Raw genomic sequence first — 258,076 nt, forward strand, 5'->3', positions numbered from 1 at the left:
AGTGATCATTACAATTATGATTATTATTATTATCCATACACACACACACAATAGCAGCCCCTCTCGCTCAGTTTTTGCACTTGTGCTTGCAATGTGTTGCTCGCGCTCTCAACATTTCTGTACACCTGTATATTTGTGCCACAAAACCAGCCAATCACAGACTTGGATGCAAAAAAAAATCTGATTGGCTGTTTTGGTCTCCAATCTGCTCGAAATGACGAAATGCAATATCCCAGAATCCATTTCGTCCAAAACTCAAACGAGGCAGTGGCGGAGGAACACAGAGTGGCGGAGTTTGAAATATTACTCTTTCTGGGTCACAAAATAAACTTTTAAGATATTTTCATGCGAGAATGTGTAAACTTCAAATATTTGCTCGATTTATCAAGACCTCACACACGTGCGCACAGGCACGGGCAGAAATGTGGAGAGCGCAACACAGCAAGCAAGCGCAAGCGCAAAAACTGAGCGACAGGGGGTGCTATTGTGTGTGTGTGTGTGTGTATGGATAATAGCAAACACTGAAATACATTTTTTGCACGCAGCAATTAATTTTGTTGACTCAAATATAGCTTTTCTTCGCTCAAAATAAATTTCTCCTCAAATTGCAACACTTGCACCTGCAATATTTTTTTACGTGCGCTCAGAATAGTGGCACAAAAATAGCCATAGAATTCAGCCTGATTTGTTTTTCATGTCTTCTCCTCCATCATCAGTTATCAGGAGAGCAGACAGTCAAAGTACAAGAATTCAAACAAACACAGAGATTCTACTTACAGAGCAGACACAGCACAGATGTTTCCTTCATCGTCCTTCTCACTCATTTGAGCTTTTTTTCATTTCTGTCACTGACACCAACTAAAGCCCGCCCTCTTCCTCTGAGCACCAGCTTTCTATTGGTTTAAAGAGAGGGGGCTGTTTTTTCTCTTTCTTTAAAGATATGAATGATATAATAATAAGTCCCTTTTTGAAACACTTTGATGTTACGCAAAACTGCCACAAAAATAAAATGACTATAACATGAGTGCATCTATTGTGTTTGTGTATTGTGAATAATAAGCAAAATAAAAGTAACCACTATTTGAATACAGTCTACTACACACTTCTCCATTCAAAAAGATGATAAGAAAGTTCAAATGTCCTCTGCTCTCAGTGATCTGTAGTTTGGTTGATGAACTAATCCATGTCCATGTAGTTACGTCCCCCTCAGTGAGAGAGGCAGATATGAGCTGAAACACAGGAATCAAACCAGGGACGCTGCTGTTATGGAGCTGAACTGGAACCATTCAGACACTGAGGCCCTCTGAACACATTTTAATTACAGCTGTGCAGAGACACACTGATGACTGACTGGAACACTATGATTCACATTTTACATTAACACCATCCTCACACATGGTTTATATATGGTTCATATATGGCCACTAGAGGGAGATGTTGGACTTTAAACACCAACATGGATACAAGAAGATCATCAGTGATGCTTAAATGACACATTCGATATAAAATAAAAAATAATGTTGAACACTAGTATGTTTTTTGAACTGTCAGTATATATTGGCTTCATTTATATAAGAGTAAAATAAGAAAGGTCATGAAACAGACTGTTTAGGGTTTCCTGATGATGTTGAAACACTTCTGAAACAAACTGAAAAATATAACATTTACAGAAAAAAAAAAAAAAAAAAAAAAAAAAAAAATATATATATATATATATATAATATTTAATAAACATAATCAGCATTAAAATACTAACATAAAATATACTAATCTTTTTCCATATTTCATCTTGACAGGTGCTAGTACTGGCTGCAGTCAGATTTTTTGTTTAATCCTGGTTTCTTCCTGATGATCTTACTAGATTTCATCTGAAAAAGTCCTCAATTTTGTTTTAGAACAGTGCAGAAGAACTAATTAGTGTGAATACTTGAAAAGCATTCACAGTATTGTTCTTCTAATCTTTATTCTATTTTATTCCGTACGTTTTTTGTACTCTTTGTATTCTATCTCCTTCAAAACCGTTCAACTTAGAAAAACCATTCAAACACTGTTAGATTCCTCTTCTTTTGGACATGACTGCTTCTATTTTTTTCATTTTTACCATTTATATTTTTAAAATTATTCAACTTTATTCAACAAAAATTTCCCATGTATTTAAATGGAGAGACCCTTAAAATTCTCCTTCAACTTACTCCTCTTTAAACTGTATCTACTTCCACATACATTGACGTAGAGCCTCCATTCAAACTTTAAAACGAATCCAAGACATTCAACTATTCAACTTGTATTTATCTTTTCAATATCTATTATACTTTTTCTTCAGTTCCAGTTTAAGTTTCATCCTCTTTTTTTTCAGCCGTTTCAGAGTTTATAATGGGTGTGTATGGGACGGAATGTTGCCGCTAGAGTGAGACAGCTCAACTGTGTGAGAGGAGGGGGGAATTAATTTTAAAGTCTTTTCTTAAAACTGCTGTTGTGTCCACAATGTTTGCTCTACAGCCACTATTTTACCCTCAAAACGTCGCCATCGTTGTTCTCTTTTCAACACCGTGTCTTTGAAAGCTCAGAGATGTAAACTTTTTAAACGGTGTGGATCCAAGTGGAGGGATCACATTTTAGTCATTCAGTGATTCAAAGAATATGAACTTTTAATATTCATACAGATGTTTTCTGACCCTAATTTTTTTCTCATTTCTTAGGTTTTTCTAATTTACATTTAAAACATTTTCAGCTATTTTCCAACTTTCTGTTTTTTTTTTATCTCATTCAAAATTTTTAACTCAAAATTCAGCAATTAATTCATTTCAGTGCATACATTCAGATTTAAGCATTCACACTGCAGTTTCTTCAGAAAATGCACTTTCTAGCTATAAATGTACTCATTTTTTTTTTTATCCATGTTTCATCTATGTGTGCATGAGTTCTTTAAGATGATCAAATTTTCTGTTCAGTTTGAGTCTAAGTTTATTCCTGGTTCCATCTGTTTCATCACTGGAAGTTTGTTCAGTTTACAGATCTGCTCAGTTGTTGATATTCAATTCAATTTTATTTATATAGCGCCAAATCACAACAACAGTCGCCTCAAGGTGCTCATATTGTACCCATGCTCAGTCTGTGAAGGTTCTCAGTCATCCAGCTCATCGTAGTGTAAGGAGCTCGGAAAGAAAAGTGTCTGGACTAAGTTGCTTGAAGACGTCCAAAGAAGTCCAGACGCTTTTCTTTCCAAGCTCCTTAGACTACCCATGCTCAGATAATGGCTGAAATCTGTGGTGTGTAGAAAACAACAGACAAAGTTTGTTTATCTTTTAGAGTTTGTTTATTATATGGATATGAACAGAATATGTTCTGGTCAGGCAGACACATTACAGAAGAAAGCATGCTTTTTTTTAGCACAGAAGCTAGCTCGCCTAGAAAGTGTATTGTAAAATATGAATGTTTAATCACTACAAAGGACAAATCAACTTGTAGCTCTCCTCATTAACATGGCAGAAATTTAACACGATTGTTCCATATTGTGGGCACAAAGATGTTAATGCACAAAACTGTGTACAGTGTTGTGCTCGATAACACACCTCTTACTCATATCTCATGAAGAGCCAGGGTTTCAGCTCCGTCATTTACCTCCTAACATTGAGAGGGGGCGCTACTGAGCTTACATAGAGCTTAGGTTTTAATAATGTCAGGCTAAATGTATAAATGTTCACGCCGTTACATTCAAGGTGAGATCTGCGCAGACTCAAACAGCAGGTCAGAAAATGTTTACAGCCACAGGAAGCAAAGAAAAACCTTGTAGAGTAACACATGTAAAACTTTATCGATAAACAAATGTGTATACAAAAATAATTAATAAATAATCTTGATGTGTTTAAACTGAAGTAACAGGCTGAAGAGTCTCCTTCATGGAGGAACAAGTTAAGGCTTCATAGATCAGAGGAAACATGTGACTCTGCAGCTCCATGTAACACATTTCTCTTTGGTTTCATAATAATATCAGATTATTCAGTCGTTCAGTTCTAGCTGATAAATGGACCCTGAGCACTTTGTGTTGTGTTTTTTGTTGTCAGTCAGTGTCTGTAATTATTGTGTAACATCTAAACATGAGGATCAGTCTGAGTCTGACCTCACAAACAGCTGAACCTGATGATGAGACAAACTCACTGATTCTGATATTGTGACAGAGACGACGCTGAATTCATCACTGTGAACAAACTTATTTCTGTTGAAACTGAATGTTTTCTGTTGAATATCACTGATCAGACTTCCTGAATGTTAAGGTTAACTCTAACCCTTCCACATATAAAAAAGGCAAAAGTGTAAATAATACTGTTTAAGAATCAAACCTAACCTGAAAGATAAAACAACCTAATAGCTAATACTGTTGCAAACAAAGCAAACAAAAAACAAACAAACAAGTATAATAACTTAACTACACTGATAGCTGACTGATGTCTGTCCTCTGGATGTTCAATAACACTACCGAAAGTCAGGATAAGCAGGAGACTCCGATTTCAGCTGCTAAAAAAAAAACTGAGACGTTTCAAACAGGCTGCAGTTCAGCAGGTTGATGGTACGGATCCTGAGTCTTTGTTTTTTCATGTTTTCTGTATATCAAAAATCCAGCAGCAGCAACAAGAACAACAAGCAGAGCAAAAACTATCAGACCAACGATCAGTCTAACAGGTCCACCCTGTTTGTCTCCTCTTGTGTGACCTGTAGGTGAGAAACAGGTGTGAGGTGTCAGCTGTCAGGTAGGTGATGAGTGAAGAACAGAACAGAATCCATTTCCTCTTCAAACTGCTGTCAGACATTATCTACTGCACTCTGATCACATCACTCAGACCAGCTGCTTTCTACAAAGTCTCATCAACAACATCTTTAGAAACAAACATCAACAACCAGGAAGCAGCTTCACCTCTGATCACACACACACTCAACTCTACTCACTCACCTGGAGGAACAACATGAACATAGGTGGTGTTGATGAGCTCCAAATCAAGTGATCCTGTCTGGAGAACACGACACTCGTATGTTCCAGTGTCATTAATCGTCACATTGTTCAGAATCAAAGACACGTCTCCATCCTTCATCTGTCTGTCCTGCAAATTCACCCGGTTCTTAAAATATGGATGCTGGTTTTCTGGATCCAACTGCTCATTTCGGTACAAAAGGACATATTCCTCCTCCGCCAGGTCAGCTCTGCTCCACTCTACAGCTCTGATGGTTTTGTTGTTTGGAGCTCGACATGGCAGAGTGAAGTTCTCCTGTCCAACCTCAGCTGTGATGATTTTCTGGTCTGAAAGAGGAAACAACACAGAGCAGAGAGGTTAAAGGTCAAAGTATAACTTTTAACTTCTACAGCAGCCAATCCCAGAGAGGGGGGGGCGCATGCACACACACACTGATAATAAGTGAACATAATGTGTGAGAGAAAGCAGCCTCTCATTATAAAACACTGTGAGTCTCTGCTGCCTTTTTGGAGCTACAGCTGTTTGTATACACTGAACTAAAAGCTTTGTAGCTGAATACTGACTCCTGAAACTACAACACATCACACTGACACACACATTACACTTCTTTGTGTCTGTGCTGCAGTTCATTTAAACCCTCCCAGGCCCATGCTGCCATCACACAAGTATTGGAGTCATTATTATAAGTTACATTACTTCTGTTACTCTATTACATGGCATGAGTTACATCACCACATAATTACCAGTCAGCAAACTTCAGATTATCCAAAACTTTATAGTTATTCTTTATCTGATATCCAGATGTGTATCTGATACATACACAGTACATTTCTTTCAGTGTTTAATGCTGCTGCATATTTGAACTGAGACGCTGGAACTGACTGCAGGTCAGATTCCAATTGATAAATGATCCTCTCTATCTCCTGAGCTACGAATTAGGAATGACCATGCACCACCCACAGAAAAGAGAAAGAGCTCTCAGATGGTAGCAGTGAATGTCAACAGTAATAAAAATGTAATAAAAATGTAATACTTGTAATGTGTTGGTCAAGTCCACCATCACAGGATTAAATGACTACAGGCCTGTCTCCCTGACATCTGTGGTCATGACGTCCTTTGAGAGACTCATGTTGAGACACCTGAAGGACATCAAAGCCTCTGCTGGACATCCTGCAGTTTCCCTACTGGGCAAACAGATCAGCTGAGGATGCATCAGTATGGGACTGCAGCAAATCATGCATCACCTCAACCAACCTAGGACATACACCAGTATCCTGTATCCAACAAAGTCATCCCAGACATCCTGCAGCAGAAGCTCACCCAACTTACTGTGCCCACCTCCACCTGTCACAGGACTACCAGCTTCCTCAAGATTCAAGATTCACATCATGCACACAGACCATCAACAGTGGGCTTCACCAGAGGTGTGTTCTCTTGCCACTGGTCTTCTCTCTCTACACTAATGACTCCACTTGAGGAGAACCATCTGTGAAACTCATGAAGTTTGCAGATGACACCACCATCACTGGTCTGACTGAGAACAATCGAGTTATCCTAAAGACAGTAGGTGGACCAGTTGCTTCCAATGGTGCAGTCAAAGACTGTCAACACTCCACCTTCCAGCCTTTCAACAACTGTGAATCACTTCAGATTATTAGGATCAACCTTTTCAGAGGAACTAGTCCTTACACATACAAACCATTTTTCATTAGTACCTAGTTGGATCAGCTCAACACTGTACAACTCAGCTCGACTCTTTTTCCATTACAATTGAGAACAGCTTAATAAACAATCATATGATCCCCAATGAGCAAGCACTGTGGTGACAGTGAGAAGGAAAAACTCCATTTTAACACGAAGAAACATCCAGCAGAACCAGGCTTAGGAATATTTGAGATATATGGAAGGTTGGCAACTGGCCTATAATGAGCCAAGACAGCTGGGTCAAGAAGTTGCGTTTTTGAAGTAAAAGTTTACCTACTGCTAGCTTGAAGGCCTGTGGCACATAGCTGATTATTACAGACAGGTTGATCATATTTAAGACTGAAACATTAATTCATGGTAAAAGTCATTAACCAGGTACTAAAAAGTGCCCGTTATCAGGTACTACCACCCAATGGAAAACTAAAAACCACGCTGAGCCGACTACAGTAGGTAGAAATGGAAAAAAAGGCTAATAGGCTATAAAAGAGAAGGTCCAGCAGAGGTTGTTTTCCTGTGGTAACTCAGGAATTGTAACGTCTCACAGTAAAATGCAAAAGCGTTTCAAAAAGAAGAGATTAATGCGGCAGGAAATCATTCGCACACTTCCTGTATCGCTAAATTAGTTCACGGACATTCCCGTCAGAATGCGACATAGAGCAATTTTAGTGGCTACAACTTAACACGCTGCACATATAAGATGGTTTCTCCCAGCAGATAATTCATATCTCACTTTAATGTGCTGCGTGTAAAAGAATCAGTAAACACCAGCACTTCCCGCTGTTTTTAAACCAAAACTCTGAACCAGGAAATGTGTCCAGCATCTGTTAACGAGCTGATCTAGAGACAGACACCTTCATGAAAACACTGGAGTTAAATTCAACATAACTCGTTAAACCATTATTGAAAAAGATGCTCTAAGTTGTGGCATCTGAAGGTGCCACCGGGGATGCCAGTAACCGAGTCTTTCATCATATTTATCTCAGAATAAAGTAACGGCCAGTTTAAACAGCAGCTTTACAACATGTTTGACTTTATAATAACTACATTTAACCTGCACAGACGAAGGCAACCAGACAAGTCCACCAAAACGCAATATATATTTTGTCAGGCATCGCAGTTGGGGTAACGGGAAACAAGGTTTGATCAAACGCTTCCGCTTTATGTGTTATGATGCATTTCATTTGACTCGGAAGGCTGAGAAAGACCCTTGCCACTCGCTCGCAGCCTCGCACTGTCAATGGGTTTTCATTTACTACTTTGCAAGCTAGAGCCATTCATTGATGAGTAGCAGAGCGGTGCAATGCTAGCCTTGTTGCAGGTAAAATCATGACTGCAGGTTGTTTATATTAGAGTTTGGTCCGTGCTCTGTGCACCGATTATTTAGCAAGTCTAAAATACACCACAGTGAGAAACAGATTTAAAAGATTTACAGTTTTATTACAGGTACATTCCCCGCCTCCATCTCGGATTGTTAACTTGAGATTCATGAAGCTGTCCTGACTTTCCCAGTTTGAAATACAGACTGAGGACGTGATCAAATTGAAAATTCCGACTGAGATCTGCTACTCCAGCTACTCCATTTCTTCTTCGTCTAATTTGTCTTCTTCTTCTTCATGTGAATGGTTTTTGGCCAATCAGCTTACAGTTTCAATGTTACTTTAGCGTTACCTACTGGAGTGACTGGAGAATAGCAGGCGGAAAATTGTACGGTAAAGAAAAACAAAACAAAATTATATAAAAACAACTGGTAAACTAGAATAAGAGAGAATAAGAACTCTAAATATGTTTTATATTTTATATTACACAGAGTAGCCACCTTTTGCTTTGTTGACAGCAACATAAACCATTGGCCTTCTCTCAGTCAGCGAGCTTCATGATGAAGTCACCTGTAGTCACCTCCATCATTACTTTAAGAACTGAAGGTCAGTCAGTCTGGAAAACTGCTAAAAGTTTGAATGTTTCAAGTGCAGTTACAAAAAACATCAAGTGCTACGATGAAACTGGCTCACACGAGGACCGCTCCAGGAAAGGAAGACCAAGAGTCACCTCTGCTGCTGAGGATAAATTCATCTGAGCCACCAGCCTCAAAAATCACAAGTTAACAGCACCTCAGATCAGAGCCCAGATAAATGTCACATAGAGCTCCAGTAGCAGACACATTTCTACAGAAGCTGTTCAAAGGAGACTGTTGAATCAGAGCTTTATGTTCAAATAGCTGCTAAGAAACCACGACTAAGGAAAAGCAACAAGCAGAAGAGATTTGTTTGGGCCAAGAAACTCAAGGAATGGACGTTAGACGAGTGAAAAGCTGTACTTGGGTCTGATGTCCAATCAAGATGGTTTGGGATGAGATGGACTCCAGAGTGGAGGCAAAAGGGCGAAGAAGTACTCAGCATCTCTCAGCATGCTCGTCATTGGAGGGCGCAATATCACTGCCCCCATAAAAATATTGAGAGGATATAAATGGATGACAAAAAATTACAAAAATAAACACATATCACAAATAACTACTACTACTCTATCCGGTCTTTAAGTCTGATGTCATTAGTCATGTCTGGGCCCAAACTCTGCTGCAGGTGCCAAAGTCAAACTACTGCAGCATCACTGAGAGTTGAAAAACTGTCCAAATTCTTTCATCTTTAACCCTTTAAGACCTACCATAGAACCAAGTCCGCCAGAGCTTATATTATATTTTTACATGCTGTAGTGCCATTTCTGGGAGCATTTCAAGTTGCTATACACCAATACAACCATTATAGCCCAAACTTTAACAATATATATGCATTTAGTGCCTAATAACTACACAAATTGCAAAAAAGTGAAAATCTTTTTGTTTTTTTAACATATATTTCTAGTTAGAGAAATTTAAGAGGTTTATCCCTCAAAACTGTAAATACAAAAAAGTTGCACAAAATAGTTTCCCACCACAGGAAATTTATTCTGAGTGTCGTCATGGTTTTATTTTTGAGATACACCTTTTTTTTTTTTTTTACACCACGGAAACTGTGACCTAGGACAAGCTGATGGCATAAGATGTAAGTACAACTCCTCCGGTTTCATATGGGCTTTGAAGTTGACGTCACGCCGCAGTGCACTGTGGGATCGCGGCACCATGTTTGAGGCCTGTCACTACCCGATCCATACCGGAAACCTGATCCTCAACTTTTTTCTTTATTACAGTGTGGTAATTTGGCAACCCTTTATAGATTACTTTAACAGGTAAACTGAAAGATATGGCCTCCTCCCATATCTCCCATATCTGCTCTAAGTTTGTATATATATTGAGCTGTGCAGGTGTATTGTTTTTTTTTTTTCTGTGATTGTTTATATAATGATAATTATTTTTTATGTGTGTTTGACATTATTAAGAAAACTAATAACAAGAAAAAAAGCAATAAATATATAAATAAAATTAAGAATTACATGAAAAAAAATGTATATTGTACTATGGAGGCTGCAGCATTTAGCCGTAGCCTCCATAAAACCACAGCTGTTGTGGAGAACTTTGCCAACCTTTGATTATTATAGACCCAGTGAAGCTGTTTGGAGTTTCCTATGAAACATCAGTGCAGGAGTCTCTCAGTACATCTGTTTACAGTGAGGGAAAAAGAAGCAGCAGAAACACCCACATAGTAAACATGTAGAGACAGGCAGCAGCAAATAATCTGCAGGGAGCTCGTCTGTCTGCTGCAGACTTGTTGTAAGTCACAGATCAGATTACTTTTAAAAAAAGTTTATTTAAGACTTACTGTTTTGAAGGGATCACTTAAAGACTCCTCTGATCATCGGGCTTGAAAAATTATCCAATGAAAGATTTAAAAAAAATGTGTTGGGTCTGGTTTTATCTTCCAGTGGTTAAAAAAACCCAACAGTTTAATTGCACGTAAAAAGTTTTACAAAAGTAAGTTGTTCAAAAATCAGAAAATTAAGTATAAAAGTTAAATCTCTGTGGGTAAAGCGACCTCTGTACCAAGCAGCCACAGACCTGTATTACTGTGTATCAGCCTGTTTTACACAACACACCCTGCACCTGTGTGACTTCAGTGCCATCACCTTAGCAACCACATTCCTATCTCCACTGTTTGTTCCATATATGGAACTAATGCACAACTGCAGGGGCAAAGTAACAAAGTAACAGCCTATTGCTCCAGATAAACTTGGTCTTATGAGTGAAACTGCAATTTAATTCAACTTCCTGTACAACAGGCTGAGAGCAGAGATTCAAAATATATGTTACATTCAAGAAGTAAAAAAACAGATGTCATGAATCAAAGCAGTTATGAACAAAAACTCAAACAACAAAAATAAAAAACAGTAGCACTTTCTATTACAGCTCTGTAATAAAGTGGCAATAGTAACAAGGTCAAAATAGAACGTAATGATGCTAATAATAGGTTATTACTAGTCAATTACCAAAGTAATAACCAGTTAGTATTCATGTAATATCATTGTAGCAACAGTGGTTACAGTTGAGTAATAGTGCACTGAAATTTATGTAACTGCATAATAATGTTTATATATGGCCACTAGAGGGAGCTGTTGGACTTTAAATGCCTCACAATGATATTTCAATTCAATTCAATTTTATTTATATAGCGCCAAATCACAACAAAAGTCGCCTCAAGGCGCTTCATAGATACAGAGAAAAACCCAACAATCATATGACCCCCTATGAGCAAGCACTTTGGCGACAGTGGGAAGGAAAAACTCCCTTTTAACAGGAAGAAACCTCCGGCAGAACCAGGCTCAGGGAGGGGCGGGGCCATCTGCTGCGACCGGTTGGGGTGAGAGAAGGAAGACAGGATAAAAGACATGCTGTGGAAGAGAGACAGAGATTAATAACAGATATGATTCAATACAGAGAGGTCTGTTAACACATAGTAAGTGAGAAAGGTATCTGGAAAGGAAAAACACAATGCATCATGGGAATCCCCCGGCAGCCTACGTCTATTGCAGCATAACTAAGGGAGGATTCAGGGTCACCTGGTCCAGCCCTAACTATATGCTTTAGCAAAAAGGAAAGTTTTAAGCCTAATCTTAAAAGTAGAGATAGTGTCTGTCTCCCGAATCCAAACTGGAAGCTGGTTCCACAGAAGAGGGGCCTGAAAACTGAAGGCTCTGCCTCCCATTCTACTTTTAAATACTCTATGTAACTACAGGGGTCCAACAAAGAATGGCCACGCATCATACTGATGTCTTCGGAAATTTATTTCTCTCTCTCTCTCACTCTTATTGTCTTCAGACACCGTGAAAACTGAAGAAACACAAAGTTTACAACATAAATGTTTTGAGCTTATCAGTCTCTCATATCAGTGTCCATAAACAGTCTTGTGCAAGTAGAACAGAAAAAGTGCACAATAATGGATATAACAAAAATGTCCTCTCATTACCAGTGTAGAACACGTATGCAACATTATACAAACATTATACATGAAACCATACCGTGTGCGCCTCTTGGACCACATGCAGATAAACATTAACGTTGAGGCTGTAGATGCATCTGTAGCCATGTATCCATGTTAGCTCCACAATGCCATGGTTGTGCTCTCAACCAAACTCTGGTCATGTGACAATTGCAAACTTTACCTCATACAAACTTTACAGCACTTTACATATTTAACAAACCCATATTTTATAATCACATATTTTAGACATGTTTTTAATGAATGTTAAACTTTTATCATCTTATCTTATAAATAAATGAACTAAATTAAGCATGAATCTATCACAGAAACATGAAATAACCAAGTTTATTTTAACTGTCTCAGGGACAGTTACACTCCCACCAAATTACTATGATTTATGAAATCTGTAAATAATTTGAATAAATCTAGGAATTTACAGAACCAAACAGTACTTAATTGTGACAAACTTGCAAGTCAATCCTAATACGTTAACAATCCCATACACATTTACAGAACTTCCACTGGAACATTCTAGTTACTTTCTATTAGGACCACTAATTTATGTATAGGGCGTTCAAGAGTGGATGGTTTATTGAGCCTTTCACCCTCTTTTGATAGTTTTCTATTTCCTAGTTGTATTCTGGCTTTCCGAACCAGACCATCTTCATCTTTGCAAACATCCAGTACTCTCTGTCTTCTGGACATTCAGCACCAGGTTGTTGTGGCTGCACCAGGACACCAGACGTTCAACCTCCATCCTGTGGGCAGACACATCCCCGTCCGAGATGAGTCCAATAACGGTGGTGTCATCTGCAAACTTGATTAGCTTGACAGACTCGTGGGTGGAGGTGCAGCAGTTGGTGTACAGGGAGAAGAGCAGAGGAGAAAGAACACAGCCCTGAGGGGAGCCGGTGCTGATGGTCCGGGAGTCCAAGACATTCTTTCCCAGCCTCACATGCTGCTTCCTGTCCGTCAGGAAGTCAGTGATCCACCGGCAGATGGGATCAGGCACATTAATCTGGGAAAGCTTGCCTTGGAGATGGTCTGGAAGGATGGTGTTGAAGGCAGAGCTGAAGTCCACAAACAGGATCCTGGCGTCGGTTCCTGGGGAGTCCAGATGCTGCAGGATGAAGTGTAGAGTTGACGTGACTTTTAAAAAATAACTGGAAAAAAGCTCTATGCTGCTAAAAGATGAAAAATAGATATTTGCAAAATTCTGCCTAAATATGTATTTTACCTGGTTAATGTGTGGCGGGGCGTGGTCTGCAACGCTGCTGCAGGGGAGGAGGATGCATGGAAAAAATAATAGAATATAATTTAATTTTTATATTTCCATATCACAATAATCTTCCAATTTAGAACTACAAGTTAAAAAGAACTAACATAAATAAAATACACTTCAGTTAAATACTTCTAATTTATTTTCCCAAACCACGTGGAGCCGCACTATAAGGACTAAAGAGTTGCATGAGGCTCCGGAGCCGCAGGTTGCTGACCCCTGCCCTAACCCAATGATGCAATCATTGACCTCATGACCCTACATAAACAGGAAGTACTGGGGCGGCCCTTCCCATATACCTGTCTTAAATATAGGACCTGAAAAAAAAAACATGGACAAACATGGTAAGTATAACCAAAACAAAATAAAGAAACATAATTTAACCGGACATTTGCCTGTGAACAGAAGAAAATTCAAATGACCTGATGGTTAGTAGTGTTTGCTTTAAAAAACATACGCATGGATGTAATGGATGTAACTACTGCTACCACAAACAAACCCGGGATAGTGTGTGTTAAGCAAAGTTACACCAGCAATGTCTAAATTAAAGCATTATGGGTGACTGTAAAATAACAAGAAAATAAATTATCAATATGGTTAAGTTGAGTTAAGTAAATGACTTCATGCCTAATCACTCTGTCACACAGATTTCCATCAAATGTTTTAAGTCTGTTTCTGTCCTGCTCAGCTCTGTGCAGCTTGAAGTGGTTTATCCTTCATATACCTGAGTTGTGAGTTTGAATCATGGTGTGGTTTGGTTAGCTTAGTTTAGCATGATGGCTGTAAACAGGGTGAGCAGCTAGCTTGTCTCTGTCCACAGTCAAAGATAAAGAGCAGCTGTACCTGGGCCTCTTTGTTTGTCCATAATTGACATCTTCAGCTGGTTCACGCTCTGCAGAATAAAACATTTAAATTACTGCAGCTTCATGAAGAGATTATTTTAATAAACCACATCAGCTTTTTAGTTTTCTCATTTTCAAACTTCTGCTGTGAAACACAGAGTGACCACAGATATTCATCTTCTTCTAAACTGACACACTTAACCACAGAGCAGAAAGCAAACATGTTCTCACAGCACTATTATTAGACAAACCAGAACACCCTGCAGTCTCATCAGCTTCAGACTGCAGTTAAACTACAATCTAATTTTTCAACATGTCAAGTCTCAGAAAATAACAGATTATTTCAGATTTAGAATGAGGCCTGAAAAAAAAATTAAATGTTGGAGTCACATGAAAATGAAAACCCAAAGGGTAATTTTTAAATAAAAGCAGTGAACAACATTGGAATAAGTTCTTCGTGTAATTAACATTCACTTTGAATGAACTGATGGTCTGAGTTTAGAGTTTATTGAACTGCTTTTCCAGATGATGTCTCCACGTTCCTTCCTATTTCAAATTGAACAGCTCTGTGTTGAAACACCTGCAGCTGAAGTGTTTTCTTTCTATCAGAAACAGGATGCTGGACGACTGCAGAGCTGTTAGCTTCAGTTAACCACAGACCACAAACACACAGTCCAGCTCACAGAGAACAACAATCAGTGAGTACAGAGGGAAACACATATGTGACCACACTTATTTAAATGTAATGTTTTACTATTACAATCCACGTTTATACATTGCTGATCAATTCAATTCAGTTTTATTTATAAAATGCCAAATGCCAAACCAACAGTTGCCTCAAGCACTCATGCCCTCCCTCACATGCTCAGTAATGCCCTGATAATCCATCTTATCAGAGACAGAACGATCTTCATGAAGATCAATCAGATTGTGCCTTCATACTAAACTCAGTCTGAGATGTTTGAAGAGGAAAAGATCAGAGAAAATGTGTTCATCATTATTCTGATGATGCACGTTTTCATGTTTCTTGTTTCTACAATATTTTCATCCCAAGTTTCCACAAATGTTTCCACACTGTAAAGGTTCACAAAAATTCAACGAAAAGCAAATCTAACCACTCAGCAGACATGTTGAGTGTCAGAGTCTGCTTGGTCTGATTGGCTGTGGATGATGTGATAGCTTGATAATGTTGTACACGACATGAGTGATGATGTCATCTTTTCCAGTTTCTTCTTGATCTGCTGAAATTTTCCAAAATGAATAATAACATAAATTAAAACAGAGATTACATTTAACAAAGTTGTTACTGTGATTTTAATGAATGTGAACTTTATTCTACTAAACAAACTCAAACATGAAAGATCAGGAAGTCTGAGTCTCACCTTCAGGTTTCCTGTGAACACATTGTCTCACCAGCAGAACCAGTAACACCAGTAGAACCACAACACAGACTGATCCAACACATGACAATGCAGGAAGAAGATAGGAGGGACCAGGAGGAGATCCGCTCCTGGTGGATGTAGGTGGAGGTGTGGTGGTGTGTTTCCCTAAAATAAAGCAAACACAGTCATTAAGTTGTCGTCACATTGTGAATGTTGAAAGCTGCAGAAACACAGACAGGTGAGTGTGTCACCTGTGACAGTGATCCAGCTGGATGGAGACTCTCCATGACCGCTGATGTCACACTTGTAGAGGCCTTCATCAGACCTGGAAACATGCTGGATGGTCATGTGACCTGTAGGCTGCTTCCTGATGAGGGAGCCATCTTTATAGAAAGCAGCTGGGAGGTTGGAGGGAGTGGTCTTTGTTTTACAGAGCAGAGTGACGTCATCTCCCTCCATCACAGGGAGGACAGGACTCTGCAGGATCACTGATCCACCTCAACACAGAGACAAACTACAGCATTTCATCCATTTACACACAGCTTCATCAACACTAACTCCACACACTCAGCTTACCAGTGACTGTCAGGTTAACCATGTTACTGATGGGACCCTCTCTGGACTCACACCAGTAAACTCCACTTTCATGAGGGAAAACAGTGATGTTACAGGAAGAACCAGCTGGTTTTCCCCACCCATCTCCACACTGAGTTCTCTGTTGTTTGCTGTCTTTTCTCCTCAGAGTCCATCCAGCAGAGCTGTCGTCCTCCTCACAGCTCAGAGACACAAAGTCATATTCAAAGAACTGAGAGCTGCTGGGACTCACAGTCAGACGAGCTGTGAGGGTTAAAAGGAAAAACTGATGATCACGTCTTTGATCTTTACTGAAAGTTTTAATCCAAATGTGTAAAACCTGTCGGAGTTTATCAGGTTTAAACTGTGACAGAAGAAGGTTACTGACCTTGGTTTGTTGTGCAGCTCAGCAGTGAGATCAGAACTAAAGAGAAATGACACTCAGGTTGATTTGAGGTGAACATAAAGAACAACTCCACACAAACAGCTGACAAACACACAAACTAGTCTCTCTCTGATATATCTGCTCATTTTCTATTAGATGCCAGCAAGCAGTTTGGACAACAAAAGACTAACATTGACACCTACAGTCAGTTTACAATCACCAGTTAACCAAACATGTCTTTGAACTGTGAGAGGAAACCTACATGGATGCTAACCACTACATCTCTGTGACACCTGTACTGTTAGATACGATTTAGTAACCTTTTCTTTTTATTATGATTTAATAGCGTTCAAGCTTTTATTTTATATTTGTTAGTGACATAAATGTATCCATACAGTTTGAACTCATCATGCTTTTTATATAAAAAAACAGCTATTAAAGTTATAATTATGAGCAAAAATTACAGTGTGATTATATACAAACTCTCCTCTACATTTAAATAACCCAGTAAACTCATGTGTCCACTGTGCAGCTGTGTTGATATAATGAGTGAATGATTTGATCTGTTCACTGCCTGCTGTGTTTCCTCGACTCCTGAGCAAAGATAAAGAGTCAGTTCAGACCTGCAGTTGGTCCTCGTGGTGTTTTGAACTTGAATTCAGCCTGATTTGTTTTTCATGTCTTCTCCTCCATCATCAGTTATCAGGAGAGCAGACAGTCAAAGTACAAGAATTCAAACAAACACAGAGATTCTACTTACAGAGCAGACACAGCACAGATGTTTCCTTCATCGTCCTTCTCACTCATTTGAGCTTTTTTTCATTTCTCTCACTGACACCAAGTAAAGCCCGCCCTCTTCCTCTGAGCACCAGCTTTCTATTGGTTCAAACACAGTGAGGTGTCAGTGTGTCTGTGTGTGTGTGTGTGACGCTGCTGTTATGGAGCTGAACTGGAACCATTCAGACACTGAGGCCCTCTGAACACATTTTAATTACAGCTGTGCAGAGACACACTGATGACTGACTGGAACACTATGATTCACATTTTACATTAACACCATCCTCACACATGTTTATATATGGCCACTAGAGGGAGATGTTGGACTTTAAACAGTAACATGGATACAAGGAGATCAGTGATGATGATGCTTCAAGGGTTAATATCAATATTGAACATGTGTAATTGCTGATAAAGTTCTTATATTTTATTTGATTGTGATTTTCAATTTTTCTCCCTTTAAATATGTTCATATTATTCGTGAAACCTTCCTTGAAGACTTAATCTGAGTCAAAGCCCACAGAATGCTGGAGGTCATCACTTCATAAATCCACCAGTTTAACATCAGGATCTGAGTCTGATTCCATCGTACATCTAGACGCTCCGGTTAAGCCTAAACCATTGAAGTCCCATCAGTAGTGAGTTTTTCATTGATCACACCTCAGCATGAACACATTCACTGGTTCAACATGTCAGAAAACATCTCCTTATTTTCCCCTTTTTTCTTCAAAAGGTGAGAATCAAGAATAAATACTGAAACAAGAAAATATTCAATATTAATTCATGTACGTTTACTAATGACACAAAAACATTAAAACAGCAAAACCGAACACTGACAGACTTCCTAACATGCCAGGATTTCCTATCTTTAATTGACTCCATCCTCTGTGTGTCCTCCTGTCTGAAATAATTCTAATTATGGGATCCTGAACAGCTCTGTTTGTCTGTCTGTATGCAGGTGAAACTGCTTCAACGGTGAGTATTTGTCACTGGTACCGACTCTGTGTGTTATGTGTCATATTGTGACAAGAGACAACAGCAAAACAATAGGTGTGGTGGCAGAGAACCTTAATGTTAAAAAGGGAAAATCCAACAATTCTACCGGTGGAATTTTGTCCAGGTCATATTTACCAACCACATTCAGGCAGCAGAGTGAGAGAAAAGCTGAGAGAAGCTTTTTTGGTCTGTGTGTTTGTTTTTGTAAACGCTTAACTTATCTTGTCTTCTGTTGAGCTTCATCACGTTTATCCTGCTCGATTTGATAAAGTCTTGCTGGCAGCCAGCTGTGACATCTGTTTTGTCTGCACACTCTTCCTGAGCAATCATGAGTGGATCAACTAAAACTAAACATCAGGTAAATCTCAGCCTCCTGAAAATTCTCTTCTTTATCAAAGGCTATGATGTCCTCATGTAGCCAATGTTAGCCAATATTATATATATATATATATATATATATATATATATATATATATATATATATATATTTTGTCATATATATCATGTTATATATATGAGATATCACAATCTATCAATGGACCAAAATTATCCATGTTTTTGCTTCATGACCTACGACAGGAACAGGCCAAACCTTGCTGCAGCATGGTCATGTATGAAGTAAAAATAAATACATGAATATATAAATGCCTCAAAACTTTCTCTGCCATTTTTCACAAATTAAATAGTTTTTTCTTGGTTGTAGTGAGGTTGCAAACAGAAACAGAAAAAAAAAGTGACTTTTGATTTTTCTTGTTTGAGAATTTTATATTTTCCCTACTTGATTCTTTTTAGTTTCATGTCCCTCCTTTTGATTTAAGTCTGTTTCCTTTTGGTTTAAGATTTAAACTTTTTTTCTTTATTTTTGTATATTACCAAAGTGAAGCCGAGCTTATTTATTCCAGATACAGTGAACATATTTAATAAACACAGTCAGGAATAAAAAGCACTTTCTGATTACAGTCTGTAACTGTGCACATTTGACAACACTGTAAAGTTCATTCAGTCATTTAATTTAGAAAAGCAGGAAAGTATCATTATTTTATGTTTTTTAGACAGCATTATCTTAAATGAATGTAAAAGTTAATTTAAGAGTCAATTTAAATTTCCTATTATGTTTCAACATCTCTGAACACCTCATTAGACTGATGTGCTGATTAGAGCAACACAGTAAAGTTCATTCTGTGTACAGTCGTGGCCAAAGGTTTTGAGAATGACACAAATATTAGTTTTCCTCTAAACTGGTTTTAGATCGTTGTTTCAGTTGTTTCTGTGATGTACTGAAATATAATGACAAGCACAATTACATGACATTTATGCAAAGAGTCAGTATTTGCAGTGTTGGCCCTTCTTTTTCAGGACCTCTGCAATTCAACTGGGCCTGCTCTTAATCAACTTCTGGGCCAAATCCTGACTGATAGCAACCCATTCTGTCATAATCACTTCTTGGAGTTTGTCAGAATTAGTGGGTTTTTGTTTGTCCACCTGCCTCTTGAGGATTGACCACAAGTTCTCAACAGGATTAAGATCTGGGGAGTTTCCAGGCCATGGACCCAAAATTTCATTGTTTTGTTCCGTGAGCCACTTGCTCGTGCTGCAAAATGCATTGTTCTTCACCCAACTGTTGTTGGATTGTTGGAAGAAGTTGCTTTTGGAGGCTGTTTTGGTACCATTCTTTATTCAAGGCTGTGGTTTTGGGCAAAATTGTGAGTGAACCCAACGTAACAAACGGTTACGTTTGTGGATGGGATTTCCCAGCCCCCCTGAATACACCATAGCTGTGCATGTCCGCAGCTGCAGTTCACAGCTAATTAACAATGCACTCAATAACCTAAGAATTATTATGGTAGTTAAACACAGTGTTAGTTGTATATCATATCATTTCAAACAGAAGTCATCCAGTAATACTTTAGCTTTACTTATGTCTTTTACATTCATTTTACTTTTATTTGCATTTCCTAGGCTACTAAAGGCCGTGGAACCCTCAGCAGCTGGATTACAAAGAGCACAGGTAACATTAACACATGTACCAGTTGTTGGAGAGGTATTCCAGGAATATTTTGCTTCTATAACATTTTTCTGTCACAATTTTATTATAGATTAAGTGCTAGAGTTGTTAGGTGTGGATAATTAGATTCTAGTTTATTGCAATAGCAGTTTGTGCCTTGTTCTCAGATGGACAGCAAGTGGAGAGTGATAGATGAAGTGAGGAAATAGAAGGAGGAAGAGAAGCAAAGAGTGATTCACAGGCAGAGCCTAGTTTATTTCTCACAGTTTTTTGTTGCTTTATGGTTCCAAGTGCTGTCACCTATCTTTGCATTTTGTTATTATCTCATAAAACTTGTTTAATCAGTTGTTTAAAGTTGTTAAAGTTGTTTCATGGACTTTTACAGTCTACAGTCTCAGATCAACACAGCCCTGCCCTCCAGCACTATCAGCAGCAGGAGCAGAAACCCCTCAACAGCAACATTGTACCCATCAGGTAAAACATAGGCTACATTTGCTTTGCCTTATCACCACCTGACAACAGTGATATAGCAACACATTCTCACTCCCAAAGCCTAACATTTTCTGCTGGGTGACAAATCGTCAACATATTACGACGCCGCGGGACGTGACAAAACATTGGGATGTTACGGTTTGGGAGTGAGAACGTCTCAATATAGTATGATGTGATGCCATATTAGATTCTTGATCAATGTGGGTTGTTGTTATTCAGCCTTTCAATGTGCTCCTTTTTAACTTTGAGCACTTGTTGCAGGCTGCTGAGTTTGCATCTTTTGCTGTGACTTTGAAGCTTGTTTTCGCTGTGTGTGTTCGAAGAAACCGTAAGTTTGCTTTGTCTTTAGGAACTTTTGTTTGTTCAGCTCATGTTTGATTTCTTCACAAAACAAACTGTGTGTGTTTTTATTTCTGGTCCGGTCTGTTAAAGTCAGTGTGTAATGTTTTCTCGAGGAATAATTTTATCGATGTGCGTGATCGGACTCTGGGAATCAGACTAAACACACTGAATGTCTCCACAGAGCTGCTGGAGAAACTCTGAGCTTTGTGTTTAATATTTACAGCAACAGCACGAGATGGAGAGCAGATTTTGTAAATAAATATTTTGTATAGATGTGTCCTAGAGATTGGCTTAACATGTCGGTCTTAAAAATAATGCACCACTAACTGTTGGCTCCGCTCCCAACAGGAAGAAGAAGTTTTTTAGAGTTGACTGAAACTAGATCTAAACTAGATCTCAAAATACAGAAAAACTAAATTATTAATAAGGATCAATGAAAAACATTAACAACAAATTTCTTGTTAATGGTTTTTAGCTTGATTAGGGAAAAAAAGGATAAAAATTAAAAAAACTTGCCTTATCATTCTTTTACAGACACATTTATTAAGGTGTTGGATTTCTCCAAGACTGTGAGTCACTGCTTTCAAAGAGGCCTGTATTTATTATAAAAATCTGCATTAATCTAAATCAGTCCAGCCTCTGAAATATACCCTAATTACATAATAAATGAAAAATAAAATCTAAACTGAAAGAAGCAATCTCACTCTGGAAACTAACTGAATTAAAAAACAAAAAATGAAACAAATAAAGGCTAATTAGAAATGACAAATGTATAACACTCTGCTGTCTGTGATTTCAGCAAACGCAGACGTCTACCTTCCTTTAGTATGCATATCTACTTTCAATATGTTAATTTAAAGTCCTCATCCTCGAGGAGAGGATGAGGACTTTTTAAAGCGTTGTTTAAAACAGACAGCTTCGATTTAGGATATCAGCAAAGCAGCTTTCATATCAGTCTCATTTTTGTATTAATAGTAGACGTCAGACATTGATCTGTGACATTAAAAAACGTTTAGCTTTTTCTTGTTGCAAAAAAAGAAAAAGAAAAGTCTTATATGTATTTTATTAAATATTAATATTGAATTAAAACTTTACTCTTATATCTGTACAAAATAGAAATAGTTTTGGTTAAAGTGCAGATGTTAAAGATGTTTTAATTATGTCTACATTCTGCTGTGAGACAGAAAAATGAACAAAACTGTTATATATTTATCTGTGGGTTTATTTTTGGGCGGTATCACTGTATATACAGTACTGTTATAGTTTAATATTATTTATGTACAACAGCTTGAGCAAAAAGCTTAAAAGGTTAAAACCAGGACTTTAACTTTAAACAGAGTTTCCACAGTGAGTTAAAATATTTCTACAGCAGCTCAGAGAACATTTACCAACAGTTTTCTGAATCCTTTAAATTCCTGATCTTTATTCGTGGGTGTTGCACTGTTCATGGGTCTCAAAGTTTATTTCAAAAGTAAAAGATTAACACAGACACATCATCATTCTGTGTTCATGTCATATAAAACTTGGAGTGGAAAGTTCCTTCTTGTTCTGCATTCAGGAACAACAGCGACATGTCTCAACAGGCAGACAACTGCTCCTCAGAGTTTAGAAACAGTCACTTTGAATGAGGGCCATGAAAACAAGCTTTTTGTATCAGTCCCAAGTTATGTTTATTTTAACAGTGAGGTATTGTTCAGGGAATATTAGTGATAATAATTAATTTGGAGAAAGATACAAATTCATTTTATTATTTAAGTAAAAGCTGAATCTCCTCAGTGAAAAATTGAAATGAGTCAAGATTAAAGACTCAAAGTTAAACAGAAAATTATCTGAAAATCTGCCTCTTCTTACCTGTCCTCCTTCAGGTGGAGTCCTGCCTCCTTCCAGACAATGCTGTAAGTGGGTGCCTCACCTCATAAAGACATAAACGTAAAACTGAGGATTTTATACTGATATCTGTAACCAACCAGTAGCCAGTGCAAGGACTTATGAGTGAATTTATGGCATTTTGGACAGCTTGAAGGTGATGTAAGGAAGCCTTTGACATATAAGAAAAGAGTACTTTACAGTAATCTAACCAGAAGGAGATGGAGGCATGAACAAGCATCTCCAGTTCACCTTTGGAGACGATAGTTCTAAGTTTGGCAATATTTCTTAAATAAAAAAAGTAGGAGTGGGTCATAGGCTTTATATGAGGCTCAAAAGACAGATTGGTCAAACATTTACCTAAGATTCTGAGAAGTGGCTTTTATTGAGGATGTAAAAGGACCCAGGTGTTGACTAAATTGGGTCTTGATACGATCTCGAGCAATAATTAGACACTGAAATGAAAATCTTAGCATCTTTAACTCTGCTATTTCCTGATATTTGGACAGCACATATGATGGAAAGTATGATTTCAGGTGATGTGCACATGAATGATTTGTTTCCTCTGCAGGTGAAGGTAGAAAGTGTGTGTGATGTGGATGTGAATTCAGAAGCATGGATCAGTGTGAGGACAGAAAGGAGGGAGTCACTCCCTCTAAAACCACTCTGTGTGGGGAACACGACAGCCAGACCAAAGCTCAGAGGTGAGATGACCATCTCTAACTGCCCATGACTCTTCTCCATGTCACAGCTCAGCACTCACATCGCTGCTCCATCATTATTCACAGGAACCAACCTGGACCTCCACCCAGCTGTGTGTCCTTAAAGAGTGACCGGTCTAAAGTAGAACCCATTAATTTTAAAGTCCATCTTCCATCTGCTGCAGAGAGGTGAGCTGTTAGTAACATGAACTCTTCGAGAGCTGATGTCACTGCCTGATGTTGTTGGATATAAAGTGCAGTCATTCCCTCAATCACATTTACACTTTCTTTTTAAGTGGACATGAAACACTGCATGCATAAAGGCTAATATACATCATGGAGCTCTGCTCTAAAACACAGTGGTAGATTTAACTCTTTAGCTTTAGAGCATGTTTAGTGCCATCTTGTCCCAAATGTGACATCCCAAAGTTGGATGGTTGGCTGCTGCTAATGAACATGCTTTACTTTAGTTTTGCTAAATAGTGACAGAGTTAATAACTCAGAAGAATATACACCAAAACTACAAACCAGTCTAAGGGGATCACTGTTTTACTGGCCCTGGCTGCAACAATAACTTTATGTTAAAAACAACGATATATTTGTCCACTTTCATTTGTTTTTCACTTAGTTATTGGTTCTGTTAGTACTTAGCTAACATACATTTATGTAAATCTGTTGGCAGCAACAAACCTAGTGACATGTTCTGTTACAATATGACGCTTAACTAAACTAATTTTCCTAAATCCAGATTCTTAGATGGTGATAAATCTCTAAGAGTATTTATAGTTTCTGTACTGTTATCACTACGTGTTGGATACATTGTGTATGTTAACGCAGGTCGACAGCAAGACAAACTCAATTTTTATGAGCCAGGAAACTACAATTCTTTACAGTTGTGGCTTGAATAGCTCAATGAAACAGTAGAGTGAAAATAAAAATACACACAAGAAAATAAAATATGCTTTAGCTCTTTGAAATAAATACACCAAAAGAAATGGCGTGTGTGATAGAAAACATGCATGAAAGCTAGTCTTAGCTGATACTAATGACAATGTTAATAAACCGCGCTTCAAGCAAAGCCGGCTAATTCCAATTACATTTACAAAACAATCTCAAAATCTGCTCTTAAAAAAACATATAAAGCAAACAAGAAGATTCAATAAACTTACAGCCATTGCTTTTGAAGGTGTAAGTAAAGATTCAGAACACAGGAGGTGAAGTTTAAACATGGATAGTCAGGTTTTATGTACAATGATTTTTTCCAACTGACTGCGCCTTCTGCTTCCCAGGCTGCATTGCAACCACAGATTCCAAAATAAGATACAGATGCTGACTGTATAGAAAATATTTTTTCAACTAAATCACTCTCTTTTTTAACATAAATAATTGCAGATGAAATATGACATTTTTATCACTAAATTATTATGAGCCATTTTTAACCTTTTACTTGGGACAGAACACGCCCTGTCTGGCATCACTGATGCCATTACTACTTTTTATCAGTCACTTCAGTTTCTAAGTGCATAACAACATCTGAAATGGAAGGGAAGTAAGTCTTTGAGACTCCCTAGGATGATGTCCGCAATTCGACCTTTCTGACTTTCCCGTTGCTGCTTGGAAAGGTGGCTGTCATGATGCCCATTGTCCATTCATTTCTGGGTTCTTGATTTTGTTCCAACAACACAATGTCTCCTGGCTGAAGATTGCTTGTTTCATGCCACTTGCCCCTTGAGTGGAGGGTGCTGAGATATTTTTTTTCTCCAGCGACTCCAGAATCCATTGGCAAGTGCCTGCACTTGTTTACCATTGGTTATTAAGCAAGTCTTTTCCACAAGAGAAGGAACGTGCTGATTTTGGGTCAATATCAAACAGCAGGAATGGTGAGGAAGGGTCTGTTAGGCCATTAGGGTACAAAGCACCTCATGTGTCAGATGGGTGTGTTTGTTTTACAAGAACGTAGAATCCAATATTCGCTGAGTTAACCCAATCATCCTTTCCCAGACACCCCCCATGTGGGAGGCATGTGGGTAGTTGAACTCCCATCTGCAACCGCTGGCGTGGAGACAATTGACATCCCAAGCTCCACACTTGCTGCGATGAAGTTTGTGCCCCTGTCTGATCACATTTGTTTTGCTGGGCCTCTTATTGCGAACAATCTGCCCATTGCATTTATGCAGTTGCAAGTGTCCATAGATTAAATGACATCTATGTGTACACCTCTTGTAGTCATACATATAAAGTATCACCTACATCTCACTTTGTGCTGTACCACCTCATATGCATCGAGTGACCTCTGACTATGGGTCGAACATACAAAAATGGAGGGCATGTTTCGAGTCTTTCAAGCGGGAGATCTGCCATTTTTTGAGTCTCTAGTTTTCCTCTGAGTTTCTTGCATGTTACACAGCGGTGGATAATGGATTGGACCAGTCTTTTGCAGCCTACAATCCACAGTCGAGCTTGCGTAACCACACTTTTTGTGAGCTGCCTTTCTTGATGCACTCCTTAGCATGATAGTGCAGGACAAGCAACTTCGACACGTGATGCTTGGAAGAATTTTGGATTCTTTAATGTTGTCTCCAATGAAGCATGCTGTAGGTGACCTCTAACTTTGATGAGGCCTTTAACCATATAGGGGTCAAGGGCTATAATGGGGCTAGAGCTGTAGATGGTTTAATTAGCTTGGAGAGAGGCATATTCGTCAGGAAAAGCGTCCTTTTGAATAGACTGGAAAACGAGGTTACTGGCAGCATCCATCTCCTCTGGAGTGCATGGTTTTCTGCATTTATGCCACCTCCTACATGCATAATTTGGCGAGTTGCTTGATAAGTGAGAATGAATGTGGTGAATTAAGAAGGCAATGGCATGTACCAGTGAAGTTCAGTTTGAGAACCACTGGAAGCAGTTTGGTGTGAGTTCAACTTTTTGGTTTGACATAGTCACTTGGTGGCTCGACAGTTTTCTCCTCTACGTAGATTTTTGTGAGTACAGGTGGGGAGAAAGTTAGTCCAGATTTCCTTGGAGTAAATAAAGTCGTCTTTGTTGTCAGTTTGACTTGAGGTGTTCCAACTTCAGCCAGATGTGACCGTAGCTGGGTTTGATGTTGTACATACTTTATAGTTCTCTTTCTGACAACTTGTGATGGGACTGAGGTTTTTACGTTTTCTCCCTTTTGTTGCTCAACATCTGCAGCAGCTTCTAGAACCTCTGCTCTTGCCTTAGTGGCTGCAGCTTTTTTTTTTCTCCAACATCTGTAACTACCGTTCCAGATTTGCTTATTGCTTTTTAATTTCCAATTGTCTCTTACTATATTGCATAAAATCTTATATTATTAAACAAATTTTTGTTTACTATGGAAATCAGGCCTCTCTCCTCCTGCAGAGAGGTAATGTGTGTGTGAATGTTGTTATGACTCAGGGTTTGTGAATAAATTGTCCATCATGTTTAATGTCAGCTCAGCTTTTTTTCACACTCATTTCTGTGTTCATATGTGAAGCGGTGTGTGTGTGTGTTGGAGTGTTTCCACAATCACATCAGTCAGAGTGTAAAGAATGGATGTTGTAGGACGTGTTTCTGTATTGAAGAGGCGGAGTGTCTGTAGGACTCCAGCTGCTCCAGCAGGTGCCTCCTTTGTGGTTTGCTTCAAACACAGCGTAGAGAGGAACTTACACTCAGGTGTTTCTTCAGGTGTTGCTGGATGGGGGAGGACAAATACTTTTGTGAGCGTGACTCCACGTGAGCGCTGCTTTGATGTCTGGCTGGAATTTTATGTTTTTTTCCAGACAGAGAACTAGTTTTCATAACAGGTGATATGTGTTTTTAATTCAATTCAGTTTTATTTATATAGTGGCAAATCACAACAACAGTCACCTCAATGCACTTTATACTGTAGGGTAGATCCTACAATAATTCATTTTTGTCTGTTGTTCTTTTTAAGTGAAGATTTATCCATAAATTGAGAAGTATGATGAACAGTACAAGATTGAACTGTAGTTTAAGTAAACTGTGTACTAACAGGGAACAGGAACAACCAGTGAGTGGCAGACAGCTGATGACAGGAGGAAGTAAAAGCAAGACATGAAAGAAAACCAGCCTTCAAGCAGGAAATAAATAACAGAGCCTATAGAGGCTAAGCCTACGCTTGAAGCCACTGAGGTGGTCGTTAATGGGGGTGATGCGATGTCACTGGTATGTATGAATTAATTAATCAGTCCAATAACTCCAGCAGTACTTATCTTGTCCTTTTTGGTCTTTATTCCAATATCATCTTAACATAACAGCGCAGCGGTCACAAACTGTTTGCCTTCTTACAATTAATGACACACCTGACGCCGATTACGTGCATCTATCTTAAATACCTTTACATGGACAAAACAGAAAAAGGTGACCTCTAGCGGCCACATAAGGTATTAACCCAAAAATGGCTCCTATAGAACCTTTCACTGACCCAGGAAGAAAAACAACTGAGTTCCACATAAAAGCAGAGCACAGCAAATACACTAACACAAAAATTTGAGACTGGGAGCACTGATGGATTAAACATGAAAGAAATTACCTCAAAATAGGAAGTTAAGTTTAATGAAAACCATCACCAACAAAGCAACCTCATCACACACGAAAAACTACACAGAAATTGGAGAGAAAAAAGAACAAGACATTTAAAAAACACAACAAACCTAAAGTTAAAATACTTGAATCATGATAAAATGGGAAAAAAAAATCTAAATCAATATGCACAGAAATCTTAATGAAAATGAAAAATTATGACTTATTTTATGTGTACTGATGGGATACACTGCACACCAACTGCACAAAGCATCTATGTGTACTTTAATTTCTGTGTGTCTTTCTGTGAACAGAATCAATGTGATCTAACTCTTCATGATTTCTCCACAGAGTGGACCAGGAGAGCTCAGAGGTTCCCAGTGGTCAGTCTGCCCAGCAGCAGCAAACACACCTGGACTCCATATTTATGGTCTGTACATGTTCAACAACTACTTGTACATGTATTCTGTTCACAGTCATCTCCGTGCTGCTCTTTATAGACCAGTGGATTGTCAGTATGTCCAACATGGATCTGATGTTTGGGTCATTCATAAAGTATTCTGTTCCAGGTGCTGGAGAATGAAATCATCACTTTTGTGAAGAACGAGCTGAAAAAGATGCAAAAGGTTCTGAGTCCAGATTACCCAGAATGTTTAGAGAGTCAGAGGAAAGATGATGAACAGAGGAGCAGCAGAGAGGCATTTGTGAAGATCACTCTGGACTTTATGAGGAGAATGAAGCAGGAGGAACTGGCTGACCGTCTGCAGAGCAGTAAGAGGATTTCTAAAGGATTTTAACTGCTGAATAAATGGGAAATTGAGTAATGTCATAACGGAAGGACTGATACATGTGTTCAATGACTCACTTTTAAGTGAATTAAGATTGAATTGGCATTTGATAAAACATGAATTTATATTATACATTTTGTTCTTTTTTTTTCTTCCCATTCAGAACAGTTTTCTGGTATTGGTCAACAGAAACTTAAATCTACTCTGAAGAAGAAGTTCCAGTGTGTGTTTGAGGGGATTGCTAAAGCAGGAAACCCAACCCTTCTGAATCAGATCTACACAGAGCTCTACATCACAGAGGGAGCGACTGCAGAGGTCAATGATGAACATGAGATCAGACAGATTGAAGCAGCATCCAGGAAACCAGACAGACCAGAAATGATAATCAAACAAGAAGGCATCTTTAAAGCCTCACCTGGAAGAGATGAACCAATCAGAACAGTGCTGACAAAGGGAGTTGCTGGCATTGGGAAAACAGTCTTAACACAGAAATACAGCCTGGACTGGGCTGAAGACAAAGCCAATCAGGACATCCAGTTCATATTTCCATTTACTTTCAGAGAGCTGAATGTGCTGAAAGAGGTAAAGTTCAGCTTGGTGGAACTTGTTCATCACTTCTTTACTGAAACCAAAGAAGCAGGAATCTGCAGCTTTGAAGACTTCCAGGTTGTGTTCATCTTTGATGGTCTGGATGAGTGTCGACTTCCTCTGGACTTCACCAACACAACAATCCTAACTGACCCTACAACGTCCACCTCAGTGGATGTGCTGCTGATAAACCTCATCAGGGGGAAACTGCTTCCCTCTGCTTGCCTCTGGATAACCACACGACCTGCAGCAGCCAATCAGATCCCTGCTGACTGTGTTGATATGGTGACAGAGATCAGAGGGTTCACTGACCCACAGAAGGAGGAGTACTTCAGGAAGAGATTCAGAGATGAGGAGCAGGCGAGCAAGATCATCTCCCACATCAAGACATCACGAAGCCTCCATATCATGTGCCACATCCCAGTCTTCTGCTGGATCACTGCTACAGTTCTGGAGGATGTGCTGAAAACCAGAGAGGGAGGACAGCTGCCCAAGACCCTGACTGTGATGTATATCCACTTCCTGGTGGTTCAGGCCAAAGTGAAGAAGGTCAAGTATGATGAAGGAGCTGAGACAGATCCACACTGGAGTCCAGAGAGCAGGAAGATGATTGAGTCTCTGGGAAAACTGGCTTTTGAGCAGCTGCAGAAAGGAAACCTGATCTTCTATGAATCAGACCTGACAGAGTGTGGCATCGATATCAGTGCAGCCTCAGTGTACTCAGGAGTGTTCACACAGATCTTTAAAGAGGAGAGAGGACTGTACCGGGACAAGGTGTTCTGCTTCATCCATCTGAGTGTTCAGGAGTTTCTGGCAGCTCTTCATGTCCATCTGGCCTTCATCAACACTGGACTCGATCCACTGGAAGCGCAACAAACAACCTCCTGGTGGCCAACTTTAAGTAAACCAGGCCTACCATCTCTCCACCAGAGTGCTGTGAACAAGGCCTTACAGAGTCCAAATGGACACCTGGACTTGTTCCTCCGCTTCCTCCTGGGTCTTTCACTGCAGACCAATCAGACTCTCGTACAAGGTCTGGTGACACAGACAGGAAGTAGTTCACAGACCAATGTAACAGTCCAGTTCATCAAGAAGAAGATCAGTGAGAATCTATCTGCAGAGAAAAGCATCAATCTCTTCCACTGTCTGAATGAACTGAATGATTGTTCTCTAGTGGAGGAGATCCAGCAGTCCGTGAAATCGGGAAGTCTCTCCACAGATAAACTGTCTTCTGCTCAGTGGTCAGCTCTGGCCTTCATCTTGCTGTCATCAGAAAAAGATCTGGATGTGTTTGACCTGAAGAAATACTCTGCTTCAGAGGAGGCTCTTCTGCGGCTGCTGCCAGTGGTCAAAGCCTCCAACAAAGCTCTGTAAGCTATATGTCACTGTAGTGAAAGCTTGTTACCTGTGGGTTGAGAAGTGACACTAAAGTAATTTTCTCTTCTTTGCTGTCATTGTGTTTTCAGACTGCGTGATTGTAACCTCTCAGAGAGAAGCTGTGAAGCACTGTCCTCAACTCTCAGCTCCCCATCCTGTAACCTGAGAGAGCTGGACCTGAGTAACAACAACTTGAATGATACAGGACTAAATATGCTGAAGAGTTCAAACTCTACAATTATCAGGTCAGATCAAGTGATGCTTTTATTCTTTTAGAAAATGAGCAATAAGATAATTTCTTGCAGTCACACAAAGTTTTTCAATTATTGTCATTAATTTTTTTAGGCACATCATGGAATTATAAAATTATCAAAACATGTCAGATGGTTTGGAAACAAATGTTTTTTGGTGACTGTTGTTGTGACACTATATCAAAAATATATTAGATTGAATTTAATGATGAGAAACTCATCTTAAATAACCTCAACCTTAAAAACTTTAATAAGACAGACTAATTGGCGCTCTGGCTGCAGTGGTGTGAATGTTTCACCCTCCACCATGGTCAAGAGAAAGCAGAACATATGTCTTTACTGATAGATCTGTCTTCAATCTCACTGGTCTTTAAAAAAAAAAAAAAAAAAAAAAAAAGATAATGGATACAATGAGCAGAAATGTGCTAGCCTCTAGCCTCTGCTTTAGACATTTATTACATGATTTTTTTGTAGTCCTTTGCGTTTTGTGGGTTAAGGTGTTTTGTAAAACTGCAAATAACAGCTAAAAGGTAAATCTATTAATATTAATTAAAATTATTATAGTAGAAGTAGTAAATGATGTCCATTGAGTGTAGGGTTTCTTGTATTCAGTTCAGGCAGTAAGGCCAGGTCTGGCCTTACTGCTCTATGAGGCACAATCTGATACTATGACTTTCTGGTCTTATTGTGTGTGTGTGTGTGTTGACTCAAGTGCCTACTCAGCTTAGTGGTAATGATACCTGAAAGGGGCTTTTATGCCATGGACAGGTAGTTGATTGGCATTTGTTTAATGGTGGTTTGCCCTTTGGGATCCTTCATGATCAGGCTTCTTCTGGTCTGTGTTAGCTATTCTGGATGGTAAATGGTAAATGGCCTGTATTTGTATAGCGCTTTACTAGTCCCTAAGGACCCCTAAGCGCTTTACACATCCAGTCATCCACCCATTCACACACACATTCACACACACTGGTGATGGCAAGCTACATAGTAACAGCTTCTGGATAAAACAAACACATGTTAGTAATATTTAATGTGTAACATAAAAACATTGAAAAAGACTTGCTGTACTTGACCCTACCGCAGACATACACTGGTGATCTACAGCTATATAAATGGTCTCCTTCCTGTCATGTACCACAATAACAAACTAAATTAATCACTCAGAAATAATGTTTTTTTGTCTTGTTTTTTGCTTTTTATTTTGTTCATCAAAGTCCAAATTATGCATACCGGGTCTTTATCATTGCATGGACTTAGAGCTCCTGTTTAATCCTAATGTCTCCTGTACATTACAGTCTGAAACGTCTTTATTAACTGAACTTTGTTGTTGGTGTGTTTTCCTGTTCTGATAGTCATAATTCCAGCTGCTAGGGTGTAGTGTGCAAAAGACTTTTATGTGGATTAGAGGAAGAGTACAGAGGACAAAGGTGGGATCAAGAATGCAACACAGCAGTAAAGGAGAGAAACAGCATTCGGGCAGCTTAAAAGAAGACACAATATAAAAAAGCTTAGCAGTGGTGAGAAAATTAAAGGGACATACTAGCAGGAATACTGCAGCACTTTAGGAAGAGCTACAAATTGTGTGGAGTACAGATAAGAACATGAATGGAGTCAGGAAACAGCAGCAGGATCATGTATCGGGTAAAGGAGCTACTGTAAGTGCAGAGGAGTGCCTGCCATTCACAGGAGTTACTATAGCAACAAGCCCTCACAGCTGTGTACTGATGACTCTGTTTAAAACTCTGCAGTTCATGCTACAACCACATCCTGATGTCTTAGCATAGGCACACTTAAAATTTCTTCAGAAAGTTTCGCTGTCTAGTTATTTTTGAACATTGTATGAAAGTCAACAGCACTCACAGTTTAATATTTATTGTCCTCTTTTGATGGAATAGAATAAATATTGTAAAATGAATGATTTTCTGTTTCTCTTTGAGTTGTCAGTAATGTGACAGTAACTCAGAATGGAAGTAATCTTAATGACAAATACATTTTCAGACTTTCAGAGGACAGAACAAGACTGAAAGGTGACTCGTAGTGAAGTCAGCTGACAGCAGAACGATTCATTGCACTAACATGATGATCAGAGTGTTTGCTGAGGAAATACACTGATCCCTTAATAGTTTCTGCATGAAATATATTCAAAAACAAACATATGGTCCACTCTATATGTGACAGAGGCAGAAATTTCTCTGTGCGCATGTGGAGAAATCTGCTGTTAAATCACAATATGAGCAGGTTTCAGGCGGCATTAAAACATGAAAACAACACTGCACTCACTTAAAGGTCAGAGGTCATGCGCAGTAACCAAACTGACACCAATTGGAGAAAAACAGCTGGCAGCAAAGGCAGGGAGGTGTCTTTTCCAGCTAAACAGAAGAGGAATAAAAAGATAATGAAGGTCAGTTTGAATTAGTCATAATTCATTCAATACAGCGGTGTACTGACAGATCCTGGATCAGTCTAAATCATCAGCAATTTGATCCACGTATGGATTGAAGTGTATTTGTGAAAATGTTGGACTGTTTCGTCATCAGTGTCTAACAGTATGTGTATGAGAGTGATGTAATGTCCATGTGTGCATGCTGACTGTGCTGGTCTGACCCCTCTCCTCCTTTCAGGGAGGGGCCTGCTGGAGTCCGATGGTTGAGACCAGGTCTGAGGAAGTGTAAGTGTGTTTTTAATGTAATTTATGAAAACAAAGCAGCACACATTCAGCCATCTTCAAACTGTCACATCACTCATTCACATCTCTGGTGTCAAGAGTCATCATCAAAGTGTCAATCAATGAACAGACGATGGATCAATAACTGCAGCTGGATTGTGTTTGTTCTCTCCATCAGATTCCTGTCAACTCACAATCGACACAAACACAGTACACACAAACCTCAAACTGTCTGACAGCAACAGGAAGGTGACACGTGTGGAGGAGGTTCAGTCATATCCTGATCATCCAGACAGATTTGATGTTCATCCTCAGCTGCTGTGTACAAATGGTCTGACTGGTCGCTGTTACTGGGAGGTCGAGTGGAGAGGAAGGGTTGATATTTCAGTGAGTTACAGAGGAATCAGAAGGAAAGGAAACAGTACTGACTGTATGTTTGGATTTAATGATCAGTCCTGGAGTCTCTGCTGCTCTGATGATGGTCCTCAAATTGCCAAACACAATCATATGGAAACATCCATCATCTCCTCCTCCTCCTCAGTCTCTAACAGAGTAGCAGTGTATGTGGACTGTCCTGCTGGCACTCTGTCTTTCTACAGAGTCTCCTCTGACATTCTGATTGAGCTCCACACCTTCAAAACCACATTCACTGAACCTCTTTATCCTGGATTTACACTCCAGGCTTCTTTAAAGGGATCAGAAGTTCAATATGGTTCAGTGTGTCTGTGATGAGTTGAGTGTAAAGAGTGTCCTCTAGTTTGAGAAACGCTCTGACTGTTGAACAGATAGTTGAGTGTGTACGTCTCTTTCACCCAGAAACATGTTTTCAGATTCATGGATTCAGTCAGTTGATGTTTTAAACTGTTCTAAATGATTCCTTGTAAACGTCTTCCTCTTCAGTCCTTTAAAGATGGAAGCTACGATCATTCCAGGATCCACATGTTTTTTTTTCTATTTTTGCCATTTAAAGCTTCACAGTGAATATCAATATTGTTATATATAATAGTGAATGATAGCGATTTTAGATGTGTAGACAGTGTAGAAGCTTCAAGGTGAAGAAACACTAAGTCCGATGATAAAATGGGCACTTAGGACCACTTGAGACAAAACAATATCTGGCATCTTAATCAGGGTTTCATTTAACAGTCACTAAGACAACAGGCTATTAGGTGAGAGGTAAGGGAATAGCAAAAATCATTTAGTACATGTGTAGTAGGAGACTTTGTAGTAGGAGACTGTTGGTGCTTCAGGCTGGGACCAGCCTGAAGCACCAACAAAGGGAGAATTAAGTTAAAACAATGATTCTCATCAGTTTTCACCAGTCAGATAGATGTGTTTCTCTGTTTCTCTGAAGCTCTGTTCACAACCAGCCCCTCTGCATTTTCAACAAGTCTAAGCTCTTTAAAATGAATCCAAATGTTTGATTTCTCTTTCTTAATGTGATTTTTCCAAACTCTCCACGCGCTCTTACTGTTTCACTCATTTGAAAATGTTTCAGCCAAAGAAGCTGAAAATAGTGGCTCAATTGTTTTTTTTAATGCAGTTATAACCAGAATATGATTGTATTCAGGGGTCACAGTGCTTGTGTCTTATCTAATAAGCAGCAAATGCTTCAATCCAATTCAATCAATCAAAAAAAAAAAAAAAAAAAAGTCTTATGTTTTTCCCATGTTGAACAACATGGTGCAGGCTGTTGGTAACAGCTTGGTTATAAAACTCGTAGAAACATGTAAATATGTGTGTAGCACAGAGCACTGCATATGTTGTCTATCACTGTTGTCAATCTAGTTGGCATGAAATAAAAATAATAAAAATCATCATAAGCTGAACTTTAAACATCGTGGGTGTTTATTTTGTTTAGCACTTACAGCCGATCTCGGGTCACTTTTTTCAAACATCCCTGCTGTTCTCCATATGTCCTGTAGGTGGCCTCAGTGTGTTTCTCATTGCTCCCAGTCAGCTGATGTCCTCCAGCAGAGCAGCAGTTCCCTGATCTTTCATGGCTTCCTGTGATGTTAGTAAAATGTCCACAAAAAGCAGTCATTTGCAGTCACTTGCGTTCACATCCTACAGAGAAGACAGATCAAACTCTGAAACTGGAAACTTTCCTGTTTTTAAACACGCATTTAAAATTTGATGGCAGTGAGACATTTGAAACGAGCAGGGAAACTGGAAAAGTTGCTGAGGTGTGTGAAATCAGTATTTTAATTAGGTTATCTTATACCCATAGTCAAGGTAGATGAATTATGTTAAACAGCTGTAGAACATAATTATATTCCTTAGTCTAGGATGTGTGCAAAATATGTAACTTAGTTTTCCTTACATCTTTAGGTTAAAGAACATGACCCTTTTGCAGTATATTCTGATAGTATGTTAGACCAAATGTCTCAGTATATTTTGTTAAGAAGGATAGACAAAAGTTCAAGTATATCTCTGGGGATTAAAAGAATGTGACCATCCTTTGGGTTCTGTTAGACAAGTGGGCGCCACCATTTATCTGCTGTGAATGTTTTACGCTGTTTTCTTGTCATGTCAGACTGCTTAAATCATTCTCTGAGAAGGTTGCGTGCGAAGGACCTTGGTGATGGCAAAAACAGACAACATTCTGTGCCCCCACCTTTGTAGGGGGTAGAAAGACAGGGAGCCCGAGGTCATAACTTAGGCTCCACAACAGATAAGAGAGTGTGAATGTTTAGGTTTACGACCAGGTGGGGGCTAGTAGAAAACTATAAAAAGCTGTGTAATACATCGCCATTTTGAGACTTGCTGTGACCCTCTCTGCATCTCTCCCCATCATGATGGTTTTTATGCTCAGTGTGAAAATTGTATGGAAATAAAGGATTGTTGATTGAGCATTTATACACCGAGTAAGTGTCCTTCCTTCAGCCCAAAGATTCAAAGAACTGGGTGAATTCAACAGGTGTCACAAACAGCTCACAGCCAGTGAGCTCTGCTCTCTGTAGCCTCCAGGCTGTTTCACCTTTCATCTCATCTGTCAAATCAAAATGTTAACAGAGTCAAATTTAGTTTGAAAGTCAAAACAAAGAATTACCAAATTTACATTTTAATGAATGAAATGACTTTAATAAAGTCTTTCAACTGTTTTCTTCTTTATACTTGTAGTAGGAATTCCTTTTTTTTTTTTTTTTTTGACAAACAAAACATCCAACAAGTTCAGCCACTGCTGATGGTTGGTTGTCAAGCTGCACACAGTAGAAGACAAACGAAGAGAAAACTGTAGCATGAGCCAATGCATATTCAACTGGTGTGGAGTGTGGACTGAAATGGCAAAAAGTAAAAAAAATAAAAATAAAAATCCTCTCAAACAAATGAGTCTACCTTAAAAACCAAAATATGGCCTGATAACTTTCACATCCAGTTTTACTTCCATATCGCCAAGCTTTTTGATCAATTGACTTCTTTCAGCATCATATTTTTGACAATGCAATAAAACATGTTCTGTTGTTTCCTGTCCTCTACTGCATGTGTATGTGAGATGAAACCCATATCCTTGTTTGTTTGTTCAATAGTGTGAAATCTTTTCTCTTTTTCCCAGCAGGGTTAGAAAATAGTTCTTGTTGGATGATCTTGACCATGTCCTTATAGACTTGCCCAGTAATGCACAGAGATACACAGTTGCAGTTTCTAGAGTGGACTTATGTATCTTTTAAAAAATAAATCTTTATTTTAAAAAATTACAAAACACAAATGCTGTATGCAACTATCATAGCTTAAGGATTACACTACAATAAATACTGTAGAAAAAATTAAATACTGAACCCTAACCTGTGAACAAAGCAAAAGTAATCTAAATGTAATCAATCTACAAAAAACGAGGACGTTCTCTTGTGTGAAGAATCTTTTAGAATTATTTGTTAAGAATATAAGAGTGCTAAAAGTTCCAAAAGAATCATTTATTTCTAAAATTATTTGTGCCGGTGTAAAAAACAGTTTTTCCACAAGACAGAGGACCACAGGTGTAAAACTCCCCCCCACCCCCCAATCAAACAAACTGATGTAAAACAGTTATCACTAACACTAATGGTTGACCTTTAAACTTTTATTAATATCTTTAAAACAAAATCAGCACAAACACTTTTACCAGCATAAATGTTCGACATGTTTGTACTTGATCTGACGTTTTAGTTTTATTTTATATTTATTATTTATTTATATTTTTCTTTTAATTTAATTAGTTTTATAATTTTATTTTCTTTATAATTTATATTCAATGTTAACTGTAGCTAAGCTCAAAGTATTAATGCTTTCTTATTTTAATAAATAACTTTGTCATATGCAAAACAGGGTGACAAGATATTATTTTAGGGTGGCTCCACTCCACCCCTGTAGAACCGCCCCTGCTCAGTTACTATTATATTCTGAAAGAATGATGACATTGTGGCGGACCACCAGGTGGCTCCACTCACACCCAAATTGAAGGGAAGTGCTGGGGTGGAGATTTTGGCGCTTACTGTATGTGAAGTTCTGAGAGTCAGTTAATAAAGTTGCAGTGAGACACTGAGACCTCTCCTGTCCTTATTACATACCTCCACAACATGACTAATTCTGTTAGTGACGGTGACGCCTCACACTGCCCAGACTTCTATGGCGAAGTCATTTCATTTACAGAAAATGCTGCAGCACACCTGTTTGGATGTGCACGTTCAAAATCAAGTGTGGAGTCAGAGGCAGCTGCTGAAATACAGATTTCAGGAACTTATTTTAAATACTTTTTCAGTTTGTGTTGTGCAGAAATTGCGGCAAAAGGCCGTGTCGGGAATTGTTGCAAATTGTGAAGTCAATTGGGGGTTTAATTTGGTTTTATTTTTATGGGGAAGAGAAACTGCGGTATCCAGTCCGTGGCGCAGTTTGAATAAATCGTGAGGCAAATGTGGCGCGATCTGAAGATCGTGAGCCTAATTGTCCTAGTTAGGTTGAGGTGTATAAGAGCGGACGGCACCCGCTCTTTGTTTTGATTAGGGCGTTGTCCTGAATCAGAAGAAGTGTCTCGCAGAAAGTTTGTATGGGACTGCGAGAAGTATGAAGTGTGTGTGAGCCAGCCTCGAGGGGCGTGTTCACAGGTGGAACGAACGAGGAGTAAAATGTGCGTGTGTGTGAGAGAGAAAGAAAAGGTGGGGGCGAGTGACCAGCCTGTGAGTGTGTGTGAATTCCTTGATGACAAATAGGGAGACAAAGTAGATTAGTTGATTTTCTGTGAAATAATAATAGTCAAGAAATCAAAGTGATCAAATAGGAGAAAATGAACTAAAGTAAATAAAGCGAATTAAAAGTGGATTAGCGTCAAAGTAATGATAAATAAATTGATCAAACTAATAGTGACATTTAAAGGTGTGTAGTGGGGTAAAAATGTTGGGTTCTAAGTCTAACATAGAAAAAGGGGGTGTGCAGGGTGAGTGGAAAACTTTTGAGAAGCAGAGAGAGGAGTTGCTGAGGGCGTTGCAGGTCATGCGACCTGGGAGTGCGCCAGAGAAAAATTAGAGGTTGCAGCTGTGGCAAAGGAGAGTAAGGAGTTGTGTGATAAAGAAGGAGTGATTGTAAATATAAGATGTCTTTGTAATATAATAGAGAGTTGAGTGTGAAACGAGGCTGTGTGTGACGACAGCGCGCTGCGAGCTAGTTTAGACGGTGTGTGAACATGCAAATGAGGTGGCTACTGTGAAGCCCACAGAGGACTTCCTGTTTAGCGTGTTATTGAGTTTTATAAGTATGATTTGCAAACAATGATAAATGCCTGATTTTGTTGAGTATAATATTATAAATACAGTTTTTGAATGACTACGGTGAATGTTTGATGTTTGGCTGGGTTTTGATATAGGAGAGACGGCGTTGCAGCTGCTGGGGGTGAGTGTCGGTGACCGGAAATCTGCATGCCCATAAAAGGCAACTGCCTGACTGTGTGAACGATGCACCAAGAGAGAGAGAGAGTAAAATCTAGGCAGATGAACCAAATGGATGTTTTAAGAAAAATAGTAAATGAATGTTTTAGTCTCTTAATACAGGTGGATTTCTCTCAACCAGGAGACCTGAGTACAGCAGCAAAAGGATAGACTAACAAAATTGGGACGACAGACAGGCCAAGCTCTGGCTCAAAATTTTACAGTTTGACCTCTCACTTTGTCCCCACCCGAAAAAGAAGCTTAAAGGACATATTCTCCTCCAGTTATCGGTTACCATCACTGGAAATGTTCAGGCAAGTTTTTCACTGAATTGTTTTTGGCACCATGTGTCCCTGAATCTCACAAGCAAGCTCTAATTCCTGGCTGAAGACATGGAATGCTGTTATTTAAGGTGGGAAATCAAAATTTGGGAAACAAAATTAAAAACACACACAATTAGAGAAATGCCTTGTTGGAGAAAAAGTTAAAATAACCCACCTACAAACACACACACACGCAATGAAAAAACAGCTTACATTCATGAACACGTGAAGATTTTCCAGCAAGGTTAAAGCAGCGAAACTTAACATACACCTGATGTTAAATGATAAAGTTTATCCACTACTAACAAATAAACTCTCTGGGTTGCAGGACAATAACTTAACTTCAAAAAGACAGACACTGGTATGACAAACCAGTGATGAAATAATAAATTTAGTGGTTAAAAGAGTCAAATTGTGACATGTTTTCTTAATATAAGTGATTACTGAATGAAATAAAATTCCTTTTTTGAATTATTAAACATGATCTTAAGAATTTTAACGTGTACCTGTGTTGTCCTGTCAACTTGGTGGGTTAGGAGTTGATTATATAGTGAGAAAAAACAAAAAAAGGGGGGGAGAAGGCTGACACAGGGCCTGGCCCCTCTCTGAATAACATAGCCAAAACAACATCATTTTCAAACAACATCATTTTCCTGTTCGTCTGTTTTTGTTTTGTTTTTGTTTTTTCTCTTTATGCTTGATTACAGGCTGCTTTGTCGGCCCTGAAAGCCGAGGCTGACCTGGACTCCTGCTCTCCCCTCTACCATCTTTGATGTGACCCTGACCAAATGCTAGAGCAGCTGGACCCACAACAACAACCTGAAAATGTCAACAGTGCTGCAGGAAAAAGATCTCATGCAGCGGAGACGGAGAACGTTAAATCCAAGGCCCGTTTCACTACACGGGGAGATTTCCAGACGGCTTCAGCTGACAGAGCTGTGACGAGACGCCTATTAAGCCCGGATGAAAAGTGAGGCCGAGCAAAAGAATGCTGACCTTAACAACTCTGCATTAAAACTGTGCAGGACAGTGACGGACCAACACGGATGATCGGGCAGCAAAAAGGGCGTGCCAGAGACAGGAGGAGTAAATGAGGTCAGGAGGCACCTCAGATTGGATAAAAGCAGCAGAAGAACATAAGCTGAAGGCACAGGTGTCGGGGCTCGGTCAGGAGCTGACCTCTGAGAAGAGCCGAACAGCAGAGCTGCAGAAGGCCGTGGAGCAAAGCAAGGAAAACATCAATAAACTTCAATCTGACGTGTACGGAAAAGACTCTGAGGTTTCTGTCCTCAGTGAGAACTCGAGACATCAGAGCAGAAACTGAGCATGGCTCAGGAGGAGCTGGACAAGGAGAAGATGCAGGACACTGGAGAAAAGGACTGCCTCAATTGGGGCCAGAACCAGTATGGACAGAACTTTGGGCAGCAGCACCAAGGGATGCAAACGGACTGGAAAGGGGGAGGGCAGGACCCCAGAGCGCGCTTCAGGCCCTGGTTTACCCAGAACACCAGAACAGGAAAGTGATGAACACAAACACACGCACAAACACACACATCTACATACACTGACTCAGAATTAAGAGAAACACACACATTAACACATATGCACTCGTTGATTGAGTGAGAAATGACACACACACACGCACACAAATCGAAATGCTGATTCAATACACTGAGAAGTGATCCACACACACACACACACACATACACATGTTTGTGCAGTGAAGAGTGATACACATACGCTGATGCAATGAAGAATGCTTTACTAACAAATTCTATGCTGATACGCAAAATGCTGCACACAAACGTCCAAATACAGAATTTGTTACAACAACAAGAAGCCATTGATTGTTTATTGGTTAAATGCATTTCATGTCACCCAGAGGGCATTTGTGTAGATTTAGAGGACAGGGTCTAAAGCAGTTTGGTTATGAAAACAATGTCTGTGAGTGATGTCTGTTTATGGCTCAAGGCCTCGACTGAATTGTTTACTGTGCTTCACACAGCCTGATAAGGAGCAGTGGTACAGAGTGAAAATGATGAATTAACGGTGTGAGCCTTATTTCGGAGCGCCACATTTTTGTGATTGAGATTTAATTGAAGAAGGAACACACTGAAAAAAAAAAAATTAAAAAAAGAGAAAAGGGGGCCAGCCCTTGGATTTACGCAAGTATCCCACGTGTATTTAACATAATTGTCTCAGGATTTAAAGATCTGTACAAAATTCAACAGGAAATTATAGCTTCCCTGTATTTCCTACATTGTTGGCATGGTGGTGAGTGCTGTTGCTCCACAGTAAGAAGGTCCTGGGTGCAAGTCCACAGTCTGGCTAGTTTGCAGTGGTTTCTCTCTGGGTATTCTGGTTTCCTGCCACAGTGAAAAGTCATGCAGCTGTTAGAGCTAGGTTAATTGATGATTCTAAATTATCCGTGAATGTAAGTGTAAATGATTGTTTGTTTCTAGGTGATAGACTGGTGACCTGTTCGGGGTGCACCCTGCCTCGTAACATATCACTTTCTGGTGAAGTTTTGGTTGATTTTGGGTTTTGCTTAACACTAGGTTGATTTTATCAGTGAGGTTTGGATTGTTTTCTTTCTCTAAAAGAGAGAAAGGTGGTTTTATGCTTGGACAGGTTTCTAATGGGCCCCAGTATTTGTTATTATATGAGTATTTTATTGGTTACGTTTGTTTTTGCTTTTGTTACAGTGCACTGAAATAAGAACATCTGAGAGGAGTGATCCACCGGTGGTGATATTTTGGTATTTTGTGAGTTCCTGATTTAACAAATCAGCTCTTTAATCCAGGCCTGAGAGATTGAACTTTAAAGCGCTATAAAACATTCTTACTGAAAACAGTCGCAAAGTATTTTTCTCCACATTAAGTTGGGCTCAGGAGAAAGCCACTTATTGGGGACAATTAGAAAATGAGAGTCCCTGCCTAAAAGGATTCAGCGAGGTAATCCGACCTAAAGTTCTTGTTTTTCTTTTTGAAATGACGTCATTTTTGCTGAGGGTAGAAATCAAATGCGGCGATGGTTTCCACTATCAGCCAAGAAAGAAAGAATGGATGAATGAATGAATGAATGGAAATAAAAACAAACTGCCTGACTGATAAATGCTGACAAGACTTGACCACGACTTAAAGTTAACCTCCACCTAGACAGGAAAAAAGGGTGGATGAATTTATCTGTGCACAGACAAACATGAATTGGGTTGATGCTCTCCCTATAGCACTCATGAGTGTGAGGTGCTCAGTTAATCAGAGCACCGGGGTTTACCCCATATGAACTACTGACAGGGAGACAATTTCCAGGCCCTGCAGCGGGTGTAAGAGAGTTAAGAGAGGAAACAAATATATCTGAACATGTGAAACAGTTTAAGGTACTAAAGGCTCTTGTCTCTAGTTTCACTACGCAGGTGGGAGATCCGACCGGAAAGGAGGTGACCACGCCGGAGGCGAAGTGGGTGTGGCTGAAGGTGCATGAGCGGAAGTGGGACGAACCGAGGTGGACGGGACCATTCGAGGTGACCCAACTTAAACCTGTCACCCCCAACAAGAATGTCAATAGAATTAATTATGTGCATTATCACGTTCTCCGGCTGGCCAATTTGACGCGTGATGCAGTTGAAGGGTTAGCAGAGCAATTAGGTCCAACCTCTCTGATGGCAGTACAAAACAGGATGGCGCTTGACATGGTCCTGGCGGGAAAGGGGGACGTGTGTGCTATGTTCAGACAAATGTGTTGCACCTTCATTCCTAATAATACTGTTCCAGACGGCTCGATAACCAACTCTGGAGGGGCTGCGAACTCTGGCCCATAATATGCATGAACACTAAGGTATTGAAAACCGGTTGGAGGAGTGGATGACTTCTGTTTTTGGGCAATGGAAAGGTTTTGTCATGTCAATTATGGTTTCACTGTCTGTTTTTACTGCAGTTCTTACAACATGTGGATGCTGTTTCATACCTTGTCTCAGGGCGCTGGTAGTTCGTCTTATTGACAAGGCCATAGCCTCGGGACCGGAGGGCCCCGGGGTCATGATGCCTCTGTTGAAGGAGGACCATAAGAACCAGGTCGATGTGGATATTGCAACCTTAGAATGCTTGTTGTAAGTGATCTCTCCAAAAAAGGAGAGATCAAAGGGGGATTGTGAAATTAGTATTTTAATTTGGTTATCTTATACCCATAGTCAAGGTAGATGAATTATGTTAAACAGCTGTAGAACATAAATGTATTCCTTAGTCTAGGATGTGTGCAAAATATGTAACTTAGTTTCCTTATATTTTTAGGTTGAAGAATATGACCCCCTATGCAGTATATTCTCATAGTATGATTAGACCAAATGTCTCAGTATATTTTGTTAAGAAGGATAGACAAAAGTTCAAGTATATCTCTGGGGATTAAAAGAATGTGACCATCCTTTGGGTTCTGTTAGACAAGTGGGCGCCACCATTTATCTGCTGTGAATGTTTTACACGGTTTTCTTGTCATGTCAGACTGCTTAAATCATTCTCTGAGAATGTTGTGTGCAAAAGACCTTGTGCCGATAATAGCAGAAACAGACCACATTCTGTGCCCCCACCCTTGTAGGGGGTAGAAAGACAGGGAGCCCGAGGTCATAACTTAGGCTCCTCAACAGATAAGAGAGTGTGAATGTTTAGGTTTACGACCAGGTGGGGGCTAGTAGAAAACTATAAAAAGCTGTGTAATACATCGCCATTTTGAGACTTGCTGTGACCCTCTCTGCATCTCTCCCCATCATGATGGTTGTTATGCTCAGTGTGTGAAAATTGTATGGAAATAAAGGATTGTTGATTGAGCATTTATACACCGAGTAAGTGTCCTTCCTTCAGCCCAAAGATTCAAAGAACTGGGAGAATTCAACAGTTTAAATTTGTTTAGTAGCCTATTGAACGGCAGAAATTAGGTTTTCTTTTCGGAAGTAAGTAAAGGGGAAAAAACAGCGACCGACATTGCTGTAAACAACGGTAGACTTATGCGTAACAAGCAAGCGAATAATGCAGAAAACAGATTTTTAGTCGGGAAACTGTTCTTGAAGTACACATAGACTCTCTCTGTGTGTGTGTGTGTGTGTGTTGTAATGTGCAGTGGAGATGAAGCCAGCCGCGGAGGTGTGCAGGTGGATAGCGAATGAGCAACAGCTTCTGACTTTCCAAAATAACTCATTTATTTAGAATATCAAAAATAAAAGTGCTACCTCTACCACACATTACTCGAGAGCACACTAGTCTGCGTACACACGGGAGCATCCATTACAGGTAGAGCGCGAAGAAGAACAAAAAAAGGGGTGACACACCAGTCATGAGACAGGAGGCGCCGCCATGTGGTGATACAGTGCATTACAACAGCAACTGTTACAGTGTGTGTGTGTGAGAGAGAGAGAGAGAGAGAGAGAAAGCTGTGCATGAAGTGTGATTTTATCGTGGTGGAAGCAAAACAGCAAAAGTCAGAGTGAATTCATGACGATGTTTATGTGAAGCGAGAGTAAAGCACGGGGGAGGGGCTAATAATCGGCTCAGTCATTTTTAATGATCGTTGAAAGCCCAGATCGTAATCGTGATTAAAATTCGATTAATTGAGCTGCCCTACCTGCTCTCATTTACAGTTTTAGCTGTTTGGTGGTTGTTGAAATTTAGTGAGGTTTAACCTGAGATTCTGGTGTTTCGGGCAAAATAAATTTATATAAAAAAAAATCGATTCAGGATTTTAATTAATCAATATCACGTTATCCAAGTTAGAATCAATTTTAATCAATAATCAAACTGTGTGGTGCTTCACTTTTTAATGAACTAAAAGACATGAATCAGGTTATATGATCTGTAGTGTTGTTTATTTATATTATGGTGTTTATCATTTGTGATATTTATTACTGTGTGCATACTTTATTAGATGAGAAAATAAATCTCTTCCTTGCTGGTTCCATCGAAGAAGAAATGCTCAATTAACTATGGCTGTGTCCCAAGTCAGGGTCTGCACGCTTGAAGTACGCATTTCAAGTGCGATTACGTCACCGCCACGCGACAACGGCTGTCCCAATTCGAAGTGTACTTCAAATGCATACTCCAAATGCGCCGTCGATTTCCCCAATTATCAAGCGTTGTCCGGTGCACGCTTCGTGGTCCCATATATCCCACAATTCATAGCGCGGCGGTGGGTGTGGATAATTTTGCGCAAAATACGGTAAAAGGGAGCGGCCAAGAGTGAACTGTCAAAAGTAAGTACTGAATATGACGTCACTTATTTATGTACTATAAGTACCAGAAGTGCGGAAGTGAGAGGCGTGTGAAATGGGACGGTATATGCTTCGTCGCGCTGTTCAGGTTGCCTAGCAACCATGATACTAACCGCGAGACAAGTTACATACAGCTTTGTTTGACAGAAATGAAGGAGAAAAATGTTTTGTTGGTCATTCGTTTTTGTCATGACATCACTTTGATTAGTTGAGTATCTGAGGCTGAGACCACAGGACTGTAAAACATGATTCAAGGGCTTCATTTCTGTACTGAACAGTCATTTACGATTAGCTAGTAAATAATAATTAGTTAATGTTGTTCATGAGACTAAAGTCATCTCACTATGGTAATGTAAATATAATATGGCCAATATTATAGTATTGTCAGATTATTATGATATATATATATATATATATATATATATCACTGACTGTCAGCTTGTTGTGTTTGTGGATATATGACTGACTTTAATTATCCATAAAATCATCAGATTCTCTGTAAGATTAAGGTCGACTATATGTATATTTAGAAGTAGAGGCTTTAAAACCAAGTTAATGCTGAAAGTACAAACATCACTAATGTCACATAACTTTGCCGACATGTGGCCAACAGCAATGTTTTAATGTTCTTCATTATTAAACATTCGCACATGAATAAGTGACGTCATATTCAGTACTTACTTTTGACAGTTCACTCTTCAGCTGCTCCCTTCTGCCGTATCTTGCAGCAAAATTATCCACACCCACCGCCGCGCTATGAATTGTGGGATATATAGGACCACGAAGCGTGCACTGGACCACGCTTGATATTTGGGGAAATCGACGGCGCATTTGGAGTATGCATTTGAAGTACACTTCGAATTGGGACAGCCGTCGTCGCGTGGCGGTGACGTAACCGCACTTAAAATGCGTACTTCAAGCGTGCAGACCCTGAAATGGGACACAGCGTGGGAGGGAATTGAACTTGTGTTTTCCGCTTCAAAGGTGTGTGGTCTTCTCACTACACTATCCAGCTGCTGCGTAGTATAGGTCACTGAATTTACGAGGTTCACTTAAAGGCATGATGAATCTCAACCGCATATTGAACCATAGCCTACATAACCATACAGGTACAAAAAGGAAGAGAAGTGAGATGCACCAAAATAAAAGCAGGATATTTTGGGTGTGGCGCTTCATTTACTTCCTGTTTGTTTGACTTAACAGACGTGCTTGTACTGGCGCTTTGTGCTGAGTTCACGTCAGTCTTTGTGGTTTGCTTCTCAGATTCATGATGAGTGTTCCTGTAGAGAAAGACAAAGCAGAGTCTGCAGGGTCTAAAATTCTGCCCATAAAGAGTGAACAGTCCAAAGGAAATTTACTGACCTTCAGTATTGAACCTGGATCCGGAGAGAAAAGGTAAGAGAACTACTGCTAACTCCTTTACGATTTATGTTCATTATTTCTATTCGTTTTTTTGTTCTTAATGGTTAACTTTATGTTAAAATATTTCCTACAAATATTTTTATTGTTGTATGTAATTTGAATTAACTTAGCATTTAAGCAATAATTTGACTGCACAAGACAGGTGAATGATGGAAATGATGGAAAGACAAGAACACAGCTTTACTGTTTCTACCAGCATGAAATACATTCCTCTTTCATTTTAGCTGTATTGTAACAAGTGAGCACAACTTTCCAGTGTTACGAAAAAACCCAAGATCTTCAATTTCAAAGCTTTTTTTTTTTTTTAAATCAAGCTAGATTTTTTCCCCCCAGATTTTTCATATCCAAATAAACGCATATGACCAATCAGATCACTGCATTTAGCAACACGTACGCTCATAGCTCAAATCACGCACTGGAATATGTAGTGATATACAATGATATGGAAATAGTAAGACTATTTTACCTGTTCTCTGAAATTATTTCTATGAAATTATTTCTTACTGTCCTCGGATGTCGTCCAATTTCCAATTCAACATTAATGAATCAATGGTACGGAAGTGGAGGAAGCGCAGTTTTTGGCTTTCCTCATATTTCGCAAATTCATATTGTTTCTACCGTATACCGTTTATACCGCCCACCGTTACTTACTTTATTACAAGAGTTTCTAATGATCTTGATTAATCTCATTTATTGTCCTTATGTTGCTGTGAAGCATAGTAAACTATAAAATCTCATGGAGTTTTCCACCATCATTACCTTTGTTACACTTTCTTCTTTGTCTTAATGAAAAGGACATACCTTTTGGGACAATTGATTGTTTGTAATGACAGAAAAACTGTTGCCTTTGGGTTTTTTTGGGTTTTTTTTGGTAATAAATCCATTTACTAGAGAGTGACCCTAAGTCACTTTTGGTGTACCATCTTTTCCTGAGTAACAATCAGATATTCACTCACAGAAAGATCTTTCAATGGTAATTGATGAGTTTTTGGCATGAAATGAATGAAAACATGGTTGTGTTTGCAGAAATCAAAAAATAGCGCCTCAAGTATCCAGCTCTGTGTCTATCAACAGTGACAAGTCTAAAGAAGAATCTCCATACTTCAGTAATGAACTTGGACCCTCAGACACAGGGTAAGAACTAATTTCAGAACTGAGTAATAATCTTCTGCAGAGCCAAGCCAAGATTATTTTAAAGCACTTTAAAAGCAATAACCACTGAACAAAGTGGTGAAGGAAGAAAAAAGAATAGAAATCAAAATATATTTTTAATAAATAAATAAAACAAATGTAAAATAAACTATACAATCAATAAAATAAAAATGCAAAATGCAGTAATACAATACAAGATACAGTTAAACATGAGTAAAACAAAAGTACAAAAAGGTAAAATAAATGAACAACATTAGCTTGTCAAACTGGGTCAAATACCAAGCCGAAGAGGTAGGTTTTGAGAAGGGATTTAAAAATTGGCAGTGAAGAGGCAATCTGAAATGGCAATGAATTCCACAATCCTGAACCCAGTATGGCAATGCCATGACGCATCCAAGATCAGTTAGTCAGCTGATCTGAGTGACTGGGAAGTAGAGCAGGGCGATATGACCAAAGAGTGCCCACTCCGGGTCGGGGATGAGTTCCTGCCCCAAGTGGGGTGGCTGGTCTCTCCCTTAGAGATAGGGTGAGAAGTTCAGCCATCTGGGAGGGGCTCAGAGTAGAGCTGCTCCACATCGAAAGGAGCCAGCTGAGGTGGTTCGGGCATCTGACAAGGATGCCTCCTGGGCGCCTCCTGGGTGAGGTGTGCCGGGCATGTCCCACCGGGAGGAGGTCCCGGGGCAGACCCAGGACATGCTGGAGAGATTATATCTCTCAGGTGGCCTGGGAACGCCTTGGTGTTCCCCCGGATAAGCTGGAGGAGGTGGCTGGGGAGAGGGAGGTCTGGGCCTCTCTGCTTAGGCTGCTGCCCCCGCGACCAGGCACACGGGATTATAAGGGGCACTGTCGATTTTCAGAAAAATCAAAGGATTGATTTTAAGTGTGCCGTATTTTCCAAACAACACGGTAATAACGACGGCCCGCTAGCATGCTCTACCAAAAATAGTGCTTTGTTGTGTATCTGACAGACGAAAGCTAAACCAGTTCCACACTGAAGTTGCAGCATTTTTACAAACCAATTCTGGTTCATCTGTTTCATTTAACAATCCACTTTCGCTCTTCTCATTCTGCGTCGCCGCCATGTGCGTATGTAAACATAGGCACTGCGCATGAGCGTTTTACCCATATTCTATCGCGATATTTCATTTTCCTATCGTTGCCCAAAATTACACCGGTACTATCGTGAACGGTATGATATAGCCCATCCCTACTGGGAAGGACAGTGCAAGTGCAGCAGCTCAAAGAGATAAGTTGTGGTAAACCAAGTTGTGATAAAGACTTGAATTACTGTTTTAAAGTGATTCTTTTGTTGGAATGGAATTTATTTTAGCTGATTATCTTAGCTGAAAGAAGTTGGATTTCACCACGACATGAATCTGAATGTCCAATTTATTTATTTATTATTTTTTAAGTTTTCTCGAGGTACTCAGCTTAAGTCTGTAGTAGGCAACCATCCGATTTAGGGGTGCATAAATCTTAGTATCATCTGTATAACAATAGAAAGCCATTTTGTGCTTTCTAAGAATGGAACCAAGTAGCAACAGGTACAGAGAAAACAGAGGCCCAAGTATTGAGCCCTGTGGAACCCCACAAGATAATGCAGCAGAAGATCTGAAATCTTAAAGATGAACTCAAAAAATTTCTCAGAGACAGGTATGATCTGAACCCCTCCAAAGTAGTGGCATGAATCCCGACATAGTGATATTAGAATATTATGATTCACTGATTGTGAAACAGCTGATTCAAAAGTAGCTGTTTAGTCTAAGAGAACTAAGATCCCACCCCTGAATCTGTAGCCAGGAGGTTGTCATAAGAACTGTCAGTGGGGCAGATTCTGTTCTACGAAGAGACTTAAAGCCAGACTTAAACCTCAAGGACATCATTTGACTTTAAACAAATTTCTCCAGGAGAAAGAAAAGCAAGCATGGAAATAGGCCTAATTTGAATAACTCAAGATTCAAACTGGTCAAAAGCAACAGAGACAGAGAGAGAATATAGATATGATTGGATTTAACGAAAAGATTGCATGAAAATATGAGAAACAAAGGAATTTTTCTAACATAATCCCTTCATTTCAGGGGCTCTAAAGTAATTGGACAAATTAAATAACTGAAAATAAAATGTTGATTTCTAATACTTTGTTGAAAACTCTTTGCTGGTAATGACAGCCTGAAGTCTTGAACTCATGGACATCACCAGATGCTGGGGTTTCCCCTTTTTTAATGCTCTGCCCCCCAGTCAGTTTGACTGCATTTAGCTGGATTTGAGCAGATAGTACTTTATTATTATTATTATTATTATTATTATTATTATTATTATTATTGATCACTGTATAAAATTGGGGCAAAGGCTTCAATGCACTTCACTCTGGTGGGAAGATGAAGCTACAGGAGAGTTTAACAATTGTAAACCAGAAGTTTGACATTTTGAGTGACAGGTTTGAGAAACGGCAAACAAACAGTGACTTATGGCAAGCCATACACACCGGCACTATCCCACACACTGGCACCACATTCCACCTCACAGAAACCTGGTTATAGCAGGATATAACCAAGCCCAGACTTCCCTCTTCGTTTCATGAGTTTGTCTCTCAGCTTGCTTCGAATTATCTCTGGATGCCGTCTCTCCTAACAAGACGAGGCTTTCCCTAGAAAGTTTCCCAAATATCTACAAAGCCCACATTGTTTTTTTGGACACCACTTAGACCACCAGCAATTTAAGGAGAACATGCGACTAAACGTGTCACTCCTGATCCAACTGGGAAGGGGACCAGAAAAAACTAGTCTGGCATTGTTTTGGCAAAGTTAAACACCCATTCAATATTGATTTTAGTGACCTTCAATTGAAGTAACAGGATGTCATTACTCCTGATGTGATAATTTTACCTGATCTACAATTTACTCTTAACTAGCACTTTGAGGGTTTCTTAGTGTCTCCTACTCTGGCCCTTATGTTCCCTTCTCACCTTTACCCAGGGGCCTGGCTGGTGTTTTTCAAAGGTTTGGAGCTGGGTCTCCAAGTCATTGGTCCTGGCCTCAGGAGCTGGAAAAAAGGCTACATTTATTAGAACTACCAGTATTAACTAAAAGAAGCCGAGGAGTAACCAAGCATTTTACACACAGAGCAGGAATGTGAAGAGGCCATGCTGCTAGTGAGTTGACTATGAGCTAAGCTAAGACTAAGATATCATTACAAGGTGATTCAATTGAGTTTGGTCTTTGGATAAAGCACAAGATTACGTTATGGAATAAGATGTCTTCCAAGAGTTTTTAATTAAATGAAACATACAGATAAGCTACTCACATCTCTGCTGTGTACTGGATCAGGAAGAGACAGAGGCAACACCAAGTCAGAGCACCACCACCAGGAAATATGCAGTCTATACTGCTTAGATTGCTTAACATCTATGATGTGTTCCACTGATGTCTGACTGCATTGTGATTCACAGTTTTATTAAGTAGATGAAATTTGCAAAGATAATTCTGTTTTATTCACCAGAGAAAGAGTTAAGAGGAAAAGAAACAACTTGACTGCAGTACCAGCACTACCTGCTGCTCTTCTGTTCCATGAACTCTAGCCTGTCCATCTAACTTTGAGGAAAAATCTTATGTTTTTCACCTTGTGAAACATCCAGCCATCCCTTCATAGTCATTGATATTTACTCATAGAAACATCTTCCATAATAGGTAATGAATTGGTTTTCGAAGTGAAATGAATAAAAATATCTCATTTGCAGAGGTCAGAGAAAAGCATATCAGGTATCCAGCTGTTTGTCTATGAAGAGTGACTGGTCCAAAGAAGAAGCTCCATACTTCAGTAATGAACTTGGATCTTCAGACACAAAGAAAGAACCTGATGTCATGTGAGTGATTCTTTTACAACAAGCAAACCTACAATTTTTTTTTGTTTGTTTTGAGTTTTTTTTAAAACCCAGCAACAAGGAAAATGGTTACAAACAAACCAACACTATAGTGCAATGACATGGTGCAGACATTTACCATCAGTTAACACCAGGTGTACCATCACCTCGATGTCCTCCATTGTTGTCTTAGGTTTGTGTCACATACAAAGAACATCATGGGACTTTTGGGCTGCATTGCTATAATAAGCCCACCCACATTGATGTTTTACTCAGTTGTTCACAGTGGAGTAGAGTTGAGAAGTTGGGCCAAGTAGGTGATAGTGGAAAGGGGGCATAAGGCTAGACTGTGAAACACCATACGGCGTTCATCTTTTTTGGGCGATGCTTCTGCAAGCTTGTTCTTTCTGTCCCTACCTTCAGCTTTGTGGCCACAGGTTGGAGTTGGAAATTGATCAGTAGATTGACCAGTGTTGACAGCTTTGCCTCTTTCTCTTTTCTCTTTCCCACAAGAAACCTCAGTGAAAGAGTGTTAGAATGAGTCATCTTTTTCGGGGAATGTGCCTCATTAATGTTAAGTTCCCGTCCTAGGGGTGACCTGGACATAACATGATGCACAACTCCCAACTCCAACCACACCCAAGAAAAGGGCAGCAACACAGCAAATCAAAAGGCCATTCAGCAGTTTATCAGGGTCAATAGTGAGAAAAATGCCAAAACAAGAAACAAAAGTCTCTAATATTGCCTAGTGTTACCTAACCAAACATAAAAACAAACAGGAGACAAATCTCTAAACAAAGCCATTAACCAATAAGGAGAAAAAAGTTCAACAAAAAAAAGCTTTTCACTGTTGTGGTGCTCAATTATATACAATGTAATATTCACAATTAGCTATTTGCAAAAAAATTGGTGGCTTGCAATACAAACCACACAACTTGGTCTACTCCTCTGATGGGAGGAGACAAAAAAACAGCAGACATGATTCTGGATCATAACGATGTTCTTATCCTGCACAAGAATTTGATTTGTAATTTGTTCATGCCAGACATACAATTTTATTGTCTTCCCACTGTGTTTGTGTTTGTGTGTGAAAATTGTGTCAGAGGGAGAAGCCAGGATAGTGTTATGTTTTATTAAATAAATTCAGGCTGAATATCTGAAGTTTTGAATATTGTTTTCATGAGAAATTTCTTTAATTTTATTTACATCTAAAGCTCACCATGCTGTGAGAATAAAGGCAAGTGTTAGTTAAAGTAAAAGTAAAAGTTAAAGACTGTTAGAATGCATTATAATGTCAAATCTGGATGGTTTGTTTTTTCAAAAACAGTGAGCAAATAGTTTTACTAATAAAGAAATGTGTTCACAGAAAGCGTAAAAGGAGTGGTGTATGTGAGGAGGAGCAGCTGTCCTGCTGTGCTGTGTGTCAGGACGTCCTGAAGGATGCAGTCTCTACCAGTTGTGGACACTGGTTCTGCAGACAGTGCATCTCCGCATACTGGGACCAGTTGGCTTCATCAGAAGACTCCTCTTGTCCCCAGTGTGGAAAAAGATCCAGAACCAGAGCTGGACTACAGACAGCTAATCAGAGCAGCTGTGTACAAAGTAAGACTGAACATTTGTCTGCTGATGGACTCATTTCTGAAAACCTGATGGAAATAATAACATTTCTCCACAGCAGCACAGTGGTACAGTGGTTAGCAATTTGCTAACACAGGAAGTTATTGGGATGATGATTAAAATATCTCGAATTGTGTATATAAACAAAGTGGTTCCATGAAACAAGCACAGCAAGGAGGTCCTGAGTTCAATTCCACCATCAGGCCAGGGTCTTTCTGTGTGGAGTTTGCATGTTCTCCCCATGTTTGCGTGGGTTCTCTTGCTGCTTAATTAAAAAAAATAGTTTTTTAATTAAGCAGCAAGGCAGAACAAAATCAGGGCTGTATCAAGACATGAGGACTAAACCCTAATTCAACCAGATCCAGAACTGATCCGGAATTAAAACAGGACTACAACAGTTCAAATCAAGACTACTTAGGATTTAACCAAAACAGAACCAGAATCAGAACTAGATGATAGTAGCACTAAAAATCATCATAGACCTGCACTACACTTATTTTTTAATTCTACCAAAAGTACAATATTTAGATTGAGAAAAGTTTATATAATTATTTAGCCTTGTTGTGCAAACAAGCCTGCATAACTTAATAAATATAGAATTTGAAAAATAACAAACCTAAAAAGAAACACTAGGTACGAGATACATGAGGACCTATGATACGGTGATACTTTTGGTAAACAACCATTTGACTAACATGTGTGTCTCACCTGCTCTTGTTCCTCTCTCTCCCTCTTTGTGTTGACAATCATCAAATATACAGTTGAAACCAGATATTTACAAACTCTTCAGATAAAAACACTTTTTTAATTGTAACATCAAATCAGACTAAATGTTTATTTTTTTAGATTGATAAATATAAAAAACATATTTGTTAACTTTAAGAGTAAAGAGAGAAACTATCTGTATTTCTTAATTGTAAATGGCACCAAATTGTATTCAAACTTGAGCCACACTTATGGAGCTCCACAATTCTTTTCCTGGTGTTTTGGTTGACATCTCTTGATTTTCCCATTTCAAAGAAACAGACTCTGTGTTTTGCCTTATATGCATCCACAGGTGTGCCACCAATTTACTCACATGGACTCTACTAACCTATCAGAAGCTTCTTAAGCTCAGAATGGAAACGTCTGCAGTTTTCTTATTAATTAACAATAAACTTATATGTACTCCTAAATTTGATGAAAGTGATAAAAATAGAAGCTCTGTCTCTCTTTATTCTGACATTTAACTAATTCAAAAGATATTTCAATATTTATTTATCCAAAACAAAACAAGTTTACTCTAAATTTATGTTGTACAGTAAAAAATGTTCTTGTATTTTCCATAAAGTGTATGTAAATATCTGGTTTAAACTGTGAATATACTGCTGTGTATTGAAAGTCCTCTTGTTTTGCATAGAAATATACTCAACAACATACAAAACACAATATATAAAATACTACCAGAGTTTTTTCTTTGAAAGAAGCCCCTTATGTCCATTCTTGTATATCAGCACATTATTAAAACTGATTTATTTAGCCGTGGAGGGAAACAACTGAAAATATGAAATAAACATACATGTAAGCTAAGACTCTCTAAAGAAACAGCGTTGTTGTTGTTCGGCTTTTCATTTCACCATTTGTTGATTCACTTGAAGAGCAAGTAACGTAATATGGGTCAAGTGATCAGTTTGATATTGTTGTGGAAGTTTTCCACTTAAATAAAGCCTGCAGACGAGCGGTGAGCGGTAGCTAACATTCTTTAATCCAAGCACACAAAGACAACATACAACCAAGCTTGATGAAGTCCCCCATGACCGCGGGACAGACGGTCAGCAGAGTTCTTCCTGAGCCTAGCATGGCTCTCAGTTAAATACCTTCTCCAGGAACAAAAGGCAGTACACAGCTGTTTCACACCTTAAGGTTCACACTCCCTTGCTACTTCCCAGAGTCACGAAGAGACAAAAGACTCCTGTTTCCCCCAACATCCTTACTACACCCCCTACCATTTGTCTTACAGTATGAGTGTCAGACATGTTAATACAATAAAATAATGTCATTAATATTTAGGTGAAAGAAATTCCTATACAGTATCAATCTTTCGTGATACACCGTCATATTTACATTATTTGTACAGTACAAATGATTTGCTTTGGTACCTGGTCGAACTTCATATTTATTACACTGTTTAACTCCAAGATTCTGAATATTTTCCTGAAGGATTTTGGTCGTTTTTAAAAGCAGAAATCCACGACAACATATGGCTGTTTTCTGCTTCTTAAACAATGCAGTCTTCAAAAATGTAGTGATGAAGGAACTGAGGCAGTGATTGGTTTGGACATGCAGCTACAGCTTATCTGCTGAGGCTCAGTCTGCTGTTTCTGCGTTTTCATGTAACACAAACACTGGCAGACCCCCTGGAGACTGATAGGAAAATTGTATTTATTTTATGTCTTCTAACAAAATTGTTTAATTATGGAAAGAAAAAATAAGTCATTTTAGAGGAGTTATGGCTCCAGAAAAGGATGACGGTATCACATTTCTATCTTTCAGCAAATGTTGGTTTACAGGAGGTTTCAGATGAACATAAAATCAGTCTGAAGAGACGGTGTCAACATGTGATTGAAGGAACTGATGAAACGGGAACTAAAACTCTCCTCAACAAGATCTACACTGACCTCTACATCACAGAGGGACAGAGTGAAGAGGTTCATATCCAACATGAGGTGAGGCAGCTGGAGACAGCTTCCAAGATGGATGCTCTCCATGACACTCCAATCAGGTGCCAGGACATCTTTAAAGCCTTGCCTGATAAACAGAGACCCATCAGAGTGGTTCTGACCAACGGCTTTGCTGGTGTTGGAAAAACCTTCTCAGTGCAGAAGTTCACTCTGGACTGGGCAGAGGGCTTGGAGAACCAACATGTCAGTGCGGTTGTTCTGCTTTCATTCAGGGAGCTGAACTTGGTCAGAGATGAGCAGTACAGTCTCCTGGAGCTGCTCCATGTTTTCTATCCAACATTACAGAGCGTCACAGCAGAGAAGCTCACTGCGTGTAATCTTTTGTTCATTTTTGATGGCCTAGATGAAAGCAGATTTTTGTTGGATTTCGCCAACACGAAGCTTGTGTCTGATGTCACACAGAAGACAACAGTCAGTGAGCTGCTGACAAATCTCATCGAGGGGAATCTGCTTCCCTCTGCTCTCATCTGGATAACGTCCCGACCTGCAGCAGCCAATCAGATCCCTCCTACATGTGTTGACAGGGTGACAGAAGTACGAGGCTTCACTGATGCCCAGAAGGAGGAGTACTTCAGGAGGAGATTCAGTGATGAAGATCTGTCCAGCAGAATCATCTCCCACATGAAGACATCCAGGAGCCTCCACATCATGTGTAGAATCCCAGTGTTCTGCTGGATCACTGCTACAGTTCTGGAGCACATGTTGACTACAGAGGAGAAAGCAGAGCTGCCCAAGACCCTGACTGACATGTATTCACACTTCCTGCTGGTTCAGACAAAGAGGAAGAAAAACAAATACCATGAGGGACATGAGAAGTTGTTTGTTGAGACAAGTCCACAGGTGCTGATGGAGGCTGACAGGGAAGTTCTTCTGAAGCTGGGGAGGCTGGCATTTGAACATCTGGAGAAAGGAAACATCATGTTCTACCAAGAAGACCTGGAGCAGTGTGGTCTGGATGTCTCAGAGGCCTCAGTGTACTCAGGAGTTTGTACAGAGATCTTCAAAAAGGAGTTTGGAATCTTCCAGAAACCAGTTTACTGCTTTGTTCATCTGAGCATCCAGGAGTTTCTGGCTGCTGTCTACATGTTCCACTGTTACACCAATAAGAAGGCAGAGGTGCTGCAGGACTTCCTAGGAAAAGAAAACAGTGAGAATTTGCAGAAAAATACTAATAAACGTGATAACATTTATGATAGTGATGAAGATGAAAATCACAAAGAATCAGATTATGATGATGATGATCGAAATCGTCATGATGATTATAATACAGATGATGATGATGACGATAATAGAGATGATGATGATGATGACGATGATAGAGATGATGATGATGATGATGACGATGATAGAGATGATGATGATGATGACGATGATAGAGATGATGATGATGACGATGATAGAGATGATGATGATGATGATGATCGTCATGATGATTATAGTATAGATGATTATGATGATGATGATCGAGATCGTCATGATGATTATAATACAGATGATGATGATGACGATGATAGAGATGATGATGATGATCGTCATGATGATTATAGTATAGATGATTATGATGATGATGATGATGACGATCGTCATGATGATTATAATACAGATGATGATGATGACGATGATAGAGATGATGATGATGACGATCGTCATGATGGTTATAGTATAGATGATTATGATGACGATGATAGAGATGATGATTATAATATAGATGATTATGGAGATGTTTATGATGATAGGGATGATGAAGATAAATTAACAAATGATGATTACTTCAAAAAACAAAGGGACGATGACAGCAGTGAAGATAAGAGTTCACTGAAAGTTTTCCTAGGCAGAGTTATGGAGAAATCGCTCCAAAGTAAAAATGGCCACCTGGACCTGTTTGTTCGCTTCCTTCATGGCCTCTGTCTGGACTCCAATCACAGACTCTTAGGAGGCCTGCTGGGTCAGACAGACAACAGTTCAAAATCCATCCAGAGTGTCATCGACAACCTGAAGAAAATGAGTAGTGAGGAAATCTCTCCTGACAGAAGCATCAACATTTTCCACTGTCTGATGGAAATGAATGACCTCTCAGTCCATCAGGACATTCAAATGTTCCTCAAGTCAGATAACAGATCAGAGAAGGAGCTCTCTGAGATCCACTGCTCCGCACTGGCCTACATGCTGCAGATGTCAGAGCAGGTTCTGGATGAATTAGACTTGAGGAAGTATAACACATCAGAGGAGGGAAGACGGAGGCTGTTCCCAGCAGTGAGGAACTGCAGAAAGGCTATGTAAGTTAGATCACCATCTTTGTCAAAAGAAGTGATTGTGCAGTTATTATACATATTGATTACATATGCTCCAGTTACTGAAAGTGGATGGTTATGCACGTATCTATGTTTCTATAAATGAAGGCCATCATATAAGTTTCTTGTTTCTCCAAGAGTGAACTGTTTAGATAACAGTGTAGCAGATTACCACCCCCTGTATAAATACAGCTCTGCGCCTCTTGTTTTTCTATCTGGGCCACACTAATCCGTTGAATAACCCCAGTGAATCGTCTCAAAAAGTTGATTTCATTCTTTTGGATGTAACATTGTCAGTGGGAGAAATGTCTGAAGAAGTCCCTTGGCTGAGGGATGAAATGGTTCTTCTGATTTTGTTCATTCGGATGATTAAGCATGCGTCAAGACACACTAATTGGTGTTCTCCCTTTCATTCACTGCATCAGTTAGCCAAGTAGCCATTCTATTTGCAATTTTAATCCCACCATATTGATCAGCACTATAGCAAATTAAGTCATGGTTCACTACTCAGAGTGTATGTTCACCAGTAAATTGACAGTGTGTTTCTTGTACTCTTTACTTTAAACGACTAGTGTAGCATCCATATCACTGCTAATCCACCAAGACATCTATCATTCTGCCACGTAAGCATTGAAATCAACTGAGTGGCAAAATGGTAGTTCATAGCTGGGGTATTTTCAACCAATCCTACTCAAGGATTTAAAGAAGGCAAGGTTGATGTTTGCTTTCCATTAGCGACACAAAGGCACTGGGAAATAAACCTGTCATCCACTGCAGTGAATAGGTATGCCCACACTCTGAAGTTGCCCTGATTATAAGCCAGTCGTTTTATAATCAGGGCAACTTCAGAGTGGAACAGAGTCCAGCCCTTCTCCGGTAGACTGGTTCCAGAATCTAAGTTGGTCATTAAGCCCAACTTTATCTAGCTGGTATCATACCCTTTTCTATACTAGCACCCAATTCCCTTCAGGTCATCTTCTAAGCATCAACCATGTGAGATAATTCAATAAAAAAATAAAGATTCATAATTAATTACTTTTTTCATTACCTTTTTTTTCATAAATGGCAGCAGATAACAGTTAATCTGTGCATTCAAGACCTATATCGTTGCATTTTTACATTTGTTGTATTAAGATATTAGCCCAACATCTCAATTCAGGTATTAGAAAGCCCACTGTAATAAATTTAATATTAAACTACATTAATATGTATTCACAGACTTCATAACTGTGGACTCTTAGACCCTCATTTAGAAGTTGTGGCCTCAGCTCTCAAGTCCGAACCCTCACATTTGACAGTACTGGACCTGAGCAACAACCATCTGCATGATTCAGGAGTGACGTTACTATCAACTGGTCTGGACAGTTCAAACTGTAGACTGAAGACTCTGAGGTGAGGTCATTGACTCATAGAACTTGCTCTTATAAGTTACATTTGCCCATTGAAATGTATTTTGAGACTGGATTTTAATCTGAACTGTGATTATCAGTTACCATTTTACGTTTTAAAATATAAATATGCAAGCTTGTAGCTTTGTTATTAATTAACTATTCCTTACTGATCATGCTATAATGTTGGGGAAATAATTTTTTCTCTTTTAAAATAGAGTAGATGAAACATACCCACATTCATGCTTATGAATAATGACACCACATACAGTTGTTGTCGAAAGTGTGCATAAACTAAAAAAAGACAAAGTCATAGTTATTTTGGGCTTTTAATTATTTATTTGAACTGTTATTTTACTTGGGTGGAATGATACAGCGTACATCTTTAATGGCTTGAGTACTCAGTGTAGCAGTTTGAGATCTGGATTTTCTCAAATCCACACAGGTTCAAGAGTGTATCTACTTTATAGTCTTAAATACGTACACACCCCACTAATATTTGGTTAAATGTCCATTAGCAAGGTACATCTTGACTTGCTTTGGTAGCTGAAAACACATTTATGGTATAATTCTGAATGGATATTTGACCACTCTGCATGGCAGAAATATTACAGTGCATCTGCTGGCATGGACCTGGTTTTAAAGCCTAGTGCAAAAGTCTTCAATAGGGTTGAGGCTGGAGCTTTAGGAAGGCCATTCCAGAAGCGTAATGTTAGCCCGCTTCTGGAATGGCCTTTCCAACAAAAGTCTAGTTGAATGTGTTAGGATCATCTTCACTCCTTAGCTCTATAGTTCAGTCTTTGTCTTGTCTGACCATTTGGTTTTCCATGTAGTCCTATGCAAATTTCAGTCAATGTTGAAACTGTCGATTTTGGACCAGGGGCTTCATCCTTTTTCAGTACCCTCTCAGTCCATACCAAAATAAAATTGGCTTAATTGTGGACATTGACATGGGTGTTCCAGTTGTTTCCAGTTAATGGAAAGGCTTGAGCCTTGGTGGTTCCTGGATTATTATTTCTGAATATTCTAACCAATTTCCTACCCTTGTCTGAGGGTAACAGTTTGGGCCTTCTTCCATACCTTTGCAAAGTAGTGAGACATCCAAATAACTTGCATACTATTGTTTGAACCGATGATCTTGGAATGGGCTGTTGTTTAAAAATGTCTCCAAAAGATCTTCCCAACTTGTGTAAATCTACAGTTCCAAGTTTCTTGGACTTTTCCATTGTTCAGAATATTGGTCAGTGGTGCAACGGATCACGGTTGATCCGTAATCTGAACCGATCCCACTCCACGGTCCGGCACGCACGTGATCCGAAGTTTCGAAAAAGAAGGGGGAAAAATGTATGTGTATGGTGCGCGTGGTCAGTCTGTCAAGCGATAGTTATGGCGAGCGCTAGCGATCCAAGTAGAGGAGCAGAGGAGTTTGCGGCATTTAAGCAGCCCTTTGCTCCCCAATCCGACCGGGCTAAAGCTATTACAAAAGCTATTGGGGTGTGTAGCTGCAGACCGGAGGCTGTATTCCCTTGTGCAAAACAAGGGGTTTAAACTGTGATGAACGTGCTTGAGCCACGCTATGATATCCCGTTACACGTCCACTTCAGTGACAAGATCGTACCCAGGCATGTATGAGCAGGAAAAGTTTAAAGTTATGGCTGAGCTGTCCCAGGCATCTTCTGTTGCCCAACTACAAATGAGTGGACCTCCAGGTCAATGGAAAGCAACGTGACCGTGAAATCGAATTGAATTGTTTATATACCTCTCTGCATTTAATCATTAGTTATTATTAATCTCTGGCTCTCTACCACAGCATGTCTTTTGTCCGGTCTTCCTCCCCTCACCCCAAACCGATCATTGCAGATGGCTGCCACTCTGAGCCTGTTTCTGCTAGAGGCTGCTTCCTGTTAAAAGGGAATTTTTACTTCCGATTGTAGTTAAACTGCTTGCTCATAGCGGCCATCTGATTTTTGTAGTTTGTGAGGTCTTTACCATATATTATTAAGCATCTTGAAGCAGCTTTTGTGATTTGACGATATACAAGGTGGGCCATTTATATGGATACACTGTAATAACATGGGAATGGTTGGTGATATTAAAGTCCTGTTTGTGGCACATTAGTATATGTGAGCGGGCAAACTTCTCAAGATGGGTGGTGACCATGGTGGCCATTTAGAAGTCGGCCATCTTGTATACAACTTTTGTTTTTTTCAATAGGAAGAGGGCCATGTGACACATCAAACTTATTGGTAATGTTAATAACTTATTTGCCCCCTCACATATACTAATGTGCCACAAACAGGACTTTAATATCACCAACCATTCCCATGTTATTATGGTATATCCATATAAATGGCCCACCCTGTATAAATAAAACTGAATAGAACTGACCTGAGGTATAACAGGGTACGCACACAGATGAGTCATCTCTTATTGTAACCCTTAAATTACTTATTGCTGCCTTAAAGGCTGTGGTACACAGCACATTATTAGAGAGAGGTCATATTTAAAATTATATCAGAAATCACTAGATGTAGTGTAGGATAAAGTGCATGTAAACTTTTGACCACAGTGTACAATTAACAAAGGTGACTGCTATGCTTTACAAACACTTTTAAATTGTTCGTTTTCTACAGTGATTTAATCATCAAAGGACAAGATTGTAAACACTATTACACTGGACAATGTTTCTAGTGTAATACACATTTCCTTTAAGTGAAGACTGAATTTCTTTCTTTCTTTTTTTTTTTAAGGTTAGTTTTCTGTAGGTTATCAGAAATCAGCTGTGCTTCCCTGATTTCTACTCTGAAGTCCCATCCATCACATCTGATAGAGCTGGACCTTAGTTACAATCACAAGCTACAGGATTCAGGAGTGATGCAGCTGTGTGGTTTCCTGGAGAACCCAGACTGTAGACTGAAGACTCTGAGGTTAATGCAGTATATTATTCAACTTTTCTATATATTGCAAATAGCTGTGTTTGAGGTTAACTTTAGTTTCAACCTGATCAGTGCATCTAGATACAGCACGTTCTGTTTACTGTGAATGCTCAAATTAATTTGTATGAAATAATGTGCTTTTGAAAGTATGTTTGGGAGGTTTAGCTTTAACACCTGAACTTTGTGCACAAAGACCCACATAAGAACTAAAAACTATTTTTATCAAGCAAAATTCATTCTCCTTTTCAGGCTGAGTTGGTGCAGCTTGTCCAAGATCAACTGTGTGTCTTTGGGCTTGGCACTGAAGTCCAATCCCTCTCATCTGAAGCATCTAGACCTAAGTGGGAACAACCTGCAGGATTCAGGAGTGACGGAGTTGTGTGGTTTTCTGGAGAGCTCACGCTGTAAACTGGAGAGTCTGAGGTCAGTCACCATATATTAGTTGTGCTCGGATGAATGTAACATACTGATGCTAATTTGCAGACATAAGGCTGATATTAAAATGAGCCAAATTGAGGATCTACATGGTAAATGCAGTTTTCTTCTTCAATGAATTAGTCTATTCGCTGAACCAACAGAACAATTTTCATAATTGAAACCTTTTGACTAACTTTAACATTATCTAGTAATTTACTCTTAAATATCTATATAAGCAGATGATTGTTGTGTTTAGATCATGTTTACCTTTTATCTTTAGCCATTTGGTGCTTCACTCTTTCTAAAGTCTACATTCTGAACCTTCTTCATATGTTAACATATTGTGAAGTGCTGAATGATTTCAGGTGGTGACATTTAATTTGAAAGTTTTATTTGTTTTTCAGATTGAGGGAGTGCAGGTTGTCAGCTGTGAGTTGTGCTTCTCTCGACTCTGCTTTGAGGTCCAGCCCCTCTCATTTGAGGATACTGGATCTCTGTGACAACAGCCTGATGGATTCAGGAATGAAGCAGCTGTGTGATCTTGTGAACAGCCCAGATTTTAGACTGGAGACTCTGAGGTCAGCAGAGGGTTGGAATCGCTCCATTCTGCTTTCAGCAGTACTGTAATTGTTACAGTTAATATGCAGACTAACTACTCTAAACAAATAAAAATATCGCAGGTCTAATGATCTCATTACTACTGTACCTTGAGTGAAATCTATAGAGCAAATGGGGCTGATGCTAACTGTCTAGGAATGTGCAAAATGTAAGCTCAGTGTGTCAATCCCACCGAGACTGGTTGGACTCAAACACAGGACAGTGTATCCACTTCAAAACATTAATACTAGAGCTGAAAAGGACTAGAACTAAGAGGAGCAGTGCTACACACCTGCTCTGCTGTTTTTCTGAATGGGATTGAAATCCCCACTGTTATACTAGATATGCTGAATCTGACTAACAACTAATGAGAAAACACATTTATCTCCCCTCTGTCTTTTCCTCTCTGCAGGTGGAAACTAAGTGATTAAACAGAGCAGTCTGTGACTGGGGCATGCTACTGAAACGTTGAGTGGAGAAGTGACTGACATAGAAATGAGAAGAAGTGCAGATCACTGTCATTGCTCCCGATTGAACTGCTCTAACAGCACCACTGTTATACACAATGATCATTCTTGATTATCCCTGATCTTTGTGTCTGTTTTTAAATGACTGTAAACTGTCATTGTTGGATTGCACTCAGATTTTGACTGTAGCGGCAGGGAGTACACCAAAGGCACCCTGCAGTGTAACACCGTCTCCAGGTGGAAAACGGGAGGAGTGATACACCTCCTGCTGTCAGGCCTGCAGGGTCTGTCACTGTGGTGTTCTCCTCTGTCTTGTTGCGGACACGCTAATTTTTGCACTGGCACAAACAATTTGTGTGCCTTCTTATTGTGACACGTGATTGTTCTTTCATTTTAGTTTTTGTATTTTTAACAAAATACAAAAAACCCAGATGCAGTGGCTGCAGTTTTAGGATCATAGTTGTATATAACTTTATTGTTTACAAAATTTGTGCATAGTTTTTTTTAAATATAAAATTTATATTTGCATTTCACATTATGGAAATCATTCACTAAGCATTACTGTGGTTTTTACAGTAAAAATGTTTGTTTTTTTCCCCACTTGGTTTTAACGTTATGTGATTTTTAGATCAGTTATGTTACTACAAAAAATAACTGTAAATTCAGACATGTGAGGTTGAGCTGAAAAGAATGATACCAAACAAGGCAAAAAAAATGTGAAGGTGAAATACAAAGGTAAAATGAAAAGTAGGCAAAAAAACATGTTTGTATATGAACCACTTCATGTTGTGTATCATTCCTGATTTTGTACTCAAGCTACATACTTATTTTTTTTATATAGACTATACAGTACATAAGATCAAAATAGACGTGTTTTATGTAACTGAAATGTTGAAATTATGTGGGCTAAAGAAAATAAAGTTATATACTACATTTATATGCAACATGTATACTTACCACATTTTATTTATTCATTTTGTAATATGCTTTATATAAAACCTGTGTAAAGAAATTGCTTCCATACCCCACTAAGAGAATTTCTCTAGATTTGCCACTGATCACTGATCCACCTCAACACAGAGACAAACTACAGCATTTCATCCATTTACACACAGCTTCATCAACACTAACTCCACACACTCAGCTTACCAGTGACTGTCAGGTTAACCATGTTACTGATGGGACCCTCTCTGGACTCACACCAGTAAACTCCACTGTCATGAGGCACCATCAAAGTCATGTTACAGGAAGAATTAGTCGAACCAGCTGGTTTTCCCCACGTGTTCACCATGTGTTCCATCTGTTCCACACTGAGTCCTCTGTCCTTTCCTTGTGTTTCTCCTCAGAGTCCATCCAGCAGAGCTGTCGTCTTCCTCACAGCTCAGAGACACAGAGTCATCTTTAAAGAACTGAGAGCTGCTGGGACTCACAGTCAGACGAGCTGTGAGGGTTAAAATGAAAAACTGATGATCTGTTAGACTTTACATTGTGAAACATGAACCCCATCAGGTCATATCAGTGAGCATTTCTCAGGTTTAAACTGTGACAGAAGAAGGTTACTGACCTTGGTTTGTTGTGCAGCTCAGCAGTGAGATCAGAACTAAAGAGAAATGACACTCAGGTTGATTTGAGGTGAACATAAAGAACAACTCCACATAAACAGCTGACAAACACACAAACACATCTCTCTCTGATATATCTGCTCACTTTCTATTAGATGCAACATCTTTCAAGTCTTCAAGACTAACATTCAAACCTACAGTCGGTTTACAATCACCAGTTAACCAAACATGTCTTTGAACTGTGAGAGAAAACCTACACAGATGCTAACCACTACATCTCTGTGACACCTGTACTGTTAGATATGATTTAGTAACCTTTCCTTTTTATTATTATTTAATAGCATTCAAGCTTTTATTTTATATTTGTTAGTGACATAAATGTATCCATACAGTTTGAACTCATCATGCTTTTTATATAAAAAACAGCTATTAAAGTGACCATTATAATTATGAGCAAAAATTACAGTGTGATTATATACAAACTCTTCACTACATTTAAATAACCCAGTAAAGTCATGTGTTCACTGTGCAGCTGTGTTGATATAATGAGTGAATAATTTGATCGTTTCACTGCCTGCTGTGTTTCCTCGACTCCTGAGCAAAGATAAAGAGTCAGTTCAGACCTGCAGTTGGTCTTCATGGTGTTTTGAACTTGAATTCAGCCTGATTTGTTTTTCATGTCTTCTCCTCCATCATCAGTTATCAGGAGAGCAGACAGTCAAAGTACAAGAATTCAAACAAACACAGAGATTCTACTTACAGAGCAGACACAGCACAGATGTTTCCTTCATCGTCCTTCTCACTCATTTGAGCTTTTGTTCATTTCTGTCACTGACACCAAGTAAAGCCCGCCCTCTTCCTCTGAGCACCAGCTTTCTATTGGTTTATACTCAGAGGTGAGAACTATTTCCTTTCCATGTAGTGGACGTCCCCCTCAGTGAGAGAGGCAGATATGAGCTGAAACACAGGAATCAAACCAGGGACGCTGCTGTTATGGAGCTGAACTGGAACCATTCAGACACTGAGGCCCTCTGAACACATTTTAATTACAGCTGTGCAGAGACACACTGATGACTGACTGGAACACTATGATTGACATTTTACATTAACACCATCCTCACACATGGTTTATATATGGCCACTAGAGGAAGATGTTGGACTTTAAATGCCTCGCAATGATATTTCTTCAATTTTGTTTTTTCTGAGAAACAAAAAAGCAGGTGTTTTTGTTTTTTAATTCACTATACATAAAGGTAGTCTCCATAGAGGCATCATTGAGGAGTGTAGCAGTTAACCACAATCAGACAGGAACAACTTAAATGTTCCATCTCACACTTTGGTGAAACCCACAGAACCACATAAGGAAAACAATCGAGAACTTTGTTTATACAAAAAGACATAAAGATAAAATAAATATAAGTGAAAATGTTGATGACCGCAAATATATTAACATACTTATTTTCCTATTGTTGATTTTACAGTAACATACATATTTAAATAGAGACAAAAGACATAAAACATGTAAAAATCTGTGGATGTCCTCTGGTCTGAGGTGCTGGGGGGACCAGTTGGAGACCAGCAGCTGGACTTCAGTGGTTGGACTGGTGGACTACTTCAGTGAAGAGTAGATGACGTCTGGCTCTGGTTTAAACTCTGAACACAAACAAACACAGTTCAAACAACAGGAAACATGATTACAAGCTTTGTAGTTCAATCAAGACCTCCAATCTCCACCTCTCTGCATCACACACAGTCCCAGTTCAGACTTTACTGGGAACCAGCTGAGATGCAAATCACAGACCTTTTTCAAGGTAAAGCTAAGGCTGAATGACACAGAAATTTTTGTCTCAGACTAGAACCCAACTCTGCAGTCTTTGAGCATGCCCAAAACTTAACCACATTTCACACCTTGCAAAATGAACACAAAAACCTAAAGTTAAACTGTTACATCACAGTTACTGTAAGCTGTAGTTGATGAAATGATACAAAGGAAACAGTGTTTTCCATTTCCCATCCATTTTTAAGATAATCAATGAAAATGTTGTGATATGCTGAGTGAAACGCTACAGTTTTGTGTAAAAGAAAGCACCCATGCCCCAATAAAGCAGCAACAGGAGCGGATTTATTTAAGTTAAGTTAATGTTTGTTAAACTGCCATAATACAAACTGCAGTTGAGGGTTGGTGGCAGGATGTTTAGCACTGTTGCCTCACTGCAAGAAGGTTCTAGGTTCAATTCTACCGTCAGACTGTGGTCTTCCTGTGTGGAAGTTGCATGTTCTCCCCAATTTTGTGTGTTGTTTCCAGGTACTCTGGCTTCCTCTACAGTCTAAAAACATGCACTTGTTGGGGATAGGTTAATTGAAAGCTCTACATCAGACTAAATCAGACAGACTGGCGACCTGTCCAGGGTGTACCCTGCCTCTAGCCCAAAAGGATAGAAGGATTGATAGCTAGTGGCTGGTTTTATTATCTTTTTATTTAGTTTAAAATTAATTTTAGTCTGAGATAAACTGGTTGCTGGCTGACAGTGCAGTAACATAAAATATTCCAATGACAATGACCCTAAGTACACTGCAAAGACAACACCAGGGTGGCTAAAGGTCAGCTCTATGTTATAGGGCATTCTAGCCATAGCCCAGACTTGGAACAATTTAAACATGGTTTTCCCCAGATAATCACCATCCAACCTGAGTCACCTTGAAAGGATTTACAAAAACAATGGCATAAAACCCACAAATGCAACCAAATACCAATACATAATGTCAATGCTGTTGCCTAGCCTGTAAACATCTGTGTGTTCCCATGGATATGCCTTCCCAGACCATCACTGACACACCTCCAAACCAGTGTTGCAAAATAATGTTAAAGAGAGCATTCCAGTCTCCACAGCTTCTCCAGACCCTGTCATGCCAGTGAAAGGTGTTCAGGGTAAATCTGCTCTAATCTGTGAAAAGCACCAGGCACCAGTGATTGACCTGCCAATTTTGCACTTTATGGCAAATTCCAGTTGGACTCGGTGTGTTGAGCAGTGAGTATAAGGCCCACTGGAGGAGGTCAGGCCCTAGGCTCACCCTTATAAAGTCTGTTTCTGATTGTTTGGTCAGAGATATTCAAACCAGTTGCCTGCTGGAGGTCTGTTTGTAGCTCTGACAGTGCTCGTCCTGTTCTTTCTCACACAAAGGAGATGATTTTTTCAAACTTTAAAACTATGCTAGGCCTTGGAGAACATGAGGATGTGAGTTGGCTAAGTATTTGACCTTAACCTTCATTATTAGTGCCTTGACCATATTAAATAATAAATCATATGAAAGGGCCTTAATAGAGCTGCACAACACATTGTTTATTCTTTAAATACAACAACTGCAAGTTCTTGAAGTTTTTATAGATAATAGAAACCAAAGGTTTCAGCCAATTCCAATTATATGGGTAAAGAAAAAAAAACTATACAATTCTAGTATGCAAAGGTCAAAAATCAATGTGTTGTTACAAAAACAGGCTGATGTTAGCATATTGTTATAAAAAAAATCAGAAAACATTAAAGTGTTAGTATACCCTTTGCCCATCAGAGGGTTTTGTTAATGCGGAAGTCATAACATTTAGAATTAGCGGCAGGTTCTCACTGTTTTCTATTTTCACTTCTTAAAGCCTCTGATGAAAAATATGTGAGTACAGAGACCTCATGTGTTTGTGTGAAAAGCAGTGACCACAGAGCAGCCAGTTTCTGTCAGTGTCATCTGACACTTCACATCAGTGCACAACTCATTTTCACAACACGAACACTGTCAACGGCCAAACCAGGACTCTCTGTGGTGAAGGGTTTCATCAGCGTACAGACTAGAACTAAACAGGAACGGGAAGTAGCAGCTGTGGTTTTACATGAACAACTTGAAGCCAGATTAATGCATTGTATAAAAGAGTGCTTGGTGTCTTTAGTCTGTCTCTTTATACACATATACATATCATATTTATTCAAGTTGTTTGTGTGTCAACTCCAGACAGAACACCCATCTGAGCCTTATCTGGGCTACTTCTAGATTTGTAGCTCAGTTATCACACTGCCAAAAGTCACAACACACCAGGAGACTGACCCATTTAAGGTGTACGTGTGGCCCTAAAGATGACTGCTAATGTGTCACATTTGAGCCAAACAAAACAGAAATATATTTACATTTTTATAATTTTTTCACCAGAGTAAGAAAAACATAAAGAATTGACTGATAAATGTATGCACAAGGCAAAATAGACACAACTACTAAATGAGCTGTTTACAAGTAGAAACTCCTCACTGACATCTGGCAATGGAAAATCAAAAGTATCCATTCAAATGAAGTGTGCGTTGTAGGTCACGGATATATCAATATTCCTCATATTTCAGGCTGTGAGAGAGGTCTTAGCTAAATTATAGAGTTTACCTGAGAGTTTGCTAACACAGAATTGCCGTATGTTGATTGGATAATGCTGTTTTATTGTGTTTAAATCTATAAACTTCCTGACTCAACAGGATTGTTTTTAACTGAGGTTTAAAATATTTGACCTCCATTATTAAAGTGGACAAATTGATAGATTATAACTTGAGATTTTAAATTGCAAAGTTATGAATCACACTAAACATGTGCTTTCTCAATATCACTGTGTCCTTTAATTTCAAGTAATACACTTCTGCTGCCTCTGATAGAAACGATCAAACACTCAGCCATGTTTTTCTTTAAAAGATTATTTTTGAGCCTATCACAGTGTGTTAGCGTTCTAATGTTAGCGTGTAGCCTGAACTAAACCCTGTGTTAAAGCTGTGAAGAACCGTGATGGCGAGAAAGAGCAGCTGTACCTCTCATCTTTGACTTTTTTTCAGTTTCTTTGATGATGATGATTTCTTCATAACTGACATCTGTTCTCACCGTTGAACCCACTGCAATTGAAACCCTCCCTGTACACAAACCACACACAGAAGTCGTAATTGCAACTGGTCGTACACTTCTGCTACTGCAGAACTCTTCAAACAAAAAGCATGTGGATCATTGATTTTAATTTTAATTTATATTGTAGCCACAGCTGCCCTGGGGCAGACTGACAGAAGCGAGGCTGCTATATTGTGCCATCAGCCCCTCTGGCCAACACCAGTAGGCGGTAGGTGAAGTGTCTTGCCCCCTGAGCCACGGTCACCCCGACTAATGGAATACAATAAGTAATAAGTAATTATAAATGTTTCTAAAGGAGCCATATAATGCATTCAATGCAAAGTTAAAAGACAAACTTTAATAGTTTAGTTCAGTGATTGAATTTCAGTTAGAAAAATTATTAGTAATTACAGTTTCTCTTATATTGTTTTAATACTAAGAGCTCTGTGAAGCAACACCTACAGGTGACTTTTTAAAAAGACAAACAGGAAACTATACGACTGCAGAGCTGTAAAATTAACCACAGACCACAAACACACACTCGAGCATAGTGTAGACTCAGTAAGCACAGAGTTAAACTTTAAAGACAGACTCCTGATTCAGATGTCTACATGCTTATTGTTTTCTAGTTTTTCCCACGCCACTGTACGTGTGTACTAGCCAATGCAAACATGATGAACTATTATATAAGAAACTATTACCTAAGAAACATGAAAAAGGAACACAAAGACACCGTAACCATGGGACAGAGAGGAATGACTCGATCTACAGTAAATATTCCACCACCTTAAATTGTATTAGCACTGATGGTGACACAGGCAGCTGTAGCTGAACTGGACCTCTAGACAGACTCTGTGCTGTGGAGATTTAAATTTAAATTTTATTATCTCACAATAACTTTGGATTTCTATTTAGTTAATTGTGCTATCACGCTGTCCAAGAAGTCTCCTCTAGATTTGGTGACTGAAATTCTAGGATTTTGTTTGGATGTTACCAGGTACCTGTGATTCACCCACAGAAAATCTCTTTCTCACACACACACATCATGTGTGTGTGTAGATTATTCTGACAGGTCTGAGTCTCACCTTCAGGTTTCCTGTGAACATATCTTCTCAGCAGCAAAACCAATAACACCAGTAGAAACACAACACAGGCTGATCCAACAGATGACAACACAGAGAGAACAGGAGGAGAAGGCGATGGAGGAAGAGTGATGGAGGTGAAACCAGGAGGAGAGTTGGATCCAGGTGGAGGTGTGGTGGTGTGTTTGTCTAAAATAAAGCAAACACAGTCATTAAGTTGTCGTCACATTATGAATGTTGAAAGCTGCAGAAACACAGACAGGTGAGTGTGTCACCTGTGACAGTGATCCAGCTGGATGGAGACTCTCCATGACCGCTGATGTCACACTTGTAGAGGCCTTCATCAGACCTGGAAACATGCTGGATGGTCATGTGACCTGTAGGCTGCTTCCTGATGAGGGAGCCATCTTTATAGAAAGCAGCTGGGAGGTTGGAGGGAGTGGTCTTTGTTTTACAGAGCAGAGTGACGTCATCTCCCTCCATCACAGGGAGGACAGGACTCTGCAGGATCACTGATCCACCTCAACACAGAGACAAACTACAGCATTTCATCCATTTACACACAGCTTCATCAACACTAACTCCACACACTCAGCTTACCAGTGACTGTCAGGTTAACCATGTTACTGATGGGAGCCTCTCTGGACTCACACCAGTAAACTCCACTGTCTGATTTGTAGGTATTGGTGATGTTACAAGAACAATTGGCTGAAGCAACTGTTGTTCCCCACTCAACTCCACACTGAGTCCTCTGCCGTGTGCTTGTGTTTCTCCTCAGAGTCCATCCAGCAGAGCTGTCGTCCTCCTCACAGCTCAGAGACACAAAGTCTCTTTCAAAGAACTGAGAGCTGCTGGGACTCACAGTCAGACGAGCTGTGAGGGTTAAAATGGAAAACCGTTTAATGTGATACCGGGATGACCAGGAAGTAGTTTCATATTTGAGATCCATTGTGAAACATGAACCCAATCAGGTCATATCAGTGAGCATTTCTCAGTTTAAACTGTGACAGAAGAAGGTTACTGACCTTGGTTTGTTGTGCAGCTCAGCAGTGAGATCAGAACTAAAGAGAAATGACACTCAGGTTGATTTGAGGTGAACATAAAGAACAACTCCACACAAACAGCTGACAAACACACAAACACGTCTCTCTCTGATATATCTGCTCGCTTTCTATTAGATGTCAGCAACATCTTTCAAGTACAGTTTGGACAACAAAAGACTAACATTCACACCTACAGTCAGTTTACAATCACCAGTTAACCAAACATGTCTTTGAACTGTGAGAGAAAACCTACACAGATGCTAACCACTACATCTCTGTGACACCTGTACTGTTAGATATGATTTAGTAACCTTTCCTTTTTATTATTATTTAATAGCATTCAAGCTTTTATTTTATATTTGTTAGTGACATAAATGTATCCATACAGTTTGAACTCATCATGCTTTTTATATAAAAAACAGCTATTAAAGTTATAATTATGAGCAAAAATTACAGTGTGATTATATACAAACTCTCCACTACATTTAAATAACCCAGTAAAGTCATGTGTCCACTGTGCAGCTGTGTTGATATAATGAGTGAATGATTTGATCTGTTCACTGCCTGCTGTGTTTCCTCGACTCCTGAGCAAAGATAAAGAGTCAGTTCAGACCTGCAGTTGGTCCTCGTGGTGTTTTGAACTTGAATTCAGCCTGATTTGTTTTTCATGTCTTCTCCTCCATCATCAGTTATCAGGAGAGCAGACAGTCAAAGTACAAGAATTCAAACAAACACAGAGATTCTACTTACAGAGCAGACACAGCACAGATGTTTCCTTCATCGTCCTTCTCACTCATTTGAGCTTTTTTTCATTTCTCTCACTGACACCAAGTAAAGGCCGCCCTCTTCCTCTGAGCACCAGCTTTCTATTGGTTCAAACACAGAGGTGAGAACTATTTCCTTTCCATGTAGTGGACCTTCCTCTATTGGTTCATTTGTGGGGCACTGGTGTGGGACTGACTTCTTTTCTTTGTGGAAAGTTATAAAGAATACAATTAAGAGAAAATATAAATATAATTCAGTACTTCTTTATTCATAAATTCATGTACATTCATGCACAGGTCCCAGTTTAGATCTGGGAGGTGTACTCACCCTTTTGATAAAACCCACGATTAGGGTTGGTTCAGGTGACTCTGAATTCTTCCTTAGTTACTGCAACAGACTTAGGCTGTGTTTCTCCTTCTGTCATGTTTATTCACCTCTTTATTTAATCATCATTTACTATTTATCTCTTACTCTCTTCCACACCATGTTTTCTTTAATCTCACCCCAACCAATCAGGCTGCCCCTCCCTGAACCTGATTCTGCTGAAGGTTTCTTCTTGTCAAAAGGGAGTTTTTCTTTTCCACTGTTACCAAACTGCTTGCTCATAAGGGGTCATAAGGCTGTTGGGATAGTCTCTTTTTTCTTTGTACTGTTGTACTTGAGGCAACTAGCAACACACTATATATATTGTGTATATAAATAAAAATGAATTGAATTATGCATATCTCTAAAACCAGTGCCACTAGACAGCTCAGTGGTCTCTTGTCTTGAAAAGAAAGTGCATGCATAAGGTGGTGCATGATGTGGTGCATGAGGTGGTGCATGAGGTGGCAACAATAATTTCGCTCAAGTGAAGGAGTTTGGTCTGTGGTAGGGGAGGTTTCTTGTTTGCTGCTGCCTTTCACAGTCGCCTCGGGGTTTTGTGAATGTCAGGGGGCTGGGTCTGCATTTTGAGTGTATTTTGTATTTTTTGATTCCTCGTAATGTTAAGTTCAAGTGTATTATTAGTATGTCTTAGTTAGGTTTTGTTTAAAGTTTCGTCCAAGCTCCCTTCTTTATGTGTCGTATTCTGTTCTATCTGTATGATTTTTTGTTATGTCTGTGTCTCGTTCCCCTTAGCTGTGTTGATGTTCCTCTTGTTGTGTATCTTTTGGTCTCCCCAGGCTGACTAGCCAAACTAGCCAAACAGCAACTTGCCAGGGGGCTAGCCCAAAGCGCTTTACACATCCTTTGGGGTCCTTAGGGACTAGTAAAGCGCTATATAAATACAGACCATTTACATCCAGTCATCCACCCATTCACACACCTTTTCACACACTTGTGATGGCAAGCTACATTGTAGCCACAGCTGCCCTGGGGCGCATTGACAGAGGCAAGGCTGCCAGACACGGGCGCCACCGGGCCCTCTGACCACCACCAGTAGGACACGGGTGAAGTGTCTTGCCCAAGGACACAACGACCGAGACTGTCCAAGCTGGGGCTAAGCCGGCAACCTTCTGATTACAAGGCGAACTCCCAACTCTTGAGCCACGATCGCCCCCAAGCTGTTGCAGCTCCTTCTTAAATCCATCACTTTAGGGTACAGGCAGGAAAAGGCCCACCTGGTGCTGGAACTGAAGAATTCAGGTGACCCGCTCATCGGGAGTGCCAAAGTTCCCATTTGTACAGGTCATAAATGGAAGCCACAGGAAGAGTTAGGTCATGCCATTTCCGATCTACGGCATGAAGACTTGTTAGGGCCATTTAAACCAGTCACAACCACTGCCCTGGGCTTAGGACCAACGTTCTGGTCTAAAACCACCACAAGAAAGCAGTAGGCTATGGTGGTGGATGGGATAACCAGACGGGACCTGGACTGCTTCCATGTTAAGGTTATATCTCAGGGCAACCAAGGAGCCTGGACAAGATGGGATGATACTATTAACAGGTACATCACCTAGGCAGACATCTGGAGGACACCACAATCCAGGCCTGTTTCAGGTGGTGCCATGATCAAATGCTGAGAAATCTGGCTGAGATCCTGGAGAGCTGTAAGGTAATACCAAACTGCATGCCAGAAGCAGCCAATCATACGCAAGCAGGATTTTTGAAGCCTTGCAGCACGAGTCAACCTCCTCTGAAACGGATGAGTATTTTCACACCATTCAAAGAGTGGCAGATGTTGGTAGACCTCAGGAAACAACAGGCCTTCCAGAGAGAGGTCTTGATAATTACTCTCAAGCCAAACATTGTCATGTGGTCCAAGGCAGAGAATAAGGTCCTGTTTTTCGAGCTGACCATGAAACTGTAATGATCTGAGTGAGTGTCTGGTGTTTCTCCACTGGCTTTCTATGTTCAACTTTGTCCGCCTTCTGGACAGAACCCTGCTTCCTCACCTTGCCCTACTAACCTAATATCCATCAACAACAGTCAGCAAGGCTGTATTTAAGACCAGTTCGTCAGCTACCTCATGGTGGTAACCAGGCCTCATTGCTTCATGTATTCTTGTTTATGCGTTCTACTTACCAATGCTAATTTCCTCTATAGTTTCTGTCATCAAGCCACCACTTTGCTCACCTGCAATTCATTTCCCCAGACGCTGGTAATCTTTGCACAACTCTCTGCAATCTAATCTTTGGAATCAAAACAGCTCACAATTTTTACCTGCCTGTCGTTTCCTCTTGAAAGTCAGGAAAATAAAGTTGGAACCACCTTTCACACTCGGTTACTCTCCCCAGAGTACACCCCCACAACCTTACAAGCTGTACATTTATATGATGACTGTAACTGGCACTGACTAATAATTGGCCAGGAGGTCCATTTCATGATCATTAACATGCAGATTTTAATGACTGATCTGAGAATAAACAAGTCACTTCGATGAGTAATGAAACATTCTTCCCACTGGAAAAAAAAAGCATCTGGAGGAAGAAAAAAAATCTACTTTCTGGTACAAAAAGAAATAATTTCTTTCAGAGTCCAGCGTGCTGATTAACACAACACCATGAAATTCAATGAGCAGCAACTGAGATTTAAGGTGTCTTTATCAATGCATGATGTCTCTTAAACATCCCATCTTAAAGGTCACTGGTGCAGGTAGCTTTTCAGCATCACTGTATATTCAGTCACTTTATAAATGAAGACTAGTTTTATTCTTTAATAAGCAGAAAATTACAAATTATGTAAACTGTTTCAGGAGTAGTGTCTACACTAAAATCGATTTTTTTTCCTGTGTTGATTTGAAATTAAAAGTCATCTGACACTGAAACGTTTAGAAGAACGTGTTGGTGAAAACTATGAATGATTTCTATTTAAAATAAATATGATATCCAAATTTTGTATTTCTAGTAGCGACTGGATTCAAGGAGAAGCCTTGAGGCAGAAGTGAGGTGGCTCTGTACAAGCAGAGACTCACTCCATTATTTGGCTCCTCCTACTGGTCATCCTAAACCTTTTAGTGAGGCACAAGCTTCTAAACACTACTTGTTAGCATGGACAGTAATGCGTGAATTCAAGTAAGAGACTTGAGGCAGAGATTAGTCAAGAGATTGAGATGTTTATTCACCAACAAGTCAAGTTTACATAACATAAAAAATCCCCACATAATACATGATGCTTTATATTATCTCTGGCTCTCTTCTAGTGTCCTTTGTCCTGTCACCCCGGACCGGTTGATGCAGATAACCACCACTCTAAACCTGGATCTGAACGAGGTTTCTTCCTGTTAAAAGGGAGGTTTTGCTTTCCACTGTCACTATCGTAGAGTCTAAGGCTGACAATATTAAGCGCCTTAAGGCACCTGCTGTTGTAATTTAGCATGGCACAAGTAAAATTTAATTTGATCGAGTTGGCAATAACTATTAAATAAATGTTTCATCATCTGGCCAGCAGTCTCTAATCTAAAATGGACATTGTATGCCCATTACAGCCCCTTCTCAAATGCACTTGGTGTGTACCTGGCACACTTAAAGGTGCTCAGAATGGCTAGGGCTTTTTATTTGTTGGAAAGATCTTTGGGTATGAAACACAAATGCAATAAAATGCTATATTTATCAAGATACAAATTAGTTTTCTGGACATTACCTCAGAGGTACATTAAAAAGTATAATTTCCTGTTGGTTTAACCAAACTTCTAATATTCACAGGGACAAACCTTCACAAAGTTCAAAAACATACATTTAATCCAGTTTTGTCAAGTTTATAGATAATGCTCATGGTCCCCATTACCTTTACTGACAATTCATCCATCACTAAAAATACGGCACAATATGTGTTAAAAACCATCCAGCATAATCACAGTGAGCTACAAATGCATTCAGTCACAATACAGCACACAGGTTTTAGTATTACAGAAGTTTAAATATCAACTAGAAGATTTGCATTTGCTGCGAAAATGCTGTGTGAATGCCTTGTAGTAGAATCTGAAAACAGCAGAAGAAGGAGAACAACCTGCTGAAAAGAGCTGAAGAAGCTGAAGTTTGTGCCGAAAACAGTGAAAGAATCTGGAATCTTTGCTGAAAAGAGGTAAAAGACAAAAATTCTGCTAAAAAGTGGTAAAGAAGCCTAAATTTGCACTGAAAAGATGTGAAAAAGTTAAACTATCTCCTGAAAGGGGATATATATATATATATATATAACTTTTACATTTGCATAATGACTGAAACTATAGTGGTGCTAGTTTCAGTCATTATGCAAATGTACTATTTATAAGATTGGATGACCAAACGTTTGTCCCACTGAAAACGCTACGTCCAGATGAACAGAATCAACTTTTGGGATTATTAATTTGTTGATTCTCAGATTATGTTTTCTTTCCACATTTCAATGACAACACTGAGAACAAAAACGTGAGACTCTGAGACATTTCAAACATGCTGCAGTTCACTGAGAAGCTGAATCCTGACGCTGTGATCACTTCATGTTCTCTGTGGATCAAAAAACAACTGCAGCAGCAACAAGAAGCATAGCAGGAACTGATAGACCAGCTTCCAGTCCACCACATCCATCTTTCCTAAATCCTCTTGGCTGACCTGAAGGTGAGAAACAGGTGTGAGGTGTCAGCTGTCAGGTGCACAAAACAAAGCTCTGCACAGACTCTGCATTAGTTTAAAAACAAAAAATGTTTTGAATTAGAATAAAAAATTAATTTCAGACACCAGTTGGAGAAAAAAGGTATGATGATGATGGTTAAATGTCTCTGATAAGGACTTTCTGCTTCAGGCTCTGAGCATGCCCACATTAAAACAAAAAAAAGGGGGCGGGGGCATTTTATGGATCACATGACTCTTCAAACTTTAAGAAGGTTGTCATACAGTAAAATTATCAATCAGTTATCAGATAGGGGTGCTTTGATGATAAACTTTAAGTAAGAGCAGGTCATGAATATTAGGTACTGAATAAATAAATGGACATGAATAAGCGTATTATTATTCTACAATGTATACATTACACACACTAGAAATTATTAACCTGACCAGTGGTGGGCAGATTGATCCAAATGTTGATTGTGTTGAGACAGCATTGGTTATTGGTATTGAATCGATTGGATCAATACTTTAGCTTGTTTCTCTCCAAGTTCAGGACGTTGCTCCTGTTAATCCTGTTAATTAGGTGTTGATTACCACATGAATGTGTCCTGATGTTTTATAAGCAACAGAAAACAATAGAATTCTGGGACTTTTTGGGAGTTGCATACCAGGTTACAATACAGATTTCGCGGTAAAGCATAATTCAAACGTCATGCGAACTCTGCAAATACAATCGGTGTGTTTAGCTGTCCTGTGGTCATGTGAGTTAGTATAACTGAGCAGAGCCATGCAGGCTGCCAGGTATTGAACTGTACTCACTCACCTGGAGGATCAACACTCAGTGTGACTATGCAGACTGGATCACTGTTCTTGTTGCGTGTCCCTTTCTGGACGACACGACACTCGTATGTTCCAGTGTCATTAATCGTCACATGCTTCAGAGTCAAAGACACGTCTCCTTCCTTCATCTGTCTGTCCTGCAGATCCACCCGGTTGTTAAAAAATGGATGCTGGTTTTCTGGATCAAAACGCCCATCCCGGTGCACATAAACATATTTTGGCTCCAGGTTAGCTCTGCTCCACTCTACCGTTAAGATGTTGTTGTTTGGAACTCGACATGTCAGAATGATGGCCTGTCCAGAGTCAGCTGTGATTTTCTGCCCTGAAGGAGGAAACAACACAGAGCAGAGAGGTTAAAGGTCAAAGTGTAACTGTTTAACTCTACAGCACACAGTAAATCTGTCTATATCATAAACATAACTCAAACACACATTTATATTAATGTACAAACCTTTGATCAAATAGCAGAAACCCTGTGCAGATCTTATCAGAAGATAACTATCAGCTCTGATCAGGTGATACATTGTATTATATGTAGTATTTTCTAATGTAGTTTAACTCATAAAATAACGATTTACATGAAGTTTAATACAATCTTTAAAACCTCACTAAAGATGATTATTTCATCATTTATAAAACAGTAAAATAACTGTTTGCTAAACTTTAATTCAAAACTCAATGAGCCTTTATTAACAATGTTATAGTTGGGTAACACCGACTCCTATCTTAGTGTGCTTCCTCTTCACTCAGTATAGACCTCTCTGCATTTAATTATTCCTTATTATTAATTATTAATCTCTGGCTCTCTTCCAGCGTGCCTTGGTCCTATATCTTCCTCTTCTCAGCCCCAACGTGTCACGATAGATGGCCGCCTCCCTGACCCTGGTTCAGCTGGAGGTTAGTTCCTACTAAAAGGGAGTTTTTCCTTCCTACTGTTGCCATAGTGCTTGCTCATAGGGGGTTATATAATTGTTGAGGTTTCGCTGTATTAGTGTGTGGTCTTGAGCTTACAATATAAAGCAATTTGAGTTGACTATTGTTGTGATTTTGCACTATATACATAAAATTGAATTGGATTAAATTTGTATGTTCTAAAGATTTTTTTTATTTGAAGAAAATCTTAAACTTCAGAAATGGAAGCAGTAGGTTATTTTTATTAATTTAATTAAAAAATAAAAAAAGAACAATCACCCACACTGTGCGCTACACGGCATTAAATGTGTTTACTTTACTTTCCAAACGATACAACTGTTTTTTCCTCTTTATTCTCAGAACGTGTTCATACCGAATCAATGAAAATGAATATATGGATAATATTACTAATGTAAATTGCTGCGATTCTTGTCTTCTTCAGGTGCGTTCACACCTGCAGTTCATTTACTCTGGTTATGCGTTTTAATAACCCCTCAAACCTGTTAATGTTCTCGTGTAACAGTGTCGTAACTGTGGTAATACCACCTTAAATATGTCAGGAAGGGAGACAAAGCTAACGTTTAAAGACAAATTTAAAATCTGACGTCTGACAGCGTTTGGTCAGTAGAGGAACTTGATGAGTGTCGTACAGGAAAATCGAAACCGCAATTTTGGAACCCGCCAAGGAGTAAATGGCTACAAAAAACAACACCGTGATAGTGGAGTGGAGTCTGAGGGCCACAGACCAAGCAGCAGGTCTATTCCTATTCCTGCCTCCACCTCCACATTTAGTGTCTTATGCCGGGCTCACACTGTGCGATTTTTGGCCCATTTTGAGCCGATTTTTGAGTCGTGCGACCGTTTTGGCCTTCATCGTGCGTCGTGCATCGTGTAGTATACGTGGGGTAACGAGAAGCCAAATTACCACCAAATTATCACGATCACAACAACCGTGAAAATAGTTGGATAGACATTGCTGCTCAATCACAGCTGCCTGATCATGTTTTTCATTAGCAATTTAGCAAAGTTGATGGTGGTGTGTGTCTGTGTGAGTGAAAGACAGAGTTAGAGCGAGCGACAGATTTTCTGTTATAACCTTCATGTTATGGACGCACAGTGTGAGCACTCAGGTCGTATAGTGTGAGACCTGCATCGTGACCTATGAACTTCTAACCCCTGCGAGTCAATCGTACAGTTTGAGCAGGAGCTGAATCGCGCGACTGAAAAAAATCGCACAGTGTGAGCCCGGCATTAAACCTGCACCTGAGTGATCTGCACAAGCGACCCAATCGTGGAGGTAAGCGAAGCGAAGTTCAATTTAAACGGAGTAAACGCCGCTAGTGTGAAAACACTCTGTGATAGCTGAAGCTCACCTGAAGCTGCAGACAGCAGAAGACAAACGCAGACGTAAACCGCATGAGCCATATTCAAAAATGCCCGCTCTCTGACATGCTCCCGCTTATTGGCGGTTGACAGTGTTGCCAACGCCTCAGTAAGAAGAATCGCTATTGGCTGTCCTAAAAGTCGCTAAATGACGACGTCATCACTTAATTTGCATAATTGGTCATGCTAATGTAATTGTAACCTATGTTGTTGTTGGAGAGAGAAATAACGTTGTGGAAGAGACATAAACTGAGTAAAAAACGTCCTAAATGCCTTTAGAGTTTATTTAGAACTACAAATTAAATTTCTTTTAGCAATTATTGTTTTTTAATGTCACAATTCCAACCCTGCTCCTTTATCCGGGCTTGGACCGGCAAAAGTGACCCGAAATAGGCACTCTGGTGGAGTTACTTTGTGTGTGTGTGTTTATAAATAGTTTTAAACCTTGTGGTCCACAAAACAGCATAAGAGTAAAAGAAGAACTGACTGCGTTACAGTCAGTGCAGAGCAGAGCAGCGGCTTCATTTGCCGTTTGAACGCATACGTGTGCACGTCTCCTGCCCTGATAGCAGCAGGGGGAGGACTATCCTCAGCCTGTGAGCGCATAATTGGCACGGGCGAGGTGCCCACGGCAGCACCCCTGCTTGTTGAGAGTAAGAGCGATACGCGTTTTCACGTCAAAAAGTCATATATAAGTCTCCAATAATACCAGAAAAAGTCACCAGATTTGTCGCTAGTCGCTTTTTAGAAAAAACAGTCGCTAAGGGGGTCTGAAAACTCGCTAAATATAGCGACAAAGTCCCTAAGTTGACAACACTGGCGGTTGACAAACAGCAAAATTAAAATAAAAGCATTACCGCCACCAACTGGTGTGGAACGAAATGGCAAAAAAAAAAAAAAATTCCTCCCAAACAAATGAGTCTACATTAAAAACCAAAATATGGCCTGATAACTTTCACGTCCAGTTTCACTTCCATATCGCTTTTTGATCAACTGACTTCTTTCAATATCATATTTTTGACAATGCAATAAAACATGTTCTATTGTTTCCTGTCCTCTGCTGCACGTGTACGTGAGATAAAACCCATATCCTTGTTTGTTCAATAGTGTGAAATCCACGACTGCATCAGGAAGTATCCATGGTGGTATTGTAGGTAATGCTACTGTTTGACTCATGTTGATCTTGTCCAGATTAAGTTCAGTTCCTTTGTGTCCCACTGTCCACCTAAAGCTCAAATTCTCTTTTTCCCAGCAGGATTAGAAAGTAATTCTTGTTGGATGATCTTGACCATGTCCTTGTAGACTTGCCCAGTGCGCGGAGATGGGCGGTTGCAGTTTCTAGAGTGGACTTATGTATCTTTTAAAAAAATAAATAAATCTTTATTAAAAAATTACAAAAACACAAACGCTGTATGCAACTCTCGTAGTTTAAGGATTGCATTACAATAAATAAATAAAGTAGAAAAAATTAAATAAATACTGAACCCTAACCTACAAAAAACGAGGACGTTCTCTTGTGTGAAGAATCTTTTAGAATTATTTGTTAAGAATATAAGAGTTCTAAAAGTTCCAAAAGAATCATTTATTTCTAAGATGCCACACAAATTATTTGTGCAGGTGTAAAAAACAGTTTTTCCACCACAAGACAGAGGACCACAGGTGTAAAACTCCCCCCCACCCCCCAATCAAACAAACTGATGTAAAACAGTTATCACTAACACTAATGGTTGACCTTTAAACTTTTATTAATATCTTTAAAACAAAATCAGCACAAACACTTTTACCAGCATAAGTGTTCGACATGTTTTGTACTTGATCTGACGTTTTAGTTTTATTTTATACTTATTATTTATTTATATTTTGCTCTTAATTTAATTAGTTTTATAATTTATTTTTTTTATAATTTATAATCAATGTTAACTGTAGCTAGGTTCAAAGTATTAATGCTATCTTATTTTAATAAATAACTCTGTCATATGCAAAATGAGAGTGACAATATATTATTTTAGGGTGGCACACACCACCCCTGTAGAACCGCCCCTGCTCAGTTACTATTATATTGTGAAAGAATGATGACATGAGTAATTCTGTTAGTGACGGTGACGCCTCACACTGCCCAGAGTTCGAAGTCATTTCATTTACAGAAAATACTGCAGCACACCTGTGTGGATGTGCGTGTTCAAAATCAAGTGTGGAGTCAGAGGGAGCTGCTGAAATACAGATTTCAGGAACTTATTTTAAATACTTTTTCAGGTTTAAATGTGAGATCAGTTATTCCCACAAAATACCAAATCTTTAATGTGTAACCATTTAAGCGCGGATCAGCTGAACTCCACATGGTGGAAATGTCTGGTGAAGCGTGGGTGTCACTCTGTCACAGTCAAGAATACTGGACTTAAAGGTGCTGAGCGTCACGCCAAACTACAAACTTCTACGTCATCGAGTGTTGAAGGTCATCGATTAATGAAGCCACAACATAAGGATCTGAGCCTGAGGTCATCATGTCAGACATCTTTATTCTTCACCTGAGCCTAAACTCACTGGGAATGAGCCTGAAAATGCTCACATACTGAATGGGTTCAACATGTCAGAAAACATCAGATTAAAAAAAAGACAGAATTAGTAAACATTAGATATTAATACAAGTTTAACTTTATTAACAGTTAGAAAATGAAGTTCATTGAAAAGCTAAAGATAATAAATGAACAGTATCTGAGCAGCTTTATAAATGTTTAAAGCAACAAAACTTACATAGAGGAAACATTTAATACTGATGTAATAATAACACTGTAGTAACTATTGTTATTCAGGACTTAACTCTCTGCCTTATTTGTACTTGACTTACAGATGAATCACAAGAGGCTGGTTTGAATTCTGATCTGATTGTTCTTTATGTTTCCTGCAGGTCACCAAAACAACAAACAGACAGACTTGCAAACAGTCCATTATGTCCTCTATTTCCCTCCATCCTCTGTGTGTCCTCCTGTCTGACCTGCAGGTGAGAAACAGGTGTGAGGTGTCAGCTGTCAGGTAGGTGATGAGTGAAGAACAGAACAGAATCCATTTCCTCTTCAAACTGCTGTCAGACATTATCTACTGCACTCTGATCACATCACTCAGACCAGCTGCTTTCTACAAAGTCTCATCAACAACATCTTTACAAACAAACATCAACAACCAGGAAGCAGCTTCACCTCTGATCACACACACACTCAACTCTACTCACTCACCTGGAGGATCAACACTCAGGTTTATGGTGCAGATGAGCTTCAACCAGGCCTCTTGGTTTGGTTCTCCCCATGCAACATAACATCTGTATGTTCCAGTATCATTAATGGTCACATTCTTCAGAATCAAAGACACGTCTCCATCCTTCATCTGTCTGTCCTTCAGATCCACCCGGTTCTTATAAGCTGGATTCTGGTTGTCTGGATCAAACTGACCAATTTGGTGATAAAGGAGGTTCCAAAGGTCTTTGCTCCACTCTATGGCTACGATCTTGTTGTTTGCAGCTCGACATGTCAGAGTGACGTCCTGTCCAGACTCAGCTGTGATGTTTTTCTGGTCTGAACGAGGAAACAACACAGAGCAGAGAGGTTAAGGGTCAAAGTACAACTGTTCACTTCTACCGGAGTCGATTAGATTGAGAAGCCACACACACACACACACAAAAACACTGCTTTTGTGTTCATCACAGAACATTAGACAACATAGAAACATAATACTTACTGGATAATATAAAAAAAACATATTCCTCATGCTGATGATGAGGGTCTGTTGAAGAAAAGATTGGCTTCAGAAAGCTTCTGTTAAGCAAAAACAAAAATACGAGATGTGCTGAGTGGACTGTACTGAATGTGCCACAAAATGTGGAGATTATTTCTTTTCATATGTAATTTCCTCTCACATTTGATTTCTGGTAAATATGATGTTGACTGTGTCAGTTTTTACATGATTAAAAAGGGGGTTATACTACGTCTGTAGTGGTACAAGGCAAGTACACAGAGAGCCGGGGTACCGGTATAGATGTGTTCGGAAAACCAACCAAAAAAAAAAAACAGGGCGATACTTTTTAATCCTCTTCATCGCAGAGGAAATAACAGTTTGGTTTCTAATAGTGATGGGTCCTGCAACACTGACGCACTGACGCATGTATCATGTGTTTAAAAGGTACCACATCCGCATCAAACAACAGAATGAGTCGCCACCAAAAACCCCACAAAATTACTCTCGCAAAGATAAAAACAAAATAAAAAATACACATCCCTCCATAACAAAATGAAGCTCGAAAGAAAAATAAATGTTTCTGTTGTGTGGGATCATTTTGATCGTTTAACTGCAAATAATATAATATAATAGTTTGTCTTTGTTTCAGTGTAATCTATCAGAACAGGAAAAACAGCAATGTGACCTGCAGTGTAAATTATTTATTTCATTTTATGCAGGTTAAATGTTGCATCTGTTCTGCGGAGCTTTCTTACACAAACAAAAGGACCTCCCCAGCGTTTAGACATTACAGAGCCAAACATGAAAATAAGACAAACACACCGAGAATGAACACAGATTGGCCTATATAGACACTGAACAGCTTTATCGTGGTTTTTTATTATTAATATGTGTTTTATTATTTTGAAATAAAGCATCTAGGAATATTGTTCTGGATCAGGCAGTCCTGAATTTTATTATAAAGGACTGCCAACCCCTTAGTATTGTGGAGAGTGTCGGAGAGAAACATTCCAAGATCAGAGGATCCTTTAACGTACTGGGGGAATAGGAAGACATCTTATCTGAACCTTTTCCACCTGGCTCTACAGTTTTTGTGTTCCTCAGCTTCATCTGTGCCTGTGAGTTTTCCAAAGCCGGGGAAATGGTGTCAAACCCCCCCCCCCCCCCCCCCCCCCCCAAAAAAAAAAAAAAAAACAAAACAAAAACAAACAAACCCCGCAATAGACTGAATGCTAAAACATTGGATAAACCTATTTTTCTGATTATAAATTTATAATAAACTCTGAGTCAAACGGGTAATATTACATTCACAATACTTTCATTTTAATTTTCACTTAATGTCATTCACAATATTTGCAATGTAAAATATATAAAATGATTCCATGGACAGTACAATACCTTACAGTGTACAAGTATGACTTGGTCATTGAATCAGTGTCTGTTGTGAGTCTCAAGTAAGTTGCCTGCAATGATATTTAAGGTCCAGCAGGTGTCAGTATGGAGCAAAACAGCAACACTGTGTCGACACAGTGTCGATACAGTTTGGGGAATGTGCTGAAACGCTTCACTAGGCCTCATCTACACATCACTAGTTTCTAAAAGTTAAATCTCACCTGCAGAGACAAACGTGAAGACACCGACAAACATTAAACAGTAGAGTGACGCAGCTGTTCCAGCAGCCATTTCTTCTTCTTCCTCTTCTTCTTCTTTCAAGTTTAACGGTAGCTTGCATCCAAAATTGTTGCATTACTGCCATCTCCTGGCTTTTAATCTTCCGTCACTCCTGAGTCCTCAGATCCTCTTGATGAGACCAGTATCTCTCAAAAAACAAAAAACCACCCCTTTCCCTTCACCATGACTTAACTTACCAACCACTTGTTCAAACGTAAGTTCCCTTCCACCACTCATTTCACCCCCATCACCCTCCTGTGACTTGCATACTTACTACAACTAAGGAGTACATGCTCAACCATCTCCATAGCATTGCACCCATCACACAACCCAGTCAGATGTTTCCCTATCTTAAAAAGAGTGCCATTTAAAAAGCAGTGGACTGTTCGTATTCGACTGATAATGACCTCCCCCTGACTCTTTAATCCGCTACTCCTCTTAGCTTCTATTGTGTTTTGCACCCTATATAAATGTATCCCTTTTGTTTCATTATCCCATGCTATTTGCCAGAAGTTCTTACTTTCTGTCCAAACTACACGTCTCCCTTCAGATTTTGACAGTGATATCTGTACATCTATATCGACTTTTTTAACAGCTGCTTTGGCCAACCTTTCTGCTTTCATTACCCACAATACCCACATGAGCCGGAGTCCACATTATTACTACATGTTTATTTTGGACAGACAGTCTATGATGAGCAAAAAGAACGTCATACAGAATCTGCTGATGGGTATTTGTGTTTCCTTGTTCAATACTTAATAACGCCGACAATGAATCACTGCATATCAGTACTTTTGAGATGCTGCTTTCTTCCACCCATTCTAGAGCCAGCAGTATGGCATATAACTCAACTGCATATATACCCAAATGATTTGACGTTCTTTTTGCAATCTTGATACTTAACTCCGGAATGACCACTGCTACACTAGTTGCTTCAGTCTTAGGATCTTTTGACCCATCTGTATACACCTTTTAAAAAGTTACTGTATTTGCTCTCCAATCTGTTATAAAATCTTTGACAAATATCTGTGGTCAATTTCCTCTTCTTAGTATCTGTTAATGATCTATCTACTTTAATGTATTTCAATGTCCATATGGCTCGTAAAGGCCACAACACTGGCTCTATCATCCCCAACCCACCCAAAACTATTTTAAAAACCTTTTCCCTTTCCCAACAACAACACTTTCTTAACAGGATGGTTTTCGTCATGACCTTTTAAATTTATCCAATAATTAACCATCAGCTGTCGCCTTCTAATATACAGTGGCATTTCTCCTGATTCCACTTGTAGAGCACATAGTGGTTGTGTTAACTGCCCCTAAGCAAAGTCTCAGTGCTCGAGCTTGGACTACATCCAGCTTCTTTAAAGAAGATTTAGCCGCTGATCCATACACCACACACCCATAATCTAATCGTGATTAAATTAACGTGATATAAATACTTTTAAGTGCATCAAATTAGCACCCCATGTCAGTCCTGCTAAACACCTCAACACATTAAGAACCTTTTTACTTTCCCCACAACGTGCTCTATGTGATTTTTCCAAGTAATCTCTTATCAAAAACCACACCCAAAAACCAAAACAATCCACCCTGTCTAACGCTTTCCCATACAAGGATAACAGTTTATTCCCCCCTATTTTCTTATTTGTGAAAAGCATTACTTTAGTTTTCTCAACAGAAAATTTAAAACCCCATTCTACTTCTTCATTCTACTTCATTCACTTTTCTACTTTACCTATCCCCTCACGAAGTTTCTTGACGAGATGGTCAACATTCTTCCCCCTCACCCATAACACTCCATCGTCAGCTAAAAGTGATTTACCACAACTATCAGACACATCTTTAAAAATATCATTGATCATAAGTGAGCAAACCGTTGGGCTAACTACACCTCCCTGAGGAGTTCCATTTTCTGTTTTACACGGCTCAGAAACATGCGACCCTATTTTAACTTGAATTGTTCTGTCACATAAAAAATCCAATACCCAATTAAACATACTTCCTCCTACCCCTGCTTCATGTAACTTAATCAGTAGACCGTCTCTCCAAAGCATATCATATGCCTTTTCTACATCAAAGAAGACAGCAACTACCACCTCTTTGATGCATTCTCAATCATCCAGGAAAATAAATCTCCAAAAGTGGATTCTGTTCATCTGGACGTAGCATTTTCTGGGACAAACGTTTCATCACTCATCCAAGTGACTTCTTCAGTCTCATGACTGCAGGTTTCCCCAAATCTTATAAACAGGACATTTGCATAATGACTGAAACCTGACTGGGTGTGTGGTATATGGATCAGCGACTAAAACTTCCTTAAAGAAGCTGGATGCACTGAGACTTTGCTTAGGGGCAGTTAAGACAACCACTATGTGCTCTACAAGTGGAATCAGTCCTTCAGTGGGCTGGCTAACAGTGTTTCAGTACAAAAACAAAAACTATTTACATGTCAAGCTTCATCTCCATTCCTTCTTTATTCTCTTCAGCATCGTTTGTTACAGTAGTTTTATGTCACTACAGTTTAGACTCTGTGAAATTCAGTTTCCAGTAGCAAAACACAGACAGACATTTGCATAGTAAAGAAGTAAGAATACAAATCAAGACAATATGAATATAAACATAAATATATAGACTTCAGTCTCCTGAGGAAATACAGTCTGCTTTGGCCTTTTTTATTCAGGTGCTACATGTTGTATGTCCAGTTTGTTGTCACCCACAGCCTGAGGTACTTGTACGTGTTGACCACCGCCACCTCCTCTCCCTCTGTTTGAATTGGCAGTGGACCTGGTTTAGACCTCCTAAAGTCCACAACCAGTTTCTTGGTCTTTGAGGTGTTGAGTTGTAGGTGGTTTGTGTGACTCCATGTAACCAAGTTCCTTACAAGACTCCTGTAGTCCTCTTCCGGATTATCCCAGATACACCCCATGATGGCTATGTCACCCGCAAACTTCTGAATATGACACGATTCAGAGTTACAGCAGAAGTCAGAGGTGTACAGGGTGAAGAGAAGAGGGGACAACACAGTTCCCTGTGGTGCTGCTGACCACGGTCAGCCTGACGTACTGTGGTCGTTCAGTGAGGTAGTTGGAGATCAGAACCATGGACAGCAACCGCAGTGAGAGTTCAGGGGACAAGACACATTTATCAAACCCTACTTTGGGTAAGCTCCATATTTATATTCTTGAACCCAGTGGAGGATATTATATACACTGCATATTGGCAGTGCCATAACTTATATGTTATATTACTAATATGAACAAATTTACATTATATACGCATGTAAATATGTCTTCTATAAACTAATTAAAAATATGACAAAAGTAACTTGTTTGACTGAAACTGGTGGCAGCAGTATTCTGATTAGGCCAAGATAAGTGCTCCACCTGGATGGAGTAGACAAGCACATCTGGATTCACTAATGATGCAGAATCAGGAAAAGAAAATCATACATTTTAATGTTTTTTACTTTGCATGGGCTCAAGGACCCGTGTGATTCTTGAGTTTGAGTCTATTTCAGTGAAAAGAAAAACTCCATAAATATATCTTCAGCAGCTGTACCTGGGCCTCCTCGTTTGTTCATAACTGACGTCTTCAGCTGTATTTTTAATGCAGCTTCATGAAGAGATTATTTTAATAAAGCAGCAGCTTCTCACAGTTTTCTTACCTTCACATCTCTGTTGTGAAACACAAAGAGACCACAAAGAACTTGTGAGTGTTTCTGTGAAAAACAAGGTGGACGACCACAAAGTTGCCATCATCTGTTCGACACTTCACCACAGACCAGAAGTCAACCATGTTCTCACTGCATGAACACTATTATTAGACAAACCACCTTCCAGCAGATTCAGAATATGGTTTGAGAAAAAAATGTAAATGTTGGTGCGAAATGAATATGCAGAGTCTAAAGGGTGAATTTATAAAATAAAATAGTGAAAAATATAAGTTCTTGATGTAATTCATCATTAACTTTGAATGAACTGATAGTTTGTGTGCAGTTTCCAGATGATGTCTCCGTGTTGCTTCCTGTGTTTAAACTGAACAGCTCTGTGTTGAAACAGCTGCAGCTGAAGTGTTTTCTTTCTTTTAGAAACAGGATGCTGGACGACTGCAGAGCTGTTAGCTTCAGTTAACCACAGACCACAAACACACAGTCCAGCTCACAGGGAACAACAATCAGTGAGTACAGAGTTAAACACACATGTTTATGGTAAACACATGTGACTGTGATAATTAAACTATAATGTTTTAATGTTGCAGCAATCCACATTTATACACTGCTGATCATCCCCCACATGCTCCGTAATCATAATCCATCTTATTGAAGTCAGCAATAATCTTCATGAAGCTAAATATGAATCTACTTCCATATCAATCTCAGTTTGAGACATTACAAGAGAAAAAGGTGAGAAAAATGTGCTTATAAAGGTTCACAATATAAAGATCACCAAAGTTCAGCTAAGAGCAAATCTAACCACTCGGCAGCCATGTTGAGAAAGAGAATATTAGTTCTCCTTTGTTTGATTGGCTGTGTACAACCTGGGTTGGTTTTTAATGATCAGGGCGATCGTGGCTCAAGAGTTGGGAGTTCGCCTTGTAATCGGAAGGTTGCTGGTTCGAGTCCCGGCTTGGCTTGGACAGTCTCGGTCGTTGTGTCCTTGGGCAAGAAGCTTCACCCGTTGCCTACTGGTGGTGGTCAGAGGGCCCGGTGGTGCCAGTGTTCGGCAGCCTCGCCTCTGTCAGGGTGGCTGTGGCTACAATGTAGCTTGAACAATCAACAGTGTGTGAATGGGTGGATGTGTAAAGTGCTTTGGAGTCCTTAGGGACTAGTAAAGCGCTATACAAATACAGGCCATTTAATGTGCTTATAAATAAATTTGTTCATTGATGATGTGTCCACTGTGCAGCTGTGTTGATATAATGAATGATTTGATCTTTTCACTGCCTGCTGTGTTTCCTCGACTCCTGAGCAAAGATAAAGAGTCAGTTCAGACCTGCAGTTGGTCCTCGTGGTGTTTTGAACTTGAATTCAGCCTGATTTGTTTTTCATGTCTTCATGTTTTCTCCTCCATCATCAGTTATCAGGAGAGCAGACAGTCAAGAATTCAAACAGCATCAGGATTCGTTGCGTGTTGGGCAAAAGGTGAACCCAAACCCAGCACTGCAGCGAAAAGAAGTTAACTTAAACAAACTTAAACTTTATTCCTTTAATCCACAACAATACTGAAAGTCAGGTGTAAATAGCTTAAATAATAAATACTCAGTTTGGAAACAGTTTGGAACAAATCAAGAAACAACAAGATCGAGGAACACAAAGTGCACAAGACTATCACAATAAAACAGGAAATATAAATCACTTCATAAACCCAACGACCCAGGACCATGACACACTGCTCTCACTGACATAATCTGCCTTCATAAAATTAACATATCAGTATCTGTACTTTTATTGGTCATACTTGTCCTGTATTTACTTGGTATCGGGGTAGTTTCAAGTTTTCTAGTATTGCACAATACTACTAAAGATATACTCGATTATGAAATATCATAGCCGAAAGCAGAACTTCTATGAGGAAGCTGCGGCAGAAAGGAGAAGTTAGAAGCAGCCTGGCTTAAAGCTCAGTGGCTTATAAGAGCTCCGTCATGAGTTTAACTTGTAAACCAAAAGCCTACATTTAGTTATGCACCATACATTTTGCTTATAAATTAAATTAAAGCTGCAAATATTTTCTCCAGAGTAAATTATTGCTGCTGATTATAAAGGGCTTATTAAAAAAAACACTTGTACTTCCTGACCTTGCTTCCTGTCATTTGTGCAAAATGTATGGGAACCTGTCGACATTAACGGGACAACAGTTTGTTTTTCAGACAGTTTATTATCAAGTAGTTTGTCATGGCAGCAACATTTTAAATGTTTAGTGAGCTAAAGGAAAAAAGGGGCGTTCACCACCGGGACTTTGGATCTGAGCAATGCTGCCAAAGACTCTACAGAGAGCAAGGCTAGAGAGATGAAGTTTTGATGGGTGAGCAGTTTGTCTGTGGCATCCAAGTTTTTGTTTTTATCTTTATTGGCTAGGACAGTAAAGTAGAGGGAACAATCTGCAGGAAAGAGCCCAGGCAGGATTCAAAACCAGGCTGCTGCAGCAGGGACTCCGGCTCTTGGTGCATGGGTCACATCCTCAGTCAGGTGATCTACAACCAATCCAAACTTCCAATTCAAGCAAGGGAGCTGCTCACTCATCACTTCTATGTTTAATAGTTATAACTTATTAGCTCAACCCACAAAGATTCATTAGAATGTGAAAAACAGAGCATCTGATACTCAAAATGTTTTCAACCCCCCCACTAAATGTGTCCCTCAGTGCCTACAGCTTCATAGAAAATAACTGAATGCAAATCTGTAGATAAACCAAAGGAAAACCACAACCATCAGACAATCCCCTGTGAGCAGCAGTTAGTGCCAGTGGGAAGAAAGAAGTCCTTTTCTACAGGAAGAAAACAGCAGCAGCTTTATAAATCATATAAAATGTGATTGTTAATTTTTTTGGGATGACCCACGTCTGTTTCAGCCTCACATTCAAGTCCTGAGTTGTGTGGTGGCTGTTTGTGAAGGTAAGTGTTTCCAGAGGCCCCAGTTTAATGTTACCAGCAGTGAACTCATGTGACAGGAGCCCCATCTTAAAGACCTAGATGGCTTTTGTAGTGTCCTGTCATACTAAACATCTGTGGTGACAAGTTTAGTTCAGGTCTACTTCTCATGTGTTTGCAGAGCTCATCTCTTTTATTTCCTGCTGTTAAATTTAGGACAGCGTGCTGCCTCAACGTGAGACAAAGCTAATCAAACCCACTCAGCACTTGTTCTGTTACTCTGCAGTCTGAAGACAAACTGTTTTTGAATATTGTTTAAACATTAGCTCAGACCCATTTGTGGCTTCACATCCTGTTTACAGCTGCGCAGGCTAACGATGGATGGAAGCAGACTTTAAAATGGTTTCAAATCACATTTAAAGTGCACTGAGAGATTTAACAGGAGGAGCTCTGAGCTGGATCAGGAAACATGACCAGTGTGAGTCACAGGTTCATGAGGTTTAGTGAATTGGACGCTTCATGTCTGTGCTGAGAAGCTGCCATGAGAGACTTTTTCAGTGTTTTTGTTTAGAAAGAATAACAAACATGAACATCTTTTTTGCTTTTTAACACGTGAGCTGGTGCTGTCTGATTTCTGGGTGATATCAAAATAAATATGTAAATTAAACAGCCGTAACAATATGCTTTAGCAAAAAGGAACGTTTTAAGCGAAATTTTAAAAGCAGGGCTGCTTTGGTCTCAAACGTGCACATCCTGTACTGAAGGGTTTTTTCTGTGCAGTTTTCAGCCACTCATCACTATTTTGAGTCTGCGGTTATTCAGTTTTTTCTGTACTGAAGAGAGATGTGTATCAGTTAGCCACAACCAACAAGTCAAGTTTTCCATTTAATGTCTTTTTGAACCCTTGAGAGAAAAACACAGTGATACAAACATTTATTAGTCCTTCAGAGAAATTACATCGCTGCTACAGGAGACGACAAACATGAATACAATATAAATAACAGTAAAGTCATCAAAGATATCACATGAACATATTTATATTATTTATCATTGCTGATTTTGTAACAAACACAGTTAAAGCACCAGTTATAAATAGGATGTGATATTTAAGCCACATTATTTTGCCAAAAACGATGAAACATGATTCCTTATAGTCATTCGTTATGAGAAAACAAAAGTATGACATGTAGTTACTCAGAGAAGCTACTGCACTGCTGCTCCATATGTCCTCTGGTCTGAGGTGCTGGGGGGACCAGTTAGAGACCAGAAGGTTGACATGAGTGGTTGGACTGGTGGACTACTTCAGTAAAGAGTAGATGGCGTCTGTCTCTGGTTTAAACTCTGAACACAAACACAGTTCAAACAACATTACAGTATTGTTTTTGACAGAGATTAGACTTACTGAGCCTCAGTGAAGATGTGGTTTGCTCAGCTCTGTACAAAGTTAAAGAGCAGCTGTACCTTTGGGACTCCTTGATCTGGTGGTTTTTGGTCCATAGCAGAAGTCGCCTGTTCTCACTTCTGAGTAGATTGTAGTTGAATCGCTCTCTGCAGAGTAAAATGCAGAAATTAAGAATTTACACACATAACATTACTGTTATTTTCTATACTGCAGCTATGGCAAAATATTTGTGCTGTTCTTCATGAAGAGATTAAGTAAAAATCTTTTTATAGCTGCATAGTTTCTTCCCCCCTTCTTAGCAGCTCTTCTGTGAAACACAGTAACCACACAGAACCTTGGGGGGATGTTTGCATAAAAAGGAGGGCAGACGACCACAAAGCTGCTGTCTTCTTTCAGGCTGACATATTTCACCACAGAGCAAAAAGCAAACTTGTTCTGACAAGATGAACGCTGTTACTGCCTGATCTGGAATCAGCAAGAGGAAGCAGCTTGTGTGGTTTTTAAACAGAATTTTAAAAAAGTCAGTAGTGACTCATCGGTGTGTTCAGTCTCTTTATGCCCTCCTGAAACACACGAGTCCCACTGTTGATCTGTCAAATTCATTATGAATATGTACCATGATTTACACTCCATCTTGCTTCCACAAACACTCAGAACAAAATAAAAAATAATAATAAATAATTAAAAGACCTTTAAAATCCATTTAAAAATGCCTCTTAATTGAAAGTACAAGTGCTTGAATAGGATACAGAATTTATTCACTGTTTGGCAATCAAAAACACATTGTTCCTCTGGAATTCCAAGTTCAACAAACAGATAGACTCTGTTCTCCAGTGCCCTGGAGTTGGAGGAGGTGAGAAGCGTGATCTTTTTGTTAAAAAGGGAAAGTCACCACCCAGACAATCAACAGGGGTAGATGACAAGTGCTTGAAATCAAGTTGTTGTCAATCACTAATTAACTCAAGTTATTTAAATCAAATTACTTAAAAACTAAAAAAAAAAAAATATGCTGGACCTCTATACTGAAACTCAGTTTGTATGGCCCTCATGTGCTTGAATGCATTCATAACAATGTCAGGGCATGCCCCTAATGAGACTGCAGATTCTGTCCTGGGAGATCTGGTTCAGGACACCACTTACCACCTAGACCAGCGGTCCCCAACCCCTGGGTCTCGGACCGGTACTGGTCCGTGAGTCGTTTGGTACCGGGCCGTGAGAGTTGAGGCTCAGGTGTGAAATGTATAGTTTTCAGGGTTTTTATCGGTTTTCAGCGTTATTTTGTTATCGTTTTTATCGTTAACTCGGTTTTCCTGGGTCTTTTCACGTGTGTTATGAATAAATCTTCTTTTTTTCGGTACCGGTACTAGTTTTATTTTGTTGTATTTATCCGCGACACCTTAAAGGCCGGTCCGTGAAAATATTGTCGGGCATAAACCGGTCCGTGGCGCAAAAAAGGTTGGAGACCGCTGACTTAGACAATCTGAGATGCAACCATGAAGCATCAGATGGACTGAAACATAACATCCCAGAGATGTTCTGTTAGATTTAGGTCAGGTGAGCGTCAGTCAATGGTATAAGTCCCTTAATTCTTCAAGGAATGCCCTGCATACTCTCACCACATGAGGCAGGGCATTGTTGTACACCAGGAGGAAACCAAGACCCACTGCACTAACGTAAAATCTGACAATAGACATTCACACCAGTGGCCTGCTGGATGACAACTTTTTATAGCAGATTGTTCTTAATGACAGCAGATAACAATGAGCTTTTCTACACACTGTGCCTTATTTACAGTATTTAAAACTCAACACAGTTCCAAGAATTTGTCTGGATGGAGCTTTGTCTTTGCAGACAGTGGAGCTTGTTCCACTTGTATCATCTCTCCCTGTGAAATCCAATTACTCCTCCAGTCCTGCTGCAAATCTAAGGAAGAGAACATAATCAGCACGCAAGGTGTGCTGCTGTACCTGCTGGCACTGAGCCCTCAGCCATCCAACCCAAATCCTCACTACACCAGATCCACAAACCATACTACATAACCTATGTGAGGCTGCATCTGTCCAAGTGTTACCCTGAACCCTGAACTTCGAGTTGGTGGAAGAAGTGTGACTCAAAGACTCCAGCACTGTGGTCATGATCACATGAGACTGTACCCTCAGCCATCTTGCCCCACCTCTATCTCTTACAGCTGAGTCACAAACCACAGCCCATGGCCACAGGATTATTTTGGATGTTATTTACCTGCCACTTTATTAGCACTAACATTATTTACCACTGATTTGCTGAAATAAGATTTTATGTATCAAATCATATGAGGTTTATAAGATATCTAGGCCAATACAGAGCATTCTCAGGTAGTGGACACTGAAAGAGTTTTACAGGCAGAGGTTAATTAATTACCCTTTTCCTCTCCCTTTCATATCACTGTATGTAATTTGGGCATCAGAAGGCACCAACAACATTGTGACGACAGCTCCTGCTAGCTGTGACCACCATGTCATCCATTTAGACCAAATGTTCTCAACCTCCACCAGGATGAGAGGAAAAGCATTCCTTACATGGAATGTGAGGAATGCTTAAAAACCCCATGAACAGCAGCCTCTGCCTGATATTCCTTCTCATTAATCTTTAGGTTTTCCAGGTCTGCCTGACAGTCTTTCTCACCATCTTAATCAATTCATCACTCGGTGGTGATCACTTGACAGCACTGATACAACAACAAATTGGTGAAACTCATAATATTCCCATCAGCCTCATGATTATTAGGAAATGACAGCACGCTACTCACATGGTGAACAATGTTTTTTTTTAAAGCTACTAAACCAAATCCTTAATGTTTGGCTATAAAATTAAACAATTATGGAGATAGAGAAATGCAGCAGTACCTCTCATCTTTAATTCACTGTGTTTCTCTTTGACCATGATTTGTCCATAACTGACATCTTCTGCAGCTGGATCATTCTCTGAAAAATACAACATGCATAGAGGATGAGATGGAATTATAAATACTGATATCCCATAAATGTAAAGCTGTACAGTTAAGTAAATCCCAAAAATTTAATTCTGTTCATCTGGATGTAGCGTTTTCAGTGGGAGAAACGTCTGTCACTCATCCACGTGACTTCTTTAGTCTCAGCTGACTGCAGGTTTCCTTACAAACATACATTTGCATAATGACTGAAACTAGCACCAGTGAAGGAACAATGGGCTGGGTGGTCAGTTATTTTCTGTGCAGTTTTATATACTGCATATATATATATATATATATATATATATACACACATATATATATCCCAGAGGCCTGGGAGCTGTGCAGTATCTTAGCTGTTCCTAGGACTGCACTCTTCTGGACAGAGATGTCTGATGTTGTTCCCGGGATCTGCTGGAGTCACTCGCTCCAGCAGCTTGGGAGTCACTGCACCTAGTGCTCCAATTACCACTGTTACCTTCACCCTTCGCATCTTCTTGAGCTTTTCTCTGAGCCCTTGGTATATCTCATGTTTCTCGTGTTCCTTCTTCCTGATGTTGTTGTCAAACGGTATTACTTCGTCTATCACTGCAGCTGTCTTTAAACATTCAGTCCAGCTTTGTCCAGCTTTGTCCAGCCAATTGGAAGTTGGATTTCTGGATGTCAGTTACCTCCTCTATCTGCCGGTGGTACATACCATGCAGGGGCCTGCCGTTTCATGATGGTTCCTCCATTTGTTCCTATTTCTTGGGTTTCTGCTGCCTGAGGATTGCTCTATTCCATAATCGTTATCCATAACACATAAGAAGTCTATCAACCAAGAAGTGATATATGCTACATAATTTGGCAGTTATTATAAAGCTACTGTATAAATTGATGGAGAGAGACATATCTCTAAGTTATGTGTCCCATACACATAAATTGCATGTATAATAATAAAATAAAAATAACATTTTTGAAAGATGTATTGCTACTTCTACAACTGTGCCAAATTACATTAATTAATTAATTAATTAAATTTGGTACTGTCTGCTCAGCTTCAACTCTGAACCTCTGGACTCTGTATGCGGTTTTGGTCCATTTTTAATGCAAGTGTCTTACAGATAATGCAACTCCTGTGTAGATAAAAGTACTAAGAGAACACAAAGAAAGTCTGTGCTCAAGCTTTGGTGAATGACAATACAACATTGTGTTTGGATGCTGCTTAACACTAACTAGTATGCTTCTGTGATTGTGTTATGTTCCCATAAAGTCTGAGGTTACAAAAAGCTATCTAGCAGATTGATTTTAATCTCAACAAAAAAAAATTACACATGTAAAATCTGTAACATCTAGAACTCACCTTTAGGTTTCCTTTGGGCATGTCGTCTCACCAGCAGAACCAGTAACACCAGTAGAACCACAACAGAGACTGATCCAACACATGTCAACGCAGAGAGAACAGGAGGAGAGAGTGATGTAGATGGAGGTGTGTATGTAGGTGGAGGTGTGGTGGTGAGTTTGTCTAAAATAAAGCAAACACAGTCATGAAGTTGTCGTCACATTGTGAATGTTGAAAGCTGCAGAAACACAGACAGGTGAGTGTGTCACCTGTGACAGTGATCCAGCTGGATGGAGACTCTCCATGACCGCTGATGTCACACTTGTAGAGGCCTTCATCAGACCTGGAAACATGCTGGATGGTCATGTGACCTGTAGGCTGCTTCCTGATGAGGGAGCCATCTTTATAGAAAGCAGCTGGGAGGTTGGAGGGAGTGGTCTTTGTTTTACAGAGCAGAGTGACGTCATCTCCCTCCATCACAGGGAGGACAGGACTCTGCAGGATCACTGATCCACCTCAACACAGAGACAAACTACAGCATTTCATCCATTTACACACAGCTTCATCAACACTAACTCCACACACTCAGCTTACCAGTGACTGTCAGGTTAACCATGTTACTGATGGGACCCTCTCTGGACTCACACCAGTAAACTCCACTGTCAGATGGGTAAACAGTGATGTTACAGGAAGAATTTGTCAAACCAGTTGGTTTTCCCCACCCATCTCCACACTGAGTCCTCTGTCGTTTGCTTGTGTTTCTCCTCAGAGTCCATCCAGCAGAGCTGTCGTCCTCCTCACAGCTCAGAGACACAAAGTCTTCTTTAAAGAACTGAGAGCTGCTGGGACTCACAGTCAGACGAGCTGTGAGGGTTACAATGAATTGATGATCTGTTTTTATCAAATCATGCTGATAATTATTCATTCATTTCATCAGTTTTATATGAGAGCTCCATTGTGAAACATGAACCCCATCAGGTCATATCAGTGAGCATTAATCATTTAAACTGTGACAGAAGAAGGTTACTGACCTTGGTTTGTTGTGCAGCTCAGCAGTGAGATCAGAACTAAAGAGAAATGACACTCAGGTTGATTTGAGGTGAAGATGAAGAACAACTCCACACAAACAGCATTAACCACTGTGCCTCTATGAGGCCTCTGTATTAGGGGTGGGCGATAGAAACAATATAAATTTGGCCAATGATAGAGATTTTGACTATGGTCGTGTCCAAATTCATGGACTGCTTCCTCCTGAGGCCGCATTTGTAGACCGATTACGTCACAGCGACATAACGCGGCCCAGCCAAACTCCAGTTTCCAACAATGGCGGCCGCTACTAAGTTTTAAAATTACTCATACTAATCTTTCTGGGTCACAAAATAAAGTTTTAACATATTTTCAGGCGAGAAAGTAGCTGTGTAAACATCAAATATCTGCTCGGTTTATCAAGATATCGCATATTTGCAAAAGTGCTTCGACGTTTTCGGAGACGTCTGCTACCCACCAGCTCGATAGCAAGCCAAGAGCTCGAGGGTCACTGGAGCCACCGAGAATGGCACAACTCCCGGCACATCACTTTCATATCGCCGCAGTCTTTCGCTACTCAGGTTAAACGTAATATATAAGTCACTTAGATAACCTAAAAATGTTATTGTTGGGCTTTTTTCACCGTTTGATTTGTTCCTGAGTAAATTGGTTTGGCTGAGATTAAAGTCCTAGTTTTCACACAGCTGAATAAACGTCAAACAGAAAACTGATTAAACAGAAGTGTGAGACGGTCGAGAGTTTACGCCAGTGTCCTGTTATATTTTAGATAGCAAGGAGCAGACGGCCGAGTTTATTAAACTCCACCGAGACAGCGGTGACACTAATCAGAAGGCTAGACCGTCCAATTTCCCCAGCCGTTTACTTCCGGCCTACCCGACCTTCTGAGGACCCGGCCCACGTAGACCGCGAAGGCCGGGTCCTCAGGAGGATGCAGCCCATGAATTTGGACACGACCCATATCGCTCTATCTCGATAGCGCATGTTGATGATGTCATCAAGCTCCGCCTGTTTTGGTCGAAAGCATCGCAGCGGCTAAAACCATTATCATCTGCAAATTATGGCGGGCGACAGTCATAGCAAAGAGATGAAGCGCTTTTGAAATATGGGGAAAGCCAAAAACTGCGCTTCCTCCACTTCCGTAACATTGATTCATTAATGTTGAATTCTCTCGCAGCTGCTCTATTCCCATGTTGTTGCAGTATATTAATGACTAACCTCGTATTGTGGATGAATAATCTCAGTTGTTCTCCTGACTGAAGTTTGGCCCGTGTATAGCATCCTGCTATGCGATTGCATTTGTCCCTGACCACCAGAATCCGTCACGTTAACTTTTATCGAGTGGAAAAAAAGTTGGCGTTCATCCTCCAGCTTCACTGTACTAACATAGCTGTGTCGCTAGCAATCACGTAGCACAACATTATATACCAGGTAGTCCAGCTTTAGTAACCCTGCAAACGCCACTGCTGTTTAGTTTTCTGTCTTCATTTATGTTGGAAGTCGTAGCAGAGCTGTACGTTTTAATTAGTTTTAAAAATCTCTCAGTCAGAACATGGTATGAAATGTTTAGGTGCAAACTAGCGAGCTAACTTCCTGTTAACTTCTAACTCCGTTAAATTTAATATATTCTGTTTTCATGGATGCTTGGATGTAAAACTTAATTGTTACACCCAATAAAGCAGCAACGCTGATGATTTAATTAAAGATGAAAGAATTTAGACCATTTTTAACTCTTAGTGTTCGTTTGACTTTGGGACCTGAAGAAGACGGAGTTTTGGACCCAGATTACTCCGTGAAGTTCCTCACTACGGCAGCCGTAATGCTCTGACAATCCATCAAAACATTTTTTAACAGATTTCTGCATGCTAAAATCGGTTCGAGGTCAGTAAGCACAACCAGAATTCATACATAAGGCACACTCTCGATTTTTGAGAAAATTAAAGGATTTTAAGTGTGCCTTATAGTGTGGAAAATACCTTATACAGAAGAAAAGAATATATCGTGATATATATCGTTGCCGCACATGCTTCAAATTATATCGCGATATGAATTTTAGGCCATATCGCCCAGCCCTACTCTGTATTATCATTTTTTATTGCTAATGCTATAAAAAGCTAATTGCTTTCATTCTTTCTTAGCAACATTTCACACCACACCCCAAAATTTCTGGAGTAATTATTTTACTGTTAGAACAGTCTGCACACACATTTTGCTCCTAGGGTATGGATACAGAAGACTACATTTTAATTAAAACATAACACAATCCACACACCAACTGTGGCCATCAGTGTCAGATAACAGAACTTGATGTCAGACGATAGTGCCGCCCTAACAGTTTATCCACTACTCTTAAATAACACAGTAAAGTTATGTGGCACTGTAGTCTTGAGCAGTCTTGTAGGAAGGGGGTCTAAAAGAGACATTGATGGTTTGGAGGATGTAGTTACTGAAATTACTGAACTCAGAAATATTACTTGGAGAAAAATAGTCTAAATAAATATCAATGGTGTTGAAAGTAGCTGTAGTACTATTTCTAAAAAAAAAAAAAAAATCCATGAAGTCATTACTAGTTAACATTAAAGAAATGGTTGGTTCAAGAGACTTTAGACTTTTGTCAGCCTGACTACAGAAATAAAACTTTGGGTTGTTCTTATTTTCTCCAACGTTTTATATAACTAAGATAAACAGTAAGATGTTTTAACTTTACAGAGGGCTTTTTTTGTTTTTTGATAAAGCAGCAAACTACTTTTGCAGGCTAAATGATGATCTTCCAAATTAGTGAGACATTACTTCCTCTCCAGTGTACACATTATCTGTTTTAAGTTGCACATTTGAGATTTATACCAGGGAGTCAAGTACTTCTAAATTTGAGGCTTTCTTTTTCACATGGGTTACAGTATCCAGAACGACTTTTGCTGCAGCAGCCTTCAGGTAGCTGCTCTTCTCTGTGTGGCTACAAAGCATTGAATATAATAACATAATTGTATGAAAACTCTCACAAAGACATCTACTGTGATGAAATCTGATCAGCTTTTCACTGCCTGCTGTGTTTCCTCGACTCCTGAGCAAAGATAAAGAGTCAGTTCAGACCTGCAGTTGGTCCTCGTGGTGTTTTGAACTTGAATTCAGCCTGATTTGTTTTTCATGTCTTCTCCTCCATCATCAGTTATCAGGAGAGCAGACAGTCAAAGTACAAGAATTCAAACAAACACAGAGATTCTACTTACAGAGCAGACACAGCACAGATGTTTCCTTCATCGTCCTTCTCACTCATTTGAGCTTTTTTTCATTTCTCTCACTGACACCAAGTAAAGCCCGCCCTCTTCCTCTGAGCACCAGCTTTCTATTGGTTCAAACACAGAGGTGAGAACTATTTCCTTTCCATGTAGTGGACCTTATTGGTTCATTTGTGGGGCACTGGTGTGGGACTGACTTCTTTTCTTTGTGGAAAGTTATAAAGAATACAATTAAGAGAAAATATAAATATAATCCAGTACTTCTTTATTCATAAATTCATGTACATTCATGCAGTTTAGATCTGGGAGACAAACACCCTAGCTACTTTTAAGAATACGCTTAAAACTTCCCCTTTTGATAAAACCCACGATTAGGGTTGGTTCAGTTGACTCTGAATTCTTCCTTAGTTACTGCAACAGACTTAGGCTGTGTTTCTCCTTCTGTCATGTTTATTCACCTCTTTATTTAATCATCATTTACTATTTATCTCTTACTCTCTTCCACACCATGTTTTTTTTAATCTTCCCCTATATTGTGTATATAAATAAAAATGAATTGAATTATGCATATCTCTAAAACCAGTGCCACTAGACAGCTTAGTGGTCTCTTGTCTTGAAAAGAAAGTGCATGCATGAGGTGGTGCATAAGGTGGTGCATGAGGTGGCAACAATAATTTCGCTCAAGTGAAGGAGTTTGGTCTGTGGTAGGGGAGGTTTCTTGTTTGTTGCTGCCTTTCACAGTCGCCTCAGGTTTTTGTGAATGTCAGGGGGCTGGGTCTGCATTTTGAGTGTATTTTGTATTTTTTGATTCCTCGTAATGTTAAGTTCAAGTGTATTATTAGTATGTCTTAGTTAGGTTTTGTTTAAAGTTTCATCCAAGCTCCCTTGTTTATGTGTCGTATTCTGTTCTATCTGTATGATTTTTTGTTATGTCTGTGTCTCGTTCCCCTTAGCTGTGTTGATGTTCCTCTTGTTGTGTATCTTTTGGTCTCCCCAGGCTGACTAGCCAAACTAGCCAAACAGCAACTTGCCAGGGGGCTAGCCCAAAGCGCTTTACACATCCTTTGGGGTCCTTAGGGACTAGTAAAGCGCTATATAAATACAGACCATTTACATCCAGTCATCCACCCATTCACACACCTTTTCACACACTTGTGATGGCAAGCTACATTGTAGCCACAGCTGCCCTGGGGCGCATTGACAGAGGCGAGGCTGCCAGACACTGGCACCACCGGGCCCTCTGACCACCACCAGTAGGAGACGGGTGAAGTGTCTTGCCCAAGGACACAACGACCGAGACTGTCCAAGCTGGGGCTAAGCCGGCAACCTTCTGATTACAAGGCGTGTGGCGGGTGTGTCCCAATTCAGAGACCGCATGCTTGAAGTACGCATTTTGAGTGTGATTACGTCACCGCCACGTGACAACGGCTGTCCCAATTCGAAGTGTACTTTAAATGCATACTCCAAATGCGCCGTCAATTTCCCCAAATATCAAGCGTGGTCCGGTACACGCTTTGTGGTCCCATATATCCCACAATCCATAGCGCGGCGGTGGGTGTGGATAATTTTACTGCAAAATACGGCAGAAGGGAGTGGCCGAAAAGTGAACTGTCAAAAGTAGTGATGGGCAGATGAAGCTTCATGAAGCACTGAAGCTTTTCATCCAATTGGTTCACCCCAGCGCAAAGCTTCTTGAAGCTTCATTTGCTCTAGTAGGACACCTACTGGACGTAAAAATATTAGTTGGCATGAATTTGAAGAGTGTGGCCTTTTGCACACAGCCTGTAAATGTCAACAACAAAAGAAGTGTGTAAAACATGTATATTGTAGTGATGGCAGTATACTGTGTATATTTATACTGGCAGTATGGAAAATGATCATTTGGAAATGCTTAAAATGGAAATGATCATTTACTGTGAGGTGAGGTGTGGTTGGGGTGTGGACAGTGGTTGTGCTTTTGTAACGTTGAGGTATGGACAGCTACACACTGAGGCCTCAGTCCTGCCTGTTCACATTTTATTCTGTAAAAACTAAATTTTCACTGCTTTTATGACCTTTTTAGTGGGGAGAACATAGCTAGGATTTAATGATTTAACAAATCTTTTAAATAAAAAAAAAAAAAATTTAAAAAGGGTCTGCAACACGGTCAGCTGTGGTCAAGCTATTTTATTACTGCATGCAAGCAGAAGAGCAAACACACATCAAAACATCACAGGTCTAAATCATGAACGCTCAGAAACAGAAGAACTTTTATACATTCCAAGGGAGGGAATTACAAACTGATCATATGTTAGCAAAAGGAAATATGGTATCTAAAGGGCAGAATTTAATTTCTAACGACTAGTTAGTAATTTAAACATTATTTCACCAAAGGAGGTTGGTTCACTTTTTTTATGGCCCACAGTTTGTGTACGCTCCAACTCCATTCATATGAGATAATTGCATTTGTGGTGCTCCAACCATGTTGCCAACATGGATGCAGGGTACTCACTCACTCAGGGTACTCCCTGGTGGACAAACATCTCATACAAATCACATACAAATTTAAAATCAAATCAAAATCTACAAATTTGGCATCTACCTGCTGAATCTTCAGCATTGCTCATTTCTGTGTATCGTGAGATTATATTCACTTTCAAATTTTCAATGACAACACCAAAGTTGGAACCTAAACAGGAGACTCGGAGTCAATCCTTTAAAATCTTTGGGACATTTCAAACAAGCTGCTGTTCAGCAGGAAGTGTCTGTTGTTCTCTAGACTGCAAAACCAACAGCAACAAGAAGAAGCATACTAAAAACTGTCAGACAAACTTTCAGCCCAACAGATCCATTTTTCCTCTGTGTAGCCTTCTTCCCTCCATCCTCCTTCCCTCCATCCTCCGTGTCTCCTCCTGTCTGACCTGCAGGTGAGAAACAGGTGTGAGGTGTCAGCTGTCAGGTAGGTGATGAGTGAAGAACAGAACAGAATCCATTTCCTCTTCAAACTGCTGTCAGACATTATCTACTGCACTCTGATCACATCACTCAGACCAGCTGCTTTCTACAAATCAAGCAGCTTCACCTCTGGGTTCTGTACTATGAAGTGAGTTCAACATACCCCTGTCATATTCCAGTTATCTGGATTCACATATCCTAACATTATTCACATCAAGCTGGTTATCAGCACACTCAGTTAACCCGGGCTTCCTCTGCATGTTTGCACAATAGGGGTAGCAATGGCAGCTGACTAATTGGAAACACGGATCGGTGTACTGGCAACAAGACAGCTGATTTTATAAAGGAAGATAAGAGTAGATTAGAAAAATATGAGGACGTTAACAATGTAATGCAGACAAAGCAATACAGCTACTGTCTGTGAAGGTTCTCAGTCATCCAGGTCGTCGTAGTCTAAGGAGCTTAGAAAGAAAAGCATCTGGACTTTTTTAAATTAATACAGCTTCTACAGAAAAAGCAGCCGTGTTAAAAGTGCTGTATGAATGCATGTGCACTTTTAATGTTTTGGTTAGTAAGCCTGGACATATTAATCAAGTTGAAGGTAATAAAGTTCAATTAATGTCAATTTTCTTTGTATAGCACCAAATCACAACAACAGTTGCCTCAATGCCAAATGTGTGATATCACAACTCTGTTATTAGGACATGGAGGAGTCTGATGGATTAAAATATTTCAATAAACGGAGTGTTCATTAGTCTGAGAGCAAGCAAAGAACAAATATAAAACAAAATTCAAATGTAGGACTTAGTTGATGTGCAAATTTGATATTAAGTCAGTAAATACAAATACATGTACTGTTTGAGGATCATATGTTAATGTTTATAGAAAACCGGTTGCAGTCACCAGAGAGAAGTCAAGGGATAGAGTTCACAATGCTTAATGACATTCAACAGCACTTCAGATCTACGTCTCTGGATAGTTCTAAATGAACCAAAGAACCTTCCAGTAATGCTGATGGTATTTTCCAGAGAACTGATTGGTCAGTAAGCAGCAATTTTATAGCTGTCAATCTATAATCTGGAACGCAAGTTACCCTGGTAAGAACGACCTTCATATTACAGAAAACCCAGGGTTAAGAATGAAGCTACCTGGAAGAAGTCTCTTTATAGTATAGACCTGTGATTATAGACACACTGAACTCTGCCAACTCACCTGGAGGAGCAACACTCAGGAAGATGATACTACTGTGCCTCACGTTGTCATTCTCTTTCCAGACAACATAACATTTATAGCTTCCATTATCAGCAGTCGTCACATTCTTCAGAATCAAACCCACGTCTCCATCCTTCATCTGTCTGTCCTGCAGATCCACTCGGTTCTTAAAAGACTCATGCTGGTCTTCTGGAATAAAATTCTCATCCCGGTACACAAGGACATAATCTGTCTCAAGGTCAGCTCTGCTCCACTCTACAATGATGATGGAGTGGTGGTTGTTTGGAACCTGACATGGCAGAATGACGTCCTGTCCAGACACAGCTGTGACACTTTTCTGATCTGAAAGAGGAAACAACACAGAGCAGAGAGCAGGGTTCATACACCTTTTTCAGGTCAAATTCAAGCACTTTCAAGGTCCCTTTTCAAACTTTGCTAGACCCGCCCCTGCACAGTTACCAGCTGTCAGCTACATAAAAAAAGGATCCTGGTGTTATCTGTCTCTCAGAAACAGTTCATAACTTCCCTTCAACTCATTCATGTCACCTAAAAGGTAAACCTGTTTCTCCATCACCTGTTCAGCTCTGATGATTCAGTAAGGACGTCTCCTGGTTTCATCTTCATGTTTCCCTCTCACCACATATCCAAACTGATATCATGACCAGCAGCTTAACAGCTGTGGCTCTAGCAAACATCAGCTGATACTAGAAATTAATTGATCAGTTTCGTAGCATAGCGTAAAGACACAGAATAACTCCAGCTTTGTGTCTTTTTTTCATTCTAGCTTTAATGCGATACAAATCGCGTTCCTTTTTCCCTCAATACCATTTTCTTCTGTTTGTCTGTGATAAGAGCCGTCAGAGCCGTTGGCGAAGCAATGAGGAGGACCTCCTCTAATTGGTCCAGCCCAGAGTCGATCATGACCAATCCACCACCTTTCTTTGTTTATACGGTTACAAAAAACAAAACAAAACAAAAAACAAAACAAAACAAAACAAGAAAAGGCCAGTCAAACTGCGGTTAAACCATAAGTTACCCAAATAAGCCTAAAGCGTGGTTTGTAGTACAGGCCACCCAAATTAAACATACGGATACAAGCGTTAACATTTTTTTTGTCTCTGTGAAAATTTGCAGTCAAGGAGGAACTATTTAGCTCGTTAATGCACGCGGTCATCGAGATGGAAATGATTCTTACGAAATTATTTTTTTCCTTTCGTAAAACTGCAGACTGCCGATTTTTTAACCACATAACTCATACTTTTTTTGCGTTTTAACTCAGAGGGAAACACAGTTTAGTTTCTAACGGTTAAATCTTACCTCCAGAAACAAGCGGGAAGATGCCGATCAGCAGCAAAGTCGAGCAGAGTGACGAGGACATTCTCATTTTTCTGACAACGCTTAAAGCTCGACTCTGGCGAGGAAGTCGAGGTAGAGTGACGTATGGTATATATGCGGAACTGGGGTGTGTACCATCTTCTACAGTCATTGGGCTGTAGCCTTTCTGTAGGTCGGTGTCGTGCCAGTTAGGTACCGAATTTGTTTCCCATGCGAACAGTGTAGACAGAGCAGATACAGTTGACTGCGCATCGATTCCAACAACTAGACGCGGAAGTACTGGTGTTTTAGGTTACTGGAAAAGTGAAAGATGAGTGTCTTTACATTACAGTTCAGTTTGTGGGTTACAACAGAAAATAGTTTTTCCGGGATTTGAACAGGCAGAACAAATTGTGGCAGGATCATCCTGTTATTATCTCCCTTTAACTTTACTGTATAAAGAGCTAAGATCTCCAACATTTCAGGAGTAGTTAGTCATTGTAAGAAGTATTTGTAAACTAAATATCAAGGATGTGGGATACTGTTTGTTCGTGATTTTGGAAGCCCAGTGCGTGCTCGTGACAAGGGGAAACAAATTCTCTTGACATAACCCCATTGCACTAAAATCAGAAACAACGTAATTTGTTTTGGTTCTTATCACTAGCAAAAATTGTTATTGATCCCTTTACCCCTAGTCCTAACGTGTATATTTATTTTCTTACTCTTTTTATTATCTATCTATTTATTGTTTGTTTACATGCACTGCTGTAACTGGAGCCTCGTCGTCTCGTCTCTCTATATACTGGACTGTATGTAGCGGAGATGACAATAAACTTTTACTTTGACTTCAGCAGCGAGCAGGCGCACCAAGAGCTCTCGCGCTCACTTTTCACGTTTCGAAAAAACATCGGTGCAAATTATAAGTCTGTATCATGATGTCTGGTGTTTTCGTGTTTGTTGTTTTGCTTTTATTTTGTTTTATTTTGCGAGTTGGTTATTAGATGCTGCTCCAGCCAGTCAGAGAATCCCCCGCCGCCCCGCCCTCTCCTCTCTGCGCCGCAGGCAGCAGGCGCACCTCGCAAACGGAGGGCGCCCTTACTCCCAGCACATCGGCGATAGAAAACTGATCGGTGCCTATGCCATTCCCAGTGCGCGCTGGCTGAGGTCGGGGCAGCATGAGTACGAGCAATTTTATTTATCCGCCCCCCACCACGATGCCGCCCCGGGCAACCGCCCGTGTCGCCCGTATCAAAAACCGCTACTGGATATGATACACTAGCATAAATTAAGGTTTACAAATGTGTCCAATGATTTGCGTGTAACCTCCGAGGACCACGTTTACAACCCCTTTGAGACAAAGTTCTCTTCATAATATTTTCAGAATCAGAATGCAGTACTTTAATAATCCCTAAGGACATTATGGAAATGTTTACTAGTGATGTGACGTTCTCTATCGAGGCTTCAAAGCTTGTGTCGAGTAATGGAGGGGGCGTTTCCGCGATGCGCGTAACGAGGGAGGAGCTTTTATGGGAGGAGCTGAAAATGATGACGTCCGAAGCCTCGCTGCCTGGCTGTACCACGTGACTGGTTCAGGAAGTGGTTCGAACTTTGCCGCGAGCTATGACAGCGATATAAACCCCTCAGACTTCATTCAAAATGTGGGTGTTTGATGGAGAGTTGCAGTTAGTGAGAATTTGGAGACAGTTTGGAGGTTTAGGAGAGTGAGGAGAGAAAGTCAGGAGAGAATGGAGCCAGCTAAGAAGAGGAGGATGTCCTCCCCTGTGTGGGATCTCATTCCTCCCAACAAGGTATGTAAATTTCTACAGAAGATGTCTTTTCATAATACTGATGGTGCAATACAATTTATGTTAAGCTGTCTTTACTTTTGTACAAGGTGAAGTGTTTGCTATGTGCCAGGGAGCTGGGATATAACAACAACACCTCATCCATGCTTAGGCACTACAGAGCTTTGCATGAGAATAAGGGGAACACCGATTGTGGAGCAAGACCAGGTGAACCATCAAATGCCATGATTGTATAAAAGGCCCCAAAGTTCATATAATAGTTTATTGGTGTTTATAAGTTTATATAAGTTCATTTGATATTCAGTCTTCTGTCAGTTTGGGCCAGCCCGCCTTCTAGTGACATCATCCGGTTAGTAAGGTGGGCAGTTTAATGTCAGATGAGCAGTGTTGGTCCGGAGAGGGTGCACTGATTCCTGAGGAATGTATGTGTGCGTAAATGACAAGTAAGTAGTGACCTGTGTTGTATTTTGCCTTTGTTTGTGTCAGTACTGTAGTATGTTACCATCAGTGTTGGGAAGGTTACTTTTAAAATGTATTCCATTACAGAATACAGAATACATGTCTCAAAATGTATTCTGTAACGTATTCCGTTACGTTACTCAATGAGAGTAACGTATTCTGAATACTTTGGATTACTTAATATATTATCATGCTGTTTACAACTACATGAATGTACTATTGCTGTGATTTATCACTGTTACTGAAGGTCCGTGGCTCCGAACCGTAGTAAAGGGACCTCTGGCTAATACGGCAGGTTCCTGTCGGGCTCGTAGCCGAAAACTAGCTTTACTTTGTTGTCTGGGTCAACTTTGCTAGCGAGGGACAGTGAGGCGTTGAAAGGCTGCTCCAACGGAACTTATTGTTTTTGGAGGAAAACACGAACACGGTGTACAGTCGAGTCTTAATAGCTTACTTACAACTGGGCTCGTCAGGCACTCTTCTTGGCTGCACTGGTTATTATTATATTTACATGCTTCCAGCTTGCTCGATGACAGCTCGTACTTTTCCTTTTTCTCCCTCCCTCGCTCACAGACACATAAGTGTATGGCAGTCCATTCTCCCTGCAGCACGGATTACACTGCCTATGATGCTACATTCTTTAGAGCTATACCGGTAGCATTCTGCCTATTAGCTTAGCACAACAACAACAAAAAGGCCTCTCTTACCCAGGAAACACGCAGAGAGAGAGCGTCACCCTGTAACCATGGCAACCGTAACGCTGCCGCCTGGAACAACAGAACGTAGCTGTCAAACAAAACCCAAACAGTCCTGACCCGCCACAATATGAAACAGGGAAGTACCGCCGTGTAATCCATTTATTTCAACAAAGTAACTGTATTCTAAATACCACCTTTTTAAACGGTAACTGTAACGAAATACAGTTACTCATATTTTGTATTTTAAATACGTAACGGCGGTACATGTATTCCGTTACTCCCCAACACTGGTTACCATTTAGGAACTAATGTAGTCCATAGTTGGAGCGGTAGGCCACGCATGCAACGCGTGAGTTCACCCTCATTTCATATGTTAATTTATGTTGTTAGCTTACCCCGGTTTAGCTTTGTTGACGCATGTACGGTCGCTCGCCTATAACGTCATTCCTGTTATCAGACCTTCTCTGTATGTTGTATGTGATGCTTGTGATTGTTTACTTTGAAGTAGCGGAGTTTGTAGCGAACAATTAGGTACGAGGATTAATAAAATAGCGAACGTAGTTCGACCGGAAGTATGGCGTCCCGCTTGCCCTTCACAATAAGAGCATAACAGCAGATTATAATGGGGAAGCTTATTTTGTATAACTACCGGAAGTAGTTCCTGTGTACTGACGGTTGCTTAACCTCGCACTAATGCTGTTTAGTTGCATAGTGTGAGCAGTTTGAAGTGTATTATATTTTTCTGATCTTTATAGTTGAGTATGTTAACTATATTGTATTATGTCTGTATTTGAGTGTTTTACTTGTCTATTCTCTTTATTTATTGTTATTTCCATTGTTTATTTCCTCTGTAGGAAACCACACACACACACATTATTACATCATTAAATCCTAGCTATGGTCTCCCCACTAAAAAGGTCATAAAATCAGTGAAAATGTAGTTTTTACAGAATAAAATGTGAACAGGCAGGACTGAGGCCTCAGTGTGTAGCTGTCCATACCTCAACGTTACAAAAGCACAACCACTGTCCACACCCCAACCACACCTCACCTCACAGTAAATGATCATTTCCATTTTAAGCATTTCCAAATGATCATTTTCCATACTGCCAGTATAAATATACACAGTATACTGCCATCACTACAATATACATGTTTTACACACTCCTTTTGTTGTTGATGTTTACAGGCTGTGTGCAAAAGGCCACACTCTTCAAATTCATGCCAACTAATATTTTTACGTCCAGTAGGTGTCCTACTAGAGCAAATGAAGCTTCAAGAAGCTTTGTGCTGGAGTGAACCAATTGGATGAAAAGCTTCAGTGCTTCATGAAGCTTCATCTGCCCATCAATAACGTTTACTATTGTTTGCATTCAGTACCACCATCTTGGATTGCTTACTCAGGTTGTGTTGGGAAACTGGAGTTGAGGGAGCATTTCACAAAATATTTCTGACTGGAAACTTCCAACCTAATCAGGAAGGCTCCTTGAGATTGCTGTAGGTGGCTTAAAATTAGATCGCATGTCCCAAGAGGCATTAGGTTGTAATGTTCAGCAATTTTGAATGCATCTCTTTGAAATGTGTTTCAGGATTTTCTTTTGTTTTTAAGCTGCTCTTGTTCATTATATTATGATATTTGTACTTTTTGATAACTGCACAAATATTGATACGGCACATCTAAAAAAACCTTTGGCCTAAATTCACCAGTGTTTTTGGGACTCAAAGCTAAGACATTTCACTTGAATTTGTTTTACTTCGTCTGTTCTCGTTCTTACACGTTCAATCCATATAAAATTTCATCATGACCAGGATTTTGGGGACTTGTGATCCATATTCTGTTCACCAGCTTTATTTAACCTTCTGGGTTTGTTCAACATCACTATCCTCTCAGCTTGTTCTTGGCCAAGAGTGTCCACCAACAGATTAGGTCTAATTTCTTTTATTGTTATGGGTTTTTTTTATTGTTGCAATTTTGTCTGCGTAAAGTTTTTAACTAACTTCAGCTCTTTTCATAAATATAAAATAGTTATTACTTTTTACATTTTAACCCTTTAAACACCAGTTTGTTTGTACACTTCACTTGTTCTAAGACAACCTTAAAACTCCCAATTTCATATATTCACAGTGCTACTGACATTTCTTGTGTTATTAATGGTGGCGTCTGGGACATGTAATTGATTCACATCAACATTGATTATTATTCATCGTGATTTTTGTGCAGGGAGATCAAACAAAATGCTATAAAATTAATATATATTAAAAAAATCATTGAATAATGGAGATTTGCCGCGTTAGTGCGGTTATGGAATTAACGTCATTTTAATTAGATTAACGCTGACAGCACTAATAAAAACATAAAATCCCTATTTTTTTCTAAATAATACATCTAATCTGATTTATTTTCTAACTATCATTGCTGTTAAATGTATAGCAATAATTAACAGTATCAATTATTTTAATGCATTTTTTTTTCTGCAGTCACATAAAAAAAGGAAAAACTCCCTCTCAGCTTGTTCATCGCCAAAAAATCAGCCGACATCCAAAGAAAATCTTTGAAAAATGTTGGGACAGCCTGGGAATCTACCACTCAAGACCACTTAAATAATTAAAACCAAATCTGGCATCCGGGCCCGGTATGCCTGATGTTTTATTTTGGTTTTGGTTTTTGTAACGGTATAAACAATGAAAGGTGGTGGATTGGCCAGATGCTGGCAAATGTCGGGGGGCGGGTTCATTCCACTGCAGGGCAACCTACCACTGCATGTGGCGAATAAAATTTGAACTTGAACTTGAAATGTGTAAAAATAACTCAATTGTTTGGTGGTGGCTATGGCGGAGCTTCCACAGATGCAGTAACATTAGTAAGTGGTGGAGGCCAGCGGGTGGATGAGGGAAAGGGGAGGCAGGAGGAGGAGAGACCCGAGGCGGCCGCCAGTTCGAGTGTCAGGTGAACTGAACTCCAGGTAAGAAGTTATGACCTGCAGTCTATCAGGGTCAGATATAAACCAAGTTTAGGTGGAGTTTATTTTCATTATGCTGACTTTTTACAGTCAGTTACAATAACTCGTACTGCGTGAGTTAGCATGACGGAGTTTCTATACAGCTGGACGAGTACTATGATGTTACTGATAGTGAACTTTATTTTATTCACAAGGTTAGTTATTCCGTAAAAAACGAAATTGTCATGTATTCAGAGAAAATATTAATATCACTTCTCTTATTCTCTCCCCTCCCTCTCTTTTTCCTACTTCAATCATGGTTAAGGCATACATGGAACGCCATAACAAAGTGGCCGGCATAATATACAGAAACATCTGTGCCGAGTATGGCCTGGAAGTCCCGAGGTGGTGGAGAATCATTAACATTATCATTTATTTGTTTTTGTTTTTTTATGTTTCTGTTGTGTTTTGTGTGGTTTTTCAGCATCTCTTATATTTATTGTTTTTTTTTCTTTAGTTGCAGTGGCTGCTCAGGGCCACAGTACAAATACTCTGGTGCAGTGTAATTTTTCAAATGTTATTAGATTTTTATAATGTATATGTCAGTCATATTACATGATTTTAAATTAAATGTTGGCATATGTTTTTTTCCTTCAATGTGTGCTCAAAATGTCCTCTCTTTGCTTTTGCAGCTGTCCGTTTGCATCTTTAATGGAAAGAGGGAGACTATTACTCTGCCAGCCCATCATCTCCCTCACCATGGTCATAATAGTGGAGCTTTGACCCAGTGTTTTTGAGTTTATTGGAGTTAGAATTGTACTTTATTTAAACATTTTCTTTTTCATTCCTAACTTGCTTAGTGTTTATATTTGCTGTTCCATGTATTTCCTTATTGATTTATTCCCAAAGTGTGGGCCAACGACCCCTGGTGGACTGTGAAGCTACTGCAGGTGGGCCACAGTAGTCACGGAAATTCAGTTTGAAATTACACACCTGTATAAATGGAGTTAGTATAATAAAATTGGTAATAGGAGGTGGTTAGTGTGTAATATTACTCATTACCCTGGACCAAATTTACTGCCCTTATATTGAAATTTGTGTCCCAGCAGCAGGTTGGTCACACATTGGCATTAACACTTTGCATATGACTGAGCAGCATTTTAGAGCCAGCAGCCTGTGTTGTTGATGTTTTTTTAAAATACAGTTTTAATTTCAATGTCACTTTCTTTTGTTTTTGATTCAAGTGAAGAATTAAGTCATTTTCTGGTTTTTATGTGGGCCGCAGCACTCTTAATGGCTGCCTTACTGTATTTAGCCTCGAGTTGTTAGTTCCTGGTTGCATTAGTTGTTCCCTGTGTTTGTTTCTCTTGTTATTTGTTGATATTTAAGTTAATTCCTGTTTCTATGTTTCCCCATTAAATATTGTTTCTCACTTTCTGTATATTTATTTTGATGCCTTCTTATCTCCTTTGCATTGATTTTATCTGGTTTGTGTTTAGTCTCACATTCCCTTTAAGTTGTGTTGGAGCCACAGAGAGCAAATCTTTGTTCTTTATGGAGAACCAGTGAGACTGTTTAGACTTTCCTATGAAACATCAGTGCTGGAGTCTCTCAGTACATCTGTTTACAGTAAGGACAAGGAAGCAGCAGAAACACACACAGAGAAAACATGGAAAAGACGAACAGCAGCAAATAGTCTTCAGGAAGTTTGTGTGTGTGTGTGCCGTAACACTTCCTGTACAGTGTCAGTTTGTTGAGCTAAAAAACTGAAAGGTGTCAACACTTACTGTTACTGTTGTTCTGAAGAGATCTCCAAAATCCTCAAAGAGTCGTCTGACCATCATGATAAAAAATCAAAAACAAAAACATAAAATCCACTAAAATATAGACAGTGTAGCTTTGCTATACCCGATTGCTTTCCTGTAAATCAAAGGGCACCAGGATAAGTTTGATGAAAAACAAGTAAAAAGCTACAAAAATAAGGAGAAAAATAAAAAGTAAAATCTGTGTGTAAAGTGCGTCTGTACCGCACAGCCACAAAACCAAACTAACCTGTATTTCCTTGTCATCCTGTTTTCTACAGGCCCACACCCTGCACCTGTGTGACAGCAGTGTCCATAGCAACATCTCCTTAGCAACCACATTCCTTTCTTATCTGCTCATTCCGTAGGTGGGAGACATAAAACAAAGTGACAAAAGTGTGACAGTTTCTGTATGTATGTGTGTCTATAAATGAAGATAAAGTCTGTGAAATAAATAAATGTACAAGCTCACAGTTCCAGTGAACACATTTAATAAACACAGTCAGCAGTTAAAAGTACTTTCTGTTTCAGTCTTGACTCTGATCAACACGACACCTACAAAGTTCAAGTTTCAGGTTCATCTAATCATTCACAATGTCAACTCATGCACTGAACAACATGCCAGAACATCTTAACATCTACTGATTCCTTCCTTGTTACTTAACAAGAGAATAGAATTGTATTTATTCACTTTGAAGAGATTAAAATATCAAAGTCAACAATAAAACGCTGACACACACAAACACTTGAATAGTGACGTGGCGTTCCTTACAGCTGGGTGTGTATTAGATTAAACATTGATAAATCATCTTATCATGACCTGGTTGTTTTTAGTCCAAGCAGTGCTGGATTACAGCAGCTTCTTAATATCTGTACTGAATATGGTGTGTTATATGATATAAAGTAAAAGGCTGTTGAAAGTTCAGTCTTGATATGTAGAACCAAACAGGATGAACAGGTAAATTTCTCTGTTTAAACTGTCGCAAAAAACTCTTGAGGTTCATAAAAAGGTGAAATATTTATTATTGATCAAACTAATGATGATGATGACATATACAGACAACGATGTAAGCTCTCTGTGCAGGCAAATACTATTGCAAATCAGCTTTTGTTCACTTCCAGTTAAACTGGCTTTGTTTGAAGGGTATTGCACCCCGTTATATACTGCCCCCTTGTGGTCATCTTAAAAACATTGTAGAAGCTGCATGTTGCATGTAATGATGCAATGAGAGTCCTTCGTAGAAAACTTAGAGGAGGTAGTGTTTGTGTATTTATTGTTTTCTTTTAAGTAATTGTGTATTTTATGTATATAATGGTTTTATATCATTACAAATATTTTATGTTTTCTTGTGTTGTTTTTAGACTGTGGACATAAAGTCTGCTAATAAAGATTGATTGATTCATTGATTGAATGACTGAGTAATGTAGGCTAAAACATAAATGCAGGTCACTGTGTTCATTCTGTTCATATGAACAAGATAATTCACTGCATCTACAGGTTTTTCAGCATCTCTTATATTTATTGTTTTTTTTTCTTTAGTTGCAGTGGCTGCTCAGGGCCACAGTACAAATACTCTGGTGCAGTGTAATTTTTCAAATGTTATTAGATTTTTATAATGTATATGTCAGTCATATTACATGATTTTAAATTAAATGTTGGCATATGTTTTTTTCCTTCAATGTGTGCTCAAAATGTCCTCTCTTTGCTTTTGCAGCTGTCCGTTTGCATCTTTAATGGAAAGAGGGAGACTATTACTCTGCCAGCCCATCATCTCCCTCACCATGGTCATAATAGTGGAGCTTTGACCCAGTGTTTTTGAGTTTATTGGAGTTAGAATTGTACTTTATTTAAACATTTTCTTTTTCATTCCTAACTTGCTTAGTGTTTATATTTGCTGTTCCATGTATTTCCTTATTGATTTATTCCCAAAGTGTGGGCCAACGACCCCTGGTGGACTGTGAAGCTACTGCAGGTGGGCCACAGTAGTCACGGAAATTCAGTTTGAAATTACACACCTGTATAAATGGAGTTAGTATAATAAAATTGGTAATAGGAGGTGGTTAGTGTGTAATATTACTCATTACCCTGGACCAAATTTACTGCCCTTATATTGAAATTTGTGTCCCAGCAGCAGGTTGGTCACACATTGGCATTAACACTTTGCATATGACTGAGCAGCATTTTAGAGCCAGCAGCCTGTGTTGTTGATGTTTTTTTAAAATACAGTTTTAATTTCAATGTCACTTTCTTTTGTTTTTGATTCAAGTGAAGAATTAAGTCATTTTCTGGTTTTTATGTGGGCCGCAGCACTCTTAATGGCTGCCTTACTGTATTTAGCCTCGAGTTGTTAGTTCCTGGTTGCATTAGTTGTTCCCTGTGTTTGTTTCTCTTGTTATTTGTTGATATTTAAGTTAATTCCTGTTTCTATGTTTCCCCATTAAATATTGTTTCTCACTTTCTGTATATTTATTTTGATGCCTTCTTATCTCCTTTGCATTGATTTTATCTGGTTTGTGTTTAGTCTCACATTCCCTTTAAGTTGTGTTGGAGCCACAGAGAGCAAATCTTTGTTCTTTATGGAGAACCAGTGAGACTGTTTAGACTTTCCTATGAAACATCAGTGCTGGAGTCTCTCAGTACATCTGTTTACAGTAAGGACAAGGAAGCAGCAGAAACACACACAGAGAAAACATGGAAAAGACGAACAGCAGCAAATAGTCTTCAGGAAGTTTGTGTGTGTGTGTGCCGTAACACTTCCTGTACAGTGTCAGTTTGTTGAGCTAAAAAACTGAAAGGTGTCAACACTTACTGTTACTGTTGTTCTGAAGAGATCTCCAAAATCCTCAAAGAGTCGTCTGACCATCATGATAAAAAATCAAAAACAAAAACATAAAATCCACTAAAATATAGACAGTGTAGCTTTGCTATACCCGATTGCTTTCCTGTAAATCAAAGGGCACCAGGATAAGTTTGATGAAAAACAAGTAAAAAGCTACAAAAATAAGGAGAAAAATAAAAAGTAAAATCTGTGTGTAAAGTGCGTCTGTACCGCACAGCCACAAAACCAAACTAACCTGTATTTCCTTGTCATCCTGTTTTCTACAGGCCCACACCCTGCACCTGTGTGACAGCAGTGTCCATAGCAACATCTCCTTAGCAACCACATTCCTTTCTTATCTGCTCATTCCGTAGGTGGGAGACATAAAACAAAGTGACAAAAGTGTGACAGTTTCTGTATGTATGTGTGTCTATAAATGAAGATAAAGTCTGTGAAATAAATAAATGTACAAGCTCACAGTTCCAGTGAACACATTTAATAAACACAGTCAGCAGTTAAAAGTACTTTCTGTTTCAGTCTTGACTCTGATCAACACGACACCTACAAAGTTCAAGTTTCAGGTTCATCTAATCATTCACAATGTCAACTCATGCACTGAACAACATGCCAGAACATCTTAACATCTACTGATTCCTTCCTTGTTACTTAACAAGAGAATAGAATTGTATTTATTCACTTTGAAGAGATTAAAATATCAAAGTCAACAATAAAACGCTGACACACACAAACACTTGAATAGTGACGTGGCGTTCCTTACAGCTGGGTGTGTATTAGATTAAACATTGATAAATCATCTTATCATGACCTGGTTGTTTTTAGTCCAAGCAGTGCTGGATTACAGCAGCTTCTTAATATCTGTACTGAATATGGTGTGTTATATGATATAAAGTAAAAGGCTGTTGAAAGTTCAGTCTTGATATGTAGAACCAAACAGGATGAACAGGTAAATTTCTCTGTTTAAACTGTCGCAAAAAACTCTTGAGGTTCATAAAAAGGTGAAATATTTATTATTGATCAAACTAATGATGATGATGACATATACAGACAACGATGTAAGCTCTCTGTGCAGGCAAATACTATTGCAAATCAGCTTTTGTTCACTTCCAGTTAAACTGGCTTTGTTTGAAGGGTATTGCACCCCGTTATATACTGCCCCCTTGTGGTCATCTTAAAAACATTGTAGAAGCTGCATGTTGCATGTAATGATGCAATGAGAGTCCTTCGTAGAAAACTTAGAGGAGGTAGTGTTTGTGTATTTATTGTTTTCTTTTAAGTAATTGTGTATTTTATGTATATAATGGTTTTATATCATTACAAATATTTTATGTTTTCTTGTGTTGTTTTTAGACTGTGGACATAAAGTCTGCTAATAAAGATTGATTGATTCATTGATTGAATGACTGAGTAATGTAGGCTAAAACATAAATGCAGGTCACTGTGTTCATTCTGTTCATATGAACAAGATAATTCACTGCATCTACATCGTAATCTGCAGATAATTGGAAAAAAATACATTTCTTTCAAATCGACTGTTTACTGTAAGCAGATTTCAGTCCTGTAAACATAACTATACAAAAGCTAAGAAAAAAAGTGACATCAAATTATTATTTTTCATCTGTTATGAATTCTGAGTTTTCGTGTCTCCTGGATTTGGGTGCAGAAGTAAAAAATCTCCATGAATGAGCACAGACTCAGCTCAGACACTTCAGCAATAAGTGGCCAATACAGTTTTATACCACAGCAAAAACAAGTGTTATTATGAATATCTTCCGCTGGGAAACAACGTGGCCAGTCCTGCCGTCCCTGACTGGATCTTCTCCAGCACTTCATCCACGTCTGACCTCGTCTCACATCTCCTCCTTTTCAAAACAGAGAAAGAAAAAATACCTCGCTCCCTAACCTATTAATATTAGCTGCCAATTCTCAGTCTTTTGTTTTCTACTTGGTATCTAAGTCTGGCACACTCTGTTCACACTCCACTGGCCTGACAGAAAATATCTGAGGAAGTTATACATATTACCAATATGCTAAAATATTTTTTCCTTAATTTTTACTGGTCTTAACTTGTACTTTAGGCCATGGCCAAAATATTTCCAAGATAAGAGACTAATAAAGGTTTATCTTATCTCATATATCATTGGTTTTGGATCGACGGAACTCCTTTCAGATTTACATACTTTGTGGAGACCCTAACAACTATAGGCACAGAGAGCACTGCCTACAGTACCTAGAGAAGTATGATGTTGATGTTGGGGGCTTGTTTGGTGTGCCAAATACTTGCTATTATTTTGAACTTTAACAACCAGTGTATTTAATGTATCTTTCTTACCATATTACATAAGAAATTGTGGTATTTCATTCATTTAGAATATATATGTCAATGTAAATATCAAATACTATTTATATATTTAGGTATTTATATATGTTGTGAAAGTATAGTCTACAGTCACTGTGGTTTTGGTATCATACAAATAAATGTGTCCCTCAGTACAAATAAGTATGTGGTGCAGTGCAGTGGCTCTGTGTGGTGGCACTGTTGCCTCACAGAAAGAAGACCCTGAGTAAATCTTTATTTTCCAAAATGAACTTTTTTTTTTCACCTACACCATTAAAATCTCAAGCATTGAATCCAACTGGTCTATGAGTCTGTTCCACATCTCACATATTCATGGGCCTAATAACAAAAATCCAAGACATCCACTGGCATCATTCCATTTCAGATCAATCAAGCCTTTTGCTCAACTCTCTCTCATGTGTATGAACGTTTTATGGTAGAAAATGTAATCATCTATAATGATTGAAAATGAGTGAAATTTAAGCTTCAAATAAAGGAAGTTAGCTACTGTTAGTTTTCTCTAGTAACACTTCAAGGAATCTCTGAAGCATTTTTGACATTCAGTGTTTATATTGAAACACACAGGTCTGCTTTCTCACATTTGTGCAGTATCTCTAAAATGAAAAACACCAACACGTTCTCACTCCCAACTCGTCAAATGTGTGACGCATGGTCAGGCTCCCTCTGCTTCACCTATCGACACGCCGGGTACCCCCCTCGCATCGAGAATTGACGTGGTGGGTCCTCCTATTGAATCCTGTTGTCCGTATATTTATATATTTTCCCTGAGCTTCCTTAAAGAAAATTGTCTCACACAAACACACGTCACACCCTTTTCTCTCACAGTTTCAAAACAATGTGCACATTTGATCATCCAAATAACAATTTTACACTTCATTTATACATTCACACATTTGTAAAGACACCAAATACCAAGATACATTATTTCCATTTCCATATCACAACTTCGCATCATCTTCCTCTAGTACTAGTCATCCTACCGTTTCGACTAATTTAAAAGCCTCCAACCTTGCTGGTCAATCAACCCGCTTCGGGAATCCCTCACCGATTGCGGTCAAATTTCTAGGGCCTATATTAATTTATAAGCACTTCCTGCAGCTCGACAGGAAGCTCCACCTCATCAGCGCCCAGTGTCCTGCTGGCGCCTGAAGCTTTACGTAAAGCTTACCTGTCAGATATGAGAGCATGAGGGTGGGAATGGATGTTTGTATCTGTGTGTACCTGTATGTCTGTGTCTAGTGTTGGATTATAATATTATTTTATGCCATGTTAGACCCCTAATTAAAGATTGTGAATTATTATGTAGTTTTAGTTTGCATTATTCTCCTGAATTAGAAGAAGGTGATAACTATTACATTTGTTAAACTGATTTGCATTACATTAGACTGCTGATTTATTGTGAATGAATGATATTGTTTTATGATGCATTATACTGCTGAGTTATAAGAAATACTGTTCACAGAAAGTCATCGTCTCATTTGTCTGATTAGAAGAGAACAGAGCATACTGCCCCATTTCATCAGGAGCAGATAAACAGGGAGCCAAGGTCGTAGCTTAGGCGCTGTGTGAGAGAAAGAATGTGAATGTTTAGGCTTTTATGATTAGGTGGGGGCCACTAGAGGCTATAAGAGTTTGATCAAGGCTCCACCATTTTGAGATCTGATGCTGTCTGCTGTATGGTGTCCATCTCCCACGCGTGTGTTCATTAAATCACCGTTTGACTCAACCCGGCCAGACCAGTGTTGTTATTTTGGTTTTCCTCTTGTATCCATCCCCAATATTTGAATCCGTGACAGTTTTGGGGGCTCGTCCGGGATGCACCCTGCCTTGTAACCTATCACTCCAGGGTTATTTCCCAGCCCTCCTGCAATCAGGATAAAGATAGGAGGATGGTAGTTGTTGTAGACCCATTCAATTTTTATGGTATACATATGTGAGTGGAACTATATAGATTCTGTATCTGTAGGAAACATTGAAACAGACCAAAATAATTGCACATGAGCCAAAAATATTGCACAGAACATGGAAAGACTGAGATATTGCACATAGATGATCAACAGCAGTGTCAGTCTTTACACACTCTTAGTTTGCATTAAGAGTTCTGACAGCCCACGGGAAGAAGCTGTTCTTTAGTCTGTTGGTTTTAGATTCGAGAGTGCCTGAGAGTTTGCCAGACCACTTTACATGTGTTTTGTTAATCTGCAGAAGAAGAATCTTTTGACTAGGCCACTTTGGGTGTCTCAGGGGAATATCAGACTTGTGGCCATGGACTGTACAATTCCAGCAATAGTTTGGTCTACATTGCAACCAGCAACAAATCAGAAGAATTTCCGGTAAGTGTTAGTAAAGTGTGGCCAAAGGATGGAAGCAGGACTGGTGTTTGCAGCATGTCCTTAACAACCACATTCCTGTCCTCTCCACCAATCAGCTGTGAGTACAGACCTGATAAACAAATGCCACATATTCAAAGTAACATAGATGTGACAATAACAGGAAGAAAACTTGTTTCAGTAAAAGAAGTAGCTGTACACAGACAACTTCTCACTCAGCTCAGTCTGTGCATTTTAAAAGATTTTGCTGAAAAAATATAGTAAATAGTAATAAATTAAAAAAATAAGAAATTATTGAAAAATCATACGCTGAAAAAAAGCAAGCAACATGAATAAAGCAGGTAACAATAACTAACCCATATTTAGACAACAAAAAAAAGATGATTAAAAGTATGTCATCAATTAATATCCACTCCAGCTGTCACAATCGAAAGTCAAAACCTGATTTATGCTCAATTAAATCTCTTCTGTGACTAACTCTGAAGTGTGTGCTCTGTGTCTGATCATACTGTGACAGGAGACAACAGCAATACACAAAGTGGTGTGAAAATGCAGCAACACCACCCTGGGAATTTTGCCCAGGGAATATTTACCAACCAGCTAAGAGTCCTTCAGGCAGCAGAATGAGAGAGAAGCTCAGACAGCAGCTTCTGTTTATCACATGACGACATGGACACACACACACACACACACACATAGAGTACGGCAACAATAACATCACACAGGAATGATCAGTAGCACCATTCCTGCTGTTGATCAGCACCAAGGACAGCAGCCACAGTCAGAGTTGAGGGGAGCAGACACATCGATTTAAATTGAACTTTGAACTCACACCATCTTCTTCAACCAGGCTAATACAAACCCAACACAGATGTAACCTCAGTGAAGTAACATGAAGACAGCTGTAATGTCTGTGAACATGGAACAAAAGAAAGGAGTCCATTATCCTCAGGTCCTCACAGACTGGACGGGTCACCGGATGAAGCTCACTCATTCACAGAAATCTCTCCCGGTGGAAAATATTCACTGCATGAATAAATAAAGTTAGACTATGATTAAACAGACCAAACCATGACTTAGAAAATGTAATGGAAACCTGTCCAGCTCTGGCTGAATTAGTCGTGTATGTGTGGAAATGTCTTGTGCGTTATTCATGTGTTCACTCTCTGCTAGTGCTGCAACATTTGGCATCAGTCAGACATATAAAAAAGTATTTACAGCATCAGTATTACAGATACAGAGCATCCATATCTTATATCAACTTATAAAGGCAGCTCGTGTAGGGGAGAGCAGTGTCCCATGATGTATGAGGTCAGTGTGCTAAATATGAAAATGTTACACTGGGAATTACTAAACTCACAGTTTTTCACTTGAAATTTTATAAATTATATTTCAGAGAGCTCAAACGTAAATGAAAAGCACTTTCGTTCACTTACATGTTGCACTTTCTTACTGGCTGTAGCCTCCATGTACTGAGTCACATGATGAGGGGAGGAGCAGAAGGACCAAAGAGTGCATGTCTGACATTTATCATAATTTATCATAATTACTTGTCATTTTCCATTGTCAACACATTAATATAAAAAAATCATATTACACACTCTATTTGTTATTGTTGAGCGGTCATGTACAGTGTTAATGTATGTGTGTAAATTAAACAAGCTTGTCTGGATTGTTATTTGAAAAATTTATTTGCTAGAAGATGATATTCAGTTTACTCAGTTGTCAGCCGGCTGACATAATCCAATATATGAATTAAATTACAGGCAGGTCTTAAAACTTTTGTCTAAATTCAGACAAAGCTGAAGTTATTTTATTAAACTCTCAGAAACATGGTGTTTAATGAGATATTTACTCTGCATGACCTCCAGCACTACAGTGAGGATCAATGTATTGACTCTGTTTATCCATAGTCAGGTCACAGTGGCAGAGTTTTCCTCATGATCTTTACCACAGTGATGTTTTCCATCCTCCAGAGAGATCCTGGGACCAGATGAGGTATAAAGTGACTTCAGTTCATGGCTGTAAACCTCTGAACATCACCAGCAGACTGTTGTGGGTGTAGTTAGGCTCATGTTTAATCATCTATGTGGAATTTTGTATATTTAGCACACAGCAGTGGAAATTTGAAATAGGACATCTTCCAGTTTGTCAAACTATCAGCCTGATATTAAACCCTAACCCGCCTTTAAGTCGTGACCTGCTGGATGTTAAAGACGTTATCAGCTGTGATGTAATACCCAGTTTCACCAGTAGATGGGAGCATACATTAAATGTGATTTAAGTGCATTTTAACTTCACTGAGAAGTTTAGCAGGATGAGCTCTGAGTTCAAGATCCTGAAGGAAGTCCAGTTTATTGATTTGCAGTTTCAGACACTAAATCACTTCAGCTCTGTTTCATCTGAACCATCGAGTGTGACACTATGAATGTTTCACAGAGGAAGAAGAAAGAAAAGTAAAAAAAAAAAAAACGTAAATTAAATAAATTAAAAAACAACAACAACTGCTGTTTCTAGTCTGTGGTTGTAGTTTAATGTTTATTATATTGTGCACTCAAGAGTCTGTCAGTTAGCATTAACCAAGCAGGAACAGTCAAGCTTTCCATCTGACACCTTGGTGAAACCCAAATAACCACACGAGGAAAAACAAGTGAGAACAAATAGAACAACATATAAATAACACTGAAATTATCGACGACATAAAACAGACTAATATGTTTATTACTGATATAGAAAATGACACATTCAAATACTGAATGTAATTCAATCAATCAATAAATATAAAAATCTTTAAACATGTGGATGTCCTCTGCTCTGAGGTGCTGGGGCGACCAGCTAGAGACCAGCAGTTGGACGTCAGTGGTTGGACTGGTGGACTACTTCAGTGAAGAGTCGACGACGTCTGGCTCTGGTTTAAAGTCTGAACACAAACACACACAGTTCAAACAACAGGAAACATGATTACAAGATTTGTAGTTCAATCAAGACCTCCAATCTCCACCTCTCTGCATCACACACAGTCCCAGTTCAGAGCTCTGATCTGGAGTCTTGATGTTGTGTGGTTAGCTTAGCTCAGAGTCAAAGATGAAGTCAAAGATAAAGAGCAGCTGTACCTGGGATACCTTGTTGGTTCATAACTGACGTCTTCAGCTGGTTCACTCTCTGCAGAATAAAATACCTTTACTGCAGGTGATTTTTTTTTTAAATTCTTCTTCATGAAGAGATCGTTTTAATAAACCACAGCAGCTTTTCAAAATTTTCTCATCTTCACATCTCTGCTGTGAAACTCAGAGTGACCACAAAGAACTTGGGGGTGTTTCTGTGATAAATAAGTCAGACGACCACAAAGCTGCCTTCTGCTTTTTGACACTTCACCACAGAGCAGAAAGCAAACATGTTCTCACAGCATGAACACTATTATTAGACCAACCAGAGCACACTGCAGCGAGACATCTCACCAGCTTCAGACTGCAGTTACAGTAGATTCATCAACATCAATGTACATGTTCAACATGTTAGGAAGGCACAGAAACTATAAACTGTTACTGAGAATGTCAAATGTTGGAGACACAAATGTTAAAAACAAAAACAGGATGCTGGACGACTGCAGAGCTGTTAGCTTCAGTTAACCACAGACCACAAACACACAGTCCAGCTCACAGTGAACAACACTCAGTGAGTACAGAGGAAACACATGATTACATCTGACTTGTCAAATTATACTCAAAGGAAACAAACGTATAATTAAACTTTGTATTTAAATGTCCCCTCAGTGCTGCATAAATGTCCATTGAAAAATAAATAAAACATGTTAGCAGCCATCATGTTGTACCTTTTTACATAGTAACAAATGAGCTAAACCTGAACATGAGTCAAAGTCACATGTTTCATCTTTCAGCTGTTGATTGGCTGTTTGAGAGCATGGGTGTGGACACTTTATATTCAGAATTCATTTCTTTGATTTCATCTCCTTTTTAAAATGTTTTCATACTTCATCTCTTTACATCGCGTCAGTTTAGATGGTTTTGAATTCAGGTTCAAACAAAAAACCCTGAAAATAAAATATAATTAATCCACCAACTGGATGTTTTTACTGTTATGGCAGTCATTTATGAACAGCCTCTGCAAAAGTAGACAATTTTGCTTCTGGAATGACCAGACACCAGTGCTACCAAAACTAAGCGAAAAATTACATATCCAGATAAATCCACACCAAACCAAGATTTGACGTAACCTGAAACTTTGGTTTACCTAGAGCAGGTTTCTCTGATTCCACCCCTCAAGAAATACTGCCCTGTAGCTTTTAGAGGCTACAAGGCTCCAAAAGTCCAAAGGCGATATAAGGGTGGCGGCTCACAACAGTTTTTGTTTGCTACATGGATCATTTTGGTTCAGCTGGGTGTCTTTCTTTTTGTTATATTTCTTTAAGAGTTCAAAATGTGTTAATTACATAAATAAAATGTAATTTTCTCTGTAGCACTTCATGGATTTCATAAGCAACACGCCTTAGTTGTTCACACAAAGCATAAAAGTAAAAAACAATATATATATAGTCTTATCTTCATTTTAGATGTCAAAAAGTATTTGCGGCTCCCAGTGTTTTCTTTTGCGTGGAAAGCGGGTCCAAAGGGCTCTTTGGGTGTTAAAGGTTGCAGACCCCTGCTCTAGGGGATCTTAAGCAGGGGATTGAGATCCTCTTGCTGTTTGGCTTCACTTCCTGCTGAGGAGACATAAAGGGGAAGGTGCTGCTAACATGATCCCAGAAAATCTGTTGAACTCAAAACATCCCCAAATGATGAATGTGTTCTTGTTTCTTTAACTTTCAGTATCAATCAATAATGAACAAATATATATAAACATAATGGAACCCCTGATCTCCACAAATGTCCTCACAGTATAACAACATGACAAAAACACAACATCACCTCTGCTTCGTCTGACTGGCTGTTGTTGATGATCTGATGAAACTGTACATGACATGAGTGATGATGTCCTCTTCTCCAGTTTCTTCTTGATCTGCTGAAATTATCCAACATGAACAATGATATAAATTAAATATCTAAACAGAGATTACATTTAAGAAAGTTGTTACTGTGATCATAATGAATGTGAACTTTATTCTACTAAACAAACTCAGACATGAAAGATCAGGAAGTCTGAGTCTCACCTTCAGGTTTCCTGTGAACACATCGTCTCACCAGCAGAACCAGTAACACCAGTAGAACCACAACACAGACTGATCCAACACATGACAACACAGAGAGAAGAGGAGGAGAGAGTGATGGAGGAAGAGTGATGGAGGTGGAACCAGGAGGAGAGGTGGATGTAGGTGGAGGTGTGGTGGTGTGTTTGTCTAAAATAAAGCAAACACAGTCATTAAGTTGTCGTCACATTGTGAATGTTGAAAGCTGCAGAAACACAGACAGGTGAGTGTGTCACCTGTGACAGTGATCCAGCTGGATGGAGACTCTCCATGACCGCTGATGTCACACTTGTAGAGGCCTTCATCAGACCTGGAAACATGCTGGATGGTCATGTGACCTGTAGTCTCATTCCCAATGAGGGAGCCGTCTTTATAGAAAGCAGCTGGGAGGTTGGAGGGAGTGGTCTTTGTTTTACAGAGCAGAGTGACGTCATCTCCCTCCATCACAGGGAGGACAGGACTCTGCAGGATCACTGATCCACCTCAACACAGAGACAAACTACAGCATTTCATCCATTTACACACAGCTTCATCAACACTAACTCCACACACTCAGCTTACCAGTGACTGTCAGGTTAACCATGTTACTGATGGGACCCTCTCTGGACTCACACCAGTAAACTCCACTGTCAGATGGGTAAACAGTGATGTTACAGGAAGAATTTGTCAAACCAGCTGGTTTCCCCCACCCATCTCCACACTGAGTCCTCTGTCGTTTGCTTGTGTTTCTCCTCAGAGTCCATCCAGCACAGCTGTCGTTCTCCTCACAGCTCAGAGACACAAAGTCTCCTTTAAAGAACTGAGAGCTGCTGGGACTCACAGTCAGACGAGCTGTGAGGGTTAAAATGAACTGATGATCTGTTTTTATCAAATCATGCTGATAATTATTCATTCATTTCATCAGTTTTATATGAGAGCTCCATTGTGAAACATGAACCCAATCAGGTCATATCAGTGAGCATTTCTCAGTTTAAACTGTGACAGAAGAAGGTTACTGACCTTGGTTTGTTGTGCAGCTCAGCAGTGAGATCAGAACTAAAGAGAAATGACACTCAGGTTGATTTGAGGTGAACATAAAGAACAACTCCACACAAACAGCTGACAAACACACAAACTCGTCTCTCTGATATATCTGCTCATTTTCTCTTTGATGCCAGCAACATGTTTACAAGTCGAAAAAAAAGTGTTTAAGATTGAAAAACAAGAAAGAACATCATCCGTCTTTTTAACTCATTTTCCATTTTGTTTGAGGAAACTTTCGAGCCCAGCTTTCACTGTTTGAGCAGCATAAATGTGACAGGCCACCAGTCCAATCCAGGGTTAACACAGAAAATGAAATAGTAATAATAATTTCAGATTGATCTCAAACAATAAGTCAACATGTTTTAACATTTTACACCAAGTTTTCCGTTTGAGGAAACAGATTTTAAACAGTCTCTGCTCCTTTTTATTTACAGAGCTCTTTAAACCATCATTGTTACTGTAGGTGCACTGATTGCACTGTTGAGATATATAGAAGAATATGCACTAAATATAAATATTACTGTTGCACAGCTGTGTTGATATAATGCGTGAGTGATTTGATCTTTTCACCGCCTGCTGTGTTTCCTCGACTCCTGAGCAAAGATAAAGAGTCAGTTCAGACCTGCAGTTGGTCCTCGTGGTGTTTTGAACTTGAATTCAGCCTGATTTGTTTTTCATGTCTTCTCCTCCATCATCAGTTATCAGGAGAGCAGACAGTCAAAGTACAAGAATTCAAACAAACACAGAGATTCTACTTACAGAGCAGACACAGCACAGATGTTTCCTTCATCGTCCTTCTCACTCATTTGAGCTTTTTTTCATTTCTGTCACAGACACCAAGTAAAGCCCGCCCTCTTCCTCTGAGCACCAGCTTTTCTATTGGTTCAAACACAGAGGTGGGGAGTTTACTTGGTATAAAGAAAAAAAAAAGCACTCTGTAATATCTTGTTTTTTCAGTTGTCAAGTACTCAGTCTGTTCTCAGTGATCTGTAGTTTGGTTAATGAACAAATCCATGTCCATGTAGTTACGTCCCCCTCAGTGAGAGAGGCAGATATGAGCTGAAACACAGGAATCAAACCAGGGACGCTGCTGTTATGGAGCTGAACTGGAACCATTCAGACACTGAGGCCCTCTGAACACATTTTAATTACAGCTGTGCAGAGACACACTGATGACTGACTGGAACACTATGATTCACATTTTACATTAACACCATCCTCACACATGGTTCATATATGGCCACTAGAGGGAGATGTTGGACTTTAAATGCAAACTAACCAGTAATGTCAGATGGTCACCACTGCCTTAACCTATTTCTGCTGGAGGTTACTTCCTTTTAAAAGAAATGTTCTCCTTCTCACTTTTGCCAATGTCCTTGCTCATAGGAGCTCATATGAATATTGGTGTTTTCTAATTTTTCTTGTATTATTGTTGAGTTTTTACTTTACAGTATTAAGTCACACATGGTTTATATGTGGCTACTAGAGGGAGCTGTTTCACCTTACAGAAGTTGTTAATTTAAAAAAATAAAAATAAAAACACATGCTCTGGGTACATTCTATTTTTTCACTGATTGAGCCGTTTATCTGTCTAGATGCTCGTCTGAAGTTGGGGGTGGAGTGAGAGGCGTCTTGTAAAATACAGACTCTGAAAGTCAGTTACTTTCACCTTCATTTAAACATCATTCAGATGTGTTTTTTAAGTTGAAAGGTGAAATTTGGCCTTTCAGCTATTCACACAAAATGCCTAAATCTTTAATGTATAACCATGTAGGTGGGAATAACCTGAACTCTACATCATGGGCATATCTGCCGAAGTTTCTCTGACACTCATTCATTCGGCTATGTCTAGTTTGGGAAAAAACAAACAAACAAACAAACAAAAAGAACATGGCCTCAGACCTGAAGGTGCTGATTCTAAGGCCAGACTGCAAGCTGCTCCATCACCGAGTGCTGGAGGTCATCACTCAGGTTGTTAATTAACTCAGTAATCAAGTCAAAGGAGCTTGCAAAGAAAAGCGTCTGGACTTCTTTAAGTTGCTTGAAAACGTTTCATCTCTCTTCCGAGAAGCTTCTTCAGTTCTAAGGTCAAATAGGGGAGAGTCCCAGATTTAAACCCAGTGGGAGTATCCCCCCCCCCCCCCCCCCCCCCCCCCAAAGAGGGACAAAAGGACCCCCTGATGATCCTCTAATCACATGAGCCAAGGTGTGAAAATGGGTGTGGGTCCCAATCAGCCCGGGTTTCGGGTGAGCTCATTGTGAAACCTGGCCCCACCTTATCATGTGATTTCCTGAGGTCAGATGGCCCAGGATGTGAGTGGGCATTAAGGCATCTGGGGAGGGAACTTAAAAGTGGATTATAGGGCTTTGGAGCGTGATGTCACGGGAGGGGGGCCACGCACCCTCCCGCCATGACAGTAGGCCAAACAAAGCACACGGAAGCGTCAGCTATGGTTCATAGGTACTGTGTTGTCGGTTGCAATGGTAGATCACACGATAGGGAAGGCAAGAAGCTGGAAAATGGGCTCTCTTTTCATCGATTCCCCTCCTGGAGGCAACGGGAGGGATCTCATGTATCCGATAATACTAAACGAAGACGTCAGGCTTGGATTGCAGCGGTCAGACGAGCGTAACAAGTTCAAAATGCTACACACTACAATGCCAATCCGATTACTCATATCATATGAGGGTGAATATGTGTCCCAGTGTGGTTGTCAAACCAGGGCCAAATGAAACTTGCTCTTGTTGAATATTCATAAAACCGCTGTGTTGCATGTACAGTTCATTGTAAATAATTGTACTTTCTGTAAAGTGGTTTCAATAAAACAGAAAAAAGTATGTTTATTTTTTTTAATTCAAGATCTGTTCACATGTACTTAGCAAGTACATACACATGAAATGCAAACTATTTACATGGCAATGCACAGCTGGCATCAATCGTGAATCGTTCATCTAGAGCAAATTTTGGGGCAGGTGCTGAGGAGAAGTCAATGTTATGTGTAACCTTTGGCTGTATCTTGGTTATATGGTCAATGTACTCACAACGTGGAGGCTTAAAAACGGCCAAATCTTGTACCCAACTGTTTGTGAATCAGATGTGCGCCTCCAGGGATTTATAATTACGAAAATTATTTCCCCTATGCGCTGACTCCACAGACAAGGTACGTGAAGATATCGGGATAGGACAACGGTGGTAGGCTGTCTGGGTTTCCATTCCACGGCCTTATTTCATACGGGTCCACATTACCAATGCATTTTTTCCAAGTACCGTCTCTTGGCTTCTGGGCGCAATCGGTCGCGATACAGCCCTTTTGCGCTGATTTTAAGCATGGTTCTGGCAGTCCCGCTTCCAACACAGTGTGTTTGTTTTGATTAGTTGCCTTCTGACATGGCGCCGCGATCCCAGAATGCACTGCGGCGTGACGTCAACTCCAAAGCCCTATAGATGGCAGACAGTTGGTGTCGTAAACCACCGCCTCTGTTCAAAGATGGTCGCTCACAGTGGACATAGATGCTTATTTCACTCCTCTTTCAAACCATCTGTCCTCTCTGTCCAAAATGTGAAGATTGGCATCCTCGAAATCCTTTATCCTTAAGATGCAGATGGACGGCTGAGTCTTGTCCTGTGGAGGTGGCTCTTCTACGTTGTGCCATGCGCTTGTGAAGTGGCTGTTTGGTCTCTCCAATGTAGAGATCTGGGCATTCCTCGCTGCTCTGTACGGCATACACCACATTGTTAAGTCTGTGTTTTGGAGTTTTGTCTTTCGGGTGAACCAGTTTCTGTCTGAGTGTGTTGCTGGGTCTGAAGTACACCGGGATGTCATGCTTGGAGAAAACTCTCCTGAGTTTCTCTGATACACCGGCTACATAGGGGATGACAATGTTGTTGCGTCTGTCCTTCTTATCCTCCCTCGCTGGTGTCTGATCTTCTTTTCTGTGCCTCTTTGCTGACTTTATAAATGCCCAAGTAGGATAACTGCATGTTTTGAGTGCTTCCTTTACATGTGTGTTCCTTCATTTTTGCTTCAGGCTTAGAGGGAACATGTTCTGCCCGGTGGTGTAGGGTCCTGATTACCCCAAGTTTGTGTTCCAGAGGGTGATGGGAGTCAAAGAGGAGGTACTGGTCCATGTGTGTGGGCTTCTGGTAAACTTCGATGTTGAGGTTGCCATTCTCTTCAATGTGCACGGCGCTTTTCTTTGCAAGCGCCTTTGACTGCGATGACCTGGATGACTGAGAATCTTCACAGTCAGTAATCAAGTCCTAGAAGAATTTAATGTGGAACGTTTCTGGGGTGCAGATTCAACCCAAGTTTCAATAACATTTATTTCAACAAAGTAAGTCTGAATACCACCTTTTTACAGTAACTGTAACAGAATACAGTTACTCATATTTTGTATTTTAAATACGTAACGCCGGTAAATGTATTCCATTACTCCCCAACACTGACCTTTATAGAGGCCAAACACTATTGTTGGACTGTATTAGTTAACAAGAAAGAACAAATGGCGGACGTTGGTTACTGGCCTGGTAGCCTGGCTGCCCCTGGGTGGGTCTGGGACGGGCGTGGAGGCTTGGGGGTCTGGGGGTGCTCCGCCCCCCGGTCTGGGGTGCTGGCTGGGCCTTGGGGGCATGGGTCCTGGCTGTTGTGTCGCCGGAGCTGTGGGCGGGTGGGTGCAGGGGGGCTCAGCCCCAGTGCAGAGGACCTCTGGTGCATCGACCCAACTAGGGGGCTCTCTAACTGGTGGGGAGGTTGTTATATCTTTGCAGGTGGTCTCCTCTCTACAGGAGCTCACTCTGCAGGTGGGGTGAGAGATATAGGAGAGGTAGAGAATGAACTCAACCTGGGTGTCTATTGTCTTGTGTAGTTTGGGAGATGATTGGATGATGGGGTGGGTGCAGTTTTCTCTGGGGTTGAGTCGGGTGGGCTGCCCCGGACTCTGTGGGGCTGGGCGGTGCTGCTGCTGCGGGCCCCGGTCCGGATGGGCCTGGGCCCCCTTGCCCTGGTGGGTTCCAGAGTGTGGGGGTGCCTACTGGGGTCAGCGGGGGAGCTGGCCCCAGTGAGGGGCCTTTAGGTGCGGCTTGCACCTCTGGGGGCGGGGGTACCTGGACCTGGGATATAGAGTATGTTTGGGGAGTGCGACTGTCTGTGCAGTGTCTATTTGTGTCTGTCTACACGTTGGGTGAGTGCCGAGTATTTGGTTGTGTATATGGGGTGGGAATGCACGTTTGTGTCCGCGTGCGCCTGTTCGTCTGTGTCTATATGTCAGGTTGGGTCTTGGACTCAACCTCTCTGGGTACATCTCAGGCCCTTCAAAGTACGGAGGCCTATCTCCCCTCACCACACTCCCTGCCGGTGGCTGATGCCCTCAGACGTTGGTGTGTTGGCGGTCCTTGGTGTCTGGGGCTGGGCGCTCATGTATGTACCGGCTCACTCCTGGTGGCCGATTGGCGGGGCCTGGCGCCTGTGGCCCGGCTGGCCCCTTTCCGGGGGATGGGATGCCCTCAGGCCTCTGGCCTCTGGGCCTGAAGCTCGGTCCTCTCTGGCACAGCTGGCTGCCGGTAGAGCCCGCGGGCACGCCACTGCAACCCCCTCTGACCTCTCGTTTGGGGCTCTACTCAGCTCTTCCCAGGAGGGTGGCACGGTTCCCCCCCTTTTTGGTGGTCCTCCTCGGGTCCTCGTACTCTGGGGCCTCTGGATATCTGGGGCCTGGATCTCCTCCATACCTGCTTCATACCCTGGGGGACGGGGCTATGGCTCCCTACACTCCCTAGCAGATCGTTACATGGAGAAACCTTTGGAATACAAGCATGCTGATCCACACAGGTGTGCACACAGGTGTTCACAGACACGGACTACACCTTTCTTGGTTGCTGCCTCAAAGCACATTGTGCGCCGTCTATCTTGCGTGCTGCACAATAGCGTTTAATATTTAGTATCTACTGTTATCTACTGCTAGCTAGTTTATTGTGATGGTGCTGTTTTTATTATGTTGCTCTTTTTTTGTTTGTTTTCTCTTCTGTTTTTTTTCTCTATACAGGTGTCCAGGTGTTTTGTTTGTTTTTCTTTCTTTCTTCCCCCCTTTCTCACCGTCTCTTGTCCCCTCTGTTTTTCTTTCTCTCCTTCTCTTTCTTTCATTCTTTCTCCCTGTCCTGTCCCCCAGTCATGTCTGTCCCGTTTGTAGCAACCGAAAATAAAATAAATTCATAATTATAATAAAGGTCAATCAAATGGACCAATATGGCAAGGCCATGATGATCCACTTGGTAAAATAAATCTGCTTGGCATCTTTCTTGGCCTTAAGACAACAATTCTGATGGCTAAAGATCCAAATGGGACACACAAAAAACAACAACAACAAAAAAACAAAACAAAACAAGAAAGAACAAATAAATGAATGAATTTATGCATTTAGCAAAACTTTAATAATATTTTAATCTTTAATGATTTTTTTTTTATTTCAGTGAGTGTTTAAGACAAAATCATTGTGGTCACTCAACTTGTTGCAAGCAGAAACAGAAAAAAAAACAAGTGCTGCAGGATATTTCTACATAATTCTCTAATTTTAGAGATATTGCTCAAATTGAAGAAAGCAGCCCTGCATATTTTCATTTTTCCTTACAGTGTTACTGGAGGCCAAGGTAATGCTATGGAGAGTAAGAATCTCATTAGATACCATATTTCTAGGAATTTTAGGGGCTGTGTACTATAACCTCAGTTTCATCTGAATTTAGAAGAATAAAATTAGAGGTCATCCAGGTCTTTGTCTCCAAGACATTCCTGCAGTTTAATTAATTGGTGTGTGTTATCTGGCTTCATGGACAGATACAGTTGCATGTCATCTGCATAGCAATAAAAATGTACGCTATGCCTTCTGATGATACTGTCTAAGGGAAGCATGTATAATGAACAGTACAAAATAAAAGGGCAAAGACAAAACTAAACAATAACCTAGACTGGGTGAACTAAGATTAAAACATGAAAAAACCCTGAAGATGAACATAAACATGAAGACCTGGAAACACGACATGAACATAACAGACAAAGCAGGACGATCGGACAAAGAATGAATGAAAACTCAGACTAAACACACACATGAGGTGATCAGGGGACACATGGGGAAACAGCTGATATTAATGAACATAATGACACTACAGGGGAAGTGAAACTAAACACAGTGGACATGGACACGCCAGACTTCACAATAAAACAGAAAACATAATGAGATGCAGACATGACAACACAAGCTTGACAACATAGGACACACATACATGAAACATAACAGACTAAGACATGGAGACTCAATATGACAAACTGATGAGGAAAATAGACATTATAAATAAACAAATACATATATTTATAGTGTGTATGCATACAGAGGGAAAATGGGACTGGAGATGAGACATGGACATAACTACATACAAACAGAGCATGATGGCTGGGGAAAACACACGTGACAGAAGGAATGGGTCACAAGGGGAAAACATGTAAACAAGAGGAGGAGACGGGAGACAAAAACATTACTGAAACGCATGAAGCACGAGGGGGGCGTAAACATCGGGGCACAAGGGGAATTTAAAAAACAATGAACTATAACAGCAACCTAGGCAAAATGAGCTTAAGATAACCAAATGAGACTTAAACACAAACAATAAACATCAAAATATAAGAAAACTCAAAACACTTGGTCAAATGACCTGTGACTGTGACAGTATTATCAAAAGACCAAACTGTGAAACACAAGAATCTCACTTCAAAAACACGAGAATAACAATAAAACCCAAAAATACAAGAGGAAAACGGAGTACAAGCATCACTGATGAATATATGTCTTCATTGTTTTGGACAAGATGAAGATGTTTCAGTTATAAACCATCGTCAATGGAATAAAAAAAAAAGAAACCATAAAAACAGTATATGTATAGTATGTAAATATCGGATGGCTGTAACTACAAAACAAGTTGAACATATCCATGCTTCATTAGCTAGCTCAGAAATAACATAAAATGTTAGTCAGAGGTAAGGGCATCAAAGCAGTGGGTATCATTGAACTGCTGTAACATCACAGTTGTTATTCATTTATGATATCAGTAAGATTCATATCTAACTTAAACAAGACCAAAAGTTTAAAAAAAATCAGTGAAACCATATCCAGATTGATTTAAAATGAAACTCTGAACAGAACCTGCTGACCAGCATTAACATGTTGATCTGACTGGTAAAAAGAGAGACAGAAAACTGTCACTTGAGGCTCTGTGTAGTTTAATAACCCATTAATTTGCTTCATAGTTACAAGCCTTACATGAGTTCAAACATCAGCAAACAACACGCTTAATGGCGTTTTAGGAAGTATATGCAGGTAACACCCCACTTTTTCTTTATGAGAAGTAGTTTATCAAGCCTGGACACCCTGCAAATGTTCAGGATTCAGTTTTCTGCTTCACTGATTATCACATTCTCATCAAGGGGCTGCCAAAATCTGATGTCAGGCAGGAGGCGTTTATACTGTTTCTTGGATGGACCTCTGTTCCACAATCGACGAAAGCAGTTTAAAACACCACAGTCTATCAGTATCTGGGGAAAAATAACAATAGTCTGATAAAACAGGGCTTCTAGGAATACACCACACATGCAAGTGAAAACGGACACTGATAACATGGGCTTTTTAGAGCAGAAGTTTTGCCTGGACAATAGCTCTGTAAAGTAACCACTGTAGTAAAGTTGTGGTCAGAGATTCCTATTCACGCATCATGGGCAAGACAGTCAAGGGAATTTGGGGCTTATAATTATTTCCTTGAACTGTTCTCCAGGGTGGAATTAGTGTACACTATACATCTTGAATAACTTTTAAAAAAACAGGTTTAATTTTATTTTGAATTTTCTCTCCGATCCACACAAGGTCAAAAGTACACATACATTCCCATTAATATATCTGAACCATTAATGTATCTGAACCATTAATGTATCTGATGCGCAGTTCACTAAGACATCTAAGTCTTAGTGAACTGCGCATCAGATACATTAAGTCAGTGGTTCCCAAACTTTGTTTGTTGAGCCCTCCTTTGTATTACAAGAAAAATGTTCGCACCCCCCCGCAGCACAAACACACCCTCCAACCACAGACACCCATGGTTTGTTTTCAAACTCCATTGCGGTTTGCACACATTTAGTAAACAATTAAACAACTAAAAGTAAACTGCAATAAATTACAGGTAGCAATGAAATAAACTATTAACTCTTTTACACTACGCTGGGGCGATCGGAAGGTTGCCGGTTCGAGCCCCTTGCTTGGACAGTCTCGGTCGTTGTGTCCTTGGGCAAGACACTTCACCCGTTGCCTACTGGTGTTGTTCAGAGGGCCGAGTAGCACCAGTGTCCGGCAGCCTTGCCTCTGTCAGTGCACCCCAGGCTACATTGCGGCTACAATGTAGCTTGCCATCACCAGTGTGTGAATGGGTGGATGACTGAATGTGTAAAGCGCTTTGGGGTCCTTAGGGACTAGTAAAAGTGCTATACAAATACAGGCCATTTACATCCACACCTTCATGGGTATTTTTGAAAATGCAGCCGTTTCTATGCGTTTGGGCCTTTCATCCACACATAAACGGTGTTTCAAATCACTGAAAACTGAGATTTTTTTAAAACTCAGTTCTTGCGTTTATGTGTGGACGAGGAATACAAAGTTCATCACGCAACGTCAAAGGTATGTGCCTTTTTTCATGTTGGGTGTGTGCCACGTTATTGTTTATACGAGATGAATTTCTACAATGGCAAATAGAGACAAAATACTGTTAATCTTACCATCTTCAGTTTTTACACGCTTACATACACACAGTTACTGTCCCTCCATATAGAAAGGTAGAGGCATCATAGTGTAATTATTTTACGTGTAGTTGTTCTTTTCCTGTGTAATAATATTCAACATAGCTATTAATACATTTTTCAAAAAATGCCTCTCTGTGCAAAATGGGTTCAAAAACATAAACAACTGTGGGAAAGTATTTGTCTGTGATTTGGACAGCCCAGCGCGTGCTCCAGACTCAGGGAAAACCAATTCTGCAGGGAGACCTACCTTGGCACTTGTGCAGGTGAAACCAAAGGAAAGATATGCTTCACCATATTTTCTAGTCTTTGTCTTGGAAGGAAGTTGGTTTGGAAACATATTTGGCGATGCTTCATCTCCTGCTTTGCGTTTGTGTGAGAGCCCCATCAAAAACCTGTACATTATGCTAGCAGTGTCTAAACACTCTTTTTTTTCAATTCTTTTCATATGTGAAGTTGAACAATTTAGAGATAGTCCTCTTTCTTCACTGTTCCAACCATTTTGTACAGTGTACCAGTATCACTGCCAGCAAAAGAGCCAAGAACATGATGCTAACAGGACCATGCTTGACAGCTGGTAGTGTTCACAGGTTTGAAAGCCTAAACTTTACTCCACCAAACATGCCTCTTGTCATTGTCACCAGACAGTTCAATATTTGTCTCATCTGACCATCAAACTTTTCTCCAGAAGACATGTGGCTCGTCTATGTGGGCAGCTGCTTTTATTTCAGATCAGAGGCTTCTTTTTTAGTTGTACACTCAAATTCCAAGGTGATTTAAAACTGGCTTCACTTTAGACCATGACACAGGTATTCCAGCAGTTTCCAGTTGAGGGCAGATTTGAGCCATGGTGGTTCCTTGGTTCTTCCTAAACATCCTAATTCATTTCCTCTGATCTGAGGCTGATAGTTTGGGTCTTCTTCGGGGTGGCTGTAGCTCAGGAGGTAGAGCAGGTCACCTACTGATCGGAAGGTTGGTGGTTCGATCCTTGGCTCCTCCAGTCTGCATGTCAAGTATCCTTGGGCAAGATACTAACCCCAGGTTGCTCTCCGATGCATCCATCGGAGTATGAATGTGTGTGAATGTAGTTAGATAGCACTAAGTACAGATAAAGTGCTTGTGAGAATGGGTGTGATTGGGTGAATGTGGCATGTTGTATAGAGCGCTTTGAGTACTCCGAGAGAGAGTAGAAAAGCGCTATATAAGAATCAGTCCATTCTTCCAGACCTCAGTGAAGTGGTGACAAATCTGAATAACATTTTATTACATACAGTTGTTTGAACTGATTATCTTGTAATCTGCAGCTGTTTGGAAATATTAATCTTCTAGAATGGACTTCTCAAACCTCCAAACTCAATGCTCTTGAAAATTTTGCTGACTATGCTTAATAGTTAGGTCTGTGCGAGAAAACCAACCAATTTAAATGAAGTCTACCAATTATGCCAAGAAAAGTGGTCAAAAGCGCTTCTTCAAATTAAATCCAAACTTGTTTTTTAAAGTCATTAAACATGTATGCTGTACAATCATTCCACAATGGAACAAGAACAATTCAATCATTACAAACCCCAAATTACAATAACATTCATCCAAATGTTGAGAGGATGGAAACTTCTGACCAGAACTGTAAGTCACATTTAGCTGAAGACTGTGGTTGAACTTTTTTTTGTCCATGCTGATGTAAACCAACAATGTCACGAAGAGGGAAGTTGATGGTTTATGTCACTCACCTCCACAAGAAAACAAATTAAAAAGTTGATCGCAGCTACACCAACTAGCACCACTTTAAAGACCATATCGGAAATGTCGTACAGCTGAAGGAAAAATGCAGGCAGCGGATGCAAAACCAGCCAAAGCATCAGGCAGAGCTGGATGAACAGCACAAGAAGGAACAACCCTGAAAACCAGAGAGAAAATTCACTGACTTCACTGTGATGACACATCCTTCATCATGTGACTGATGTACAGCCTTTTACCAAACCAACCCTAGATATTTCTGACTCACAGTTTTGGCAGATTGGCTTTTTGTGAGGGTAGCCCTTCGTCACCACCACTGCCATGATGATGTACTGGAAACCTGACAGGTCAAACACACTGGTGTCCTCCATGTTTGGCAGATTGTCTGTCTCAAAAACAGTTGAATTGAGTGGAATATACCTAAAAACAAAAGGGGTGAGTTATTTTTATTCATAGTTTGGTGAACAGAGAAGGAAATATGAAAATATTTCTTAACAACAATATGAACAAAAATCTGACTTTTTCTGTTTACAGACCAGTTCTGTGAAGTGGTGATGAGGAGAGCAGCCACCTGTCCAAGGATGATCATGCATGTGTGAATGAACAGGCTGACTAGGATCGGTAAATTTAGCAGATTAGCTGGGGGTCTGAAGGTGTGCAGTTCCTCACTTGGACCTCCTATCCCCATTACAATGGCCAGCAGAGTCACGAGAATGAAGTCAAAATACAGGAACTGGAAGTCACCTAAAGTCGTCTTAACCTAATGAACACATTAACAGCATTTGTTGAGAAACTGATTTGTCGAAGTTGGAAGATTGTACTGAGTGCAATCAGTATGGACCTGAATAGAGCACCATTACTGGATAAACAAAATGAACACCATACAGGTGTTCAGAAAGAAACAGCTTAAGACAACCAGTGTCTGCCAAGCCTTATCTGCACTTCTTTGAGTCAGCACTTTTTTTGACTTCTTAGACACTTACAGAGTATCTAAGAAGTCAAAGCTCCACTTTTGGTAAGTTAAATTCTAGGTGAGAGGCAGCAGGCAGGAATGGGTACACCTGTATCCTCCTCGGCTTGCTGGTTGTACTCTGGGGTTTTCCCCAGTGGATGGAAAAGTTTCCCTGTGCCTTTGGGTCAGGGAACAGGTCCTGACTGTTATTTCACCTATGCAACAAACACTTCAGAGTACCCAGCCTTCATCACTGAGTGAGTTGCTTAATCATGCTCCATCTGATGACTCCGTGAGCTGGAGGGGTGTGATTGGAACAGCCTGCCTGATCTAAACTTGAGTGGTGTTCTGTTTTGGACTTCTGTGTAAATCCCAGTTTGCCACAAAGAGCTGCAGCTGCAAATTTGTTGGTGCCTGCAGTGGCGGTAATCCCCAAACCAAATGGTAGACACCAAAAATGAAGGGAGCAGTTAAGCATGTCTTTGTCCTGAATTTCTACCTTCCACTTGCAGCAGATGGCCACCCCTCCCTGAGCTTGATTCTACCAAAGGTCTCTTCCTGTAAAAAGGGAGTTTTTCATTCCCACTCTCACCAAGTGCTTGCTTAACCCTTTAAGACCTACCATAGAACCAAGTCCGCCAGAGCTTATCTTTATATTTTTACATGCTGTAGTGGCATTTTTGGGAGCATTTCAAGTTGCTATAAATCAATACAACCATTATAGCCCAAAGTTTAATAATATGTATGCATTAAGTGCATAATAACTACACAAATTGCAAAAAAGTGCAATAAACTACAAAAAAATTGAAAATCGTTTTTGTTTTTTGTTTTTTACATATATTTCTACTTAGAGAAATTTAAGAGGTTTATCCCTCAAAACTGTAAATACAAAAAAGTTGTACAAAATGGTTTACAACAACAGGAAATTTATTTTGAGTTTCTTCATAGTTTTACTTTTGAGATACACCAATTTTTATATACTGCAGGAAAAACGAAAATAAATATTATAATGCGAATTTGCAAAAAAACCCAGCATGTGCATCAAACTAAACTATTTCCAGCAGTGCAATTTGAGTTCTAAGTATCCCAGAAACTATACAGAAAAGCATAAAGTCAAACATGACTGTAAAAAACACCAGTGTAGGCTTTTAAAACCCTGAAGGTAAAAAACTACATTTTCCGCGAAAATGCCGTCACTTCCGGTTTCGGACAGGTAATGCCGGACATGCGATAGTTCACGATGACATTTATTCCAACATAGGAAGTGTTACGAACAGCTGATTGGATCAGCAAAAATATAATGTTTTTGCTGCTGCAAGTGCTCTTTATACAATTTTTGCAAAGCTACATGTGGAAGGAGACCGTGACCTGGGACAAGCTAACATGTAAGTACAACTCCTCCAGTTTCATATGCAAAAAAATGATTGCGCTAGCTTACGTGGTTCCGGTTCTACAGGGATTTAAAAATAGTTACGCAAAACGCAAAAGGAGCGTGCCCGCTCTGACCGGTTATAAAGGGTTAAAGGGGGTCATCTGATTGTTTGGGTTTTCTCTCTATTATTTAGGGTCTTAAACTTAAAATATAAAGTACCTTGAGGTGACTGCTGTTGCGAGTTAAATAAAGTTGAATAAAATGTATTTAAATCAAGCTGAAAAAGGACTCTTATTGGGCTTGGTTAAACTCTAGAGGCAGCTGATGGGTACTGGCATGTTGGACTGCAACTCTGACAGTGGCTGAAGTAAAAATTCAGGTATATGAGTTCAGTGAGGATGTGAAACAAGACTTTTGTTTGGGCTCAAATTGAGGATCTCGTAACTCACGCATTAAACCTTCTGTAATGCAAATAGAATCTGGCAATTTGTCTATCACTGGGGATGAGGTCGCGGAGGTAAATGAACAACTGCTCTGTTGAAGAGCTTGAGAGATTATAGCTCTCAGAAAGCTGGGAAATGACTCAACATCCCCCTGGAAAAACTGAAAGAGGAACATGGGAGGCTGACAGTGGCTGCTCTACTTAGGCTGCTACCCCTGCGACCTAAATGTGTACAAGCAGCAGAAAATAGACAAACAAATGTTGCTTATTCTAGAATATTTTGGTTTATTTTGCATTAAACACTCTGAAGATAGGGGGCACATCTGGATTAAAAAATGAATCAAAGTAACAACATGTTAGTGCAACTTTACACTAAAGCATTTCAGATGCAAAAATCAAAGATGAATGCTGAAAAAGTTAAATGTGAAGGAATGATGTTCTTCTTTCCTGCTACTCACCGTGCAGAGGATGATGACAGAGCAGAACTGAACCAGGCTGTATAGAGACATGTATCTGAAAAGACTGAAGGAGGTGACCAGAGAACATCGGCCCTCTCTGAATGGATAAGCAGGAAAAATTATTGATTATTTTTTGTTTGCTAAGGAATGTTTGTTTGTTAATTGTTTTGTTAATGTGCATGATGGATGCACTATTAGTCATTCAACTTTATATTTGACATACTGTATAGTAGGGACTTAATACAGTTTATTCTGTTCTGATAAACTTTGTTTTTCACTGTTGTTGGAAATTTATTTCAATTATAAGTAGATAACATATAAGCATATTGGAGAAGGAGGTAACCCATAACAACGATGCTCAGTGGCTAGCGGATCTAAGCTGAGTGAAAGCAACATCAGCAAAAAGGAACATGCGAAGCTGGAGAAGTACCAAGAGCTGAGAAGAGAACTTGAGAATATGTGGAGGGTGAAGGTAACATCAGAGCACTCAGTGCAGTGAGCTCCATGCTAGGTGAATGGGTCCAGCAGATCCCAGGAACAGCATTGGAGATCTTCTTCCAGAAGAGCTTAGTTAGGAACAGCTAAGATACTGCGCAGGACTGTCAAGCTCTCAGGTCTTGGGTAGAGAACCTGAGCTTGAATGACAAAGACCGTCCCTCAGAGTAAGAGGGAATTTTTTTTATTTTTATATATATGTCTAGAATCCAAAGTGTATGACATCTCAGGAAAAAAAAGTACCGAAATGTGTGCTGCTTTTCGGTCTGGTTACTACCGTTTATGTCAGAACCGTGCCATTATGGCACCGGATACCGGTACCCATCCCTACTCATGGATAGGACTTCTCAGTCATTCACACCAATACCTTAAAGGTGTTTCCACACCTGTCTGGATGCTAGTGTACATACCTTTAAGTATTTCTTGGTAAATATTACATGTGATTTAAAATGTTTAAATTACATTTATTAATAAGTATGCCCTTAGTAGTGGGCTATATGATAAAGTGTTACCTTATTTGCTAGGTTGTTTATTTTATTGTTGTTTGGGCTTTTAAATCATTCTGGTTTCTAACCTGATAAGCTGAGGCACACAAGTGATGTTTTCAGTTTTGGAAGTAAAAGGTGAAGCAACTGAGGCTTCCGCTTCAGACAGAGAAATCCCGACATCAGCAGCTCTCAGTGCCCCGCAGTCATTGGCCCCGTCCCCACACATGCCTACACGGTATCTGCAGAAGTAAAAACAATTGGTGGCCTTTATTATTATTACCATATCACCCAACTGTTTTATCACACCTGACATGGCAGAGTTCATCCCCCTCTCTTCAAGATGTGAATCTGATGTCGGTCGCGAACGAAATGGCTCTTAGAGCCGGATCTTTGAAGTGAACGATGCGAGCCGGCTCCTTATTGGGAGTCGTGGTTTTTTTTTTTTTTTTCTTTCTCCTGCCCTCTCTTTCACTTTTTTTCACTGCACGCTGCAAGTCACCCTTGTGTTTGCGCTGAGCAGAGACGGCAAACAGAGCCTTGCGTTTGCTCCAGGATGCTAGGGGCCGTGTTGAGCTTTAGTTACCTAGTGGCTACACAAGCCAGGAAGTACCAACAATTGGATTGGGTGTGTGGTAGTAATAGGTAAATGAAGTTGTTTTTTTTTTAAAAGTATTTGAATATATATATATATATGAGTGTTTATGTATTAATACAAAAACAATAGACATATGAATTTGATTGTGTAATCTAAGTGATCTAGGTAGCTCTGTTTTGGAAGTTCAGTTAACGCTAGAAATGTGTTTTGGAGTTTGTACGTGTTTTGAAATTTCTAAGTGCTTTGGAGTGTTTCGTCTCTAGGGGCCCCTATAAATATTTATATATAAACATACATAAAGAAAACCACGTTATTTTTACATTACTTATTCCTTTTGTGCATAATTTTATATTGTTGTTGATAATTAATTAAAGCAACAAAACAACCTGAAAAGCCGGTTGGGAGCCGAAAGAGCCGTCTCTTTTTAGTGAGTCAAGCCGAAAGAGCCGGTTCTCTATAAAGAGCCGGAAATCCCATCACTAGTGTGTATGTTAGTGATGGGATTTCCGGCTCTTTTTAGAGAATCGGCTCTTTCGGCTTGACTCACTAAAAAGAGACGGCTCTTTTGGCTCTTCAGGTTGTTTTGTTGCTTTAATTAATTTATAATTAACAATAATATATTATATGCGGTGGCCCCTAGAGACAGAACACGTACAAACTCCAAAAGCATGTACAAATTCCAAAGCACGTACAAACTCCAAAACACATTTCTAGCATAAACTGAACTTCCAAAACAGAGCTACCTAGATCAGCGGTCCCCAACCCCCGGGCCGGTACCGGTCCGTGAGTCATTTGGTACCGGGCCGCGAGAGTGAGACTCGGGTGTGAAATGTATGGTTTTCAGGGTTTTTATCGGTTTTTAGCATTATTTTGTTATCATTTTTTTTCTTTAACTCGGTTTTCCTTGGTCTTCTCACATGTGTTATGAATAAATCTTCTTTTTTTTGGTACCAGTACTAGTTTTATTTTGTTGTATTTATCCGCGACACCTTAAAGGCCGGTCCGTGAAAATATTGTCGGGCACAAACCGGTCCGTGGCGCAAAAAAGGTTGGGGACCGCTGACCTAGATCACCTAGATCACTTACATTACACAATTGACAGCATATGTGTATTGTTTGTGTATTTATACACAAACACTCATGTATATTCAAATGATTTAAAAAACTGTTCATTTACCTGTTACTACCTCACACCAAATCGGGTTGTTGGTACTTGCTGGCTTGTGTAGCCACTAGGTAACAAAAGCTCAACACTGTACCTAGCATCCTGGAGCACTTCTGTTGTCTTTTGTACGTGTTTTGAGTTTTTATGTGCTTCTGAGTTTTTACGTGTTTTGGAGTTTTTACGTGTTTTGGAGTTTTTACGTGTTTTGGAGTTTTTACGTGCTTTGTCTCTAGGGGCCACCGTAAATAGACATTTATTTATTCACTCCACATAAAATGTAATAAATAAGTCATATAATACAAAACCCAATTATTCACATTTCAACTTTTAACTATTTAAATTTTCAGCTTTTTCCTTTTAAACAAATTTAAAGTGAAACAACACAAAACACTGCAAACCAAAACACAATTAAATATAAATTAAAATATGAAAACAAAAAGAAGATGCATATTCTCTGTCATATGGGCCTGCATGAATAAACTTTCTGAATCCTTTATCATCCGCAACTGAAAATAGTTGTGGATGATTACTATACCTTTCTAATGTGACGTTGTTGTCCCTGTGCTACTGCAAGTGTAACTACTGCCCCTCCCCCCTCTTCCCAGCGCAAAGTACAAGGCTCGTATGCTGAGTGAAGCGGAAAAAAAGTTCGAGAGAGAGGGTGAGAGAAAGTAAAAAAAAACAACGGCTCGCGATAAGGAGCCGGCTTGCGTCGTTCATGTCAAAGATCCGGCTCTAAGAGCCATCTCGTTCGTGACTGACACATCACTAATACAGACACACACACACACACACAAACAAACACAAACACATAACCTCACAGTAATTAGGACCTGATTGTGGATACTCCTGGTGTTTTATTTCTTACTCCTTTCTTCATCATCTTTCATGTTTAGTGTCTGAAATTTAAAAAAAAAAAAAAAAAAACTCACCCCAGGTTCTGTAGCTCCTTTACTAGCTGGGTTTTCTGCTCAGGGACCATTTGTGCAAATATTGTGGCACGCATCAAAACCTGTAGTGACAGCAGGTAAGTCGTAAGCTCATTGGTAAGGTTCACTGTCAGATTATTGTAAAAAATAATCAACAGCTTGTGCACAGCAGGGATCCAGTTTTGTATTTTTACAAATACAAAAAAAAAAATTACAAATTTACGTGAAAAGGGAAGGACCCTCTATGAATCGAGAATGGGGCCTAAGGGTACATCTGCCATCATCTTAGCCATTCCCCAACTCTCTGTAAATGATACTCATGGCCAGTGGCGGTCCTAGCCTGTTTGGCGCCCCGGGCGAACACTCGCTCTGCCCCCCCCCATGATCTAACACACCGACACCTTAGTTCACAGATTCACTTTGTCTAGGGTGTATTTCTGGGATTTCACACAACCCAGGATTCAGATCATGAATACATAATGGGCTTGGATTTACAGCATTATGAATGAAATGTGCTCTATCTGGAAGCAGCCACCCCCCCCCCTCCCCTTTCGACGGGTTGTGTGTGAGACTTTAAATCATCAAACTGTAAATTATAAATTTTAAATTGTTATTGATCCCTTTACCCTGAGTCCTAAAGTGTATATTTATTTTCTTACTCTTCTTATATATATTGTTTGTTTACTTGCACTGCTGTAACTGGAGCCTCGTCGTCTCCTCTCTCTATTTACTGGACTGTATGTAGCGGAGATGACAATAAAGTTTACTTTGACTTCAGCAGCGAGCAGGCGCACCGAGGGCTCTCGCACTCACTTTTCATGTATAGAATTTCGAAAAAACATCAGTGCAAATTATAAGTCTGTATCATGATGTCTGGTGTTTTCGTGTTTGTTGGTTTGTTTTTATTTTGTTTTATTTTGCAAGTTGGTTATTAGACGCTGCTCCAGCCAGCCAGAAAATCCCCCGCCCTCTCCTCCCTGCGCTGCAAGCAGCAGGCGCACCTCGCAATCGGAGGGCGCCCTTACTCCCAGCAATTGTGCGGCAGAAAACCGATCGATGGCTGTGACATTCCCGATATGCACTGGCATGATGTCGGGGCAGCATGAGTACGAGCAATTTTTCTTTGCTTGCCGATGCCCGTGATGCCGCCCCCCACCATGATGCCGCCCCGGGCAACCGCCCGTGTTGCCCGTATCAAAAACCACTACTGCTCATGGCCATTGATCAATAAGCTTTGATCAGGGGTTGTTCAATGGTCATGAGAATTTGAATGATTATGATGAAGGAACTGACCTCCCAGCCCATTGTTCCTTCAGTGGGCTGGTTTCAGTCATTATGCAAATGTACTGTTCATAAGATTTGGGGAAACCTGCAGTCAGCTGAGACTGAGGAAGTCACTTGGATGAGTGACGAAACGTTTCTGCCACTGAAAACGCTACATCCAGATGAACAGAATCAACTTTTGGAGATTTTTACAAATATTATGACAATTCAAGCAAAGCCTTTTTTTCACCTGGTGTGGACTTACATTCATTCCTCTAGTTTTCCAAAATCACATTATTCTCACAGAGAACACACAGCTCACTTTACCTTCGGGAGATAATCAGGGAAATGGTCACAGAGGGCAGCAAACGACTTGCCATCAATAGCCAAGTGATAGTCACCCTAATGCAGACCAGAGAGGAAAAACAAAACATCAGCGACAGTAACCACACTCTATCCTGACATTTGAAAAATTCATCTCGTGGTTGTACGGTTATCCATGTCACAGTGAAAGTCAGAGTTTAGTTTAGTATAAAATGCTCCAATCACCCAGTGATGCATTGAGCAATCATTTGCTCTCATATTTGTAGACACACAGATGTCCTGGGATGATATCAGTGATGATGTATGCTTGGATGTTTTTTAACTTTGGTTTAACTTTAACCTCAGAACAGAGACCACCTGTCGGTAATAGAGTACAATCCAGACTGAAGACTAGACTGCTGCATGAATAAGAATCTGAGTAATAACCTCTGCTGGACACTGGTCAGGATTGGTTCCTTGGTTTTCCAATCTGAATTTCAGGGTGGGGGCAGCCTGGTCAGTGTGGGCAGTTGCTGTGACAAATATCACATTTTCATCAGATCCCACCATCTTACAGCTTTTTGCGACATTAACAGCTGTCATAAGGTTGTCTCCTGTGTGAATGAGGACAAAACAGACAAAGCCTCATGATCATCCACTGAAATATCTAATTTTGATATTTATGTCAAAGACCAAAGATCAGAGAAACTGTGATTGTGTCTGAAACGTCATGCTTTACACCAAGAGACGTTCACAAAATTCCTCACCAGTGACCATCACACTGCGAATGTTTACGTTTCTCAGGACGTCAATGACTCCTGCACTCTCAGGCTTTAATAGGTTCTTCATCATCAGGAACCCAAGGAAATGCATTTCCTTTTCTACTTCCTCTCTGTGGACACAAAGCCAGAGCTGTTGCAGCTTATTTAAGCAAAAGAAAGAGAAAATTAACTTATTCACTTTGCTGAACTGTTCTCACCGTTCAATGTTGTTCAAATCAGAGTCCACATCTACTTGTTTATAAGCCAGTGCAAGCACACGGAGGCCTTCACTGGTGTATTTGCACAGTTTGCTGGAGAATTGTGCCGGCACTGTCATGTAAAAGCAGTGAATGCAAAAGACATGAATGTAAATTTAAGCAAAAAAAAAGAAAATCAAAATCATTGCAAATGAACTACACCTACACATTTGAAAGATGAAGGAATTACTTAAATATGTCTAAAACATCTTAGTGAATTTTACTTTAAAGTTTTAGTAACCAAAAATAACAACTTTGGTTCTTTGTTTGTTTGTTTGTTCTTTGTGGAGCCGACTCTATATGATATCCTTTTCTTGCAGACTCTACACTCTGGTTCCAGATTTTGCTTCTTCTCTCCATGTCACTCATTTTCTTTACGCCCCTCCTCCATCTGCTTGGTGCAAAAACAAGGCTCTTGTGCGGTGTGAAGTGAAGCAAAGTGAGAGAGTGAGAGGGTGAGAGAAATAAAAAAAAAAAAAAAAAAAAAAACACGGCTCCTTCCCATCGTTTACTTCAAAGAGCTGGCTCTAAGAGCCGTTTCATTCACGACCAACACATCACTAGTGTCATTATGCAGATGACACCCAGCTCTATCTATCCATAAAGCCAGATAACATCATTTAGTTAAACTGCAGGAATGTCTTGAAGACATAAAGATCTGGATGGCCGCTAACTTTTTGCTTCCTAATTCAGATAAAACTGAGGTTATTGTACTCGGCCCTGAAAAGCTTGGAAATATGGTATCTAACCAGATTCTTGCTCTGGATGGCATTACCTTGGGCTCCAGTAACACTGTGAGGAACCTTGGAGTCATTTTGACCAGGATATGTCCTTCAACACACATATTAAACAAATATGTAAGACTGCTTTCTTCCATTTGCGCAACATCTCTAAAGACGCTGAAAAACTAGTTCATGCTTGTATTACTTCCAGGCTGGACTACTGCAATTCATTATTATCAGGATGTCCTAAAAACTCCCTGAAAAGCCTTCAGTTAATCCAAAAAGCTGCAGCAAGAGTCCTGACAGGGACTAGAAAGAGAGAGCATATTTCTCCTGTTTTGGCTTCCCTTCATTGGCTTCCTGTTAAATCCAGAATTGAATTCAAAATCCTGCTCCTCACATACAAGGTCTTAAATAATCAGGATCCATCTTATCTTAATGACCTTGTAGTACCATATCACCCTATTAGAGCACTTCGCTCTCGCTCTGCAGGCTTACTTGTTGTTCCTAGAGTATTTAAAAGTAGAATGGGAGGGAGAGCCTTCAGTTTTCAGGCCCCTCTTCTGTGGAACCAGCTTCCAGTTTGGATTCAGGAGACAGACACTATCTCTACTTTTAAGATTAGGCTTAAAACTTTCCTTTTTGCTAAAGCATATAGTTAGGGCTGGACCAGGTGACCCTGAATCCTCCCTTAGTTATGCTGCAATAGACGTAGGCTGCCGGGGATTCCCATGATGCATTGAGTTTTTCCTTTCCAGTCACCTTTCTCACTCACTATGTATTAACAGACCTCTCTGCATTGAATCATATCTGTTATTAATCTCTGTCTCTCTTCCACAGCATGTCTTTATCCTGTCTTCCTTCTCCCACCCCAACCGGTCGCAGCAGATGGCCCCTCCCCTCCCTGAGCCTGGTTCTGCTGGAGGTTTCTTCCTGTTAAAAGGGAGTTTTTCCTTCCCACTGTCGCCAAAGTGCTGCTCATAGGGGGTCATATGATTGTTGGGTTTTTCTCTGTATCTATTATTGTACGATCTACTGTACAATATAAAGCGCCTTGAGGCGACTGCTGTTGTGATTTGGCGCTATATAAATAAAACTAAATTGAATTTTCATACCTCAGCCTTTCCTCCTGGTTCCCTTCATTAATTATGTCTTCCTGACAGCCATCCTTCACTGAGATCATTTCTGAATAGGCTTTAGTGAACAGTGAATGATCAGGTGAAGGTCCAGATCATCTCTCAGGTCCTGTGTCAGGGCTGCTGGATTGTTTCCTCTTTATTTAAGGAAATGGCTCTTCAGCTGCTATAATGTTTTTAGACTTCACACTTCTTTTGTCCAATTTCTTCAGATTTTTAAGAACACACCGCTTACCATGCTGACGTATGCCAAGGTTTCAGATAACAGCTCTTTGGAAATCATATTGTTGGTGGAAACATACTATGTAATGTAAACTGTCTTTGTTAGAAGCTTTTTCATTAATTTATGTATGATGGGTCAGAGGCTTAACAAACTGTAACAGTCATCTGAAAATGGTCAGATTAAAAAACCTTCAGAAAGTTGGAAGACTATTGGTGAAGAGTGTCTTGATGCATGCTCAGTCATCCAGGTATGTGAATCCCAAAAGTTGATTCTGTTCATCTGGATTTAGAATTTTCAGTAAGAGAAACGTTTCTTCACTCATCCAAGTGACTTCTTCAGTCTTTTTTCCCCAATCTTATAAACACCTACAGGCCAGTGGACACTCTTTCAATGATGAAGATGTACACATTGTGGAAAGGGAGGAACGCTGGTTTGAGTGGGGAGTCAAGGAGGCCATTCACGTAAAAAGGGAAAGACCATCTCTGAATTGATAAGGGTACATCTTTCACCATCTTACAAAGCTGTGATTGCAGCCATTCCCCAACTCTCTGTGAATGGTACTCATGGTTTCTCCCACTGAAAATGCTGCGTCCAGATGAACAGAATCAAGCTTTTGGGATATTGGTGAAGAACAACTTAAAAATTATATGAAAGTCTGGATCAGGACGTTTGCACATTATTATATAGAATTTGTGACCAAACCTGTTTCAGGCCGACAGAGGCTTATCACCATCTCTGGTGATCCTTTCATGAAAGCGAGAGCTGAGTCCCATCCATGTGCCACAGTCACTACACTCATCCTCTGCAGGCCAGAGGAAAAGGGAAACCTTTGCACAAGCGCAACTGCAGACTGAGAGCAACATGAAAGAGAACAATAAATGCATAACTCCAGAAAGCAGACTTAAAAAGAGATTACTCATTCTACAAAAACATGAACTCATTATACGAATAATGATAGCAAGACTCACTATTTCTCGTGACTCTTCGTCCTGGCGAGACTGAGTTGGAGGTCTCATCAATGCCAAAACTTTGTGCCTTCCAAATGTTGCAGGCACCACATTCCCATCTCCCTCAGGCTCATGGAGAGTCTAGAAAGTTACAAAAAATATACTGATCAAAACTAATCTAAGCTAACCTAACCAAGCACATTGAAGCAATTGTTGCTGTGATTTGGCGCTATATACACAACTGAACTGAACTTAATTGCCTTAAAAAAAACACATCAAAAGTAATGAAATGACAGACATGCAAAATGAAATGCCTTGAAATTAGTTAATTAAAATATCTATTCATTCATACCCAAGCAGTGGACTCAACCATTTTGAGCTCCAGAGGGTCTCCTTGGGGCTGACCTTCTAGCAGGGTAAGAGTGTGACAGCAGGCCAGGCTGAACAGGAGGGGCTTTGGAAGGAGGAGGCTGGGGTCATGGACAAGCTCAGAGAAACCATCAGGTCCTCCCTCAATCACTCCTTCCACATTCATACCCCCCTCTGTCAGAGTTCCTGTCTGGGAAAACAAATGTCCTCTTATTAAAAGAAATACTTACATGTAAATAAAGTGGAACTCATCTCCACATGCACACTGAGCTTCTGGTAGCATATTCCCTCCTGACCTTGTCAAAGCAGAAGAGAGAGACCTTCCCACAGACGTTGATGCGTGGTGGATCGATGCAGTATATACCCTGTTTCTTCAACCTTTTCTGGGCATAGATAGTGCCAGCAGTCATGGCAAGAGGCAGGGCAGGTGGCACTGCAATGGTCACAATATCCAAGCACCTAACAATCAGCTCCTGCCAGGTTGCCTAGACACATCAAACCACAGATTACTCATGGGTTTAGGTAAATAATAATGAATTTCAGTTTTATTTATATGGTAACAAATGACAAAAAAAGTGGTCTCAAAGTGCTTTATATTGTAAGGTAAAGCTCCTAAAAATAATACAAGGAAAAACTCCCTTTTAACAAGACAAAACCCACCCCAGGAAGAACCACGCTCAGAGAGGGGTGGCCATCTGTTGTGACCAGTTGGGGTGAGACCATAAGAAGACCAATTAAAACCTTCATTGAAGCTGTTTCTGTGCTTTGATGAGCTCTGAAACCTGACTGAAGCTCTTCATATAAACCACTCCTCTGCAGATGGTCTGTTTGGTGTTTTGCAACTACTCTCTCCAAAATTTCTAAGATAATATAAATATTGAAGGAATGTGTTAAGCGTTACACCAGGGAGTCGTGAATACATGGATACATATGACAGAGAGGGGTGGCATGGAATGAACATGAGGGGAACAAGGGAACAGAAGACAGAAACAAGACACAAGGACGCACACACAAAGACACATAAACACAACACAGAGAGGTGCACAAACACAAGAGGGGCCTAAAGGACAAGAAGCTAAAAACATACAATAAACTCAAGACTGCTAAATTAACCTAAACCATAACATAATACAAAAATAGACAAAAAAACACAAGAAACACAAAATTCTGGGTCAAATGACCCAGAACCATGATAGTTACAGCAAAAAGACATCTGAAATGAATTCCCCACTTCTCTGTATGTCATTATTGTACAGACAAAATGTCTGAGAAATCAGACAAGAACTCAGAGTGAAATTGGTGGATGATAGATAACAGCAAACAAAAGTGTTTTCTGAATTCTCCAGATGGGTAGACAGGGCTAAGAGTCACGCTTAAAAGGGAATTATAACTCTGTCTAGGACTTCTTTCTGAGTTTTCTCTGTATTATTTTAGGGTCTTTACCTTGCAATCAAAAGCACATTGAGGGACCTACCATGACTTGGCACTATATAAATTAAATAGAATTGAACTGAATTGGATTAAAATCTGTGGTTGTGGTTGATCCAATAATCAATCAACCAATCTTGGAGCAGACAGTCTTTGTGGGGATGGGGTTTTGGGGGGATGACAGAGGCAAGATGAGAAGATATAACAGGACATAAAATACACTGTCTAAATTAAAACCAGCACTTACATTCTGTTTGTAGAGGGTCACAAAAATGTAAATAGAGCCACAGAAAGCTGCAGAAAGATGATGTTGGAGATGTTGGAGCAACTTTTAATGGTTTAAAGGTTCAAAATCTGTCAAGTTGCCTTTTTTCTTACCAACAATGCCCAGCAGGAGTAGAAATTTGCCAGCATCTTGGTGAAAGCGGAAGTTGATTGGCTGAGGGTGCAGAATGGAGCTGACTAGGTGACCTTTGGCTGTAAAAAACCCTGTGGAAGAAAATTGGCGAACGTACAGAAACTGTAGGGTGGCTTAAGCAGTTCCTTTAAAGACATTTTGTTATTCTAACAATCAGTTTCTCAGACTTGGATTATCTAAGTGTTAAACTGAAAGAACAATTCCATTTTAACATAACATCTGTTTGGACTTTGGTAGGAAGCCACACAGACACAAGCAGAATAACAAGTGTCATCTTCATGAGGCGACGGCACTAACTACTGAATCTCCAGGTAACATCAGGTTTTTAATCACAACTGAAAAACATATCTTTCCTTTTATAAGTAGAAACTTGAGATTTCTTTTATTAAATGTTATGCATAATTATTAGGATATGTGTAAGAATACAGTAAGAACAGGAGTAAAACTGTGGGAGGACCCAGTCCTCTGATGTTAGGACAGATGTTTTATTCTTATTTATTCTGCAAACACTAATCTTTAATGATGATGTCAACACAGGTAACCACACACTAGATTAAAAAAAAAAGGTAACAGGAAGTTTTTGACATGACTTGACTAAGGGTACCTTGACCACTCAGTAATATCTGTGCTTAGAGGCACTGAGCTCATCAGTTACTCTCCTTACCAGTGTTTGTGACAACAGCAACAGCACCATCATCTCCCGACTTCCCGCATTTGGCCTGAATGATCTTAGTACCAGAGAACAGGGTGTGTCTGTGCTCTGTGTCTGACCTGTACTGCCTGTCACCTGCCTGCAGTGGCGTTTTTAGCTCTGGGACACTTTCACCTGGACAGAGATAACAAAAATAACTTCTATTAAAAAATTCTTCAAAGGAAAATTTGAAATTAACTGGAAGAGGTTAGCATACTGACAGGCCTGGAAACTCACCCAATAGAGCGTTTTGTTTTTCGATTTCATTCAAATTTTACTAATTTTTATCAGCTGCCCCAGGCTCCACAGCAGCAGGGAGGCCCCGCATCCCAGATCCCAATCGGACGGCAACACCTCCTCCCAGCCCCCCCCGCCCCGATGGCCATCCGAGAACGGGGGTGTGTGAAGACCCCAAACCTCCCTCCTCTCGCCCATGTGTAGTTTTGCTGCGTGTTGTTCTAAAGTGCTTTTAAAACACGGGCGAGCATGGTGCTGCTGCCAGAGAGCAGCAGGTGTTAGCACGGCCCCTCCCGAGAACCCTCAATGTCTACATGGATTTAAAATTGAGAGGTGGGCACCGGCGCCAGAGGTGAGGTTGAATACACAGACTGTCCTCTGCCCACCCCCAAGGCCCTATATGTATGTGTTATGAGAGTGTGAGTAATGTGGATGTCTAAGTTGTGGAATAAAATTGAGGCCTAACCTGGGATTAACTTGACTATGGTAACTATGAGTTAACTTTTATTATTATTTTTAGACCTTTATTTATCCGGGTTAAAATCTCATTGAGGTTAAAAATCTCATTTCCAAGAGAGACCTGGCATCATGGCAATAAAAGTCAAAAATACTTGTACCACATAAGTGTATAACATTTAAAACAAATACAATATCCTGTACAAACATGTGAAAAATATACAATAACAGATCTTTAAGAGTGACATTAAAAACAACCACACTGACGTAAAGAGTTATTCTCTCGTTCATTTAAGATGGACTTCAAGTTCCCCAAGGAAACCAATTCTAATAATTTCAGTTCTTTCTGCAGATTATTCCAGGGAACAGGGGCAGCATATTTAAGAGCCTTTTTATCCTTTTTGGGACAATCAATTGTATGATATTATGAGAATAATTGGTTGTGCTTTTTACCCATACCAACACATTAATTAGAGGGAACCAGCCCAAGGAGAGATTTATAGATAAAGACCAACCAATGGGAAAGTTTGCGAATATACAAAGATGGATATTTAGCAGCAGCACACCATTAACAATGATGTACACAATTTCCATAGGCAGTAAAAAATGTAAAGCACAATGTTAGACAGTATCCAACATCTTTATGTAGTGGGCAGGTGCATTCATAAAAAGCAGGTCACTGCAATCCAATAAAAGTAAAAAAGTTGAATGAATCAAGTGTTTCCAAGGAGAAACTTGACTGATTTCTAAAAAAGTAACTTTTAATTTTTGTTTTAACTTAGTTTTAACATGAACATGCCCTGAAGAGAACCATGAGAACACTAGAAACCTGCCATGACATGGAGGGATGCAAAACACACAACCTGACGAAGACTATCCCAGTTCAGGGTCTGCAGCGTTAAACGGCGATTACGTCACAGCGACGTGATGAAGGCCGTCCAATTCAAAGGCTGCTCGAAATGTGGCCCACAAATGCGTCCTTCATTTCTCTGAATTTTAAGGATGGGTTGGTATCCTTCATGGCCCAACATATCCCAGACTTCATTACGTGGGTGTGGATAATTTTGCCGAAAAAAAAAACGGCGGATGGCTGAAGCGGGGTGGACGAAGAGTAAACTTTCAAAAGTAAGTACTGAATATTATGTCACTTATTTATGTGCAAATGTTTAATAATGAAGAACATTAAAACATTACTGTTGGCCACATGTCAGCAGAGTTATGTGACGTTAGCGATGTTTGTACTAACTTGGTTTTAATGCCTTTACTTTAAAATATACGCCGTTCAATAGTCGACCTTAATCTTACAGAGAATGTGATGATTTTATGGATAATTAAAGTCAGTCTTATATCCACAAACACAACAAGCTGAAAGTCAGTGATGCTGCTTGGTTTGCAGTCCTGAATATCACGGCACAAGCAGGATTCACTGCACTGTTAATGTTAGCTAGCTATGTTTACACACATATGTAAGCAATGAGCCAAATTTAGTAATGCCAACATATTAAACGAACAATATTTGTTTCTTATATATAACAGAGACAAATATTTATGACACAAATTAACATAATGACACAACAGGGGAAGTAGAACAAAGCATGGAGACACCTGACTCTTCACAATAAAGCAGGAAACATTGAGAGATGTGACATGACAGCATGACTTGAATATGGAACACACAGATAAGAAATGCATGACAACTAAGACAGAAGACAAGAACAGACTCCCAGAAGGGGACATAGATGGAAACCTAAACTAGAATTAAACTCAACCAAATCCTAACTAATAATGGCAACATCAGAACTAAACATATATTGAACAAAATATAAGAAATCAAAATATACAAAATGAACTCAAAATGCTGGGTCACAGATGATGGCATAGTCCTGGCTCTTTTCAGAGTTTTGGGATTGTGTTTGTTTAAATATTCAATTTGATTCCTGATTTGTGTAATGTTTAAAGTTATATATATATATATATATATATATATATATATATATATATATATATATATATATATATATATATATATAAGCTCTAAAGTTACAGCCCCTTCCTTATACAGCAGAGCTTCTGAGACCTTGTCAGTGTCCCAGCCTCCCTGATCCTTCAACTGGGGTTTTCTGACTGTCCCTTACGAAAACCAGTGGTGCACAAGTTGTGGAACAGCCTTTGTCAGCCAATCAGGTCAGCTGATTCTGTCATTTGTTTTCAAAGGACTGCTGAAAACCCCTCTTAGTAAGTAAGTAAGTAAGTAAATAAAGTTTATTTATTAAGCACTTTTCATAGACAGGTAGTCACAAAGCGCTGCACACAGAGATTAAAATAAAAATAAATATAAAAAATAAATAATAAATATGCTTTTTACATTTTTATATTTTTCATTTACATTTAAACTCTATATTGTGTATACTGTGCAGTTTGCTATTTATCGTACTCTTACTATAGTTACAAATATTTGCATGTATTTTGGAATGACCATAGGTTTGATTATGTGTCTGTTTATGTGTGTTTTTTGTGTAATTTATGTATTGTATGTTTGAACATGTATACTTATCTTTAATGTGTGGCTTTTATTCAAACGGTGAAGCACTTTGTAACTCTGTGTTTTGAAAAAGCACTCTACAAATTAAGTCATTATTATTATTATTATTACTTTTATTATTATTCTCTTGCGTCAAATCTCCTGTATTTAGTTCATTTATGTCTCGTTGTTTTCCCTGTTGTCTTACTGCCTGTTTTATTTTGAAAGTTAGTGTTTCTGTGCTTCACTTTTAGTTTTGGTTCCCTTGTCTTGTCCTCTGTGATTTAGTTCAGCTCTGTCTCATTCTCCTCAGCTGTCTCCACTTCCCTGATTACCCTTCTGTGTGTGCATATAAATGTTGTCCTCCCATTGTGTTTTTTCTAACTATAGGTTTCAGTAGCTTATAGTTTTGTAGTGTTCCTTTTGGTTTGTGGGCTTCTTTACCACCAACAGACAATAAACTCACTTTCAGTTTAACTCTGTCTGCCTTACTTGAGTAGTTTTTTTCTGGCTACTTTTTACTCTCACTCCCTACATTTTTCAGCAAATATCTGTGCTTTCTACTCCTTACATTTTCAGACTGACTTGCTTTTGCTTTGACCCATGGTGATAGATCCTTCTCTGTGGCAGGTCCCAGACTTTGGAATAGTCTCCCCTTAAATATTAGATCTGCACAAACACTTGAGCAATTTAAATCATTACTAAAGACACATTTCTATGCCCTGGCGTTTAACACATTATGACCCAAGCATTTTGGTCTTATTTGAATTAGTTTTAGTTATTGTTTTAATTATTTTATTGTCCTATTATTGTTTTTTATTGTTATTATTGTATTACATTGTTGCTTTTTAATGCCATTTTTATATTGTTAAGCACTTTGTGCAGCATCAGCTGTTTGAAATGTGCTATATAAATAAATTTGACCTTGACCTTGACCCATTTGTAGTGAGTTATTATTTTGTTAGGGCAGCAATAAACTCTTTCTGGTTTTCCTTTTGAGGTGTGCTATGTACCTGTAAGCATGCTCTCATCAACGAGGCACTCCCCAGCCAGCAGCACAGCATCACATGGAAGCAGCAGACCTTTCTGTGGGATGATGAGACAATCACCGGGGACCAGGTCTATCGAACTCACACATTCCTTTGCTGGGAAAACATAGAACTCAGAATAACTATATATAATTACATTTATGGGTTTAATACAGAAAACAACAAACAGATAAAGGTAGCCTTGCTTTTTTTGGCCAAGTAGAGAAAAACTTGCAGCGGGGCAGTTTCCATCCAAGGACGAAGGGACTGCGATGAAAATTAGCACTTCAAAGTCTGAGACCATGGATTGGGGATGAGGTGCTGATCCATGTGGAAGAGCTCAAGTATCTCAGGGTCTTATTTATGACTGAAGGCAGACGGGAGTGGGAGACAGAATGACTGATTGGTGAAGCATCTGGACTGACGTGGTCACCGTAACAGTATATTTTAGTGAAGAGGGAGTCAATCTACATTTCTATCCTCACTAAAATGGATGACTTAAAGCTATAGCTGATATATCCCATATCTGGCACCAAAACCTCTGAACTGATGGACAGAACATTTTGGTGTAAGCTGACTGATAGATCATCCTCCCATTTTGCAATAGGAAGGGATAATGATTCATCTATTTTGGAGAGTGTCCTGTATATTTTCGATAGTAATTTGGGAGTTTTTAGACTAAGAAATTGTAGCACAATAGGTGGTGTTCATAATTCGACTTGATTAGGCTTAAATGTCTTTTATCCTATCCTAGCTCTCAAACATAATAAAGTCTGTTCCAAAAATATGTTCCAAGTATTTAATATCTTCCTCTGGGAAGTTAATCAGACTATTGTTCTGTAGTTTGTTGTTCCAAATGCATGTACATTTGCATGGGATTAGTGAGGACTTATCTTTAGAAACTCCCATGATGTTGTCAGAGAGGAGCTGATATTGATGCTTTTAAAGTATATGTGTCATTTGATGTTTGAGCTAATGAATGGTAGGTCTGAAATCTCTGTATTATTGCCTAGTGCCTGTTATATGTCTAGCCATGGCTTATTGAAGAAGCTATGTTTTAACCATCCTGAGATGAATTCAAACCTGTTGGCAAAAACGAGTAGTGTTGAAAGTAAGATAGAAATTTATTCAACATAGTGTATTGATGACATATTAAGCGCCTTGAGGCGACATTTGTTGTGATTTGGCGCTATATAAATAAAATTGAATTGAATTGAATTGAATTGAATATTTTAAAAATATCATCTTTTTATCAATACCAATATTACTTTGGCACCACTGGGTTATATATGTATAGGATAGCTGCACGGCAGTGGAAAATTCCACTGAGTAGGATGGTGTTAAAAACATGCCCGTATTTGGGTATGACGGCATTTTCAGGAAACGGTTGTGGGTGTTTCAAGGATGAGCTGAAGGTATTGTCCACCACCATGATATGATATGTCATGAGCAGGGTGCCTGGAGTGAGCTTCACTAGGAGATGGGTCCGTGGTAGGAGATCACCTCGGGGAAGAAGGCCCCAGTCCGAATGTGCCGTACACGTTTAAGGTAATACAGAAAGCTTTTGTTGGACTTGGAAAGAAATATGGTCACATTGGATGTAGGTGCTGTGAACCAAATGATTTTATGTGATGGACTGAAACTGATCAAGTTATTACACAGTTCTAGTTACATGCTGTCATGAATAATTAATTAACATAATAATTAATAGTCCACATAAACCTTTCACGATAAAGTTGAAGATCCTGTTGAGATTTTTCAAAATAAACTGAAATGATGACAAAATACATAGAAACATGCATACAAATACAATACAAAATACAAACATCATGAGAATGTTTATGTATGAGAAGCAAAAAAAAAGCCATCAGGTGCTCAAAACAAAGTTTAGACTCAAAGGTTTGAACAGGCTTTTACCCGCAGAAAGCCATGTAGTAAATACTCACAAAGAAAACGGCAGCCGTTACTAATTATATCTAAAAGTGTATAGTGTCATCGGTGAAAACACTCGACTCCAGGTATACGATGTCCAGCTGAAAACACTTCACGCAAGTCGAGTTGCCCGAGAACCAAAGAATTTACAGAAAATGTAAATTTTTTGCAATATATTTTGTTATCGGGATGAGAAATGTCTTATCTCAGATTATGAGATCTTGGTCATATCGCACAGCCCTACCCCTCTGTCTGTGTCATCAGTAGCTGTATATAGTAGTGATGGATGTATGAATGCACTTAAAACTCACCTCCTGAGTTTCTGAGGATCGTGATGTCTGTGACCAACATGGCCATGTTATGCAAAGTGGTAGATTGCTTTGAAGTAATGTAAAAAAAGAAAAAGAAAAAAAAGAAGCGTAATTAATTATTAACATTCATTTTCAAAGACAAACCAAATAAACTGTAATTTAATACTGTGTCACATGACATGCTCACTCTGCGGGTCTCATAAAGTGAGTAAACAATGGAGACGGCAGAGAGTAGAAGGACCACTGTGGCATAATAATAATAGTTATCACTTATCCAAAGGACAATGCCAAACAGCTGGAACACATAGAACGGGTTGAGGATCTACGGAAACAGAAAAAGATAGAAATAGTTTAAGAGGTCATTTAATGTGACATTTCTATAAATTAAGTGTCTGCACACCAGAGACCCACGCTACACTTCTACGTTTCCACTGCTGTGTTCAATAAAGCTTTGTTAAATTCTCAGTCTGATTGTCCCTTGAGTCTGCTTTTTGGTTCAGCTCCCACACACTGGCCTTTCGGCCCTTGACATTAATACTTCAAATATTTAGAAGCACTGTGATTTAAAAAAATACATGTACATAATAATAGTAATAGAAATATAATAATAATGTGATTATAATCCCACCTCCTCAAACAACAACCTTATCCAAGGCTTTACTGGTACATTGATGAGGTTGGCTCCATATATGCTTCTCCTGAAAAAGTCATATAAAGAAATTACAGTCATCCTGTTGGATTAAAAACAATCTGATCATTTCTCCATTCATATATCCTTTCCTACCTTGAGCTCTGCTCCTGAGGACTCAGTCCGCTTTGGAAGTCATACAGTTTACTGCAGGTCCAGTCTTCATGAAGAGAACTAAGACCGGAGATGAGAAATTGTAGTAATATGTCAGTGGGCTCTGAGGTATTTTCTCCTTTTGAATTTAACAGTTAAATCTCACAGTTTTATTTCTTTTTCCAGTACCTAACACGACAGAAAGCACCCTTCCTGTCCACCCAGATGTATCGCAGCTCTTCAAACAGGTAGTACCGCAGCAGCGTTTTCTGTAAACAAGTAAAGCTCACTTTTTCCACAGGCTTGACAGAAATCAGTCAGCAGAAAATAATTTACTAAAGACAGCTCACATTACCTCCCCTGTGTACAGATGAACAGTATCTCTGCAGTCTGGCTCCTCTAGCTCTCCCAGCAGCTCCAAACTGTAAGGAATCAGCAAAGTTAGCTATACTAGACACATAGTTTTACTTCAGTGTTCTTCTAAATATGTAAGAGCTGACAGGTTAGAGGTGACAGAGCTGACCTGCCCTCCTCTACCTCCTCAGTGAGGACCTCCACCACAGACTGCTGGCCAGAAGAGTCCTGGGAAAAAACATATATTTTTTTTAAACATAAATTATTTTGATAAAGGTTTTGTGTTCTTGGAAACTACAAAAGAACGTTGTTGTTGTTTTTTGAACATACAGCTCAATCTACAACGTGGTCAAGAAGAAAAACTAAAAGCAACTGTCAAGGTTTAAAATTCCCTGTGCAAATTTACTCTATATATTCCAATTTTCCATGTCGGAACATGTTCACGTATGATGTGGGATCAAAACAACCATAAAAAAAACAAAGCAAGTGGCAGAACTATAACAGAGAGGACATTTAATTGAGAGCTTTAAATGAAAGAAATTTAAAATCCTGCTCCTCACATACAAAGTCTTAAAAAAATCAGGCCCCATCTTATCTTAATGACCTTATAATACCATTTCACCCCATTAAAGCACAAACTTGTGGTTCCTAGAGTAGGATCGGACAGATAGCCGCCCCTCCCTGAACCTGGCTCTGCTGGAGCTTTCTTCCTGGTAAAAGGGAGTTTTTTCTTCCCAGTGTCATAAAGTGCTTGCTCATAGAAGGTTATATGATTGTTGAGGTTTTAATTGTATTACTGTAGGGTCTTTACCTGTCTTGAGTAAATGTTTATATTTGGTTCTATATAAAACAAAACTGAATTGAATGGATTGATCTGATTTCATGTTAAATGAATGTGAAAGTAACAAAGCATAGATGGTAAACCTTCTTTTGCATGTTAGCACATGGAGGAATAATGTGGAACAAAATTGTAAGCAGGTAAATTAAAATTTGTAAAAAAAAAAAAAAAAAAAAAAATCCAGTGTCTGGGTGTCCTCACTTTTAATATTAGAACATCTGCCAAAGCTGGAGGGCAGGAACTGCAGCGGACAAGGACAGCAAACCGTGGCCACCAGTAAAATGCAATCCACAGGAGACCCAGGGAGAGCACGAAACCCAGACGACACAACCACACTCGCCAACTCACCCACTTATAACCCTGTAAATCCTGTTGGGACAGAGAGAGAAACACTGGATTACATCAGTTCACAAAAGCTAATTTACATGAATCCTGTTGACCTGTCAGGACCAGAGTGCACAATTAAAAGCTACTATTAAAGCGGTATGGCTTTGCAAAGTGTAGCAGTTCTAGAAGAGGATTATTTTTCACATGAAGCTCGTCTTTCCTTTTTGATCTTTTGCTGTCAGTTTTACTGATGTATTTTTCCTGATTTATCGCTCCGTGAATGACTTTGTTGTGGTGCAGGGGTTTGAATGTCCTTGTAATATCAGGAACTATGCCGTCAAATTGGTCTTTAGCAAAGGGCTGGGTTAGGTGCAAATCACAGGACCTTAAAAAACAAAACAAAACAGTGGGCCCTGATATCTTAAAAATTACTTTGTACTCTGTTATAAAGGGTCCAAAGTCAATTGGACAAATGACTCAAAAGGTATTTTAATGGGTAGGTGTGGGCAATTCCTTCATTGTGTCATTATCGGTGAAGCAGATAAAAGGCCGGGAGTTGATTTGAGGTATGGTGCTTTCATTGAAATATTTTGTCGTAAACAGACAACATGCAGTCAAAGGAGCTCTCCATGCAGCTGAAATAAGCCATCATTAAGTTGCAAAAACAGAAAAGACCCATCAAAGAAATTGCTACAATATTAGGAGTGGCAAAATCTACAGTTTGGTACATCCTCAGAAAGAAAGAAAGCACTGGTGAACTCAGCAACACATTAAACACCTGGACAGGGAAGACAACAGTGGTGGACGATCGCAGAATCATTTCCATGGTGAAGATAAACCCCATTCCAACAGCCAACCAAGTGAGAAACACTCTCAAAGAGGTAGAAGTATCAATATCCAAGTTTACCGTGAAGACAACATTGATTGAAAGAGGGTTCAATGCAAGGTGCAAGCCACACATAAGCTTCAAGAATAAAAAGGCTAGAATGGATTTTCTCTCTAAAAAAAATAAAAAAAAAAGGAAGCCAGCGCAATTTGGGAAAAACATTCTTTGGACAGATAAAATCAAGATCAACCTCTAACAGATTGATGCTAAGAAAAAAACATGGATACGGTGTGGAACAGCTCATTATCCAAAACATACCACATCATCTGTAAATCACAGTGCAGGCAGTCTGATGGCTTGGGAGTGCATGGCTGCCAGTGGCACTGGGACTCTAGTGTTTATTGATGACGTGACACAGGGCAGAAGCTGCCGCATGAATTGTGAGGCATTCGGAGACATACTGTCTGCTCAAACCCAGTTAAGTTTCATCATACAGATGGACAATGACCCAAAACATGAAGTCAATGCAACCCAGGAGTTTATTAAAGCAAAGAAGTGGAATATTTCTGAATGTCCAAGTCAGTCACCTGATCTTAACCCAGTAGGGCATTTCACTTGCTGAACACTAAACTCCAGACAGAAAGGCCCAAATAAAGCAACGACTTAAATGCTCCTCCAGTAAAGGCCTGGCAGAGCATTTAAAAAGACGAAACTCAGTATCTGGTGACATCGCAACACGTTCTCACTCCCAAAGCGTAACATTTTACGCTAGGTGACAAATCGTCAACATATTACGTTTTCGGCTACCCACCACGTTCCTGAATGACGACCTCGGAAAAATGAGGAAATATGAGAACCGTATGGACTCAATCTACACATGTTCGCTCTTTTTCTTCAAATCGTTTAGAAACACGCTATTTAACGTCATTAAAGTCCTGGTTAAGCTCAGGAAAAAGGTTATGGTTAGGGCTAGGGATAAGGTTAGGTTTAGGGCTGGAATACAGGGCTGGAACGTCTATTACCGCGGGAGCGTCATTGCACTGGATTTCAGCCATAACCCGCCGCGTACCATAAGAACGCTGAAGGTCTCCTTTTGCCTCGGGAGTGAGAACGGGCTGGACATCCATGAATTCAAGACTTCAAGCTGTCATTGCTTGCAAACTGTTTTCAATTCAGTATTAGAAATGAACATTTTATTTTCAGTTATTTAATTTGTCCAATTAATTTTGAACCCCTGAAATAAAGGGATTGTTTTAACAAAAATGCTTTAGTTTACATTTTTATGCATCTTCCTGTCCAACCCACAGAATTAAAGTTGGAAGTCTGCACTGTTTTATGTACATTTCATGGTACACGTGTACCTGACCAAAACTAGAATAGTTGTCTCTACTCAAATATTTATTGGCCGAACAGTATGAATTCCCTCAGTATAGAAACAATTATACCAAATTATACCCAGTCCTGCATAAATTAAATGTTCTCATAATCTGAGACTGTGGATCTCTGAAGACATGATCACCAAAGTTAAGCCTAAAACATTTTATTAGTAATGACCACACAACATCTAAATGCTCACATTTTGGGTTAGTTTCTGGGCCAACAGATCTAAAGTACTTTTACCATCAGGATATCAAGCCCTGCAGTTTTTCTTACTCAACCTGTCATTTTAGTTTGATTCACTGGTGCTATATGTGTCAGAAAAGCTCAGGGTGCCGTACCCAGTGTTGCAACTTACCAGTGGTGAGAGTCCACCCTGCGGTTCCGTCATGGTCTACACAGCAGGATATGAAGACCAGCTCTGCTTCTGCGGTATTGTTTGACCTGAGTAACAAACACACTTTAAAGTCAACAGAAAACACTACCATGCTCCTCCACATATTTAGGTTTTCTTGTATTCATACTCAGATTAAATAAAAATATCAGCTTAATGTGTGTGTTCTAAACTGGGCTGAGGTTTTTTGGTTTTGTTTTCTACAAAAAGTCACATTTCCAAAATAAATGAATCTAAGCACTGCCCAATGTGAGTTATATTTAAATCACATCCCCATAAATGAATTAAGCCACTAAACAGATTGGATAAATCTTTAAAGCTCCCATAGAAATATGAGCTAACAAGAAGTTTGTTAGAAATTCATATCAGGACCAATAAAATCATTAAATAACAGGAAATATTTTAATGATATAAAACAAACAAAACAGAAAAAAGTAAAAGCAAAGACCTGAAACTAAACAAACCACTTTTGTTAGCACTAAATATAGATTAAATATAAATTTAGGAACTATCTAAGCTTACCATCAGTGAGTGCTGTGTTCCTGTCAGACTGACTTTAGAGGTTTGCACATCCGCAGGTCATTTAATGCCCGTGCGATGCCTCTAGGGCATCAGTCACACCCACCACAGACACAAACATTAAAATGAGCACAAACACAGGAAGTCTTCACTTCCACAGTTTATCCAGCTGTTCCTGGGGTCTGAATCCGCCTTCATCGTCCGCCACTGCTCTGAGCCCACAGTAGAGGGAGGACCCTGTGTGTGTGTTTGTTTATATATTCAATGACATTGACACCTGGAGGGGTGTGATTGGGAGAAACTGTCTCCCCGATGTGAACCTAAGTGGTGTTCTGTTACTGGACTCCAAAGCCAAGGTTACCATAACAAACACCATGTTTGAATATGGCATGTGCTGCAGGTTGATGATTGATTTTGTAATTCTAGCATCAGATCTTCAGCCATATGTTCTAGACACTCAGGTGATGAGTTGGATCAAGTATTAGGGGAGGATGCTGGACAGAGCTGGTGCACCTAAACATATAATGAGGGTGTGCCGAGCTGGGGCCCCTCCCTGATCCACAGATAAAGCACTTTTAAATAGAGGTGGCACTACCGTTTACCAATGACTAAAACTGCTTATCAATAAAGCAGTTTAGGAGAGACTGACTCTCACTTTGACATATGAAAGAGTGGAGTAGTCAGGCATTTCACCTGATCCATGCGAAAGAGCTGTGTGGGAGGGATGATGCACATGTAATATATTTTCATCATTTGAAAGCCAGAAGAGTGATGGTTTTTCAAGCCTGCGTGCACCTTTATTGCACAATACTAGTACTACTACTGCTAGGGACCAGCATTGGTCAAGTTACTTGAAAAAAGTAATTAGTTCATAATTACTGATTACTTCTCCAAGAAAATAATTCCACTTTATTGATTACTTATTTCAAAAATAATTAGTTACTTTATTACTTTAGTTACTTAAAAAAAATATGATACACACGCTGAATACGTAATAAAGCAGTAGAGCTTTCAGCCCAATTCTATTTTTTATGCATAATTCACCATATAAAATAGGAAAAAGTCACTTTTTAAAATTTGTTTTATTACTTTTAATCTTTTAATTTTATGTACATGTACATTAATCAGAAATTAAATTATATGCAACAGTTTTTGACTTGAAGAAATGTGTTAAACATTTAAACCTACTTTCTGCATATGCCAAAAAACACCCAGCACACCCCTGCGGGCGGTTTATCCTTCAAGCTCGGGTCCTCTACCAGAGGCCTGGGAGCTTGAGGGTCCTGCGCAGTATCTTAGCTGTTCCCAGGACTGCGCTCTTCTAGACAGAGATCTCTGATGTTATTCCCGGGATCTGCTGGAGCCACTCGCCTAGCTTGGGAGTCACCGCACCTAGTGCTCCGATTACCACGGGGACCACCGATACCTTCACCCTCCACATCCTCTCGAGCTCTTCTCTGAGCCCTTGGTATTTCTCCAGCTTCTCGTGTTCCTTCTTCCTGATGTTGCTGTCATTCGGAACCGCTACATCGATCACTACGGCCGTCTTCTTCTGTTTGTCTACTACCACTATGTCCGGTTGGTTAGCCACCACCATTTTGTCCGTCTGTATCTGGAAGTCCCACAGGATCTTAGCTCGGTCATTCTCCATCACTCTTGGGGGCGTCTCCCATTTTGACCTCGGGACTTCCAGGTTATACTCGGCACAGATGTTCCTGTACACTATGCCGGCCACTTGGTTATGGCGTTCCATGTATGCCTTGCCTGCTAGCATCTTGCACCCTGCTGTTATGTGCTGGATTGTCTCTGGAGCATCTTTACACAGATCTTGTACTCAGAGCTTGTTCTTGTGCTGCCATGATTAGTCCAGCCACTGGTAGGATTTCTGGATATCAACCACCTCCTCTATCTGCCGGTGGTACATACCGTCCGGAGGTTTCTCTGAGAAGGGAGGGGGCTATGGCTCCCCACACCCTCTAGCAGATCGTTACATGGAGAAACCTTTGGAATACAAGCACGCTCATCCACACAGGTGTGCACAGACACAAACTATGTCTTTATTGGTGGATACCTCAAAGCCCATTGTGCTCTGTCGGTCTTGCGTGCTGTACAATAACATTCAGTATTTAGTATTTACTGTTACATACACATATCTATGTTATTGCAGCGGTGTTGTGTTTATTGTGTTTTTCTCTTTTTGCATGTTTTCTTTTTTTTCTCTCAACAGGTGTCATTGAGACATTGAACACAAACTTCAGAATCACTGTCTGAAAATGTATATCCATTTTAGAAAACGACAGCAAAAACTTACTGTTGCTCTTAGGAGATGTGTTAAATCCTCAAAAATTATGATTATTGGGAAAAAATCCATATAAAGATAAAACGTTTGAGGTTGGTATAATTCATCTGCTGTCTCTGTATGTCAAAAGAAACCTACTTCAGGTTTATTCAAGAGAAGGAATGCTTTTTTAAATTTTTTTAAAAAAAATAACTGAATTCAAAAAAGAGAAATGCAACATGGTGAACTGACCACTGTACCAAACAGCTGAACCAACTGACTCTTCTTTCGCTTTGAAGTCCTGCTTTACAGACACATCTTATATTGTGTTCATAGCAAAACCATTCAACCCACAGTCGACCACATACACAATGTGACAGCAGTATTTCAATAAAAGGAAATGAACTTATTTCCAAAAAAACTGGTCTATGTGTAGAGACAACCTTCCACTTTGTCTGTCAGTGAATTGAGATAAACTTGTTATAATGAATAAAGTCAACAGATGTTTGGACTTTCCTATGAAACATGAGTGCAGGAGTCTCTCAGTACATCTGTTTACAGTGAGGACAAAGAAGCTGCAGAAAAAGACAGAGAGTAAACATGGAAAAGACGAGCAGCAGCAAATAGTCTGCAGGGAGAGGGAGCATGCAGCTGCAGCACTTTCTGGAAATCACATGACTGTAATCTGAGTACAGGAGGGTAACTGAGTACATTTCCTCCTTTTTCTTTTTTAAGAAGGCTTTTGGTTCTTCAGATGATAAAATACATTGAATCATTTAATATGTGATTTCACAGATGAAACCAGCCAAGAGTAAATCATATTCTTCACACTAACTCCACATGACATTCATCTGTAACCAGTAACCAGTAAAGTGAAGCTTTAATTCTGGTTCAGCTGGATTAACATTAAAAATCTGTGAATCCACTGAAGCTCACAGACTTCAGCCAACCTGTCAGATTACCTAAAATACTAAGAGATTTAATTTTAAACACTTACTGTTTTTCTGAAGGATCTCTGAAAACACTCTTTTGATCACCAGGATGGAAAAATTGAAAATAAATTTCCCAAGTGATTAAACAACAGTGAAGATAAATGAGCAGTGCGACAGATGGTACAGCCACAGAAAATGGTCTGTATTTCCGTGTCAGGTGTTTTATGTAAAGATGCAGCTTTGATCATTGTGACATCAGTGCCCACACTAATTCCTTAGAAACCACATTCCCTTCTGTCCCGGCTGTCAATGCAAACTTAACAAGTGTCACATATTCAAAGTAACAGACGGAACTAGTTCTACTTGTATCTAGTAAAACAAGTAGATGTGTAGAGACAACGTCCCATTCAGCTCAGTCTCTGAATTTATTAAACTTGGTCTAATGAATAAAAGTAAATCAAAGACAAAGCTTTAACCCTTTAAGATCTACCATAGAACCAAGTCCGCCAGAGTTAATCTTTATATTTTTAGATGCTGTAGTGCCATTTTTGGGAGTATTTCAAGTTGCTATACATCAATACGAACCATTCTATCCAGAATTGTAATAATATGGATGCATTAAGTACATAATAACTACATAAATTACAAGAAACGTGCAATAAACTACTAAAAAAAATTAAAATTGTTTTTGTTTTTACACATATTTCTAGTTAGAGAAATTTAAGAGGTTTATCTCACAAAACTGTAAATGCAAAAAAGTTGCACAAAATAGTTTCCAGTCGCATGAAACTTATTTTGAGTGTCTTCATAGTTTTATTTTTGAGCATGTGCATCAAAATAAACTATTTCCAACAGTGTAATTTGAATTCTAAGCATCCCAGAAGCTGTAGAGAAAGGCATAAACTCAAACATGAATTTTAAAAGCACCAGCATAAGTTATGCTGGATAGATCGTGCTAAGGTTTATTCCAATGTAGGAAGTGTTATGAACAGCTGATCAGATCAGCAAAGCTGAAAGTTTTGTTTGTTTTATATTTTTGTTTCTGCAAATGCTTATGCAATTTATTCCAAAGCCATATGTTGAAGGAAATTGCGACCTAGGACAAGCTAAATGTATAAGATATAAGTACAACTCCTCTGGTTTCATATAGTAATCAAATAATTCCGTAAAATGTTTGTGCTGGCTCCGATCAGTCATAAAGGATTAACTAAATATTGTACATACAGTGGCTTGCAAAAGTATTCGGCCCCCTTGAACTTTTTCACATTTTGTCACATTACAGCCACAAACATGAATCAATTTTATTGGAATTCCACGTGAAAGACCAACGCAAAGTGGAAGAAGTGGAAGGAAAATCGTACATGATTCCAAACATTTTTTACAAATAAATAACTGAAAAGTGGGGTGTGTGTAATTATTCTCTATATTATCTCTCTATATACTGGACTGTATGTAGCGGAGATAACAATAAAGTTTACTTTAGTGTCATCAATGCAAATTATAAGTCAGTATCATGATGTCTGGTGTTTTCGTGTTTGTTGTTTTGTTTTTATTTTGTTTTATTTTGCGAGTTGGTAATTAGATGCTGCCCCAGCCAGCCAGAGAATCCCCTGCCGCCCCGCCCTCTCCTGTGCCGCAAGCAGCAGGCGCACCTCGCAAACGCAGGGTGCCCTTACTGCCATGAAATGGGCGATAGAAAACCATTCCCAATATGCGCTGGATGATGTCGGGGCAGCATGAGTACGAGCAATTTTTTTTATTTATTTTTTTGCTGATGCCCGTGATGCCGCCTCCCACCACAATGCCGCCCCGGGCAACCGCCCGTGTCGCCCGTATCAAAAACAGCTATTGGGTGGGGGAATCTGTCCATAGGACAACTATTAGTCGTGCACTGCACAAAGTTGGCCTTTATGGCAGAGTGGCAAGAAGAAAGCCATTGTTAACAGAAAACCATAAGAAGTCCCTTTTGCAGTTTGCCACAAGCCATGTGGGGGACACAGCAAACATGTGGGGGACACAGCAAACATGTGGGGGACACAGCAAACATGTGGAAGAAGGTGCTCTGGTCAGATGAGACCAAAATGGAACTTTTTGGTCAAAATGCAAAACGCTATGTGTGGCGGAAAACTAACATTGCACATCATTCTGAACACACCATCCCCACTGTCAGATATGGTGGTGGCAGCATCATGCTCTGGGGGTGCTTCTCTTCAGCAGGGACAGGGAAGCTGGTCAGAGTTGATGGGAAGATGGATGGAGCCAAATACAGAGCAATCTTGGAAGAAAACCTCTTGGAGTCTGCAAAAGACTTGAGACTGGGGCGGAGCTTCACCTTCCAGCAGGACAACGACCCTAAACATAAAGCCAGGGCAACAATGGACTGGTTTAAAACAAAACATATCCATGTGTTAGAACGGCCCAGTCAAAGTCCAGATCTAAATCCAATCGAGAATCTGTGGCAAGATCTGAAAACTGCTGTTCACAAACGCTGTCCATCTAATCTGACTGAGCTGGAGCTGTTTTGCAAAGAAGAATGAGCAAAGATTTGAGTCTGTAGATGTGCAAAGCTGGTAGAGACAGACCCTAAAAGACTGGCAGCTGGAATTGCAGAAAAAGGTGATTCTACAAAGTTTTGACTCAGGGGGCTGAATAATTACGCACACCCCACTTTGCAGTTATTTATTTGTAAAAATGTAATGTACTACTGAAAAGCAAAACCTGACAGCTGGGAACAAAGAACCGGAGGCATGGAAACACAGATAAAGAAATGCAGGAGATGATGAACAGACAATCTAACGAGGAACCTAATGTCCACCCTACTGTTACTCATTTTATATTAAGATTTAAAAATCTAGTTGGTATTGGTATGGTGAATAACCTTCAGTAACAGTAATAAATCACAGCAATAGTACATTCATGTAGTTGTAAACAGCATGATAATATGTTAGGTAATCCAAAGTATTTAGAATACAGCTTACTACTCATCACTAATTGAAGAAAATAAGAACAACCCCAGGTTTCTCTTCAGCACTGTAGCCAGGCTGACAAAAAGTCAGAGCTCTTTTGAGCCAACCATCCCTTTAACGTTAACTAGTGATGACTTCATGAACTTCTTCACAAATAAAATTTTTATCATTAGAGAAAAAATTACCAATAATCATCCCACAGATGTAATATTATCAACAGCTACTCTTAGTACCATTGATGTTAAGTTAGACTCTTTTTCTCCAATCGATCTTTCTGAGTTAACTTCAATAATTACTTCCTCCAAACCATCAACATGTCTTTTAGACCCCATTCCTACAAAACTGCTCAAAGATGTCCTGCCATTGATTAATTCTTCGATCTTATATATGATCAACCTATCTCTAATAATCGGCTATGTACCACAGGCCTTCAAGGTGGCTGCAGTTAAACCTTTACTCAAAAAGCCATCTCTAGACCCAGCAGTCTTAGCTAATTATAGGCCAATCTCCAACCTTCCTTTCATATCAAAAATCCTTGAAAGAGTAGTTGTCAAACAGCTAACAGATCATCTGCAGAGGAATGGTTTATTTGAAGAGTTTCAGTCAGGTTTCAGAGTTCATCACAGCACAGAAACAGCTTTAGTGAAGGTTACAAATGATCTTCTTATGGCCTCTGACAGTGGACTCATCTCTGTGCTTGTCCTTCTTGACCTTAGTGCAGCATTCGATACTGTTGACCATAATATCCTATTAGAGCGATTAGAACATGCTGTAGGTATTACAGGTATTGCACTGCAGTGGTTTGTATCATATCTATCTAATAGACTCCAATTTGTGCATGTAAATGGAGAGTCCTCTTCACACACTGAGGTTAATTATGGAGTTCCACAGGGTTCAGTGCTAGGACCAATTCTGTTTACATTATACATGCTTCCCCTAGGCAGCATCATTAGAAGACATAGCATACATTTTCACTGCTATGCAGATGACACCCAGCTCTATCTGTCCATGAAGCCAGATAACACACACCAATTAGTTAAACTGCAGGAATGTCTTAAAGACATAAAGACTTGGATGGCCACTAACTTTCTGCTTCTTAACTCAGATAAAACTGAGGTCATTGTACTCGGCGCTGAAAAGCTTAGAAATATGGTCTCTAACCAGATTCTTACTCTGGATGGCATTACCTTGGCCTCCAGTAACACTGTGAGGAACCTTGGAGTCATTTTTGACCAGGATATGTCCTTCAACGCACATATTAAACAAATATGTAAGACTGCGTTCTTCCATTTGCGTAACATCTCTAAAATTAGAAATATCCTGTCTCAGAGTGACGCTGAAAAACTAGTTCATGCATTTATTCCTTCCAGGCTGGACGACTGCAATTCATTATTATCAGGATGTCCAAAAAACTCACTGAAAAGCCTTCAGTTAATCCAAAATGCTGCAGCAAGAGTCCTGACAGGGACTAGAAAGAGAGAGCATATTTCTCCTGTTTTGGCTTCCCTTCATTGGCTTCCTGTTAAATCCAGAATTGAATTCAAAATCCTGCTCCTCACATACAAGGTCTTAAATAATCAGGCCCCATCTTATCTTAATGACCTTGTAGTACCATATCACCCTATTAGAGCACTTCGCTCCCGCTCTGCAGGCCTACTTGTTGTTCCTAGAGTATTTAAAAGTAGAATGGGAGGGAGAGACTTCAGTTTTCAGGCCCCTCTTCTGTGGAACCAGCTTCCAGTTTGGATTCGGGAGACAGACACTATCTCTACTTTTAAGATTAGGCTTAAAACTTTCCTTTTTGCTAAAGCATATAGTTAGGGCTGGACCAGGTGACCCTGAATCCTCCCTTAGTTATGCTGCAATAGATGTAGGCTGCCGGGGGATTCCCATGATGCATTGAGTTTTTCCTTTCCAGTCACCTTTCTCACTCACTATGTGTTAACAGACCTCTCTGTGTTGAATCATATCTGTTATTAACCTCTGTCTCTCCTCCACAGCATGTCTTTTATCCTGTCTTCCTTCTCTCACCCCAACCGGTCGCAGCAGATGGCCGCCCCTCCCTGAGCCTGGTTCTGCCGGAGGTTTCTTCCTGGTAAAAGGGAGTTTTTCCTTCCCACTGTTGCCAAAGTGCTGCTTATAGGGGGTCATATGATTGTTGGGTTTTTCTCTGTATCTATGAAGCGCCTTGAGGCGACTTTTGTTGTGATTTGGCGCTATATAAATAAAATTGAATTGAATTGAATTGAATAGAATACATTACTCTCATTGAGTAGCGTAGCAGAATATGTTACAAAATACATTTTTAGGCATGTATTCTGTAATCTGTAGTGGAATACATTTTAAAAGTAACCTTCCCAACACTGGTCACTGGTCGCTGTGTGGCAGGCAGTGGTTGGGCCCAAGCACTGGACTCAGAGATGGAACATTTAACTCAAGGCGGCAGCTTTATTTACTGGCAAAACAAATTTAGCAACACAACAGATGAGTAATATAAAACAAAAACTAAACTCAAATTAGGAGGATTTAACTAAACTGGGAATACATGGCATGGCAGGTCATAACCCGACAACATAAGACGAGGGATGGACACACAGCTAACGTGGAGGATGCAACAACTGGCAGGGAAAAACACAGGGCTTAAATACATACTGGCGTGATTAGGGAATGAAAGACAGGAGGGAGACACAGTTGGGACAATGCAGGCATGATGAGATACGGGGAAGCAGAATCATCACTGAGACATGGAAACATGAGGCGAGGTAAAGTGACAGAATACTATAATTCAAAGACTAAAAGTTAAACTGAAAACACTGGGTGGCAGACCCAAGACCATGACAAAATCTTTAATGTATACATTTTTTAATGAAAAAAAAAGAAATATCTTGATTAAACCATGACCTGTGAGAAGCACAAATTACCACTGCACTAAATATGATGTGATATAGTTATTAATGAGATATAAACAATGCACCCAGGAACATCATTGCTGTACCTTAAAAATGTTTAGTTTTTCTCACAGTGAGACAACCGCACAGACAGAAACATGCCAGCAAGAAATATTCCAAACCAGGAAGGCAAACATGATAAACTTCAACAAAAAAGAACAGAGATTTTCCACATCAACATGGCTGATAAACATTACAATTTCACTTCCTTTATTTTATTTGCCGCAAGCAAGTAAAAATGGGAAGAGAAACTTTATGGTTATCAAAATACTGAAGCAAATACAAAATACAGAAAATACTGTGGAATCATCATGTGATAGAAAATACAGCTGAACAGCAATGTCTTCAAGGGATTTTTACACATGTAGACTCAGCCTGTGGTGAGAGGGCATGACAAAAAAGACACCAATGACGTCCGTGTGTTTGTTTTGTCCATGCATTCTTCTTGTGGTGTCATGAGTGAAGGAACCAAAAGTGGACACGTCGTAAATTTTGAGCAGTGTGGTCAGAAAAGCTGTTGTGAACAGAAACAGAAAGTAAAAATCTGATTTATATTCAATTAAATCAGGAAAGTTCAGTACTATAGTATATTTTATAAGAATTTCAATAAAGTTCACCATGTGTATGTCTGTGTTGTTGAAAACAAGCAGCTCTTGCCTGCATGTTTGATCCACATTGTAATAGTTTAAAATATCACCATCTGGGATGTTTATAGCATATGACAGCATATTTTTACCTGCTTTCTCAATAACATTTGATCTAAAAATGCCTTAAAGGATCTGTGTTATCAGCCATGTGACAAGAGACAACAGCAATACACACAGCGCTGGGGGTGTGGCTACAGAGCGCTCTGGAGCTTTGATGTTCAAAAAAGGAAAGTTCAACAACACCACCAAGTGGATTTTGTCCAGGGAATATTTATCAACCACCTAAAAGACATTCAGGCAGCAGAGAGAGAGAGAAGCTGAGAAAAGTTTTTATGTCTGTGTTTTTGTTTTTGCGAACACTTCTCTTGTCTTCTGTCGAGCTTCATCACATTTATGTTGCCGGGTTTGAAAATGTCTTGCTGGCAGGCAGCTGTGACATCTGTGTGTTTGTGTTTGTTTTGTCAGCACACTCTTCTTGAGCAATCACGAGTTGATCAACCAAAACTAAACATGAGGTAAATCTCAGCGTCTTGAAGATTGTGATGGTTATTAGAGGTCATGATATCATCATGTTGCCTTGCAATGTTCTCTTTTTGCAACCTCGTGAAGGCACTAAACACGTTATTAATTTGACAATAATAGCTCATCATTTGAGAGTTGAATATACATTAAATTATAAAATCAGTGTATTAATTAAATCACAGGCAGGTCTTAAAGACATAATACATTTTATAAGCTTACTGTGCCTCCAGCACTACAGTGAGGATCAATGTATTGACTCTGTTTATCCATAGTCAGGTCACAGTGGCAGAGTTTTCCTCATGATCTTTACCACAGTGATGTTTTCCATCCTCCAGAGAGATCCTGGGACCAGATGAGATATAAAGTGACTTCAGTTCATGGCTGTAAACCTCTGAACATCACCAGCAGAGTTTTTGTGGGTGTAGTTAGGCTCATGTTTCATCTATTATATGGAAATTTGTCGATTTAATATACAACAATAGAAATGTGAAATGGGACACGTCCTAGTTTTTCAAACTATTAGCCTGACCTGACGTTAAACTCTAACCCACCTTTAAGTGGTGATCTGCTGGATGTTAAAGAGGTTATCAGCTGTGCTGTAATACCCAGTTTCACCAGTAGATGACAGCAGACTTTAAATGTGATTCATGTGCATTTTAACTTCACTGAGTAGTTTTGCAGGATGAGTTCAGGATCCTGAAGGAAGTCCAGTTCATCAGTTTGTAGTTTCAGACATTAAAACATGTCACACTCTGTTTCATCTGAAACATCGAGTGTGACACTATGAATGTTTCAGTTTCACAATTCCTTGATGCATGCTCAATCATCCAGGTAAGTAAATCTCCAAAGGTTGATTCTGTTTATCTGGATGTAGCAATTTCATTGGGAGAAACGTTTCGTCACTCATACGTGAAAAGGGAAAGACCATCTCTGAATGGAGGAGGGGGCCTAAGGGTACATCTGTCACCATCTTACAATGCTGTGATTGCAGCCATTCCCCAACTCTCTGTGAATAGTACTCATGGCCATTGATCAGTGGTTGTTGATCAGTGGTCATGAGAACTGACCTCCCAGCCCATTGTTCCTTCAGTGGGCTGGTTTCAGTCATTATGCAAATGTACTGTTTATAAGATTGGGGAAACCTGCAGTCAGCTGAGACTGAAGAAGTCACTTGGATGAGTGACGAAATGTTTCTCCCACTACGTCCAGATGAACAGAATCAACTTTTGGAGTTTCAAGACAATTTTGTCATGTTTTATTTAATATAAATGAATTATATTTTAATATAAAATCTAAAAGAACATATTTTTATTTATTTATTTTTTCATCAGTTGTTGTTAGTTGGTTTCTGGGTAATTTAGAGGACAAAGACAAAAACTCTTCTCTCTCCAACACTAAACGATGCTGCTGCTGTTTCTGTGGTTTAATGTTTGTTGTTTTCTGCAGTGAAGAGAGGAGTGTATCAGTTAGACTCAACCAAACAGGATCAAGTCAAATTTTTTCATCAGCTTAGCAATATAGCTGTAAAAAGGCTGATTTATTTATCTGTTATTGGTACTTTTATGAAGAGATAATTTTAATAAACCACAGCAGCTTTTCAAAATGTTAACTAGATCAGTGGTTCCCAAACTTTTTTCGCTGGGCCCCCCTTTGTTTTACAGAAAAATGTTCGGGCCCCCCACCCCCCCTCGCGCACACACACACACACGCACGCACTAACACATCCTCCAACCACACACACACATATTTTGCTCCATTGCGGTTTATTTCACACCTCAAACATTTAGTAAACAATTAAGCAAATACAAGTAATCTGCAATAAATTACAGGTAGTAAGAAAATAAACTACTAACTCTTTTACACTACGTCCACACTTTTGAAAACGCAGCTGTTTCGTCCACACGTAAACGGCGTTTGGAATCACCGAAAAATGAGATTTTTTTAAAACTAATTTTTTGCGTTTACGTGTGGATGAGGAATACAGAGTTCGTCAGGCAACGTTAAAGGTGTGTGCCTTTTTTCACGTCACGCTGTGACCACGTTATTGTTTACATGAGATGAATTGCAGAATGGCAGTTAGAGACAAAATACTGTTAATCTGACTATCTTCAGGTTTTACACGCTTACACACGCAGATAATGTCCTTCCATTTACAAAGTCAAAGGCGCCATGGTGTAATTATTTTACATGTAGTTGTTTTTTTCCTGTGTAATAATATTCAACATTGCTATCAATACATTTTTTTTTAAAAATGCCTCTTTGTGCAAAATGGGTTCAAAAACATAAACAACTGTGGGATACTGTTTGTCCGTGATTTGAACCGGGGGAACAAATCGTGGCAGGATCAGCCTGATGTTATTTGTATCCTGCTGTAACTTTACTGTATAAAGAGCAAAAATCTCCAAAATGTCAGGAGTAGTTAGTCATTACAAGAAGTGTTTGTGAACTAAAAATCCAGAATGTGGGATCCTGTTTGTCCGTGATTTAAACAGCGCAGCGCTGCTCCCGACGCAGGAAAAACCAATTTTGCAGGGAGACCTACCTCGGCACTTGTGCAGGTGAAGCCAAAAGGAAGATTTGCTTCACCATATTTTCTAGTCTTTGGCTTAGAATAAAGTTGGTTTGGAAACATATTCAGTGATGCTTCATCTCCTGCTTTGCGTTTGTGTGGGCGCCCCATGCTAGCAGTGTCCAAGCATTGTTTTGTTTTTTCCCTTTTCATGCCGCGCCCCCCCCCTGCAATGGCTCTGCCCCACACTTTGGAAGGTCTGCTCTAGATCTTGTTTTAACATATGGCATAGAAACTGAACATTCAACAGTGTTTCCTGAAAACCCTCTCCTGTCTGATCATTTCCTGATAACATTTACATTTACAATAATTGATTACGCAGCAGTGCAGAGTAGACGTCATCACAGTAGATGTCTTTCTGAAAGCGCTGTAACTAAGTTCAAGAATATAATCCACCCACTGTTATCATCGTCAATGCCCTGTACCAACACAGAGCAGAGCAGCTATCTGAATGCTACCCCAACAGAGGTCGATTATCTTGTTAATAATTTTACTTCCTCACTAGATTTGGCGCTATATAAATTAAATTGAATTGAATTGAATTGAATTAATTGTTTCTGAATTGACTCTATATGAATGGATTTAAAATTGTAGTTAATTTGGGCACATTTTCAATGAAATTATTAATTTGGGACAGTTTTCCTGCTGACAGTCAGCTCAGACTGAGTGCACTCATTAAACATCCCAAACTTCACAGAGAGCCGAACATCATCCATAGTGAAGGTTTGAACTGTTAATGTGATTCAATATTCCTGCAACAACTTCATGTTCATTTCAGCCGTCAGTGGAAAAGTTTCCTGACAGTTATGATTGGATCTTTCACTGCAAACACAAACTGTCCTCATGGTCAAACGTCTGATCGTGTGGCGCCAGTCTGCACTTTGAAAGGTCGTCTGGGTACAGAGTGTTTTTTGTCAAAGATTTGCTGGTCAGTGATCTGTTTTTTTTAACCTCCTAGGACCTGCCGTCCACATATGTGGACGTCCCATTTTGGGTTATTTAGACCAAAATACTCAATTTTTCTCAGGTTTTAGAATGTAAATGTTCACATTCATATCATCCACCACCAAAAACATTAAGAGGATGAGATAGATAAATGTTTGATATCCGAGTTCAACCCTCCCACCTCCCTCTCTCTGAAAACAAACACACCTGTTACCACAGCGTCATGCTCCAATTTAATCTCATGAGGTTTGAAACTGAAGTCTTCTGCTCTTTTTGGAAAATATCACCGTCCTTTGGACATTTCTAAAAATCTAAGTGTACATGAAGCAGAAATGTCCACTGTAACTTCTGCGTCTCTCTGCTGGACTACACTGTCTCTCTGCTTCCTGTTTGTCTCTGCAGGTGAGACTGAGCTTGTTTTTAATCAAACAGGATTCTCTGATCGACAAAGTAAAATCAAATTACTCAGACACGTGTTCGTGTGCATGATGACAGTCTGTACGTGATGTGATCTTCCTGTTCTCAGCACAGATGAAGAGCTCAAGCTGAATTAGAACTCAACTAAATCTTTTATGTTTAAATCATAGTTAAACACATTCATCTGTACAGAAGAGGCAGCAAGAGTAAAGCAAAAAGATAGTTTAATATTTGTTCATAGCATGATTGATGCATGTTTATTCCTTTACAGCAGGATCAAACTAAACTACACACTAAAGAAAATATTTATGTTGATTATTTCTAAGAAGATAAGGTGGTTTCTTTAAAAAGCTTCATTAGATCGCAATCTTACATTTGTTCATTTAAATTTATGTGGTCTGTCTGTAGCTCCTGACTGTGAAGTCATCAGTTGTACTTTGACCTTTAACCTCTCTGCTTTCTATTGTTTCCTCTTTCAGACCAGAAACACATCACAGCTGAGTCTGGACAGGACACCACTCTGACATGTCGAGCTCCAAACATCAACATTGTCATTGTAGTAGAGTGGAGCAGAGCTGACCTGGGAGATGAATATGTGGTTTTGTACAAGGATGAGCGATTTGAAACAGATGAACAGCATCCATCTTTTAAGAACCGGGTGGATCTGCAGGACAAACAGATGAAGGATGGAGACGTGTCTTTGATTCTGAACAATGTGACGATTAATGATGCTGGAACATACGAGTGTCGTCTCATCCAGAAAGGAACAGTCTTTTCAAAGCTCATCTGCAGCATCATCAACCTGAGTGTTGATCCTCCAGGTGAGTGAGTAGAGTTGAGTGTGTGTGTGATCAGAGGTGAAGCTGCTTCCTGGTTGTTGATGTTTGTTTCTAAAGATGTTGTTGATGAGACTTTGTAGAAAGCAGCTGGTCTGAGTGATGTGATCAGAGTGCAGTAGATAATGTCTGACAGCAGTTTGAAGAGGAAATGGATTCTGTTCTGTTCTTCACTCATCACCTACCTGACAGCTGACACCTCACACCTGTTTCTCACCTGCAGGTCAGACAAGAGGAGACACAGAGGATGGAGGGAAGGAGGCTGGGAATAGAAGACATCCTGGGCTGTTCTCGATAATGTGTCTGTTTATGTTGTTGCTGTGTGTGTTTTATAGTTTTTGTTACCTGCAGAAAACATAAAATACAAAATAGAGAGAATACGTCCTGTGTAGGGGTGGGTTTTTATAATCGATTTATCGATTAAAATCGATTCTGGCTTGGATTACGTAAAATCGATTCATTAAAATCCTGAATCGATTTTTTAATATAAATGTATTTTGCCCGAAATGCCAGAATCTCTGGTGAAACCTCACAAAATTTCAACAACCACCAAACAGCTAAGACAGTAAATGAGAGCAGGAACACGGATTCTGCACAAAGACGTAAACACACAGCGCAACCCGCGGATCAGAATCAGTTAGATGTCGCCTTTCTCACAGTCGGGGCTGAAAGCCGACAGCTCGCTGATTCTGATCTGTCGGCGGGTCCGCGCTTTGTGTTCACGCCCTTTATGCACTGATTCTAAAGCTGTTAGTTTGATCTCTCTCCAAACAATATTGACCGAACCAGCAGCAAAAGAAAGCAAAAGACGATGTTTATGCTTCACATAAACATCGTCATGAATTCACTCTGACTTTTCCTGTTTTGCTTCCACCACACTTCATGCACAGCTCTCTCTCAAGAACAGTTTGTCTGTTTTCTGCATTATTCGCTTGCTTGTTACGCACAAGTCTACCGTTGTTTACAGCGCTGTCGGACGACGTTTTTTTTTTTTTTCGTTTTATATACTTCTAAAAAGAAAACCTAATTTCTGCCGTTCAACAGGCTTCTGAAAAAATTTAAACTTTTTAAAATTATGCAAAATGCAAAACGCTTAGCTGTGTCTCTAATAAAACCACTTCAGAGGTGATGTTCATGTGTTGATTAAAGGTTTTCTTTCGTTTTTGATGTACTGCAGAATATTCTTTATAAAATCCCAGGCCAGGAAAATCACCTTCATGTTTTTCTGTTTTATCTACTTTGACACAAAGGCCTCTGCTGTGATGCTCACACCTATGATAAAGTCTTGCGTGTGTCAGCTTCCTTTTTATAGATACAAAAATATGTAAATGTACTGATCTGAATTATAATATTTCTGACTGTCAAAATTTCCCAGATTCAAATCGAATCGAATTGAATTGAATCGAATCGTGGATCGAATCAATTCGGGACCTTGTGAATCGGAATCGAATTGAGTCTAGAAATCAGTGACGATACCCAGTCCTACTGTTTACTGTTGTGTGAGCCCTAAATATAATAGTCACTCATAACTTTACAAACTACTTTACAAAATATTAATGAGGTCATTTACACAGGAATGCAGGTTGTACTTTGCTGATCAACACATTAATCTCCAACAACTCGTTTCCATGTTGAGTGCTATTCAACGACAGTAAACATGAACATGAGAGAGAGGATTGATTATGTTAATAATGTTTAGAAAAGTTGTGTCCTGTCTGATTATGATGATGATCAGATAGCAGAGATAAAGATGAGGCTGAATTTAGTCGAACATTTGATCAGTAACCGAGTTATAGTTGCAACAGTGGAAACAGTCACGTAATGTGCAAGTGATTGTTGTACCTCGACATTATATCCAGGTACACCAATCACCTGGATTTTCTTTGCTACACTTTTAGAAAGTTTGTCAGCCAGCTGCTTTCCCTTCATGCCAATATGTGCAGGAACCCACATTAACTTGATCGCTCTGCAATACTTGTATTGTGCTACTTGTTGGTAATGTGCTACTTGAATCTAAACATATTGAAACCTTCCTCACTCTGACTTCCTCTGCCAAATCTAGTGCCATCAGATTTGCCATTAGTTCTCCTGCTTAAACTGCTGAATTAACTGTCATTCTTCCATTTTTCGTAATATTTAAATCATGAATAACAACAGATAACCTTAATATCAAGTGTTTTATAAGCATCTGTTAAGATTCTGACATATTCTGAATATTCACTTTTTTATATATTTACCCACCTCTTTACTGTGTAGCTATCTACCCTTTTTAAGCTGTAGGAGCCATAATTGAATGTATTGAATTTTTGATGATCACTGGGTTTTCATTTGTTTGGTTGCTATGGTGATGTGTAATGGGAGTCACGTGGGTGCTAGCGGTGACATTAAGAGGGCGTTGTCAGTCTGTCATTCACTGGTTTTGATTTTGACAGAGAGGAGGGCTGGGTAGCCGTAGTTTTTGTTGACCGCTGCACAACATGTTTCGTCTTGTTACATTAGAGCCTGTGACGTTGTAAGAGTCCAAATCGCGAGATGATCACATTACTCTGTAAACACTCAAAGCACTTTAATAAACAAGCAAACAATTCCACCTCTCGCATTATTGCGTAAAGTTGACAGCGCGTCAGGCAAATAGGCGGGCTCCATCCCCGGCCTCTAGCGACTGTGGAAGTCGCTACATAAGCAAATGTAAGGCAGTAACATGTCCAAGGATCCATGGTGGAACAACAGGAAAATTTACTTATCCTGAATTATCCAGCTGTTTCGTTTTTCTTTGTTTTTGACAAGGTGGACATGATCTCAGCCTGTAACACAGAAACTGGAGTCTTAAGGCTTGATGATGAATTGTATCTAATTTCCTTAGTAATATCTTTAAAGCTGAACCATAAATGGTTATAAATGATCCATAATCAAGAATTGATCTGATTATCCGGGTGTGGATAGACTTTAATGGCGTTTTATCTGCACCCCATTCTCTGGTCCTCAGTCATCTAAATATATTTAAAATCCTTTTGCATCTTGTTGTGCATATGTTTACTGCTAAAGCAGATTCCCAAATATTTAAAATGATCTTTTCTTTCTATAGCATTCTCATATAATTTAAGATTAATATGAAGACTGTATTTCTTATATGTAAAGACTAGGGGTGCAACGATACACAAAATTCACGGTTTGGTACTTTGGTGTCACGGTTCGATATTTTTTCGATACAAAAAATGTTCATGCCTTTGTAATTTGTCATTTATTAAAATTATAAATATATATTTTTAAATTTAATGTTGCTGAAACAACAAAATAATTAAAAAAATAAAATAAATCTATCTAATTGAGAAATCCCTCATCTTTGGAAAAGAGAGTTTATTACAGAGAAATGACTCTTTCCAAAATAAAAGCTATACTATACGCTTCTTCTGGGCTATATTCTCAGCAGCATATTAAACATATCAGGTCCCCATAAGGAGAATCATGTGCTAACGGCTGTCTAAATGACTCGGGTAAAGTTTGTAGCACGCGTGCTTGTTGTTTTTGTCTGCTTCCACTTGTCTTTGCACTAGGATGATGTCGGAGTAAATGTGCAGTCATATTCGTTGTGTTCCCACTAGTGCTGTCAGCGCTAATCTCGTTGAAATGACGTTAATGCCATAACGCCGCAAATCTCCGTTAACGAGTATATATATATATATATATATATATATATATATATATATATATATATATATATATATATATATATGTTGGATTTTTGAAAGAGAGAGGAGACACTTCTCTTCTTTTAAATAAAAGTAGAACTGAGTCAAGGCAGCTCAGACTGACCGACACAGACCGAGGTCACTGACCAGCTGAGCTTTAACCAGTGCTTTAATAAACAACTCTGTGCTTGGACGGCCTTTCAAAGTCCAGACTGGCACCACATGATTGTGTTTGCAGAAAATATTTTATCGTGAGTGTCAGGAAACTTTTCCACTTACAGCTGAGATGAACATGAAGGTTATACATGGAATATTTCAATAAGAAGGGACGAACAGTTTCAGTCCTGGCTGTGTGAATGCATGATGCTCAGCTGTCTGTGAAGTCTGGATGCACTTCTGTGTGCAGGCTCAGCGTTTCAGAGAGTTCACACTGAGCTGGGTTTCATCTGACAGCAGGGAACCTGACCCACATTTCACCTCACATAGATCAAATTAAAGTCCCCTCATGTTGTGTTAACACAGAAAACATGAGCGTTACCCATAAAACCTGTTTAACATCAGATGTTAGATTTCATAGAGAGGCTTGGCTTTTCTCAAACTTTAGCTCACATGCTCTGAATTAATTAATTAATTGGTTTTAGAAGATGCAAGCGTGATAAAAGTTTCAAACCCCAACAATGAAAATATGAGTTAAATTTTCAGCTGGAGACACGAAGCATGAAGACGCAGCTCTGTGGTTTCAGGTCGGAGCGTCTTCCTCCTCAGCAGGAAGTTGGTGGATGTTTATAATCTGTGGTTTTATGTAGAAGCTGCTGAGCTCATTGGTGCTTCTTTGATGGAGCTTTCACAGCATTTACTCAGACTGATGAGGACGGTTTCTGATGTGTGCTCAGGGTTTCCGTACCTCCACCTCCTAACTGCTGCACTGAAAACAAGCAGGATCCTGTTATTGACTTAGCAGCAGACCTCAGGCCTGTGTTTGCGTTCACTGGGTTAAAGAGGTGTTCCTATTGAAGTGGCACCTCCCACACACCTTTGACTGTCACAGTAAAGACAAATCCAGATTTTGTCTACATTGACTTTACAGGGATGATCTGATATCCTCGTGTTGGTGTTGTTCCCAGATCATCATGAAAATGTTCCAGGTTCAACATTGCAAGTGACCAATCACATTATTGTGACGTTATTCTTTTGCGCACCAACCCATTCGTGCATTTATGAAATTCCAATGTTGCAAGGACAATATCAATTCTGCTTAGCGTTTATTAAAGGGTTAGGGTCCGTTGATCGGCGGGCAAAGGCGGTTTCTCGCAGCTTAAGTACAGTTTTTTTGTTTTACGCCGGTTTTTCCCAAAGTCGCAAAAGTATGACATCACAACATTCTGATTGGTCACTTGCAATGTTGATCCTGGAACAACCTTTAGTATGATGATCTGGGAACAACACCAACACGAGGATATCAGATCGTGCGACTTTACAGAGCCAGCAGCAGCAGATCAGCTGTCAGAGCTCCTGTTCCAGAAATGTGGCTTTTCTGCTTTCTCCTCTGCTCCCTGGGCGCTTCTTTACAAGGTGATTTTAGAATAAATGCAACTAAGAAACAGAACAGAAAACAGTATCAAACAAATGAGTTGTTCACTTTTCCGTGTGGATCATTTTCACTTTAACCCTCACAGCTCGTCTGACTGTGAGTCCCAGCAGCTCTCAGTTCTTTGAAGGAGACTTTGTGTCTCTGAGCTGTGAGGAGGACGACTGCTCTGCTGGATGGACTCTGAGGAGAAACACAAGCAAACAACAGAGGACTCAGTGTGGAGATGGGTGGGGAACATCAGTTAACTTTTCCTGTGACATTAGTTACATCGTTGAACGAGACAGTGGAGTTTACTGGTGTGAGTCCAGAGAGGGTCCCATCAGTAACATGGTTAACCTGACAGTCACTGGTAAGCTGAGTGTGTGGAGTTAGTGTTGATGAAGCTGTGTGTAAATGGATGAAATGCTGTAGTTTGTCTCTGTGTTGAGGTGGATCAGTGATCCTGCAGAGTCCTGTCCTCCCTGTGATGGAGGGAGATGACGTCACTCTGCTCTGTAAAACAAAGACCACTCCCTCCAACCTCCCAGCTGCTTTCTTCAAAGATGGCGTCTTCATCGGTAAAGAGCCTACAGGTCACATGACCATCCAGCATGTTTCCAGGTCTGGTGAAGGCCTCTACAAGTGTGACATCAGCGGTCATGGAGAGTCTCCATCCAGCTGGATCACTGTCACAGGTGACACACTCACCTGTCTGTGTTTCTGCAGCTTTCAACATTCACAATGTGACGACAACTTAATGACTGTGTTTGCTTTATTTTAGACAAACACACCACCACACCTCCACCTACATCCACCTCTAACCCTGCATCTACCCCTGATCCAGCTGCAGTGAGAACATAAGACATCTGAGAAAACAGACCCAGAGGTACAGCTGATTTTCATTTAGTAAAAAGAAGATAAATCTGTTTCCTAAAAGGTTGAACTGTTCCTTTAAATTGATCAGGAAGAGTCAGCAACACGAGCAGGGGCCCAGATCTAGTCTGCTGTGTTTGGATGGGCAGCTAAAAATAAAAGTGGGGACATTATATAAAACACAGAACCTCACAGTCCATTGTTCATTCAGTGGTGCTATTTTCAGTCATCATGCAAATGTACTGGGAAACCTGCAGTCAGCTGAGACTGAAAAATTGAAAACGCTACGTCCAGATGAACAGAATCAACTTTTTTGGACTTCCTGTTGGGTTTCTTTCACATTAAAAGCATATACATGAGAGTTTGGTTGCCAAACGTTTATTGTGGAAATTCTGGAGGAAGATCTTTGTTATATTCTTTGACATTGTTCAGTGAAGTGTGTTTTGAAATAAAGGCCATTGTTTATTCGTTCAAACCCTCTGATAATGATGATTCTAAATATGTTTGTAGTTTCTGAGGGACAGCTTTGGTTGTGTGCACAGCTGCTTATTTTTCTCTTTGGTGTTTGTGTGTTTACAGTTTCTGCCGCCACAGATCTGAGACGCTAGTGAGCCACCAGACCAACAACTGCAACCAAGCTTCTGGTCTTTCTTTGTGTTTCTTTTAAAAGGTTCTACTGATAAAACAAACTAACAAATACATTTAAAATGTAAAATGTAAAACAAAAAATATTATAAAAAGATATAATAAATCAATATTTTCTTTGTCTTTACATGTTTTGTCACAGTTTTCTGTATTTCAAATGTTCTTTGTCTGAGGAGACGTTTATGAGGTCTCACTCAGTACTTTAAGATGAAAGCAGAGAGCTGAGAGCTCTTTGTGTCTGACAAACTTCAGCAGAATGAAAGTGTGAGTCAGTGTGAGTCGCATCTCGTTGCTGCTCTGCAGAAACTCCAGAGTCTGAAAACTGTGAAGAAGTCTGCTGCCATCTATTGATGACACTGGTGCATTACATGGTGAATATTTGAATGTCTAAAATGATCAGTTCATTGTAAAATGAGCAATAACTCATTTATTATTGATTATTATAACAATGGGCTGTGCAAATAATTGAGACTTTTTTAACCATTTTCTGACCTTTCAAATGTGAGTAAGAACAAAAAGCCTTTAGTCTGCAATCATGTTTCCTCTGCTAAACCAAACTACAAGCAAACAAACGTGAATCAGTTTCAACAAATGAACTTAAGACAGCTGGAGTTTTGAAGGCCCTCAGGAGGTCAGAGGTCATGTTCACTCTTTGAGCTTGCTCTTACAAACAAGACCACCATTCATTAATATGTTTGTAACATTTCTTCTGCTCTCAGTTTGGGTTTAATATTCCAGAGATTTGACTGACAGGAGGAACAGGAGTGTATATTATTGAAAAACATAACATGAAACATAAATAAAACTGCCACGGCTGTATACATACAGTAACCGTGTCGATATGTTTAACCCTTTAAAGCCGGTCAGAGTGGGCACGCTCCGTTTTGCGCAACTACTTTTAAATCCTTGTAGCACTGCAACCACGTAAGCTAGCGCAATAATGTTTTTTGCATATGAAACCTGAGGAGTTGTACTTACATCTTATGCCATCAGCTTGTCCTCGGTCACAGTTTCCTTCCACATATAGCTTTGCAAAAACTGCATAAAAAGCACTTGCAGCAACAAAAACATAATATTCCAGAAACATACTTTGCTGATCCGATCAGCTGTTCATAACACTTCCTACATTAGAATAGACATCAGCGCGAACTTTCGCATGTCCGCCATTACCTGCCCGAAACCGGAAGTGACGTCATTTTCGCGGAAATGTAGTTTTTTACCATCAGGGCCTCATGAGCCTACACTGGTGTTTTTAAAAGTTATGTTTGACTTTATGACTTTCTGTGTCGTTTCTGGGATGCTTAGGACTCATATTGCACTGCTGGAAATAGTTTATTTTGATGCACATGCTGCTTTTTTGCAAATTTGCATCATAATATTTATTTTCGTTTTTCCTGCAGTATATAAAAATTAGTGTATTTCAAAAATAAAACTATGAAGACACTCAAAATAAATTTCCTGTGGTGGGAAACTATTTTGTGCAACTTTTTTGTATTTACAGTTTTGAGGGATAAGCCCCTTAAATTTCTCTAACTAGAAATATATGTTAAAAAAACAAAAACGATTTTCAATTTTTTTGTAGTTTATTGCACTTATTGCACTATTGCAAACATATTATTAAAATTTAGGCTATAATGGTTGTATTGATGTATAGCAACTTGAAATGCTCCCAAAAATGGCTCCACTGCATGTAAAAATATAATATAAGCTCTGGCGGACTTGGTTCTATGGTAGGTCTTAAAGGGTTAAGGCAATGCGGTTCAGCAGCTTTAAGTTGACGTAACTTCTCATTACTCCTGATGTCAACAAGCATATTCTGAATGTCATTAAATAACACGCTGGGACTAGTTTCCCTTCCATCGTCCTGTTTTATGTCCGACTCTGTGCTTGTTTTTTTCAGTCCCTGGCAGTCAGTAAATAACAGATGTTAGCTGGTCATTTAGCTATTAAAATGATGTTTCTGTGATGAGAACGCCTCAGTTCTTATCGGTGTTTGCAGCAGGTGATCATGTTAACCTATAAGTCTACTTGCAAACCTGCTGATCTAGCTCTAAAGAAACCTAAAAAGCACTTGACTTCAGCTCCAGACGACACAGAGTGAAGACTACACAGAGACAAACAGCAGTCGAGCCGTAGCCTCAGGCTGATACTCATTATTATCACATTTCGATCATTTCACATATTTCCTGTTAAAAAACAGATGCAGCTCAGATTCCAGTAAGACCCAACTGTGTGTTTACTTTCTTTAACAAAGATGTTAAAACAGACTTGTGTGATTCAAAGTTCAGCTTCACCTCACCAACAGTTTTATGATGAAATATTTTCCTATCATTGCTTCTGTCACTAAACTATCCAGCAAACCTTCTAAATTTAAAAACAGATCACAGTTTAAGGATTTGGGGAACTGACTGAGGAGATTAAATGAGTGTTTTCAGTTATTTGAAGCAGATGGTAAAGCTGTTATATGATCAAAACACAGCTGCTGATTAAGAACTTTAAATAAAAAGGGCTAAAAAGAGGAAACAATTAAAGCTACGTGATAATTATTTAAACTTTTATTTAGTTTTCTGCATCATCGACCCTCAGCTGGATGATGCAGACGGGGTCCCCGTCTGGATTAGCTCTCTTCCTGGGGTCTGTTCCTCTCATGAAGACGTGACACTCGTACACTCCAGTGTCAGCAGCCGTCACTTCCTGCAGCACCAAAGACGCGTCTCCGTCCTCCATCTGTCTGTCCTGCAGATCCATCCGGTTGTCAAAATACGAACGCTCGTTTACTGGATCGAACGTCTTATCATGGTGAAGAAAAACCTGTTCTGGCTGCAGGTCCGGTCTGCTCCACTCTACACCGATGATATCGTTGTTTGGAGCTCGACACGGCAGAATGACCGTCTGTCCCGGCTCGGCTGTGATGATTTTCTGGTCTGACACAGAGCAGAGAGGTTAAAGTAACTGCATGTCTGAAAAAATATGATCCGCATTGAGTTCATTGCGCGAACTGAAGAAGAGCAGCACGTCCATCTGAATATGGACGACATTTGTGTTTTCACTAACATTCAGCACTTTTCTATAACCAGCTTCAACTTTCCCAGATGCTGGATTAAGCTAAACTCCTGCACCGAACTCTGTTATGATGAAGGTTTTAGATGCCTGGGCTCAAAGTTTACATTTACAGATATCTGTTCAGGGCACATGCTGAAAAGTTCCTCAGATGCATTTAATTTTAGTGTCTTTTACTTGACAATATGAAACATTGAATCATTAGCACAATCAATGAATTCACTTCAATTTAATTGAATTGAATCACTGCACTTCGTTGTGTGAACACAGTTCAATTCAGTTCAATAGCTTCAGAAACTTGTTTGATAGCATTTGTTCGGTTGGCAAATATTTCCTGGTTGGTTTTGTTGAAGTGTCACAAAGATAGTTAAAGTGTAAGGTAACAAAGAGCCTGACAGTTCCTTATTATCCACAGTTAATAAAAGAAGAAGAGCTGCCTCTGCTCTTACACTGAGTCCAGCTCTAATACAAGAATTATTTATTCCAGATTTACACCAACTTCTGTAAAGGCGTAAAGATCCAATCCGAGCTTTGACGTTTTGTTCTTATGACAAAGTTGAAAAACTTGCAACAGGAGTCCGATGAAAACTCAGTGCAGCAGAGAGAGTTTTCATTGGCTCTGAAGTCATCTGATGGTTAAGACAAATCTGAAACAGATCACTTCTAATTCAGCTTCAGTAGAATAGGCTCAGGTCATAGAATAGGACAGAATAACTATTTTATTGTAAGTCTGAATATACACCAGTTATTGAGCATTAGAATTGCCATCAGACTAATACAATATAATGAATCTAAGCATCTATGAAATAAGTATGTTCCCACATACACACAGAAATACAGCAATAAAGCCCAGTGGACATCTCTATTCCAGACATTTTGCACTCATACGGAGTGATTTTAAAAAGTTTCAGAGCTCATTTACATCATAAATGTTTACAGAACTCTTCAGGAAATCCTGTTCGATTCAAAAAGATTATTCTCACCTGCAGAGACGAGCAGGAGGCAGACAGACAGTAAAGTCCAGCAGAGAGACGCAGAAGTTACAGCGGACATTTCACACAGACGTCCAACGATGGTTCGATTGTTTGAGAATGGCAGAGAAAGTAACTGAGTGTTTTACAAGGTGTGCATGTGAGGTGATGGGGGTTGGTTGAGGGTTGCTCTGACTTGTTTCTGACAGAGGTGGAGTCAGAGTAACTGAAGTGTTTCAGGGTTGAACTGTGTGTTTGCTCAGACAGTCGGAGACTTGTTTATAATGACACTCATCATTTCATTTCCATCGCAAATTATATTTGATTTATATCGATTATATCCTTATTAGCACCACACAACCAGCTTTTAATGCAGTGTTGCCCGAGGGCCTGACAACAGGAACGAACAAAAACCAGGACGACTCTCACTCGGTACGTTAACACGAGCTCTTTGTGTCTAATAAACTTCACATTTATGAACACATGACTGAGCTGATCAGTTGTAGTCGCAGGTCTTTAGATATAATTATGAATATCCAGCACACATTTCTGACATAAATATATAAATATATAAATCTTATGTACATGAAAATCTGATGGTCAACCACAACGCTTACATTCTTTAACTACAGTATGTAACTAACAAACTGGCATTAAAATGTGATTTGAAGTTCCTGTACCTCCCCAGGACTTTTACTGCTGCAACAACAGCAATGAAGCTCAATAACTCATTTCTTCAAACAGTTCTTAGTTTATATTAAATCAAATTTTTCAAATTTAAAGTAAGAATTGAAAAAAGCATTTAAGATCATTTTTGGGGGGTTTATACATTTTATAAATGATTTAAATCCTGTTACATAAGATAATGTTAAAATAAACTGAAAGAAACAACACAAAACGTAAGAAACACATTTTATATTAAAGTTGCAGTGATGAGCGGCTCCTCGCACCCTGGTGCACATCTGAGCGTGTGCAGTTTACAAGAGCGAGCGTGTTGTTGAGTCACACGTTCATATGATTGTCTTTAGCAGGGGATGCTGATTGGGTGCTGTCATTTGGGGCGATCGTGGCTCAAGAGTTGGGAGTTTGTCTTGTAATCGGAAGGTTGCCGGTTCGAGCCCCGGCTTGGACAGTCTCGGTTGTTGTGTGCTTGGGCAAGACACTTCACCTGTTGCCTACTGGTGGCGCCAGTGTCCGGCAGCCTCGCCTCTGTCAGGGTGGCTGTGGCTACAATGTAGCTGCCATCACCAGTGTGTGAATGGGTGCATGACTGGATATGTAAAGCGCTTTGGGGTCCCTAGGGACTAGTAAAGCGCTATATAAATACAGGCCATTTACCATTTACTGAACACCTCCTGTGTCCACTAGATGGCGGTGAAGATTACGCACTAACTTTATGCAGGCGATCATGTTAAAATTTCATCTAAATGCCATGACAATGACCTATTGCTGATTTTCTGCTGCCACCAGGTGACATTTGTGTCACCTAATAATGGTACATGGACGTCTCCAGACTCAAATTCCCATCAAGCACAAGTTTTAAGTTTGGAACATATTGAATCATTTGCAGTTGAGATATACGATTTTGAGTCCTTTTGGCGAATGATTAAAATTAGTGCCATGACATTTCAACAACATCTCTTCTTAAGACTAAATTAGAATTTGGAGAAAACTCACAGTTTTGAGCATAAACTGAGTAAACTGCTTTAGGGTATGAGGCTGCTGTATAATGAAAAATGTTCTTTATTTGTTTAAATGATGCTGTCTTTGTGGTATTGTATCAAGAGTCCAGCAGCATGATTTATAAGGCTGTGTTAAATTAGATTTCAAACTAGAGAGCCGTGTGTGTGTGTATGTGATGTATGTCGTTTTTTTTTATTGTCTTAAAGCTTTCAAAATCTTTAGATATTGTACATATAAATAGTTAAAGTTAAGCAGTAAACAACACCATTAAATATAAAGTAACTCAAGTGCTGTGTGTCCCCGTTGCAATGTTTAGTGATTACTAACAGCTGCAAAAGTTCTGGAGTCACTAATGAACACAAATAAAACAAAAAGTATAAAAAATGTTTATTCTGTGGAGGTGAAATTTCCTCCATGGAGGTGCAGGAAGATCTGCTGACCTGTTGGTGGCAGGTCTTTAATTCTAGTAACTTTGGTAGGGTGTATGTTGGAACGCTCTCTCCTTGTTTTCTTTTTAAAAGGGGCACAAAGCTCAGCATTACATAGATAAGGGGTTAGGTGGGGAATAGTTTCAATGCAAACCCAGGATGACAGCACGAGGTGAGGCAGAGGAGGAGCAGGGAAGTGACGAAGGAGGACCAAAAGGATCCTTCTGTATCTTTGGGTTTGCAGCAATAAGCAGGTGGATTTTTAATGTTTCTAACTGTTTGCACAGTTTCCATGCTGTTATTTTTTAGCTTTGGGGCCGTTTTATAATAGTTTTGTCTGAGGTATTTAAGCTTCTATTTGTTCTATTTTAGCTCCTCAACAACACGTTTAATTTGCTCTAAAACGTTTACAGTGGTTTGATTCTACATGAGCTCGTTCCAGTTCTTTCAGTCAGTCCGCTGCTTCTCTCCTGATCATTTTCCCTGTTCCTCATAAATCCCAAGGATGGAGCCCGTGAATGTTAGAGTCTGGACACATTTCTAACCTGAAAAGAAGAAATGACATTCAGTTACCTTGGGTGTGCCTCTTGGGTGCACTGGAAATAGAAAAGGACATTCCTCACTTATTTTAAAGCTAATGCGTTCAATAGCATTTCTATAAAATCAGACCTGATTTTCATTCACCATATTTACTGATTCCTCTCAAACAAGTAAATCTCCTCATGAACCAACTCCATCATATTAAGCCCATCTCTCAGCATAAACATTACTGTCATGGGTTACTTTGATAACTCCAAACTACAGGAGGTCAGAGGTCGTTAGAAGCTCCCTGGCTGTGAAGAGATAGGAGGCGAGCTGTAGGAAACCCTTTGACAGCTGATAAAGAATTGTAAATGCTTTTCCTTGGAAGGCGGTAGCTCGTGAAAGGCAGATGTGCAATGCTTTTGTGCTGTCTGAACGACCATCGTTGAACATCTATAATCCAGGTTTATCCCTTTCTGTTAGGTGTGACTGCACTTAAAGAGGTGTCTCTCTTCATGCATGAGAGACAAAGGTGCCACCCTGTCTGCTGGCTTTGTTATCTTCACACCTCGGCTAGTATGATTAGGTAGAGGATGATTAGGGGGTCCATGACCCTCTTGGGGACACTCCCATATGGCTAAATGTGGGACTCTCCATCAGTAGCTCCTTACACTACGCTGAGCTGGATGACTGAGAACCTTCACAGACATACTTCCAGGTGAATGTAACCCTACGGAGAAACTACAGCGAGAGTCAAGCGGCTAACTTTGGTGTTTTTACAAGTATCAGGTAATTTTATATGTGACTTTTCTATCAGCTGAACAAACTGTGCATGGATATTCACGCTAAAGTTAAATGCAGAGAAAGCGCAGAGTCTCTGCGTTCAGAAACAATTGGATTTGTTTCAATTGAGCGAACGGTTCAAAAGTTACAGTGATTTAAAAACACGTTGCAAAAACCTGTTGGATTGTGAGTTTCAGGCATTAAAATGCAATTCTACATCCGGACACTAGAGGGCGCAGAGCGCGATGGTGGTACCGAACAGTGTTTTGGGGCGCAGAAGAAGAATTTCACAGAAAGAACTTCCTGTTGTGAAGCTAACGCCAGCACAGCATGTGTGTCTTTTGTGTTCACGGTTTAAAGAAGATTTTTGTGTTTTCGTCTACTTGTTACCCAGGCTGACAGCAGCTTCACTGCCTCAGGTTAGTAAACACGCATTACAATGAATGTGCACGGCACACCTCACAGTGCAGGATGTTGTTCGGTCATTCGCACAGCTCGGTAAAGGATGCGGGTCATTGTGTGTACATTGTGGGTTTAGGCTGCAGGCTGATTGATGCTAATGCAGAATACAGTGGAACCCCGACTTACGAAAACCATTTCACGAAACATTCAAGTTACGAAGGACTGAACTGCAATACTTCTGCCCGTGTTACGGCAAAATGCCCGCGTAACGAAATCCGCTGGCTCTGATTGGCTGAGCCTTCAATGCCCACAATGCCTTGCGAATCATGTGACAACCCCTTCACTTCCGTACTTGCGCTTTGCTGTCCACTTGAACCACGCAGCTAGCAAAATGAAGCGTAAAGTGCTGTCGATGAAAACAAAGAGAGAAATTATTGATAAATATGAGCGAGGTGTGAAACTTAGTGCTATTGCACGTGAGTATGGCCGAAATCCTTCGACCATAGGAACAATTCTAAAACAAAAAGAAGTCATCAAAGCAGGTAAACCTTCAATGGGCACCACCATCATGTCCAAAAGGAGGACCCCCATACACGACGAGATGGAAAGGCTTCTCCTTGTTTGGATTAAAGACAAGGGAAAGACTGGCAATACCCTCACAGAGACTATCATTTGCGAGAAGGCGTCCTCAATTTATAGTGATTTAGTAAGTAAGGCAGCTTCCGATGAGCAGCCAACGGCATCGACGTCCTCGCGGGAGGCACCCCTAACCTCCCCAGAGTTCAGGGCATCGCATGGGTGGTTTTATCGGTTCAAGAAGAGGACTGGCAACCACTCCGTTATGCGTCATGGTGAGGCAGCAAGTTCCGATCACAAGGCTGCCGAAGAATTTGTTAAAAAATTTGAGGAACTTATAAATCAAGAAGGCTACATCCCCCAGCAGGTATTCAACTGTGACGAGACCGGCCTCTTCTGGAAAAAGATGCCGCGGCGTACGTACATCACCGTGGAGGAAATAAAGATGCCAGGCCACAAGCCCATGAAGGACCGTCTTACCCTCGCCCTGTGTGCTAATGCCAGTGGGGACTGTAAGGTCAAGCCACTCCTAGTGTACCACTCGGAAAATCCGCGTGCCTTCAAAAAACACAAAATTTTAAAGGAGAGGCTCGAGGTTATGTGGAGGTCCAACCCCAAGGCCTGGGTGACCCGACAGTTCTTTGTCGAATGGGTCAACTTGGTCTTTGGCCCTGCTGTCAAGAAGTTCCTCGAGGAGAACGATCTCCCCATGAAGTGCCTGCTGATCATCGATAACGCCCCCGCCCACCCCTCTGGCCTCGAGGACGACATCCTGGAGGAGTTCTCGTTCATTAAGGTTCTCTTCCTCCCTCCCAACACGACCCCTCTCCTCCAGCCCATGGACCAGCAAGTGACCTCTAATTTAAAGAGACTGTACACGAAGCACATGTTCAAACGGTGTTCGGACATAACAGAGAGTACGCAGCTCAGCCTCAGGGAGTTTTGGAAATATCATTTCGACATCGTTGCATGCCTCAAGTTGATTTCTTTGGCATGGCGGGAGGTGAGTCGTCAAACGCTAAATTCTGCTTGGAGGAAGCTGTGGCCTGATGCTGTTGCTGCCCCTCGAGATTTTGAAGGCTTTGAGGGGGAACCTCAACCTGAAGTCAAGGTTGAGGAGATCGTAAATCTTGGCACCGCCCTGGGACTGGAGGTTGACGAGGAGGATATAAACGACCTTGTGCATGAACATCGAGAGGAGCTGTCAACGGCAGAGCTGCAAGAGTTGGAGGCGATGCTGCACTCATCATTACAGCAACAATTCAGCGAGGAGGAGGAGGAGGCCGTCATACCATCGGCCGATATCAAGGACATTCTCTGCGCTTTTCAGAGGGTGGCCGCTTTTGTCGAACAAAATCACCCTGAAAAGAACTTTACCGCTCGTGCTATAGAGCATTTTGGTGACGTCTGCCTCTCCCACTTCAGATCCATTTTGAAAAGTAGACAGAGACAGACGTCGTTGGATAGATTTTTCACAACGAGGCCAGCAACAAGTCAACCTTCAGGTGAAAGTGTGCCTTAGAAGGCGAAAAGCGATGAAAGTAGCAGTAGTGATTAGTTCAAAAACATAAAAATGCACAAAAAATATAAAATTATACAAGTTTAAAAAAAATGTAAGTTTTAGTTTTAATGTTTAGAACGTCGTGTACATGCAGCATATGTATGCATGCATACAGCTGACACATATATACACTTATTCCTCTAATTTTGAGTTATTGGTAATGTTTTTACCCAAATGCGATACTTCTTAAAATACAAGCAGACATTACAAAGAAAGCTGAAGTGTTACTAATTGTGTAAAAATGTCTGAATTGTTTTTGTGGCCTTTCTTCTTTACTTGTAGTGTTTTAGATGTCAGGGCTGTTGGTGGATTAAAACTTTTTTTGTTTTCTCTGGTCTTTAATGTGCACTTCAGTGTCTGTTGCACTACCTCCTGATGTTTAAAGCCTGATTAATCTTTGAATTAAAAAATCAAGAACTTTACACCCTAATGTTATGCCTGTTTCCCCCGTGGTGGTGCTGTATGTATGCATGCATACGTATGCTTTCTTCAGCCTCCGCCACCAAGAACTTCGTCTCCAGCCAGCATCGTCTCACTCAAAAGGCGCGACGGGTGCTTCGATTTACGAAAAACCGTCGGGAACAGATTAATTTCGTAAGTCGGGGTTCCACTGTAGTGTGTTGCTGGACTTAGTCCCAACATGCGTGCTTGTGTGTATGGTGTGTGTACTGTTTGCAAAGGTGCTCCGACGCTTTCGGAGGCGGTGTCTCAGATTAACTGGTGTCTCAGATCAGTTGGTGACAGTCGAACAGAAGTGTTGCAGACTTGCTTTTCAGGAGCTGCTACCAACAAACCACTAAATATTTCATCTGTGACACTTGTGAGGTTTCCTCAGACACACTCTGTCAGTCTTGTTGCTGTTAAAAACAAAATATTAAAAAATCCACCATCTGTTCCACCGTCACAGTTAATCTGGAACACCGGGTGATTTAACGCTACTCCGTTTTCATACTTGGAAGTATTAGCATGTTATTGACTTGGATACTATATTGTTTTAAGCTATTGTGAATGTTTGTTCATTTTAAAGTGAAAACGCCATCTGCTTTTGGCACAAAACTATCGAATTGCTCATTTGCGTAACTGCTGTTTTAGTCGTGGCTTGTTTTCTTTTCGTTTGCTGGTTGTAGAAATGGTTTCTATGAAGCGTTTCTTTTAGCTGAACGAACTGCTCGCGTGCGTGCGTGTTTTATACATGTGCTAAAGTTAAATGTGTTTGTGCAGAACATTGTGTGCTTTGGAGAAACAGCAGAGGATCAACAAAGGTTCAGTTTTAAAGTAGGTACTGCTCGGTGTCCAGTGTAGCGACATAGCTAGCTTTGCATCATACAGAGACGTGCTACTGGTGCTATGAAGTGATATGCAGAGTTTGTCTCTCTCTTTGTATTTGCAGTCCAAACAGCATGGAGAGAAACATTGTGTACTGCCTGCTGTGCAACAAGCCCCAGCATTCCATTTGGAATCACCTGAGCAAAGTGTGCCTGAAAGACGGCACAGCACAGGAGAGGGAGCAAGAAGCTTCCAGAGCTACTGCCTCCCAGAAGCTGTTTTCCAGGGAAGGTCGACTCTGGAGCATCTCGGAGCTGCAGGAGTTTTGCAAGGACGCAGCATCTTGCACCAAACTCTGCAGTCGCCTTCAGAGCCGTGGCTTTATCGTCACAGACACTCCCCAAACCTGCCCAACACAGAGGTCTGATGAGCTCATTGCCACTCTGGCTCACACATACTGCAGGACACATACGCACTTTCAACACTGTCTTACTGTCACCTTTGCAACAGCTTTGATAAGAAGGAAGTCCTCGCCGTGGCCAAAAAGGACATCGAGTATTTCCACCAAAAGCTTGCAGGCGGTGATTGCATCCCCAACGTTGCCATGACAAAGTTCAGGCAGTACTGCGAGGCCATCCTGATGTTACAGCACGGACTGACAGCAAGTGCTGTTCAGGAACTTTCTGTAAGCGCCGCCAACAAAAACAGTAGATTATAAGTGATAGTTGATGGAAGTGTGCATCACCCTAAGCTCCAACACTTTGTCCCACACACACAGGTGCAGGACTGGATGGAGCGAAGGGCAAGCTTGAGGATGACCATCCAGGAAGAAGAAGTAAGTCCTTTGTTCTCAGCAGCGACTCTCTTCCTGCTCTGTATGGACCCTGGGAGGTGATTTATAATTGTCATTGACGGCTCTTGTCTCTGCAGCTGTTGGAGTGCTACTTTAAGAACATCCGCCCAGTGTCCTTACAAAACCAAAGAGCTGGCGGTGATGACGGGGGCAGGTTCTTCCTGGGAGAAGGTGGGGTCCCTCTGACCAACCCAGCAGGAGATGTACAGCGCCTGAGGGCCAGGTGAGTGCTGCACACCACTGGATCCATACTGGCAAAACGTAGCCAGTGTGGTCATAACACTCAAACACATGTGTTGCTGCGTTTGTTGGTGGATGTATAACTGCTTCACCTTTCTAATTTGGTTAGATACCTGCGCAGCGACACTGAGGATCCTGCGGCTGGGTCAGCATCACACTCAGCAGGAGGAGTAGAAACCTCGGGACAGGCCAGGTATGCTTTTCGTTTTTATGTTACCCACTAGCACAAGAAAACCTGCGTTACAAGTTTCCACATCCAAACTATTGGTGGATTTCTCTCTCATTCTGTGTAGGCCCATTTCCACAAAGCGCCCACCACTCAGAGAATGGGATGCCTTCCAGCGGACCTTCCCAGTAACCCTAAATGGAGAGCCACCTTCAAAACGCCGGTGTGTACAGGCTGGTTTTCCACACCACCGAGCCCACTACCACAGGTGGAGGGAGCTTCAGTTTAAGCAGAGAGTTCAGCACATCCTCGGTAAGCCCGTCATGCTAATGGACGCTCTGCCTCCATTATTTACACCTCTAATATATACAAATAGCTCAGTAATACTTCACATCACAGAGGTTCAAATATATATGATTGACTCAGATGGGACAGGGTGTGCCAGAAGAGGCAACGCCCCTCAGCGTGCAAGAGTACAGACGGCATTAGATAAGGAGACCTGGAGCACCAACAAGCCCACTGTTAATGCCGTCCTACAGGCCTGGGTTGCTCCACAGCCCAGGATCCAGGACAGCCAGTCCCTCATGTCCTCGATTTCAGAGCGGAAATGGAAGGGCCTGGCTTTGAAGGACTTTGGGGAGGAAAAGGGCAAAGGTAAATGCACCTATCGTTTGGACCACACCCTCGTTTGACAGCAAGTCGACATTTCTAAAGAGCTTATGATGACTTCCTGTTTGCTCACAGGTGTCATCGCCCTGATGCCCTTCAACAAAGGAGACGTCGTCTGCGACTACCATGGGACGTGCATCACCAAAGCTGCAGGGAATCAGAGGCTGCGGTCAGGGTCTCTCTTCTTCTACAGGGGCGAGTGCCACAGGGTTGATGCCACTGCGCCCACCTGTGCCTGCCACCTGCACAAGGACTCCTATGGAAGGCACATGAACCATTGCCAAAGGAATCCAAACGTGAGGCCACAAAGGTTCACAATGAACTTCCCTGCTGGTCCTCGGGAGAGTGTGCTGTTCATCGCCCTGAAGGACATCGCGGTTGGAGAGGAGCTCCTGTGGGACTATGGAGTCTAGAGGTGGCACCATGTTTTATGTCCCATACCATATCATGGTATGGGACACTTGTTTGTGTTTTTGAGTCGTTGCCTTCGTTGTTACCTTCTTTGTTGCCTTCTTGGCTCTCGCAGCAGGCTTCTTCTTGGTAGACCTTACCAAAGCATTGGTAAGACTGAAAGTGAATCATTATACAACACATTTATATGCACAGCCTCTTGATAAGATCTGAGTGGTATTTTTTCTTTCCTTCCAGAATCATAGCAGGTTTCATTTTCATAAACTCACTTTTACTACATGTTAACAATAAAGAGTCACCCTGAAGAAACTACTGGCATTCTGAAGTAATCCCAGGGATTAGTAATATGATTGAAAGGCAGTTTAAGCTGTTTGCTCGTTAGATGCTTTTGTACCATCGCCCTGTTTGTTGGATGTATCAGGAGTTTCTGCTGTTTCTTCAGTACTGCAGCTCTCCCTATCGTTTACATTTGGATTTCTGCCCATACCAACATGACTCCAATAGAGTGTATTTTATAATCAATAAAACTGTGTTTCTTTTAATATATTGCTGTGTTTTGTATAAGTTCAAACTCGAAACACTAGAGCTATTCTGTTAGACCTTTATGCAGGAAATACACTGCAGCCAAAACATTTCATAGTTCATCAATACTGACCAATATAATAAACTTAAAGCTGCACCATCCTCCATATTCTGGTGTTTTAAAGAGTACTTAGGTTGTTTAATATTACTGCTAACTAACAGGGTTAGCATGTCCCAGCAAAAAAAGAATAATAGGGCCCCACCCTCCACCTCGTGATGCTTAATCGACGTAATCAACTTTAATTTGATGCAAATGCACAGAAATCAATTCTTTTTCTACAATAAGTAAACAGATTCAACATCTTTCTTCAACAGAACTGCAGACTGCACAGGTGGTACCTTCCCAAAGGAAAAAGCACTACAGCTTACTGGGACCTAATAGTTACTATATACAATAATGGATTTCTATACATTTGACATCAGATAAAAACTTTGGTTGTAAGATTCAGATAATTATTTAATAAAAGTTGACATTTTAAATGAGAATAAGAAAGTATTTCTTCGTGCCCCCCTCTCCCTGTTAATGCCCTATACCACCTTTCACTGTTTATACCGTTACAAACTAATAACAATAATAATGATAATAATAAACACGGGCCATAAAAACTCAAATATCGACGGCCGATGGCCAGTCCAGCTGTGGCTCCATATATCTTTCTCAGAGGTGAAATGCCGGTTGACTCGGTCCATCCCTGATGGAGTCTCCCATAAATCCTTTGGCTGGACATTTGACTTGAGTTGTCTTTATTTTTCCTTTGTTTGATGCTTTGCTTGGGTTTTGTTTTGTCTGACCTTTTCTGATTAAAAACAATTGAGCTCTCATGCAGCATTTAAACATAATGCTTATGTCCCTGATAACTAAACCACTGTTGTTGTTTACCAATAATAAAAACTATTATTAATAAAATCAGAAATAAATCGCAGGCCTTTATATACCACTGGAAACCCTGTCGTGACAGCTGCAGTGGATACTTCAGGGCTCAAACTTTCTCCGATTGGCTCCAAGCTTGACAGGCTCAGCCTGCTGCGACCAACAACACTAACTTTCCACCACCGTGCACCTCAGGCCTCTGCAGTTACTGATGATCATCAGCCCTGGTTGGAGATTTCCAATCAGAACACCCAAACACTTCATTTGAACCTGAACTCACTCTTTACATGAACTTTCAGCCCAACACTAATGTGGCCCTAAGCTTAACTTCAGTTTCACACCACTGTGTGTAAACCCAGCTCCACTTGAACCCTCAAACACCAAACTAATGTTTTTATGGTCATTTATGGTCATAAAAATATTGGAGACCACATTTAACGTAATTAACAAAAACATCCACGCCACATCATTAGAAACAGGCTTTGTTACAGGAAGTATTTCAGATTTGACAAACATTGTTCGTGAAGAACAACATTATAGAAAACTTACATTTGAGGGAAATGTCAAATATGAACAAACATTTATTTTTTATGTCTTTCTTGTTTTTACAAAAGGACACGAAAGGTTTAAAGTGACAAAAGTTCAAAACAGTTCTTACAAAACACTTAAGCAGAAGGTGTTACGGCCCAGTCTGGGGGTGCAGGTATGCAACATAAGGTTTATAAGGAAGTGACCCCGCCCTCATCGTGCTATGGAGACATGGAGCCAGCGATGAAGAGAGGAGGCTCTGTGCTGTGGGAGTGTTTAGAGTTTGGGTTTGCCAGCTTGTTTCATTTTGTTTTGTGTTTATTTTATCTGAAAGCGTGAAAAACGTGAAATGTCTCAACAAAATAAAAATGGTAAATACCATAAATTTACTTTAGAACGACTTTGGTTTGACTCTTTACACGTAATATGTAGAGTTATATGGGAGTTAGTATATAAACTCTTAACACCTAGTTAGCATGAATAAGTGATTTGGTATTTAACACTAAATCAGAGTTAACGTACCAACTCTCCAATAAGAGTTAAATTAACTTATGTAGACACTTTAAAAGAGCTGAAATCAAATCTGACAGTCTTCATTTGGACATGTTGGATTTGCTGTGTGGTAAGGCACCTGGGCCAGATGGCTTTCTGACTTTACAAAACCTTCCCAGAAAAAAGAATAATTCCACTTTTTAACATGTATGTAGAAGCATATCAAACTGAGGCTCTCCACCCACTGTGAGACAGGCAGTGAGTACTGTGAAACCTGCTAAACCTGCAGAACACTCATCATTTAGTCTGACGGGGGTTGACACTAAAATACTTTAAATGTTTAGCATGAAGATCAGACCCTTGGATCGCACATTTGATTCACTTTGTACCAAAGCATCAAGGGTTTCACAATATAAGAAGGGTTCTAATATAATTCATGAGAGATTTGATGCTAACAATGCAGCTTTATTATCACTGGACACTCGTCAGGCCTTGGACAGAATAGACTGGTCAGATTTATTTAACGTTCTCCCAAGATATGGATTTGGAAATCATTTTCTCAGATGGGTTCAACTTTTGTAACAAACAATAGTTTTTAAACCTGTCACATTGGAGTGTTGCACTCATCAGGGGTGCCCGTTATCTCCAATGTTATGTATTCTGACTATGGAACCTCTGGTGATGACACTTAGAATGAGAGCTGTACTATTTGGTTTCCAGTTAGGAGATCGAGAGCAGAGATTGGCCCTAGGACCTAGACTAGGCTGTCTGTTAGCATAGCAAAATTAATGCTACAAATGGAGCTATTTAGACGATTTTCTGGCTATAAATGATTCAAAAATCCTCCGTCCTATTCCTGAACAAGGATGAAAGGTTACGCAAAGTTTTTATACTGAGTCACTTCCTCTGCCTCCTCCAAAAGAATCCTTTGAAAAGTTAAACGATATCTTTAATTGATTAATTTGGACTAACAAAAGTCCTAGATGAAGACTTGGCTTGTTGTACCTGCCGTATGAAAGAGGGGGTTACAATTCTCTAAACTTAAACTGTATCACGGGTCTGCACAGGTGCGCTCAGCCATGCTCTATTTTTCCACTGAGACACCCGCAGCCTGGATAAAAAGTGAACAAAAAACAGTGACAAACCTTCAATTTAATCTGCATTTATACTCTGCAAGATATATATATATATATTTAACATATATATATATATATATATATATATATATATATATATATATATATATATATATATATTTATTTTTTTACACATATATATATGTAAAGTTTTTTAAGTTTCCACTTGACAGAAATGTGTTTTTGTTTGAGATTCCCGAGAATCGCACAGTGTCATCCTCCTGAAAAGGAAACACCTTGTGGCGTCAGATGAGCTGCAAAAGGTGCTGTCAGTCACATGACCCTGAGCCTCAGCAGGAAGTCTGACCCCTTCGTAATAAGAGCATGTTCCTCACAGACACCTGCACTAATCAGGCTGAGAACACGCTGGGCTAGAGTCACGTGATCGTTTTGTAGTTCAAACACAGCTGTTTCCTTTCCTGAGTTCTTATCACATCTCCTAAACACATTTCCTCCACCTCAGAACGTTTCTATCAAGGAAAAGTGGTTAGGAAAGGAGGTAGGAGACCACTGAGTGTACGTGGATGTGAAGGGCTTTTATTGTGAAATGCAGGGTAGGGAAAAGCTGTTCCGCACATGCGCGGTAGAGATCCTGCGTGAGCAGAGACTAGTCAGTTTAATAAGTTTGATGATTTGTTGAAACTAAAGAACAAAAGTAAACAAAGTTGGACGGTAGGGCATCATGGCGGCTTTATGAACGGTAAGAGGCGGGAACACGGGGGCGACGGTCAGAGGGAGGACATCAACAGGAGGAGGACCGGAAGCTGTTTGAAAGCCGTGAGCGGGAGTTTGTCAGCAGGGGGAGAAACCGACACCCGGAGCGAAGACATGGACCCCCTGCAGGAGCTCCTGGACCGGGTCAAGCCCAGCACCGAGGCGGTGAGTCCCAGACTGACCCTGTTTGCCCGAACTGAGCGATAAATAACAGTCTACGTACATGCAGAGCCCTGCGTACGTACTGCCTGCGTCATGACGTAAGGCAGAGCAGCAGCCAATCACTGTTTCGACCTAATTCTGTAGCAGAAAGCCATACAGAAAAGAGTGAATATAAGGATGTGAGCCTGTTTTACATTTATTATTGTGACCTCCGACCTGCTGCTTTGTTTCTTTAGGAGTCCCTGTGGTTAAAAAACATCTTCACCTTCATCTCTGAACACCTGAGGCCTGTGGTGTGTAGCTCCGCCCCCTCGCAGACAGGTGAGTTCCTGTTTGTCAGCTATACTTTAAATCCTTAATGACGATGCTCACTTATGAAACCAAATACTATTTAAAGCATTATTTAAAAAGTGAAAGCAGGGCTCACCTGCCCTCACAGGTGTCATCAGTGCAGTCCAGTGTGTAGATGTGAGTGTGGTTCAAAGGTCAGAGCCATGAAGGTGACCGACTGTCAGTGAGGAACAGGGAGGACTAAGAGTCTGAGGATGAAGAGCAGCTGCTTCCTCAGGTGGTCCCACCTGTTGACACACCAGCTCTGGTGTCCACTTCAGGTGTTCTCAGTGGGCGGGGCTTCAGTTGTTTATGTTTGTGTTTACCCTTCAAACTTTGTTTTCCCAGGTAACCACGGTGACCTCAGCCTCTTCAATCTGAGCATGTGTGCGGTGCAGGCGATCCAGCAGCAGATGTGTGTGGCCCACAGCTTACCTGTCAGCTACAGGTAACGCCCGCTGACATCATCGCTGTCGCAGGTCACGTGACCTGGCCTTACCGCTGTCCTCCCGTCTGTCCGCAGGCTGCTGTCCGTCTCCGAGCTCGTCTCCCAGCAGCACCTGGCCTGCGTCAGCAACCTGTCCTGGAGCACCAATCAGCAGAGAGCCTGGGCCAGGGAGGCGGAGCTCGCCGTGCCGCGTCAGAGGGCACTGCCGAGGGTCAACTTGATGCTGATTGGCTGTCTGAAAGAAGGCCCTGACGGAGAGTACAGGCTGACGGACGCTAGCGGCAGCGTCATGTGTGAGGTGAGTCAGAGGGGGAGGAGCCTAACCTTAACCCAGCAGGAAGAGGAAAGCACAGCAGTGGAGGGCCTACAGGTAACAGGAGGGCGACGGCGTTCACGCCAAAAACCTGAACATGAGGAACATTTCCTGACGTTGTCATCGTCCATCAGCTGGTTAGTTCTCAGGAGCTAATCTAATCTAATCTAATCTAATCTAATCTAATCTAATCTAATCTAATCTGACCTGACCTGATGCAGCTATTAAAACAAACGGCATCACTGCAGATCAGAGCTGATGAAGCTGTCATCATCAGTACAGGCTTCCAGCATCCACCCAGGACACACTCCCCCACTCTCTCACCCGCGTCTCTCTCTCATCCAGTGCCTGTCTCTCTCGCCCCTGTGGCTCGATCGTCCCGTTTTCCTCCCTCACTGGAACTACATCCCCCACAATGCATCGGACCAGGAAGAGGCCGCAGGCTTCTTGGAGCTGATTGGCTCCCCTGTCCTGTTGTGTCCTGGTGCTGAGCAGGGATTGGCTGCTGCTCCTGGAAGGGTGGAGCTAAGCGGAGCGGTGGGAGTCGGAGAGGCCGGCAGGCTGCTGAGGCACAGGTGGATCACATGACCTCTGAACTGCAGTGGAGTTTCTGAGCAGTGTGTGTGTGACAGATGTGTGTGTGTGTGTGCTCCAGGGTCAAAGGTCAGCGGCTGAGCGTGTTCGGAGAGGTGGGCTCAGTCTGCCCTCTGCTGGCCGTGGCAGGAACGACCTTCTTTTGCTTCACGCTGACGGATGAGTCGCGCTCGCTGCCCGTGCTCGTACAGGTACCAGCTCTCTGAGGATGATGATGGTGAGGAGGGACGATGAAGCTCAGTGTGTGTGTGTGTGTGTGTGTGTGTGTGTGTGTGTGTGTGCAGGACAGCAGCCGGCTCAGCTGGATCCAGCGTGTGTGTGTCGGGCAGAGCGTGTGTGTGACAGCTCTACGTGTGTGTGCGCTACGAGGCTGGAGAGGAAACAACATCCTGTGTGTGACGAAGCGCTCCGAGCTGCACGCCGACTACACGCACACACAGGAACACACACACTCTGAGTCCCTGCTGCTGATGTCACAGCCTGCTGAGGACGACTGTGAGGAGGCGGAGCATGAGGAGGTGGAGCTGGACCAATCAGCTGTGAGGATAAAGCAATCCAAAGTCATCAGCTACCAGGTGAGAGCGCTCTGAGCTCTGATTGGCTACCACATGTTTGTACCTGTGTGCTGATTACTCAGCCTCCTCTGCTGTGATAGGGCATGGTGACTGAAGTTGTGAGTGAGGGGGCGGGGCTCTATGTGCTGGATGGGAAGGTGGGTCTGTGCGTGGCCTATCAGCCGGCGGCGAAGAGGAAGCTGAGGGCGGGAGACAGAGTGGAGGTGAGTCACATGACATCATCATGCCCGTTTGTGTTCGTGGCAGCCACGACTAATAAAGTTTGATGGTTCCTCCTCCTGCAGTTGCATCACGCCCACTTCCTGTACCGGCCCTGCCCGGACTTCCCTCCCAGCATGCTTTGCACCTGCCTGCGCTCCAGCCTGAGGGTGACGGCCTTCAGCAGGGCGGGAGGCTCGCCACCCGACAACCGCTGCCCGGGAGATGGGGTGTTACCACGGTTACTGCTGCAGAGAAACACAGATGTGTCCGATTACCTGTGGATGTGTCACCTAAGCTCGCAGCTGGCACACAGGTGAGGCTCCACCCACCACCACCTGTCCACAGTCAGAGACAGCAGAGCCTAACCTTTGTCCTCCTGTCCTCCGCTGGCTCTGGCTTGTTTCCTGGTCCTGGTCTTGGTCCTCACTCTCGTCCTGGTCCTGGTCCTGGTCTTGGTCCTCACTCTCGTCCTGGTCCTGGTCCTGGTCCCGGTCTTGGTCCTCACTCTCGTCCTGGTCCTGGTCCCGGTCTTGGTCCTCACTTTCGTTCTGGTCCTGGTCCCGGTCTTGGTCCTCAGTCTGGTCCAAGGTGTGTGGAGGCAGCAGTGTGTGTGCTTGCTGTCCTGGAGGCTGATGGAGACTCTGAGCAGAGCTGGAGGACGAGGACGCAGAGACATCTACTCTGAGATGCTGGACGAGCCTCACACCTGTCCTGTGACTCAGGTAGGTCTCACTCTCACCTGTCTTCCTTACAGGTGAGTGTGGAGCATGCTCAGCGTGCTCTGTGTCCCTGCAGTACAGCGTGTCCTCGGCAGTGCGTCAGTTTCTCGGTGTGTCGGAGCTCCTGGAGTCCCTGCAGACTGACTGCTGGTCTTCGGCCCCTCTGAGCTCTCTGCTGCCCCCTGATGGCTCCAACCTGACCTCCTCCCAGATCAACGGGTTCCTGTCCTGGTCTTGCAGGACTCTGTCCTCCGAGCCTCGGGGTGGAGACGCTGTCAGGTAAGGTGACAGCAGCTCCTCACATGAAGTCATGTGATTACGTACCAATGATTTTTGCCGGTTTGTGTGTCAGGCAGCGCCCCCTGCTGCTGGTCGGCGTGCTGGAGCTGCCGTCACAGACGTCTGAGTTCAAACACTCGATGCAGCTCAGAGACGCCGCGGGAGCTGCAGCCTGCGTGCTGACGGAGAGCAGCGAGGAGGAGGAGGGAGCGCAGAGGGCAGTCTTTAACAGCGCCTGGATCGGTACAATGCACGCACACAGACACACACACAGACACACAGCTTTATTCTTTAATGTGTGTGTGTGTGTGTGTGCTGCAGGTTGTCTGGTGGGTGTGGTGCAGTTCACCATGGTGACAGAGAGATTCCTCCAATCAGATTTCCCCTCCTACCAACACCTGGACCAGGACAGGTTCATCACACACAAACACTGCAGGTACACACACAACCTGCAGCATGCTGACTGCTCATTGGTCCATTCTCTGTGATGTAAGAGGGCGTCTGATTGGTTCAGGATGTGAGCTTCCTTCCTGGTTGTGAACATTATGAGTTAAATAAAGCTGGGTTCAATTCACAGGGTTTACCTGCAGTTCTCTCTGGACCACCTGCACATCCTGAGTCCATCTGTTGCCATGGAGACACACCTGAGACACAAGGGGGAGGAGCCAGGAGGGGATGTCACTGCCAGGAAGCAGACAGTAGAAGAAGAAGAAGAGACTGCTGGGAGTAAGAGGAGGAGAAGAGAAGAAGAAGGAGGAGGAGACTCCGGCAACCCCTGGCCCTGTGTCTCCATGGTGATCAGTGTGCAGCAGAAGGAGGGTGTGTCCTGGAGGAATACAGGGGTGGAGGCAGAGGATCAGGAGGCAGGGCTGAGATTGTGCTTCTCAGTGAAAGCTGCTGTGATTGGTCCAGTGATCAGCTGGAGGCGGGACCCAAAGAATGAGCCAATGACAGAGAAAGAAAGTGAACAAAAGCAGGAGAGAAAGGTGAGAGACGCACCTGTGTGTGTTTACCTGAGCTCACCTGGATACACAGTTACGTGTGTGTGTGTGTGTGTGTGCAGGTGGTGCTGGCGTTCTCAGGTGTGTGTACGCGGTGGTTTCCTGTCCTCCAGCCTGGATGTTTCTACAGACTCATCGCTGCTAACACTCAGGTATCAACCCAGCTTTGATGATGTCACTAAGGGGTGTGGCCAGAGGTTCGCCTCATCGGTGTCTGCTCTCTGATATTAGTACACATGAACACGTTTTTCAGCTTTAACTGTAGTTGTTCACACACTGAGTTAATTATGGAGTCCCACAGGGTTCAATGCTGGGACCAGTTCTGTTTACATTACACATGCTTGCTTTTAGCAGCATCATCAAAACACACAGCTTACACTTTTACTGCTATGCAGATGACACCCAACATTCCTGTTTGTGGGGGAGTTGATATGACCTGAATCCTTGCAGCTGATTGGCCCATGTGTCTGTCAATCAGGATCCCAGTGTTTTGATTGGCTGTGGAGTTTCTGGGCGCAGTGGGGTGGATCTTCACGCTGAGTCAACCCTACAAGTCAGACGTGGTTGGAGATTCCACACTCTGACACGCCCACTGCTGCTGCCCACCTGCAGACAGGTAACACTCGGTTTGCTCCCCGTCTTCCTCCGCCTTAAACTTTTTTTATAGAGATTGACAGACCATGTGACTTGTACCCACATTGCATTGTGGGTACAAGTGGCAACAAAATCAAAACACTGCATCAAACACTAGCATTTCCAGCACCAGTAATCATCAATTCTGCTGTTTTAATCCCTACTTGCATTTTATTTGCCCCAAAAACAGTTCTGTACAAAACGACGGAGAACACGGCAGCTCCGCACAAAGACAGACGTGACAAAAAGGCAAAAAAAAAAAAAAAAGGACGAGGAAAAACTCAAAGGAGTGAAAGGGTCAGACCCATACGAGCATACAGAGCGGAGTAAGGACGTTAGCGTGCTGCCCAACTTTCATCACGCACATATTTACTATTATATGGTCCTAAGTGTGAGTGCATACACTCACAAAATGTTTAGTAACTTCAGATCCTGCAACAAGCCCAGCTCCAGTTTACTTTGGTGATTTGGACTATTCCATCTCACAGCTGGGGTGGCAGAGCAGGTCAGCCGGTAATCAGAAGGTCACTGGTTCGATCCCAGGCTGCCTCCTGGCTGCCCAAATATCCTTATATTAACCCCCTATACTAACCCCATGTCTGCCTACTGGTGGTGGTCAGAGGGCCCGGTGGCGCCAGTGTCCGGCAGCCTCGCCTCTGTCAGTGCGCCCCAGGGCAGCTGTGGCTACAATGTAGCTGCCATCACCAGTGTGTGAATGATTGAATGTAGTGTAAAGCGCTTTGGGGTCCTTAGGGACTAAGTCAACTATACAAATGCCATTTACCGTTTATTTAGCTGTTGTATTGTTTCTTTATCTCCTGCACAGGCCAACACATCTATTTGTTGTTTCAGGTTGTAGTGTTACACAACATTTTCAGATCTAATAGAAATAAAATAAGTGTTTCATAATTCATTCAATTTATTGTCTTTATTTATAACTGGCATCATTGTTTCATTCTATTATAGAATCTTACAAGAAAGAGGCAAAATTATATTGCTTTATGCTTTATTAGCTGCTTTGGTGAAAAACAAATCAACAATGCAACAAAGAAAAAAACATTTCAAAACAACAAACTGGAAAACAGTTATTCATCACTTGATTGCTTCAATACAACACTTGGGTACATATATGCGGACGTTTCGTGGCTGTTTTGATCTCGCTCGCTCTCTTAACCGATCAGATCTCGCTGTGGTAGCAGCTTTAAACTCGGTATGACCAGGCTGATAGAGGGGCCCAGTCTGGATCACATTCCTGCATTTTGTAGGCTGGTTTTCCTACAAAACACAACAAACATTAGCCCGCAAAGCCACAGTGAACAAAGCAGCATAACAACGAATTCAATTCAAATCAATATAAGACTTATTTGTAACCTTCATCAACAATTATGATAAATTACGTAATAACTACAACAGAAGACTTGATAATACAACACAGTTAATAATACAGCAGCTTCTTGCCCTTTTTTGTGTTTCTTTTTATTACTGTGTGACTGTTTTCATGTGAAAGCCTGCGTGCGCTAGTACCACTTGCCACTCGTACCCACAATCCTTTGCAGTTTTACCCCAGAATGACGTCACATTTTCCGTCTCTCTTCTCTGTGTTTTCAGGCCGTCCCACCCACAGTCTTGTCTGTCTCAGAGGTCTTAGACTGCAGGTAAACTGCTCGTCCCTCACTGAGTCGCCCCCTGTGGCCATCTGAGGAACTGCAGCTGCAGCCTGCTTTAAACTCTTACTGGTGTGTGTGTGTGTGTGTGTGTGTGTGTGTGTTTCAGCTCAGAGCTGGTGTGTTTTCAGGGTGTGGTGTCTGAAAGGATCAGTGTGAACAACAGGACTGCCCACTCTGGACACACACACTCAGGTACAAACACTCAGGTGGTTTGTGTATCAGGCTTTTTCTGCTGTGAAGTTTTAACATGGGGGTCTATGGGGCGACTCACTGCTGCCTCTGCTGGACACTAGAGGAACTGCAGGCATCAGTGCTTCAGGTACGAGTCTCAGGTCTGACTGTTAGCTGAATGTGTGTGTGCAGGTGTGCGTCTCACTCTTTGTGACCAAGCTGGGAGGAGTCTGCAGGTGTACCTGGACTTAAGCCACACCCCCTACCCACCTGGCCTGTTGCCGGGTAACATTCTGCTGTTGTCTGGTTTCCAGAGGAGGCTGTCCAGGTGAGACACACATAGACAGGCTTATAAATGTTTGGACTCATTTCCAACAATGTTCACTACAAAGTTACGCCGATTGTTACGTACCTGTGTGGTTTACCTGTGTGTGTGTTTCAGGACAGGAAGTGTGTACTGCACGTACTTACCTGTCAGCTCCATAACTGTGGTCTCCCTGGGAGACAGCAGGTAAGTTTACAGGTAACGTCTGGTTCACGTGTTTGTCGTGCTGTTGTTTATTTGTTTGTTTGGTTTCTATCAGCTCGGCCCAGCCTCCTCCTCCTGCTCCCATCATGCACCTGGGCGAGTGGGCTCTGAGCAGCAAGCAGAGGTGCGCTGTGGGACAGGTCAAAGGTCACGTGGTGTGTTTCCTGTTCCTGCAACTGCAGTGGAGCTGCTCGCTGTGTGGCAGCGTGTACACACAGGTACTGCATAAAATACACACAGTGTGTACAGGATGTGTTTAGTTGTAGTTTCTCGGGTGCAGTACTCAGAGTGCTTCATGTGTTGTTAGCGTGTTGGTGGTGTGTTAGTGTTGGTGCACGTAAGTAAAGTTTGGTTTTGGAGGAAACTGCTCACGATTTCAGGTGTGTGTGTGTTTACCTGTTGCTCTCTCTCTCTCAGGGCTGCAGCAGCTCTCAGTGTCGCTCGACCTCGTCAGTGTTTCAGTCCAAAGCAAAGTAAGAGCAGCTTCCTGTTGAGCTCACCTGCTGATGTTAATCACCTGGATCAGTCAGGTGACAGTCACATGATCAAACCATGTCGCTCTTCGATCAGGCTGGTGATTGATGACGGGACAGGTGAGGCTCACGTCTGGTTCTCCGCTGCTCTGGTTCGTGCTCTGCTGGGATTGGCTGATGCTCAGTGGGAGGGGCTTCAGAGAGCACTCAGGGTCAGAGGTCACATCAGAGTCTTCCCTCGTGGGCAGAGCCAGGTCAGTAGCACCTGTCAGGTGTATATGTTTACCTGTCACAGGTGAGTCACGTGCTCATCGTCGTCTTTAAACTTTTATTTTGTCTTTAAAATTTAAGATGAGGCTTTAACTTTGAAAGGGCACATCCTGTTTGCATCCTGGTAACAGCTCCGTCTGCTCACACTCTACTGCTGAACTGGTTTGGGGGCGTGGCCACTTCCACCTTTAAAAGTCTGTAGGTGTGACGGACCCACGCTGGGCTCACGTGAACAGGAGGGAGGGGCCTTACAGCCTGTGTTGTGTTGTGACTCCACCCACTCAACCTGAAGAAGCAGCAGGTGGTGTAGTTCTGAGGGTAATCAGGGCTGACCAGCTCCATGTTCACTGCAACACCACACCTCCCACATGGAGGGTGGAGACCACAGGGGCAGGGCAGCGCGAGGCATTTAGGACTCGGGTCACACCAGGAGAACCCACAGGGCCCCTCCACCCACAGGTGGAGCTGTGTTAACTGGATATAAATTTTTGTCCTTTACTGCAGAAAATAATTCTAATCATAAGAAAGTGAGATTAGTATCAAACAGAAACAGTTTATAAAAACACAAACGTGGAGTCTAAACTGAGACGTTTCAAATAGCAAGAAGACGTTTTAACTCCATAAACTGTGACACGAGACTCGTTATGATTAATGAGCACTTTATGGTTTGAACTCATCTCTGTTATTTGTTATTTACTTTGCAAAGATCAGTTTGTAGACTCAAGTTCAAACTGAGGGTTTTCTTCATATTTACAGTCGGTGTGAAAACGTCAGAAGGTTTGAGTGAAACGAGAGAAACAGATGTTTGTGAGGATTCACATTGTGGATATCTGAGGTTATCAGAGTGTCAGGAAGGGAAACCTGAAGAAAGTCAAAGCCTGTCAGAGCAAAGACTCTATAGGCTGCACAGGGACGCGCTGTGAGCTCACAGAGCTCCACGTCTGCAGACACCTTCAGCCACACTGCTGAGGACGACCGGGACAAAGACCTGCAGACTGAAACGTCCTGTGGAGGTGAAACGAGAAGAAGATGCAGCTACAACCCAAAGAACAGCGTCCACACAGTGAAGCGCAGTGGGGACACTGTGGGGGGGCCACCACAGAGAGAAACAGGCGTCCTGCAGGACGTTTCCACAGGGCCGAGCCGTGAGTCTGCAGAGACATAACCTCTGTGTCTGTCTCAGGTGTGTGATGGGGACGCTGACGACTTCCTCCTCCACTTCCTGTTGTCTCTGTGCAGCAGTGATGTCATGATTCGGCCGTTCAGCCTCACCTGCAGGAAACACACCAACCAGAGACCAGAAGGTAACCCCACCCTCACCACCCTGACCACCCTGACCAACCTGACTGCAACCTTCAGAGTCGTGTGTGTGTGTGTGTGTGTGTGTGTGTGTGTGTTTCAGAGGTGAGGAGGTTCACTCGAGGAGACAGAGAGTTCCTGACCAGACTGGCTCCTCCCCTTCAGCTCACCTGTCTGCACCTCCACCCTGACTGAGCTCCACCTGCTTCGTTCTGACTTCATCTGTTTTACATGTTCATGCAAATAAAACTTTATTGTTCCTCCTGTCACACGGTATCTCACCTTCACTGACTACAGGAAATGATCCCTGTGAGTGGCGCCCACATCAGAGACGTTCTCAGATGGTGATTCATAAAACCTGAACCAGTAAAATCTGACAGTAGAAGGATGATGAGTGAAACTGGTTAATCTGGTGTTTGTGGCACAGAAGGTTTGACCTCCACTGTGTCACACGTGTACCTGAACAGGTGCGCCGTGTCACACGCGTACCTGAACAGGTGCGCCGTGTGGCTCTGGGTCAGGTGTAACTCCCACAGTGAAGTAAAACTAAACACTGAACGTGTTTCAGTTTGTTTACAGACGTCAGACGGTGAAAGCTTCAGCCTGACGAGGAAAGAATCAGTCTGCTTTAAATCAACTTACTTTAAAATGAATTCCTCCTGACCTTCATGTGTTTTGTATTATTTGATCTTATACTGAAAGAGTTGATCCATCGACACATTTTAACCCTGCAACATTTCACCGTGTTAGTTTGTCATAAATTGGACTATTTTAGGATTTCAGTTCATCTTTCCAATAAAGCTGGCAGCTCTGAAACAGCTGTTCTCTCTGAGGGTGTTTTACATGTAAATAAAAGTGAAATAATTAAATGTAAGTTCTGTGAACAGACCGTCCAGTGGAGCTCCTCAGGGCTCTGTGCTTTCACCACTTTGTTTTCTATGCTAATGAGTGTCAGAGCACGTCAGCATTAGTCCTTCAACATGGTCACAGCCACTGATGAAGGTGTTCAAATGTACTTCCGGAACATCAGCTTCTGTTCTATGGGAAGCAGGGAAAGCTGTGATGATAACCTGCTACGAATGGAGGAAAAATACATATTCCCATTGACTCCTTTGTTAGACAACACTGCCACCATGAGGACACAGTGGAATATTGAACTCGGGTTACATATGGCCACTAGAGGGAGATGTTCCACTTTAAAAACTAACATGGACACAAGCAGATCATCAGTGATGCTTCCTCACCTGGTAAATACATAAACACATAGCACGTTGAGCATGTGCAGCTCCTGATAAAAAGCTTGATTTCACCTAACTGTGAATAAAAATTACTTTCACTTAAATGTGTCCTGAAATATTCTGTGTACTCTGTGACTGTGGGCTTCAGCTGTACTTCCTGATCAGACTGTAATATTTCTGATATAAAGTTAAGAACAACTCCATATTCCAGAGTCAAGTGAAAATATGTAATACTCACAGTCAGGAGTAAAAAGTACTTTCTGCTTACAGTCTGTACTCTGCTGATCAGCACGACACCAGCAACGTTAATGCGCAGCAAGTGAACTTTTAAGGTAAATGGTGAATTGACGAGTCCCGTTATCTACTTGTGCACTTTGTGCTGCAAGCCTCATTCACCTGTTCTACACTTAAGTGATCTAACATTCACCCTCCAATAAATGCTTCAAAGAGCAACTTGGGGTTCAGTTTCTTAACTAAGGGCACTCTGGCATGCAGAATGGAGTGGCCACGGATCAAACTGCCAACCTACCAATCAGTAGATGACCTCTGCCTTCACATGATTCACAACATCAGCGTCTACACTGAAAGCATTCCACCTTAAACAGCTGCTGTAGGCAGTGTCACAGTGAACATTATTTGTTGTTTGTTGGCTGTTAAAGAAGAGAATGTGGGAAATTTTTGCTATTTTTCAAACCAATAAGAAAGATACTGTGAAATAACATTGATAAGGTGATATTAATGATGCTTTCGTATTGTCACTTACATTCTCTCTAATACTGATGGGCCCTTTCAAACCCACATCTCTGTTCTGTCCCTTATACCCCTCCTGTGTCATTTTTAGATAAAATCCTTATATACTTTCAAAAGACCAAAAAGAAGAATTAAAAAGACTTTAACAGCACTTAAACACCACACCCCAAAACTGAGGCCCCCGATTGGTCAGAGGTTCAAGCTCAGGTCAAAGGAGCATAAAAAGTAAAGTGATTAGATGCAATCACAGGTACAATCAGTTAAAGAGACTACTTCAGTCTCTTAAAGGCGAAAAACAAACAAACAAGCAAAAACAATTATCTAGCACAAAGTCAGTTAAAGTATATGAAAAAAAGTCTTTCTCTCCTTTTTTGGTTTTCGTAATACATGTTTGGACACTAGGGGCAGTTACTTTTTGAGGGACTGTACTAATAAAGGAAGGCTGTAATTTCTGGTTTTGGCCAGTGGGGGAACTCAAGAGTTGATAGTGGTATTTCTATAGCAGGTATGAAAGCAGTGACCATGGCTTTATCCCAATTCAGTGTCTGCAACCTTAAAGGCCGCATTTTAAGGCCGATTACGTCACCGCGACGCGACGAAGGCTGTCCCAATCCAAAGGCTGCTCGAAATCCGGCCCTGAAATGCATCCTTAATTTCCCTGAATTTTAAGGATGTGGCGGTGTAGACTTCGTGGCCCAACATATCCCAGAATGCATAGCACGGCGGTGGGTGTGGATAATTTTGCCGAAGAAAAACGGCGGATGAGGGGCGCCCGAAGAGTAAACTTTAAGTAAGTACTGAATATTATGTCACTTATTGATGTGCAAATGTTTAATAACGAAGAACATTAAAACATTACTGTTGGCCACATGTCGGCAAAGTTATGTGACATTAGTGACGTTTGTACTAACTTGGTTTTACAGCCTTTACTTTAAAATATACGCCGTTCAATAGCTGAGCTTAATCTTACAGAGAATGATCAAAGCTCATGTAGAAACAAACAAACAAATGAACAAAAGATTTTCTCCTTCATTTCTGTCAAACAAAGCTGTATGAAACGTTTCCAGCTGTTAGTATCATGGTTGCTAGGCAACCTGGGCAGCGCGACGGAGGTTAGATTTCACAAGCCTCGCACTTCCGGCCTTAGCGGTCTTTGAGTACGTGGCCCTTGAGGATCGTTGAGGCTGCAGATCCTGAATTGGGATACAGCCTATGTTATTTAAAGGCTGCATGATTAATGCAAGAGAAGAGCTAACATCAATACAATGAGGTGAGTCTGTGAATGAAGCAGCAGCAGAGCTGTTTGGACTTGTTACTATTTTTACCAAACAACCTGTATTAAACTTAATGTAGTTTAATACAGGTTGATTAGCAGCTAGCTTGTCTCAGTCCACGGTTAAAGATAAAGAGCAGCAGTAGCTGGGCCTCTTTGTTCTGATGGTTTTTGGTCCATAGCTGACAGCTTCACATCTCTGCAGAATAAAATGAAAAACCACAGGTGCAAGTGCAACAGCACAGCTATGGAAAAACATGTTTATTATTTTTAACATTGTATTATAAAGAGAATGTCTTATGATCATTATAAACAACAACACATTTTCACAGACTTCTTACCACCTCTGTTGTGAAACGCAGAGTGAGCACAAAGAACTGAGGGGGCGTTAATGTGAAAAAAAGGTGGACGACCACAAAGCTGCCATCTTTTTTTCACTGCAGTCTGACACTCTTCACCACAGAGGACAAAGTACACGTGTTCTCACAGCATGAACACTTTTATTTGTCAAACCAGAACACCCTGCGGTGAGAAGTCTCACCAGCTTCAGGCTACAAATACAGTTAACTGGTATCATCAACATGATGAATTTCTTTCTATCAGAAACAGGATGCTGGACGACTGCAGAGCTGTTAGCTTCAGTTAACCACAGACCACAAACACACAGTCCAGCTCACAGTGAACAACACTCAGTAAGTACAGAGGAAACACACACATTTTATCTGACTGAGCTGATCAAGTTTTAGGTCAATGACATACACAAAAAAATAATACATATTAAATTTCGTGATTTCAGGTTTTGAACATGAAACATTTTCACACTTCTGATCATCCCTCACATGTCCATCATGTCCTTATAATCCATCAAAGTCAGAAACACTCCTCATGAACCTATGACATCATGTCCTCGCTTCTTTTCCTTTATATGTTCCCACACTGAACCAGAGTCTTTGTTATGCTATACAGTACACAGTGCTACCATATTTCATTTGATTCTCTGTTCTTTACAATTTGATGCTTTGATGATGTTGTACATGACATGAGTGATGATGTCATCTTCTCCAGTTTCTTCTTGATCTGCAGAAATGATCCAAAAATGAACAATAATATAAATTAAATCTAAATATAGATTGCATACTTTAATCATAATAAATGTGAACTTTATTGTACTAAAAAACTCAGACATGAAAGATCAGGAAGTCTGAGTCTCACCTTCAGGTTTCCTGTGAACACATCGTCTCACCAGCAGAACCAGTAACACCAGTAGAACCACAACACAGACTGATCCAACACATGACAACACAGGTATGAGAGAGGAAGCAGGGTTAGAGATGGATGCAGGTGGAGGTGTGGATGTAGGTGGAGGTGTGGTGGTGTGTTCCCCTAAAATAAAGCAAACACAGTCATTAAGTTGTCGTCACATTGTGAATGTTGAAAGCTGCAGAAACACAGACAGGTGAGTGTGTCACCTGTGACAGTGATCCAGCTGGATGGAGACTCTCCATGACCGCTGATGTCACACTTGTAGAGGCCTTCATCAGACCTGGAAACATGCTGGATGGTCATGTGACCTGTAGGCTGCTTCCTGATGAGGGAGCCATCTTTATAGAAAGCAGCTGGGAGGTTGGAGGGAGTGGTCTTTGTTTTACAGAGCAGAGTGACGTCATCTCCCTCCATCACAGGGAGGACAGGACTCTGCAGGATCACTGATCCACCTCAACACAGAGACAAACTACAGCATTTCATCCATTTACACACAGCTTCATCAACACTAACTCCACACACTCAGCTTACCAGTGACTGTCAGGTTAACCATGTTACTGATGGGACCCTCTCTGGACTCACACCAGTAAACTCCACTGTCCAAGGGGAAAACAGTGATGTTACAGGAAGAATTCGCTGAGTTAGTTGGTTTTCCCCACACATCTCCACACTGAGTCCTCTGTTGTTTGCTTGTGTTTCTCCTCAGAGTCCATCCAGCAGAGCTGTCGTCCTCCTCACAGCTCAGAGACACAAAGTCATATTCAAAGAACTGAGAGCTGCTGGGACTCACAGTCAGACGAGCTGTGAGGGTTAATACTGGTTTGGTTATACTTTTGTTAGAACTGTTATAATTCTGTGATTAATCATTCATTTAATACGTTTTATATGTCAGATCCATTGTGAAACATGAACCCAATCAGGTCATATCAGTGAACATTTCTCAGGTTTAAACTGTGACAGAAGAAGGTTACTGACCTTGGTTTGTTGTGCAGCTCAGCAGTGAGATCAGAACTAAAGAGAAATGACACTCAGGTTGATTTGAGGTGAACATAAAGAACAACTCCACACAAACAGCTGACAAACACACAAACTCGTCTCTTTCTGAAATATCTGCTTATTTTCTATTCGATGCCAGCAAAATGTTTAAAGATATTTGGTTGAAGATCTCTTTATCCATTGTATCTGACTTGAAGCAGAAAATGGGACCTTATCCCAGCAGGTGCTTCTGGCACAGGTCCTAAAACTGTGACCAATCTGGCCTGCTTGACAGCTTTGCAAAATGTGAAGCAGGACATAAATCTTTTGACTTCAAACTGATTTCCAACTTTTCCTGCTGAGAAACACGTCACCACAGACATTCATACTACACCAAAGTATTTAATTAACAGATAATCAATTAAATGAAATAAATGTTCCTGGTGTTCACTGCCTATTTAAGAAAAATAAAACATCTTCATCAATCAACAAAAATGTATTTTAATATCAATACAGAACAGTCTGGGCAGTTAGTAACAGCATTTCTTCTATACTTTCACACATTTGTCAGGTAGAAAAACTGAGATTTGCTGTTGAAACTGCACTAAAAATCTTATAGTAAGATACCTCAGTAATTACAGTTAAAAATCTTCACACTGACAGTGTTCAGTTACACTCGAAACTAGTAAGATATCTCTTGTAACTTGTGATGTGACTCTCGATGTAAAATGAGTTTGCATCCCTGTCACACAGTAACTACATCAATCCATCACAGACTAACAGTTACACCTACAGCCAGTTTAGAATCACCAGTTAACAACACGTCCTTGTACTGTGGAGGAAACTTACACAGACACTAACACTGCACCTCTGTGACACCTGTACTGTTACATATGATAAATAAATCGTTGCTTTTTTATTATGATTTTGAGATGTCTAGAAGAGTTTTCTTCTATGTTTGTTACTGACGTAACATCATAATTTTGATCTAAGAAGTATACATTTAATGTGATCACAGTGATCATGAGCACAGACTACACTCTGAGTATATATAAAATATAAACTGAATTTAAATACCACAGTAAAGTCATGTGTCCACTGTGCAGCTGTGTTGATATAATGAGTGAATGATTTGAGCTTTTCACTGCCTGCTGTGTTTCCTCGACTCCTGAGCAAAGATAAAGAGTCAGTTCAGACCTGCAGTTGGTCCTCGTGGTGTTTTGAACTTGAATTCAGCCTGATTTGTTTTTCATGTCTTCTCCTCCATCATCAGTTATCAGGAGAGCAGACAGTCAAAGTACAAGAATTCAAACAAACACAGAGATTCTACTTACAGAGCAGACACAGCACAGATGTTTCCTTCATCGTCCTTCTCACTCATTTGAGCTTTTTTTCATTTCTGTCACTGACACCAAGTAAAGCCCGCCCTCTTCCTCTGAGCACCAGCTTTCTATTGGTGGGCAACTAAATTCTTATAAAAATGCAAGATATAAAATATAAACACGTATATTTTAATGTACTGAGATTGCTCAGACATTTGGCACACAGATGGAAAGAAATTTCAGAAACAAGTCAAATGTCCTCTGTTCTCAGTGATCTGTAGTTTGGTTGATGAACAAATCCACTTCCATGTAGTGGACGTCCCCCTCAGTGAGAGAGGCAGATATGAGCTGAAACACAGGAATCAAACCAGGGACGCTGCTGTTATGGAGCTGAACTGGAACCATTCAGACACTGAGGCCCTCTGAACACATTTTAATTACAGCTGTGCAGAGACACACTGATGACTGACTGGAACACTATGATTCACATTTTACATTAACACCATCCTCACACATGGTTTATATATGGCCACTAGAGGGAGATGTTGGACTTTAAATGCAAACTAACCAGTCATGTTAGATGGTTACTGTGTTGATATTTAGATGTTAATGTAATTATAAGGTTTACCAGCAGGGGGCACTGTATTTAAGAAAGCTCATGAATGCCTCCAGGGGAGCACATAAAAGAAGACTGGTCTGTGGTGAGACATAATAATGGTGTTAATAAAATGTTTGGGGCAGTAGCTCGCATAGCATAAGTGGATGCTGTGTTATTTTGAACAAACGCTACGAAGGCAACACATGGTACCAGGAGTAAAAGTGAAAGAGTGGAAGCGATAGCAGTTCAAAGTTCTGTTTCAGATGGAAAGTTTGAAGCCACCGGAAGGACTGAAATTGGTGGGGAATGTGGACAGCAACTGGCGGTGTTTTAAGCAGCAGTGTGAGCTTTATATGGCAGCCATGGGACTGGACTCCAAACCCGATGCCAGGAAAATTGCATTGCTGCTCACGGTACCTGGTCCTCAAGCCACTGAAGTCTTCAACACGTTTGAGTTTGAGGAAGTTGGTGACACATTCACATTTTACATTAACAACATCCTCACACATGGTTTACATATGGCCACTAGAGGGAGATGTTGGACTTTACATACTAACATGGATACAAGCAGATCATCAGTGATGCTCTCATAGTTTGATTAAAAGACATTAACATAATAACTTTTTTATTAAGTATAAACATACTGTATTGAATGAAAAAGTTGTGTTTGATGTCACTGTTGATAAAGATTCCCTTCATTTAAATATGTGTTTTGGATGGTAATTAAATAAGTTGTGGAGACTGAGAGTAAATAAAAGTCTTGGTTGAGTAATAAAATTTATAACAGAGAATAATTGCATCATGATTGATGAAACACACAGTTCACCTAAAACTGTTGGAAGTGACAAAAATGTCTTTGACTTTCTGTCACATGTAATAGAGATGGTCATGTTTAGACATGTGCCTCATGTATCTGCTGTAATAACATATGAGCCACGTGCTCAGCAGTGTGCTGGATGCTAGACGTGTTTTTATAGCATAAAGTGATTCCAGGAAGAAATTCCATCCATTTTCTTCCACATATCCAACTTTTGCCATGTTGAAGATGGCATATACAATCCAATCATCCATCCATCCATTTTCAGGGTCGTGGGGGGTGGAGCCTATCCCAACTGTCTTAGGGCGAGAGGCAGGGTACACCCTGGACAGGTCTCCAGTCTGTTCCAGGGCTCAAATACATCATATCTATTTATGGAAACATTTAAGTTGTAAAATACTCTTTGCTAATCATATTATATATTTAAAAGTTACTTGCAGCTCTCTTTATGTTACTTTGGCAACTCACAATCTATTTTAGGCCAGTGCTGGTCTAGTTGAAGAAGATGGTGTGAGTTTAAAACATAAGCTTGAATATCAATATGTGTGAGTGCTGTCCATGGTGCTGATCAACAGCTGGAATATCACAAGCTGAACGGACTCAGGCCCAGACTCTCTTTAGTAAGCCAGGGGGTTTCTTTACAAGTTTGTGGTGCAACAATAGCCCAACACAGTAGTGATAAACCCCATTTCCTGCTCCACTTTGCCATTAAGTAACTGCTGCTCCTTACCTGTCAGTCTTTTCAGCTCAATGATTCCCTTCATTACACCGGCAATAACTAAAGTTGGGACTTCTCTACTGACACAGAGAGAATGTGTACAGACAGATGAAGATACTTCCTGGTTGATGGTAGATGAGTTGGTGAATTGAGAAGATCGCTTTAGTTTTGTTCTCTCCACAGCAAAGTGATGCAGGTCCACTTTCAGTTTAAGCGTTGTTTTCAATAAATTGCATGCTCAAAAAAAGTTTTGTCTCACTCCCATTCCTTCTTGGTGGATGTTGAAGCTCTACTTGGAACCTTGTTAAGATCCAACCATGCAAAATAGGATTTTCTGTGATTTTCAATTGATCCTAAAATTTTGATCGGGACTGTATTAAATGATGAAATAATGAATTACCAAATTAATGCGTAATTAAATCTAAGAAAAAATTTCAATTGAAATGCATGAAATACTTTATTTCAATGTGCATGACTCTCCTGGTTCTCCTCAGCTGAGCAAGTCCAGGAAAATGTGTCTATTTTACTCAGTGTAGAGCGATTTATTATTTGCAAAGCTAAAAATGAGTTTATAGGGAAAACGTACACTGTATAAAAACCATTAGTCTTTGAGTTGCGAGTAAGACCTAAAACTACAGTGGAGCTCCTATAATCTACACATACCTATAGACATGCTTTATAATTAGGAGAAAGCCCCTTACCACCTTCCTTACTTTGTTAGACGCCCCTGCTGCCACATCAGGAACCATTATTTTAGTAAGAGGCAGTTAAACACTAAATACTTCAGCAGTCAACTGAAATATGACACTATAAAAAGTGTTGCCACGTGAAAAGCAGCTGCTTTGCTTACTGTTTTGCCAGACTGCAGATATTCTGATATCAAGTAAATGCTTTGGAGAGCTGGAATGTAAATGTGGCGACGTCTACAGTACAGATGAGGGTCGACACACAAAAAGTTCAGACATTTTTCATCATGCATGTTTGAGGTATGCTTTTTTCATTAAAACATATTTACTTAACACTTCTAAGTGTGCTATATACTGAACCTATGGACTAGCACTATGCTATCACTCTAGTATCACTCTAATATCAATAACAGCGTTGGCATCCATCATTTCTGCTGTAACACTCACTGAGGTGTAACAGGAGGGTCTCTGAGCTGGTTCAGGAGATGAGCCTGTCCAGTCTGAGTCACATGGTCATCAGTTTGTAGTTCATCTCTAAACACTTCAGCTCTTTATGTTAAAGCTCTGAGTGTGACTCTGTGAATGTTTCCCAGGTGGAGTAACAATAAATGAACACTCAGTAAGGTTAACAAAAGAAAATTATTTTATATTAATTATTATCAAAGACTTTTCAAGACGTTCTGTTTTTATTTGACCAGTTTAAATAATTAATTTTTAAAAAGCCATGTCAGCAGCTGCCTGCTGGTTTCAGTGTGACTTACTGTAAAACATCAAAGTAAAATCTCTCTGTCTGAGATGAAGCTTTGCTGCATTATTTAAAGCCGTTGAATTGTTTCTGCTGCTGTGGTTTAATGCTTGTTTTCTTTTCTGCAATGAAAAGATATGTGGGTCGGTTAGCCACGACCAAGTCAGATTTTCCATCAGACATCTCGGTGAAACCCACAGAACCACACGAGGAAAATAAGTGAGAGCAAAGGTTTATTATTCACGCAGAGAAATTAAATAGTTGCTGAGGGAACAAGAACAAGGTGCTTGAATCATACTTAAATATAAACAGTGAAGCTACTGTGTCCATGAAACACATTAACATAATTATATTGTTTTTCACTGCAGGAAAAAACTTACTTAGATAAAATCCTCATATGGTTTTTGAATTTTTGAATCATTTTAATCTAAATCCGTGGAAAATTAAAATATGGATGTCCTCTGGTCTGAGGTGTTGGGATGAACCAGTTAGAGACCAGCAGGAGGACAGCAGTGGTTGGACTGGTGGACTACTTCAGTAAAGAGTAGATGGCGTCTGGCTCTGGTTTAAAGTCTGAACACAAACAACAACAGGAAACATCATTACAAGCTTTCTAGTTCTTGGTGACTTTGTTGAAAGATTTAGTCACATTTCTAAATGTCCTGTGATAAACTGGTGTAGCCGACCTCGCACCATGAACAGCTCCAGCTCACATGTGAAACAGTGAAGCAGTAACAGTGAGCAGTGGTGCAGCATCTGTGTGAAGTGAGGGGCTTCACAGCCGTGTCAGAGTGACCAACTAACAGGCTCACAACATTTTGAGCCACTGTGAGGGTGAAAGTGGGCTCACGTGTGAGTTTATTTAGTGTGACGTTTACGTGATATATTTAAAATACTAGATTTAAGTCTTAAGTCACATAGATATTTGATTTAATTAACATTGTAGCCTGTACACTGGTGTAAAATCAGTCTCTTTAGGACATGACTGTCTGAGTTAATGAACAACTGGTGAAAATATAACTTTGATTTATGTAATATTGATTAGAAAGGCTTTTTATTTTTTGTGTATATTATTAGACAGGATGTTGTTTTTCTATATTTTAATATGAGTTACATTTCAGGAAATGTAATCGCCTCTGTCAGTGCGCCCCAGGGTGGCTGTGGCTACAATGTAGCTGCCATCACCAGTGTGTGAATGTGTGTGTGAATGGGTGGATGACAGGTTGTGTAAAGCGTTTTGGGGTCGTTAGGGACTAGAAAAGCGCTATACAAATACAGACCATTTACCATTTTTATTTAAATGTTTAGTTCCTGAGTTGTTTGGGTCAATCTTTAAAAGTGTGCCTAATATTTAAGTTAATATTTGATCTCTGCAAACATTAGAATCCTTTGGTATCTACTTTACATCAAACCCAGCTCCTATTTTAATCTAAACTGGGGTATCAAGCTTTAGACACAGTACAGAGCAGTTAGAGCGCAGCTAAAAAGATGGTGTGAAGATTAACACATGTATGTAACTTTTGTGAATAGCTGAAGCTTTTCATGGTCTTTGCATTTCTCAACACTTCTGCTGAGAAACAACAGCTACCCTAACTAGTTGAAGGTGCACGACCACAGATCTGACACCTTTTTCAGTGCAAACTGACGCTTCACCACAGGGCAAGTTCTCACGATATGAACACTGTGCTTGGCCAAACCAGAACAGAGAAGTGTCATCAGCTTCAGACTACAGGAAGGAGCTGCTGTGGTTTTACATGCAGAACTTTTTTAAGTAGTTAAAAAGATTTATTGTTGTACAGTTGTCTCTTTTTAAACTTCACATTAACATTCACTCTTCTAAGAGATGGTGTGCGCCATTAAGATAGCAGTGTAATTGAATTCAATTCAGTCTACTTTTAAATAGCGCCAAATCACAACAAGTTGCCTCAGTGAGCTTTATATTCTAAAATAAGGGCCCTACAATAATACATAGAAAAAACACAGAAATCAACTCAATTTGACAAACACTTGGTGACAGTGGGAAGGACAAACTCCCTTTTAACAGGAAGAAACCTCCAGCAGAGCCAGTTTCAGAGAGGGGCGGGGCCATCTGCTGAGTGGACAGTGTCAAAGTCCTTAACCTACTACTATATTATTTAATGTAAATATGAGGACAGGGATTCTGGGTTAAAAAAAAAAAAAAAGACAATAGGAGAAAAATATAAAGGTCGAGGTGTTGGGACCTGCACAAACAATTAAGCAGTGAACAGTTTAGGAGCTTTGGGCAGGTTTCACAGTTTTGAATATGTAGGTTGTTACTGTACGCTTTATTGTTCAGGAAAACTCAGCGATGATGATCCGTATTTATTGAATATTATTAGTTTATGTTGCAAAGACAAAAATCTCTGATTGTATATTACAGATTCAGTCTAACGTATATCAATGTTAGCATGACTAAACCTCAGGTCTACATGTTACACAGCTCACCACCAAATCCTGACTAAAAGGTGCTTAGTGGTAATTTTAGCGACAGCTTTTTACAGTATCTACTTGGGGCTGTGTATCTAATGTCCCCAGAAGCGTACAATCTTCAGTCACTCGTTCTCCTTTAATACCATGTATCTCTCTAAATCCTGTTTGATTTTTGTTTGCATTGTTATGTCAAACTGAGAAATATCAGAGAACTGAAGTCTGAAGTTTTTAAACAGAAACATTAGATGCTCGTTCATGTATCAACAGCTGTAATTCTTGAATTTCTCGACTCAGTAAATCTGTCCTGAATCACCTGCAGGTTATTTAAAATGCTGTCACACAGACAGACCCACATCACCACTGTCAGCAGACAACGAGGAGCAGCTGTACCTCTCATCTGTGGTCTGGTTTTCTTGTCTTTGATGATGATTCGACCATAACTGATGTCTTCTGTTCTCACTGCCGAGTAGATTACTGCTGGATCCCTCTCTGCACAACAAAACACACAAAATGTTGGTGTAACATACATGTGAAGCAGTAAAGTCATTTAAACTTTCAGTAAAACTACATATGTTAAACTGAGTTAAGCTAATTATAAAAGGAAATTATGAATAAAACTATAGTAAGTTTACTTAATGTGAGTATGAATTATTTATTTCTAGCGCCTGATTGAGAAACATCTGCAGGTGACTTTAAAAAAACAATCATAAACAGGAAACTGTACGACTGCAGAGGTGTTAGCTTGTGTTAACCACAGACAACAAACACAGAGGGTAGTGTGCAAAGAACAATGCTCAATGAGCACCGAGTGAAATTTTACAGACTTTAAAAAAGCATAATCAAGTCAAACTGAGTTAATACATTTGAATAAAGGAAACAAATCAAATGAAAAAAAATGTGACGTTAAAGCCGTGACATACAAAGATGAACTCTGGCAAAATTACTACAGAGTTAAACTTTAGTATCAATTTAAAATAATTTTTATTTTTCTATTACAATGCCCAGTTGTACGCTTCTGATTGTCCCTCACATGCTTCATAATAACCTCATAAAAAAAAATTTCATGGGACATAAAATGTCTATGAACATAATCAGAACTTCATATTTCTTAAAAGTAGAATCGAACAATCACAAATAAATCTTGCAACCCCAAAACCCCCAGATTACCTTTGTGGGGTTTTTTTGGCTGTTGATGATTTGATATTTTGACATCACTGTACAAGATGTCATCTTCCACAGCTTCATCTCGATCTTAACATTTAAAAAAATATTTAAATTCACAATTTTTCACATTGAAAAGTCCAAATAATAAGTCAATAAAAAAGAAAAAATAAACAGTTTTACATTTGTAATGTGAAATTACAAGTAAAAAAATCATCGAATGATAATACACATAAATAGTATAGCATACAGATTTACATAACCACATATAAAATTCAAAAGTCTCACCTTCAGGTTTCCTGTGAACACATCGTCTCACCAGCAGAACCAGTAACACCAGTAGAACCACAACAGAGACTGATCCAACACATGCCAACACAGAGAGAACAGGAGGAGAGAGTGATGGAGGTGGTGTGGATGTAGGTGGAGGTGTGGATGTAGGTGGAGGTGTGGTGGTGTGTTCCCCTAAAATAAAGCAAACACAGTCATTAAGTTGTCGTCACATTGTGAATGTTGAAAGCTGCAGAAACACAGACAGGTGAGTGTGTCACCTGTGACAGTGATCCAGCTGGATGGAGACTCTCCATGACTGCTGATGTCACACTTGTAGAGGCCTTCATCAGACCTGGAAACATGCTGGATGGTCATGTGACCTGTAGGCTGCTTCCTGATGAGGGAGCCATCTTTATAGAAAGCAGCTGGGAGGGTGGAGGGAGTGGTCTTTGTTTTACAGAGCAGAGTGACGTCATCTCCCTCCATCACAGGGAGGACAGGACTCTGCAGGATCACTGATCCACCTCAACACAGAGACAAACTACAGCATTTCATCCATTTACACACAGCTTCATCAACACTAACTCCACACACTCAGCTTACCAGTGACTGTCAGGTTAACCATGTTACTGATGGGACCCTCTCTGGACTCACACCAGTAAACTCCACTGTCCTGAGGTATCATCAAAGTCATGTTACAGGAAGAACCAGCTGGTTTTCCCCACCCATCTTTGCACTGAGTCCTCTGTTGTTTGCTTGTGCTTCTCCTCAGAGTCCATCCAGCAGAGCTGTCGTCCTCCTCACAGCTCAGAGACACAAAGTCTCCGTTAAAGAACTGAGAGCTGCTGGGACTCACAGTCAGACGAGCTGTGAGGGTTAAAATGAAAAACTGATGATCTTGTAGGAATATTTAGCTTATTTTAGAGTTTAGAAATGTTTTGACATAGAATGTAGAGACACTGACACTGCCCTCAATGTGATAAAGGCCTGACTGTGTCATGAACTTAGAAGTAGATTGTAGAAGACCCCTCCCCCAGTTGAACTGTGAAAGGTCTCAACATTTGTAACTGGATAACTGTGGTCTGGAAGGGAGATGGGTTTTTATGACCTCTAGGGAGTCACCTACACCCACAGTGTTTCAACTGTCACGCACACTCACTCATGTGCACACACATACACACAGGTATGCGTACACTGTCACACACGAGCACTCACATAGACACGCGGGAACGCGCACATAGACACAGACACAGAGTTTGCAGCACACCGTGGGGGGGGGGTTATGATGGGGACGCCTCTATAAAGCTGGCTGTAACAAAGGGGTGAAGATTTTGCAGAGGGGCACAGGCCTGGCAAGTCTTCCCTTCTAGAAGATGCATGCTTAAATGAGGATAAATGAAGATGAGTAAAGATGAATAAAGATGAATAAAGTTTTGTGAAAATGACTACTGAGTCCGGTGCCGTCTCTGGATGCTCGAGGAATAAAAAGAACCGGGGTAAAACTGATTTTGTAACAATCTGTTTTCCTTTTATCGAACTATCGATAAACTATCACAAATGGCAAACATAAACCCAATTAGGTCATATCAGTGAGCATTTCTCAGGTTTAAACTGTGACAGAAGAAGGTTACTGACCTTGGTTTGTTGTGCAGCTCAGCAGTGAGATCAGAACTAAAGAGAAATGACACTCAGGTTGATTTGAGGTGAACATAAAGAACAACTCCACACAAACAGCTGACAAACACACAAACTCGTCTCTCTGATATATCTGCTCATTTTCTCTTTGATGCCAGCAACATGTTTACAAGTCGAAAAAAAAAGTGTTTAAGATTGAAAAACAAGAAAGAACATCATCCGTCTTTTTAACTCATTTTCCATTTTGTTTGAGGAAACTTTCGAGCCCAGCTTTCACTGTTTGAGCAGCATAAATGTGACAGGCCACCAGTCCAATCCAGGGTTAACACAGAAAATGAAATAGTAATAATAATTTCAGATTGATCTCAAACAATAAGTCAACATGTTTTAACATTTTACACCAAGTTTTCCATTTGAGGAAACATATTTTAAACAGTCTCTGCTCCTTTTTATTTACAGAGCTCTTTAAATCATTATTGTTACTGTAGGTGCACTGATTGCACTGTTGAGATATAAAGAAGAATATGCACTAAATATAAATATTACTGTTGCACAGCTGTGTTGATATAATGAGTGAATGATTTGATCTTTTCACCGCCTGCTGTGTTTCCTCGACTCCTGAGCAAAGATAAAGAGTCAGTTCAGACCTGCAGTTGGTCCTCGTGGTGTTTTGAACTTGAATTCAGCCTGATTTGTTTTTCATGTCTTCTCCTCCATCATCAGTTATCAGGAGAGCAGACAGTCAAAGTACAAGAATTCAAACAAACACAGAGATTCTACTTACAGAGCAGACACAGCACAGATGTTTCCTTCATCGTTCTTCTCACTCATTTGAGCTTTTTTCATTTCTCTCACTGACACCAAGTAAAGCCCGCCCTCTTCCTCTGAGCACCAGCTTTCTATTGGTTCAAAGTTAAAAAATGTGTAGCATCTTCTGTGTTCGACAATGCAAGTGAAGTAATAAAACTGTAAATACATTATACATATATGTATGTATGTATGTATATATATATATATATATATATATATATATATATATATATATATATATATATATATATATATATATATATATATATGAGTGTCAACATTAGAGTCTGGTTCACTTTGCATGTCAGTCTCCAGTAAAGTCACTACCTTGTGAATAGGTCTTTCCAGATATATCAGCCTTGTCCGTGGTTTCCCCCTGTCAAAGGTAGTTCCACTGGTCTTGAGCTTCACCTTTCGAACCTTGTCATCTGAGCTCTCTATAGCCTCTACTATTAGAGCAAGTTTCCATTTACATCTTGGAGCATTATCATCCGGCAGTATCACAATGTCATTTACTCGCAGGTTTCGTGGGACGTTCTGCCACTTCTGTCGCCGCTGGAGATTTAACAGATACTCTCGCCTCCACCTTTGCCAAAATTCATTTGCTAGAAATTGTACTCTTTTCCATCTTTTGTTCAAGTACAAATCCTCTCTGCAAAACTCTCCTGGAGGTGGAAGAATAACCGAAGATTTCATCGTTAATATGTGATTGGGAGTTAGTGGCTCTGGTCCCAAGGGATCGTTGAGATACTCAGCACTTAAAGGTCTGCTGTTAATGATGGCCATTGTCTCGTAAAGCAGTGTTCTTAGACTAGCTGTATCAAGTCTGTTTGAGAACTTGTCCAGCATTGCTGTCAGTACACTTTGTACTGTACGAATTTGACGTTCCCAGACGCCCCCCATGTGGCTAGCTGCCGGAACGTTCACCACAAATTCACAACCAATAGCTCTTTGTGGTTCTTGATCCATATCCTTCATTAGTTCCAAAAGTTCTCTTTTGGCACCCATAAAGTTTGTCGCTTGGTCGCATCTTAATTGCCGGACAGGACCTCTTATGGCTATCAGAACTCGAAGAGCGTTCATGAAGGCATCTGTCAATAAGTCATCTAGTGTTTCAATGTGCACAGCTCGTGAACATAAACACGTGAACAATAGTCCATACCTTTTGACTTCCTTTCTTCCTTCCTTTACCATGAATGGCCCGAAACAGTCGACGCCACAATACGTGAAAGGAGGTGCCGTTTCTGTTCTCACTTCTGGCAAATCTGACATCTGTTGGACATTTGTAGCCTTTCTGTATCTTCTGCACTTAACACAATGGTAAATGTGTGAAGAAACAACACTCCCACATCCTAAAATCCATATGCCATTTGCCCGCAATTCATTTATTGTCATCCCTCTTCCCTGGTGATGTACACGTTCATGGTAGTGTTTGACGAGTAGGGCTGACACATGGGACTCCTTGGGGAGAATTGCAGGGTGTTTTACATCATAGTGTAAAGCCGATTGAGATAATCTTCCTCCCACCCTGAGAACATCCGACTTGTCCAAAAAGGCATTTAACTGCTTTAGTCTGCTGCGCTTGTGCAGAGAATTTTCTCCTTGAGATCTGATCTGATCTGATCTTCTGTATTTCCTCAGTAAAGACGTCTCTTTGCACCAGCTTGATGATGAATAATTCTGTGTCTTTTCTTTCTTCAAGATCTGTCACTTTGTTTGTTCTTTGTTGAACATCCTTGTACTCTTTGATGAACCGCTGAGCCTGGCAATGGCCTTGATAGCTCTCGACCAACTAGAGAACTTCTTTAAACGCTCTAGCACTGGGTTTGCTTCCTTCGAATGTACAGTGTGCGTATAGCCTTTACAAACTTCAGGATCCATTTTTTCAACCTCTCCCACCATTTCCTCTTTGACTGGAAGATCTTGTTTCCAAAGAAAATCGGGATCTTTCAACCAGTTTGACTCTTTCAGCTGAGTAGCATTTAAACCTCTTGAGGCCTGATCAGCTGGATTTTCCTCTGAGCTGACATGCTGCCATTTTCCAGGACTTGGGCTTTGTCTTATTGTTGAATTCGATTGGCGACAAATGTGTGAAATCTTTTAGCATCATTATTTATGTGCTTATTTTATACTTATTATTATATATTATTATTATTATATATTATTATTATACTTATTTAATACTTATTTTCCACCATGATTTACGAATAAATTCTTTACAAATCCTACCATGTGAATTCATGGATTTTTTTTTCACATTCTGTCTCTCACAGTTGAAGTGTACCTCTGGTGCAAATTACTGACCTCTGTCATCATTTTAAGTGGGGGAACTTGTACAATCGGTGGCTGACTAAATACTTTTTTGCCCCACTGTATATGTGCACAAAGTACAGATACCTTACAATTTTAGCAAAGTACAATCATAATGTATTTTTATTTGTTTGGAGATGGGTCCTTTGTAAGTGTACAAAACGAGATATAAAGAAAAGCTGAGTCTGTACAAACTCTGAAATGAGAGGAAGTATGTCTGTATGATGTAGTGATGGGATTTCCGGCTCTTTTTAGAGATCCGGCTCTTTCGGTTCGGCTCACTAAAAAGAGCCGGCTCTTTCGGCTCCGAACCGGCTCTTCAGGTTGTTTTGTTGCTTTAATTAATTTATTATTAACAATAATATACAATTATGCACAAAAGGAATTACTAACGTAAAAAAAAGTGGTTTTATTTATATATGTTTATATATAAATATATGCGGTGGCCCCTAGAGACAAAACACGTACAAACTCCAAAACACATTTCTAGCATTAACTGAACTTCCAAAACAGAGCTACTAGATCACTTAAATTACACAATTGAAAGCATGAAAGCATGTGTGTATTGTTTGTGTATTTATACACAGGCACTCATATATATTCAAATAATTAAAAAAAAAAAAAGATTTACCTGTTACTACCACACACCAAATCCGGTCGTTGGTACTTGCTGGCTTGTGTAGCCACTAGGTAACAAAAGCTCAACACTGCGCCCAGCATCCTGGAGCACTTCTGTTGTCTTTTGTACGTGTTTTGAGTTTTTACATGCTTTTGAGTTTTTACGTGCTTCGGAGTTTTTACGTGCTTCGGAGTTTGTACGTGCTTCGGAGTTTGTATGTGTTTTTACGTGCTTCGGAGTTTGTACGTGCTTCGGAGTTTGTATGTGTTTTTACGTGCTTCGGAGTTTGTACGTGTTTTTGAGTTTGTACGTGATTTGAAGTTTGTATGTGCTTTGTCTGTAGGGGCCACCGTAAATATGCTTTTATTTATTCACTCCACATAAAATGTAATAAGTAAATCATATAATACAAAAATCAACTATTCACATTTCAAATTTTAACTATTTAAATTTTCAGCTTTTTCCTTTTACAAATTTAAAGTGAAACAACACAAAACACTGCAAACCACAACACAATTAAATATAAATTAAAATATGAAAACAAAAAGAAGATGCATATTCTCTGTCATATGGACCTGCATGAATAAACTTTCTGAATCCTTTATCATCTGCAACCGAAAATAGTTGTGGATGATTACTATACCTTTCTAATGTGATGTTGTTGTCACTGGCTCTCTTTCTCTTTCTTTCCCTCCTGTGCTACTGAGTGTAACTACCGCCCCTCCCCCCTCTGCCCAGCATAAAGCACAAGGCTCGCGTGCATTGTGAAGCGGGAAAAAAGTGCGAGAGAGAGAGAGAGGGTGAGAGAAAGAAAAAAAAACCCACGTGACGGCTCGCGATAAGGAGCCGGCTCGCGTCGTTCACGTCAAAGAGCCGGCTCTAAGAGCCATTTCGTTCGCGAACGACCCATCACTAGTATGATGCACCCAAACAGTTCATGTGCAGCTTGCTAACAAAGCTTTTGTGTGTAGTTGGAGTGCTTTCCTTGGTCCCACCTATGAGAGTATTAGGGCCACATTTAAAGAATAAAGTCAAAATTTCAACATTAAAGTCAAAATATGAATATTACAGTTGTTTCAAGGCAAACTGCTATGATTGCTAACCCTCTGAGTTAGTGAAATCATATTTCAGAATCAGTTTTACTCAAAATGAAGGAAATTATCTATTGTTTAGTGCATAAACAGTGTGGTGATCAGTAGGACTTTGAAAAGATGGTGTTCAAAGATGTGGTCAGACCAACAATTGTATAAAATGAAATAGCTAGCAGTGGACAGATAAAGGCTTGGGGAAGGTTACACCCCCATGTGAAAATAACATAATTCCTCTCAGATTTATGCTGTATCACAAGATGACTGATTAATTTGTTTCACTAAGTCACCAGAACAGGTCATTTTGAAGACTAAGGAAGTTTGTCAATTTCAAGAAAAAAGTCGATCTTTTTTTCTTAATATGGCTCCTTCATCTCCTTCATACCCTTTTCCTCGGTTCTCCATTGAAATCACATTCAAGTTCAGGAGTAACATCATCATTTAATTTTGTTCAGAGCACATCAATACAGCTTTCAACTCAACGTTCTATTTTAAGCTAACACGAAACAATAAATAATTACATTTGTCTATCTGCTGCAGCTGCATTAGTAATGAACTCACATGAAGTATAAAAGATATAAAAAATACATTAAAGAAAATATGTACCCAGCACCATCAGAAAGTAAGTATAATTATACTGTAACAGCTGATCAATACATGAGAATCACTGTGTGCTTCAAACTTCACAGAACAAGTTTGATCTTACAAACAGCTGAACCTGAAGATTAAACACTTTCAATGGATCTGGTTCTGGTTCTGTAACATACAAGACACTGCATTCATGAATACTGGGGATAACAAACAGTTATTTTTATATCAGTGGAAGTTGAGCTTTGTGGACAGTTGAGTCAAACTGAACACCTTCTGTGGAAAAAAATGATATATATTTCACTTATTTTAAGAATTTTTTAAGAACTTCTCTCTTTTCTTTTCTTGAAAACATGAACAAACCGTTCCACAAAACAACAAGATGTAAATGAAAAGAACACAACATGTTACACTGACATGATCAGCTAACTTGGACAGATTTGTTGCTCCTTGTCCTCAACTTCTGTTCTTCTTGGTTTTATAATCACTTTTTTTTCAGTCTTGAGGCAAAGTGAAAATATTGAGGGAACTGATGTTCACGCCTCTGTGATTACAGCCCAAGTGCAGCTTATTTATCAAACCATCGTCCATCCTCTGAAATCTCTTTGGAACCGTGTGATTCTTCTGGTTTTCTTCTTGGACATTATTGTTTTTGTTTTTTTTAGTCACACATTACCTTCTGTTTGATTTAGCAATGGAGGCTTCTCTGACTCTGTATGAGTCACTGAGCCATTTCCATGCTGAAGATCATCGGTTTGCTGGCATGAATTCTGTCTGTGTTTGGGTTGACTACATTTTCTGTAGATCACGACACCAACAAAAGCAACAACAACAACACCAGCAGCAGCAGCAACTGGAAGACCAACTTTTAGTCCAACAGATCCTGCCTCCTTCCCTCCATCCTCTGTGTCTCCTCCTCCTTGACCTGCAGGTGAGAAACAGGTGTGAGGTGTCAGCTGTCAGGTAGGTGATGAGTGAAGAACAGAACAGAATCCATTTCCTCTTCAAACTGCTGTCAGACATTATCTACTGCACTCTGATCACATCACTCAGACCAGCTGCTTTCTACAAAGTCTCATCAACAACATCTTTAGAAACAAACATCAACAACCAGGAAGCAGCTTCACCTCTGATCACACACACACTCAACTCTGCTCACTCACCTGGAGGAACAACACTCAGGTAGATGATGCTGATGGGGTCAACATCCAAAATAGCTCTCTTTCTACGGTTTGTTCCTGCCTTGACACGACACTCGTATGTTCCAGTATCATTAATCGTCACATTGTTCAGAATCAAAGACACGTCTCCATCCTTCATCTGTCTGTCCTGCAGATCCACCCGGTTCTTAAAAGATGGATGCTGGTTGTCTGGATCCAACTGCTCATTCCGATAAAAAAGCACATATTCATCTCTCAGGTCAGCTCTGTTCCACTCCACACCTAAGATGATGTTATTTTTCGGAGCTCGACATGGTAGAACTACATCCTGTCCAGACTCAGCTGTGATGTTTTTCTGGTCTGAAAGAGGAAACAACACAGAGCAGAGAGGTTATATTACACATTGTTCACACTGAGAGTTGCTGTGTTCAGTGATACTGAACACAGCAACTCTCATTTTTGTAACAGATAACAGCTCTCATTTTGTTCAGTGATACTGAACAAAATGAGAGCTGTTATCATTGAGAGGATGAGGAGAAGATAAAGGTGCTGCTGAGTTACAGTAAGTGAAATCTATGAGGAGGAAAAAACTGTTTGTTCCAGCTATCATTAAAGCGAAAAATGCTGCTAGCACATTTAGTGCCACTGCACACCCACCCTCAGCAGATCTAACTTTAATTCTATTCCTGCTGAAGCCAAAGTGTCTTTTCTGTTTTTGTGTTTTTTCTCCTTTTTATAGTTTGGAGCATTTTTCAAAAAGCCTGAATCTTATATTTCTTATTCTTTCTTATCTTATATATAGATTTACTTATCACCTTCAGTAGAAACCTCAGAGGGTTAAAGCAGTGCTGTTTGTAACAACCAGAGAGCTCATTGTGTATAACAGCAGCTGTTTTATAAATATACTGCTCAAAGATATTAAAGGAAATCTTTTAAAACACATCAGATCTCAGTGAGGAAAAAAACAAAGCTGACATCTACACTGATATGCTTTGGGTAAAGTGTTAAGAACAAAATGATGGGAAGTTATTAACTTACAGAGGCCTGAAGTAAAAAAAAAAAGACCCCCAAAATTAATTGTATGAACTCAAAATGGTACTCAGTAGTTTGTATGACCTCCACATGTTTGTATCAATCTCTGACAACATCGGGGGATGCTTCTAATGATTGTGTCCTGGTGAAATTCATTCCCAGGGTTCGCAAAATTGCCAGCCCGACATCCTGGGGCTAGAGATATCTCCAGTCGGGCGACCGAAATCTACCATAGCCCCGCTCGTTGGACTATCATATACAGTGGGGCAAAAAAGTATTTAGTCAGCCACCGATTGTGCAAGTTCCCCCACTTAAAATGATGACAGAGGTCAGTAATTTGCACCAGAGGTACACTTCAACTGTGAGAGACAGAATGTGAAAAAAAAAAATCCATGAATTCACATGGTAGGATTTGTAAAGAATTTATTCGTAAATCAGGGTGGAAAATAAGTATTTGGTCAATAACAAAAATACAACTCAATACTTTGTAACATAACCTTTGTTGGCAATAACAGAGGTCAAACGTTTACTATAGGTCTTTACCAGGTTTGCACACACAGTAGCTGGTATTTTGGCCCATTCCTCCATGCAGATCTTCTCAAGAGCAGTGATGTTTTGGGGCTGTCGCCGAGCAACACGGACTTTCAACTCCCGCCACAGATTTTCTATGGGGTTGAGGTCTGGAGACTGGCTAGGCCACTCCAGGACTTTCAAATGCTTCTTACGGAGCCACTCCTTTGTTGCCCGGGCGGTGTGTTTTGGATCATTGTCATGTTGGAAGACCCAGCCTCGTTTCATCTTCAAAGTTCTCACTGATGGAAGGAGGTTTTGGCTCAAAATCTCACGATACTTGGCCCCATTCATTCTGTCCTTAACACGGATCAGTCGTCCTGTCCCCTTGGCAGAAAAACAGCCCCATAGCATGATGTTTCCACCCCCATGCTTCACAGTAGGTATGGTGTTCTTGGGATGCAACTCAGTATTCTTCTTCCTCCAAACACGACGAGTTGAGTTTATACCAAAAAGTTCTACTTTGGTTTCATCTGACCACATGACATTCTCCCAATCCTCTGCTGTATCATCCACGTGCTCTCTGGCAAACTTCAGACGGGCCTGGACATGCACTGGCTTCAGCAGCGGAACACGTCTGGCACTGCGGGATTTGATTCCCTGCCGTTGTAGTGTGTTACTGATGGTGACCTTTGTTACTTTGGTCCCAGCTCTCTGCAGGTCATTCACCAGGTCCCCCCGTGTGGTTCTGGGATCTTTGCTCACCGTTCTCATGATCATTTTGACCCCACGGGATGAGATCTTGCGTGGAGCCCCAGATCGAGGGAGATTATCAGTGGTCTTGTATGTCTTCCATTTTCTGATGATTGCTCCCACAGTTGATTTTTTCACACCAAGCTGCTTGCCTATTGTAGATTCACTCTTCCCAGTCTGGTGCAGGTCTACAATTCTTTTCCTGGTGTCCTTCGAAAGCTCTTTGGTCTTGGCCATGGCGGAGTTTGGAGTCTGACTGGTTGAGGCTGTGGACAGGTGTCTTTTATACAGATGATGAGGTCAAACAGGTGCCATTCATACAGGTAACGAGTGGGGGACAGAAAAGCTTCTTACAGAAGACGTTACAGGTCTGTGAGAGCCAGGGATTTTCCTTGTTTGAGGTGACCAAATACTTATTTTCCACCCTGATTTACGAATAAATTCTTTACAAATCCTACCATGTGAATTCATGGATTTTTTTTTTCACATTCTGTCTCTCACAGTTGAAGTGTACCTCTGGTGCAAATTACTGACCTCTGTCATCATTTTAAGTGGGGGAACTTGCACAATCGGTGGCTGACTAAATACTTTTTTGCCCCACTGTAGCCATATTGGTTGTTATAGGTCAGGGGATGAAGCAGGTCAAATCTATCCAGGCTAGTGTGGCACGGGTATTTTTTTTTTTTTAAAAACTGAGATTTTTCCTTTTTTTTTTTCCTTTAAGATCCCACGCCAAAAATGAAGGAAAACGCTGCTAGGAACATGCCAAAGCAACAGGTGGCGATATTTTCCTAACCGCGTAGAAATGTTGGCCAATCAGAAGTCTAGAAGCCTCGGTGGGAAATAGTAAACAAAGATGGTGCATAGAAGCAGAACCGAGTTGTATGTGTGGAGGGACAGTAACTGTGTGTATATATGTAAGCATTTAAACACTGGAGAGAGAACAATTAACAGTAACAGTATTTTCTGTAAATCTGCTACACCGCAGTCAGAGCCATGTGCATAACCATTACAGCCTGCCCCACCAGAGCAGCAGTATAATGAACTTTTCAGATGTTGACAGTCTACTCCACTGTCACATCCACCTGTTTATTAACCTGCACCATCACATGCACAGCACTCCTACCCAGCACCCTCTTTTGCAATTTCTTGCCTTCTCTCATCTAACAAGTATGATGGAGATGATAATTGCTTCATCATCATCATATGTGAGCCAAATTCCTGTGGTCATTTTGACAGAGGATTTAGTTCGGTTCTTTCCTGCAGTGTTCCAACAAGTCTTCACACACTAAGCTGGTTTTATGGTCCTACAAATCTGTCCATCCACTTTTTGTTTGAGGAGGGTCACCCGCCCCAGATGTACTCATCTGCAGTTCTACAAGATCCTGGCCTACGTCATTGGAAGCAGATGACGTAGGCCATTGCTGAATGTTCATTGGTTGGCAAATGGGCCGGAAAAAAGAGCAGGAAGTAATGGCAAAGAGAACAAGAGAACCTAAAGAACCTCAAAGATCAAACAATAAAGCACGAAAAGCACAGACAGTGACTGTAGCGATACTTGTCTTTGTTTTTAACACTCGGGAGCTTTTTGTATGTTAGCACTTCGCTCTGCTCCCGGCTGGCTGACAGACCACAAACAACACGAGCAACAGACGGTACAGACCGATTAAAGCACAGAATTTGTGCACTGCCACTATTTCAACAACAGAGCCCACTTTAGTCAGACGGACAGTCCGCACAGTGGTACCGATAGTAAACATGCTAACTCCACGATAAAACAAGACTCCACCCAGTCTCGTGATGCGCTCGCGGACACAAACAAATAGAATCAAGACGAAACTAAATATTGGGGAAGTACTGGCACCATTTAAACCACAAGGATAAAAGTTTGTCCTCTTTGTCTCAGAGGGAAACTGCCTTTGATTTATAAACCTCACCTGCGGAGACAACCATGAAGACACATACAAACAGCAAAGCCGAGCTGAGTGTCGCAGTTACAGCAAACATTTCCGTGTTCTCTGTTTTTGATGATCTGACACCAAGTTTGTAATAAATATCCTCTCCTGACGGTGTTTTCGGTAATTAACAGAATATTACTACAAAGTAAACCACATGACATTAAATTTGAGTTTTAAACAAAGTTAAATATATTTGTCTTTCAGCCGCTCGTTCAAACTCCACACTTCCTCTTTCTAAGGTAGTCGCATCAGAGTGACGTCAACTACGCTGAGCTATACGATCTTACCAGGTCTGAATGAAAAAAAAAACCCAGGTCTGAATGTTTCTGGAATGGTCTCTGTAACCTCTCTCATCCATCAATCATCAGCTACATGCTGAAGACCAAAGGACTTCGAAATTGTTCCACTGTACAAACATGTAAATATATAAAAATGAAACTTTTCTGACTGGCGTCCCATCTTTCTTCTTAATCTTAATAAGGACTAGAAAGTTTCTGCCAAAATTGGCTCATAGAATGAAGCTAGCGTTACCTTTCATAACTGATGAGACACAAACAGAAGCATTGGTATATCTCTGATCATATAAGATCAGTACTAGACCCCGTTGATTATTTACTTCTCATTCAAAATGATACGTTTAATAGACTTCTATAAAAAAGGAGATTTTTATTTTCTAAAGCATCAGATTTGACTAAATAGTAACAAATGTGAACAAAACTTTTAAAGACTCCATTAACCACGAAGCTGCACACAACACAAATTCTTTACAAAATTGTGCACTTTTTATTTTAGATACAATTTGTTCTCTTTATTGAGAAGAAAATCTCCCAGTTTTAGTAATCATTTATTTATTGTCTTTATGTTAACCTTCTTTCTATCTTACTTCACTATATTGTGTAATTATAAATAACACCATTATAAGTCCCTTGCCAATTTTGTTAATTATCATTTACAACGATAAAAGAAAAAAATGTTTTCACTATATAAAAATGTAGATTGCACTATGTAGGAGGCAGCATTTAGCTCCATGAAACCACCGCTATTCTGGAGAACTAGTCCCAATCAAAAGTTTAAGACCACTTGAGAAAAGGCAAAAAATTCATATTTTGCATGGTGCAGATTGCAGTCCCATAACCATCAGACAGCATCTGAGCCTGAAGGGCTTCAAAAACAAAACATGTTTTCAAAGAACTCGTCTCCTTGAACGCCAAAGAACTGACCATTTGGACTTTGCAAGACAGCACCAAACATTGGACATTGAAAAGTGGAAGAGAGTTTTATTCTCTGATGAGAAAAAAACCATTTAAACTTGATGGTTCTGATGGTTTCCAACATCACTGGCATGACAAGCAGATCTCACGTGTTGTTGTTATTTTAACCTGCCACAGTGGAGGGGACGCCATATTGGTCTGGAGTGCTTTTTCCTTCAGGAGGTACAATGGAGCTTCAGGAGGTGCAGGGGCGTCAAACGCTGGCTAAGTCCAGATGTTGCAGAGAACATCCCTCATAACTGAGGGCCCTTGTCTCTGTGATAACGACGGGGTTTTTCAGCAGGACAACACAACAGTACACAATGCCCACAGGACAGGGGACTTCTTCCAGGAGAATAACATCACTCTTTTCTTTACCATCATGCGTGTTCCCCTGATATAAATGCAATTGAGAACCTTTGGGGATGGATGGCAAGAGAAGTTTACAAAAATGGACAACAGTTCCAGACATTAGATGCCCTCTGTGCGGCTATCTTCACTACATTGCGAAATGTTCCCACTCACGTCATGGAAATGCTTGCATCAAGCATGCTGCAACGAATTTTTGAAGTGATCAAAAATGACAGTGGAGCTAGTTCATTTTTGGAACTTTGATTTCTGTTTTGGGGGGTTTACAGGTTTTTTTGAAGGTGTTATACTAAACTTTTAAACATGGTTGTAAAACAGCCTCTTTCAGTTTAAGTGCTGTTTTAAATAAATTGCATGCTCACTTCCTTTTCTTCTTTTTGCATGTTGAAGCTCTCATTGGAACCTTGTTAAAATCCAATCATGTAAAATATGATATTTTGCCATTTTTCAAGTGGTCTTAAACTTTCAATCAGGACTGTGGTTTGGATACAAAAAATGACAATGAATCCACATTTTTGCACAGATTTGACCTTTTAAAGGCATGTGGCCCTAAACCCTGATGGTGAAATTTTAACTCAGGACCTTCTTGCTCTGTGGCAGCAGTGCTAACCACTGTGCCACCATGCTGCCAGTAATAAATGTAGTAAAAAAAGTTTTAAAAAAAGTGATCTTTATGCCAAACAGCCACAGACCAAACTAGCCTGTATCTCTTTGAGAGCTGTTTTATACAGAAATGCTTAGATCTGTGACATCAGTGCCCACAGCTGCATCTTAGCAACCACATCTCCACTCTGCCATGGTGGTAGCCTTTTAAGTCTCTAGAGGGTTCTCCCTCCTTCATCAATATATCATATAAGTAATGTCACTTAAGGATTGTAAGCACCGCTGTGGCCCCCCAGCCAAGCCAACAAAGGGATTCTGTCACTTTCACTGATGTCGACCTCCGGCCATGCCATTGCCTTTGCCTCCTTGTTGGCCTCGAACTAAGCCTCCTAAAGTCACACCTAGATGAGCAGAAGAAAATGGATGGATGGCTTGGATCAGTGACATCAGTGCCCAGCCAGGACAACTGAGGTATTCTTTCAACTCCACTGATGCCATCCACTGTCACCTAGACTGATGCCATGGCCTCTGACCATGCCATCAGAGTCTTTGTCATCATTGCTGGCCTCTGATTAAGTCTCTACAACTACCCTATCACCACCAATGCTGGTCTGTAGACAAGGTGTTTCTGCTGCTAACCAGCTGGTCAGCCCTCATAGTTCCTCAATCTATGCCGCTGGCCTCCTAGCTGCCCCCCTAGCTGCCCCCCTAAGATGCTATTCTTCATTACTGGCCTCCTGGCTAACCACCTCAGCAGCTTACTCTCCATCACTGGCCTTCTGGATACCCCCGAGATACTCTCGAGGTTTTCAGTATTTTGGATTCTGTTCACCCTTCTTCAGTTCACGGTTTTCTGGACTTTTCTGGACCTATGACTTCTTTATTTTGTTTGGATTATCCTGCATTAGCCACATTTCAATTGAAGTTACATTTTCAGATTAAATTCAAATTTACATTTAAATTCGGTTTTTGGACAGAACTGGCTGAGAGTGCACCATTCTCTGTGGTCACAGGCAATAGCTCACCCCTGGTGACACCAGAGTGCTGCACATCCCCATAAATGGCAACTATGAGGGACAGTAAAACTTTTCCCTAAACCAACATCAGAAGCTTCCTGGAGAGGTGTCATGGCAGTGCCACATTATGCCACACAGTTTGATAAACCTTTTACAAGTGCAGATGGCTGCCCAACTGAACAGATCTTCGGCAGCTACTGCCCAGCACCGAATCCATAAAGCCAAGCACCACAGCCACCATCAGAGTGGGTTGAGGTAGCACAGTGGAGGAACTGGCTCTCCTCAGAAACCTATTCTCCCTTACTGAATCACAATTGTGGGTTAGCCATGTGGGTAAGACACATGGATTTTTTTGGACTGTGATGGCACCACATGAACAACCTTCACTGACCTGGTTCCACACTCTCCTAGAAATCTTTCTGGTACTAATGACCCAAGAACACAGGGTTAGAAGCCTGCATAGGTTGATGCTACAGTCACTGGTGAAAGTGCCAGAATGCTAGGAAAAAGATATCTTCTGCACTGTGGAATACCAGTTCTGGCAAGCCAATAAACAAGACCACTGCATCATAAGTTCAGACCTGCTGGCAAAATGGAAGCCTATGACCAGAGCTACACTTTAACTTGGCAGAAAGGCTGTGGAAATTCACACCACAAAGGATATTTTGGAGCTTCATCCAGTGTAAGAAAGCCTGAAGTTCCATTACCCCTGGCAAGTAACTCTGGCACTGGGAATGCATGCCACATCTGTCTCTGCCCTCTGAAAGGACACATCCTCACTTGGTCATGCTGTCAGCAGAGCATGGGTTTCCACTGACCTTGCAAAGGTGGGCACAATAAAGAACTGTTCCATTTCTCACCTGTTGCAGAGCTGTGCTTCTTCCTTGACCTGGAACCATATTTCCCATGATTTTTCAAGGATAGTAAAAAAAAAGATTTTTCAAGGAAACAAAAAACATAACACCATTTCCCTACTGATGGGCAAATGCACTAGATGAACCAATGGAAAAAAATGGCAACATGTGGCATTTGGTAGCTCAGGAAAAGGTGAAGGTTTTGGGAGTGTCAGTGGTGAGAGAGAGAGAGAGAGAAAGAGACCACGAATAGCTTCACGGTTTGGTAAGAACAGGTCACATCAGAGTCACCAAGACTTCACAAAGATTTTGGTTCAAGTTCTACTGGCCATATATTTACCAAGACTTAGTGGAATCCTTCGTATTGGCACCAAATACAACTTTTTAAAGGGAAACCATTTCTCACTCACCATCGATAACTCCACAGTTTCCCCTTCCTCAGGTTAAGAGTCTTGGTGTCATCTTGGTTCACTCTCCTATAAATCTCACATCAATAATCTCACCCGTTCTGCCTATTTCCATCTACGCAACATTAACAGATTACGTCCTTCTCTTTCCACCCAGTCTACGTCCATTCTTGTCCACGGTCTTGTTACCTCCCGTACTGACAGTGTTGGGGAGTAACGGAATACATGTACCGCCGTTACGTATTTAAAATACAAAATATGAGTAACTGTATTCCGTTACAGTTACCGTTTAAAAAGGTGGTATTTAGAATACAGTTACTTTGTTGAAATAAATGGATTACACAGCGGTACTTCCCTGTTTCATATTGTGGCGGGTCAGGACTGTTTGGGTTTTGTTTGACAGCTACGTTCTGTTGTTCCAGGTGGCAGCGTTATGGTTGCCATCGTTACAGAGTGACACTCTCTCTCTCTGCGTGTTTCCTGGGTGAGAGAGCGCCTGTTGTTGTTGTGCTAAGCTAATAGGCAGAATGCTACAGGTATAGCTCTAAAGAATGTAGCATCATGGGCAGTGTAGTCCGTGCTGCAGGGAGAATGGACTGCCATACACGTTATGTGTCTGTGAGCGAGGGAGGGAGAAAAAGGAAAAGTACGAGCTGTCATCGAGCAAAAACGGGAGCTGGAAGCATGTAAATATAATAATAACCACTGCAGCCAAGAAGAGAGCCCGACGAGCCCAGTTGTAAGTAAGCTATTAAGCTATTAAAGCTAGTTTTCGGCTACGAGCCCGACACAGAACCCACCGTATTAGCCAGAGGTCCCTTTACTACGGTTCGGAGCCGCGGACCTTCAGTAACAGTAATAAATCACAGCAATAGTACATTCATGTAGTTGTAAACAGCATGATAATATATTAAGTAATCCAAAGTATTCAGAATAAGTTACTCTCATTGAGTAACGTAACGGAATACGTTACAGAATACATTTTGGGGCATGTAATCTGTATTCTGTAATGGAATACATTTTAAAAGTAACCTTCCCAACACTGCGTACTGACTACTGTAATTCTCTCTGGCATGGTCGCCCCTCCTACCAGCACATCCCCCCTGTTCTTCAGGAACTTCACTGGCTCCCAGTGAAGACTGTATCTGAGCCCAACTTGAGACCTCTGAGGAATCCTCGAAGCAGACTTGATGAGAGAATCGCCTCCCCTACCAACTGAAAGACATGCGGGTTGCTGGGCACAACTGACCACCTAGGTGGGGGCTGCATTGCATGTTAAAAATGCCTAGATATAATCTCCCATCATGCCGCTAGAAAATTGTGTTTAATGTTAATTTTAAGGAAACTGTGTTTACTGTACATGTTATCGTTATGTAGCTTTTTTACATTGTTCTTGTTAGTGTGTCTTTAAATGATGAATAAAAGAGCTCCCCCTTGTGTGATATTGGAGTAGCGCTACCTGAATTGTGTCTTTTTGGGAATTGTGTCATGTAACAGAATCTGTTAAATCATGATGCTTTGTTCTAAAGAACTAAACTTCATTAAGTAATAACAAAATGAATGTGTTTATTGGTCCTCCCTTCAAAATGATGTAGAATTTGAGATTAGAGACGAAATCGTGTAATTAATCTTGAAATCCTCAACGAACGCCTTTTTGTTAGTGGAAAAGAGATGTTTGTGTGTGTGTATGTGTGTGTGTCTTTGTTTGTGTTGCTATTATTATCCTGATTAAACTGGTTCAGCAGTGAGGAAACTGTGAGTGAGATGTCCTACTTTTGTGTACAGTTTGATAAACTCTAAAAATAAGCTCTATTGAACATGGAGCTCCGTTTTTATTTTGTGTCAGTTCATCTGTCTGGTTAACATAGTTAACATAGCTCTGGTTAGTTTAGACTGTCTAATACATCCAAACAGTTTCAGATTTAATGTATTTGATTTTTTTCTTTAGGGTTTGTTTTCATGTGAGTTTACAACAAAGTGACTTCATTTTCATTTTCAAGAAATAAATGTTTATTTATTTTTTATTTAAAAACCTGTGATGTGCTCAGCATCTCTGATATTTTCTACTAAAGGGCTAAACGATTAAGTAATGGACAGAACATTAAGCAGCAACTACTTTAACAATCATGTGAGGTTTTTTTTAAGAGAGAAAATATGATCTTTTACCTCCAGGTTTATTTAATCTAAATATTTTCCCTTTTTATGTTCATGTTTTCTCCTTGTGTGCAGTGAAAGAAAGAAAGAAAGAAAGAAAGAAAGAAAGAAAGAAAGAAAGAAAGAAAGAAAGAAAGAAAGAAAAAAGAAAGAAAGAAAGAAAGAAAGAAAGAAAGGACAAGTATGACGAAACTCAGCAGAAGAGAAGGGAAGTGTGATCAAGAGGAACCATTAAATGTTAACTTCCTGTATTCTTGCTGGCAGTGAGTTAACACTAGAAATGAAACTGTTTTAATATCAGTAGTTGCTGTTTCATCATTTTTAATCCACCTGTTTTTTGAGCCAGTGCCCAAATACTACAGGTATGTGTAGCCTATACTTTATGTATGCATTTCTTACGTGTATGTTATATTTTTTGAAAAAGTTAGAAACGCACCTTAAACTTCTGAAAATATATTATACTGAGATAACACTGCTACCATGAGGTCAGAGTGAAACACTACATTGGATTAATCGAGCAAAAAACTAGAATTCTTTTTTTCTATATCCTATGTAGTATATATATATATATATATATATATATATATATATATATATATAAAATTGCAGAGAGGATATTTTGTGAGGAATCACAAGCAGGGCAACACATGTAAAACATGATTAGCAGCAAATAGTCATCATCATTCTTCAGATGATAAAACACATTGAATTCATTTATTTTGATGTGTTTTCACAGATGAAACCAACCAACAGTAAATCTGATGCTTTACACTTACTGTTGTTCTGAAGGATCTCTGAAACCCTCAAACGCTCTTCTGATCATCAGGATGGAAGAAAATAGGATTTACATTAATCAATCCATCCATTTTCTTCTGTTTATATGGGACCCGGGGGCAGCAGCCTAAGCAGAGAAGCCTGTCCTCCCTCTCCCTGCTGACAAAAAGACGGAGGCGTCCAAGAGGAATCCTAGTCAGATGCCCAAACCACCTCATCTGGCTCCTTTTGATGTGGAGGAGCAGCATCTCTATTCTGAGCCTCTCCCGGATGGCTCAACTCCTCACCCCATCTCTAAGCGACAGATCTGGTTTACAAAAGTAAATGTTTCCAACTAAAACTGTAAAGATGATCTGTAACACTGAACTGACCAGTGAACTGCTGTTTTAAACAGACACACCCAGATCTGTGACCTTGCCACAGAGAAACCACTGTACGCTCAGATATTTGATTAACAAATTTTAAAAATGCAAACTAAGGTGTGACCATAACAGGAAGTGGACTTGTTTCACTGACACAGGTAGATGTGGAGACAACTTCCCCCTGGACTTTACATCAACTTGATCTAATGAATAACAATAAAACCCCATGTTAACATGCTTAGGCTCACATAAAATATACACTATTTATATTTAATTGTACACACACAAAAACCTCATATGAGAATTAAGGTCTCTGTCTGGGCAGTATTTACTTTTATGGGAGCAAAATTATATATTTTTATATATTCCTTTAGTTTTCTTTGTTCTGGTTAAATGTACAGAAATTTGTAGTGCAACAAGAATCAGATATAATATTATATTACATCATATGTCTAACTAATATTATCTTATAATACTATGAACCAGGATCATTTCCTAACAAGACTCAGATAAGAGCAGCATGACAGATGTTTACTTTGATTAGACGAACAGTATTTAGGAGGAGGTAATAGATAATAGGTATTGATGTGTATATAACTGGAGACAAACAACTTAAGCATATTATATATAATATTATATTACAGCATATGTCGAATTAATGTTATCTTATAATACTATGAGCCAGGATAATTTGATAAATATGAATGCAAACAGTTTATTCAAAGTTTTAAAGATAAAATTAATTTTAGGAAAAAATTGTCCTCATTTGACCTTAAAGAAAAGGTCAGAGGTCTAAAGTAACATTATATATATGGAATCCCAGATATTATTCCCTACAAGCTGGTACACGTCAATACAAACAAAGGTTTACGTTTTATTGAACTTTGACAGACAGAATGACAGACACATGCTAGTGCTACTAAACACATAACCTCCTTGGCGAAGGTAACGCAGCAATAGATGCAGAAAAAAATGTTCACAAATGTAAGAAAACAAACAAAAATATTATTAGTAAAAATCTTAAACACACTGACTGTGATCAAAACCACTTACTTTATTCTGTTCTTGTCTCCATCTGGTAGTTTTTCTCAGCATAACGTCATCGGCTCATAACCACAATCATGTCAGGAAACATCTTCAGGGTTGAAAAACAAATTTAAATCAGAAAAAAGTTACAATTGATTTAAAATCAAAATGAATCAGTTTTACACTCCAGCTGTCAGTGTCTACAGACTAAACTTTGCCAAGTCTGTGAACGTCTGTGAACGAGAACAGAAACAAGTAGTGGTTTGTGCTTTCTCAGTAAACCGAATGCTGACTATGTGGGATATGTGGCTGCTCAAAACAAGTTACAGCAAAGATCTATTCTTGCCTACATTTCCTGAAAAAATAAATAAAACAATAACACATGGATCCAATAGTGTTTACTCTGAAAACATCTGGAGGAATCTTTAAAGTCAGCTTTGAGTTTGTGGAGAAGTGAGTCTCAGAAAGACGTGAAAACTCTTCATGAAGTCGTCACCTCAGAATGATCTGATCAATCAATAAATCAATAATTTACTGATTACAATTGTCCAATCATCATCAGCACTCAGTATGTGTGTGTTTGCATGTATGTGTTTGTGTGTGTTCATCAGTATCCTGGTCAAACTGGTTCAGTGAGTATTATTGGTGCAGATGGACTCATTCATTTCCTGCTAGTGTGTACAGTTTAAGTACATTTATCATCTTTAAAACAAGCTTTAGCTAAACATGGAGCTATTTTTAAAAATGTTTCTGTTATTTTGTCATCATCTCTCTGTTTGTGAAGTGATTTCAAAGATTCTTGTTATTGTGTGTACCTGTGAATATTCACTTCCTTTCTCTGTGCTGAAGTGGGAGAACAGAAAAAAGAAGCTGTTGTCAGATTAACAGTAAACACTTTGGAATTAGTGACTGGAAATAAAACAGGAACAGTGTTTCAGGGGATTATTGCACATCTGTATTTCTTTAAAATGAACAAATACATAACCATAAAACATTTGAGCTTTTATACATTCTAATTACTTAAAACCAACAAAGAGCTTTGATTTCCTACGTGTGAGATTTGTTGTAAAGGGCAGAAGAAAACTTCAGATCTCTTTGGGTCCATCAAAAAGTGCAAAGCTGAGCAGACAGCTGCACATACATAATAATCTCTGTCTGTAAGTAACTGTGTAAACATTTGCTGAATTATCCTTTATTTGACTTAAAGTCCAAATTAGGGATGGGTATCGGCCTCGATACCACATTTTCTAAAGTACTCGTACTCGTTAAAAGTCCCCGATAGCGAGGACTGATACCACGGTCTGAGACCTGTCTATGTTTGAGCGTCGTGTAAGGGGTTAATCACAGGCGCCGACTTCATGACCCACTGGGGCATCCAGACCCACACTGCTTAAAAGACTTTCTCCACCCTTGTGGAGTGAAATCAAATACAGTGATATATATATAGTGATCTTGCCACTTTAATAATATATTTACCTTAATAAGAATATCACAGAAACTGATATGGCGCTGTCAGTCTGCCCCAGGGCAGCTGTGGCTACAACCATAGCTGCCTCCACCAGTGTGTGAATGTGAGAGTGAATGAATAGTGGAATTGTAAAGCGCTTTACAATTCCACTATTCATTATATTTAAACTTAAAAGTACAGTTTTTAAATTTAATGTTGCTGAAACAACAAAATAAATAAAAAAATATCATATCATATAACATATCAGGTCAGATCCCCATAAGGAGAATAAGTGGTAAGTAGATAAAGTTATACAGGCTGGGGACACAGAGACATTCAGGTCAGTAACTGTACAAATGGAAGGCAGAAGACACTGAGAGGGAGAAATTCAAAAATATATATATTGACTAATCAAAACCCAGGCTGTGTGGCCATGTGGCTAACGGCAGAAAAGAAGCAGTTCAGAAGGACGGCTGCCAGAGGTGTGGCAGGGCTGGAGGCTAGTCGAGGTGTGGGTGAAGACCTTTGGGTGGCTCGGTAGGTGACCAGCACTGATGTGGCATGGCAGGTGGAGACGGTACCTGGAGTGGCAGGTGCAGGAGGTCCTGGTTGTGGCATGACAGGTCCAGGCAGTGCCAAATGTTGCGGATCAGGTTTGGCAGGAGCAGAACCAGATAGCGGAGCGCAGACCTCTGGCTGAGATGTGATATAACCAAACATCGCTGAGGCCTCTGACTGAGACTGCAGCAGGCTCTGGAGATGGGCGTCCTCCAGCCTCAGCTGGAAAGGGACCCATTGGTTTAATTCCCAAAGCGGGCGATGGCATGGACCTTTCGAACTGGGGTTAGCAGTGTCTGTCCATATTTTTCCCTGTCTCCAAAAGAGCACAAACAAAGTCTCTGTCACTCACCACAGCTGGCTGCTTTGGGGAAGTGTGGATTAGACATGTGGCGAAGAGCGCTGGAGGCGTAGACGCCAACATTGCAAGATTAGCAAAAAAAAAAAAGTGCAAAAGCAGACAGAACAGAATTTGAAGGACGGCCCCTTACCATGTTTACTGCTTTGCTGCACCAGCCCAGCTACCACACCAAGAACCATTGTTTTGATAAAAGGCACTTAAACCCAAATGACTTCAGTGGTCATCTGAGAGATTTCTGAACGTTAAAT

The 258,076-nt window shown here is 40.3% G+C and overlaps 15 protein-coding genes and 2 long non-coding RNA genes across 29 annotated transcripts; 7 read left to right on the forward strand and 10 right to left on the reverse strand.

Annotated features, from left to right (window-relative positions):
- Positions 1-14,958: 14,958 nt before the first annotated feature.
- LOC146521357 (uncharacterized) lies at positions 14,959-16,847 on the reverse strand. Its single transcript, XM_085155369.1, has 4 exons — positions 16,541-16,847; positions 15,831-16,416; positions 15,580-15,744; positions 14,959-15,438 (listed from the first exon to the last, which is right to left on the reverse strand). The coding sequence occupies exons 2-4, from the start codon at positions 16,036-16,038 to the stop codon at positions 15,335-15,337; spliced, it is 477 nt and encodes a 158-aa protein (XP_085011495.1). The 5' UTR covers positions 16,039-16,416; positions 16,541-16,847; the 3' UTR covers positions 14,959-15,334.
- A 4,303-nt stretch (positions 16,848-21,150) lies between these two features.
- Positions 21,151-31,305, forward strand: LOC146521358 (protein NLRC3-like). Of its 2 annotated transcripts, XM_085154955.1 has the most exons (6): positions 23,054-23,719; positions 23,804-23,905; positions 28,613-28,691; positions 28,831-29,032; positions 29,213-31,007; positions 31,104-31,305. In XM_085154955.1, exons 1-6 carry the CDS (start codon positions 23,631-23,633, stop codon positions 31,288-31,290), a joined length of 2,454 nt encoding a protein of 817 aa, XP_085011081.1. In that variant the 5' UTR covers positions 23,054-23,630; the 3' UTR covers positions 31,291-31,305. The 2 variants fall into 2 exon arrangements, with proteins under 2 accessions (XP_085011082.1, XP_085011081.1); XM_085154956.1 differs by lacking the exon at positions 31,104-31,305 and having other exon boundaries at positions 21,151-23,719; positions 29,213-31,011.
- Positions 31,306-33,854: 2,549 nt separating this feature from the next.
- Positions 33,855-35,548, forward strand: LOC146521359 (stonustoxin subunit beta-like; the record flags this gene model as incomplete). Its single annotated transcript, XM_085155393.1, has 2 exons — positions 33,855-33,933; positions 34,109-35,548. Coding segments are annotated over 2 exons (630 nt in total), but the record flags the coding sequence as incomplete, so codon positions are not given.
- A 10,868-nt stretch (positions 35,549-46,416) lies between these two features.
- On the forward strand, positions 46,417-66,928 carry LOC146521360 (NACHT, LRR and PYD domains-containing protein 12-like). Of its 4 annotated transcripts, none has more exons than XM_085154924.1 (11): positions 46,417-47,512; positions 47,667-47,798; positions 48,852-48,959; positions 52,714-52,839; positions 54,203-54,438; positions 56,986-59,449; positions 60,683-60,856; positions 63,603-63,779; positions 64,038-64,211; positions 64,610-64,783; positions 65,215-66,928. In XM_085154924.1, exons 2-11 carry the CDS (start codon positions 47,671-47,673, stop codon positions 65,231-65,233), a joined length of 3,780 nt encoding a protein of 1,259 aa, XP_085011050.1. In that variant the 5' UTR covers positions 46,417-47,512; positions 47,667-47,670; the 3' UTR covers positions 65,234-66,928. The 4 variants fall into 4 exon arrangements, with proteins under 4 accessions (XP_085011050.1, XP_085011049.1, XP_085011048.1 ...); XM_085154923.1 differs by having other exon boundaries at positions 46,417-47,387; XM_085154922.1 differs by having other exon boundaries at positions 46,417-47,798.
- A 1,878-nt stretch (positions 66,929-68,806) lies between these two features.
- On the reverse strand, positions 68,807-74,683 carry LOC146521361 (high affinity immunoglobulin gamma Fc receptor I-like). The gene is made up of 4 exons (XM_085155158.1): positions 73,410-74,683; positions 73,085-73,330; positions 72,813-72,998; positions 68,807-71,756 (listed from the first exon to the last, which is right to left on the reverse strand). Exons 1-4 carry the CDS (start codon positions 73,756-73,758, stop codon positions 71,614-71,616), a joined length of 924 nt encoding a protein of 307 aa, XP_085011284.1. The 5' UTR covers positions 73,759-74,683; the 3' UTR covers positions 68,807-71,613.
- A 3,251-nt stretch (positions 74,684-77,934) lies between these two features.
- On the reverse strand, positions 77,935-82,826 carry LOC146521362 (myelin-oligodendrocyte glycoprotein-like). The gene is made up of 3 exons (XM_085155364.1): positions 82,749-82,826; positions 80,447-80,785; positions 77,935-79,626 (listed from the first exon to the last, which is right to left on the reverse strand). The coding sequence occupies exons 1-3, from the start codon at positions 82,798-82,800 to the stop codon at positions 79,529-79,531; spliced, it is 489 nt and encodes a 162-aa protein (XP_085011490.1). The 5' UTR covers positions 82,801-82,826; the 3' UTR covers positions 77,935-79,528.
- A 2,428-nt stretch (positions 82,827-85,254) lies between these two features.
- Positions 85,255-90,238, reverse strand: LOC146521363 (butyrophilin subfamily 2 member A1-like). 2 transcript variants are annotated; one of them, XM_085155316.1, is made up of 4 exons: positions 88,098-90,238; positions 86,488-86,564; positions 85,989-86,324; positions 85,255-85,750 (listed from the first exon to the last, which is right to left on the reverse strand). In XM_085155316.1, the coding sequence occupies exons 1-4, from the start codon at positions 88,238-88,240 to the stop codon at positions 85,713-85,715; spliced, it is 594 nt and encodes a 197-aa protein (XP_085011442.1). In that variant the 5' UTR covers positions 88,241-90,238; the 3' UTR covers positions 85,255-85,712. The 2 variants fall into 2 exon arrangements, with proteins under 2 accessions (XP_085011442.1, XP_085011443.1); XM_085155317.1 differs by lacking the exons at positions 86,488-86,564; positions 88,098-90,238 and adding an exon at positions 87,522-87,629.
- A 3,111-nt stretch (positions 90,239-93,349) lies between these two features.
- LOC146521364 (uncharacterized) lies at positions 93,350-132,128 on the reverse strand. 3 transcript variants are annotated; one of them, XM_085155305.1, is made up of 6 exons: positions 101,466-102,616; positions 100,704-101,298; positions 100,456-100,617; positions 99,031-99,108; positions 96,205-96,291; positions 93,350-96,084 (listed from the first exon to the last, which is right to left on the reverse strand). In XM_085155305.1, the coding sequence occupies exons 2-6, from the start codon at positions 100,909-100,911 to the stop codon at positions 96,041-96,043; spliced, it is 579 nt and encodes a 192-aa protein (XP_085011431.1). In that variant the 5' UTR covers positions 100,912-101,298; positions 101,466-102,616; the 3' UTR covers positions 93,350-96,040. The 3 variants fall into 3 exon arrangements, with proteins under 3 accessions (XP_085011431.1, XP_085011430.1, XP_085011433.1); XM_085155304.1 differs by lacking the exons at positions 100,456-100,617; positions 100,704-101,298; positions 101,466-102,616 and adding exons at positions 130,571-130,756; positions 130,843-132,128; XM_085155307.1 differs by lacking the exons at positions 93,350-96,084; positions 96,205-96,291; positions 99,031-99,108; ... (1 more) ...; positions 100,704-101,298; positions 101,466-102,616 and adding exons at positions 127,563-130,120; positions 130,329-130,422; positions 130,571-130,756; positions 130,843-132,128.
- LOC146521365 (butyrophilin subfamily 1 member A1-like) lies at positions 102,750-110,900 on the reverse strand. 2 transcript variants are annotated; one of them, XM_085155249.1, is made up of 3 exons: positions 110,178-110,900; positions 108,861-109,202; positions 102,750-107,614 (listed from the first exon to the last, which is right to left on the reverse strand). In XM_085155249.1, exons 1-3 carry the CDS (start codon positions 110,344-110,346, stop codon positions 107,469-107,471), a joined length of 657 nt encoding a protein of 218 aa, XP_085011375.1. In that variant the 5' UTR covers positions 110,347-110,900; the 3' UTR covers positions 102,750-107,468. The 2 variants fall into 2 exon arrangements, with proteins under 2 accessions (XP_085011375.1, XP_085011377.1); XM_085155251.1 differs by having other exon boundaries at positions 106,055-107,605; positions 110,178-110,899.
- Positions 132,129-138,084: 5,956 nt separating the features above from the next.
- Positions 138,085-173,927, reverse strand: LOC146521366 (polyamine-transporting ATPase 13A2-like). The gene is made up of 29 exons (XM_085154938.1): positions 173,775-173,927; positions 169,945-170,030; positions 167,258-167,425; positions 166,388-166,446; positions 166,220-166,286; positions 166,054-166,133; positions 165,868-165,945; positions 165,712-165,781; positions 165,271-165,405; positions 165,084-165,150; positions 162,826-162,957; positions 158,572-158,733; positions 157,868-157,978; positions 157,737-157,783; positions 156,358-156,546; positions 156,045-156,251; positions 155,714-155,833; positions 155,448-155,595; positions 152,626-152,737; positions 152,414-152,538; positions 152,094-152,260; positions 151,671-151,745; positions 150,084-150,163; positions 147,478-147,630; positions 146,409-146,505; positions 143,721-143,944; positions 143,453-143,604; positions 143,178-143,344; positions 138,085-140,202 (listed from the first exon to the last, which is right to left on the reverse strand). Exons 2-29 carry the CDS (start codon positions 169,975-169,977, stop codon positions 140,056-140,058), a joined length of 3,372 nt encoding a protein of 1,123 aa, XP_085011064.1. The 5' UTR covers positions 169,978-170,030; positions 173,775-173,927; the 3' UTR covers positions 138,085-140,055.
- A 10,459-nt stretch (positions 173,928-184,386) lies between these two features.
- LOC146521367 (butyrophilin subfamily 2 member A1-like) lies at positions 184,387-186,721 on the forward strand. The gene is made up of 3 exons (XM_085155337.1): positions 184,387-184,708; positions 185,203-185,544; positions 185,783-186,721. The coding sequence occupies exons 1-3, from the start codon at positions 184,639-184,641 to the stop codon at positions 185,917-185,919; spliced, it is 549 nt and encodes a 182-aa protein (XP_085011463.1). The 5' UTR covers positions 184,387-184,638; the 3' UTR covers positions 185,920-186,721.
- Positions 186,722-190,338: 3,617 nt separating this feature from the next.
- On the forward strand, positions 190,339-192,465 carry LOC146521368 (Fc receptor-like protein 5). Its single transcript, XM_085155264.1, has 5 exons — positions 190,339-190,820; positions 190,925-191,188; positions 191,268-191,513; positions 191,600-191,704; positions 192,271-192,465. The coding sequence occupies exons 1-4, from the start codon at positions 190,772-190,774 to the stop codon at positions 191,677-191,679; spliced, it is 639 nt and encodes a 212-aa protein (XP_085011390.1). The 5' UTR covers positions 190,339-190,771; the 3' UTR covers positions 191,680-191,704; positions 192,271-192,465.
- Positions 192,466-193,929: 1,464 nt separating this feature from the next.
- On the reverse strand, positions 193,930-196,915 carry LOC146521369 (uncharacterized). The gene is made up of 2 exons (XM_085155377.1): positions 196,380-196,915; positions 193,930-195,260 (listed from the first exon to the last, which is right to left on the reverse strand). The coding sequence occupies exons 1-2, from the start codon at positions 196,447-196,449 to the stop codon at positions 194,896-194,898; spliced, it is 435 nt and encodes a 144-aa protein (XP_085011503.1). The 5' UTR covers positions 196,450-196,915; the 3' UTR covers positions 193,930-194,895.
- Positions 196,916-200,008: 3,093 nt separating this feature from the next.
- Positions 200,009-206,465, forward strand: LOC146521370 (uncharacterized). 3 transcript variants are annotated; one of them, XM_085155010.1, is made up of 10 exons: positions 200,009-200,202; positions 203,544-203,597; positions 203,713-204,009; positions 204,099-204,273; positions 204,367-204,423; positions 204,519-204,664; positions 204,791-204,874; positions 204,975-205,159; positions 205,274-205,501; positions 205,592-206,465. In XM_085155010.1, the coding sequence occupies exons 3-10, from the start codon at positions 203,723-203,725 to the stop codon at positions 205,927-205,929; spliced, it is 1,500 nt and encodes a 499-aa protein (XP_085011136.1). In that variant the 5' UTR covers positions 200,009-200,202; positions 203,544-203,597; positions 203,713-203,722; the 3' UTR covers positions 205,930-206,465. The 3 variants fall into 3 exon arrangements, with proteins under 3 accessions (XP_085011136.1, XP_085011135.1, XP_085011137.1); XM_085155009.1 differs by lacking the exon at positions 203,544-203,597; XM_085155011.1 differs by lacking the exon at positions 203,544-203,597 and having other exon boundaries at positions 200,024-200,202; positions 205,283-205,501.
- A 3,493-nt stretch (positions 206,466-209,958) lies between these two features.
- LOC146521371 (CST complex subunit CTC1-like) lies at positions 209,959-220,183 on the forward strand. 2 transcript variants are annotated; one of them, XM_085154920.1, is made up of 25 exons: positions 209,968-210,415; positions 210,649-210,733; positions 211,091-211,190; positions 211,266-211,488; positions 211,849-212,078; positions 212,159-212,288; positions 212,382-212,672; positions 212,753-212,875; positions 212,957-213,186; positions 213,451-213,595; positions 213,669-213,871; positions 213,945-214,114; positions 214,193-214,307; positions 214,449-214,857; positions 214,935-215,024; positions 215,351-215,488; positions 217,114-217,160; positions 217,279-217,364; positions 217,536-217,671; positions 217,786-217,854; positions 217,928-218,090; positions 218,290-218,345; positions 218,443-218,599; positions 219,799-219,919; positions 220,018-220,183. In XM_085154920.1, the coding sequence occupies exons 1-25, from the start codon at positions 210,230-210,232 to the stop codon at positions 220,107-220,109; spliced, it is 3,795 nt and encodes a 1,264-aa protein (XP_085011046.1). In that variant the 5' UTR covers positions 209,968-210,229; the 3' UTR covers positions 220,110-220,183. The 2 variants fall into 2 exon arrangements, with proteins under 2 accessions (XP_085011047.1, XP_085011046.1); XM_085154921.1 differs by lacking the exons at positions 219,799-219,919; positions 220,018-220,183 and adding an exon at positions 219,372-219,688 and having other exon boundaries at positions 209,959-210,415.
- Positions 220,184-222,516: 2,333 nt separating this feature from the next.
- Positions 222,517-225,652, reverse strand: LOC146521372 (uncharacterized). The gene is made up of 3 exons (XR_014873409.1): positions 225,414-225,652; positions 224,388-225,239; positions 222,517-224,252 (listed from the first exon to the last, which is right to left on the reverse strand). It is a non-coding gene; the product is annotated as an uncharacterized LOC146521372 (long non-coding RNA).
- A 4,214-nt stretch (positions 225,653-229,866) lies between these two features.
- Positions 229,867-235,518, reverse strand: LOC146521373 (uncharacterized). 2 transcript variants are annotated; one of them, XR_014873411.1, is made up of 3 exons: positions 233,918-235,512; positions 233,141-233,239; positions 229,867-230,872 (listed from the first exon to the last, which is right to left on the reverse strand). It is a non-coding gene; the product is annotated as an uncharacterized LOC146521373 (long non-coding RNA). The 2 variants fall into 2 exon arrangements; XR_014873410.1 differs by lacking the exon at positions 229,867-230,872 and having other exon boundaries at positions 231,836-233,239; positions 233,918-235,518.
- Between the last annotated feature and the right edge of the window lie 22,558 nt (positions 235,519-258,076).

Source organism: Neolamprologus multifasciatus, chromosome 3 (genome assembly GCF_963576455.1).
Source record: "Neolamprologus multifasciatus chromosome 3, fNeoMul1.2, whole genome shotgun sequence".
Taxonomy (NCBI): Eukaryota; Metazoa; Chordata; class Actinopteri; order Cichliformes; family Cichlidae; genus Neolamprologus; species Neolamprologus multifasciatus.

Coding starts and splice junctions, on each gene's coding strand:
- LOC146521362 (XM_085155364.1), bottom strand. CDS start 82,800: ATGGCTCATGCGGTTTACGTCTGCGTTTGTCTTCTGCTGTCTGCAGCT. Junction 80,786..82,748: donor TCTGCTGTCTGCAGCTTCAG/GTGAGCTTCAGC, acceptor TTCCTCCTTCAG/GGCAGAAAATCACAGCTGAC. Junction 79,627..80,446: donor ACTGAGTGTTGATCCTCCAG/GTGAGTGAGTAC, acceptor TCTCACCTTCAG/GTCAGCCAAGAGGATTTAGG.
- LOC146521370 (XM_085155010.1), top strand. CDS start 203,723: ATGGAGAGAAACATTGTGTACTGCCTGCTGTGCAACAAGCCCCAGCAT. Junction 204,424..204,518: donor TGACCATCCAGGAAGAAGAA/GTAAGTCCTTTG, acceptor TTGTCTCTGCAG/CTGTTGGAGTGCTACTTTAA. Junction 204,665..204,790: donor GTACAGCGCCTGAGGGCCAG/GTGAGTGCTGCA, acceptor TAATTTGGTTAG/ATACCTGCGCAGCGACACTG.
- LOC146521360 (XM_085154922.1), top strand. CDS start 47,671: ATGATGAGTGTTCCTGTAGAGAAAGACAAAGCAGAGTCTGCAGGGTCT. Junction 54,439..56,985: donor TCAGAGCAGCTGTGTACAAA/GTAAGACTGAAC, acceptor TCTATCTTTCAG/CAAATGTTGGTTTACAGGAG. Junction 64,212..64,609: donor TGTAAACTGGAGAGTCTGAG/GTCAGTCACCAT, acceptor TTTGTTTTTCAG/ATTGAGGGAGTGCAGGTTGT.
- LOC146521365 (XM_085155249.1), bottom strand. CDS start 110,346: ATGACTGTAGAAGATGGTACACACCCCAGTTCCGCATATATACCATAC. Junction 109,203..110,177: donor CTTCCCGCTTGTTTCTGGAG/GTAAGATTTAAC, acceptor TTCCTCTTTCAG/ATCAGAAAAGTGTCACAGCT. Junction 107,615..108,860: donor CCTGAGTGTTGCTCCTCCAG/GTGAGTTGGCAG, acceptor TCTCACCTGCAG/GTCAGACAGGAGGAGACACG.
- LOC146521357 (XM_085155369.1), bottom strand. CDS start 16,038: ATGGAGGGAGATGACGTCACTCTGCTCTGTAAAACAAAGACCACTCCC. Junction 15,745..15,830: donor CAGCTGGATCACTGTCACAG/GTGACACACTCA, acceptor GCTTTATTTTAG/GGAAACACACCACCACACCT. Junction 15,439..15,579: donor TGTTCACAGGAAACCTGAAG/GTGAGACTCAGA, acceptor GGAAAATTTCAG/CAGATCAAGAAGAAACTGGA.
- LOC146521364 (XM_085155304.1), bottom strand. CDS start 131,050: ATGGAGGGAGATGACGTCACTCTGCTCTGTAAAACAAAGACCACTCCC. Junction 99,109..130,570: donor TGTTCACAGGAAACCTGAAG/GTGAGACTCAGA, acceptor TGTATTTTTCAG/AGAATGATCCAGCTGCAGAA. Junction 96,292..99,030: donor CAGTGAATTAAAGATGAGAG/GTACTGCTGCAT, acceptor TTTACTCTGCAG/AGAGCGATTCAACTACAATC.
- LOC146521369 (XM_085155377.1), bottom strand. CDS start 196,449: ATGTCCGCTGTAACTTCTGCGTCTCTCTGCTGGACTTTACTGTCTGTC. Junction 195,261..196,379: donor CCTCCTGCTCGTCTCTGCAG/GTGAGAATAATC, acceptor GCTCTGTGTCAG/ACCAGAAAATCATCACAGCC.
- LOC146521361 (XM_085155158.1), bottom strand. CDS start 73,758: ATGGATCTCAAATATGAAACTACTTCCTGGTCATCCCGGTATCACATT. Junction 73,331..73,409: donor GGTTAACCTGACAGTCACTG/GTAAGCTGAGTG, acceptor CTCTGTGTTGAG/GTGGATCAGTGATCCTGCAG. Junction 71,757..72,812: donor TGTTCACAGGAAACCTGAAG/GTGAGACTCAGA, acceptor GTTTGTGTACAG/GGAGGGTTTCAATTGCAGTG.
- LOC146521363 (XM_085155316.1), bottom strand. CDS start 88,240: ATGGCAGTAATGCAACAATTTTGGATGCAAGCTACCGTTAAACTTGAA. Junction 86,565..88,097: donor CTTCACGTTTGTCTCTGCAG/GTGAGATTTAAC, acceptor TTTGCTTAACAG/AAGCTTTCTGAAGCCAATCT. Junction 86,325..86,487: donor TGTTTTTTTTATATTATCCA/GTAAGTATTATG, acceptor TTCCTCGTTCAG/ACCAGAAAAACATCACAGCT.
- LOC146521371 (XM_085154920.1), top strand. CDS start 210,230: ATGAACGGTAAGAGGCGGGAACACGGGGGCGACGGTCAGAGGGAGGAC. Junction 212,079..212,158: donor GGCAGGCTGCTGAGGCACAG/GTGGATCACATG, acceptor TGTGTGCTCCAG/GGTCAAAGGTCAGCGGCTGA. Junction 212,289..212,381: donor CGCTGCCCGTGCTCGTACAG/GTACCAGCTCTC, acceptor GTGTGTGTGCAG/GACAGCAGCCGGCTCAGCTG.
- LOC146521367 (XM_085155337.1), top strand. CDS start 184,639: ATGTCCACTGTAACTTCTGCGTCTCTCTGCTGGACTACACTGTCTCTC. Junction 184,709..185,202: donor CTTCCTGTTTGTCTCTGCAG/GTGAGACTGAGC, acceptor TTCCTCTTTCAG/ACCAGAAACACATCACAGCT. Junction 185,545..185,782: donor CCTGAGTGTTGATCCTCCAG/GTGAGTGAGTAG, acceptor TCTCACCTGCAG/GTCAGACAAGAGGAGACACA.
- LOC146521366 (XM_085154938.1), bottom strand. CDS start 169,977: ATGACGGAACCGCAGGGTGGACTCTCACCACTG. Junction 165,406..165,711: donor TAAGGTTGTTGTTTGAGGAG/GTGGGATTATAA, acceptor CTGTTTCCGTAG/ATCCTCAACCCGTTCTATGT. Junction 155,834..156,044: donor TGGTTGAGTCCACTGCTTGG/GTATGAATGAAT, acceptor GTAACTTTCTAG/ACTCTCCATGAGCCTGAGGG.
- LOC146521368 (XM_085155264.1), top strand. CDS start 190,772: ATGTGGCTTTTCTGCTTTCTCCTCTGCTCCCTGGGCGCTTCTTTACAA. Junction 190,821..190,924: donor CCTGGGCGCTTCTTTACAAG/GTGATTTTAGAA, acceptor TAACCCTCACAG/CTCGTCTGACTGTGAGTCCC. Junction 191,514..191,599: donor CAGCTGGATCACTGTCACAG/GTGACACACTCA, acceptor GCTTTATTTTAG/ACAAACACACCACCACACCT.
- LOC146521358 (XM_085154955.1), top strand. CDS start 23,631: ATGGATCAGTGTGAGGACAGAAAGGAGGGAGTCACTCCCTCTAAAACC. Junction 23,720..23,803: donor AGCCAGACCAAAGCTCAGAG/GTGAGATGACCA, acceptor CATTATTCACAG/GAACCAACCTGGACCTCCAC. Junction 23,906..28,612: donor CTTCCATCTGCTGCAGAGAG/GTGAGCTGTTAG, acceptor ATTTCTCCACAG/AGTGGACCAGGAGAGCTCAG.